The 233,328-nt window shown below is 40.3% G+C and overlaps 1 protein-coding gene and 1 non-coding gene across 2 annotated transcripts; both read right to left on the bottom strand.

Moving 5' to 3' along the window:
* Positions 1-65,192: 65,192 nt before the first annotated feature.
* LOC124795316 (lon protease homolog, mitochondrial-like) lies at positions 65,193-220,211 on the bottom strand. Its single transcript, XM_047259287.1, has 17 exons — positions 219,760-220,211; positions 186,318-186,406; positions 168,670-168,833; positions 154,727-154,983; positions 118,553-118,744; positions 116,334-116,549; positions 116,024-116,112; positions 98,593-98,732; positions 96,310-96,431; positions 84,413-84,573; positions 82,442-82,547; positions 82,181-82,348; positions 78,277-78,366; positions 66,541-66,706; positions 66,051-66,256; positions 65,748-65,912; positions 65,193-65,656 (listed from the first exon to the last, which is right to left on the bottom strand). Exons 1-17 carry the CDS (start codon positions 220,165-220,167, stop codon positions 65,486-65,488), a joined length of 2,910 nt encoding a protein of 969 aa, XP_047115243.1. The 5' UTR covers positions 220,168-220,211; the 3' UTR covers positions 65,193-65,485.
* Positions 220,212-223,033: 2,822 nt separating this feature from the next.
* Positions 223,034-223,108, bottom strand: Trnal-caa. Its single transcript has one exon. It is a non-coding gene; the product is annotated as a tRNA-Leu (tRNA).
* Between the last annotated feature and the right edge of the window lie 10,220 nt (positions 223,109-233,328).

Here is a 233,328-nt window from a genome sequence, read left to right as displayed (position 1 = left end):
TAAGTAAAGTTCTATTAAAATACATGTTGGTCATAACCATGGATGGCATGAGTTGTCGTACTAAACATAGTACCAAAAAATTAGGGAATTATAGACACAACTATGTATTCTTTTATTTCCCTACTCTTCGTCCTAGATGCATGCATCCTGTGTGAGACAACCTTTACTTATGAAGACCATAAAATATGACAAATTTACAATAATATTTCTATCAATTACTCATAAAATATAAAAATAGGCTACAGATTGTTAAAGCAGTAAAACCATATTCAAAACAGAGTAAAGTCTTTACAATAAAAGGACCAAAGGAGTAATCCTTGTGCTAGATATGTCAAAGGGTTGATGGCATTACACTTCAAGCTACTAGAAGAGACAACATGGACCAGATAACAAGGGTGGCTTTCTGCTGTAGCTCACTTGCACTCCTCTTCTAGCTGGGTGAAGCATAGCAAATATCTATACTAACCAGTTAGAAAAGACCTTTTTGAAGGTTCCTTCAGACATTATTAGGAGCACAGTATAGATAAAAGGTACATTGATGACTCAGTCATTCAGCACAGAGGGAAAAGAATGCAAATACAGAAGTTGGCTGGAAAAAGTGAAATGATCGTGTGGCATTGATGGCTGGGAGGCCCCGTCTGGGAAAGCTCGGCCACCGGGTTGCAAGTCTTATTTCAGATAACGCCACATTGGACGACTTGCACATGAAGATGAAATGATGATGAAGACAACACAACACCCAGTACACAAGTTGAGAAAAGTCTCCAACCTGGCGAGAATCAAACCCGGACCCACAGCATGGTAGGCAAACATGTTACCATCCAGCTAAGCAGGTGGAGAGTCAGCTAGAAAGTTGAGCAGCATGCATTCCAAAATCAAATTCACAACAGAATCTAAAATAAACATTAAGATAAAACATTTTTTTTTTTAAATCACCATTTCAAACCAAAAACAACAGACATGCATTTCAAATATATAGAAAACCACCATGTATGGTTGTGTTTAACAATATCTAATCTATTCATCCTCTATATCAGAAACAAGCATACTTTCACCCTATGGTACATACCATAGAGTTAATCAATGACAGTAATAAATGTCTGAAAATATAATAAGCAAGGGTGGACAAAAATATGGTAACACCAAAAACATAACACAATACGATGGCTGATGTGTTGTTGAAAAAGTGCTGGTTTTCAAAACAGCTTCAGTCATCTCCAAACAGATAAATACAGGTACTGTATGGTTTTCAAGATAATCTTATACCATTCTTCCTGCAAAATAATGGCAAGTTCAGTAATGATGATGGACTTGGATAGTGATCATGTGCCCTTCTCTCCAAAGTAGACCACAAAGGCTCAACAATATTGAATCTGGTGACTGCAGCAGCCAGGGAAGATGCTACAATTCATCATCATGACCTCAAAACCAAGCTATATGAACAGGGGCTCTGTCATCTTGGTACTTAGCATCACCATTGGGGAACAAACGTGTCATGGGATGGGCCTGATCAGCCAAAATGGTCACATAACCATTGGCAGTGATGCCACATTGCACAGTGTCCATGGAATACCATGATATGGCTCCCAAAATCATCACCGAAAACTATCATGTTTCACTCTTGGAATGTAAGCTCAACCATCTGACCAGATGATTTTCTTCTATAGTTTCAAACTCCCGGTTTTACAGCTTTGGTACCATGTTTTCCTGTTATGAACATTTGCATCTCTGATGAGTGGTTTTGAAATTCAAGCCACCCTGCAGTTCCCTGCTTATGGAGTTCCCCTCGTGTTTCAGTGCTGGCAGGATTTGCAAGTGCAACATTTAGTTCTGCTGTTACATTTGCAGCTGTTGGCCTCTTATATTTTTCACAGTCCTCTTGAATAATTGTCTGTCATGATCACTTAAACACACACTTTCATATGCATTGTGGTTTAGCAAATGATGTTTTTTAATTTCCTGATATGCAGTATAAATCTCCAACATGGTGCCTTTTCAAGCACCAAACGCCTCAGCTACCTTGACATCCATCATGCGAGCACCAACAAGTTGCTCATGTTCAGATTCACTTAGCCATGGCATAATGCACTCACAACTTCACAGAATGCTGTTCTGATCACAGTTGACACCTGCAACATATTGAGGGCATTCCAAAGATGTTGTTCATGGTCAAATGCTACAACACAATGTGCAGGCTAGGCTAACATCAGCATTTATGTTCAAGAATGCATTCCTCATGGTGTTTCCATATTTTTGTCCAACCTCTGTAATATCAGCAGCAGAAGAAAACACATATAAAAGTTGGGACATGAGCAAACTTTCAGAGCCTGTGACTCCTTTTCCTGGGAGAAGTATCAAAGAGAAAGGCAGAAGAATAAAGGAAAGGATTGGCAAGAGTTAGGAAATAGGGAAAGTTACAAAAAGTCACCTCAAGCCTTCGGTCAGGGCAGACCTACTGGATGGAATGAGAAGGAAAGACTGTAGAATAATACAGTTTTCATTACACCAAGCAGAAGCAAAGAAAGAAATTGACATATCTGGAAATTGTGAACACCATATACAAAGTCTGGCAGGCATCTTGCTAATCTTCGGCACTGCTGGCTCCAACCTTGAGCAGTCATGACCCACTAACAGGGCCGCATGCCGCTGCGTAAGCTTCTGGAGTCAGTACTCCTGGGTGCCAACATCACAGTGCAGTAGCCATCAGCTCACCATGCCATGCAACAACCCTACCACATGCTGCAAGAGGGTGTGGCTGGCACCTCCACTGACTACCAGTGTAGTCAAGTGAGTGCTAATAAGGTGTTTCAACTTTTGATGCTCTCTAGGCTACCAGTGGTTTATTCCCATGGATTTACCACACTGCCATAGCCCAAACTCAGATACTAGAAGTTGTCATACAACCCTGTACCACTTCAGATGGTATCCAAAGTGCTGGTGTCAACATCAGGGGACCTCAGAATGTCTGGCTCCCAAACACCATGACGTCTTAGCCACAGCTTGCAATTGTCATACAGTGGGATGAGTGAGCAAACTGATTTTCTACTTGTGTGTGTTTTGAAGAAATGGGATCTAGATGAGACTGCATGGGAAGCTGAAGGTTACGTTAGTCAAACTAATACAGTCAGTAGACATATTAGAGTTTTGTTGGTATTGTTGGTACTGTAACAAACACTGTTTGCAGGTGGTGATGTGTTCTCATTGCAACCTGTAGGGCATAGTGCACCTTGTGCACAATCAGTATTGGTGTAATGTTCCACATGCTGCCATTATGACCACACTGCTAGGCAGTGTACTGAATCTAGGTTTTGTTGATAAGACATAGAGTGAAAGTTGTTGTGTGCTAATTGTAAGTGTGTGAGTAGTGTGAATTGGTACTATGTTGTACCGGATTACACATGGAGCTTAAAGGTTCCACAATGACAGACTCTAGGAGCCAGGATTTTCAGGATGCAATGCAGTTTTTACTTAATGATGTAGTGCTGTTTGGAGTACACAAGCCAGAGTTATTACAGCAAATTGTGGTTTAGAATGAGCAGTTAGCATTAGTTGATCAGTCTGATTCCCTGAAAGATCTGACCGCCACCAACTTAGTTACTCTCATTTCTGGTAAGTCAGCTAAGGACGTAATGTATTTTTTAGATGACCTGGAGTCATCAGCAATGATAGGAGGTTGGCTGGATGTTCAGTTGCTGCACGTAGCCAAATTATGGTTAATTAGGGAGACAAAAGTGTTTGTCAAGTGTACAGAGGGGTTGAGGAATGCAGAGGCATTTAAACAGTTAAAGGTTGGCCTCCTACAGCTGTATAAAAAATAAAAGAGCACAAGAGTTTTTCACAAGCAGATAAGTAGTGTGATAAAGAGACACAGTGAATCACTAGAAGGATTCGCAGACAGAACATTCGAGATCAGAGTCCAAAAATGTGAATTGGGGACAATGGCAAGGTGAGTAAGATTATGTTCCAGGAACCCGAACATAGGGCAATTGACATAATCATGAGTGGCTGGTCATCCAGTATATCTAGATGAGTTCAAATGGGTACCTTGAAAGACATTAAAAATTGCTGTCAGGTAGGCTGCAGCATTTGAGGAAACTGATATAGTTCAGAGGTGTGGAATGAGTGAGGAGCATTTTCTACTAACGTGAAGTGTTATAAGCACGAATGATCAGGGCATGTTCAGAGGCAATATAGACAACCTCAATGGGGTAATAATGGGGCAGGTGGAAACCATCAGTGGGATTATAGGAGTAATGGTGGGAACAGACAGGGCAGAACTGGACAAGGAATAAACATAAAACATCTTACATTACATATGAAAAATGTCATTTTGCCCTAGAGGAAATAGGGTACTTAGGGTGTGTGATAAGCAAAGAAGGGATGAGGACAGATCTGAGGTTGGTACAAGCTGTAAAGGATTTTCCTGTTGCTAGGATGGGTTAAGATCTACAATTATTTTTAGGGCTCTCCAATTATTACCAGAAATTTGTAAAAGTTTTCACAGATACTGCACAGCTACCCACACAACTGTTGAATAAACAAATAAAATTCAAATGGATGAAGGATTGCCATGCTGCTTTCAAGATATTAAAGAAGGCTTTGACATCAACTCCAGTGTTGATTTTCCTCAACTATTAGAAGGAGTTTGTGCTATAGTGTGATGCTTTCAATCAAGCATTAAAGCTTGTTATGAATCAGGTAATGAATGGTGTAGAATGTCCTGTGGTTTACAGTTTGTGACAGTGGATTAAAGTAGGGAAAAAAACTATTCCATGACAGAAAGGGAGATGCTCAGTTTAGTATATGGTAAGTAATTGTAATTCATAGTAGTTATGGATCATGCAGCTCTGAAGTGGTTATCGGGGTTGAATGGCCCTTCTAGAAGGCCCATGAGAATGGTGTTGAGGTTGAGTGAATCTGATTATTAATTTATGCATAAGCCAGGTCAAAATCATTGAAATGTAGGTGGGTCAAGCAGAAAGGTAGCAGTAGAGTAGGCACTGAACAGCAAGCAGCACCTACTGCTGATGCTGACAGCAAACTGTACATGATGCAGCCTTAGTTCAGTGTGTGTGACAGCCAATTATGTAAGACAATTAGGTTAGGATCACGTATGATGTTGCCAGCTAAGCTCAGAGAAGAATGGTTAAGGGGAACATGTGACCACATGCTATCTGGGCGTGAAGATCAGAGGGCAACAAAATGGAGGGTAGCAGAATCTTTCCCATTGAAAGGAAGGCAGGAAAAAGTGGACATATTGCCAGCTAAGCTCAAGAAAGAAGTGTCAAGGTAACATACGACCACACCCTATATGGGCAGAGAAATCAAAGGACAACAAATTGGAGGGTCACAGAATGGAAAGAAAGGAAGGAAGATGTGGACCAGTATGCTAAGAGTTGTGTACAGAGTGTGCAGAGAATGGATGAGCCATAAGCAAGTGTCTTTAAGAGGTTATCAGAAGCAACAAAACCATTTGAAATGATAGGGATGTGTGTTCTACATCTGTTTGACTAGGCTCCAATGGGAAACCATTATGTTTTAACAATTATTGACTACTTTCATGGAAGGTGGAAATAATCAACATCCCAAAGCAACAAGCAACTATTGTGGCAAAAGCCATGGTTAACAGCTGGTTGCTCATGTTTGATGTATACGGAATGGTATCACAGGCAATGGGATAAATGTCATAACAGACTTGATGAAACTGCTGTGTCATTTGCAACAGGTTTGGAAACTAAGAACTAATCCATCGCATCTGCAACCTAATGGCAGAACAGAACATGTGCATCATACTTTTGGTAAGATGGTGAATTGCTATATAGATTCTCACCACAATGACTGGGATATGTACTTTTGTTGTGGCAGCATACAGCTTGTAGGTTCACACTGGTACAGGTCTATCGCTTTATGAGATGGTGTATGGGTAAAAGATGCCCTCAACATTTGAAGTGATCAGACCAAAGATTGGTAAGGATAAGAAACCAAATCGCAATTTTGCCAGGATGTAAGGGAGGTATGGAAGTGTGTGTAGAAACTGAATCCTAAAGCCTTGGAATGGCAAGAGGAAGTGAGAAGGTGCACAGGAAAGTTACCACAGTATACAGTAGGGCATAAGGTAATGTTGTGAAGCCCTTTTACTCCTATGGGAAAAACAAGAAAGTTCATGACATAGTACCAGAAACCATACTAGATGATAGAGACAACAGCACCAGTAAACATCAAGCTTCAATTGTCAACTAGATCAGTGATAGTTCATGTTGGACATACATAACCATTTCAATGTGCTTCGTCTTAATTGCCACTCAGATCAATATTCATGGAATAGAGAAAGGGCAAAGAATGTGACAAAGAGGGTGAGCAAGAAGCTGTCAGGCAACCTGTGCAGGAAGTACTGTACAGATTAAGGCAGAGGAAATGAGGAGTGATTATGTGGATATTTTGTGTTGTGTTGTAGTATAATAATGGAGTTAGGTAGCATTAATGTCTGGATGGTGTAATTTTTGGAGACTGCAAAAAGTAATGAAGAGAGTACATGCAATGTATTTTTGTTTTCTGTGGGATTTATAATTTTGTCCAAGGTGTGTTATTAATGTAGGTGTACGGATTGCAGGAAGAATGATTGACTGAATGCCCCTGTGTGTGCAGTAGTTGTTCTAATCTTATCCTCACTATCCCTACGATAATATGTAGATGATTATAGTACATTCCTAGAATAATCTGTTAAAGCCAGTTCTTGAAACTTTGTTAATAGACAAAGTCCATGTCTACCTTCAAGAGTCTTCCAGTTCAGTTTCTTCAGTATCTCTGTGACACTCTCCCTTGGATCAAACAAATCTGTGACCATTTGTACTGCCCTTCTCTGTATGCATTGAATTTCCCCTGTTAGTCCCACACACTTGAGCAACATTCTAGAACTGGTCATACGAGTGATTTGTAAGCAATCTCCTTTGTAGACTGATTTTACTTCCTCAGTACTCTACCAATAAAGCAAAGTCTACCATCTGCTTTAATCATGACTGAGCCTACATTATCATTGTATTTCATATCCCTACTGAAGTGATATCAGGTGTTCCCCAGGGAAGCATCCTGGGACCTCTGCTGTTCCTGATCTATATAAATGACCTGAGTGACAATCTGAGCAGTTCTTTTAGGTTGTTCACAGATGATGCTGTTATTTACCGTCTAGTAAGGTCATCCAAAGACCAGTATCAGTTGCAAAGCGATTTAGAAAAGATTGCTGCATGGTGTGGCAGGTGGCAGTTGATGCTAAATAATGAAAAGTGTGAAGTGATCCACATGAGTTCCAAAAGAAATCCATTGGAATTCGATTACTCAATCAATAGTACAATTCTCAAGGCTGTCAATTCAACTAAGTACCTGAGTGTTAAAATTATGAACAACTTCAGTTGGAAAGACCACATAGATAATATTGTGGGGAAGGCGAGCCAAAGGTTGCGTTTCATTGGCAGGACACTTAGAAGATGCAACAAGTCCACTAAAGAGACAGCTTACACTACACTCATTCGTCCTCTGTTAGAATATTGCTGCGCGGTGTGGGATCCTTACCAGGTGGGATTGACGGAGGACATCGAAAGGGTGCAAAAAAGGGCAGCTCCTTTTGTATTATCACATAATAGGGGAGAGAGTGTGGCAGATATGATATGCGAATTGGGATGGAAGTCATTACACCAAAGACATTTTTCGGCGCAGCGAGATCTATTTACGAAATTTCAGTCACCAACTTTCTCTTCCGAATGCAAAAATATTTTGTTGAGCCCAACCTACATAGGTAGGAATGATCATCAAAATAAAATAAGAGAAATCAGAGCTCGAACAGAAAGGTTTAGGTGTTCGTTTTTCCCGCGCGCTGTTTGGGAGTGGAATGGTAGAGAGGTAGTATGATTGTGGTTTGATGAACCCTCTGCCAAGCACTTAAATGTGAATTGCAGAGTACTCATGTAGATGTAGATGTAGATGTAGATGTAGAGTGTTGTATCAGGTATCCGCATGAGTTGGCCGATTCTAACAGTGGTTCATCAATACTACAGTCATACGACACAATACTTTTTCATTTTGTGAAGTGCACAGTTTTACATTTCTAAATATTTAGAGCAAGTTGCCAATCTCTGCACCATAATAAAATCTTATCAAGATCCAAATGAATATTTATGCAGCTTCTTTCAGATAATACTTCATTACAGATAACAGCATCATCTGCAAAAAGCACCATTTTACTATTAATTTTGCCTGCAAGGTCATTAATATACAACATGAACAGCAAGGGCCCCAGCACACTTCCCTGTGGACCATAAGGCACCTCTACATCTGTTATATGATGAGGACTCTCCATCCAAGATAACATGCTCTGTCCTCCCTACCAAAAAGTTCTCAATCCAGTCACAAATTTCCTGTGATGCTCCATACGATCACACTTTTGACATTAAGTGTAGGTGCTGTAATGAGTCAAATGCTTTTTGGAAATCAAGAAATACTGCATCTACATGACTGCCTTGATCCAAGGCTTTCAGTATGTCATGTGAGAAAAGTGAGAGTTGGGTTTCACATGATCAATGTTTTTTGAATCCATGCTCATTGGCACTGATGAGGTCATTCTGATTAAGATACATCAAATCAATGTCAAGGATACTGGATGGTACTTCTACCACCTTTCTTGTACATGGGTGTGCCCTGTGCCTTTAACCAAGAAGTGGGCATGATTTTTTGCGTGAGGGATCTACAATACATTATAGTTAGAAGAGGGGCTAACTCAGCCACAAATTCAGTATAGAATCAGAGAGGGATTCCATTCAGTCATGGAGCTTTGTTCTGTTTTAATGATTTCAGCTGTTTCTCAACACCACTGACACTAATACGTATTTCATTCATCTTTTCAGTAGTTGCCCCAATGTAATTACATTGGAGCAATTGTCTTGGGTTTTCCTTTGTAAAATAACATTTTAAAATGTAGTTAAGGACTTCACCTTTTGCTTTGCTATCCAGAGTTTCAGTTCCTGTGTCGTTTGCTAGGGACTGGACACTAAAACTTTGGTGCCATTAACAGCCTTTACACATGACTAGAATTTCTTTGTGTTTCATGACATATCATTCTACAATCTTTTGCTATGGTAGTCACTGAAGGCATCATGCACTGCTGTCTTTACAGCCAAACACATTTCATTCAGTGTCTCTCTATCTATTGCCCTATGCTTTGTTTTACACCTGTTACACAGTAATCTCTGTTTCTTTAGAAGTTACTTTACTGTGACTGTAGGCCGTAGATGTTCCCTCCTGTTATGAACTGTTCTACTGGGTACATATCTATCCAGTGTATGGTCAACCATTCTTTTAAACTTGACCCACAGTTTATCTACTAGATCCTGTCCTGTGCTGAAAGCTTCAAGTTCCGCATTGAGATATGACACTACTGATTGTTTTATCTAGTTTACTGAACACATGAATCTATCTGCTTGTTTTAGTTCTTCTTTGTACTTTGGTAATCATTGTTGTCCAAACCACGTCATGGTCACTGATACCAGTTTTGATGTGGACATCCTCAAAGAGGTCAGGTCTATTTGTTGCAATGAGATCCAATATATTTTCATCATAAGTGGAGTTCCTATCTACCTGTCCTAGGCAATTTTCAGAGAAGGCATTAACTAATGCCTCACAGGATGTTTTATCACACCCAACACCAATAGAGCTGTAATTTTTCCAATTAATTGCAGAGCGATTAAAGTCACCACCCACTCTGACAGTATAGTTGGGGAACTTACAAAAAAGTGAACTGAGGTTTCCTCTAAAGTTTTTGGTTACATCAGGAGACATGTCTGGTGGGTGATAGAAGGCTCCAATTATCATTTTATGCCCATCCCTGATACTGAGTCTCGCCTAAACAATCTCACACATAGCTGCAATTTCTATCTTGGTGGATTTGAGTCTCTTGTCTACTGCAACAAATAAACCATCTCCATTTCCCATTTGCCTACCCTTTCAATATACATTTAAGTTTTCCCCAAGAATCTCACTGCTATCAATTTCTGGTTTCAACCAGCTTTCTGTACCAAGTATTAAGTGAGCTTCACTGCTTTTCATGTGCACTTCAAACTCTGACACTTTGTTGCGAATGCTCTGGCAGTTCACCATTAGGATTTTAATACTCTCTCCTGTGGGAGGCATTTCTTTTGATCTTACACTGCTATGTCCAGGTTTCCTACAGATATCATTGTCTGGATTGGATGGAGAGTCACCTAATCTAAAAAATCCTTGTGTACACACATCTCACTCAGTCAGCTACCTAAGTAACAGCTTCTGATATGCAGTGCATACCTGACCAATTTAGGGGAACCCTATTGTTCTCAACCCTGTGGCACAGGTCCAGGATGTCACAGCCTACCTTGTCACAGAACCCTTGAAGTCTCTTGTTCCATCCTTCCACTTGACTCAGAACCAAAGGGACACTATCAGTTCTGGGGACAATGCTGTAAATTGTGAGCTTTGTTGAAACTCCATATGCAAGGCTGGTCTTCTCAACCTTCTCTGCCAACTGCTGGAATGACCAAGTGGCCATACTGCCATATTACCCCTCCCCATTCCTAGTAGCTCTTGCATAAAATTTATGAATGAGATACTACAAGCCTGCAACACATGAAGCAATTTGGCATTTCAAAATATACATGTATAGAAAAGTGACAGATAGAAGAATTCTTACAATAAATTTTGTAAAGGCAGTTGTGTTTTATTATGGGTGTAATTTCTTATATCTGATATTGTGTTGTGTAATGAAATGGAATATTTTAAATTCTAGCCACTGTGTCACAAAATGTACTAGCAAAAGTAAAAGTTTTCTGATAAACCATAACAAAATTTAAAGACTGATACTGTGACAAAAATTATTTTAGTATACATTTTTGAACCACAATATTAAACTTTAAAAAATTACAGAATATACTAATCAGACATTATATTACAAGCATTCTCCTTTAAAGCAAATAATGTCAGTAAACACTTGGTAATTTGTGGAGATACAACTATAAGATATTATTCGTTACTTACTCTAATCATGTAAGCAAGCTGAAAATACACAATGAAAATGTCAGTTGTCTATCCTAACTTTTACTTCTGTAAAATATATCTTATATCACATTTCTACAAAACTGTTACTGCTTCTATTATGTTTATGTAAACTTTCATTTCTGATGTGTAATATGTGACACAATTTTATAATCTTTCACAATCTTTCAAATTAGAGAATAGCTTCTTCCTCTTCTTCTTTCTAAAAATAAATCTCAGGTCATCCTTATCTTTGTTTTCAGTATCTTGTCTCTTGCTGGCTTGAGTGTGCTTGGCATCTCATATATGTATCAGTCCCTTGGCTGTCTGTTTGAGTCTGCTGGAGCTCCTATCATGAACATATTATACCAAAATAGCAACAAGTCATACCCAGTCATAACATAAGGCTGAGTCAAGATAAAGGTAGCAGGTTGCAGACAAGAGGCAATCAGTGCTCATCTGCTTAAATGAAACACACATCACAAATAATAGTTGTAAATTCATAAAAAGATATTGTTTATCTTCAACTGCATAATCAGCACAAAATCTTTATATACAAGGCATCATCTGTAGCTGTGGTGGATAAGATATAAGGTAGAACAGGTGTTTGAAGGCAGAGTACTCACATTCTTATTAAATACAATATCACACAGAAAAAAATCAAATACTTCTGTATTGCAGTTGGTGTTTCGATTGAATGTATAAGCTACATTTCTCACATAAATTCATGCAGTTATTGCAATGATTTCATTCATTTAAATAATGAACTGAATTTTGCATATTGTTTTCAACAGTACTGTGTCAACGGTACATAGAAAAATACAGCAATCTTGCATACTCATAATGAACACATGAAAATATTGTACTTTTATCAGTGTTCAAAGATGGTTTCAGAGTGTAGCATTCCACTGAGAGTGCTGCTTTTAATTTTTTAAACAACATATTAAAAGCAGTTGACAAACACTCCAGATTTTGAAGTGGTTTCTTAGATTTGACAAAAGTTTTTGATCTTACAGATCATTCAGTTTTCTAAAACAAACTTAATTGTAATGGTGTGTTAGATGTGCCAGATGTGTGGCTGAAAGTAAGCAGTCTCAGCTTACAGAGTCAAACACATAACTACCTCTCAGAGCATTCCTTATGGTCACATGATGTACTGCAGAACTCTGACTTAGGACCACTTCTTTTTCTAGTGTACAATAATGACCTGCCCTCATGTATATGAATGCAGAAGCAGTACTATTTGCAGATGATACCAGTCTACTTACTGAAGCAAAAAATAGAGATCTTATCACTTCTGCAGTGTCTTCATAGATGAATTTTCCCAATGACTGTATAGAAACAGGTTCATTTTAAAGGATTTATTGGTGGCCAACTCCTTCTACTCCATTGATGAATTTCTGAGGAAAACCAACTGATTTGTATATAAGTACAACATAACTTCTGCACAATTTCAGTGCAGTAATGTGTTCACTGAAAATTTGTGTGTGTGTGTGTGTGTGTGTGTGTGTGTGTGTGTGCGTGTGTGTGTGTGTGTGTGTGTAAGTATAATCTAACTTCTGCACCATTTCAGTGCAGTAATGTGTTCATTGTAAATAAGTATTACAGTAGTTGTATTACATGTTTCTTACCTTATAAATAAATATAAAACTTTTTTATTTTAAATTCAGTGCAATAGTATTTGTAAAATGACTCTTAGTGTTCATTAAAAAATGACGATCATTCCACTTGGGACCTGTGGAATGGTACATTAGCTTATTTGTTTTAGTTTAAATATTTGTCATGTATTGTTGTTTTTCTGACATGTTCCACATCCTGGAGGACCTCCTCACTATGGATCAATTGGAATGAAAGTAAATCTAATCTAATCTAAAAAAACCCATACAAAATTATGCTTTGTAACATAATGGGTCAGAATGGACAGAAAATTGAACAGATCGTTACCGCAACTCTTAGTTCATGAGGGCTAACTACCACCCAAATTCAAGCACTGTTCGAAGAATGTATATTGTATATTGCCTTAACACACTAATTATATCATTTGCACCCTTCCAAATCAAACAAAAAAAGAGATAATCATAATGTCAGAAATATAAACAAAGAATAACCTACAGCTAGTGGAGTATGTAATATGTAAATGATTATGAAGTACTTACATATCAAACCCGTAAAACTCAGTTGGTAGTAACATCTGAAAGTGTTGTATGCCGTTTTAATTAACATATAATGAAAAGGTGTTGTACTATGTTGCTCATTTTTATTTATTGGCCAAAATGCATAAGTCATTGGTCCATCTTTATAAGCAACATATGTATCAAAGCTTATTGATATTAGAAGCAACTACGTGATGTTAACAAAATAACAAAACCAAATACATATAAGCAAATTGTCAAAAAATACTTTTGTGTAAAATAGATAAGTAGTGTAAATCTTAATTGCAAGCTCTATTAAAATTGTCGTTGAAAACATGGTGGGAACATCATACTTTATTTTGAAACTTCCTGGCAGATTAAAACTGTTTGCCAGACTGAGACTCGAATTTGATAGAGCACTCGCCAGCGAGAGGCAAAGGTCCCGAGTCACAGTCTGGCACAGAGTTTTAACCTGCCAGGAAGATTCATTTCAGCAAACAGTCATTCTGGTCACTTCATTTTGTTATTGTGTAAATAATTAAATTGTCAAAGTCATTTATTCCACATATCTGATATAAATTCAAATGTTATCATTGTTTTCTGCCTAATTTGTATGTGGGAAGCAAATAGTAATGCTAATTGTTTTCTGTACATACATCAAATTGATGCTATGAAATACTTTTCAACTGTAATTACCGAAAACTGTGATTTCAACAATAGCTCAGTTCATCAGCACACCTGACAATGGCGACATGTCTGATTGCCGAAATATTGTGCCCATTGGACACTATGGACCAGCAGTAGTACACCCGTGGGCTGTTTGAGCAAAAGCACAATTGTTTAAACGGGTATACAAGGATGTGAGTTGGCAAGTTTGAAGTTCACTGCTGAGCTATTATTCACAATTGACTACCTGTGTTGCTCTGAGTAATAAAATGTGTTATAAACCTTTAAAGGTGTACCTGTTACTTCAAGTCACATTGTTTGCTGTTGTTTTACCATTCGTATTCTTATCATGATCACCAGGATATCAAATAAGAAGAAGCTAAGTATCTGTTTTACACCACTCATCTGAACTTCATAATTACAATGAGACTTATTTGCAGTAAGTTCATATCTCACTCCTGATAATTTTTATAATAACAAGTTATGTCTCACAAAGTTACATCTCATCTTTATGCTTTCAGACTTGGCAAAATGAAAAATACAGGATGTCAGTAATTCACATGAACAACCAGGAAATTCGAAATGTCATTGTGACAAAGTTTCTAGACCTTTGTCTGCAAGAAAGTCTAAACTGGAATTCTCACATATTTTCCTTAAACTTGAAACTCCCAAAGTTAATGTATGTAATCAGAGTGTTATCCAGCAATGCAACTCACAAAATTGCAAAAACAGTGGCTTTTTTTCACTTGTAGTTAAGATATAGTGTTACCTTTTGGAGTGATTACCCTCATGCCTTAACAACATTCAGAAAGCAAAAGAGAGTAATTAGAACAAGAGACAAAGAAAACACTATTTTAGGTAAGCCTTTTTTAGAGATTTAAGTATTCTTCCTCTTGTTTGCATTTACATTTAGAAACTATGCTGTTTGTAAAAACAACAACAAGAAGAATGGCTTTATGCCAAACACTGATGTTCATGAGCACCACACTAGGTTAAGGAAAAATGTTCATGTAAACTGTGCCAGCAGAAGAGTGCATATCATTCAGGTGTAGCATTCTACAATAAGCTGCCAGAAGTTATTAAGAGCACCAAGCATGTAAATGCATTCAAAAAAGATATTAAACCTTTTTAAGTAAAGAATTATTTTTACAGTGTATATGATATAGACTGCTGGGAAAAAATTTAATGTGCCCTTTTAGAGGTTTACAATTCACTCAAGATTTATTGTTGCAACAGTGCATATGGAGTAGATGAAATGATTACATTTACAGATCAATAGCACAAGCAGTTCTGAAGTACCACGTACTGACCCACACTGACACCCATATTAGTATCTGGTGTAACCTCCACAGATGGCAATGGAGGCACTGACTCTAACATCCAGATAATTATACAGATAGCTAATACTGCCCTGGGATATGTTATGCCATGCCTGCTCCAGCGAACATAGTTCTGTAAGAATTGTTGGTTGATGAGTTGCACAAGTCACTTCTTGTCCTATCATATCCCACATGTGCTTGATTGGAGACAAGTCCGGAGATCATGCTGGCCATGGAAGTTGCTGCTCATCTTGCAAAACACATTGAGTTTCATGCACAACGTGTGGGCAAGCATTATCCTGTTGGAACAACAAATCACTTTCGTGTTGCAAGGACGGCAAAATAACAAGTGTAACAAGATTCTGCATGTACCAAGCCCTGGTTGGTGTCTCCTCCAGAAACACCAAAGGCGAACATGAGCTGTAGCTTATCACAATGCAGACCAGACCATAAGACCTAGGGTGGGGCCAGTGATTCTTGGATGAATGCATTCTGTGAGACTGCACTCACCAGGTCTACATCATACATGCAAACAGCCATCATTTGCATGCAGGCAGAATCTACTTTCACTGCTGAAGACCCAGACGTGCCAGTCTATTTCCAAATGATCCTCTGATGGCAGCAGTCAAGCCACGCATGTGTATGCTGTGGCGTGAGTGGAAGGTGTGCATGCCCTTAGTCACACTATTAATAACGGGTTCACAACAGTTCGTGTTGACAAATCCAGGCTCACAAGCTGAAATATCGGTGCTGTGGTAGCTGTGCAATCTGACATTGCTGCCATTACAACATGACAATCGTGTGTGAACATCGAGAATCTCATCTACAGGTGTGACAATGTCCATGTGACCAGTGATATCAGCATCCATGCTCAACTGACACATCATGTCCAACTAGTGTGGCAATTCTCTGAAAGGACCTCTCACTGCTTGGAAGGCCGCAGTTTGACCACTTTCATACTCACTCAGTTGACGGTAGGAAGAACAAGTGCATGTCATGGCATGGTTGCCTGCTTGTTTCACACATTTGCACCACACTGAGCCTTCTGGTATGAGCATTCCCTGAAAGGGCAGACACAGATAGTGCTCTATGTTGAAAGCATTGTCAGTACATCTACTATCCCCTGGAGGCATATGGTGTCATTGGATCAAAACTGACGTTGTCTTTTCGGGTGTACTATTTTTTTCTGGCAGTGTCATCCCACTCACAGACTACAGTAGCTTATGTGAAGAAAATCCTTTCAAGAAGTAGGTTACAGTACGCTTGTTCGCCCATTGCTTGAATACTGCTCAGCAGTGTGGGATCTGTACCAGATAGGGTTGATAGAAGAGATAGAGAAGATCCAATGGAGAGCAGTGCACTTTGTTACAGGATCATTTAGCAATCGTGAAAGCGTTACGGAGATGATAGATAAAATCCAGTGGAAGACTGCAGGAGAGATGCTCAGTAGCTCGGTACGGGCTTTTGTTGAAGTTTCGAGAAAACGTATTATGTTAGAGTATAATGACTTTTCTGGAGACTAGAAATCTACTCTGTAGGAATCAGCATGGGTTTCGAAAAAGATGGTCGTGTGAAACCCAGCTCGCGCTATTCGTCCACGAGACTCAGAGGGCCATAGACACGGGTTCACAGGTAGATGCCGTGTTTCTTGACTTCCGCAAGGCATTCGATACAGTTCCCCACAGTCATTTAATGAACAAAGTAAGAGCATATGGACTATCAGACCAATTGTGTGATTGGATTGAAGAGTTCCTAGATAACAGGACGCAACATGTCATTCTCAATGGAGAGAAGTCTTCCTAAGTAAGAGTGATTTCAGGTGTGCCGCAGGGGAGTGTCATAGGACCGTTGTTATTCACAATATAAATAACTGACCTTGTGGACGACATCAGAAGTTCACTGAGGCTTTTTGCAGATGATGTTGGGGTATATCGAGAGGTTGTAACATTGGAAAATTGTACTGAAATGCAGGAGGATCTGCAGCGAATTGACGCACGGTGCAGGGAATGGCAATTGAATCTCAATGTGGACAAGTGTAATGTGCTGTGAATACATAGAAAGATAGATCCCTTATCATTTAGCTACAATATAGCAGGTCAGCAACTGGAAGCAGTTAATTCCATTAAATTATCTGGGAGTACGCATTAGGAGTGATTTAAAATGGAATGATCATATAAAGTTGATCGTTGGTAAAGCAGATGCCAGATTGAGATTCATTGGAAGAATCCTAAGGAAATGCAATCTGAAAACAAAGGAAGTAGGTTACAGTACGCTTGTTCTCCCATTGCTTGAATACTGCTCAGCAGTGTGGGATCCGTACCAGATAGGGTTGATAGAAGAGATAGAGAAGATCCAACGGAGAGCAGCGCGCTTCGTTACAGGATCATTTAGTAATCGCGAAAGCATTATGGAGATGACAGATAAACTCCAGTGGAAGACTCTGCAGGAGAAACGCTCAGTAGCTCGGTATGGGCTTTTGTTGAAGTTTCGAGAACATACCTTCACCGAAGAGTCAAAAAATGGCTCTGAGCACTATGGGACTCAACTGCTGAGGTCATTAGTCCCCTAGAACTTAGAACTAGTTAAACCTAACTAACCTAAGGACATCACAAACATCCATGCCCGAGGCAGGATTCAAACCTGCGACCGTAGCGGTCTTGCAGTTCCAGACTGCAGCGCCGTTAACCGCACGGCCACTTCGGCCGGCACCGAAGAGTCAAGCAGTATATTGCTCCCTCCTACGTATATCTCGCGAAGAGACCATGAGGATAAAATCAGAGAGATTAGAGCCCACACAGAAGCATACCGACAATCCTTCTTTCCACGAACAATACGAGACTGGAATAGAAGGGTTCTCGATAGAGGTACTCAAGGTACCCTCTGCCACACACTGTCAGGTGGCTTGCGGAGTATGGATGTAGATGTAGATGTAGATGCAGATGGAAGCAGGAAACAAGCTCATTTCCTCTGCAAGGGAGACAAAAAGGGATAACCGGATAAAAACTATAGAAAACTTGGATTTGAGAAAAGACAGCTATAAAGCTTAGAGACTTCTGAGATGTCTAAGCAATGATCCGACTAAGACCACTGCACATCACAGTATAACTGCCAATCAAATAGCACATCACATACTGCTGAATGAGAAGGCAATCCACAAACCACAAAAAAACAGGACTGCAAAGAGAAGAGTAAGAGGAGAGTAGTGACCTCATATCATCATTCAGCATGGAAGAATTAGAGAAGACTATGAAACAGAGAAAAATGGAAAAACAGCTAGTTTGGACACACACAAACTGATATAATGAAACAGTTTGGTTTAACAACAAAGATATGGATTCTCCAACTTTTCAACAACTGTGTGAGCAGAAGCCAAATCCCAAAGATATGCTGGAAGAGCTGAGTGATTGCTTTGTTGAAACATGGCAAAAAAGTAATTAATCCAAAGCATTTTAGACCAGTCACAATACTAATTCACGTTTACAAATGGCTGGAAAGATAGATTTTAAATACCCTATCATCTTTAATTCCCCATCACTTATAGCTTAGCTAACTGTATTCGACTTGGCAAGAGCTGTACTGGACAGCTTCTAAAACTCACACAATATACAGAAGATGGGCTTGAAGCTCATAAGGTGACAGGAGTGGTATTTGTTGACTTACCAGCAGTGTATGATATTGTCAGTGACCAGCTACTACTAGTCAAGGTCTACAACATGACCAAGGATTTTAGGCTAGCTACACTCTATGCCATTCTTTTGGAAAATACAGGTCTTTCACTGACTTCCAAAAACAGCATAGGTGATGGAAACTACAGCAAAACAGGCTCTCACAGGAAAGTATGCTGGCTCCAGGCTCCATTTCTGTTCAGCATGTAAATGAATGATCAACACATATCATCCAACTGCAGGAGCTTCTTGTATGGCAATGACCTTACTCTAGCCACCCAAAGTACAAATTTTGAATCAGTGAAGAAGACCTTCATTAATCCCCTTTAACAACTTTCCAGATACTACAACACAAACCAACTTAAACCAAATCCCTCAAAGACACATGCGTATGTTTTTCATTTGAGAAACAGAGAAGTTAGTTGCAAATTAAAGACAGTATGGTCAGTTATTGAAGTGGAACATCATGAAACCCCAAAAATCTATGAGTGACACTTGATAGACCTAACAATGGAAAATCCAGGATGGAATGTAACAATATTATGAGAAGGAAAGTTGCTACTCACCATATAGCGGAGATGCTGAGTCACAGATAGACACAAAAAAATTTTCACACTTATAGCTTTCGGCCAATAGCCTTTGTCAACAACAGACACACACACACACACACACACTCACTCATGCAAATGCAACTCACTCTCTTACTCTTACTTTCAAGAAGCATTGCATGAACTGTAAGTCAAAAGATTCTACCAGGAACAGTTTTCTACAGAAACTGAACAGATCACAGTGGAGTAGTCAACCAGAGACTATATGAACTTCTGCAATGGCACTACATTACTCTGCGGCGGAGTTTGTATGTCTTGCCTGGTATAATTCAACAAATGCCAAGTAGGTGGACATAGCTCTCAATGACACCTGCAAAACTGTAACAGGATGCTTGAAATCCAGTCCAGTCAGATGACTTTATCACCTTGCAGGAAAGGTGTTCGAAGACAAAGAGCTGTTGAAAGAGGAAAGGAAGACACTGAAGCAGGAGAGAACCCATGGGTATGAACTGCACTCGCAACTGAAGTAAAGGAGGAGTTTCCATTGAACATCAATGGCACTTAGAACCACTGCTGAAAAAACATAGGTTGCATCTATGGAGAGCTATGACACTCCCTTCCCCAGGATGGAAAAGAGTTTCTGAAACTTTACTTCCTGTCTATGATGAGAAATGGATGACTTTGCAGTTCCTGAATAGGCTGAGATCTGGAGTTGGCAGAGCAAAGGTCAATTTAGCAAGATGATCAAGATGATATTCAGCGTATCTGCGGAGAAGATCAGACTGTTCATCATATGCTCAAATGCAGACTATGTCCAGCTTCCTGCATAGAAGATTAATTTCATCAAGTAACAGAAAACGCATTGGAAGTGGTTGAGTTTTGTACAGAAGTAATATAGTCATTACTGATGCAATATTGGTTAGTTGGTTTGTGGGGATGGGACCAAACAGCAAGGTCATCAGTCCCATCAGACTAGGGAAGGGTGGGGAAGGAAATCGGCCATACCTTTTCAAAGGAACCACCCCGGCATTTGCCTGAAGTGATTTAGGGAAATCACAGAAAACCTAAATCAGGATGACTGGACTTGGGTTGAACTGTCCTTCTCCCGAATGCAAGTCCAGTGTGCTAACCACTGCACCACCTCACTCTGTCTGATGGAAGAGTAAAAAACTGCATAAATTTCAACATCAGCTATTACATAGCAAAAGTAAATTTCGTACATTGGGCAAAATGTAAGACAAGTATTCTTGAGTGCATCTTCTCCTCTCTTGTACTAGCTTTCAAATGATAGAAATTGATTTATCACAGGGGTATTATATTACTGTCCAACAGAGTAAATAGCTGAGTATTAACTGTTTCAATAAGTGATGTATGAGAGACATGTCATTTGAAAGCAACAACATTTTACATCTGTGGAGACACAAAAGAATATGGCAGCTGTATCATATGATAGTTTCCAGAAGACAACTTTTTTGGTTTGTAGAATATAAAATCCCCACATAAAAAGAGATAATTGTTTCAGCAAACATCAGGTAGCTCCACGACTTGTAATAAATATACAACATAGTATCATGGTTAACAAATAAGAAAAATAGTGTAATAATCACAAAAATCTTTAGATACTGTACTGTCATCATACCATAAGTCATATGTTTTCCAAAGTGATTTCTAATGATCACTAATTTAAGAAGAATTGATAGTTGTGACAGTGAGAGATAATTTTGACAGGCTGACAGGGTTAGAAAATGCAGGATTTGTAAATGAAAACAGAAGAAAAATGCTACATAGCTAGGAGGTCTTATGCTCGACATGCCCATGACATACCAAGACTGTATGTCCCCCTGAGGCTGTATAATGTCATATAAAAGAAAACAAAATGCAGGCAAAAATTTAGAATAGAAATGACTCAACATTACTTTAGTATACATGATCACATGAGTTATTTGCACTGGTCATGTGATTTCAGCTCTGTAAAATTTATGAAAAAAACTAAGTTCTAATCATATTTTTCAACACAGACACAAGAAAAACAAAAAAACTTTAACAGAACAAAACACAACTATCATGAATCATTAAGTTATTCTTAGAAACATCATTAGGTATCATTGTTCAATGATTACAGCATAAATCTTGGTGTAGAATAAGTAACTGCAATAAATATTGATACAGTTTTCTTAGTGCCTCGTAAGTCTTAAGCATAAATCTTAACATAACAAAATTAAAAATTTGTACAGCGAGTAATGTAAATAAAATTTTGCTCTCTCTTGGAGATACATCACTTTTGTTACTGGACTACATATTAATCTGCCTTGAGTTTTCTTTGGTCTCTATAGTGATTACAGTCTATGAGCCTTTTTTAGTATATTACAAAACATGATTCTACTTGTAATTTTTACAGTTAGTATTTTCTTTGTATCCATTGTCAGATTTCAGTCCTTTCTCAAAGCAATATTTTCACTCAAATTTGAAATGTCTATGCAGTATAAGTCTACTTACATTATGCATTTCTATGGCAATAACATGCCTGTCACTTAATATGACAGGGCCTGAAATATGTCCTATAACGTAGCACACAGTTTGTCATGTATGTTACTGCTGTCAAATTTTAGGTAGTGAAAGTTCTTGAGAATGTCTGACGAACTGTCACACAGAGTAAACATGAAACTGGCAGGTCAAGGAGTCTACATTACCCATCTTCTATCATTTATAAGAACATATGACCATAACAAAACATAGATAATGTAGACTCTTTGACCTGTCAGTTCCATGTTTACTCAATACAGCAGTTCTGTCAAGACATTATCAATAACTGTCACTGCCAAAAATTTGACAGCAATAATGTACATGATAAACTGTGTGCTGCGTTATAGGGCATATTTCAGATCCTGTCATATTAACTGCCAAGCATGTCATTCTACAGAAGTGCATAACGTAAGCAGACTTATATTACTGCTATATATGTACAGTTATTATTTTGTAGAAATCGATGCACATACAATTGTTTGTTCCTCTGTATCATATGCCACTGATGGGTTATAAACCTGAAAATTGGTTTTGGCAAATAAAACATTTATAGTGGATCTCATGGTGTACAGAGGATGTCTTTTAAGAACTCAGAGTAATTATGATGAGCAACTTGATGTGATGATTTATGTTGAGGTGAAAGAATAATTAGAAGAATTTAGATAGTGTTGATGAGGCATGCTGTGGAAGTGAAGACTCTGATAGTATAAATAATAAGATTCATATTTTGCCAGTAGATATTAATAACGCATCGACTAGAAACATATTTTGTCAGTAGATATTAATAATGCATCAACTAGAAAGGGGGATACAAGTAAAAAACAATAAATTGGCTAAAATTTTTGGGCAGGAATGGTATAATTACAAATACAGTAATGAGAATGAGGAAGTAAAGGCCAAAATAAAACAGTTTTGAGACAAGTTTCATCCTGATAGGCAGGAGGAGTCAAGCTACAGGTCAAGTGATGATCAAAAACCTGTAGAAATCAATCAGTTTATTAATGGGAACTGCATAAGTGAAGGGGGCTCTAATGTTACTCTCAGTAACTTAAAAACTGTTCTTATATTCTTAGAAATAACAAAAGATGGGTAATGTAGAATACTTGGCCAGCCAGTTCCATGTTTGCTCTATACAACCGTTCTGTCAGACATTATCAAGAACTGTCACTGTCTAAAATTTGACAGCAGTAACGTACATGACAAACTGTGTACTGTGGTACAGGACGTATTTCAGATCCTGTCATAGTAAATAACAAGCATGCCATTGCGATAGAAGTGCATAAAATAAGTAGACTTACATTACTGCTATATATGTACAGTTAACAGTTTGTAGAAATCGATGGACACACAGTTGCTTGTTCCTCTATATCAGATGCCACTGATGATGGGTTGTAAACCCAAAAACTTGTTTTGGCCAATAAAATAATTTCTAGTGTAGCCCATCGTGTATAAAAGAAGTCTTTTAATAAATATCTGAAAGCTGCAGGGCACCAAGTATTCAAGATTACCCTCATTGCTATAATCGTTATTTACACTAACATCATCTACAGCATCATTACCATTTAATGTCAACACTTCTTCCTCCATTTCTGTATGATCATCAGCCCTACCAGTAATTACATAAGAATCAGCATCACTGTCCTCTTCACTGTCTTCCCTATTGTACATTAAACTGCATAGACCAATTCATCGTAGTTGTTACCTAACATAACCTTTCCCTTGACAACTGTATCTTCTGACTGATTATTTAAGTTTCTGAGTTTCATAATCTAATTCCACCTGTTCAATACATATAAGATTAATATTCTTTGCATTATTTATCCCATCACTCATAGCCTCCAAAACTTTCTTTTCAAATGAACCCTATTTATCTGGTGTGTCCTCCAATTATTTCATTCATATAACCCTTAATTTCTCCTCCCACTGTGTCTCCTGCTACAGTTGATAGCCTGAGTTTGATACCAATTACTTGCAGCAAACAGACAGGGAAACTCAGGATTTATCCATTGGGAACCTGCTGTTTGGGGCAAGTAATTGGTATCAAAATCAGGCTAGCAACTGTAGCAGGAGACACATTATCTGGACTTCAGTTACACTGTTGTCTCTTATTTCCTTCTCATGGCCTACTTCTGTTTTCAAATCCTCTGCTCCTATTTTCTGTTTCTGCCATTCCAATTATAATCCCTTCTGTTCTTTTTTCCTGTATTTTCCACCATCTTTTTTTCTCATGACCTTGTAGCAGTTCTCTGTATTCTATGATAACTAGATTATTAGTTCATATAGAATGAAAACTGTACATTTATTTTATCCTCAAAAACAACATTAGAGCTTTGACAATCTGTAAATATAAAGAATAAATGCAAGCACCGAACTCCTTGGCCACCTCAGTACTGTCTCTTGTCTACTGTCGACTTTCGATCATCTGCATATCACTATAGAATGCCGCCACAGAACACCCTCCTGCCTTCCCATCCCTCCCCAGCTTTTGAATATGAGGCATGAATACATGAATTTACCATTGAGTGGTGATTCTCTGCACAATCTAGCTGCTATTTCCTCTCCCTGATAATACAAATATTCTTCTGGAAACCTAGTGCACCTGGAACATCTGGAAATGTAGGCTAAATTTGACACCCAACTCAAGATAACACTACTCTGTGAAGTACAATCATTGATCCAGATGCCACATTATGTGTTGCCACTCTCACAGTCAGTGCCTGTGGTCTTGGTTGCTGTTCACGTGGTTGTGATTGACTGATAACCGAACGTCTGTTGTGTAGGGGCACTGAGGTATGACTTTCCTTTCTGCCTGCATCCTAACCTCTGTTGGCACTTGAACTGTGCAGTCAATCAGCTGCTTGTCCTCCTTCTCTTGATACATATGTGAATTAACTTTCTCCTCATTTTTTAAAACTATTATACTGTTGGGTGTTAATGCATTTGCACCACGTTGATTATCTGTGGCTGCATATGCTGTATGCGGCACTGCATCCTCTTCTCAGGCCATTTATGCTGGCTTTGGCCTCTCTACAGATACTGTTGTGGCCTTGCCTTGCTGCTTCTTGATAAAATTATGAGACTTATGCACCAAGACTCAGTAAGGTCCCACATGCAGAGTTTTTAAAACTATCGTACTGTTGGGTGTTAATGCATTTCCACCATGTTGATTGTCTGTGGCTGCATGTGCTGTAGGAGGCACTGCATCCTCTTCTTAGGCCATATACACTGGCTTTAGCCTCTCTACCGATACTGTCATGGCCTTGCCTTGTTGCTCCTTGATAAAATTATGAGACTTATGCTCCAAGACTCAGTAAGATCCCACATGCAGGGAGCACAATAGTGGTTTGACTGCATCTACTGATAACCATGCATTTGAGCACTGATGAAGATCCTTATGAATAAATACAGGTTTTGTACCATGGCAAAGAGGGATCCTTGGATGAAGCTGTTGCATTGAACGTTGTAATTTTTGTAAGAAATCTGGTAACACACAAGCTTAAGGCATCATTATGTTTTGTTGCTCTGCTAAGTTGGCGGGAATATGGATCTGCTGGCCAAAAACCAGTTCACTTGGCACAAGGTCAATATCTGATTTTACAGCAGTTTGTAGCCCATGCAGCACTACTGGCAACACTTTGATCCACACCTCTTGGTGGCACATGAGTGCCACCTCAAGAGTTCTATGTAGTCCTTCTATGATGCCATGGATGGCAGGATGGTAGCTTATAGTCTTAAGATGGAAGATTCCACATAACTTCATAAGCTCTGAAAAAGCTCGAACTGATATCCATGACCAATTGTCACTGTGGTGAGGACTCCAAATATGGCTATCCAAAGAGTTCCTAGCCATAGTCTCAGCTGAGATATTTGTATTCGATACAGCTTCTGGCCATTGTGCAGAGTGATCAATCATTGTAAAGAGGCACCCATATCTTTTCAAAAACGGCAAAGGCCCCATGATATCTACATATACACTCCTGGAAATGGAAAAAAGAACACATTGACACCGGTGTGTCAGACCCAGCATACTTGCTCCGGACACTGCGAGAGGGCTGTACAAGCAATGATCACACGCACGGCACAGCGGACACACCAGGAACCGCGGTGTTGGCCGTCGAATGGCGCTAGCTGCGCAGCATTTGTGCACCACCGCCGTCAGTGTCAGCCAGTTTGCCGTGGCATACGGAGCTCCATCGCAGTCTTTAACACTGGTAGCATGCCGCGACAGCGTGGACGTGAACCGTATGTGCAGTTGATGGACTTTGAGCGAGGGCGTATAGTGGGCATGCGGGAGGCCGGGTGGACGTACCGCCGAATTGCTCAACACGTGGGGCGTGAGGTCTCCACAGTACATCGATGTTGTCGCCAGTGGTCGGCGGAAGGTGCACGTGCCCGTCGACCTGGGACCGGACCGCAGCGACGCACGGATGCACGCCAAGACCGTAGGATCCTACGCAGTGCCGTAGGGGACCGCACCGCCACTTCCCAGCAAATTAGGGACACTGTTGCTCCTGGGGTATCAGCGAGGACCATTCGCAACCGTCTCCATGAAGCTGGGCTACGGTCCCGCACACCGTTAGGCCGTCTTCCGCTCACGCCCCAACATCGTGCAGCCCGCCTCCAGTGGTGTCGCGACAGGCGTGAATGGAGGGACGAATGGAGACGTGTCGTCTTCAGTGATGAGAGTCGCTTCTGCCTTGGTGCCAATGATGGTCGTATGCGTGTTTGGCACCGTGCAGGTGAGCGCCACAATCAGGACTGCATACGACCGAGGCACACAGGGCCAACACCCGGCATCATGGTGTGGGGAGCGATCTCCTACACTGGCCGTACACCACTGGTGATCGTCGAGGGGACACTGAATAGTGCACGGTACATCCAAACCGTCATCGAACCCATCGTTCTACCATTCCTAGACCGGCAAGGGAACTTGCTGTTCCAACAGGACAATGCACGTCCGCATGTATCCCGTGCCACCCAACATGCTCTAGAAGGTGTAAGTCAACTACCCTGGCCAGCAAGATCTCCGGATCTGTCCCCCATTGAGCATGTTTGGGACTGGATGAAGCGTCGTCTCACGCGGTCTGCATGTCCAGCACGAAAGCTGGTCCAACTGAGGCGCCAGGTGGAAATGGCATGGCAAGCCGTTCCACAGGACTACATCCAGCATCTCTACGATCGTCTCCATGGGAGAATAGCAGCCTGCATTGCTGCAAAAGGTGGATATACACTGTACTAGTGCCGACATTGTGCATGCTCTGTTGCCTGTGTCTATGTGCCTGTGGTTCTGTCAGTGTGATCATGTGATGTATCTGACCCCAGGAATGTGTCAATAAAGTTTCCCCTTCCTGGGACAATAAATTCACGATGTTCTTATTTCAATTTCCAGGAGTGTATATGGGTAAATTTTGTGGCTGATGTAATTATGTCACCAATGGCTGTAAAAAAAAACATGCCATCCAACCTTACACTGTAAACATTCTCTTGACAGTTGTTGACAATCCTTGTCTGTGTTTGGTCAAGTAAAGCACTGTGTAACCACATGGGCTGAAGCATGAATTACCACAGGTGAAAGGTTGTGGACTATGTGAAATATGGTCTTGCGATATTATAGAGGAATGTAAGGGCAAGTTTGATCACAAGCTGCGTCTCACCACAGTGTAGCTTGTGCCGCCGATACATAAATTTCTTTCAGTTCATAACTCAAATCTTTGTCTTCCTTTAATCTTTGCAACTCCTTGTCTGCTTTTTGTGCCAAAGCAGTAGCTGGCCAGGAAACTCCCTGTATTGCCACACAAGCTTGTGAAGGTCGGGAGGGGGGGACCTCTCTTGGTTGATTCTCTCAAAGGCATTGGTGAGTGGATGGTGATCTGTATAAATAGCACAGGCTCTTGCCTCTAAATTTGTATGGAAATATCTTATTGCTTTGTACACTCATGTTTAGAAAAAGCAGAACACCTTGAATGACTACAGATAGGATATTAATATTCACAGGACATGTACATGAGTATGTTCTACAAAAATGATTACCATTTGAATAATGTCAGCCCATGGGTTCAAGGTCAACATTGATATTGCAGTGCAGCGCCACCCACAAGTAAAATGTGCCTGGGGCTCTCATTGTCACTCCAAACTGAAGGTAATGGATCAGTGTGACTTGAGCAGACATGCATGATGCCTAACAGATATGTGCACAAACTGTACCGTCAAACCAGTGAGTTTGAAGGAGGGTGCATTATTGGCATCAGAAAATGTTATGCATCCATTTGGAAAACTGCTGCTCATATAGGACCAAGTGTTTCGGCAGTGCAACAAGTGTGAGCAGAATTGTTCACAGAAGGCCATAGAACATGGTCAGATGAGTCAGGTCACACCACCCAGACCACCCGCCAAGAAGATCGACACCTCATCCTAATGGCATTGCAGGATAGAGCTGTGTCCACATTTGCTCTGATCGTACACTATCAGGGGTGACAGTCGATCACTGTTTATTACAACACAGGTTACGTGTGTGTCATCCACTTCTCCTCTGACTATCTAGCATTCATTAATGTGCAGAAATATGCTGGACAGCAATGGTATATGGAACAATGTCACTGTGGACAGGAATGGTGTCAGACAGTGTTTTCAGACAAATCCAGGTTCTGTTTGTTCAAAAATGTTGGTTGCATTTTGGTTCGCCACAGACAGGAGAAGCACCATCACAGTGACTGCTTTTACACAAGACATACAGTGCCAACTCAAGGCCTTATGATGTGGTGTGCTATTGCGTACAACCACAAAACACAGTTGGTGCATGTCCAGGGCAGTGTGATGAATGTGATCTACGTGAGTGATATCCTGCGGCCCGTAGCCATATCCTTTCTGCACAATACCCCAGATGATATTTTTCAGCAAGCCAGTGCATGAACACATGTTGCCTCACAAACACACGCCTTGGTGTCACAGGATGTCAGTCTCTTGCCCTGGACCACCAGACTTGTCACCAACTGAAAAATGTGTAGGATATGATGAAACAATGGGTGCAGCATTGTGACCCAATGTGCCAACCACAACACATGAACTTCAGGACCAGGTGAATTCAATACAACAGGATGTCATTCATGCCTTATATGCATCAATGCCATCATGGATGGAACAAGTTATTGGGTTCCATGCCGGACCCTGTGCCTACTAGGCAACAGGACACATGCTGAACTGAAGCGACTGAAATGCTACTCATTTATGCAGAACACACTAACATATCTGTCCTGTGAATGTTAACGTCCTATCTCTAGTCGTTCATGCTGCTCTGTTTTTTCTGAGCTAGAGTGTACTTTGCTAATAGTCCCCTGACGATGGCTGGCCATAAAATCTGAGCTGACTTAAGCTTTCCTGAGAAGAATGCCAGTGGCTACCACACTCCTTCTACCCACTGCTGCAGTGCCACACAAACGGCAGTCTGGCTTGTGTCAACCATTAGGGCCATTTCTGCAGTATGACTAGGATGACACATCAGAGTAGCCAACAATAAAGACTCCTTAAGCTTGAAGAAAGGTCCTGTCGTCTGCTATGATCACAGTACCAGATGATTACCATTAATATGTTTGCCTGCCAGTATGGCATTAGGGAGTGCATGAATGTCTGCACCATGTGATGAATGACATTGGTAAAAGTTTACCATTCCAAAGAAATGACATAACCCTTGGGATGTTTCTGGTTGGCATACATGTAATATTGTCTGTACACACTCTGGAAGAGACTTTATACCTTCTGCTATTACCTTGTGCCCCAGAAATGAGATATTCTTTTTTTTCTAACACACTTATATAAAGATTTAGGAGGAAATTAAACTCTTGCAGGCGACTAAATAGTAGCTATAAATGCCTCTTGTGTTCCTCCTTGCCCAATGAAAACAAAAAGGCAAAAGAAAAATTTAATTCGCATAAGACATCATCTATGAAATGCTACCATGTGTGTGTGACATTGCATAATCTAGATGGCATAAACAGAAATTCAAATAGCCTGAAAGGCATCATAACTGATTTCTTAGAAATATCAAAAAGGGCCATACGTATCTGGGTGTACATCTTATTACAATCAATGGCTCTGAATATGGTTTCACCCTGTAACATACCTACATAGTCCCAGATACTTGGGACTGCATAATGGTCAGGCACTGTCCTGACATTTTAACACCCTGAAATCAATGCAGGGTCTATATGTACCATCTCTCTTACTCACCAAGTGTAGTGGCAAGCTCAGGGGTCATCCAAACAACATACAATCCCCAGGTCCAACAATCTATCAAAGTGCTGCTGTGTACTTCTCTGGTGCTAGGTGGCAAGCTGGCACATAGACAGATGGACCAAGCACCAATCTGATGTAGTGCATTGCTGAATGCTGACTCACCTTCTGCTGTGTCATCGGAGTGACTAATTCCAGGTAGCTGGGCATTATTTGTCGAAATGGGTCATCATTCATTCTTGATTGCAATTGCTGTTGTTTGTTACTCCACCACCTTGGTAGCACAAATTTTATGAGAGAAATCACTAGTGATTAGTTTTTGATTATATATATCAACTAGTAACTTAAAATTTTCCAGGAAATCCACCCCCAAGGTGGGGTGAGTAATTGCAGCCATGATGAAATTCCATACTGCTTGAATTTCAGGACTAAACGTCACTGAGGCTTGAATTGTCCCAAACACGGGTATCACCACCTCGTTTGTTGCCTTCAGTGAATACAAACACTTGAGTTGTGCTGTCATTACGCAATGTTGTGGAAGACTACTAGCTTCTTATCCACTACCGACAAGGCATACTTCATTATTCGGCGTGTCCTTGACAAAAATACACCTCTCTTTAGTATTCATGTCTCATTGGATAGCACTTCACATGACAGTCATGCTGTGTTGCTTCTGTCCATTGTTGAAGTTTTCAGGGTGATAAGATTGTTGTTGGTAGCTGATAACGTCCCATATTGGCCGCTCTTGGCATTTCGGTACCCGCATGGCTGTTTGCACTTCTTAGCCTGCTCACTGAACCTACTGTGATACAGCTCCACACTACCAAATTTTCCCTTGTTCAAATGAGGCCTGCAACCATACTGTAGGGAAAATCTGCCTACCTTGGGTGCTGACTGATGATGGATCTTCCTCAAATATCATAAAACAGTGCTGCAGGTCTCTCAAGGTTGTAAAAAATTTGTTGTCTTCTTTCTTAGTCTCTATATGCATGGTTTCCACACTCAACTTTCCTATGCTGTTCTCACGGGATTTATACTGTGATACCCCATTAACTGCAGTGCTTATCTTTTGTGCTAGAGTTGCCGGTGAAAACTGGAAGATTGTGTCAGCTTTTTCCAACAGTTCTGACAGTGACAAATCACTGTGGATTGCCAGTACTAGTCCAATATTTGTTGGAAGACAGCTGAGCCAAATTGTACCTAATATTTCATTTGAAAATAAGCTATGTCCTGCTACGTTGCCCAAATGTTGCAGTAATTCTGATGGAATTCATCAAACAAGACATGCTGCATGCATTGCTCATGGGACATTATCAAGCATTTAATGACTGTATATTTGTAAGTTTGATAAGACTGCACAAGAACTGGCTTCGTGATGAGATCTTGCACTACCTCCACTAGCTCTTGGCCCATATTCATGGAAACGTAGCTTAACTTGTCACTATCACTATTCACATCATGTTGCTGGAAAATGTTCTCCACTCTCATAACCCACTTTTTTGTCCAAAATTTCAGCAAACGTAATGCTGTAGTCTTGCTTCTTGTTGACACTGCAAAATTATTCATTTGTTAAGTAGAAGACTGTGCACTCATATCTTCATGTTGTTCCAATATTGTCATGTTAAAATGATTTTGTATGTGACTTGTAGTGTATTCTTCTTCTTCACTTGGGGTCACCAGTGTAGCAGTTCTCTATATTATACAACAATTACATTATTAGTTCATAATGAACAAAAACTGTGCATTTATTTTCTCTCAAAAAACAAAATCAGAGCTTTGATAACCAGTAAATACAAAGAATAAATGTAAGTACTTAGCTCCTTTGCCACCTCAGTAACATCTCTGGACTACTATCAACTCTTGATCATCTACATATAACTGCAATATGTTGCTACAACCCCCCACTGCAATTTGGGTTCCACCCTCCATGCTATGGACTACAAAAATTGCTCTGGTTAACTATGTGGCCTTTTGTTCCTTCCAAATGTTCTGTCTAACTTATCAACATACTTTAAAATCTGATCAGTAGAATCATCAAGTCCAGTAACCAACCCCCACTGTAGTTTCCCAGGTAATCTTCTCTTTAAAGGATATATTTGAGCTAATTCATCAAAAGGCTTGTCCAAATGCACCAAACTCCTTATCTGTTTTTAAAAAAATCTTTCAACTCCCACTTCCCTAACTGTGTATTAGTCCATTTAAAAACTCACTTTTGATTCTTGTTTGCTCTAATTCTAAACAAAATTTTTTCAGAAAACTTTTTTTCAAAATCACTGTTTGACACATCTGAAATATAAAGACTGACCCATGAAAGTGTGTCCCCATACATGAACGTCTTTACAAATGTTATTTTAAAGTCATTAGTCATCTCAAATGAAAAATTATCACAACAATGTTGTAAAAAACCTGCAGCCTGCACATTTCTTTCATTAGGAAAGCTTTTAATTGCTCTTCCCCCCCCCCCCCCCCCCCCCGCCAACGCCACCACAGCTAACAGCTATTGATAAAAGTTTGACTGCAACACCTCCTTGTAATCCTATTAATTTTCTACTCAGATACAATACATTACTTTTGCATTCATGTATGTTACAATTAACAGCTTTCCTGCATCATCAACTTAGCTACTAATTACAGAAATTTGTTTGTGAATGTGACTTTTGTAAGTTTCCTCTTTTTCTTCCAAACACTGTTTAGTCTGTGCGATCTTTACTTTCAGGTTTTGGTTTTCCTGTTTCACGACATTATTAATGGTTTCCAAATTTTTCGCATTTTTCTCTCTCTCTTCTGACAAATTTAATTCTTCATTTTTGATTTTACAATCTATTACACCCACATGAGCACTGAGTTGTCCCCGTCCTGGACTCTACAGTAACTTTCAGCTCATTAATCTCATTGACTCATTTCCATAACCTGATTATTGTTGATTAGTATCTCTCTTTTTAGCTCAGTTATGACTTATGTAAGCCTTTAATCAATTTTGACATTTTTGTCATCCAATTCACTTTTGAGTTTGCTTTTTGTGACTCCCAGTTTCATTTTTTACTTTACTTTTGAATACTCTATGTTAGTGCTAACCTCTTCTAGTTTCTCTTCTATTTTGCAACTTAACTCATGTTTCATTTGAGTGAACATTCTAATAAACTGCTTAAACATGTCGCCATTTACTCCTAAAAACAGACTGCCAGTCATCATATTTCCACTTGACGAGGGCCCACGAAGCTCTGATCAAATCCTGAAACAATTATGCTGGGTCCATTTAGGCTTACAAGCAACTTTTTCTGCCATTATTACAATCACTTCTTTGCACAGAAAAAAATATAAATTCATGTAATTTTGAAAAGAAATGATAAAAATACGAGATATACTTACACGGACCCTAAGCAAATTTTGATACACATAAAAGCATGGCTGCCTCTGTAGCTCTTGCTTGTATAGCTACTAACAACATTCTTGAATGATCTACATTGTTGATTTTACAAAATAAATGTGTTTACAGTTACAAGTAGACAATTTACATAGTCTCACATACATTAGTTGGATTAGATTCAGTTTTCATTCCATAGACCCAAAAAATGAGATGATTCTCATGGGTGTGAAACATGTCAGAAAGTATAACATAAAACATTTGTCAGAAGATCATCAGAATAGCTGAATACAATTAGTTACTGATAGTTTCATGTTGCATGGATCATTTTGTGCAAAATTTTATATCAATGTTGAACAACTCATTTTACATTCTCATCTCAAATTAACTTGTGAAGATGGCTACATGCTGAAAATACATCATTTTCCCCCAGATTTTATTTTGCTGTCTGTTAGACTTTTATAGCACAGGGTAAATGATCAAAAATTTTAGTTGCAGCACTGTACACTCCTTCTTGTGCTAAAGACACTCTTAATATGGAGTAATAAATGTCATCTTTAGTTCCAGTATTGTAATTATGTACTTCCAGTATTGTAATTATGTACTTGCAGTATTGTAATTATGTACTTCCAGTATTGTAATTATGTACTTGCAGTATTGTAATTATGTACACCACTCTCTCTTTTGAACTATAGTGGACTCTTTACAACAACAAGAATCATGAGAATAAGATTAGAATAATCATAGCATGCACAGAGGCATTCAAAAAATCATTCTTCCTGCCCTCCATATGCCAATGAACAGGAAGAAACCCTAATAACTGGTACAATGGGATGTACCCTCTGCCATGCACTTCGTGGTGGTTTGTCGAGTATAGATGCAGGTGTAGATGTAGAACTTCATGAAGGAATAAATATTTTGAAGCAGTAGTCACAATGCCCAACTCCTTAAAGAGATGCTTACAAGTTGATTGTGGGTGAGCACCATATGTTATTCTCATACCACATTTTTGAGTCATGAAAGATTAGTTACCCCAGAACATTATGCCATATGACATTATTGAATGAAAATATGCAACATTTACATCAGGAAGTCACTCAGCATGCTGTACATGGACAGCTTAGTTCAACTTTATGAGCAACAAAGCAGTACCTGATTAGATTGTAGAAAGTGCAGAATGAGCTGCCACCCAAGTTGGAACTTGTTGCAGGGTCACACAAGCAAAATTTATCCCCGTGTGATCACACAGCAACAGTAGAAATTATGACAGACAATGCACAACTTTCCATATTGGTTCTTTCCTGGTTGTGATTGGACGTCAGGGTTCTGGTGTTTCACCAATCATGTGTATCCATTAAGGAGGGGGACTCTGGAAAAGTTTGTACAGACCAGGACAGGGGAAGTATTTCTAATACTGGAGAACAAGGGTAGGCATATGGTAATGACAGCACTGCCAGAGGAACAGGATTTCAATCTGCTCAACCCCAGCTACCCAAACTGGCTTGGGCAAATGTGCAGTTCAGTTGTACCTAAACAAAACAGATGCCCAGAATTGTCTGTGTGACATTCAGGAGCCTCAACCCTACTTCCAGCAAATGGAATAGTACTGGATCTCTTCCATGTATATCATCACAGTGGCAGTACTGAATTGCTATGAATTGCTGACAGGGGCAAAGAGACTGGAAGTGTATAGTAATGTGTTACTAATTGATGGGACAGCTTGCGATAAAATCAACATTCCACCTGTCGGCTGCTATTACAGGGATCATCAGACTGAACATAACATGGCCACAGCTCTACTGACCAGGGAAACCAATGGAAGTGTTCCCAGCACATACTTTGACCTATCTCAATAACACTGAGTCGTGACATAATCCTCTCCCTCAACCAGCCCATAGGCACACAAGAAGGGTGTATCTCAGTAGACCAGATGTTACAGCATGTTGTAAAAAAACACAATTTGACAAAGAAGAGAGGTATAATGCGAAAAGCATAATCAACAGTGCCTGTCAAAAGTTTTTCTTTTTACACAAGCACCATTTGGGGCTTGACGATAGGTACTGCTTTCAATCTTCTGCAACATGAAGCAGGGATAAGTAACTTTGAAAGTTTTCTTCCTATTAATGATAATTTTCTCTTCTCTCTTGTAGAATGACAATACCAGTGACAATGCAGCAATCATCTTCTTGAAGATTATTCCTGTGCATCCAAAAATTTGGTGTATTGGTTCATGATGCACAAGAGGAGAACAGGTGTACTTGAAGCTCATAGAAATAAAATACTTTTTAACCATGAGCTAGCCACTTTATATTCATTAGGTACATATAGAACAAAATACATCTGTACACTACAGCAGGCAAAAACACAATAGCTATGTTACAAGCATTAAAACAAGAGAGGTATTGTTAAAAAAGCTGAAGGTACAGTGTTTTTAATTTTCCCGCCACCTTCTCAGATTACACTAATGCAGCATAATATGAATTAATATATCTTTGGCACCTATATGAATTAATACATTTTGATTTCTATTCAGGTGAACCTTATAGGTACCTACACAAATGCCCTCGTACTGTATACTGACATGTTCCATGTCACTGGATGACAGTATTCAGTAGTGGTTCAATCCAACATCTTCAACTTTCTATTTTTAAACATTTTAAATTATGATTTATGGCTCATGTGAGTAGGAAAGACCTTCATTGGTGAGCTGTTTTTTAATTTGTTCTTTGCTAGGTTGTGTTGCTTGGTTTGTTGTTTAAAGGGACTAAACTACTAAGGTAATCTGTTCCTTTTTTTATAAACACACCCATCTCCATTCGCTAGCTACTCTACAACTGACTAAAACCTCTGGTCTAAAGCATAGGCTGAAGTCCAGACACATCTCAAAACGAAGTTGAACAGACAATCCACAATGAAGAGGAAGAGTAAAAATTGTGGGTAGGGTGAGGGCATGAGAGACAAGGCCAGGCATCTACTCTTAGATTGGGTGATAAAAGCCCCCCTCTCGAATAAAACTTAAAACTAGATCAGCCATTGTCACTTGACACCATAGGTCGTATGTCAGGAAGGCTAAAAAGTTCACCTCAGTGTGGCTAAATTGGGACAGTCCAACAAGATGTGGACTACTATCAATCGAGAACTGCGGTTGTACTGCGGTGGGTCCTCATGTTGGAAGAGATGATCATGAGTCAGCCAAGTATGGCTGATGAGAAGCCAGCAAAGGACAATGGAGTTCCTGTGGGTGACCTCCACATATTTGTTGTCTTCTTTACAGCACATAATTTATTGGGCATAATTAGGATGTGCCCCTGGTGCGCCGATCTCCAGAGTCAGTTGACAGGTAGTCTGTTTGGGCAGCCTGTCAGTAAGTTCATTTCCTGGGATTCCAATATGACCTGGGATCAAGATGAAGCCTACTGAATGTCCACTTTGTTCAGGGCATAAATAGACTCCTGGATAGTCATTACCAAAGCATGGTGAGGGTAGCATTGGTCAAGAGTTTGTAGGCTGCTTAGGGAGTCACTACAGATGAGGAAGGACTCACTGGTGCAGGAGCAGATATGCCAAGAGTGCAAGAGAGGGCTACCAACTCTGCAGTGAAAACACTGCAGTCATCCAGCAAGGAGAACTGCTAATGTCCAGCTTAAGCATAAGCAAAGCTAGTGTGTCCATCTACCATCAAGGTATCAGTATAGACTATTTCTGAGCCCTAGAATGCACCAGCAGAGGGCCTCAGGATGACCTGAGTCTTTTGAGTATTGTGCTACGTCTAGACAAAGGTATAGACAATAGCTACAGCACCTGGATAAAAGGGTGGTAGAGGGAAAAACTCAAGTTCAGAAAGAAGGGACCGAATGTGGTCTGCTATCATAATTCCTGACCTGGGCCAGCATTATGGGAGATGGATTAGCCTGTTTGGGAAGATGAGGCAGTAATTTGGACGCTCAGGTGAACTAAGAACATGTGTGGCATAATTAACAAACAGTTGTTGGCACCTGATCCACAAAGGAAGGACCCCAGCCTCCAAGAGTAGGCTGTTGACAGGGTTAGTCCGGAAAGCTCCTGTCACAAGCCAAACCCCACATAGGTGCATTGGGTCCAGTATCCGCAGTGCTGAGGATGATTCTGAACCGTAAGCCAGACTCCCAAAATCAAGGTAGGATTGTATCAGAGCTTTATGGAGCGGCAGAAGAGTAGAGTGATCTGCTGCCCAGCTAGTGTTACTTGGACAGCGAAGAGTGTTAAGATGCTGCCAGAACTGTTGCTTAAGGTGATGAAGGTGAGGAAGCCAAGTTAGATGGGCACTGAAGACCAGACTTGAAAAGCAATAAGTTTCCACTATGTTAAGTAGTCGGTCATTGAGGTAAATTTCTGAATATAGGGGGACAGTACAACGATGACAGAAATGCATGATGCAAGTCTTGGCAACTGAAAACTGAAAGCCGTGGGTGAGGGCCAATGACTGCACCTTTCTTATGGCTCCCAGCAACCAGTGTTCAGAAACACCAATACTAGAGGTGCAAAAGTGAATGCAAAAATTGTCAGCATGTAGGGAAAGTGATACTGAGAACCCCACAGCTGCTGCTAGACTGTTAATGGCAACTAAAATGAGACGAACACTCAGTACAGAGCCCTGCGGGACCCCATTCACTTGGCAATGGGCAGAACTGCATAAAAAACCAACTCGAACTCGGAAAGTATGGAGTAGCAAAAAATTCTGTATGCAGATCAAGAACAGGCCCCAGAGACCCCACTTGTGTCATGTAGTGAGAATGTGATGTCTCCATGTTGTGTCATAAGCCTTTTTTAAGTAAAAAAGACAGCAATATAGTGTTGATGCCAGGAAAAGGTTGTATGGATCCCAGGCTGTACCAAACTATCAGTGGTGGAGCAGCCTTGATGAAAACCACTTGGGATGGAGTCAGAAGGCCCCGAGACTCAAGGAGCCAACACAGCTGCCAGATCAAGCAACTTACACAGAACATTGGTGATACTAATGGGGCAGTAGCTGGCCATCTCTAGGGGTTTCTTATCAGGTTTCAGCACCGGGACAATGACACTTTCTGACCATTGTAACAGGAACTCGCCCTCACTCCAGATGCAGTTGAAGATGGCAAGGACATGGCACTGGTAATCCACTGAAGGATGTTTAAGCATTTGATAGTGAATACTGTCTGGACCTGGAGTTGTATCAGGGCAATGGGCAAGGGTACTGAGGAAATTCCCACTCACTGAATGGAGTATTGTATGGCTCAAGGTGGCATGTAGTAGAAGATAAGCGAGTTCATTCCAAAGATATGAAAGGCAAGCTGATAATTCTCAGGCACATAAGTTTGAGCACAATATGCAGCAAATGTTCGGCGATTGCGTCTGGGTCTGTATAGATAGCTCCATTCATGGAAATCCCAGGTACATCTACAGGGGTCTGGAATCCATAAAGACATCTGATATTTGTTCAAACATGAGGAGAGGTACGTGATCCAATGGTTGAAACGTACCATTCCCAGTACTCCTGCTTCTGCCTCTTTATTAGTTGATGGGCCCAGGCACAGAGCCGTTTAAAGGTAATGAGGTGCTCCAGTGATGAATGCCACTTATGATGGCATCCTGCCTGCGAGCTCTAATGACCTCAGCAATTTCTGGCAACCACCATGGCACTGTCTTCCATTGGGGGTGGGGGGGATCCTGATGGACAGGGGATTGTCAAGCCAGCAACAGAAACAATGGCCATAGTTGTGTTTCGGACCACCATCCTGATATTCTCATGTGGTGGAGATCCAACAGTGGTAGCAGAGATGAAAGCAAACCAGTCAGCCACGTTAAGAGTCCACCTGGGCAGGCGGCAAGGGGAGTGATGCTGGCTGGGGTAGAGAAAGTGATCACTACCACACAGGTCATCGTGAACTCTCTAGCAAATAGATGGAAGAAGGCCAGGACTGCAGACTGAAAGATCAATGGCTGAGTATGTGGCATGTGTCACACTGAAATGTGTGGGAGCACCTGTACTTAAAAAAACAAAGATTGAGTTGTGTCAGTAGATTTTCAACATCTTTGCCACAGCCAGTGCTCATAGTTTCACCCTAGAATGGTTATGGGCATTGAAATCACCCAAAACTAGGAAAGGTGGAGGGAGTTGAGAAACTAGTGCAGCCAATACAGATTGAGGTACTTCACGATTTGGGGGAAGGTAGACATTACATACGGTAATATTCTGTGTTGCCATTACCCTGACAGCCACAGCCTCTAAAACTGTTTCGAGAGGCACAGATTCGCTGTATACAGAGTCAAAGATATGTAGACAATTTCCAACAGACACCCTGTCATAGTCAGTATGGTTCTTGTAATATCCTCCGACAGCCACGAAAGGTGGGGTTCCGCATTGCTGGAAACCAAGTTTCCTGAGGTGCAGTGCAGAAAGCAGGTGAAGTGCTTATGAGTTGCCATAGATCAGCCACATGGTGGGGAAAAAAACCTCCACAATTCCACTGGAGGATTAAGCTTTCAGTGTACTGGGAGGGCGTGAAGGGACTGAGAAGGCAACTTATACCATAGGGTCACCTGCTGTCATGTGTCGAGTGCTTGTGGTCTCAGGCAATACTAGGATCTCCATCTAATCCTCAGAATTGAAACCCACAGGAAGTGGTGGTGTGAAGGCCACCGGGATCTCTTTATTCTTTACGGTTTTCTTCTTGCTGTCCTCTTGCTTCTCTTTTGGTTTCTGTGGCTGGGAGGGCTTCTCTGAGTCTGCCTAAGGAACAGGTGATTAACGTGAAGCCCTACAATAGCAGTTTATGGCTCTTTCAGCCTCGGGCTGGTGTCTGGCTCCACAGCAGCAGAAGCCTTGGAAGGTAGTATCCCGAGGGACCCCTTCCTTGCAAGAGGAGCCAGAGAAGGTTGTTCCTTCTCTGCCTGATGGGTGGGGACTGATGTCCCTAATAGCGGGGAGGAGGTGGGGAGGGGGGGATAGTGGCGTTGCTTCCAAAGTACATGTTAGGGTGGTAGCAACAGGTGGAGGAGTGCTGCCAGCCATGAAGTGGACAGACATAGTCTGGTGGCCCTAAGGGCCCACTATATAAGGCACAGCTGGCATGTTTACCGTCATCATAGCTACAGCATATGATGAGATCACGTACATAGGTTTTAGGTGGTCAAATTTCTTTTTCGCTTCTGTATAGGTCAATCTGTCCTGGGTCTCATATTCCATTATTGCCATCCTTTCTGAAGAACACTGAAGTCTGGCAAACAGGGGGAATGGCGCTCTTTCCAGTTGACACAAATGGGAGGAGGGGTACAATTCATTGCAATGCAAGAAAAGATCTCTATGGGCTATAATCCCCTGGACCATGTTTAAGCTCTTATGGGGGGTGATGGAAACTGGGATATGCATGTGACTGTGCAGGGGATGCAGTTTTTATCAAAACTGACCCATTCAGCATTTTGGACATTCCGCCACTTTCCGAAACTTATCCTCTAAGTGCTCTACAAAAAAACAGAGGCTTTGTTGTTGAAAAGGATTCCACATCAGACCTGGCACAAACTATTGAGGAGAATATGTTTGTCCATGATCTTTAGCCCTGCGTCCCTTCCGTGGTGTAGTCAGGAAAGGGAATGATTTGGAATCATATCTGTCAGCATTGTACCCACCTTTTCCTCACTTAAGAGACTGCAGGGGACATTCGATCAGATTAGGGTCTATAACACTCAGCAGAATGTTTACAGATGTCTGCAAAATAATCAGGAGAAAGGGAAACTAATATGGCCTGGCGCAGGTGAAAAACCAATTGCTGCAGCTGAAAATGCAAACTAGAAGCATCACACAAAAAAGGAGAGACTACAGAATATGCTCTCAAAATACAGTTCCAACATATAAGTCAACAAAAGACAGTTATGTAAAAGTACTATATCAGAATATTCAATACGTTGGCAACACGAAACTAGAAGCAGAAGTAGTCTTTAAGTGAAATACAACCAGACATAGTATGTACCAGTGAACATGGTCTAACTGAAACCCTGACAGCTAACACAACAATAAAGGACTATATCTTATCCAATTACTTCTGTAGATGTAAACATAAAGGTGGTGGAGTTTCTATATATATTAAAACAGGAAAGCCCATAAATACTGCAAACAGTAAAGTTGTGAGATTACCAATAGCTAGAGAAGACTATGAAATTACTGGTGTAGAACTTTAGATTGTTTTCTATGTACACCAAGTGACAAGATTAAAATCTTTCTGAAAAAAATGGCCAACTTACTAAGAATGAATATGAAGAAATACATTGTTATATGTGGAGACTTCAATATTGATATGGGTCAAGAATCAAAATAAAGACAAGATTTTGAAGAATTGTTAATACAATACAATATGGAGGCAACAATATCTGCACCAACAAGAGTGATTTCTCAAAGTCAGACAGCTATTGACAACAGCTTTACTAATATTAGTAGAAATAACTATGAGTCACATGTAGTCAAAACAGAAACATCTGAATGTCACAGACAGCTGATCGGCTTCTGCAGAAGTAAGAACATAATATCTGAACCAAAACAAACAATCAAAGAAATCAGGAACATCAGTGAACAAAATATTAACATCTTTAAAACAGTATTAAGCAGGGAAACCTGGAATGAAGCCCTACAGATGCGGAATGTAAATGAAAAATGTGATTAATTTATTACAACAGATAAACACCATTTTAATGTAGCATTCCCCAAAGTAGAGAGACAAGAAAAGATGCAGGATCAGACAAAGTGGATTACCAGTGAAATAACAGAACTTCAATGGAAGCTGCAGGGTCTGAGACCGAGGGGTAAAAAAAGTTGAAAATCATAAAATGCTACAAAAGTATAGAAAAATAAAATGATAGGCAAAATCAAGAGCAATTAATGCTACCATTATGAACTCAAGAAATAAGACAAAGGCAACTTGGAACGCAATTAATGATGAAAGACAGGAAACAGCTGGATCAAACAAAGAAACGGATATCAGGTCAATAAAAATAAACAACACAATGGTTAAAGGTGGTAGAGATATAGATAACATACTCAGTGATAACTATATAAATGTGGTAGAGAACTTAAAACTGGAAATAATTAGTACACAAAAAAGGGCTACCAACTTATCACAAAAAGCAAGCAGAACCATATTCTTGAAATCGGTCACAGAAGATGAACTGAGGAAAATTATACAGAAACTGAAGTCCAAGAAATCAGCTGGTGATGACGAAATATCAAATCAGGCCACAAAGCAAGTAAGTGAGCAAATAATGTCACCATTGCTGGACATACCAAGCAGCTCTCTCAGAGATAGAATTTTTTCCAGAAAAACTGAATACAAGCCAGGTGGTACCAGTGTACAAGAAAGGAGATAAGGATGACCCCAACAACTACAGGCCAGTTTCACTGATATCAGGTTACTCAAAAATCTTCAAAATGCTTATGTATAATAGATTAGTTCATTACCTGGACAAATACAACATTCTCATACCATCACAGCACGGTTTCAGAAAGAGTACATCTACGGAATCAGCAACTGCCAGTCTGACAGAATACGTTATACGGTCCTTAGATGAAAAACAAGTTGTATCTGCAATGTTTTTGGATCTCTCCAAAGCAGCTGACACTATTGCCATGAAGTACTGATAGGAAAATTTTGAAACTATGGTATTCTAGGGCAAGCAGGGAAGTGGATAGAACCACACATATGCAACAGGAAGAAATATGTGTCAATAGGGGATGCATTATCAGTCAGAAACCAAAACCATCACATATGGAGTGCCGCAGGTATCAGTAATGGGGCCATTGCTGTTTTATCTGTTTGTTCATTGCATAGGTGTCGAAGAGAAAGGGGAGAAAATATTGTATGCAGATGACATGACAATACTGAACAATGACCAAACTGTGGCACAGCTTGAGAGAAGAGCCTACATATCTGCAAACACCACAGCCAATGGTTCCTGGAAAATAGACTTAACATAAACCTAAAAAAGTGTTCAGAAATAAAGAGAAGGCTGTGCACCTGGGTTTAGAGATAGATAAAATGAGACTAGAAGAAGCAGAATCCACTAGATTCTTAGGTATTACTGTGAATAACAAACTGAAATGGAAACAAAATTTTAATTCTGTCTATAAGAAACTCTGCTCCGTCATATTTATAATGAGGCAGCTTGCTCAGTATGCAAACAGCTTCTGTGCACAGTATACCATGGACTCTTCGAATCACACCTGCAGTATGGAGTGGTATAGGAGGAAACTCAATCATTCAAGAAATGGAAAGGGTGTTCACATTTTTTTTTTAAAAAAAAAAAAAAAAAAAAAAAAAAAAAAAAAAAAAAAAAAAAAGCAGCCAGAATCATATTAAGAAGAAAGACTTCTGAAACAGGCAGAAACTGCCTCAAAAGACTAGGCATCTTAACTTTTTCCTACAAATGCTAATGAACACACCCGCAACACATGGAGGAAGAATGGCATACAAAGATATACCACTGACTGACAATGCTTGAAAAAGGACGCCAACATTCAGGTATCAAAGTACTAAAAAGTCTGCCTAAAAAACTGCATGACAATGTATGCAACACTAAGTATTCAAAGAACTATCGGTGGAAAAGGAATTTTACAGTGTTGAGGAATACTGCTCACATTTACTCTGTAAGTACTGTTCACTAGAATCAATGATGTTAGAACAGATAGGAAGTACATGATAATGAAGGATTTTGTATTTTTGACATGTCCTAATTACATGCACATTCACTGTACACCATGAAATCCTACAGGATCAAATATAATTCTATTCCATTATCAATAATTTATAATATACGCTGAACAGTGCATTATTAAACACAGAGTATCTCATGCAAAAAAGGAACTTTTTCTTATAGCAGAACACATTTTAAAACAAATTTAGTTTATCATCAATATTTGCATTAACTGATATCTCACCTTCAACTGAAACTTTAGCCACACACAGACGTATGGGCTAGTGCATTTTTATGTGGAGAGCTTAAGTGTTCTCATAATCCACCACAACATTTTATGCACACAGAAATGTGTATCATATAATATAATGCGCACACACTGAAATAGTTGCCTTCAGAAGGATGACATGGTTTAGGATGGATCAATACCTCCTGAACTCATGCTGTAAAAGGCTTAATAGTTTTCTGTTTTGTAAGAAACACAGCTGGCACTGACTACATATTCTATGATATTTCCTGTGCACTTTGTAGCATAGCAAGCTGGGACCACCTAAACCTGGTATCATTTCACTCTTATTACGAATTTATTTTTATATTCATTTTTCACCTTGCACTGAAGTACCTGTGAAGCATATTTGTAGTGTGTAACTTAATTTATCAAAATGTTGGACAGACTTCACTTCACTTAAATTCATTATCCGGATTTCCCGTTTCAATGTGGTGATTCGAGTAGTGTATGTAGTTTTCTTGGAAATACTGATAATTAAACAATAATGTCACGTAGAAGAAGGTGTAATTAGATGAATGACGAACACTAACTTCACTTAATGAAGGTTTATTCAGCACTTGCACATACAAGAGCACGGAGGGAACTGCCTCCGGCCAGAACACATATGGTATATACACAGCTAAAGAACATTCCAGTACAGTGATTCTTGACATTTGTGGAAACTTCTAAAATGTACTCAAACCGAATATAGAAATTAAAATCGGACAGTCCAGGTGTGTTTTGCACTCACGACCATCCATGCAACAGTTTAGTATCATAACCACTACACCACGGTGCTACTCAGCTCCTTCTACAACACTGCTCCCTCCTTAAGAGAACAGCATCTCGGTGTTACGTTGTTCTAGTCCAGGAATGACGACACCAGTCCTGCATACTCCGACTTCCGAACCGATGCTCACCCTGGTGGTAATCTTCTTAGAACTTCTTTTGCTGCTATGCTCTTCGTCACCTTTCTGCTTGTTGCCTGTCACTGGATCTTCTAATTTACCCAAGGTGGCAGGATCCTTGTAGGGTTTCATTCGAAGGATGTGGACCGTATATCTGATCTTTCGTCATCTTGCGTTGGGGTCGAAATCTTCAACTTCATAAGTAACATCAGACAACCGTCTTACAACCTTTTAAGGTCCAAAGTAGCACCTGAGGAAATTCTCAGAGAGACCAACCTTCTGAACAGGAGTGAAGATCCATTCGAGGTCACCACGCTGGTAGTCAACAGGTTGGTGGCTCACATCATACCTTCAGCGATTGTTTTCTTGAGTTTGCAGCTTGTGGAGTTGAGCTAACTGCCAAGCTTCCTCAGCTCTGGTTAACAACTGGCCAATGTAGTCGTCGTCCACGTCATCAAGATGTAACGGAAACACAGTATCCATCGTCGTAGTCGCCTCACGCCCACGCACCAGGAAAAATGGCGTACATCCTGTGGTGTCTTGTTTGGCGGTGGTGTAGGCAAACGCAAGAAAGGTAGCACCTCATCCCAGCTGCTCTGCTCAACACTGACAAACATTGATAGCATGTCGGCCAAGGTCTTATTAAGGCATTCAGTAAGCCCGTTAGTTTGTGGAGGCTAGGCAGTCAGCACGTGATGAATAATGTTTGCACAGATAGTTTATCTCTGTCACAAGATTTGATTGAAAAACTTTCCCTAAATCGGTAATTAACGACCTTGGGGCATCGTGTTTTAATACAACGTCTTCCATGAGAATTTGGCTACCTCAGATGTTCGGCTATTTTCACAGCTTTTGTAATGACATAGCATGTCAGATAATCAGTGCAAACAATAATCCATCTATTGCCACTAGCAGACATTGGAAATCGTCTGGGGAGGTCAATCCCAACATGGTGAAAAGCCGTTTCGGCTGGTGGAATTGGTATGACTCGGCCAGGTGATTTCTGAGGAACTGCCTTTCTCCTCTGGCACTATCTACAGTGCGACACTCCTAAATAAACCTGGCCAGAATCTCTTGGAGATTCTATCGTATGTCTTAATAAATCCTAAATGTCTGGCCTAAGGTGTGTCATGGAATTTCTGTAGAACATCTAAGCACATGTGTTTAGGAATCACTGGTAGCCACCTCTTTCCAAACGGATTGAAGTTTTTCTAGCAAAGTAATCCATTAACTGCCTTAAATTGTCCTGTCACATCCTCTGACCGATTTAAGGCAAGCATAATTTTAGGTATCTTAGCGTCCTGCTTCTGCTCAGCAGAGAGATCCTGGAGTGCAGCGAGACAGTCACTATCTTCATCAAAGTCTTGAGGGTCTACCACAGGGTTTATTGAGAGACGGTCGCCATCTTGGTGTTTTCTTCCACTTTTGTACACTATGGTAATGTCATACTCTTGAAGACGTAATGGCCACCTCGCGAGTTGTCCTGTGGGATCCTTAAGACATGTCTGTAACAACTGTGAATGGCCTTCCATAGAGATACTGTCGAAATTTGCACATGGCCTAGATCACAGCAAGGCAGTCTCTTTTTGTAGTTGAGTAATTTCTCTCTGCTTTTGTAAGTGTCCTAAAAGCATAGGATATAACCTTCTCTTTTCCATCCGAAATTTGCACCAGAACAGCACCAATCCCATACCCACTGGCATCTGTGTGGTGCTCTCTCAGCATACAGACCAAGTACAGGGTCTATCGTTAGAGCTTTTTGCAGCACATGGAAAGAATCTTGTTGAGCACCACCCTAGATAAATTTAGCATCAGCTTTTAACAACTCTTGGAGTGTGTAATGCCGGAAATGCATATCCTTCTATTTACACCTATTGTACTATAGATTTTTTCCTTATTTTGTTACCTGAATATATGACGTTTCTGTGTCTTTGTATATTGTAATTGTTTTACTATTTGTATATATATGCATTTATGTCGATGTATAATTGGTTTGTTGTGTAACGATTATTTGTATTTTTACACTGGGTCTGGCCTAGGAAAAACTATGCTATCGAACGAATACATCAATAGGTCATGTGGAGAACCAAAGTGTTTAGGATCTTTGGTAGTGTTAACTCTGTTGCGTGGAGCGCGGGCAGAGAGAGTCTGGCGGGGGTGGTGCAGTGGAGCAGGTGTGTTGTGTGAAGCTCCCGCGAGTTGCCGCGCTTTTGGGGTTGGGCAGCATGTAATTGCACTCGACTTGCTATGATAGTTTCTGACACGGTGTCGCGGACGGGAAGCATTAGCTGGCGCACATCAAGAGCCCGTTTCGCCTGGTGACCGTGTTGAGAAGAAGGCGCACCAACATCCAGCTTCTGCAACAGCGACGGCCGACGTGAGTGACTGTCGCCACCTCCTCGATCGATGGCTTCAAACCTTCAATCAACCAACAAGGAAGACTGGAAGCACGTAAAGTTTTAGAACTGTATGGCAGACCTCAGCTTTTCAAACTGTTCAAATTACAAAATTACAGCAAGGTAGCATGAACCTTTGTTGCTCATTGTCCCAATTGCATTACCAAGCAGGGTGCCTTCCTTTTCCGGAATGAACCCGAGTGTCGTTGAAATTCAAACGCCAGCATCATTCGATTTCACTGCTTTAATTTCAAAGTTCAGTTAAGGTATTCATAGCTGGCTACAATATTTAGATTACACAAGCACAAATTAAGAGTGTGAGTTTTGTTACCGTATTTTAGCTTACCTGTGACTGCAGCTCAGCTTGGTACGTACTAAATTTTACTATTGTTAATTGTTCAGAATCATTTAATTCAAGTTCAAAGTTAAATCTCTTATTTCTAAATTGCGTAGGTTCAAGTAGCTTTTGAAATGATTGTTGAGGTAGTCCAAGACTAACCGTATTTTACTGAATTTCGATGTGCTTCAGAAAGAAAGCTCACTATTAACTTCAGTCACTAAATTAACTTTCAATTTTCCGGTTTTATTAATTCTTTTGCTAAATTAAGTCAGAGTGTAGCGAAATTTATTACTTCTGACAAACTTTCAGTTTTCACACTACACGTGTCAACCTTCAGTTGCCACGATTCTAGTGCTAATTATATGTGTAATAACCTTTCTTTTTTCAGTTACTATAGTAATTCTCCTTAGGACTGGCAACTGTAATTTCCCCCAAATCTCAAATATCTAATTACCGCTAGTTTATTGGTAACGTAATAGCTGCACATTTACTTTCTTTATTAACTTTACACCTTTTCAAAATTAATTTCCACCAGTTTCATTTGCATTTTTCCTTTCATTTAGATGTAACCCTTTCCTCCCTCTTTACCAACAAATTGACTTCGGTGACGATTGCTTTTCCCAAATTTCCATTAGGTACACGCGGTTTAATTTTTCACTGTCATTAAGGTCGATAAGTGAGCGGGAGGTTACACGTGGCGACCTGGTGACAGGACAATCTTCAGATTTGAGGTTGTTCTGGCCACGAATTTTGCATTGTGCAAATCTCGTAACAAAGTACTGGTTACGAAATGGTCGATACGTCAGCAATAATATTAGTGTGAGGAATCCTAATTAGATTTGAGATTTGGCATTCATATTGAAAATTATTACAATGAGTGAAGGCAACAATTGCCAAAATTTGGTAGACTTGGATATGGAACAGTCGGTCGAACAGTGGGAAACGCGCACCGCGGTACCCATCGTTCAGCGGCAGGCGGCTAGCATGAAAGACGCGACCGCCGAAAGGCAACAAAGAGCAGAAATGGAACTCCAAACTTTAAAAAATGTTTCGGAATCGGAAGTGAAATTGAAATCTGAATCCCTTGATGACGAATACGGGGGCGGGGGGGGGGGGGGGGGGGGGAGGGGGGGGGGACGACAATTAAAGAGGAAGCCGCTACGGAAGTAAAACCAGTAGTTTCCGGGAATTTAACTGATTTATTGAATGTTTTGATTAACGAAATTGAGAGTCAATCGGCAGAAATTAAAGCTCTGTCTGCCAAGCAAGAAGATCAGGCTGCCAAGCAAGAAGCTCAGGCTGCCAAGCAAGAAGCTCAGTCTGAAAATATTGAACGGATGCTAGACAATCAGAACAAAGCTATTAATGTTGTTAACAACAATGTTGGAGTTGTTAACACAAAAGTTGATAAAATCAAAGAAGATATTGTTGTGATTAATACTGAAATCGGTAATCTTAAACAGGAAATGATAGGCGTTCAGGCGGAAATTGCAAGCATAAGTACTCGTTTTTATTCCAAAATTAGCAGAATCGAGAAAAGTGTAGGAGAAGCAGTTGCTCCGATCATTGAGAATAAGGTGACGGAACAAATTCAATTAGTGAAAAAAAGAGGATCAAAAGAAGGTGGAAACTTTAAAGGCTTTAGTATCCGAAGTAGATACCAAAGTGACAAAGCAGGCTAATACCTGCGAAGAGAAACAGAGGGAAGTGGAAACGCTTGTGACAACCACTTGCCAAGTAATTACGAGAGTGTCGGAATTAGAAAAGAAACTTGACGAAAAACAGAGCTACGTGCCAATCTGTGCACATAGTTCAGAATTGTTGACGAAATAGGAGCGGTTCAACCCCTTAAAAAAAGGCGGTATACACCCGACGGATTTCATTAAAAATTGTGAAAGAGTTTTACCCAGATCATGGACTAATGATAGAAAAATTAATGCGGTTATTGATGTGTTGGCTGGTGATGCCAAGCGTTGGGGCTTAAACCTCAACATTACCAACCTGACTTTTGACGAGTTTAAAAATTTGTTTCTGGCTGAATACTGGTCAGAGCAAAAACAGCAAAGTGTCTGGCGCGAATTTGTCGTATCGAGGCCTTTCGATGCGAATTCGCACGGCTCGATGAAGGAGTTTCGTGAGAGCTGGATCCGCAAGTTGGAATATTTGCGTGATCGCCGCACGGAATGCGAAATAGTCTGGGAACTCTACAAGAAGCTTCCTGGTGATACAAAACGCTACATAGGAAGCAATTACAGGACAATCAATGATTTCCTGGAAAGAGTTGAGGATGAGGACAATTGGCGCAATAATCGCGATAGTGGTAGAGGCCGTGGTAACAACAACGGGTACCGCAGCAACCACAACGATAACCATGGGAATAATGCATACCGCAACCATGGCAGCAATAACAATAATGGTTCGGACCGTAATAACAATCGGTACAATGCAAATAATAACAGGAATGATGGAAACCAGTATCATACTAGCGTGATACGGGCTTCGCGGAATAGTAATAACACCAGAGGGTGTGATCAGCCGCCTCAGCAGCATCCGGGGAGCGTATCTGCTGGGACGAGACAGGGAAACCATTAGCCGCGCCGGTGAGGGGCCGACTGGGCGTGGAGAAATTTTGGAGGCCCAATAACAAGAGAAAACCCAGGTGTTGTCGTTATGAAAATTCCGTATGGAATAATCAACGGCGGGAGAGTGTGCCAGTGTTAAGAGAAAGGAGTGCGCCCACAAGTAGTAGATCAGCTGTAAACACGGCAGTAGAAAGTACATTCACTGTCAGAGAGAACAATTTAAGTAGTGTTCCGGAAATCGATTATAAAGTGGCAGCTGTAATACCCACAGCGGAACTGGAGATTGAGTTTAAGAATGATTCGCAAGTGTTGAGAGAAGATCAGATGTCAGATAAAACGTCCGTCATCGAGTGAGGGGATGCAGAGAGGGATGAGGTCTGGTTAAGGCAGTTCAGTCGCTTATATGACGAACTAAGAGATTATAGGGGCCTGTATGGGAGAAGTGTTTATGGGGAGCGCATGCAGGATTTTCCGCGTCTCATCCCGCAGGAAGATAGTGTTTGTGAAAAAGGGATAGAAAGTTCTGGCCCCAACCGGCAGACTTTACCAGAAATAGTTGATGTTAATGGGGAGCACGAGCAAGATTCGTCGTGTTTCGTCCCGCAGGAGTTGGATGTTGAAGTAGTAACGGAAAGTTCTGGCCCTGACCAGCAGACTTTACCGAAAGTTATATTGTTAGGAGTGGCCGACCCATCCGACGCAAAACTCCAGTTTAAACATTGCGAGAGTATTAAGGAAACACATTACAAAAATTTTGGTGTAGGGACACGATTGGTAGAAAAGCACGTAGATTACAGCGTGTATGAGGTTAGAGCTGACGTTATACGGTCGGACGGTAGCAGTGTGGGTGGCGCAGATCCAGAGGAAGTAATTGCAGATACTACTGGGCACATTCCTCCAGGTAGATTGGCAGATGAGATCAATCTGACCAAAGAGGAATCAACGAAGTTGACAATTAGTGAATTGATGGCAAAGCAACACTCACTAGTTGACGAGTTACAGGAAAAGGTTTCGGTATTGGAGGCGAAGCTACAGACTAAGCCTCAGGACAAACGTGTTGAAATTAAAACTGTATGTGAACAGAGGCTGAAAAAGCCGCCAGATAAGCCGGATTTAGGATCAAAGCTGGATGGTTTTTTCTGGAATGACCTGGATATAGACGAGGATTTACTGTGTGAAAATAAAGAAACAGTCAAGGACAAGTGTAGACAGATACTAGTGTCTGTTAATATGCACGGCCTACAACTAAACGTGTTGATTGACACTGGTGCAGAATTGAGTGCTGTATTTGGGAAAATATTTGAGTTACTAAAAGACAGACCCGGCATCGTAGTTATGCCAGTAACAGGAGTGAAAATTATCAGTGCTACTGGGAAGGCCAGTAAACCGGTCACAAAACAGATTTTTGTCAACTTCGAGATATGTGGGGCACGATTTGAACAAGAGTTTGTCGTCATGCCAGACTTAACTACAGAAGTAATTATCGTGTTAGATTGGCTATTAAAGTACCGTACAGTGATTAATTGCGAAAGCAAAACTTTGACATGTACGTCACAAAATAAAACAATAGTAGTTAGTTTTGACAAGGCAGGAGACGGTGTGCATAGGCAATACCAGCCTATACACATTGTTAACTGGCCGGATAGTATTGATGTAGGTATGAATTTAAACTACTGTAATGTGAGGAATCTCGGCATTGACAATAGTGTAGAAAGTGAATTGGAAAGTTTAGTGGAAGATATAATCAAATTCCCTCCACGGATTGACATTAGTATTGGTGTGAAAAAAAGATCGTTTGCGAGAAGTAATGAAGCTAAAAGCCGATGCTCGCATACGTCGTCATGACGCTAAAGCGCATTTTGCTAATTTTGCAATCGGAGACTTAGTACTTATAAAAGCTCATGAGAAATCGAGCGAGATAGACAATGAAATCTCTAAATTTAAGTTTGTTTATAATGGACCATATAAAGTCATTGGTATACCTCACACAAATGCTTATTGCTTAGAGTATCCAAGCTCTGGAAAACTATTAGGTATACGGAATATTGTAGACTTGAAATTGTACCAACCTAGGATTGATTAATACCACAGAATGGGTAATTTGTACAGTATGTAAATATAGAGTGTAAGGTTTAAGGTTTGCTAGATTGCCATGCTTTTGCCTGACCAAGAGGACACTAAAGAAGTTGTAATTAATAAGTAATTAATTTTGACTAAATGATTTAAGAGGAATTGATTAATAATCAATTGAAAAATCCAAGCTGCTAGTTTAAGTTTTCAGCTGAGTCACAGATTAAGGAATGTAAATATGATTTTGTAACTAGCTGTAAGATTTCATGAATATGTGATTTACTAGTAACTGCCAATGTACTTAGACGCTGTTTTAAGTTTCAGGGTAGTACATGCGTGTGATGATGGACAGTGTTGAGTTATCCACTGTGATAGTATTAATGGACTCCTTGAGATTACTCGGGAGTGAGTTTTTCCAAAAGAATTCAGTGAAACGGACGTTCTGAAAATGCCGTTACACAGGCGAGTGAGATCAAGCGTGCCGCAGAGGCGGGCGCAACAATACTGGCGAGGCGGAGCCGCTGTCGGCTCATGTGCCGCTGTCGGCATTCTTTGCACTTGCGAGTACGGAAGGCGGAATTGCTTTTCTTCCCGGACAGCTGATGTGAAAGAATTCTGCTGTCAATATTTATGTTTTTTCGATCTGCTGTATATTATTTTCTTGTTTAGCGTTAAGTGGACTCTCATGACGAGAATATTAATTATGAAAAGGTTATATAAAATGTGTATTCTATGTAATTAATTATTAATATAATAGAGGGAAACATTCCACGCGGGAAAAATACATTTAAAAACAAAGATGATGTGACTCACCATACGAAAGCGCTGGCAGGTCGATAGAAACACAGACAGACACATACATACACACAAAATTCATGCTTTCGCAACAAACTGTTGCCTCCCCGGGATAGGAATGACTCCTTACCCTCTCCCTTAAAACCCACTTCCTTTCGTCTTTCCCTCTCCTTCCCTCTCCTGATGAGGCAACAGTTTGTTGTGAATTTTGTGTGTATGTATGTGTCTGTTTGTGTTTCTATCGACCTGCCAGCGCTTTCGTATGGTAAGTCACATCATCTTTGTTTTTAAATATAATTAATTATTAATTTGCGTATTTTGATATACCAGTTTTTTATGACCATGTACTCTGATTAATTTTGTAAATAGTAGTACATTTCTTAATATCATTAAGAATTTTGATTTTTTGAATAGCTAAACCATTTTCTACGTTTCCTATGAATTTTAATATGTTGTCAACCTGTTTTCTTTTGTGTAAGATGACAGAGTGGAATAAGATTAGGAGTGTCTCCACTCAATTGTTATGGTCTAAAAATTGGTTTATGGTTAATTAGCCTAATGCTAAATTTTCTTGATGTTTTGAGCATATGCATTTCCGCTGTTTTTTTTTTTTCCTTTTTGGGACATTTTCTGAGTCTGTTTACGATACACGAACATCCTCAGACAATGTGGGGCACATGTAACGCCGGAAATGCATATCCTTCTATTTACACCCATTGTACTATAGATTTTTTTTCCTTATTTTGTTACCTGAATATATGACGTTTCTGTGTCTTTGTATATTGTAATTGTTTTACTATTTGTATATATATGCATTTATGTCGATGTATAATTGGTTTGTTGTGTAAAGATTATTTGTATTTTTACACTGGGTCTGGCCTAGGAAAAACTATGCTATCGAACGAATACAACGAATACATCGATAGGTCGTGTGGAGAACCAAAGTGTTTAGGATCTTTGGTAGTGTTAACTCTGGCGCGTGGAGCACGGGCAGAGAGAGTCTGGCTGGGGTGGTGCAGTGGAGCAGGTGTGTTGTGTGAAGCTCCCGCGGGTTGCCGCGCTTTCGGGGTTGGGCAGCATGTAATTGCACTCGACTTGCTATGATAGTTTCTGACACGGTGTCGCGGACGGGAAGCATTAGCTGGTGCACATCAAGAGCCCGTTTTGCCTGGTGACCGTGTTGAGAAGAAGGCGTGCCAACATCCAGCTTCTGCAACAGCGACGGCCGACAATGAGTGACTGTCGCCACCTCCTCGATCGACGGCTTCAAACCTTCAATCAACCATCAAGGAAGACTGGAAGCACGTAAAGTTTTAGAACTGTATGGCAGACCTCAGCTTTTCAAACTGTTCAAATTACAAAATTACAGCAAGGTAGCATGAACCTTTGTTGCTCATTGTCCCAATTGCATTACCAAGCAGGGTCCCTTCCTTTTCCGGAATGAACCCGAGTGTCGTTGAAATTCAAACGCCAGCATCATTCGATTTCACTGCTTTAATTTCAAAGTTCAGTTAAGGTATTCATAGCTGGCTACAATATTTAGATTACACAAGCACAAATTAAGAGTGCGAGTTTTGTTACCGTATTTTAGCTTACCTGTGACTGCAGCTCAGCTTGGTACGTACTAAATTTTACTATTGTTAATTGTTCAGAATCATTTAATTCAAGTTCAAAGTTAAATCTCTTATTTCTAAATTGCGTAGGTTCAAGTAGCTTTTGAAATGATTGTTGAGGTAGTCCAAGACTAACCGTATTTTACTGAATTTCGATGTGCTTCAGAAAGAAAGCTCACTATTAACTTCAGTCACTAAATTAACTTTCGATTTTCCGGTTTTATTAATTCTTTTGCTAAATTAAGTCAGAGTGTAGCGAAATTTATTACTTCTGACAAACTTTCAGTTTTCACACTACACGTGTCAACCTTCAGTTGCCACGATTCTAGTGCTAATTATATGTGTAATAACCTTTCTTTTTTCAGTTACTATAGTAATTCTCCTTAGGACTGGCGACCGTAATTTCCCCCAAATCTCAAATATCTAATTACCGCTAGTTAATTGCTAACGTAATGGCCGCACATTTACTTTCTTTATTAACTTTACACCTTTTCAAAATTAATTTCCACCAGTTTCATTTGCATTTTTCCTTTCATTTAGATGTAACCCTTTCCTCCCTCTTTACCGACAAATTGACTTCGGTGACGATTGCTTTTCCCAAATTTCCATTAGGTACACGCAGTTTAATTTTTCACTGTCATTAAGGTCGATAAGTGAGGGGGAGGTTAAAAGTGGCCTGGCTTTGGTACGAAAGTCTTTGATAAAACGACGGTAATAAGAACATACTCCGAGGAAGCTTCTCACATCTCTAATACTTTTAGGAATAGGAAATTCCGTTACAGATCTCACCTTTTCTGGGTCAGGTCGCACACATTCGTTTGACACAAAGTGTCCAAGTATTTTGATTTATGTTGATTCAAGAGAGACACTTTCTTGGATATATTTCAGTCTGCCTTGTTGGAGACACTTAAGAATGGCCCTCAGTCTTTTTGTGTGTTCATCAAATGTCTCAGAGAACACTATAATGTCATCTAAATAACAAAGAAACATTGTTCACTTCAGGTGACATAGAAGATTATCCATCATCCGTTCAAAAGTTGCTAGTGCTTTACACAAACAAAACAGCATTACCTTAAACTCATACAGGCTCTCAGGGGTGATGAATGCAGTTTTCTCATGATCAGCCTCAGTACGTCGATTTGCCAGTATCCCAAGTACATGTCCATGGTTGAGAAAAACTTAGCCCTCTTCAACAATCTAGTGTATCGTCAATTCGTGGAAGAGGGTAAACATCCTTTTTAGTTATCTTATTAAGCTTCCTGTAATCACCACAAAAGTGCCAACTGGCATCCTTCTTCTTGACGAGGACCACTGTTGATGACCATGGGCTCTGCAAAGGCTGAATGATGTCATTTTTCATCATTTTCTCTACATCGTCGCAAATTAGTCGACGTTCTGTTGCTGACACATGGTATGCTCTCTGGCTTACTGGTTGATGGTCTCCAGTGCTAATCCAGTGCTTCACGATCGATTTGTCTACTTCGCTCTTTACCTGTGGATTGAAGCATTCAGAGAACTCTTGAAGAATGGCAAGTAGTTTCTTCTGTTGTTCCTTAGTGAGATCTAGTGATAGTCGAACTAGGTCTTGTCTCTTAGTGGTAGCGCTAATTTTGCCCACAGACTTGGCATGGGAGGTTTCTATGATGCTCAGCTGTTCTTCAATTAACGACTCAGTGCTTGCTACACACATGCGTCTTGGAAGGATCTGCGGTTCTCGGCGACAGTTAACTATGCACAATTAGCTGAATCCGTTCTTAAATGAGATGACAGAGGCTGGGATGACCAAGTTATTCTCCAGTGGTATGCTTCTCTTACATTCTACTACAAGATCCATGGTTTGATGCATGGCATGACACGTGACAGTAACCTTTCTAGCACTGACTGCAGGAATGATCAGTTCATCCAGTACACATAGTCTCCACACACTCAGATGCCCAATTTCCTGTCCACAGTATCTCATCTCATCTAGCAAAATCTTCGAGTGACCACGATCTACAATTGCCTGAGAAGCTTTCAAAAAGTCCCACCTGAGAATGACGTCATGACTTAACTCTTGTAAGATGATGAATTCTAAGGGCTGTGTATGGCCACTTATACCCACACAAATGACATATCTTCCAGTAGGTTTTACATATTTCCCATTAGCCACCTTCAGCAGAGATGTTTTGCTGTCAACGAATACAGTTTTCTGCAACTGGCGACGGTATGTCTCCAAAATGGCTGAATATGATCCTCCAGAGTCCACAAGAGCTTGGGCTGGTCGGCCATCAATGAAGATATCAACATAGTTTCCTATCATTTTTGTAGTGATTGACGGCGGAGGATTTTTCTCTTCAGTGGCCTCACCTCCAAGGAAGGTCGCACCCTTAGTTTTCCCGGTTGCGCCGGCTGGAACTTCTAAATGGCGATGGAGAACTTGATCGGCGTGTTGGGGAGCATTCCTCTCCAGCCACTAGCTTGTGGTGATGGTGACCTATGACGTTCTGCACCCACATCTTCCTGTTCATCTTCGTTGTCCCAGAGTTGGCGTCGGCTAAGATCAGTCTGCTGTCTTCTGGTGTGGGCGTCATCAAATATCCGTCGTCTTTCTTGACAATAGTGCACCACATGTCCTGGTTTTCCACAGTGGAAACATACTGGTTGGTTATCCTGAGTCTCCCAGACATCAGTCTTCCTTGGTGCCCAAACAGTTTCGTCACGTGGCATTGTAGGAACATAACTTTTCCTGGGGCCTGACTTTTTTACCGTTTTAAAGGGAAATGAAGGACGAGAGATTGGGTTCAATGTCTGTTCCATTTTCTCCCTTATGACCTCTTGAAGCATCTCAGTTTATTGCTCGCTGTGCAAATCCAAGTGCCGCAAGAACTTCCTCTCTCAGTATCTGACGAAGAACAGTTGTGAAATCAGTTGCTTCCTCCACCACAGAGATCTATACGACATTTGGAAGCGTTTCAAACTTCTTGCATGCAATTCTTTTTTGATACATTGTCTCGATATACTGGCACCATTTTATGAAGTCGTCAGCTGTCGAAACCTCCTTCAGGAGTAGGGCTTGATACATGTCCTCAGCAACACCCTTCATGATATGTGCAACCTTATCTTCCTCCTTCATTCTAGGCTCCACTATTTTACACAGCTCCAAGACGTCTTGAATGTAGGATGCTGTAGTTTCTCCTGGACGCAGTGCCCTGCACTTATTAATCTTCAGCCTTGCACTTCTGTCATTGTGTGTTGCTGAAATACTTGCGCAGTTCCACCTGGAATACTTCCCAGCTCGTGAACTTCTCCTCGTTGTTCTCATATCATTGCTTGGCAGTGCCCTCCAAGTAGAAAAATAGCCAAACACAAGGTGTCATCCCACTTGTTAAATTTGGCTATACGCTCATGTATCTTCAGCCACTTGTTTGGATCTTGGACATTGTCACCAGAGAACCCGGAAGGATGTCTCATGTGGCAGCACACAATTGCTTTCATCATAACATCCTCTTCTGCTTGTGTCTCCAGTAGATCGCGATCTGTTGAATATGGCTCGAACTCAGGTTTCTCACCACGTAAACGGCGGCTCTGTCGTGGCCTGATGGGAGCCACTGTGTCGTCAATAATGTGCGCTATCACAAGTTCCAATACCCAGCGTCTCCCTCAGAATAATGTTACATTGTAGAAGGTATAATTAGATGAATGACGAACACTAACTTCACTTAACGAAGGTTTATTCAGCACTTGCACATACAAGAGAATGGAGCGAACTGCCTCCGGCCAGAACACATATGGTATATATAAAGCTACAGAACATTCCAGTACAATGATTCTTGACATTTGTGGATACTTCTAGAATGTACTCGAACTGAATATAGAAATTAAAATAGTACATTCCAGGTGAGTTTTGACTCACGACCCTCCATGCAACAGTTTAGTATCATAACCACTACACCACGGGGCTACTCAACTACTTCTGAGACAATATGATTAGATTAGATTAGTACTTGTTCCACAGATCGTAAATATGACACTTCGTAATGATGTGGAACGTGTCAGGTTAATAAAAGGTGTCTATACAAGATATTACATTACAAAAAATATTACATGACACTTAATATTTATTTATTTATTTTTTGTTGGGGTTTGGGAAATTACCCACTTACTATATCCAGAAATTCATGTAATGAGTAGAAGGAGTTGCCATTAAGACATTCTTTTAATTTCCTTTTAAATGCTATATGGCTATCTGTCACACTTTTGATGCTATTAGGTAAGTGACCAAAGACTTTTGTGGCAGCATAATTTACAACCTTCTGAGGCAAAGTTAGATTTAACCTTGAGAAGTGAAGATCATCCTTTCTCCTAGTGTTGTAGCCATGTACACTGCTATTACTTTTGAATTTGTTCAGATTGTTAATAACAAATTTCATAAGTGAGGCTATAGTGAAGATCTCTAGCTCTTTAAATAAGTGTCTGCAGGATGTTCTTGGATGAGCTCTAGCAATTATTCTGATTACACGCTTTTGTGCAATGAAAACTCTTTTACTCAATGATGAGTTACCCCAGAATATGCCATACGAAAGCAAAGAATGAAAATAGGCATGGTAAGCTAATTTACTGAGATGTATATCGCCAAAATTTGCAATGACTCTAATAGCATAAGCAGCTGAACTCAAACATTTCAGCAGATCTTCAGTGTGTTTTTTCCAGTTCAACCCCTCATCAATGCATACACCTAGAAATTCTGAATATTCTACCTTAGCTACCGATTTCTGATCGAAGTCTATATTTATTAATGGTGTCATTCCATTTACTGTGTGGAACTATATATAATGTGTTTTGTCAAAGTTTAATGAGAGACCATTTGCAGAGAACCAGTTAATGATTTTCTGAAAAACATCATTTACAATTTCATCAGTTAATTTTTGTCTGTTGGGTGGGACAGTTATACTTGTATCATCGGCAAAAAGTACCAGCTTTGCATCTTCGTGAATATAGAATGGCAAGTCATTAATGTATATTAAGAACAGCAGAGGACCCAAGACCGAAACCTGCGGCACCCCATTCTTGATTGATCCCCAGTTTGAGAAATCACCAGTTATTATGTGAACTGCTTACTTCAACTTCCTGCACTCTTCCAGCTAGGTATGATTTCATTTGAGCACTGTCCCATTCATACCACAGTACTTGAGCTTATCCATGATTTACACAATCAAAAACCTTTGAGAGATCACAAAAAATCCCAACGGGTGACTTCCGGTTACTCAGAGAATTTAACATTTCATTAGTGAAAGTATATATAGCATTTTCCATTGAAAAACCTTTCTGGAAACCAAACTGACATTTTGTTAAAACTTTATTTTTACAAAGGTGTGAAGCTACTCTACAATACATTACTTTTTCAAGAATTTTGGATAAGGCAGTCAGAAGAGAGACTGGGTGGTAGTTGTTGACATCAGACGTATCCCATTTTTTATGCAGTGGTTTAACAATGGCATACTTCAGTCTATCTGGGAAAATACCCTGCTTCAGAGAGCTGTTACATGTGTGGCTAAGAATCCCACTTATCTCTTGGGAACAAGCTTTTATTATCCTGCTGGAAATGCCATCCATTCCAAGTGAGCTTTTATTCTTGAGAGAGTTTATCATCTTCCTAATTTCAGAAGGAGAGGTGGGTGGAATTTCAATTGTATCAAATGGTGTGGGTAAGGCCTCTTCCATTAACTGACTTGCTTCTCCTAATGAACAGTTAGATCTTATTTTCTCTACAACATTTAAAAAATGATTATTCAAAATGTTTTCGACTTCCAGCTTGTTGTTTGCCAAGTTTCCATTCGCTTTGATGGTAATGTCGTCATCCTGTACTCTTGGTTGCCCTGTCTCCCTTGAAATAATATTCCCAATAGTTTTGATTTTGTTATCAGAGGTATTAATCTCATACATGATGCACATGCTTCTGGACTTGTTAATGACCTTTCTTAATGTAGCACAGTAGTTTTTATAATATTTAGCTGTTTCTGGGTCATTACTCTTTCTTGTTGTTAGATACAGTTCCCTTTTGTGGTTACAAGATATTTTTATTCCTTTAGTAAGCCAAGATTTTTTGCATGTTTTCTTATAATTAGATTTAACTACTTTCTTGGGGAAACAGTTTTCAAATTCTCTTACAAGTGTATCATGAAATAAGTTATATTTTAAATTAGCATCGGGTTCCTTGTACACCTCATCCCAGTCTAATTGCTGAAGATTTTCTCTGAAATTTCTAATTCTTGAGTCATTAACTGAACGCACAACTTTGGAGGGTAGTTTTGAATTACTGAATGGAGCTATGTCAGATACTGTAACCAGCTGAGCACCATGATCAGAAAGGCCATTCTCAACAGGACAAGCATTTATGTTTTTAAACTTATCTTGGTCTATAAAAGTGTTATTTATCAATGTACTGCTGTTCTTTACTACCCGAGTAGGAAAATTAATGACAGATGTCAAATTGAAAGAACCGAGCAAGACTTCCAGTTCATTCTTCCTATTACACTCTTTCAGTGAATCAACACTTAAGTCCCCACAAATAATAATTTGCTTTCCCCTATCTGACAGATAACACAACAAGGCATCCAAGCTTTCCCAGGAATAAATGGAGGTTTCCTGAACAGGACCTATACACTGTTACAATTATAAAAGAGCCCTCCTTCAGTTTAAGTTGACAGGCACATGCTTCTATATGTTGCTCTAGCCAAAACTTTTTTGTATCTAAGTTTTTTACACAGTGATAACTTTTGACATACATGGCAACTCCTCCTCTCACCTTATTCTCTCTACTCATATATGCAGCTAGTTTATAACCACTGATATTTACCTTTTCCATATCAAACACAATGTGATGCTCAAACAAGCATAGTATATCTATTACATTATCAGATTCAATGTCATCTAAACAAACCAGGAGCTCATCTACTTTATTCTTCAATCCCGGAATATTTTGGTGAAAAATGATAACATTATTTTTTACTTTACTTTTGTGAGAATCTACTTTTTTTCTTTAATCCACCAATATTTTGGTTAAATGTGGTAACATCATTATTTACTTTCCTGTTGTGAGAATCTTGTGAATTTTGGACCTCTTTAGCACCTGCCTGCTTGAACTTCTCATTGGACACTCATAATTAGTCTAAAAAAGAGGTACATCCATGAGTACCAGTGTCCCCCCTTATGGATTTCGCTAACACCCCTGCCAGTTTACCCTTCCCTTTCCTATTGAGATGTAGGCCCCTATCAATAGCCTCGACAAGAACCAATCCAATGTCTGACAGAGTGGCTGCCCTACACAACTGATCCAACTCCATATTTACCCTCGTGACAGAGCGGTTCAACTGGGGCTGATCATGCCGCACGTCTCACTGCAACACAACACAGCAGATTTGAGTCAGCTGATATGTAATTTTGGGAATGTTGATGCCATTCACTAGAAATGCTGGCAGCCCACCCTTGGAGTACTGAATTTCAGTTTCTGTGAAACTAGTTGCATTACTGGGTAATTAATGCTACAAGTTCAAAAGCACCTAGATTTTCCACCAAAGACTGATCCATTGTACTTACAGATTCCAGAATTTCCTACTGTAATTTTATTGCCTGATTTTTCTGAGTCAGATGACACTTTTCACAAATTCATTCGGTCATTACAAAATTGCATAAATTTGCATCAATAATCATAAATCTCAGTTGGTGCTTTTACTCATAAATGGATTATTCCCAATGCAGATGTAGGACAAAAATAGTTTCTCGATCTTTTATATTTTCCTAAAGCACTCCGTATTTTGTAAACCAAGCTAATGTCATAACATACAGTTCACACAAATTAGTAACTCTAACATAGCTGATTTTCCAACCAAATGTGGTTTCTGAAATAACAATATGTTCATATATTTTATAAGGCCAGCCTCACCCCACTCTTCAATGTGCAGGTATCTACCATCATGCCCACATCTCAGAATCCATGTTCAGCTAACACATGATAAACATATACATGTAAAGAGTCCACATACCACTCTTAACAAGTTAACATCTCCGTGAAAGTCTTCTAAACACATGAGAAACATCTAAACAAAAGTTTAGGAATGCATGGCTTGCCTGAATTACATTAGTCTGTTCCAAGGCTGTGCTCATGCATTACTCAAGTGACATCACATAGAGAAGTCTATCGCCACCATCCATATTCCCAGTTATCTGAGTGACTCAATTACGATTTTCACTAGTAACTTGTGGCGTTGTTTATGCATTTCTCTTTTGAACCAATGTGTGAATGATTTGGACTCTGACTACATACTGGGACAGCGTAAGTATTCATTCCATTCAGTTGTGTGTCTTTTACTATTTAATATAGCCACTGTTTTCATAGACTGAAGCCACTGTTGTGTGTTTATTGTGTTGAAGGCTGCATATAAATGGATTGGCCCCATGCTGTAAGTGAAAATGTAGTCAATACAAAAATCTCAGGGCCAATACAACTCGGCATAATAACGACCCAGTAACTGGGTATGCAAGCATGATTTAACCACTGTATCTCGCCATATGACGTAATTGGGTGTAGATGAAGACATAAGTGAGTTGGTGTGACATTGGTATGACATGTCGACCTACATGCAAGTCAATGTGGTGTTGCGTGGCTGTTGGTTGACAGCTGCCACTTTTTATCTCTGTATCTCTGACCGTAAGAGCACTTTAAACCTGTCTCTCATTCCTTGTGTCCTGGCTGATTGCTCTCCAGGTAAATCTGCTATTGAGCTGTCAACACAGCTCTATTATTCTAGCCACAGAGGTCACTTGCTGGCTCCCACCACACATGCACTGTCTACTATCAGCACTAATTAAACTATATAGAGGCAGCATCCAGAAATGTGGGAGTAAGACATTGGGAAGTAGCATGTGACTCTCTAAGCAAGACCTAGCATGAAAATCTTCTGAAAGGATGTTCTGTGCGATTTTCAGTACCATCACAGAATTAATCTGAGTGAACTCAGCAAGAACTCAGAAACATCTTCAAAAGCTCTGAATGAACTGTCTAGAATCAGGATGAAAGTTTCAATAACCACACAATGATCTCTGAATCAGAGTTTCACAGCCTGAACTCAAAATCACCACAAACATCTCTAATCATGTCCAAACCACCCTCTCAACTGCTCTTCAAATCACCTCCAAATTTCCCCAGAACGATCACAGACTGTCCAAGTTCAGCAGATCTGCTTTTCTTCCCTCCACTCTTGTCCTCTGTGGGTCTGAATTTCCTGTCTTATCCTTTTGCCGTTGCTGGGTTCAATTTGGAAAGAATAATCAACAGTGAGTACTCCCTTGTGTTAGTCTTGGATACAGGCTGCCAACCTTTCCGATCCAGTTTTGAAAAGGGTGTCTGCCTCCGTAGCATAGCGGTAGCGTTACCGAATACCACGCAGGGGGCCTGGGTTCGATTCCCAGCAGGGGACTGAGTGTTGTGTGTCCTTCATCATCACTGACTCGCAAGTTGCCAAAGTGGTGTCAACTAAAAAGGACTTGCAATACGGCAGCTGAACTCACTCGAATGGGGCTTCCTGGCCAACAATGCCATACAATCATTTCCATTTTCCATTTGAAAAGGGTGGCAGCCAGCGTAGAGGACTGGAATTCAGGTGCTGTTCTCACACTCTCTCCCAGAGTCTACCACTGTTCATGGCCAGTTCCCTAGCAGTTCACACACTGGATTTTCTTAGGAAGACTACTGAGAATGTTTCCAGGTATTTTTCTGTATTCCTGAGCCACCGAGAAGGCTGTAGCTTTACGAGATACCCATTTGTTCACAGTGGAAAGGCCTTTAAGGCCACTCAATCCTTGGAATTTGATGTTGTGCCTCAGCTGCCAGTCAGTCTTTAAATGGGACACTCCACTCAGCACAAAGCATAATGCCTGTAATAAACAATAACTGCCCATCTTTTTTTGGCTTTCGGAAAAGTTTTACAATAACAAAGCACAGCTTAACTGGAACCCTCTGTCCAAAGCATTAGGATGCAAAGGATTACAATATATGTGCAACACTGAAAAAAAAGTGTTTTAATCAAGAGGGCAACAAAACAGAATAGTTTACTTATTTCTTAAGATTTGTTAACTATTCCTTTTATATATACTCATGACTGGAGTATCCAGTTCTTCATTTCTTATTCCGACTTCTCACAAAATTAATTAAAAATATGCTAAAATGTTTCCCATTAAACATTTCATACATAAAAAAACACTCAGTTTCTTTATATATAAACAAAAAATAACATTTTATTTCACATATATTACAGTATATATACGTATAAAGAGTTATGCACAATACATTCATACAGAAGCTGTACTGGCATTTGCCTCTGGAAAAACAATTGGAAAAACATCCTTATAATGATTTACAAAATGAACTTCAAGCCCATCTGTTATATATTTGGCAAGGTCGTTGAAGTCTTTCTTATTTTCATCTGGCAGGATAATACATTTCACCCCTGCCCTTTTTGCCTGTAATGAGAAATTAAACAAGTATTCAGTTTTTATTTACCACCCATCTCACAAAAAATCTTATTGTTGAGGTAATGCTTCAGATACATACCGCAATGGTTTTCTCTTTAATACCACCAACTGGCAAGATTTTGCCTGTGAGAGACACTTCGCCTGTCATAGCTACATCCTGTCGAACAGGAGTATTTTTTGCTAAGGAGATCAATGCTGTGACAATTGTACAGCCCGCACTTGGTCCATCTTTTGGTGTTGCTCCCTGCAAACAAATAGATACTAAAACACTGAAATTTTAAGATATCATTCAGTATAAGATATAACAGATAACTACTACCAGTCCAAAACAGAAAATGTCAAATTCTCAGTGAGTAACTTAAGACACTCTGAAAATACTCACTTCTGGTACGTGAAGATGAAGGTGACTTGAATTGAGGAACTTTTTAGCTGCTTCATCATTTGCAACAAAATGTCGTGCAACGGTCAGGGCAATGCGAGCTGATTCTTTCATGACATCTCCCAAGTGACCAGTTAGTTCCAATGATCCCTCACCATCAGTGTCTGGTGGCCTACGTGTCATAGTCTCAATGAACAATGTCGATCCCCCTGAAATACAATTACATGATAACAGACATGTGCAGACTCAGAATCTCTCTCTCTCTCTCAAATTGATATTATTTCCATCTACAACTGACTGAAATGATGCAAAATATTGGTTAATCAGGACTGAATGCATTTCAAATAAGAACTATGGTGATTAATGTTCTCATCATTCTGTGTGTATTTGTTATGGTACATATAATACACCATAAAATAATGAAGATTGTATCGAAGTGCCTGATAAGATAGGGAAACTGTTGAAATAAGAAATTCATTATGCAGCTACATACCCATCGCTGTCCATGCCAGACCCATGACTACACCTGGAGGTGTGACATCATATAAACGATCATGAGTGAACACAGGTTTACCAACAAATTCTGCTAAGTTCTCTGGTGTAACGCTCACTTTTTCTGCTTCCTTCCTGACAATCTTGAATGCTACTTTGCGAAGAACCTGTTAATAATTTACTGAAATGTATATGTTAAAAGCAAATGGATACAATCAGAAATTAAGACACACGATTAGTGGAAAAAGTACTTGTTTACGTCTGTCACACAAGACCCACAACAAAATTTTCTGGTTAAAATGACAATGTAAGCACTTCTAAAAAATGACACTTGTTCCCATGAGACAAGGAAAAATTATCAAGGAATAAAATCTGTCTACAAGTCATAATAGATAGAATACAAAGACAAACAGGCCACGTATCAGGTAAACTGGCTATGGCCTTCTTTAAAATATCATCCCAGTGATTCCTTGTATGATTTAAACAAGCAATGGAAAACCTATATTGGGACAGTTCATCTGAGATTTGAACTTCTCTCAGTCTGAATGCTGGCCCAGTGTCTCAACCGTTGTGTCATCTTATTTGGTTACACAAGAAAGAATCTTGTTGTTAGTCTATGTGTGAAACAGTAGCTATTAATGTGCAGCTTAATGTAAAGAGCTTTACATACTGAAAAAGCTTACTATATTTCACAACACAAACATCATTAAGAAATTATGAAGAGAATGGCATTATAGCCAAATTATGCAAGACATTTATGTACCACAAAACATCATAGTTACACCTGAGAAATAAACAGGGAAGGAAGTAATAACACACACACTAGTAGACTTAAAGTGGAGTGCTGTCACATATTACACATCTACACACCAATGCCCAGTACTTTTGTTTCACAACACTTGTAACAGACTATCGTTTCCATAACATTTATTCAGAGTGTAATGTATATGATCCACATTTCTGTGTAAATATACCACCAGTCACTTTAAATCGGATGCTTAGTTTATTCATAAAATTCTAATGTAGTACACAAAATCAGACAGTGGAAAACAACAATATGAAAAGGACAGATGGCTTCTCACCATACAGAGGAGGCACTGTGTCACAGACAGGCACAATGAAAAAATCTGAAAGATATTACAGCTTTTGACAAAGTCCTAGCCCTGTAATGCAAAACACACTGTCTCAGGGAGCTAGAGCCTGACAGCTGACAACTGGGGTCTAGCACCCTGACACAGGCCTTTTGCATCAGTCATGCTTGTGAGAGCACAAACTCCTGGAGGCAGGGAATCTCACAAGAAATAAAATTTGTTGGCTACTCATTATTAAATTTGTCACATATTCTCACTCAAGAAGTGTGTCTGGCTCATCGGTCATCAGCAAGGGCAGCTCAACCCGCACACCAAATGTCAACAACGCATCTAGCTGGTAATGTTACTTCAGCTAACAGTCTGTATTACGACGTTATGAGTGTGAGCTGCACTAACTCCTTGTTTGTTAACTGTGGTGGTGGTGTGTTATGTAGTAGTTATGAATGTTTGATAATCAAAGTTATTAATTTTGCCTCATAGAGTATGGAAATACACTGTGACAGTTAACAGAGGGTGTATACGTGGGCAACGAAAAAAATTTCCTGGATTTTTCCCGGATTTCTCAGTTAAAAATACATTTTCACCCGGGTCAGTTAAGTGACATTATACTTTCCCTCGGAACTGTAAACCCTTTGAATGGTTATGGTTTTATATACCGGCATAGAATTTCCTGGCGCTTTCAAAAACAAAACTCATGGGGAAAAAAACACGTTTTGGAAACATCTTTGATGTGCAGTAACATGTACTCTTCTTATTTTCGTACTACGAAAGTATAAATTCGAATTCCACCAATCACCACATGTTACTTTCCGAAGCATAGAAATTGAGACTGCGATGCACTTTTGCAAGTCAGTCATAGCTCGTGTCACGTGATCTTGCCAGTTGATGACAGCAGATATTCAGAGCGTAGGACACGTGACGTAGTCAGCCAATAGTGACAGCTCTGTTAAGTAGCGCAAACACACAAACAGCAAAAGCTAATGGTAATTAATATACATAGTGGTGCTACAAGAAAAGCATAGCTTTCACATATAATATTGGTCTCTTAAGATTAATAAGTTACAAGAGAAGCTAAGCTTTTTTGTGTGAGTTACACTTTAGATATATCACACAAATATGCCAGTAAAATTTCTAATAACAACATAAATATCTGATCTTCTGGGCTCAAAATTCTTCTAAATGGCTTGTCATCAAAGAGTTGTTTTTTTAAAATGAGAGTCACATGCTCTGAAATTAAGAAATTCACCATATATTCTCCCACATAGTTCATTTTGTGTAAAAGGAAGAATACTTTGTTAGTAACACTTTTCAAACCACCGTTCCAAATATTTTCCAGCAACCTGTTAGCAATAGGTTTGTTTTAGCAGTCACCAGAGAGTGCCAGATAACAGGCGCAACCACGCTTGTGCAGCTACGATGACGTAGGAAGCCCATATGTTCGTATGTGTAAAACATTAAAAGATCTCACATTATGCCATAAGAGAAATAAGACATCAGAGGACACTCGAAGGGCATCAGAATTTCATGAACCGTACTAAAGTGCACACTTGCATGTCCAGATTCCCAATGAAGTAGGCCTTGACCTGATATTAAGCTTTTCAGTGTGGTTTTCTGGATGCAAATTCTCTTGGAGTACCAGTACAGTATTATCTCATGTTTGGCTCTTTATTATGGCATAATGCCATAAGTACTAGAAGATGAAAACATGCGCTTGAAATGCAGCGAACAGTTGAAACTAGCCAATAGTGTGGAATTAAACACTTCATTTCAAATAAATTGCCTCTCTCATGGAAAAGATTAATAAAAAGTGACATTTCTTAACTTGCTGTTTTGTGCAACATAAAATGAAATACAGAATACATAAAACCAGTAAAGACAAGAGCACACAAGACAGTACACATTTCATCAATCCTTAGGTCATAGCAGTTTTTTTTCTCTGTTATGTTGCTACAGCTTTACATGGCGCACTTTCCTTTCTGCAAAAGAATCTATAGCCTCTACAAAGTTTGTCAAATGTTTAGCTACATGAAAAATCGAAATGTCGTTGTCTAATACCAAAAAAGCTGTTAATACAAATAGTACCCAAGACTGGTGTGGTTTCTCTATCTGATTAAGTCTATTTTGTCACTGTCTGATAGATAAAACAAAATAGGCCTTTCTAATATTGCAGCAATTGTAACACACACCAAATAAACATGACTTTTGGCACAAAAGGTCGTTTTTATACCATGACAGGACGTAATTCACAAAGTACCAACATCAAATGGCTACTGGGCCTACTACAATCAAAAAGCTTTATGTTAGGAAGTAGTTTTACATTTCATTCATACGCTCCAGTTTCTCAAGCATGTGATTAAAAAGCAGTAGTACGAAATTTTCATATAAATTTGGGATCACTAATTCTGTAACTATTCCTGTCATTGTCAAATCTTATTCTCCAGTTAACTTCACTAACCCTGCCACAATCATCAGTTTAGTTATCCCACAATTACTCTCCGGTCAGGCGTTATTACATGTTCGCACAACGTGTTTTCCGTGCTACTCCCAGAATATAACTTAAGTGACTGCTGGCCAGGGACTGTACAACTGGACCTTACTAGTGTAGTGACGTGTCCAAAAATTTTCTGTCAAAATTTCACTGTCTTGGATACACCGAGAAAATAATATGTAATCTTTCTTACCTATTATTCCTGTTAGTCGTTTATTTCCACTCTAGTAGTCTGAATTTATGGATTTCGCTAGTAATTACGACAATGCTGATCATTCGCAAACTCAGTCAAGCACATAAACAAAAAGTGACTGGCATTCATCCGTTCAGTTTTATTCCGCTCAGCTCGTATAGCCCCATCCCTCTCTGTGGGCGGGAAAGTTTATTTCTAGATGGGACGAGGATTCCCCTGTCAGAGACATCACGTACACTATGCAAGCATTCAGAAATGTTTGAAAACCAACAGGGATGGGTTTAAAATCATATGAATAATCAATAGACCAATGTGCGCTGGATGCTAGGAGCTTTGTGAAACAAGGTTTTTTTTTCCTAAAGAATATGAATTAACCCCCACCCCCCTCTAAAGATCCGGGTCCGCTGCGCATGCATGAATCCGGCAGCTTTGGCGCACCAGTAAAATTTTTCGAGGTAGCTTCTGGCTGCTTGCTGCCACTGCGTCATAGCCAATGGTCACATTTCTGTAGGCAGAAGCGAGAAAAGGTACTAGACATATGCGACTCAACTGCGCATGGGCATGAGCCCGCTTGTAAGTGATCAAACGAATCTAATGTAAACAGTTGTGATGTCACACTCATCAGAGGCAATTCGTTGTTATGAAGCACTGCATAGTATTCTTAAAGCCTTTGACACAGTTTACTGTTGGCAGAAGCTTGTATAAGCACTGAGTTTTGTTACTGTATATTGCGAATTTCCTTTGAAAATTAAGTTTTGTTTTCGTTTTTCTCTCGTTCACGTTTTTCTCTCGTTCACGTTTTATTACTGCAGTATTATTCTGCAGTAGCGGGATATAGTAATATCCTTTGTTAGAGTATCAGTTCTTACCAGTCAAAATTACAAAAATTCAACTGAAAACTCAAACAATGAAAAATTTCCAGAATTCTAAAAAATTCCTGGGTTTTCCCCGGGTCTCCCGGTTGTCCTGGGTCGTATACACCCTGTACTAATATTATGGGGTCAGTGGTAAGTTAATTATAAATCTATTATTGATGTGATTGTGTGCCCATGGTGATGAGAGACATGGAGGTGAGTGTGTAAGAGTGGTTTAAAACTTCTAGTGCACAATTCAGCACCAATATAAAGGAGCTAAATGCTAGTATCCAAGCTTAGGTTGGAGAGATATATGCAAAATAAAACAGTAAAAAAGCTAATATAGGCACTATAAATGCTAGCATAAAATCTCTTGCGGTGAATTTGCAGTTACAATAGAGTGTACATGCAATAACTTCAGATTAAGTGTTGCATAACAAAATACAAGAGATTAACAATAAAATAGCACCATTACAAACTGCTCTGTCTACTTAAAAGAGGACTTACAATCAGACAATGTAATCTGGTAAGAAACAAAGTCAATAAACAATTCGGGGAAATAAATAATGAGCTGAAACAGATTAAGATTTTGTGGAACAGGAATTTTCTGATGTTCATGGGCAGATATCATACACAGAAGTCCACTTAAATATTTTAGAATATGGGAAAGATTCTGATTTAACTATACTCGCAGGATCCACTCTTGCAAGTTTGGAGGGGCAGGTTAATGATTTAATAGAACAAGCAGTACAGGAAAAGATACAATCATGTCAGTTCATCTTATTCCATTGGGGAGAAAGAATGAAGGGTGAAATTCAGAAACTCTGGAACTAACTCGAAAAAACAAAAAAAAAGTTTAAGAAAATGAGAACGAATGTAGACTGGTATTCTTAGCAAAACTGATAGAGGAACTGGGAGCAAGCACTAATTTATCAAAACAGTATCCAATGTTTAAACTGGACGGTGATGTTCATGCAACTTATTTTTCAAGAGTATTTTCCAAGTTTCTTCCTAAGTGGTGGGATGATTCAAAGAAAGTTGATTTTGCACTCAGTTATTTGGAAAGGGTTACAACCAAATGGGAAACTACTGACTCAGAAGAATTTTCTTCCTGGGACAACTTTCAGGAATAATTCAAAATGAAATATCAGTAAAAAATACACAAGAAAAATAAAAACAGAAATTTCAGATATTTAAGTAAAATTAAAAGAAAAAAGGCATGTTTGAAGTGGAGTGTCAATGGCTTTGTGCATATATTAAACAAACTGAAATGTGATCAACTGATGTGTCCAGAAAAGCTCTTTGGGGTGCGTTTTCAATGCCATTTGCATGTAGGAATAATATTTAAGTGCCTTAGATCTCAGGAGAGTCTATGTGTTGTATGGACTAGAGGGAGCAGTGACCGTTAATGCTGAATTATCTACTACATTACTTCATTTCTGATTTTCCATGTGGCAGTGTCTTTTCCTCCTCCCATCCTATTTTCTATAAATGAGTTTCCTAATAATTGTCCTGTTATAGGTCTTCTAGTGATTGGTACAGTTATGCACATCCTATTACATAGATATTATCTAGCATCAGTGAAACACATAAAGGATAAATACTATGTGAGTGGCAATGTGTTCCTGAGCCATAATGAAGAGGAACCAGTCTAGCCATTGTGACTAATTTACATGACCTATATCATGAAAGATAACCCAGAAATTTTTGATTAAATGTGTTATAATTGACATTTCTTACGTTTACAGAGCCTGCTCTAGATATTGGTATCACACAAAGGTGATTAAAAAAGTCTCTCCCCTCTTCAAAAGGTAATCGGGGAGATGATGTGATCTAATGGTATATTAGTCAACTGTCATCTCCACTGCAGGTAAATGTTGCACGCAGGATATAAAAATAAAAAAACGTCCCAAACTAAGCTTAGAGGCATAATTATTCAATTATTAAAATCCTGGGATATTGGATACTTTTACATACTACATACATTGCAAAGGTTAAGTATACCATATTAAATAAATAATATAAAAACTTTGTGAGCAGATGGCATGCAAACTGTGGCTGTTAGTGATGTCACATTGAGCGGGGTAAAAGAGATCGGTAGCGCCCCAATGAAGTATGATGATCTGAGGTGCTAATAAATAGTTTTAGTTTCTAATGCCTACTGCAACTCAAATAGGGCCATCTGAAACTGCAGCATCATAGTAAATTTATAATGAAAGTGGCTGGTAGTTACGTATGAACCTTTTTACATAAATTGAAGTAATTGTCAAGTGTATGGATGGACAAATAGATGGAAGACCCACACCACAATGGAGAATGTAACGACATTATCGCTGTAGAAATTAAGTATTATTTGAGAGTATCTTTCTACATCAAGATATGTATTTGACAGTTCCTATAAAAGGAGAATACCATTCATTTTTGAAGCTTACTCCAAAGTTGTAATGTAGATTACTTTACCTGAGCTCGAAGCTAGATTTTCAATATTGGCCCAAGTATCTGAGCTTTAGAAGGGAATTGTAGGGTGACAAATAATCAGTAGATAATGTTCAGTCCAAGCAACAAAAAAGGATGCGAGTTGTCCTACACGTGTAACTTCTCTGGGTAAGTGGTGGTGCAGCAACAAACTAAGGTATTAGATACCTCTGAATGTTCTACAATGTCTCGGAGGAGGAGGAGATTAGTGTCTTACGTCCAGTCAACAACAAGGTCATTAGAGACGGGGCACAAGCTCAGATTAGGGAAGGAAGGGGAAGGAAATGGGCCATGCTGTTTGTCAAAGGAACCATCCCGCCATATACCTGAAGTGATTTTGGGAAATCCAGGAAAACCTAAATCAGAATGGCTGGAGCTGGGTTTGAACCGTCATCCTCCCAAATGCAAGTCCAGTGTGCTAACCATTGCGCCAGCCCACTCAGTCTGCATTGTCTAGCAAAACCATCTCGTAAAAAAGTAGGCCAACGATACTGCACCATTGGATTTTTTTATGGTGCTTTGTGCAGGTGTAATACACAAATATACTTTCGCATATTTTGTAGTAGACTGCATATTTTTCACAGGGTTAACAGTAAGCTTGTTTGCTAAGAAATTTATGCTAGGGATTTTTGTACCTTTTGTGATTGCATAAGCATAATGGTTGGGCTGATACGACTTGTAGCGGATGTGACTGTAACTATGACTAAGACTTGCCTATCTTATTTGCTGGAGGTTGAGATCCAGTAAGAGGTAAAGTTTGTAAGTCAGAATTTTCCCAGACATTAAGTTAGTGAGCAGTACAGAGGCTATCACTGCACCACTACTCTCTCCACAAAATATCAATAGTAGGGCATCAAAGACAATTTCCAGGGCCTGTGGAGGTGAATCGGGATAGTCTGTTCTGTAGAATCAGCATATATCTTTATCCTCCAGGCCTCCCGGTGAACTACCTCTAAGGAAGGGGTCTTTGGGGTGGTGTGTGGGATGGGTATCTGTCTTTGGAGTACGGATTCTTTTCTTCTTTGTTTCCCAAGTTCCTAGTTCTCTTTTTTCCTTTCTGTCTTTTCTAACTGGAGTACCATGACTATCATCTCTCTTTCCATATGCAATAGTTTGCATCACAAACATCCTTCAGTTATCCATTTAAGTAAAACCTGTTTTAATAGGACCACCGGAGTGTAGCATGCATCCATAACCTCCTGACAATGTAGATAAAAGATTACATAAGCAATAATAACTGATCATTACATCACATACAAGTAGACAGGGCCCAGTTATAAATAATTATCCTCAATATATTACTGAATTAGAAATTATCTTTCTGACTAGTCCTTGAATAGAGAAAAATTGACAAAAAGCATAAATAACTTATGACTGAAACATTTAAATATGATTTACCTCATGAAATGCAATGCACAATGAGGAATTAATTACTTTGAAAAAAAGTTTAAGTAACTGTGTGCACAGTTGAGTACACGTGCAGAATTCGAATAAGGTGTTATAAGATGATGGAGTTAAATCCATATAAAATACCTAGGCAACTTGTTTGCCGTTCTTCTGGGTGAGTAATTCAAGCAGATAACATCAAAAGAAATTAAGTACAATCAGTTCCTAGTCACTGAATGCAGTGACTATCGCTTCAGATGTGGATGACAGTTCATAACGAAGGACTAAATGACTAATGAAGACACTGAGGTACATTCAACCCAAGTTACTCAGTGGAAAATATAACACAGGGATTAATGAATATCAGTCTATGTGGATAAGCCACATGTAAAATATAAATGATGGTGCTATGTTGCAATGGTAAAGGATTTCATAAAATAAATACTGTAAAAGAACATTTAATATCTCAAAAGTGAAATTTGTATATGGTTCCACTTATGTAACTATTCAATGTTAGAAAATAAAAAGTTTGTTCTAACTCAATACTCAAGAAAATCCTTTGTTTATTTAGATGACAGAAATGTCATGACATCATTTGTCTCAATGGGAGGATATGAAGTGTAAATATCACTTCAAGGAAAGTGATGTGGTATACCATGACTGATGTCCGTGACTTTTGGGAGTATGTTTTCGTGTTAGTTATGTATGCCATTTTGATTGGTATTCTGTGGGAGAATTTTTGTATTTCTTACATGCATCTTCACGAGTTGGAACAGACACAGCTTATCCACCAGTCAGGGCGATGTGGATAGTTGTCTGTGTACTGTGGCACTTGCTGTTAGGAAGTGCACTGAGGGTCCATGGAAGAGAGGATTGTCACATCAGCATTGTCACGATAAATGTGCTGAGTCTAAAGAGTTTGTCCAATAGTCTTATGGGTTACAAGGAATGTCATATGGGTTACACGGAATGTCATGACATGCTTTTTACATTGCAACCTGTAAATCATGTATAAATGAAATGTTCTTATGTGTGTAACAACAAGAGGCAATATATGCATACATGTCAAAGAAGAGTTTAGTGTCATTTCATAAGAGTGCAGCTAGCACAGATGAAGTTGCAGTAGTGACAAAGTCTGAAGATACACAGAACACATACTGGTAAATTCTGACAGTGAATCATACACCATGTCAGAAATTAATTAACAACAGTGACCAAATATATAATTTGCAAATTATATACCAAAAATAACATGGCACATTTCAACTAATATTAGCAAAACCTCATAACTGTGTGTCAAGACCACAACAGCTTTTGCGTGCGATTTTCCTCACTCAACAGTGACCACCGGCCACCCATCGACAGTTGCCTTGACGCCTGGACAGATGACAGCAGCATGGCAGACTTCAGCACATTTCTGCTCTCACATTGTCAGCATTTAAGTGTTTCTTACTATAGTATTAAATTGTTTCTTCTTGTACTTTGATTTTCTGCGCAAAATAACTTTGATAAATCGAGTGAACACTGTGCAGTTACACAAGGCGTGTAAATTGCTAGATGTGTATTTATCATGTGACATTTCCCTACTTAAAGTTATAGTACTTGTCATACAGTAGATTTTGCATACTTCAGTTTTATGAAAGTTGTTTAAGTGTTATAAAATAGTTGTAGGCGGAATAACACTTGGGATATATTGTCTGCTTTGGGTTTAATGCAGGGGTGCAGGTAGCAGAAGCAGCTGGTTACATTTTTATCATATGGGGGAGGAATGCTATTGGACAAATCAGGTCAGAAAAGGATTTTCCTGTGTCAAGGATTGTTCTGACATGAATGAATTTCCATGTTGAGAAAATCCTGATAATTGACAAGTGTAAAGAACTATGACATTTTCATCCAATAAGTAGAAGTACTGCATGCCCTGGGGTGATTATTACAAAATTTTTGCTTGAATGTTATCAGTTCACTCACTGAACATTGCTGTGCAATACTGTTATTGATGACAAGTTCTAATGCCTTGATGTTAATTTTTTAAAGAGGAATTAATGACTGAGCCCTAACAAAAGACATGTCCTCAAGGAAAGGGCAGTGTGAACACCTAATATTTGTTTGTTAGTTTGTAAATAGCTGGTCTTCTCTAGCAAATACAGAAGAAGATAATCTACAAACTGGGAGAATTTACTGTGCAGACATGAAATGTGGACTGCAATCCATAAACAGAAGAGGAATAAAGGAATAAAAGTGTAGATGAGGAAGAATTATCACAGTGGAAGACTGCACCTTTGTTCCTGAATAACACCAATAAAATATAATGTTATATGCGCATATAATACTTGAAATTATACTTGGAGAGTAAGAATACGACTAATAAAATATTATGAAAGTGAAGTCCACCTTATTACAAGGTCACCTTGTATTAGAAAGTAGGCAGTTCCACACCTAATCTTCTTTATATGGAAGCCATATATGAACTGGCTGGGTCAGATGAAGATTTCAAGTTGGTTGAGATGCTGATTAATTTTGGACATTACTAGTGTCACCTCAACTCTTCAGACTCTTGGTGACACTCCACTGCTCAGTGAACCCAGTGACAGAGTTAATATTCACCCACGACTAATTTTGGCTGATTTCGTTCTACCAAATATTATGTATGCCAACATCACACTCAACACTTTTGGTTCAATACTTGCTCCCATCTCCAACAGTCTGCCTTGATTTAAAGCCAAAACAGCCTACCATTTTGACTAACATATGTTTCCACAAAGGTACCAATAATCAAGTCTACATATGTATTGCATGTGCCCTGCAGAACAGTCTGCTTCACCACAGTAACAAACAAAAGACACAGAACATTCAGGAACAGTGTGGTCACCTCACAAAGATACTATTTTGGATAGTTGGTGTTTTTATTATTCTGACAAGTGCCCATGTATTGAAGCTTTATGATGAATTAAAACTGTGTGCCACACTGGCACTCCCACCCAAACATTTGCTTTCATATCCAATAACGTTATTTATTTGGAGGTTTCTGAGATGAGAAAGGCTACTTTGATGTCATCATGATTGGACATGAGGTTCAAATTTCAAGAGAAAGGGTACTTTGGAGATGGCTCCCCAATGTAATGGTGCTCCCTACAAAACTAACCCCCAGTTAAATGGTTAAGTACATATCACTTACATGCATTAATGTTTTACCTTCCTGAAAACAAAATTTCACATGGGAAAACTTAACTAGCAAAATATACTCACTCACCTTCTCGATGTACTTTTGCAAATTCCGCACGCCGCTCTCTCTACAGTACGATTTTATTAAAGTATTAAGTGAACTGTCTTCAAGAGTTATCTGAAACATAGATGCTTTAAATTAATGTTGACCCAGTTACTTGTTCTATAGACAATTTGTGTAACAAATCATACTGTTGTAGAAGGAGCTTGTTTACAAATTATTAATGTAATATGTTTTACACACACACACACACACACACACACACACACACACACACACACACACACACACACACACACACCTTCCTATTTATCCATGAATAAATATAACAGTGAAAAAGATGTTTGTTTACCATCAGCAAACATATCTCTTCCTTTGCGGTATTATATGCTTCTAGATTCGAAACGGAGATTTGGGTATGGAATAGTTGGTGTAAGGGGGAGAAGGGGGCATCTGTATTTTTGAAGTTCAACTTTTTTTTGTGTCAGGAATTTAAGATTGCCAAACAGATGATCAGAAATTCCTGTTCTAGAATAATTTACCTCTGTGTGTGTGTGTGTGTGTGTGTGTGTGTGTGTGTGTGTTTTACAGGGGAGGGGTTGGCAGGGTGGGGGTGGGGAATTAGCCATATGCAGTTACAATGTCTTTTGAAAGCCATATGCAGTTACAATGTCTTTTGAATTTGCAAGAAATATATACAACAAAACAAAAATGAGCATGTTAATTTGCTTTTCATGTTTGCAACTATTTGGATTTCTTTTGATGTTCTTCGGTTAGCAGCTATCTCAGTATGTCTCATGTTTTGTATGCATCAAGTAGAAAAAATCATTAATGCCTAATGTCAACTTTACAGTTTCCAGAAATACTGTCTCTCAATACATGAATTGTATTGTATAATATGAGTAGTGTTTGGCTGATTAAGTCTCAAGCCAGTACAACTCCATATCCATTTCACACATAATCTATACGATACTATTACATTACATAAAGTAATGGAAAGGCAACCATTCACCTATAGCAGACTGGTGTTTGTACTTGCTTGGGTTGATGGTTGTGGGGAGGGGTTGGGAAGGACGCAAGCAATGTAGTGCAAGGAAGGAGTGTGAGACACAGATGACTCTGTGGCTGCACAACAAGACGAAAGGAGTTTTCTGTGGAAGTACACCATAAAAGAGATATAGAAAGAGGCAGAGAGGGGAGAGGGAGGGGGTAAACTAGAGAATGGTTGAGGTGTAAATGGAGATAGGGAGGAGGGAGAGAAAGTATAAGGGTGGATAGGCAGTGGGGAAAGAGGAAGGGCAAGAGGGGGGAGAGGGATAGAGAATTTCCACATGTGGAGGGGGGAGGAAGAGTGGTGGGAGACGGCAGTACAAGATCTGGACAGGAATAGAGTGGTAGGAATGACAACAGAAGGAAAAGAAACAGGTAAGCAGAGGTTTACGCCAGGGGGATTGCGAGAATGCAGAATATGCTGGAGAGACAATTCCCACCTGCCTATTTCAGATAAATTTGTGCTGGAAGGGAGTATCCAGATGGCATACATAGTGAAGCAGCTATTAAAGCCATCTATGTAGTGGTGTGCCGCATGTTCAGCAAATGGATGGTCAAATTCATGGTTGGCCACCATTTGGCAGTGGCCATTCGTGTGAGTAGACATTAGGTTAGCTGTCATGCCCATATAGAATACTGCACACCAATTGCTGCGTAGCTAATATAACACGGCTGCTTTCACACCTTGTCCTGCCTTTTAAAGAGTTGAAAATGCCTCAGACTAGGTTGCGGTAGGAGTTGGTACTTGAGTGTATGGGACAAGTCTTGCACTTCGGTCACTCACTAGGGAATGATCCATGGGGTGTAGAATTGGGTGCAAGCAAGATTGGAAAAGGGACAGACAAGGATATCTACTTTAGGTGACACGGGTAGTATTTTCAGTAGGAAAAAAATGGTTCTGAGCACTATGGGACTTAACTTCTGTGGTCATCAGTTCCCTAGAACTTAGAACTACTTAAACCTAACTAACCTAAGGACATCACACACATCCATGCCCGAGGCAGGATTTGAACCTGCGACCATAGCGGTCACGCGGTTCCAAACTGAAGTGCTTGGAACCGCACGGCCACACCGGCCGGCTTTCAGTAGGATATCACTCACCTCATGGCATGAGGAGAGGTGGTTGAAACCCTAATGAAGGTTGTGGTTGAGCTTTTCCTGGCTGGAGTGATACTGGATAGTCAGAGAAGTGGTGGTCAGTGACTGTTTAACAGGATTACCGGTGTCAGAGGAGAAGATGACATGGGAAAGATGGGTAGGATATTGGCTGTCAATAAAGGAACTGACAACGTTACTAGCTTATTTGACAACTCCTGCTTTCTACTGCAGATATGGCACCCACAGGGGAGAGGCTGTAAGGAAGAGACTTTCTGACATGGAACAGGTGACGGCTGTCAAAGTGGAGGGTGAGTGATGTGCTGATATGAACAGACGTATTTATGGAGCCATCTCAAAGGTGAGATTAACATCTAGGAAGTTCATTGAGTTGACAAGGACCAGGTGAAGTGGATTTGGGAGTGCATGTTGAGGATATGGAGGAAAGTGAGGTTGTCCTCACAATGATACAAAAACATGAAAATGTTATCAATGAATCTGAACCAGAAAAAGGGGTTTTGGTTTTGACTGGATATAGGAAGTAGTCCTCCAGATGGCTCATAACTAACTTGGTAAAGGATGGTGCCATGTGAGTACCCACAGCAGCAGCACTGATTTGTTTACAGATTTGATCTCCAAAAGTGAAGTAATTGAAGTGGTGGGCCACGAGGATTATGAAAGAGATGGTGGTTTGGTATCAGGATGACACTGGGAAAGGTTCCAAGGCCATAAGGTCACGGGCATGGCATTGGTGTATAAGGACATCATGCGCACAGTGACCATCAAGGAGTCAGGAGGTAACAGGACAGAAAGTGATAAAAGGTGTGAAGGAAGTGAGCAGTGTCTTGGATGTAAGAGGGGAGATTACAGACAATAGTTTGGAAGTGTTGGCCAACAATGGCAAAAGTTCGTTCTGTGGATGTATTGTAACGAGCCACAATGGGACGACCAGTAGGGGAAAGTGTCTGGTTGGGTTTGTGCAGTGGGGAGTATGTAAAAGTTAGGAGTCCAAGAGGTTCCTTGTGTGATGAGGAAGATGGTTTCAGGTGTCAGGATTTAGGAGGGACCTAAGGCCCTGAGGAGGGGTTGGGATCATGTTTGTAAGGTTTATATACAGAGGTACCAAGAACTTGGTGGAGATCCTCATTCACACAGTCACCACAATTCATGACCACAGTGGGGATATTTAGGAAAAGATGGTGAGGCCAGATTAGTAGTGAGGAACTCCTGAAATGTGACTAGGCAGAAGAGGAGGAGGAGGATCACAGATGGAGGGAGGTTGGAACTGTTTTAAACAGGTTCTATTTGGTATTTTGGCTGGCTATTATTCGTGGAGTGCATGACAAAGAACTGTGTCCCCTTCAGACAACACATAAAGGAATGAGAGCATTGTACAAGTCCAGCATAGCTGCACTTAAATTTTGGGCTAAATGTGAGGCCTTTAGAAAGTACTGAGATGTCTGCAAAGGTCAGGGTTTTGACAGAAAGGTTGACGACAGCATTTTACTTTTCTTTAACCCACATATAGCTATAATGAGTGATTCTACAGCACACAACGAACTAACTGTATATGCTCCTTAGCTTGCTATTTTCTTATTGTAGATGCTGTTGCTTGGTATTCTATTGTGTGGGCTGAACGGCATTCTTCATTAAAATGAGCATTTATAAGAGATTTATGGGTCATACTATTTTGTTAACATAGCAGATTATATGATTTAAACATATCACAAACTTATTATTTCACACAGTAGTAATTACACCTAATTTGAGTAAAAGTAAATCATACCTGGTCCTGAGTTAGACCACACTCTGCCATTGCTTGGGGAACAAGATATTGTTTTGATATAGCAAGCTTCTCTTCAGCGACATAACCTGACATATCTATCATTTCCATTCGATCTCTCAATGGCTCTGGGATTGTTTCTGTAACATTGGCTGTGCAAATAAAAAGCACCTGAAATATAATTGGCAGAAAAGTAAATTTCATAAATGTGCTCACCATAATACAAGCGTACTTTTCTAGATAATGCAAATTCATGTGAATTACCTTTGAAAGATCAACAGGAACATCTAGATAATGATCTAAGAAATTGTGATTTTGTTCTGGATCCAATACTTCCAGCAATGCCGAGGTGGGATCTCCTTGATAACCCCTAAAAATCAAATCATAAATGTCTTATTATTTTTTGAGTTCACATAACAAGATATTATGTTATTAAGCTATATAAATGTCAATGGCTGACCCTTGGATAAATAGATGTATGAGAATGCAGCAGAATAGAGTTAGTTCTACAATTTAAAAGCAAGGAAGAAGAAACACACCGGGCTGCAACAACTCCAAGCACTTCTAGCGAAACATTCAGTTTGGTAAATGACAATTTTTGAGTCTTGGTAACCTTTTACTTATTTTTCCAGTGCTTCACAAAATGACTTAATGTACACAAGCTATGTAAGTTTTGCAAGCAGGAGGAATGGAATTAATGAAAATAAAACTATGTCTTACCAATACTCTTCTTAAATGATAACTTCAGTTAATCTGTCCCATCCATCCCTCTAAGCCCATCCTCTTTTTCCCTTGTTGCTCACTTACAATATACTGTGTACGGAGTTACATAATTATAGTACCATATCAGACATGACCAGGAGACGCTAGCAGACCAGCCGAGGGCATCAATGGTGAGATGCCGAAAAACACGGAAAGACAACAACAGTGGTGGACAGACAATGAAGACAACATGGCAGAATAATAAGTCATAAGAGAGAACCAAATAGAGAGCCTAGGCATAGCAATATCAGGAACCAAACACCAATGAGTGCAAAGATCAATACAAGAGCATAGTCAGAACATGACAGATGTCTGGGACCCTGGGCAGTTAGCTTTACAGCACAGCCGCAAGCAGTGATGGGTTGGCACGAGAGTGAGGCCAACACGTAGCGCTGAGGCGGTGACAGCAGTGCTTGAAAATTTTAGGAGCGCCACCTACTGGTTGTCATCTAGACCTGTGTTTTCTAGCGGGCTTTCAAGCTCATTGGGCCAGGAAATTGGAATAATAAATGGTAAAAGCCATAAAATTGAAGTTTTGCTGCAAGGACTGGACAACATAAATATCATGAGAATTCTCTTCCATAATGCTCTTCACAAGCACAAATAAACCATCAGCTCTTGGGGAAACGTCAGCATGCATGCACGCACAGATGCAGCCCCCCCCCCCCCCCCCACACACACACACACAAGAAATGACTCAACTCACTAAATTACACAAACATGATTGTGGGCTGACTAACAAATTCAGCATGTTAAGTAAAATCAAAACAGTAGTTTGGGCCCATCATCTCACAAAAGAGGTGTCTTGCTTATAACACCAGTGTAAGAATGGTCACCTAATCACTACAGAGGGCAGAGATTTACATTAATAAAAAAGATGGCTACATACATGAGTCTGTATTGCATTGTGCACTGTACAGAAATTTCCTGACAGATTTAAACTCTGTGTCGGATTGGTACTCAAACGCAGAGCTTTGTCTCACAGCCACTACACTAACAAATTGGACTAGGCCTATCCACACTCAACTCGTGACCCATCCTTACAACTTCCTTTCTGACAGGAAGTTCCAAAATAGTGCACATGAAATAATCATTCTGCAAACAAGCCCTAGGCAAGGGCTATGCCTGTTCTTCACAACATCCTTCCTTCCAGAAGTGTTGCTTGAAGAAGCTCTTGAGAACAACTATTGTGAAACCTGGAAAGTAGCAGAAAGGTACTGACAAAATTGAAGCTGCGAGACTGAGGTGGGAGTTGTGTTTGTAAGCTCACATGGTACCAACACTGACTATGAAAAGCAAGGTCCAAGAAGTTTGATGGTAAGCTCCTTACTGAAGCTGGGATGTTCCCCCACTAAATGAATAGCAGAACTAAAAATCCTTACCTCACAAACTGATATCGTGCTACTTTTTTGCTTTTTTAAATTTCATTTCTCTTAGATTTTAACAGTGGTCATATTATATACTAGACCTTACTTGCCAATCTTGTCCACTTCATCTATCAGTATAAGAGGATTCTCTGTCTTTGTTTTCTTCAAGCACTGAATCAGCTTTCCTGGCATAGCACCTACATAGGTTCTTCTGTGTCCTTTAATCTCAGCAAAATCAGTCATACCTCCAACGCTGAATCTAAAATACTGTGAACAAGAAAGAATTAAATGATACAAATTACAACACTGAAACAACAACTACCTGAGAACACACGAAACAAGACACACAACTACTGACATTATCCTTCAACAACAACAAAGTTCTGCTTCTTATATTAAAGCTTTTGAATGAAGTCCTTCTTTTGATGTAGAAAACACACAAACATTCACACATGGTCACTGTCTCTGGGCACTGAGGCCCGACACAGGGAGGCCTGACCATAATATACTGTACATAGGGATAAAATTAAGCTCGCAGAACTACTGATGCGACTGAAACACATTGTTTGCGTAAGTGTGTATCATCAGTTTTGACTTATGACAATGAGATGTAAACACAAAAAATATTAACAAACTATGGGTTGGTCAGTAGATTGAAAGATTTGTGTTGGGAATAATTATAAAATACATGAAAACAAATAAATGGGGTTGGGAAACACACTGGATTAGATAACATAATTATTACTGTAATGAAAATGAAATGGAGGTGGACAGGACAAACACAAGTGAGAATGGATGGTCGATGGAAGCTTTTTCTGAATTTTGAGACTTGAGCAAATGGAAGATGAACAGACAACATTAGGAAACATGTAGGAGTAACATGGAAGTCAACAGCAGGAGCCCATAATGGGTAGAAAAGTCAGGGGGAGGCCTGTATTTAGCAATGGGTGTCACGTGGTGGTGGTGGTGGTGGTGGTATTATTGATGACACAGGAACATGAAAATTTCATTTAAATGTTAACACAAAAAATTGTGCAAAACAGCAGTTTTTAACACTGTAACAAAAAATTGGTAGTTATCAACAAAAATATAGAAAAATTTGGCATTTTTCTTGTAGTTGTGTAAATACCTCCGGCATCTATGACAGTTACAGAATACTACTGGCTTTTTGTTTCTCCTTATGTAACGTTCAATGCTTCTCACAATTTGTCACAATGAGGTAAATTTGGTTAGCACAATGAGATGAATTTGGTTAGTATCCAATGTCACGGTAATAAACATAAGCCTGGTCATATTATGTGTGTAACTAAACCATACTGCTGTGAATTAATTTATTAGTGTGAACAGCTGCAGGCCAATACTTATATTCATACTCTGCACACCAGGCACGGGGCACATCCCAACGTATCAGGACTTTTTACCATACCATTCATGTATGGAGAGCAGCAAGAATGATTTTCCAAACGCCTCTGTGCGTAATATAATCGTCTAGTCTTGAATCTGGTAGATTAAAACTGTGTATGCCAGACTGGGACTTGAATCTGGAACAAGTTTGGAAGGTAGGAAATGAGGTACATGCAGGAGTAGAGCTGTGAGGGGGGATCATAAGTTGTGCTTGGATAGCTCAGTCAGTAGAGCACTTGCCTGCACTAGGCAAAGATCCCACATTCAAGTCTTGGTCTGGCAAATAGTTTATATCTGCCAGAAAGCTTCAAATTGGTGCAGAGAGGAAATTCATTCTGAACATTGTCTAATCTTGCCTTCATGATCCCTATGGGAGCGATACATAGGGGACTGTGATATATCCCTAGATTCATCACTTAAATTTGATCTCCAAACTTTGTATGTAGTATTTCACACAACAGTTTGTGGGTATCTTCCAGTGTCTGCCAGTTCAGTTTCTTCAGCACCTCCCTGATATTCTCCCATGGATCAAACAATAGACCTACTTATAACGGGTCCCACGCTTTTGAACAATATTCTTTGAGGGGTCAAACGATTGGTTTCTAAGCAAACTCCTTTGTAGATTGACTGCATCTCTCTACTATTCTACCAAAAAACTGAAATCCCCAACTTGTTTTACCCACAACTGAGCATATGTGATCATTGCATTTCATATCTCTCCAAATTGTTACACTGTGGTACGAGTTGACTGATTCCAATCGTGACTCACCTATATTGTTATTGAACAATATTACTTTTTTTCATTTTGTAATAAGGACAATTTTATGTATCTGAATGTTTGAAGAAAGGTACCACCATTTTGAAAGCTTATCAAGATCCATCTGAATGTTTGTGGAGCTTTTTTCAGACAATACTTCTCATCATCTGCATGAGGTCAGAGTTTATTGTCAACATTCTTTGCAACATCTTAATGTACAACATGGACACCAAGGATCCCAATACACTTCTCTGAGCCACATCAGTTGTTACTTCTGCATCTGAAAATGCCAGTCTATCCAAGGTAACATGCTGTGACCTCCCTACCAAAATTCAGTCACAAATGTCAATTGATATCCCACACGATCATACTTATCATAATAAGTGTAGGTGTGGTGCCAATTACAAGGTTTTTGAAAAGTCAAGAAATACTGCACCTACCAAACACCTTGATTCCTGGCTTTCAGAATGTGTGTATTGGGTTTCCCATGAGTGCTGTTTTCATAATCCATGCTGTTTGGTGTGGAGGTGGTCATTCTGTTTGAGATACTTCATTATGTCTGAGCTCGATATGTGTTCAAAGATTCTACAACAAATGGATGTCAAAGACAATGGATAGTAGTCCTGTGTCTTACTTCTGCTACCCTTATTGTAGACATGTCTATTCGGTCAAATACTTTTCCCCTCATGGTTGGTATTTCAAACTGCCTGTTATAGGCAGTTGCCAGAAGACACATTTAATAATGTTTCTCAGAACACCTTGTTACATCAATCACTTACAAAAATGTAATTTTCTCAGTGTCTTGTTGGATGATTAAAGTCACCTCTGATAATGTCAGTATGTCTGAGGAACTTACATACTACAGAGCTGAGGTCTTCTCTTAATTTTTCAGTCCAGCTGTCAATAGGAGGATCCATATAATAAGTTAATGTTCAACCTTCATACTGAGTCTTGCCCAAACAATCTAGCAAGCAGCTTCAATTTTGAGTATCTTGTCTACTTTGATTAATAAACTACCACCATTTCTCATCACACTATCCTTTTGACACACACTTAAATTTTAATTTCATTTGGAGGAGGGGAGGGGGTGTGGGGAGACGGCACCTACAATCACAACATCAATCGCTCACAGGAACAGAATGTTAGCATTAAGTAACCACTTCCTGTTGTTTACATGGCAGCACCAAAACTCAATGACAACTGAACAGAGCATCAACTACATTTAGCTTTCCTGCTGAGGATGTTTAAAGGCTGAGTGTCATGACTTTTGCGACAATTTGATGGTTATCACTTGACCACTCTTGCCATGTCTGGTTTTGTTTTCAGCAGTTCTAATGTCACTGGTAATTTATTTTATTATGGACAAGCTGTATCTCAATCAAAAATAGTTAGAAGATAGTTTCTATAGTCTTGCATCAACTAAGAATAAGTTTTAATTCCATTTACACTGGCATAGCATTTACATTTTCTTTCATTTTTTAATACAGATAGTGTACAGTTATTTTTATAAAACAGTGAAGTCAGCAGCACAATCTCTCACAAGTTAACATCCCCCCCCCCCCCCCACACACACACATACACACATTTGCAAACAGCACCATTATAATATCTATCTGTTTGAATAGCTTAAAGTGCAGCACGCTGGCTTCTGAGACCACATGGTGAGCCAGGCTTACCGTATTTACTCAAATCTAGGCCGTATCTGAAAAATGAGATTTGAAATCAAGGAAAGAAATTTTCCCGAATCTAAGCCGCACCTGAAATTTGAGACTCGAAATTCAAGGGGAGAGAAAAGTTTTAGACCACACCTCCAAATCGAAACAAAGTTGGTCCATTGTAACATGGGACACAATTTAGGTTGAATGGATGAAGATACAGCTACAATAGTTTGGTTCGAGTCTTAAGCTTAGCAGTTAAGCTTTCCACATACCCATTGCTACGCATAAGGTGCTCCGTCTGTATTTATACGGTTATCCTTCCTTTTTCACGTGCTTCATCTGCTTTGAATCGATTGCTTATTTTGCTTTGATCTGATAAGTGTCATTCTCTTTGTTATAGGTGTTTACGACACTAAGCTGAAAATGCATTATTGTACTGTGTCATGCATTGTTTGTCACATTCTAATAGTGAGTGTTTACGACCTGTCACCGCTAGCGGCATTCTTCCGCGTTTGCTGTTGTCTCACTCTAGTTTCGTAGTTTATTAGGCACACAGGATTTAAATGAGATAGCAGCAAACACAAAAGAATACATGGCATAATGTTTACATTCTTATTATTCTTATGGTGAAGAGAATACTGCACGTGATTCACGATTCATAAAAGTTCCTATTAGCAACCATCTCCTGCCACAGGTAGGAAAAAATTCAGAACGTAGAGTTGGCCATTTTGACAAACATCTCAAACAGTCTTGCCAGTCAGATTTTCGTAGTAGATTTTTAGTTATGACTTCAAATGCAGAGTGTGTTGTTGTTGTCCTTAGTCCGTAGACTTGTTTGATGCAGCTCTCCACACTTTTCTATCCTGTGCAATGCAGAGTAGCAACACTTATAAAATAAGAATGAAAATAACTTAGAAATTAAACATTGAAATTTAAAACAAAATTTTATTAGGATTGTAATACATCCTATAAGAAATGTTTAAAATATCAGTCATGATTTTGAATCACTACCACTCGATTCTTTGTTGCTCATTTCTTCATGTGGAGCATCGTCCTCCGTACCATCTAGTGCATTGGGTATCGAACGTTTTTTAAATGCTTGTTGCACAATCTGATTTGGAACACACTTCCATGTATCATAAATCCATTGGCACACTTGCGACAAACTCGCGTGTTTTACACATTCTGTTGGTGTCAGTTGTCTGTCGCTTTTCAAAAGCCACTCTGTGTACATGCGTTTAAGCTTGTTCTTAAATGGTTTATTCAAACAGATGTCAAGTGGTTGCAGAATTGACATCATCCCGCCCCCATTTTGCTTTCCTCTAATTCTCATTTTACTGCAAGTGCTGTATGGCCTTCGTACGCATCTAATACCAACAGACTGCACAAACCAGAGATCACTAGTGTAAACCAAGCATTGCACCAGGACGACGATTCCACACATGCCTAATCCATTCCAGCACCATGTCCTCCAAAAACCACCCAGTTTCATTTGCTCATACAATTACAGTTTTTGGATACACTTCCAATTCTGGTAAAGTCTTTCGCATGAAAACTGTGAATGGGGATAATTTATGTCCATCTGCTGTGCAAGCAAGCATGACTGACATCCACTGTTTTTCACACCGTGAGGTAAGAACACTTATGTCTTTCTTTCCTTTGGCGTCAACTGTATAATTTGACGGCATGTCAAAATATACAGGAGTTTGGTCAGCATTTCCTATATGACCATGAAGATACTGCTTTTCTGTGCACTGCCTAATTATGAAGCGCTGAAATTCCACAAGTTTTTCTTAATAATTTTTTGGCAGCTTCTGTGCAACTGAAGTTCGCCTCCAAAGTGAAAGACCCCAGCGCTTCATAAACAGATCAATCCATCTGCGACTAGCCTTAAAATTTTCAATTTTTTGCTCTCTAGCAATTTCATGTGCCTTAATTTTTAAAATTTCGGCATTCACAGGCACGAATTTCTGACGCTCTTCCTTAACAAATTCATTTAAAATCATTTCTAGTGCATGATATCGGCCACACTTTGGGCCACTAAATGCTTCCCTGCTACTTGAACATTCAAATAATTTCTCTCTCTGCAGTTGCCATCATCTGACGTTGCTCTCATCAATCCCGTATCACAGACCTGCAGCACGATTAGAACTTTGTTCCGCAAAAGAAACAACTCCCCTCTTGAATTTGGCACTATAATGTAAGCGCTTCATTATGGTTCACTAACACCAACAAGCACTTTACAAAATTCCACTAAGCAATAGGTGCCGCTACATGAAATCTTAATGAGCCCCAGCGTATCAACTCATGCAACAATCCTAAAGCCTTGTGCATTGTTGGTATTTTAGAGTAAAGAAATTTATTTTTGTGCTACGAATATTTGAAAGGCTGCTACATTTGAAGATGAAAAATACGGAATTTCTATTTACTTTGTTGGCTAATGTATGAAAATGTGGTTGTCGAAACTCTGGGCAGAGAAAAAAAAGCTTGTCTTCTCCCTATTTTTTTAATTTATTTACTGATGCAGAGGTTTTGGCACCAGTTTTATCTTTGTGCCTGCAAAGCATACCTGTGTAGTGCAACATACATTCGATGGCAGAAGTCAGCTGTGGCAGCACCTACCAACATTTTTCAGAACTTCCACTTACTTTGCACTCGATTATAAGCCACAGGCAGCTTTTTGGATTACAACCACTGGAAAAAAAAGTGTGGCTCAGATCCGAGTAAATACACTAGACTGAATCTGCCCAGAGGTTTGAAAGCTGTTGGTCGGCTGCAAATGCCCATCTGAGTGTGGTTTTTTGGCAGGTTTTCACTCGTTCGGGCAATTTCTGGAATGGTCCCCAATCGCTGTCTCAGAAATACACTAGAAAAACACTTAAAAATGTGATAACACACAGAACAAAGTTTACAAGATCCACAGACAGATGGCACACATAGCACTGCTCCCCCCTTTGGGTTAACTGATAAAGTTAAAATCAAATAAATTTACCAATTGGAATTCTACAACTGGAAGCAACTCGGAAGCAAACTAATCAAAACTGCACAAAAAATTGGTGGAAAGAAGACTGTGAACAAGCAATCCAATCTCGACAGAAATCACTCAGCAATTGGAACAGCAGAAAGACTGAGCAGAATTACAAAACATTCTTGTCAGTAAGGAAAGAGACAGCCCAATTAATCAGAAAGACCAAAAGGAAATTCGAAAAGGGCCAGCTACTTGAAATCGAGAAAGACTTAGAAAGAAACAACATGTGAAATTTCTACAAGAATTTCAAAGCAAAACTCACAGGATATCAGCCACAAAATCTTTGCTTCAAGAAAGGAAATGGGCAATTTGCACTGAACAATCACAAAACTTGCAAAGGACTTGCAAGATATTTTGAAAAACTGACGAACTGCCCAGAACCAACACAAAGATTTCCGCCTCAGGAACCTGAGTCCACAAACCCAAACTCATAATCACCGGATGTAGAGAAAATCACCAGCCAGATCAAACATCTTAAAAACAATAAAGCTGCAGGTGAAGATGGAATTGTAGCAGAAATCCTCAAATCAGTGGGCCCAAATACTATAAAAGAAAGAACCGAAATAACAGAAGACATTTGGCAATCAGAACAAATTCCAGATGACTGGAAAAATGCATTAATTCATCCTCTACACAAGAAAGGAGATAGATTGGATGTAAACAACTATAGGTTCCCCTATAGTTGATATCAGTAGCTTACAAAGTTCTATCCCAATGCCTTCTCGATAGAGTACAACAACAACTAGAACCAAAAATTGGAGAATATTAGGCAGGATTCAAACCAGGCTGTTCAAGTCCAGAGCAAATTCTGAACTTAAAACTAATCTTAAGACATCAGAGAATAAGTGGCAAAGATGTAGTTTGCACATCTGCTGACTTTGAAAAAGCCTACAATTCAGCTGATCATCAATCATTATTCCAAATATTAAAAGAACACAGTTTAGGTCTGAAAACGCTTGCAATCATACAACAGACATTGATAGACATAAAATCTAAAGTCAAATTTGTGGGGGAAATCTAAGAACCTTTTCAGATAAAAACAGGAGTAAGACAAGGAGATGGACTCTCTCCACTACTGTTCAACTGCGTCCTTGAAAAGGTGATACAAGAATGGCCCAAACTGAAATCAGTCCTCAAGATTGACCAACCAATTACTCTCGGCACAGGAAAATTTACAGTAGATGGCTTAGCATTTGGAGACAGTCTAGCCACCTTAACTCTCGATGTTTCAACAGCCACAAAACAAATTGAACTCCTGAAAGAAACTGCGAAAAAGTCAGCCTGCAAGTATCTTTTGAAAAGACGGAGTACATGACTTGCAACAAACAAGCACCAACGTCCATGGAGACAAAATTTTGCAAAATTAAACGAGTCCCACAATTTAAATATCTCGGTGAAACGATTCAGGAAAATGGAATAGAAATGAAAGCCATTGAAGTCAGATGCCAAAAGATGGACACTGCTTATTGACTCACTCAAGATGTCTACAAGAAAAAATGTGTCTCCAAGCACACAAAACTATGACATTACAATACCGTCATAAAACTAGAATGCCTATATGGATCAGACACACTAATTTTAAACAGAAAAACAGACATAGAAAATATTCAGAAAAAGGAATGGAAGATCATAAGAAAAATTTTAGACCCAAAACTTGTAGATGAACAGTATCGGCTCAGAGACAAATAGGAAATCAAACAATACTCTAATATTCACAGTGACACTAGAAAATGCAGATTAAGATTCTATAGAAACATCAAAAGAAAGAATCCGGACAGACTTACAAAGCAAATAGTTGAATTCTATGAGAACAGGAGTAAATCTAAAACAGACCCAATGAAATGGATAGGCGAAATCAAAACAGATCTGAAACTAGCAGAAATTACACCAGAGGATATCCAAAACAGGGTAATCTTCAGCTCCAAAATTCACAAGTGGCAAGCTGACCAAGAGGAGAAACCAAAGAAGAAGACTGGAACAACGTGGTCTCAAGAAAGAAAAGAAGCCCACAGCAAAAGAATGAAAAAAGTATGGGCACAAAGAAAGGCAAATGCATGCCACTAAGTACTCTGCGTAGTCCTAATGGGCTCGCATATATATACAACATGCCTACAAATGTTCTGTTATTCAAACAATGGAAAATCCAGGATGGAATGTAACAATATTATGAACAGGAAAGTTGCTACTCACCATTTAGCGGAGATGCTGAGTCGCAGATAGAAAGATTGTCACAATATAAGCTTTCGGCCATCACGGCCTTTGTCGAAAATAGACGACACACACACTTCATCTGCCAGAGGATGCATTCGTGTGTGTGTGTGTGTGTGTGTGTGTGTGTGTGTGAGCGGAGATGATGAGTCACAGATAGAAAGATTTTCACAATATAAGCTTTCGGCCATCAAGGCCTTTGTCGAAAATAGATGACACACACACACACACACACACACACACACACACACACACACACAGTGGCTTAAGCTGTCTTCAGCTGCCAGAGGCTGCATTCATGGGTGTGAGTTTGTGTGTGTGTGTGTGTGTGTGTGTGTGTGTGATCTGACAGCTTATATTGTGACAGTCTTTTTGTTGTGCCAATAATCTGCAACTCAGCATCTTGGTTAGTGGCAACTTTCCTTTTCATAATAATGTAATGTTTTTCCTTTACTTATCTACGAATTTGTCATTCTTCCACTGACATAGCCATTGCTATGTACAACTCAACTGAAGAGAGTGTATTTTCCTCTGCAAGTGACAACAACAATAATGGACTTTGGGATTAGTGAAACGCGAATTCAAACTGAGTCCACAAAAAATATCTCTAACGCAGTTTTCAATTACCTTAAGTAAATATCTGAATCTCAAACACATGGTGTAAATAAACAATGAATTAAATTATAATATGCCATCCAATAAACACGACACAACACAAAAACTATCTTAGCATGTGTTTCTTTTTTTCTCCCCCCACCACCCCACCCCCTGCCCCGACCTATGGTTCACGAACTCCCACGCGGTTCGCAGAATATTTCAAGTGGTTCATCAAAACTCTTTTCCATAATGGCATGTTTTGAGGTTAGGCCTAATTACATTGAGCTTGTATTTTCATATGTACGTGACAGGGACTGTGAAAGACAACAGTGTGTTGTTTGTGGAGACATTCTTGCTACCAGTGGTCAGAAACTTTCTCTTCTTAAACACCATTTAGAAACTGAACACCCCACCCATGTACACAAATATTCTGATTTTTTAAAATACAAAAGGCTAATGAACAGTAATAGAATTTAAGTACTTTTGTATCCGGTTCAAACAGTGACAATAAGAATGTTCTTGAAGCATCTTATCATGATAGTTACAGAATTGTTCTGACTGAAAACCTCATTCAATAGCTGAAGTTATAGTATTGCTATGTATAAATAATGTAGTACAATGAACGCTTGGAAAATCTTCCACAAAAAAGTCAATATGATATCACTGTCCAACAATACGATCAACCTCCGGATTCAATAGATGTTACATTATGTTGAAAATAAAATTTTGGAAAGAGTCTGTGCCTGTTCTTTTGCTATTCAACTTGACACATCAACTGATATTGCCAATTTAATAATTTTGTTACTTTTTGTCTGTTATATTCACGGGGAGTCTGTAGAAGAGGAGCTACTATTCTGCAGACCATTAAAAGAGAGAACTATGGGAGGAGATATATTTAAGTTAACCGACAAATACTTTAACAAAAATTCAATAGAAAGGATTCGCTGTGCACATATTTGTTCAGAGGGTACAAAATCTATGGCAGGGTGCTATGCCAACTGTGTCGTCAAAGTGAAACTGTTAGTGCCAAATGCTTCTTGGACACACTGTTCCATTCATAGACATGCTCTTGTTTCTAAACACACACATAATGGTTTGAAATCTATGCTGGACGATGCAGTGAAAAAAATTAATTTTATTAAGGCTCACCCTACAAATTCCTACATCTACGCAGTTCTTTGTGAGGAAACGCAAAGCATTTATAAGTATTTATTGTGTCACACTGAAGTTAGGTGGCTATCTCAAAGTAGAACTATTTCCAGACTGTGTGAACTTAAAGATGAAGTTTACATTTTTCTCACCAGCCACACCTATCACAACTCTAAGTACAAGGAAGGTGAAATCTGGATCAGGCTTTAGCTTTTTTGGCAGAAATTTTCTCAAAACTTAACGGTTTAAACTTATGTCTCCACAGCTCAAATATAAACATTTATACTGCTCAAGACATTATCAAATCATTTGTTAAAAAACTTAATTTTTGGGAAATGTATTTCAATAGGAATCAAACTACATGCTTTGATACCATTCATAATTTCCTGGTGGACAATCATCTTTCTTTGGACAAAAATGCCAAGAACAAGGTTAAAGAACATTTGAAGAGACTCAGGAAAAAACTTCAGAGAATATTTCCGTGCTATGTCCAATAACAACAACTGGATTCACAATCCCTTTGAAGAGTCAACAGTTTTAGAATACACATTAAGCGTAAATGAAAAAGAGCAACCTCTTGAAATTTCCACTGGTTTTCAGTTACAGAAAAGTTTGTCATTAACTGCTTTCTGGTTAAGTTTAAAGGAGTTCCCAGTGTTAGCAAATAAAGCCATAATGGCTGTATAACCCTTTTCATCCACAGTTGAGTGGACAGTTGTTTTCTTCTCATTTCTATTTCAAAAATAAATACAGAAAAAGACTTTGTGCTGGAAGTGATTTGAGACTTTAACTTCTGTGGTTCCTGACTTCAGGCACAACCTTCTCACTGAATTCCACAGAAGAGGCGAGTAGTTATAATGGAAACCAGGCCCACATGTTGCATAACTTGTGAGCTGTAACTTTAAGTTAAGGTTTTAAATTAATTTAAGGTTATTAAATCTTTTGCTCAGAACTGAATTTTATGAATGTCTACTGTATGTATATTTCAAGCCAGTGATTCACCCAACACAGAAGGAATTCGCAAGTCGAAAAAGGTTGGGAACCGCTGCAATAAGGCTTTTTTTAAGGGGCCAATCACATTTACAAACTGCAACATTCTTTTACAACCAAGCTGGAGAGGTAAGTGAATTTGGTAAACTGTGAAGCTGCTGTTTCAGGTACAATTAGTATTATTAATCACTCTACAAGAAATAATTACATACCTCCCTGTTGAGAGCACGTGCTATTGAGCGTGCTATGCTTGTTTTGCCCACGCCAGGAGGTCCATGGAAACACAAGATTTTGCCTTGTGTTGATCCTTTGAGCTGGCTTACAGCAATAAATTCTGTCAAATAAAGAACACCAAACATCAGAGATCTATAAAACACACACACACACACACACACACACACACACACACACACACACACACACACTAGCTTGAAATAGACAGTGTATGGCACATTAGGGTCATTTCACACAAAATATAAATGTATATGTTTTATTAAGTACTGGGAAAAAACTGAGCCTTCATAAAGAAGAAATCACCTTGTTTGAGAACAGAGCATTTGGCACTGTGAGACAAGGTACAAGAGAGTGAGAGGGGCAAGCCATGTCGCTATATGTCTTGTGTACATTACAACTGAATAACAGGCTTTCTCATTCTTATATACAGCCTATGATCAGCAGTTCAAAACCTAAGTAGCTATGCATTACAATTAATCCATTATGAGAGTTCAGTCTTCTGTTAATTACGTGTTCTTACAACTTTAAATCATATGTATGAATGCATACCTAATAAAGGAGAACTAAAAAATGTGTCCACATGGCTGCACGCCTGTGTTGCTCCACGTGAGTAATTAAGTCACCGCCGAGTCCCTCGACAGCCAGCTCAACTTTAGCTTTCAGACAGATCACCAGCCACATAGTGAAACTATGCCAAGGGCACCAACACTGCCATCTTGGCTGTCACCGGACTCCCAGGTAATGCTGTGCAACCACTGATCTGGAAGACCCTGCTATCACTGCTAATCACCTCTACCAACAATTAGGACATCGTCCTTGTGTGCATTGGCAACATAACTGGCACATAAGGTAATTTCAATTGTATTATTTAATCACCACAGAAATTCATTTCCGTTGTATTTTTCAATCATCACAAAAGTACATTCGCAGTTTTACAACTTGCATGAACTTTGTCCTCAAACTGTACTCAATTGAGTTCATGTTCAATAAACAGTGTTACTTCAATCATGCCACCACACAGCAGGACACTTTAAAAAGCAAGGCACTCTAAGATGTGCTTAATGTCTTAGACCTGGTGACATTCAAAAAGAACATTCTATTCATCATTGATGTCCCAATCTTGGTAAGCTGGTCTTCATTAGTATCACAACTGCTCACTGAGAGTCTTTCTTCATTTTAGTTCTGGTACAACAAATGTCTCCTCTGACCAATAAATGGCATGCCTTTCGTGAAAGGGCTGCCTGGATTTCCCATTGTATTTTATGAGCTGGTCAGTGCACTGTGGAAGCAGAAGTGTTTGCTGGTTTGTACAGGTTGTAGGGAACTGGTGTCTCCTTGTAATCAGCTACTACACAGCACAATATCTACTTTTTTCACATGCGCAGATCTTTTCCAGATTGGGCAGGCATATTTGACTCCAGAGAAACACAAGCCATTGGTTCTCATTTTATCTTCTGCCGCATCAATTTTTCTAGGATCCTTTTTCTTGCTACAGCATTTGGCTGTACATTCATAATGATCCTCGATTTTGATAGCTATCTAAGATAAGGTTCAGATACTTTGATGAATGTGCACGCTTTACCTGGATGAATATGCATGCTTTACCAGCTGGTATTGCCATTACTAGTTAAGTCTTTGTAATACTGATCTTTAGGACAGACACAAGACATGTACAACAGTCTTTGAAGGATTTGTCTCAGTGCATTATCCCCATCATATGTTAGCAAACTTACAACCATAATGCTGGATGTGTATGAATGCATACCTAATCAGAGGAAATGTGAACATGTAGCAACAACAGTGAGAGAGACACAAGTTACTAAGGCACAGCATAAAAATCATAGGTGTCATGCAAACTTTTTTCACCCTTTAGTTTGCACAAGACAGTACTCATCCAAAATGTAATCGAGGCTCTATGAATAACAGGAGGTAAACATGCTTTACCTAACTGTAGAATGTATATACCATAAAATGAATGCTTGTTATGTGACTACCCAACATTGTAAAAAATTAACTTCTACAGGAGTCATGGGCATCCTACAGCAGGTTTTAAAAATTACACATCAGAAGAACCATTCACATAAACACATACTTAATATACAACAACTATATTCCAAGATCCCACTGCTGGGCAAGTAAAGCGATTTCTTGTTCATGAGTCCTTCTGATGCAGAGTAACATGCCTCCCTGCTGTGAGTAAAACCTTCTAATTATTCCTTTTACTATAAATTAAACTACTTCCATAGAGAATCTAAACTCACCAAGCACTCTCTTCTTCACATCTTCCATACCATAGTGATCTTCATCCAAGATTTCCATTGCTCTTTCTATGTCCAAGTTTTCTTCACTTGTTAAACCCCAGGGAAGGCATGTAAGCCAGTCTAAATAATTTCTCGTTACACTGAAACAGATATTGCAACAATAATAATAAATTATAGCATACAATGCACAAAACAGAATTATCCATAAAATATTCACTGTTGTGGAAGAGTTGTTGAACCACTTCCCATCACACTTGCCACACCATATTAATTTGTAATTATACGATTGCTTAAGTGTAGTTCTCCATTGGCATTAATCTTGTTTCACATCTTATCCAAATACCTAATTACACAGGTGAAAATCAAGCTTTGCTCTTTTCGAGCTCAATCTGTTTACCTTAAGCACAAAATTTACCAAGAGATAGGGGAGCAGAAAGATGTGTTGTTAATGTTTCATCTGCTGCAATGTAAAAATTAGTTACCCTTGTTCCTTCATTTCCTACATTTATTTCGAACAGAATTTGCATATCTCTTGTCATACACAGGGCATGTTTGGTGGTATTTCTATTTCCATTAGTTACTGATAAAATTATGATCAAATGGCTGAAACTGCACAGCCAATATCAGTCAATGTGTTGATCTCCAATCTTATCACTTAGTTTCCACAATAGGCATTACCAGCTCTTTAATTCCTACCTGTTCTTCGTAGCACAAATCTTGTAATACTTTGTCAGGGGCATAGTCTGTTAAAGTCTGTCCAGTATGGTTTTATTCATCTTCATGACCCTTCCTGACCCAAGTAATGGTCAAAGCACCCGTATGTTTATTTCCAGCTCTCTCAAATACTCTTTCATATCTTCCTCATTGCTACCATATTTGACCGAATCCCCAGGACAGATTTCTCTCTTACTGGTGCAGCTGCTTCTCCCCCTGCTTATTATCTTTTCATCCATAATTTATTGTGGGAGCACATCATGTTGGAAATGATGATCTTCACTATTTCATGACCCCAAATATTTCCCATCATTCCTAGTACTTTTGGTCTAACAGCTTCGCTCATGATTGACTGATTCAATTTTACTAGCAGTAAACAAATGTTTCAGAATCTCAACATATAATCATAGCCAGTTCTTCTGCAACTGCTAATTGTGGAGCCAAACTCTTACTCTTTATCTTCTACTTGGTCCTCAGATATGAGTTTTTGTCCCAATATTTACACATTCCTTTGGTGTGATACTGGTATGTGGATTTGACCCTGTATTCAATAATGCTGAATTCACTGCCCAGCGTTTGGTTGAAATCCATTACCAAAACAAGAAAATGTCTTTGAATGCTAGACAGTTATTCTGATTTTATGTAGTTATGACAGCCCATGCACCTGATTCTTCCTGCAAGTATCCACGGACAAAATTCATCTTATCTTTTTCAGTTCACCAATACAGGTAGACATAATAAAACTGTAAAACATTCTCTGAGTAAATGCCACCTGATGACTTTATTTGTTAGAACTGTAACACACTAAGGAAACTATCATCGAATTATTATTATTATTTTTTTTTTTTTTTTAATTCTGCATCCCTCATCTCTGCATTTATTTTAGCAAAATCTTCCACATGCCTTGCTACTTAAATGCTTATTTTCAGGATATTGCTCTGTCATATCTTGGATTTTGGAAATTGGCATCAGCAGTATATATTCTGGAGCCACAGTTGGCAACTGGCCCTCCAAAATGTATTTGAAAGTATAAATTACCCAAGCAAATTACTTAAAAAAACACCAAAACAATTCATTTGAGCTCCACCCTTATCATTTTATAGTATTTTGCAAGTAGTTGTGTGACTGATTTGAGCTGTTAATGGTTAGTATGTAGATTAAATACATAGTTGCTACATTCTGTAGCACAAGAAAGATGGGGGCAGAAGGGAGCTTGGTGGCGAATCAACACAACATGTTGTGTTGATCCACATAAAAGCTCTGTACACCCAAAGAATTTTATGGAACGAAGTAGTAGATTTTATAAATCAATCTCTGACTCTGGCAACCTATGAATCCTCTTTTAATCAGAGCACGCAACTTTAACAAAAGCCTAATGCCAATTTATGAAACTTTGATGTGAAATTCCAATTTTATCTTCTGGACACGCATACAATGTGCAGTGCACCAACATACACTTTGACATGGAAGCAATTCGTTTATTATGCAATGGCATGCACTTTGTGGCAGGTAGCAGAATTTTTATAAAGAGCAAAATAACAGGGTAACAATTACTGAATTATAAGAAATAAAATCGTCAGAACTTCCGAACGGTTTGCGGTAGGATGTTCAAACTGGGCAGTTTGCTGCAGGGCATGATGGGAGTTAGTACGCGCATTTGGTATCGTTTAGCAATGAAGCCCACTTTTATTTCGATAGTTTCACCAATAAGCAAATTTGGCACATTTGGGGGACTGAGAATCCGCGTTCCACGATCAAGAAGTCTCTTCACACTCAATGGGTTACAGTGTAGTGTGCAATGTCCAGTCACGGAATAATCAGTGTGATATTCCTTGATGGCACAGTGACTGCCAAACAGTACGTGACAGTTCTGGAAAATGATTTTATCCCCATTACCCGAAGTAACCCCGATTTCGGCAAGATGTGGTTCATGCAAGACGGAGCTCAACCCCATCGAAGCAAGAGAGTGTTTGATGTCCTGAGGAGCACTTTGGAGATGGTATTCTGGTTCTGGGGTACCCAGAGGCCACTGACATGGGTCTCGATTGGCTGCCATATTCTCCAGATCTGAACACATGCGACTCCTATTTGTGGGGTTATATTAAAGACAATGTGTACAGCAATAACCCCAGAATCATTGCAGAGCTGAAAAGAGCCATTCATCAACAGCATCGATATTCCAACACTTCAGTGGGTCAGGCAGAATTTCAATATTCGTATGTGCCACATTGTCGCCAATGATGGCAGGCATATTGAACATGTCATAACCCAACACTGTAGTTTGTAACTAATTTATTTATTTTCATACGGTTCAATAACTATCATCCTGTAAATACAATAAACAAACTTTATCGTCACTTTGTTACAGTTGTTGCGATCTTGTACAGAGCTGTTCTCAAACTGTTTTGTTACTGTCAAGGCTTATAACGTTTTTTTGCATGTAGGTGACTGCTAAAAAGTGTAAAGTTGATAGTGACACTCAGAAGTTTTTGACTGAATGGACTGAACAATAGTGTTTTACGTCACCTGATAGGCCTCGAACTGTTCCAGTTTTCCTCATATGCAACAAAACTGTCGCTCTTGTTGAAGTACCAATTTAAAGTGACATTATGAAAAAACTCATCACCACTGTCATCCTAATTTTTCCTCCAAGTATTTGAGCTTATCCAAAGAAACTTCAGACATACCTAGCTTCTTAAAAAATAAAACTGGCTTTACTAAGCTGCTATATGAACAGGCAAGAAAAATCTACTGAAGCAGTGTTGCATGCGTATTGGATGCTTAATAAACACCAGATGCCATTTTCAGAATCTGAGTTATTAAAAAAATATATGTTGGAAGTGGCTGCGACACTTTTAGGAGCGCCGCAATTTGAAGTATTCCATTGTCGGCAAGAAGGAATCCAAGAAAAACCAAAATTTTGGCTGCTGACAACAAAAGTAATTTGCTCAAACTTCTGCAGACAGTCCCCTGCTATGCCATACTACTTGAATGATGTGACATCACTGAAGACGAACAAATTCTACTTTCAAATGATTTTTGGTTATTGAAAGTAAAGCATTTAGGGAAGAACTATTAGCAATATTGCTGACTTGCGGAGAAGATTCATTCAAGGCTTCTGTTGACTTTGACAAAATCAAATATTAGTTATCATAAAATGGTGTCACTTTCAACTGACAGTGCCCCAGTGATCAGCAAAGAAAAGGGCCTGAAAAACAGAATCAAGGATAAGAATGCTGAGCTGCTATCTTAGCAGAGCATTATTCACCAAGAAGCCCTTTGTGGAAAACTTAGTGGCACTCTGAAAGAAGTAATGGACAGGTCGATAGAGGTGATTAATTTTATAAGGTCTCATTCTGCTCTTCATCACAGACAGTTCAAAGAGTTTCAGGAGTTCATATCTGAGTGTGATTCAGTCATTCTTACTTACTGCAGAACAACAGTATTTATTAGTGCCTGAACATTTTTGGCAAATAAAAAAATAAAGTTGCTGCAATTCTTAAAATCGCTCCTGAAGTTTCTCCAGTGGCAGAAAGGACTGATGTGGTTGTGCGGTTCTTCTACCTTTCCAACAATTTACTCCAAATGGAGATAATAGAACTGCAGGAACACATTTCCTTGCAAACATACAAAATTTCATCCGCCAAAGAATTTTGGAGTAAACATGTCCCAGAACACTATGGAAATTGCAAAAAAATTACCCATTTGCCTGGCTACTATGTGGTGTCACCGCCAGACACCACACTTGCTAGGTGGTAGCTTTAAATCGGCCGCGGTCCATTAGTACATGTCGGACCCGCGTGTCGCCACTGTCAGTGATCGCAGACCGAGCGCCACCACACGGCAGGTCTCGAGAGACTTACTAGCACTCGCCCCAGTTGTACGGACGACGTAGAGCTAGCGATGCACACTGACGAAGCCTCGCTCATTTGCAGAGCAGATAGTTAGAATAGCCTTCAGCTAAGTCAATGGCTACGACCTAACAAGGCGCCATTAGTATCTATAGAGTCTCACTTGTATCGTCAATAGCGATGTACAACAAGGATGGATTAAAGTTAAGTATTCCAGCAGCTACGTACTTTTCTTTATAGCATTCATTACGTATCCCGTTTCAGACCTATCTCTAGCCTGCGTGAGTTAGCGCGTGCCTTTCGGCTACTTCCGAGAGGCGTGGCTGTCTTGTTACGCCACAACATACTACGTTAATGAAACTTCATTTTCAATAATGAATTTTTTGAAGAACCAATATTGCTCACTGAAAATTAATATCCACGCCCCTTCTAGATACTCTCCGCATAAGCTGGTCCCTGTGTAAATATAAATTTAAAAATCTGGTTCAAGACTGCAGATAAATACAATTCCACCAATCTATTGCATTTCACATGAAAATAAAAATTAATAAGGAACATGAGGGTTTCTTTTTTATAAAAATTTAGAATGTATCCAGACACCAAACTAAAATTATTTGCAAACCCCTTTTCTAGAGCATTGCACCTACTTCCTAAGGCATCTTAAACTGATTTACATATGTACTAGGCCCATTTAACTTCCCAATTTTCCTTTGTCCCAGATTTCTCCACCAAGGCATTGTACTTCCGCAACCTGCTGTTCTGTCTGAGCTGAAAAGTCATCTGTCATCTTCTGCAAGCTTTGCTTCTGTTACTGCAATTGCCACTTTAATTTCAACACCTTTATATCTTTACTCCATAAACCTAAGTGAAGGGTGCTGGAGAGGATACTCCACATTCTACTACCGGTTCCATTTGTGTATGGCACACAGAAAGAGTGACTGCTTAAATGCCTCTGTCCTTGCAATTAAAATGCAGTCTTCCATGTGCAGTAGGGGCATGCAGCCGTAGCACAAACTTGCATGGGAGTGCTCAAACGAGGCAAAGTCATACAAGTATCTAATTTCTGTGCACATCAGGGTCACCATGTGCAGGCAACATAGTTTCCTCATTTCAGGAAGGGAGACTTGTGATACAATTGTGTGCCTGACTGCAGTTCTACTCATTTCCTGCTTTTTTTAAAAAAATTACCAATGATTAGTTAAAAATTCATTTGTCAAACCCATTCAATTTTCCCCTGCATTAGCATAATGGTCAAAAGGATTAATGAGAAACATAAAGAATTTTTAGACAATGATTAATCATGCAATTTTTTGTTTCTGGTAGATTAATTTCACTGACTTATTGGAATGAAATGAAATTACAGTCTACAATTCCTCACAAATAAGTATAACTGGAAACAAAAGTCAACCCTGGCCAATAAAAAAAGACTTCGTACTTCTAACAGGTACACAACTTGTACAATTCGAAGAAGAGCACCGGATCATCAAACTGCTGCAACTGTCCCCAGCAGTAAGAAATCAACGTATGAAGGCTATGCTTGTCAGTACCAGTATAGCATCTCTGTATGCCATATACTCCTTTGCTGACATTGGTCCAGTAAGATGAAATATTAGTGTGAATTCACTGTATGACCAGCAAGTAAGGTTTATAAACAGCATTCTACTTGCCTTCTTTATTTCTTCTACAGTATTCAGATACACAACAATGCTAAACATATTCACTAACCCAACACTTGTGCTTCTTTTGATAATTTTAGCTTTGTCTCAAAATAATAACATCAATGGCTCTAATGCTAACAAAATGAACATCTTGAACATTGGAATGGTATGCATACTTCTATTTATGTGTGAATAGAATCTCACATGCACCCACGCTGAGGGAGCAATAGGTAGGATGTTTTAGTATATTCCTGGATTTGTAATTTAAAACTGCATCTTGAAATTTTCTAATTATGCTTTCACAGGATAATTATTTATCTGCATGTGTCAGTAATTCAGGTTTCTCATTATTTTCGAAACACCCTCCCATGAGTCAACCGAGTCTGTGACCATTCATGCTGTCCTCTTTGTGTACATTCAACATTTCCTGTTAGTCCTATACGATATACCATACATACTTGAGCAATATATCCGGATTGTTCATAAAAGAGTTTTGAAAGCAATCTCTTTTATAGACAGATTGGATTTTTCTAATATCCTACTAATCAATGTCTGCCATCTTCTTCAATGTCTATGACTGAGCCTACTTCATCATTTCATTTCATATTCCAACAAATTGTTGTTACACTCAGATATTTACAAAGGTTGACAGATTTCAAATGTGATTCATTGTTGTTTTAGTTATAGGACACTGTTTCTGTGTTTTCTGAAGTGCACGGTTTTACATTTCTAAAGATTTACATTGAGTTCCCAATCTCTGCACCACTTGGAAATCTTTTCAAGATCTGACTGAGTATCTGTGAGGCTTTTTTCTGATAGCGTTTCATAGCAGAAAACTGCATAATCAGCAAAAAGTCTGAGGCTACTATTTATATTGTCTGCCAAGTCATTAATATGCAACATGAACAGCAAAGGCCTCACCACACTTCCCTGGGGCACACCTGAAGTAACATCTACATCTGCTTATATATGCTGCATGCTCCCTACTAAGATCCTCAATGAAGTCACAGATTTCATTTGATTCCCCATACAGATTTTTCTCAGAAGTATCTCTTGAAGCGACTGTTAATTTTTTTCAAAATATGTTCTTATGGTTTTTCTTCTTCACTTCATACAACTTACAGGAAACTGTTGTGACTTTCGAGACTTGTCTGAAGATAAATACATTTTCTGAATAAATTCATTAATAACAATATCTTATTCTCGTCTTTTTGGAAGCCAAACTGATTTCAAGGGATACTACTAGAATTTTCTATAACACTTTGGATTTGAGTTGCAGCTTGAAAAGATTGGGAGAAGACTTTTGATCAGTTGTTTCCTACATCTACCTTCGAGCTTTTCTGGAATAACATGTTTACTACTGCATACGCCGACTTCAGTGTAACTGGCAAGCACTCTTCGAATGACAGACTAATTATTACATAGAGAGATCCTGATATTATACTAGAAACTGTTTTAGCACTCTAGTGGGTAGGTCATTTCATCCAGCTGAACTTTTCTTTAAGATAATCTTACTTATTACATCTATAGTTAGCTGTAATTATTACAAATTTAGCTACAACTTCCCTGTTATCTGACCTAAGCCAAAATGATGACCATTACATAGACACTCATTTCAACATATAATTCTGATGTAAAGGTCTGTTGAAAACTGGTTTGATGCTGTCCCAATGCTAGTTTATCTTGCTTAAGCCTTTTTTCCTCTGTCACTACTGCAGCCTACTTCCACTTGAATTTGTTTACTCTAGTCACATGCTTTGTAATATCTCTCTACAATTTTTATGCCCTTCACTACTAACAATTCCAGTCTGGTTCCTGTACAAGTTATAAGTAACCTTCTGTTTCACGTATTTTCTCTCTGCTGCTCTCAAAATTTTGAAGTGTGCATACCAGCCTACGTCACGAGCTCTCTCTAAATCAATAAATTCTATAAACATAGCTTTGCCACCCTTCAACCTATCTTCCAAGAGTAATCACAGGGTCAGTGTGTTCGCATTTCTCCAGATCCAAACTAATCGTCCTCGAGATTGGCTCATACCAGTTTTTTCCAATCTTATGTATGTAATTTGTGGCAGCATTTTGCAACCACAACTCCTGAATATTACAGCTCACTTCATGGTGGAGATGTTAAGTCACAGATTAGCACAACAAAGACTGCTAAACAAGTATACTTTCAGCCAAAAGACCTTCATGCAAGCACATCTCTCTCTCTCTCTCTCTCTCTCTCTCTCACACACACACACACAAGACCATTGCATCTGGCCACTGAGACTGGTCTCTATTATCGTTATTCCATCCTGGCTTTTCCATTGTCTGAAACTTATAGTTCAGGAATATTCACATCTGCAGGCATCTACTTTCTTTGTAATCTGAATAATTACATTGTATCTGAAGCCTGAGGATATCTCGCAACTCTCATGAATCTTGCATACCAGGTGGAATAGGTTTCTCTCCCATGGGATCTCATTAATTCTGAACAAATGTCTTTTACATTGTTGTAAAACCTACCTTCTTGTCAATATGGACAGTGAAGAGGAAGAAAGAAAGAAAAAAAGCATTACTACCGACAACTCGGATGAATGATCTTAGCCCTGGGAAAAGGAACTGGAGTGTTTTATGCACACAAAAGCAACTTACCCCCTGCCCCCTTCCACAAAAAAAGCATACACCTACAACGTAACACACAGTGATATTTCATAAGTAGTTCACAAGATATCGTTATTTAAAAAACAGCTGTTGGATGTGTTACACTTAGCAGCATCATTGTTCCTAATGATGATTTTTCTTTTGTTACCCCATTTGACATTCCCCATCTGACATTTCCAAGGCTGTAGCAGTGGACATATTTTGTACTTTTTTTTATTAATACTAATTCTAAACATTTACACACGTGTTAATTTCATAAAGAAGTTACTGAAGTGGTATTTTATCTGGCAGTTATTCTACATAAAGACAACATACTGCTTTTTAATTAACATATATATAGGGGTTTTATACAGCCCAGGGTGTCTTACGTTATCATTTAGCTCATGCTGCTCCAAGTTTAAGGTCTGGCACAGTGTGGCCAAGAAATAAATCCAAGGGATCGGATACACAATTGTGAGACAGCACAATACAGTCTAGAATGGCACACAAGGAGCTGTAATTGTTGTTGGATCACAATCATATCTTAAGTGGCTAGCACATTGCCACGTCATGTTGCACCACACTCTGGCATATGGCAAGCATGTAGTATCAATTGTTTTTTGTACATTCTAAGCCCACATCCTGACATGTGACATGCAGATGTTCAGTCAGACTATGGAAACACATTGTAATTCTGTCAGAGACAGCAAAGGACTTGGAAGAGCAGTTGAACGCAATGGACAGTGTCTTGAAAGGAGGATATAAGATGAACATCAACAAAAGCAAAACAAGGATAATGGAATGTAGTCGAATTAAGTCGGGTGATGCTGAGGGAATTAGATTAGGAAATGAGACACTTGAAGTAGTAAAGGAATTTTGCTATTTGGGGAGCAAAATAACTGATGATGCCTGAAGTAGAGAGAATATAAAATGTAGACTGGCAATGGCAAGGAAAGCGTTTCTGAAGAAGAGAAATTTGTTAACATTGAGTATTGATTTAAGTGTTAGGAAGTCGTTTTCGAAAGTATTTACATGGAGTGTAGCCATGTATGGAAGTAAAACATGGACGATAAATAGTTTGGACAAGAAGAGAATAGAAGCTTTTGAAATGTGGTGCTACAGAAGAATGCTGAAGATTAGATGGGTAGATCACATAACTAATGAGGAGGTATTGAATAGAATTGGGGAGAAGAGGAGTTTGTGGCAAAACATGACAAGAAGAAGGGACCGGTTGGTAGGACATGTTCTGAGGCATCAAGGGATCACAAATTTAGCATTGGAAGGCAGTGTGGAGGGTAAAAATCAAAGAGGGAGACCAAGACATGAATACACTAAGCAGATTCAGAAGGATGTAGGTTGCAGTAAGTACTGGGAGATGAAGAAGCTTGCACAGGATACAGTAGCATAGAGAGCTGCATCAAACCAGTCACAGGACTGAAGACCACAACAACAACAACCACAACAACAACAACCACAACAACAACATGGAAACACTTTCATTTACTTCCGTATTCTCTCAAACTTCCAAAAACATTTTGACACCCTTCCTTTATGTTATCAAGCCAGCTTCTCAACTACCCACAAAGAAGAATACTAAATGTGTCATAAAAATTAAAATATGCTGACCAGTTCATTAAAAGAGCTTAGAAAGTCATTCCTGGCCAGAGGCAGTAGGCTGCTTATTTCAGCACTGGAAGTGGCAAACCAATATTTGGACTCAATGACAGATGCTGGCTACCCATAGCTTACAGGTTAGCAACGAGGCGATGTTCCAGAAGAGCCAAATATGGTTGGCATCATACACTAACTGCATGATCAGCCATGCACAGTGCACCATCATCGAACCTTCCAGAAGGGTAACATGCAAAAGAAGCCATATAACGGGGCCCTCCTACCCTACTGGGGAGTGTGCAGTATTAGCAACGAGCGGATGACGCAATCTCCACGACACTCGTCAGCAGGAACCAAACTTAGGATATTTCATGTGCCTCGGTCAATGTGGGACACACAGTAGACTTAGCAAACGAAGAGTCAGTCAGTTATACATGGGACTTTGTAAATTGGGAAGAGTGTTAGGGATACTTCCACGAAATGTACTTACATCTATGCTTAGATATTTCCACTCTGTTTCCTAAGTAGTCCCACCAAGGTCCATACCTGCACCACCCAAATTTTGCTTTTTAGTTGTGGTTGGGATATCAATAGGCAGCCCACCACTGGTTAACCTCATTGAATTCACTGACCAAGGTAAGGTCCCCTGTCACACATATCGTTGTCTTTTCTCACTCCCTCTCAGGATATATCACATGATTTTCTGAGTATACTGATGGAGAGGTTTGTGATTAAATCATCATCTATAAACCATGGAATAACAGTTTTGTTACAGTTTTATGAACAATTCTGTAAATTATATGCTCTTGGGCCCTTGGAAGTTCCATTGTTACCATCACCCCACTACCATTCCGTGCCATGCCATATCACTGTGTGATAACCTGAAGTAAATAAGAAATCCTCACAGAAATATGCTTTCAACTGTTGTCACTGGTATTAATATCAATAAACTTTGATAGCAAAAACAAATTATGTTTCAAATTGGATGCTCTTCACATTATGGTCACTGTTAACTTGAAGGATGACACTGCAAGGAAGTTGGCTAAGACTACTTTGTAGTACAATCTCTAAAACAGAACTGAAGTGTGAATAATCAATCAGGATTCATACTTACATTTTTTTAAACTAAAAATCCTCGCTTTTGCTTTTGTGCAAACAATGAATTCACAGCTATGTGACAAATTCTCATGTGTAGTTTGCATTCATAAACATGCAATGGGAAATTGATCTGGAGCTTGAGGACATACCGCCAACAATGGATTCACAATGTCGGTGAGAACATTGAAGAGAGCCATGATTGAGAAGTGAACATTACAGCAATTCAATGCAATTCTTCACCTTACCTTATGTGACTCTAAAAACAATTGTTTCCAAAGCAAAATCAAAGGGATTTGTAACAAAATTACTTAGGCTGCATTATAGTGGAGTGGCGCAGCACGATCCGAGCAGCACAGTACAGTGAGCAGAGCAGTGCTGAAGAAAGAAACCAGTGCTGAGAAGTGCGCTTTATTATAGTGGCGCTGCAAGTAGAGTGGCATGGAGTGGAGCAGCACAGAGTGGTTTCTGAGAGCAGTGACCATAGCATTTGAGTGACTATGGCTGTGTTTTGGCAATGCTGGCTGTGTTCAGCTGTTGCTGCAGGTTGCAGTCAGTACTGTTCCTGGCACTTGTGTTTCTTTAGTTGTACTGCTGAGAAAATGGTATCAGCGGAAGCTTCGATACCAGCTGTTTCTACTCGGTGTCCTTTATGGGATCACTTAAACGACTATCATCACAACCAATGCATTTTAGACAAGTTATGTGATGAGGTGGCAACAGAATCACAGCCTGTAAGAACAGAATACATTTCATTATTATCTTGTTTATCTCACTGTCTTACAACGAGATGTGATGATAAAGGTGAAGTAGCATAGCTGATAAATACATCAAAATCATGTTTTATTATGTGATGAAAAGTTATCATAACAGTCTCATTTGGACAACATCATTTGAAGGTCCATTAAAGCTTCATCCTGTCTGATACGTGTCTTACACAGTGTCTACTGTATGTTTCTCATTGACACTCGGGGATCCTTGCAGGTCAATGACAATGTTGTGGAGAACATGCATATTTCACAATATCATCAGTAAATTCTGGTGAAGTTTCTATTGACTTAATCAATTTTTGTGATCTGGAAAAGCATTTATTGAAATATTCATTCCATGGTTTGAAAAACCATCGACATCTGAGATTTGATAGAATCCCTCAACTATGGATATGCCTCACCTGCGATGAATACAAAAGGCAACACGACAGAAGTCTTTTGTAAGGGCAGTCTGGCAGTATTTTAAGTTCCCCTTCTTCCATCAAGCGAAATACACTAGAAGAATAAAATCTACAACCTTTGCTTTCTTCTTCATATCCCCCAACATCACCACCTGTATTTGGAAAGTTCTGTACATTATATGAATCATTTAAAGTATTTAGAAAATCATCTCCTGAAGGCACCCACATGTGGAGTTGCTGGAGGTAATCCCACAACACTTTCATAGTTGACTCCACAATTCTTACAACAGTTATGAATCCTGTTGTGAATGTCACAAACTACCTCTGGTTTGTAGGAACCTATAACAATTCTCATTTCATCAGCTTTGATGGTCATTAAATATTACATTATGTTAGTGGAAAAATCTTTAGTTACTTGAATATTAGTCATATATGGAAGTTTCGCCTGTTAATAATACGACCAAATACTCTCCTCATCACATACCATCATTTGCCACAATCTTGTTTCAATATCTCCAACAGTTTAAGACATACGAGGAATGTTATGAATATCTGACTTTTTTGGTTGGTGCGTGAGTTCAGGATAAAGTGCTTTACATATGATCCATTTTCTCGAGACGGGTGATAGATACTGATATCCTTCTAAGTTTGAAAAATAATTCAGTATGTTGGCTAAATTTCATATGCAGAAATATATGACCCACCATGCACCAAATGCAAGTTCATGGTGACCTCTATTTTTCAATGCAAACTTTCCAAATTCTTTCAGTTGTTTTCATAATCACGAATATCACAATATCTATGGCCATTAACAAACTGACACTCAGTTCATCATGAAGCTGACACATGAGAATCAAACTCTTTTACCGAGTAGTTCTTTTAAATCATTTGAGAAAGCTTACAAATCAGTTGGCTTGCATATTTGCCATCCATGCAGTGAAGCGAACCTGCTGGCTGCCGCGCCGCTTCCTGGCTCAACTATAACTGGGTGTGAAGCACCAAGCACATGACCAATGCATAGTCCCACCCTTCTCTTTTGCGCCACTCCACTATAATCCAGAACTTACTAGGGAACTTCATCAATTTGACCTCATATTTTCTTGAGAAAAGAACATATGAGCTAGATATCAACCCTTGCAATCAATCTCACAGGAAAATTCGGGCCATTATGCAGATACAACGCAGGTATGGCCCTCTCAATGTACAGCTTTTAAACATTTGCACGGTCGTGATGTTAGTGAACCAACAAGCTGTTGTGCAACTCTTCCAAGAGCATTATGAAAAGACAGCTAAACTGAAACATTAAATGTCAAAGAACTGGAAGTCTTAAAAGTCATGAGCAGTAAAGATCAATGTTTGCAGTAATTGGATAAAATTCTATACATGGCAAATGAAAGCACATGACACTTTCTTTATTCGTTTCCATACGTCTTTCAACTTCGTTGCAGAAATCGTAGAAAATTACATAGATGAAGAAAATAGTGGGTTGACGTTTGGTGCACGTCTACAAGAGGATAACAAGGGCAATGATGAAGCTGCCATTTCACAACCGTTACATTCATTAAACACTTTCACTGCTTCAACAGAGCTGGGCCATGCAATCAAGCACATCAGTGATGGTGAAGGCTGTTTTGATGATGTAAAATCATCGAATATCTCTTTGCCTGTGTCTGTAACACAGGAATATATGCAACGGGCCATTGACTTTTAGAAAAGGGGACTCTATCTTTCAAGGTCATCAAGAAGAGCTTTAAATTATTAAAATAGAGAAGGGATCTGTATGTTTGGAATAATTATGTTGAGAACAATGGTATGCATCACTGAAAGCTTGCAAAAGTGTATACAATCTGTCTAGATATATTTAACAATGCATACAGCGATAAGTTCATGATCCGCAACGTTAAGTACAGTGTTCAAGAAGCAGTGGAGGTGGACCTAAATAATTTCAAGGCATCTGCAGGGTGGGTTTATGCCTTCAACAAGAAATATGGTATTTTATCACAAAAGAATAACCCTTCTTACAACAACAAAAAAGCTATCTAAAGAAATAGCCATAATTACTGCCTGTGAAAAATTTGTCACCAACACCAGAGTTGTTACAGAACCAGTCAGTAAACAGAATGTTTACAATATTGATCAGAGTGGGTTTAATTTAGAAATGACATCAGGTCGAACTCTTGTGAGAAAAGGGACAAAAGATGTCATAACAATCCTTCAGTCAATCAATAACATGACTCATAGCTACACAATAATGCCAACAATATCTGCAGATGGACACTTGCAGTCACCTCTGTTTTTTATTTTAAAGGAGCCGACCAGATCATTTGATCCGCATGTCAAATAAAATTTGTTTTGCAGACAATACTGTAGTTGTTGCCTATCTTCTGGAAAAGTAAACAAGGAACAGTCACAGAAGTGGTGACAAGAGATGTTTATAAAATCACCTGAGACAACAACAGATCAATTTGAATAATGGACTCTTTTTCCGGTCACAGAAGTTTGTCAGTGCATGAAGACACAGAGTACAAGACACGACCATTTCTATATTGACAATACCACCAGGTGGTAGAAGATTTGGCCAACCGCTGGACATATTTGGTTCCCACATGTTCAAGGCATTTGTCCGGATGTTTAGCATTTCTGGATGTCTGTGTAAACTTCGGTCAGCATAACACCATCCTACAAATACAGTCACTTCTTCACAGGCAGTTATGCACACCGTTAGTTAGGTCAGTCTTCCAGTACACATAGTACTGAAGTGACTACACCAGTGACTGGCCACAATACTGTGAACATCTAGTGAAATACTGTTTTGACACAGGTATTATGTCAAAGTGTGCAATTTCTAATGTGTAGCTGGTGTCAAAAATCCCTTTGCTTTGAACACTTTTATATTGCAATTCATGATTGCAGTGGTAATGAATAAGAAGGTTTTTCAACATGTAGTGTAGTATAATTTAATTTTGAATTTCATTGATGCTTGTTATCTTCTTTGATACTAGCTGATACTATTAAAATGGAGTACATTTGTGAGAGTTATACTATATGTGTCGCATTTCATCTTATTCCATCCTCCACTTCCCTAGCTCTTCACATTTCACATTTTGGGGAGCTCGCTGTTGTCACTTCACTTCAGAGCACTGCGCGTTTGGGCATTACACAGCTGCAATGAAGTGGGGTGCTTGACAAACAATCAGAGCACACAAATGTTTAAAAGCTGTACATTGAGGGGGCCATAACAGCATAGTATCAGCATAATGCCCTGAATTTTTGCTTAAGATTGGTTGTAGACGTTGATATCTAGCTCTTGTTTTTTCTCAAGACAATACTAGGTACAGTCGATAAGTTCCCTTGTTAGTATATTTTGTTCTGTCAGTGAACAGTTGAACTGCCCAGCATCTCTGAGAATTCCCTGTGTCTTTTGAATTTTCCAATAAATAAAATTTCCTCGAGAATTCCTTACTTTCCATGTTTCGCAGGTAAGTCATCACACTGTTTTAACTTATTGGGATGTACATATTCCTAAACATGTACGGAGGCTATCAACAAAAGTAAGCCGGGTTTAAAGTACCAGTGATCTTGACACAAATATTTTGAAGCAGTTTCCCACAGTATCAGCCAGCCGCCTTGTTGCAGTGGTAACATCATATCCCGTCAGATCACTGAAGTTAAGTGCTGTTGGACTTGGCTAGCACTTGGACAGGTGACCGTCCAGTCTACTGAGTGCCGTTGGCAAGTGCGGAGTACATTCAAGTCTTTTAAGGTAAACTGAGGAGCTACTTTATTGAGAGGTAGTGGCTCTACTCTCATAAACTGACAACGACCAGGAGAGTGGTGTGCTGACCACATGCCCCTCCATATCCGTATCCAGTGACGCCTATAGGTTGAGGACAACATGGCAACCGGCAAGTACTGTTGGGCTTTCCGAGGCCTGTTCAGATGGAGTACAGTTTAGTTCCCACAATCTCATATTAATCAAAAGTAACACCTCTTTACACACAAACCAGAGTCTTTATTACTAATTGAAACAATTTTACGAATTTGGGATGACAGTAACACTACCTATTATCATCATTTAATGCCATCAGTAACATATGTGATTTCTCTACAAACAGGCACTTTTCTCCATATTTTCTGTTGTTCAGCCTCTCCCTTCTGCTAAGTGTTAACACTTTATTACTCTGCAAAATACCTGTGGTATCTTCTACTTTTTCTTGAAACCACTGGTGATGCACAATGCAGAAGTGGTTTTCATAGCAGTAAATTGAAAGTTTGTACAAAATAAATACATAAATACTTGTAATCTTCAGTTCATTTCTGTTCATATCACATATGTATACCAGCACACTCAATGTTAATATAGAGCAAATGGTATACAGAATACACAATCCATTCAATGACATACACTCTAAGACATGCAACTTCATTATGGTGCACCAATCTTGAGAAAGGAATAAGACAACAGTTTTCCTAGTCGTCATTATATTGTTTTTCAGTAGTGTTCTTGGAGAGTCCCTAAACATACAAGCCAGATTGAAAACTGAGCATAGGCCACATGAATACCATAACAGACTTTGATGCAACGACTCCTTGACCAGTCACTTAACTGCACTGAATAGTATTAAAGTGAATTGCAGATGACTTTTACTTGATGAATGTACAAAATAAAACTTCACCAATTGCAAAAAAGGAATAACTGTACATACTTGAATTCTGATGAGTGGCTTTCAAGCAGTGAGAGTTTATGCAGTTCTTCATTCAGAACATCCATCACAGGCTTCGGCACTGTTTTATCCTGTTATTTGAAAAATAAATGCAATGTTGCTAAACAAGTTTCAAAAGCTTTTAATATAATGCTTTCCAATTATTTGTAATTAAATTCTACTTAATGGTAAATCAAAGCAACACTGTCTAGAAAGAATGGGGATAAAACACAACATTAAGGAAATATGGAACAACAGAGAATCAATTGTTATCCACTAAACAGCAATAAAGATGATGACCTCCCATAGTTACCTTAATTCTCTCCCTAAATTTGTCTTCAATGGCATCTTTATCATCTTTTTCAAGGCCAAGTTCCTTCTTTATTATCTTCAGTTGTTCATGAAGGATGTATTTACGATGTTGCTGTTTCACTTTCTCCTCTACTTCACGCCCAATCTTTTGCTGAAGTTTACTCAACTCAAATTCCTTCTTCAGCAGAGCAAGTGACAGCATAAGGCGCTTGGGTATCTGTATGCAAAAAACAGATGTAAAGGTACATTGTAAATGAGACTTAGTAAGGTACTGCTGCATTTCCCTAACAAGAAAGTACTTATTAACTACAAAACAGGTCTGATAATTTTGGCTTTCAATTTTTATCAAAACCTAATGCAACACGCACCATGAATGCACATAATAATGGAAAAAATAATGTGAAGTAATGGATGTTGTCTAATATTAGAGAGATGTATACATGATTTTATCACCAATTTCACTTTTAGTAGACGAATGAGCTCAGGAACAACTGTCTTTCCTACTTCTGTACAAAGTAATCTTCTTACCATAACACAAGATTAATGTACATTGATTTTAATTTTGCGAACAGGTAAGAAAGGTACTTGTTAGAGAGTATGGCACACAGAAAGAAACTCACCCAATGCAACATCATGAACTCAGAAACATCTCACCTAGTAGAACAGCAGCAACTTTGTACACCTCACAGTGCTTAACAGTAAGTGCCAATAACATTATCACTATAATTATCAAGTGAACATTTCAAGATTTTTTTATGCAGTATGGTTTACCCATATAGTTTACATTTTCTCATACTCTGAAATACACTGCCAGAAAAAAAAGAATAGTACATCTGGATAGACAATGTAGATTTTGATCTGATGGTGTCATATGGCATCTGTGTGATATTAGATGTACTGATAAAAGGTTTCAATGTCATCCACCTACAGATAGCACAGTCGCATAGCTACCAGAGTGCCATCTGTGTCTACCCTTTAACAGGGATGCTCACAGCCAGAAAGCTCAGTGTGGTGCAAAGGTGTTAAGCAAGCAGGCTACAATGCCACGGATGCACTCGTGCTTCCTGCAGCCAACTAAGCAGGTTTTAAAGGGGTGGCCCTCCGAGTGGTGGGATGGTCCTTTTGGGGAACTGCCATAGATGTTTTACATGATACATTAGTTGCATAATGAGGCTGGTATCAGGGGCCACATGAACACACTACTCTCACACCTGTAGAAGAGATTCAGGATGGCCATGCAGCACAGACGCCTGCCATGATCGTCTTATTGTAAAGACAGCAGTGACAGATCATATAGCTACCACAGCACTGATCAAACAGCTTGTGAGCCCAGACATGTCAACATGAACTGTTGTGAAATGGTTATTAGCAATGGGACTATGTGCACACTCATCTCTAGCCCGTCTTCCATTCGTGCCACAGCATCAATGCACACAGCTCAACTGGCACTGTCAGATGATCACTTGGAAGATGGAACGGTCTGCCATCGCCTTCAGCGATGAAAGCAGATTCTGTCTGCATGCAAGTGATGGTCATTTGTGCATACGACGTAGACTTGGTGAGTACTGTCTTGTAAAGTGCATTCATCCAAAACACACTGGCCCCACCCCAAGCCTTAATGGTCTGGGGTGTGATAAGCTACAGCTCTCTTACACCTTCGGTGTTTCTGAAGGTAATGCTAACCAGCACTCAGTATAACATATCCCAGGACAGTATTTGCCATCTGTACAACTGACTGGATGCCAGAGTCAGCACTCGCACTGTCGCATGGGGCAGGCTACACCGCGTAGTAATATGGATGTTGCAGCATAGGTCAATACCTGGTACCCCAGACCCAATTGTGCTATTGATCTGTAAATGTAATCATTTCATGTACTCCATATGTATTGTTGCAACAATAAATCTCGAGCGAACTAAGGGTGTACTTTTTTTTCGGCAGTGTAGTTCAGTTGTTCTTCACTATGAAGTTGTGTTTCTGCGGCATTAAATGGGAACTTTGGAAAGCTAAGATGTCTGAAAAATTCTTTCCTTCCTTGAATAATTTTTTTACATGGTATGAGAGTACTGCAGTGAACAGTTAAGATACAGAAAGCAAAGGAAGAGAGAAGATTCAAAAGAATCTATTGTAGTCTGGCAGATAGCAGAATGTAACAACTTGCACTATAGCATGGTTTAGTACATACAGGAGACAACAGAAAACGTACAGAATATAGTACTCACATCCATTTCTGACAGAACTTCTTGAAGCTCCTGAGGCTCAGCACCTGTCAAAGCTGCACCCAGATCTGATAGATACACTGGATTGTCAACCACACGTTCACCTTGGTGAAGCATTTGTTGCAGTGCATCACGGTAAAGATGATTCAAATTAATGAGGTCGCGAATTGTTTTTATCAGCTCTTGTGTCAAAGCCTGTTAAAAGAAGATAATGATTTCTGAGTAAAAGCCATTTCTATATTAGTAATCCTTAGCAACTTAAATGAATTCAAACTATGGGGAGTCCACAACAGAGTAACAACAATATAAAAAGGTTAGATTGCTACTCACCATACACAGGAGACACTGAATCACATTTAAGCACAATGAGAAAGACTGTTAAAAATTTAAGCTTTTGGAAAAATGTCCTTCCAAAATACACGACGACGATGATGATTTTAGGTGAGGAGCACTCAACATCATGGTCATCAGTGCCCTGATGAGAAGTCAGCACGTCAATCTTGTGGGTGGTGATGAAGGCTGTCCCCACATGCGGAGCAGTTTGTAATGCATTGAAGTCTGCCTCCTCTCCTCACCAGTTACCAAAATTAAAAACATACACATTCGCACAAGCACTACTTGCAGACCGCAGTCATGCCCCAGAACCAGAGACAGTGGCCGCGCGCGCGCGCACGCACGTGCGTGTGTGTGTGTGTGTGTGTGTGTGTGTGTGTGTGTGTGTGTGTGTGTTTTTTCTACTCAGAAGAAGAAGTTTTTTGACCAAAAGCTGCCTGTCTGACTCAAAGCCTCCTCTATGTGGTAAGTAGCAGTATGTCCTTTTCATATTATTGTTAAATGAATTCAATAAATTAATATTTCTAGTAACCCTGGATAAGGAATGTGGTGTCACCGCCAGACACCACACTTGCTAGGTGGTAGTTTAAATCGGCCGCGGTCCATGTAGTACATGTCGGACCCGCGTGTCGCCACTGTGATCGCAGACCTAGCGCCACCACCAAGGCAGGTCTCGTGATACGAGAGTGGACTCGACCCCAGTTGTACGAGAACCAAGCTACCGCCCAGTTGTACGAGAACCTAGCTACCGCCCAGTTGTATGAAGCCTTTCTCTCTCATTAGCCGAGAGACAGAATAGCCATCAGCTAAGTTAATGGCTACGAACTAGCAAGGAGCCATTTGTATCAGTGCCTATAGCGTACGAGTATTCAAGAGAGATGTATTCCAAGGAATCAATAAAAGTTAAGTAAAAAGCATCTACATACTTTTCTTCGTATTCATTTATAAGTTCTCATGTTCCAGACTTCACGCCCGTCTGCTGTATGCCGTGCACTATCGGCTACCGCGTTAGTCAAGCTTTCCTTTTCAGCAATCCACATCACGGTGTCGGTCCAGCTACCGACACTACAATTATTGGCGACGAGGATGGGATAGGACCTTTTTCTGATTGCTTACATTTATTTCTGATTGCTTACATTTATTTGTGTCATGGCTTCGCCACATTCTCCAGATGTACTGTCCGAATTTTATCGCTTGCAGACTCAGCAGACGCAGGCGTTACTGGATGCCCTTGGACAGCTCGTCCAGGGTCAACGTACCATTCAAACCGATGCGGCCGCCGCCGCTTCTTCGCTACCGCTGCCACTGAACGCTGTTGCACCTCCCTTTCGACCATACGTGGCAGCCGATGAGACCTGGCAAGAGTGGTCTCGTCAGTTCGCCTTTCACATGGCTGCCTACAGAATTCAAGGTAATGAGCGGCAGCCGTTTTTGCTTTCTTGTGTCGGTGTGTCCACATACCGTGTGATAGTGAAATTGTTTCCCCGACGAGACGTAGCAACTCTGTCCTACGAGGAAATTTTGTCTGCATTAGATGCCTATTTCAAAGAAACAGTTAATGTGGTTGCAAAACGGTATACGTTTTTTCGTACAAAACGTACGGCCGGTCAAACTAATAGGGAGTGGGTAGCAACATTGCAAGGACTTACTAGGGACTGTGCCTTTGAATGTGACTGTGGTCTTTCTTATTCAGATACAATGGTGCGTGATGCAATTGCACAGAACGTTTCTGATGTTCGCATACGGGAGCAAATTTTGAAACTTGTTAATCCCTCCCTTCAACAAGTGATAGACATATTGGATAGACAGGACACACTTGACTGTGCTCAGGAATCTTTTGAAACTTCGCCAGCCGTGTGTAACATTAACCGGCCCGCAGGACGCGCTGCGCGGCCCGGTAACCGGGCCTCGCGCACGGACACACAGCGACCGCCGCGTGCTACGCCAGGTGTGCCGCGCCGGCCCGCACATGCAGTGAAATCATGCCCGCGGTGTGCTACTAGACATTCGCGTGAACATTGCCCGTCACGCCAAGCTATTTGCTTTTTCTGCAATAAGAAAGGACATGTTCAAAGTGTTTGCCAGAAAAAGCTCAGATCAGACAATCACAATCATTCCAGGCCCTTTGCTTCGCGCCGGAATCGAACCAAGGACACTCAGGCTCGTGGACCTTCGCCTATGGACATTCATGTCGTTAATTCCACTTCGTCCAGTGACACTTTCTCTAACAGTAACAGTGATCGTCCCACAAAAACTGTGCGTCGACGTCGCCGGAAATCACGTCAATTAGCAAGTGATTCTGTACCAGTGTCTGTTCCAATTGCACAAAACAGTCGCTCTTGTCGTCAGCAGGACAATAAACTTTTTGTGGACTTAGACTTTGAAGGCAAAGTGATACCATTCCAGCTCGATACCGGAGCTGCAGTTTCATTGCTCAATCACGACACATACAAACAACTGGGCGCACCTCCGTTGCGTGCCGCACATGTTAAGCTAACTACATATTCCGGACAGAAAATTCCTGTGTTAGGACAGTGCAGCCTTCTTGCAACATTCAAGGGACAAACAAAACTTGTGTCATTTTACGTTCTTCGTTCTTCTTCTGCAGTGAACTTATTTGGTCTAGATTTATTTAAGTTGTTTAACATGTCTATTGTAAATCAGGTCCTATCAGTGAATCAGACTGTGCCTACAGACAGTGTTTCTCGGCTGTGTGACGAATTTGCAGACATTTTTGCACCGGGCTTAGGTTGCGCTAAAAACTATGAAGCACATTTAGAACTGAAGGTAAACGCGCAACCGAAATTTTTCAGGGCGCGCAATGTTCCCCACGCATTGCGTGATGAGGTCGCAAGAACGTTACACGATCTCGAATCACAGGGTGTAATTGAACGTGTGCAAGCTTCTCTCTGGGCCTCACCCTTAGTAATTTTGCCAAAACCTTCCGGAAAATTGAGACTTTGCGTGGACTTCAAGGCCACAGTGAATCCACAGCTAGTGACTGCTACTTTTCCTTTGCCCCGCCCGGAAGATCTTTTTGCTAAACTGTGCCCGGGAAAATATTTTTCAAAGTTGGACCTAGCCGATGCGTACTTGCAAATACCGGTGGACGACGAATCCCAGCGCGTATTGGTGGTTAACACGCATCTTGGATTGTGCCGCTTCAAAAGACTGCCATTCGGGTGTGCATCCGCCCCTGCCTTGTTTCAGCAATATTTACAAACTATTTGTGCGTCGGTCCCTACTGCGGCAAACTATCTGGACGATATAGTGATCTCCGGACAGACAGAAGAAGATCATCTTGCGAACTTACGAACATTATTTCAGGTCTTGCGGCAAAATGGTCTTCGCTTGAGGAAGGACAAATGTGTGTTTTTTGCTCGTGACTTACCATACCTGGGACATGTCATTAATGCCCAAGGCATACATCCGAGTCCAGAGCACCTCCGTGCCATACAAGAATTGCCTTCCCCTCAAAATGTGAAACAGCTACAGAGTGTGTTGGGTAAAATTAATTATTACCATAAATATGTGCGCAATGCCTCTTCCATTTCAGCTCCGCTTCATCGCTTACGCCGTAAAGGTGTTCCGTTCGTCTGGACGCCGGAATGTGAACGCGCCTTTCGCCAGTTGAAATCGGCGTTGCTTTCTAATACTTGCCTTACGCCATTCGATCCCCAGAAACCCCTTTTGTTGATGGTAGATGCATCGGATTTCGGGATCGGTGCTGTACTTGCGCACAAAGTTGGCTCCCATGATCGCCCTATTGCCTTTGCGTCCAAATTGCTCTCGTCTGCGCAAAGAAATTATTCACAGATAGAGAAAGAAGCTTTGGCTCTCGTGTTTGGTGTTACTAAGTTCCATGATTTCTTGTATGGTCGTCACTTTACCATCATCACAGACCACAAACCTTTGACATCGCTTTTTCATCCGTCCAAGCCTGTACCTCCACGTACAGCGCAGAAATTCATTCGCTGGTCTATTTTCCTCTCGCAGTACCGCTACGATATCTTGTATCGGTCCACTGCTAAGCACGGAAACGCCGATGCGTTGTCCCGTTTGCCTGTTGCTGAGGATAAAGCATTCGATTCTTCCGAACTTGCTTGCATGTTCATTGATTCGGAAACCGATGAAGTGGTCGAATCGTTTCCGATTGATTTTCGTCGTGTCGCTACAGCCACAGCTGCTGACCCTGTCCTTGCTACTGTTTTACGTTTTGTTGCTACGCAATGGCCTTTGTCAAAGTCTCGGATCGAGGATCCGTTGGTTCGCCGATTTTTTGCTCACAAGGAGAGACTTCTTGTTCGACGTGGTGTTTTGTTGTTGCGTTCTGATAATGATCAGTCCAGAGTCGTGGTCCCACGTTCGTTACAGTCCTCTGTTTTACGGCTTCTTCATCAAGGACATTGGGGTATAGTGCGAACGAAACAACTTGCTCGTCAGCACTGTACTTGGTTCGGAATCGATGCTGCGATTACGAATATGTGTTCTTCGTGCCCGGCGTGTGCCGAACAACAATCCGCACCGCCGCGGAAAGTCTTTGCGTGGCCAAAAGCCACTTCCCCTTGGCAACGCTTGCACATTGATTTTGCTGGTCCATTCTGGAATGCTCGATGGTTGGTTCTGGTCGACGCCTTCAGTAATTTTCCTTTTGTTGTCCGGATGTCTTCCACGACGTCCTCCGCCACCATCCAAGCGTTGTCTGCTATCTTTTGCATTGAAGGTCTTCCGCAGACTATTGTTTCCGACAATGGCCCACAATTCATGTCCGCAGAATTCCAGGCTTTCTGCCAGGCCAATGGTATTCAACATCTGACATCCGCGCCGTTTTCGCCTCAGTCCAACGGTGCTGCTGAACGATTGGTCCGGACTTTCAAGTCACAGATGTTGAAATTGAAAGAGTCGCATTCTCGGGAGGACGCATTGTTGCTCTTTTTGTCTTCGTATCGCTCTCAGCCCCGAGATGGTCGCTCGCCGGCTGAGTTGCTCCACGGTCGTCCTCATCGCACCTTGATGTCTTTGCTGCATCCGCCGCATCAGGTTCCTGCGCAGCGGCAGACTCCTGCTTTTGCTCCAGGCGACGTTGTATTTTATCGCAACTATCGAGGTTCACGGCGTTGGCTCGCAGGGCGCATTCTTCGCTGCCTCGGCCGCGCGATGTATTTGGTTTTGGGGGCCTCTGGTGAGGTGCGTCGGCATCTCAATCAGCTGCGCCTCTGTCGTCGCTCGGGTTCTGCCGCTCCCCGTCTGCTTTCAGCGACGGTGCCGTCTGGTCGGCGCCCTGGGGACCCATCTACTGGCTCGCCTCATCCCCAGGTGTTACCGACGATGCCTTCCAGTTTGCCCCATGGCGACGCGCCGCCGCCGCCGCAGCAGCAGCAGCAGCAGCAGCCGCCGCCGCCGCCGACCGCTTTCGACGCTTCGTTGCAGCCGCCAAGCGCCTCCCAGGGTCACGCGCCGCCGATCGCTTCCCGTGACCAGCTGTCCTCCGCCATGGAACGCCCGCCCGCTCCGGACCACATGACGTCATCGCGCGTCGGCTACCCCGACGCAATGGAGGTCGACCCTTCACTACCTCCTGTCTCTTTACGGGCGCATACACCGCATGTTGACGTGCACCCTGGACTAGTTTTGCAGGCGTTTCCTAGCTCCCCTCGGACCGGATGGCCGGGTGCGGGTGGCACAGCCTCGCCTGTTGTTAGGCTCCCCACCTCATCGCATACGTCAACATGTGGTCCTCCCCACGGCGGGCGGAAGCCTTATTACACGACCGTTCGCCGATTTGCGGGGGAGGAATGTGGTGTCACCGCCAGACACCACACTTGCTAGGTGGTAGTTTAAATCGGCCGCGGTCCATGTAGTACATGTCGGACCCGCGTGTCGCCACTGTGATCGCAGACCTAGCGCCACCACCAAGGCAGGTCTCGTGATACGAGAGTGGACTCGACCCCAGTTGTACGAGAACCAAGCTACCGCCCAGTTGTACGAGAACCTAGCTACCGCCCAGTTGTATGAAGCCTTTCTCTCTCATTAGCCGAGAGACAGAATAGCCATCAGCTAAGTTAATGGCTACGAACTAGCAAGGAGCCATTTGTATCAGTGCCTATAGCGTACGAGTATTCAAGAGAGATGTATTCCAAGGAATCAATAAAAGTTAAGTAAAAAGCATCTACATACTTTTCTTCGTATTCATTTATAAGTTCTCATGTTCCAGACTTCACGCCCGTCTGCTGTATGCCGTGCACTATCGGCTACCGCGTTAGTCAAGCTTTCCTTTTCAGCAATCCACATCACGGTGTCGGTCCAGCTACCGACACTACAAGGAACATTTTATAATGACAATTTTTCTCAGACATAAAAACAAAACAAAGAAACTAAATTTCATATCTTAATAACAACTATACTAAGCAATAATATGTATATTATGAATGTAAAGTTAACCATTTTAGCACAGGAGAACAGGTAACTAAACTTAGCTAACAAATATTATTATTCTTATACAAATGGTAGATATATCAAAGTACTTTCAGATTTTCTCAGGCGCTCAGAAACTCATTAGAGCACCCCCCCCCCCCCCCCCCCCCCAGAATGATGGACTAGTGTAACTGTTAGATCAACTCAAGCTGACCTAATACTGAAGTTCCGGTTCTGTTTCAACAGCACAGAGCTTTACCAGGCAACTAGGTATGATAAAGTTCCTCAACCTTTGGACTAATTTACACAGCTAATTACACAGTGTAACAATAGCCGCAAAACAAAAATATGTGGTTGTTATGTAGTTCAGTGCTCTGATGACAATGGTGAAAACCACTGTTCGCTATCATCTAAACTTTCTTCTGGAAATGCAATTTTATCTGCACTCGGCTGCATTATTTACACTGTCGCAGCACTTATTACATTCTGTTATTTTAGGAATATTATTACTTCGTGGTGGGAGTAGAGATCGTAGTGGGAGACAGCCACTAGGGGTAGATAAAGGGAAGTTGCAGTTGTCTCAGTCGATTAACTATTGACTATCTCACTATAAAATCACACAGTAACAAGTCTTGACCTGTACATCCGCTGACGTGTAGAATACTCAGTGATGTCTAGGACGTGTGTTAATTCACTAAGTCTTTTCTGTTATGTGTATGACGAGTTTACTACTCTCAAATATGTTCCACTTCAACCGTTGTCAGAAAGGTCTATAGGTTGTATTTCGAATCAAAAGCTAGATGAGGGTAAGTGCCGGGCACCACAGAACTGTTGCTCATGTTGCTCCTGCTATTTAAGAGGCTGGCTGCATGGAAACCACCCGTCTATGCCATTTGCCATACCACATTAGCGGAGGGAACCTAGAGACATAGCAGATAGCTACTTTGGTTAACGAAAGTAAAAAGAAACTCAAGTAAATCAAAATGGCAATTTCTTATGGAAATTTGGAATCTGTAATTTGCCCAGTTCCGCATTCTGATTCTCTCCCAGTTTCAAAACCACCAATGGAATGGTCGTTGGAATATGAAACAAACGAAGGTAGTGACAAACCAACAGATCATGAAGATCTTGTGTACATGCCATCTGCAGTGCGGCTACAACCACAGCCATTGTCATAAGCAGAACTGAATGACTTTTTAAGAGATCTAAATCTTTCAAAGAAACATGCAGAATTATTTGGTTCTCGTCTTCAAGAAGAGAACTTGTAACAATCAAACACTAATATCACATTCCGTAAACGACAGCTTAGTTGTTCCACTTTTTTCTCAATAACAGAGATTTTGGTATGCTGTAATGACATAAATGGGCTGCTTACAAAATTTGGGATGATCCACAATCCAGAACAATGGGGTCTATTTTTACAGGTTCCTGAAAGAGCAGTTATAAAGCTGTTCCCTTACACAACACAAACAGTTAAAGGAAACCTATGAGAATGTGAGGCTACTCCTGAAGTGCACTGGCTATTCGAATCAGAAATGGAAAATGTGTGGCAATCTCAAAGTTCTGGGACTACTACTGCGAATGCAGACTGGTTACGCAAAATACTGCTGTTTCTTGTGTCACTGGATAGTAGGGCAAGGAAAGACCATTATGTAGTCAAAGGGTGGCCTTTGACAGAAATTTTCAATCCTGCTGAAAAAAAATATGTTGCATGAACCCCCTGCTGACAAAGACAGTGTGCTGTTACTGCCACTCCATCTGAAATTGGGCTTCATCAAGAATTTTGTGAAAGTAATGGGCAAAGATGGCTAAGGTTTTCAATTTTTACTATCTAAGTTTCCTGCAATAAGCACTGCAAAAAATTAAGAAGGGATTTTCAATGGGCCTCAGACCAATGGCTTGATGAAAGATATTATTTTTGAACAGCTGCTGACAAATAATGAGGAGTTTGTTTGGCTAACTTTTAAAGATGTATGCTACAATTTCTTGGCAAACGTAATGTCTGAGAATTAGAGGGAACACACGCTAGATTGTTAAGGTTATGGAGTGCTACATGTCTATGAAATTACATTTCCTTCAATCCCATTTGGATTTCTTTCCACTTAATCTTGGAGATGTGAGTGACAAACAAGGTGAATGATTTCACCAAGATATTGCTGCTAAGGAAAGATGATATAAGGGAAGACGGTTACTAAACTTTTGGTGGATTAGCAAAGGACTCTCCTACAAAAAGTTTCACCATCCATCCATAAACTGGAAGTTTCCAGGTAAAAATTTCTAAATCGCAAGAACATTTCACGACTTATTCAGCTTTCTTGAACTATTTTCTTTTTATTTTATGTTTTGTAATACAAAAATTACTTTTGTTGCATGACCTGTACATTAATCAACTACAGATACCTCCTGTACTGTTACCGAGTCATTTCCAAGTTTCTTGAAAGTGGTACATGCGGCACATCTTCCCCAGAAAAATTGGTATGTGGTGGAACACTTCTGATTTTATTTTTGCAATCAGTGTATATGATTTAGTAAAGAATACATACTCTCATCTTGTGGCAAGACACAAAGTTCAAATTTGTTGCAGTGTGTCATAAGAGGATCTTTAATCTGACAAAGACTCTGAGCCGATGTGAAAATTTACATTCTGCACATACACAAGGCACCCCAGAGATAAAAGAAGCAATTGGGGCCAGAAATCATTTTCACACAACTGAGTATTGAAACTCAAACCTTTGAATTTACAGTCTCACACTTTTCCGCAAAGACATATGTTGTTGTTGCTGTGGTCTTCAGTCCTGAGACTGGTTTGATGCAGCTCTCCATGATACTCTATCCTGTGCAAGCTTCTTCATCTCCCAGTAGTTACTGCAGCCTGCATCCTTCTGAATCTGCTTAGTGTTCATCTCTTGGTCTCCCTCTATGATTTTTACCCACCATGCTGCCCTCCAGTACTAAATTGGTGATCCCTTGATGCATCAGAACATGTCCTACCAACCGATCCCTTCTTCTAGTCAAGTTGTGCCACAAACTCCTCTTCTCCCCAATTCTATTCAATACCTCCTCATTAGACATGTGATCTACCCATCTAATCTTCAGCATTCTTCTGTAGCGCCACATTTCAAAAGCTTCTATTCTCTTCTTGTCCAAACTATTTATCGTCCACGTTTCACTTCCATACATGGCTACACTCCATACAAATACTTTCAGAAATGACTTCCTAACACTTAAATCAATACTCGATGTTAACAAATTTCTCTTCTTCAGAAACGCTTTCCTTGCCATTGCCAGTCTACATTTTATATCCTCTCTACTTCGACCATCATCAGTTATTTTGCTCCCCAAATAGCAAAACTCCTTTACTACTTTAAATGTCTCATTTCCTAATCTAATTCCCTCAGCATCACCCGACTTAATTTGACTACATACCATTATCCTTGTTTTGCTTTTGTTGATGTTCGTGTTATATCCTGCTTTCAAGACACTGTCCATTCCATTCAACTGCTCTTCCAAGTCCTTTGCTGTTTCTGACAGAATTACAATGTCATCGGCGAACCTCAAAGTTTTTATTTCTTCTCCATGGGTTTTAATACCTACTCCGAACTTTTCTTTTGTTTCCTTTACTGCTTGCTCAATATACAGATTGAATAGCATCGGGGAGAGGATACAACCCTGTCTCACTCCCTTCCCAACCACTGCTTCCCTTTCATGTCCCTCGGCTGTTATAACTGCCATCTGGTTTCTGTACAAATTGTAAATAGCCTTTCGCTCCCTGTATTTTACCCCTGCCACCTTCAGAATTTGAAACAGAGTATTCCAGTCAACATTGTCAAAAGCTTTCTCTAAGTCTACAAATGCTAGAAATGTAGGTTTGCCTTTCCTTAATCTTTCTTCTAAGATAAGTCGTAGGGTCAGTATTGCCTCACGTGTTCCAACATTTCTACGGAATCCAAACTGATCTTCCCCGAGGTCGGCTTCTACCAGTTTTTCCATTCGTCTGTAAAGAATTCGCGTTAGTATTTTGCAGCTGTGACTTATTAAACTGATAGTTCGGTAATTTTCACATCTGTCAACACCTGCTTTCTTTGGGATTGGAATTATTATATTCTTCTTGAAGTCTGAGGGAATTTCGCCTGTCTTATACATCTTGCTCACCAGATGGTAGAGTTTTGTCACGACTGGCTCTCCCAAGGCTGTCAGTAGTTCTAATTTGTCTACTCCCAGGGCCTTGTTTCGACTTAGGTCTTTCAATGCTCTGTCAAACTCTTCACGCAGTATCATATTTCTCATTTCATCTTCATCTACATCCTCTTCCATTTCCATGATATTGTCCTCAAGAACATCGCCCCTGTATAGACCCTCTATATACTCCTTCCACCTTTCTGCTTTCCCTTCTTTGCTTAGAACTGGGTTTCCATCTGAGCTCTTGATATTCATGCAAGTGGTTCTCTTTTCTCCAAAGGTCTCTTTAATTTTCCTGTAGGCAGTATCTATCTTACCCCTAGTGGAGATAAGTCTCTACATCCTTACATTTGTCCTCTATCCATCCCTGCTTAGCCATTTTGCACTTCCTGTCGATCTCATTTTTGAGACGTCTGTATTCCTTTTTGCCTGCTTCATTTACCACGTTTTTATATTTTCTCCTTTCATCAATTAAATTCAATATTTCTTCTCTTACCCAAGGATTTCTACTAGCCCTGGACGTTTTACCTACTTGAATCTCTGCTGCCTTCACTACTTCATCCCTCAGAGCTACCCATTCTTCTACTACTGTATTTCTTTCCCCCCATTCCTGTCAATTGTTCCTCTATGCTCTCCTTGAAACTCTGTACAACCTCTGGTTTAGTCAGTTTATCCAGGTCCGATCTCCTTAAATTCCCACCTTTTTGCAGTTTCTTCAGTTTTAATCTACAGTTCATAACTAATAGATTGTGGTCAGAGTCCACATCTGCCCCTGGAAATGTCTTGCAATTTAAAACCTGGTTCCTAAATCTCTGTCTTACCATTATATAATCTGTCTGATACCTTCTAGTATCTCCAGGATTCTTCCATGTATACAACCTTCTTTTATGATTCTTGAACCAAGTGTTAGCTATGATTAAGCTATGCTCTGTGCAAAATTCTACCAGATGGCTTCCTCTTTCATTTCTCTCCCCCAATCCGTATTCACCCACTATGTTTCCTTCTCTCCCTTTTCCTACTCTCGAATTCCAGTCACCCATGAATATTAAATTTTTGTCTCCCTTCACTACCTGAATAATGTCTCTTATCTCATCATACATTTCAACAATTTCATCATCATCTGCAGAGCTAGTTGGCATATAAACTTGTACTACTGTAGTAGGCGTGGGCTTCGTGTCTATCTTGGCCACAATAATGTGTTCACTATGCTGTTTGTAGTAGCTTACCCGCATTCCTATTTTTTTATTCATTATTAAACCTACGCCTATTTGATTTTGTATTTATAACCCTGTATTCACCTGACCAAAAGTCTTGTTCCTCCTGCCACCGAACTTCACTAATTCGCACTATATCTAACTTTAACCTATACATTAACCTTTTTAAATTTTCTAACCTACCTGCCCGATTAAGGGATCTGACATTCCATGCTCCGATCCGTAGAACACCAGTTTTCTTTCTCCTGATAACGACGTCCTCCTGAGTAGTCCCCGCCCAGAGATCCGAATGGGGGACTATTTTACCTCCAGAATAGTTTACCCAAGAGGACGCCATCATCATTTAACCAGACAGTAAAGCTGCATGTCCTCGGGAAAAATTACGGCTGTAGTTTCCCCTTGCTTTCAGCCGTTCGCAGTACCAGCATAGCAACGCCGTTTTGGTTAATGTTACAAGGCCAGATCAGTCAGTCATCCAGACTGTTGCCCCTGCAACTACTGAAAAGGCTGCTGCCCCTCTTCAGGAACCACACGTTTGTCTGGCCTCTCAACAGACACCCCTCCGTTGTGGTTGCACCTACAGTACGGCTATCTGTGTCATTGAGGCACGCAAGCCTCCCCACCAACGGCAAGGTCCATGGTTCATGGGGGGGAAAAGACATATATCTAGCGATATTTAGTAAGGTCACAATAAAAAAAGGATTCCCATGAGATTGTGCTGCACTCACAATCTGTGGCACAATTTTCCACAAGCAGAAACAGCTGCTGCATTGTGTAACAGCAAGGAAACATTTGTTTTCTATTGGAAATGACACAACACTCTATCTCCCTTCTCAAGCTGTGGGTTCATGATTACAGATAAGTACTTAGTAAAACTGTTTGTATGTAGTCTACAATCTTACAAGGCCAATGCACTGTACTGAACTGTACTCAGGCATCAAACAGAGCCATGTTAACAAACATGCTAGGAAAACTTCAAAAAACACCTTCTCAACCTATTAATCATCACCAACATGTTTGGTATTAACAAAACATACAGACGTCATTTAGTAAGTAAATCCCCCAAATCTTTAAAAGAAACTTGCGGGCATTTAGCATCAGTAGTTCTTGTGATGTGACAAATAAAAATATGGTACTCATCGCTTTACATAAACATATCTTAACATGTCTTGTTCAATTTCAATGATAGCTTCATGACCTGTCCTTGCAGCTATTTGAAATGACTCAGTGTGGACACACAACATTTAACATAACTTCACAACAGAGAATTTAAATTTAATTAGGTCAAGAGAGCAATGAAGCAAACAGAAAAAAAGAGTTGTGGTTGGGGACATGTCAAACCATTGAGATACAGTAACTACAAATGCCTGTATGGCAGTAATGTAAAGTCCAATATGTAGAAAAATCATTATGGTTTGCTTGTAATTGTGGTATAATTTAAGGTTGCAGTTAACGATCACATACATAATATCAGTCACAGTTTTCTCTTGTCCAAACTATTTATCGTCTTACCCCCAATCCGTATTCACCTACTACGTTTCCCTCTCTTCCTTTTCCTACTATCGAATTCCAGTCACCCATGACTATTCAATTTTCGTCTCCCTTCACTACCTGAATAATGTCTCTTATCTCATCATACATTTCAACAATTTCTTCATCATCTGCAGAGCTAGTTGGCATATAAACTTGTACTACTGTAGTAGGCGTGGGCTTCGTGTCTATCTTGGCCACAATAATGTGTTCACTATGCTGTTTGTAGTAGCTTACCCGCACTCCTATTTTTTTTATTCATTATTAAACCTACGCCTGCATTACCCCTATTTGATTTTGTATTTATAACCCTGTATTCACCTGACCAAAAGTCTTGTTCCTCCTGCCACCGAACTTCACTAATTCCCACTATATCTAACTTTAACCTATACATTAACCTTTTTAAATTTTCTAACCTATCTGCCCGATTAAGGGATCTGACATTCCACGCTCCGATCCGTAGAACACCAGTTTCCTTTCTCCTGATAACGACATCCTCTTGAGTAGTCCCCACCCGGAGATCTGAATGGGGGACTATTTTACCTCCGGAATATTTTACCCAAGAGGACGCCATCATCATTTAACCAGACAGTAAAGCTGCATGCCCTCGGGAAAAATTACGGCTGTAGTTTCCCCTTGCTTTCAGCCATTCGCAGTACCAGCACAGCAAGGCCGTTTTGGTTAGTGTTACAACGCCAGATCAGTCAATCATCCACACTGTTGCCCCTGCAACTACTGAAAAGGCTGCTGCCCCTCTTCAGGAACCACATGTTTGTCTGGCCTCTCAACAGATACCCCTCCGTTGTGGTTGCACCTACGGCACGGCTATCTGTATCGCTGAGGCATGCAAGCCTCCCCATCAACGGCAAGGTCTATGGTTCATGGGGGAATGTAACAATATGTTTAGAGAAAAGACACTATAGAAACTCCTGTTCCTTCCAATAGTTTGCTTGAAACTGACATACGAAGTACCGTATTATTTATTGTAGCTCTGTATTCTTAACACCCCACATGTTTTAATGGCAGCCAGGATGCTGCACAATGCCTCTGTGTTCAGACTAAGGAAAACTCATATAAAAAAATCTACTATTGTAGACACACACATTTTCATTAATTGTTTCGTTAGTAATTAAACCTACTAGTATGAGCATGGTATACTCTACAGATAATATCACATTTTCAATTAGGAAAATGTTTTGGTCATATCTCATGAACTGAGAGGATTTCTTTTGTAATTACCCTCATATGTGGATGAAGTGCATCATAGGCACTTATGTAAAATCTAAAACTTCCAGTTTTCTGTACAATCAGACTTGGTAGCCTAAATATATCACCATAGTACAGAAAAGGTAACTTCTTAGCACTTTCCAAGTTGTAATTGGAGTACATATAGCTTGAAGCCAAGTGCCTCATCTAACTAAATCACCTGTTAATGGTAACACCTTGAAAAGTTGTAGAGCTATACCTTAGTCTCTGCACAAAAACAGATTCGCGTCTTGACACCAGGGTGAGTCCATTCCTTTGTTCTGGAGGGGTAGTTGACTCAGTTGCATGTTGCCTGCTGAGCTGTGTGCTTTTCTGCCAGTCAGTTGTGAATTGTGTGTCACCCACTGACTAGTGTACTTTGCACATTCTTGCTGCTTCTACACAGAATGGCATCACAGTCTCGAAGCGCAGAACATGGATGGAAAGTGCTTCATAGTAACAAACGGGAGAAAGTTTGCACAAAATTTATGTCAGAGGAGACAAATGAGGGAGTAAAAATCCCATTAAAAAGTATGCTAGAGAGGGTGGTAACAGCCACTGTCGTTTCTTGTCACACACCTAAAGAGAATAAAGAAAGAGACAGCTACAGGTACTTCACATGACTTCCCTAATCCTGGAAAGATGTGGAAGAGAGAGAGAGCTTTATATTACGTTAGTTTTGATCACACAAAAACAGTGCCCGACATTAAAACCACTAATTCTGTCAATCAGAGAAAATACCGCATTTAAAGGAGACAGTTTATCATTACAATCCTATTACATGAGATGGGCTTCCGAAGGTATTATTATTTTGTTCCTATTTTGTTGAGATGTTTAAATCTTCATATAATTCACATCGTATGAAGGCTAGAGTCTGGTCAGAGTAGCGGGAGGTAGCTCAATCATGTATGTGTGGGGTATGCTTGCTTGTGTGAACATTTGCATTTTCTTTTCTGAAGAAGGCTTTGGCCGAGAGCTAACACACAACAGTCTTTTCATCCTGCCTGCAATTCAACATGTCCTCTTTACAGTAAGTAGTAATCTACCCCTTTCATAATATTGTTGATATTCCAACCTGGACTTTGCACTGTTTCATTTCACATCGTACAGCATTTACCACGTGGAAGAGGGCATCAGATAACAGGCAGCAACTAGCTGAATGTTTAGATATACGATTTAAATGCTTTGACTTCTTTAATTACCGTATTTACCCGAATCTAAGCTGCACTCGAATCTAAGCCGCACCTGAAAAATGAGACTTGAAACAAAGGAAAAAAGGATTTCCCGAATCTAAGCCGCGCCTGAAATTTGAGACTCGAAATAATCTAGTCAGTTGCCGTGGTTCATTTCTGACTGTATCACTATTAGGCTAAGAATAATACAAATATAAACATGACACTATAAGTGTATTCTTCCGTGTTTGCTGTTGTCTCACTCTAGTTTCGTAGTTTATTAGGCAGACAGGATTTAAATGAGATAGCAACAAACACGGAAGAACACATGGCAAAATGTTTATATTCGTATTATTCTTATGGTGAATGGTGAAGAGAATACTGCTTGTGATTCACATTTCATCAGGTTACTATTAGCAACCATCTCTTCTCAGAGGTAGGAAAAAATTCAGAACGTAGAGTTGGCCATATTGAAAAACATCCCAAACAGTCTTGCCAGTCTGATTTTCATAGTACATTGAAATTCTACTACATTCAAAGATGAACAATATGGAATTTGTATTTACTTCGTTGGATAATGTATGAAAATGTAGTGGTCGAAACTCGGGACGGAGAAAAAAAAGCTCGTCTTCCACCTTTTTTTTAAATTTATTTACTGACGCAGAGGTTTTGGCGCCAGTATTTATCTTTGAGCCTACAAAGCATGCCTGTGTAGCGCTACATATATTTGACAGCAGAAGTTAATTGTGGCGGCACCTACCAACATTTTTCAGAACTTCCGCTTGCTTTGCACTCGATTCTAAGCCACAGGCGGTTTTTTGGATTACAAAAACCGGAAAAAAATTGCGGCTTAGATTCGAGTAAATACGGTAAGTAGGAAATTATCGTAAAGATGGCACATCCATCATATACAGGGTGTTACAAAAAGGTACGGCCAAACTTTCAGGAAACATTCCTCACACACAAATAAAGAAAAGATGTTATGTGGATATGTGTCCGTAAACGCTTAATTTCCATGTTAGAGCTCATTTTAGTTTCGTCAGTATGTACTGTACTTTCTCGATTCACCGCCATGATTTCATACGGGATACTCTACCTGTGCTGCTACAACATGTGCCTTTACAAGTACGACACAACATGTGGTTCATGCACAATGGAGCTCCTGCACATTTCAGTCGAAGTATTCATACGCTTCTCAACAACAGATTCGGTGACCGATGGATTGGTAGGGGCGGACCAATTCCATGGCCTCCATGCTCTCCTGACCTCAACCCTCTTGACTTTCATTTATGGGGGCATTTGAAAGCTCTTGTCTATGCAACCCCGATCCCAAATGTAGAGACTCTTCATGCTCGTATTGTGGATGGCTGTGATACAATACGCCATTCTCCAGGGCTGCATCGGCGCATCAGGGATTCCATGCGACGGAGGGTGGATGCATGTATCCTCGCTAACGGAGGACATTTTGAACATTTCCTGTAACAAAGTGTTTGAAGTCACGCTGGTACGTTCTGTTGCTGTGTGTTTCCATTCCATGATTAATGTGATTTGAAGAGAAGTAATAAAATGATCTCTAACATGGAAAGTAAGCGTTTCTGGACGCATGTCCACATAACATATTTTCTTTCTTTGTGTGTGAGGAATGTTTCCTGAAAGTTTGGCCGTACCTTTTTGTAACATCCTGTATACCAAAAGATACAGTCATAGCGTTCACACTAGATTCAAAAAGTTGTCAGATGGATCAAGTGACAAAATAAACAAACCTCTCGCAAAAGGATATCTCGTTGTAGTACACACAGGTAATAAGCATATCTTGTGAATGTATAGTTGTGCACAATGCAATAAATTTATTCCCAGCTGAAAATGAGTAAATGGTCCACCCTACAGGAGGTATTCTGGTTTTGTTCCAAATGTGCTTTTAACATTCAAGTTGGGGAGTAAAATGAAGGATTACCATGAAGAGATAAATGTTGCAAATTTTTCAAGGATGCACCAGAGACAAGGATGCTATTAGAGACATTACATTCACTTCAAATGCCTGCATAAAGCAGTATTGCAGCTCTACTCGATTACTGTCTTTTTTGTATTAGGTGTCTGGAACAGAAATTAATACCAAACTGTCCAAGCAACTCCATTACTGTACTTAAAAATGTGAGTTATGGCAATACGCTAGAAGAAAACACACAAACAATGTACAAATAGACAGCTGACATGCCAAAATGGTTAAATTATCATGATATTAAATTTTATCAATGAAACACAAAAATTGAGTTATGTGCCTTAACAAAATGCGTCAAACTGAAAATGTGTTAACTGTAGGCAAGCTTTTGGCACATGGACATTCTGTTCTCTGACTGACATAACATTGCCAGAATTAAATGCAACAGGATTGATATAAGCACAAGTAAAAAACTGTGTTACTGTCAAGAATGTTACTTTTAAGCTCGACAATGTCTGGAAGCTAGCCAAGGAAAAATTTGCCTCTTGTCACTGAGTTACAGTGAGAAGCAGTTTGCAGACACCTCGAAGGCATCAAAAAGAAATATACCGAGCATGAAAAATTAATGGCAAAATAAAAGTTGTTATTCTAGTGAATCCTTTGACACCTATGATGATAATGAGTTTCAATCCTTACTTTCTGACGACAGCGCGTTATCAGAAGGTCAGTAATTAATGCTCTACATGTTCTTTATTTTAAACTGTCAGCATTGTCTTTGAAACTTCATCCACTACATTTTTTTCTATTTATGTTTTCAGTCCAAGCAGTAGGAGATGGTGGTCATGTGTGCATGAGATGTGCTTGCTTGTGTGTGTGTGTGTGTGTGTGTGTGTGTGTGTGTGTGTTTTCTTACTAAGAAAGGCTTTGGCCAAAAGTTAAATGTGTAACAATCTTCCGTTGTGGCTGTCTGCAACTCAATGCATCATCTTTAGAGCGCGTAGCAACCTATCCTTTTCCTAATATTCTTATTTTTTGAGATATCCTTCCTGCAGTGTTTGTTTGGACTTTTATTTTCCTTTGATTGACCCTTATTTTTTTATTTGCAGTACTTGAGTCAGATATTGTTGATTTTGAATTTTTGTATTTGCGACATTATTAGTTGTATAGACATAATCTGCAAGTACAATCATTTGCCAACTCATCAGCTGTAGCATAGAAGTTCTATAAGATAGGTGAAAGTGTGAAGGCTTCAGCTGTAGAACTACACTTCCCTACAGCATTGTGCTATCCATAAGAGAAGCCCCATCACTACTATTGTCCCTCCCCTATCACACTGCCTGCGCAGTAATTTTGAATGCACTCTACCCTCCAAGTAATTTTAACAATGCAATGGCATTGTGTAAACTGGAAATTATAACATTCACCTCAGGATACAGATATCTTAACTCTTCTACAACTCTCTGTGCAGCACATGCTGGACAAATTACATGCTTTAATTTGGGATAGAAAATAGTAAGCACTTTTCCTGCTTTCTTCAAGCAGGCAGCAACATCTGTGGCCAAGATGAAAAAGTGTTTTCATTTCCTTTATCAGAGCACAAAATACCACAGTATTTGGTATACCAGTGAAAGTAATCAATTTTTGAAAATATATTGTAATTGTATAGATAAAGAATCTACTCACCAAGTGGCTGCAGGAGAACACACATATAAAACGTATTACTGTATGTAAGCTTTTGAAGACAGTGGCTCCTTTTGCTGGCAGAAGGGTTGAAGAAAAAGAAAGAGGGGTGAAGGAAAAGTTCTGGGTAGGTTCAGGAAAAGGGGTAGAGTTCGGAAAAGTCGACCAGAAACCTGGGTCAGGGAAAGCCTCTTTCCTCTCCTTCAACCTTTCTGCTGGAAGGAGCCACTGGCTCCAAAAGCTTGCATACTGTAATACTTTTTATATGTGTGTCCTCCTGCCGCCACTTGGTGAGTAGATATTTTATCTATCCAATTATATTTTCAAATTTCAACAACAACGTCGATAAAAATTTTTAATACTGAAATAGGTTCTCTTTCTCTACCACACCCGTGTCCCTAGACTGTGCTGGTTGGACACACAGTGCTGGAATTGCATTTCAGCTGGAGGACTAGGGTGGGGTGGAAGTAGTGTCGGGTAATGTGGGTAGAGGGGGGGAAAGGTGGGAGGCAGGAAGCGTGGTTGGGGGTGAGTAGCTAGCTGCTCGAAGGAGACAGCAGGTTTTCGGGCTAGAAATGTGGGAGGGAGGAATGGCATGACACTCAGGCTACAATAAGATGCACAATCACCAGAGCCAGATCACTGTGGCCCACAATGAAGGTGGTGTGGAAGTGGATTGGGAGGGGTTGACAGGACAGAGCAAGGAGGAACTGTTGCTTGACGAAAGATCCTTCCCGCCCCTCCTAAAGTAGTATGCCATCATCCACCAACCTACGCAATATCCCAATCCATCTCCATGCTACTCCCACTCCCAACCCATTGCCAGCGGCAAGATCATAGCCTTGGGGAAGACCAAGGTGCGAAACATGTCCTACCCACCCAATCGGCACTTCCTACTGCAGTTCTGTCATATGCTTAGCCTACCTCATCAGAGGTAGAGTCCCCTGTGAAAGCAGCCATGTTATATACGAACTCTGCCACAGACACTACACAGCTTTTAATGTCGGTATGACAAACCACGAGCTGTCCACCAGAATGAATGGCCATTGCCAAGCTATTGCCAAGAACAACGTTGACCACCCAGTTGCACAACATGCAGTTGAACACAACATGCTCGATTTCAATGGCTGCTCCACAATCCAGGCTATATGGATCCTCCCCTCCACCACTAGCTTTTCAGAACTACCCAGATGGGAGTTATCTTTGCAACACAGCCTTTGCTCTCATAACACTCTTGGCACCAATGTCTGATAGCTTGCTGTCCCCATACCCTACACCCAATAGTTTTTCTTTTCTCTATCCTGTCACAACCTCCCAATCCACACCAACTTGATCATGAGCTGCACCCCACCGGCTCTGGTACGCGTCCATCACATATCTTGTGCGTGCACCTGTAACCCTTTCCCCCCACATTCCTACCCAGCAAACCTGCTGCCTCCCTCAGAGTTGCTAGTTACTAATCCTCAACCCCTCTTCCTGCTTCCCGCCTATCTTCCCCTCTAACCAACATATCCGAAACAAACCCCACCCGTCAACTATGCGTGTATGCCTGCGTGTGTGTACGTATTGGTACTCGTAACTCAACAAAGGACTTATTCCGAAGGCCAGTAAGTTTTCTTTCTCATTTGTGTATCCCTGTTGATGACTCAATGAGTTGAGTGGTCTGTCACAACTTTTCTTACTATAATTATATATATCTACGAAATGCACCATGCACAATTCTGGCAACAAGCACACAGCTGTTTTGCACCAGCTAGCTACTAAGAATTATAAGGTATTCCAGGTTCACTCCCTTCAACATTTCAGTGACAACATTACAAATTTATCTTCCAGGGCTCTCCTCAGTGGAAATGTACCAGCGTGTTGTCCTCTGTCCTCTAAATGCCTGTTCTCCTGCAGAGAATTATCGGCCCTACTTGGTTGGCTGTATACATGTTGCTAGGGTATTGGGTTGTTGTTTGAAGTCCACAGCGTAAGTTCGATTTGTCTGGTGGCAGAGACTGATTCATCTCTTCTTCAACATTCTATATTACCTCCTCACGCATGGTGTTGACACTCAAAGCTGCCGTCTCTTGCTTACTCTGTCAGACAGTACTGGCTGCGTACAATGTTCCATGTCTTCTCTTCCTAGCTATTGTATGAGAGAGGCAAGGTATTTCTGGTGTTCCACAGTTGCCATAAAGACCCCCACTCAGGAGTATCACATACTTCTTTCATCCAACTCTTTTCTGTTGCAGTTCCTCAATGCGCTAGCACCACTTGGCCAATTCCTCTGTCACTGTGACATCCTTTAACGGTAGAGTTTGGTACATGTCTTCTGTGACACCTTCCAGCAGGTGTGACTTTTGTCAGTTTCTGTCACATTCAGATTTACACTGAGGCATGTGGCCAAAATATTCTGTATGTATGATTGTATCATTTCTCCATGACATTGTAACCAGTTCTTCAATTATTCTTCCGCTAAGCGGACTTGCTGCTGATTGCCATCAAACATTTTCTTCAATTCGGCATGGAATATATCCCAGCTATTGTGCTTCTCTTCATTCTTCTTGACACACTGCTTGGCTCTGGCACCCAAGTAAAAGTACATGATTTGCCAAATAATCTCGGCTGAACACTTTCAGCCATTTCATCAGATCCGGGCAGCGTATCTGATGTGCAGTTGCTTTGTTGTTGTTCTGGAACCCATTGGGACTGCAATACATGGACCTTTGGAACGATGCACTGCTTGTATTGCAGTTCTTGACCATGCAGGCAATAGCTTTTATATTGCCTAATTGGAGCCACACTGATGCAGATATTTTGAAGTACCTGGAACCTTCACCAAACAGTGCCACATTGCAATCACACTTGAGCCCAAATCTGAAAACACTGCCACTGAAAGTGTATTTGCTATGAACATCAATGTACAACTAGAACACAACAGAACTCCTGGACAGAGAGAGCATCTATTTATACAAACATCATCAAACATTCCAGAATGTACAAACATTACAAACATAAGATATTTCAAGAAGCTTCCAGAAATAACAGTTGATGCTCAGGTTTTAACTGACAGCCCACAGCACATCAAACAGTGCGCTAACCACCACACCACAATACAGCATGTACTACATCTTACGGCAGCATATTTGAAAATTGGCACATATGGTTGTAGTAAGTCATCTCACGAACTCTAAAATATGACTGTAGTACTGTGATCACTAACAAAGTGGGCGAAGCTCTGAACACCTACATCAATTTGAGGCCTCACCACACAAGGAGAAAACTAGTCTCTCCAACTATGTTCCTGTGATTGTACATGCACAAACTTTCTCCTTAAATGAATCAGAATCATTCTGCAAACCATAACAGCATTCTTTACAAAAAACGCACTTTTTCATTCAATCATGGTCTAATATCAATGTTGCCAGATCCATAATACCCAGGACCATACATTCTCTGCTATGAGTGGACACACTGCCAACTGTCTGAAATTCCCACCATCCGCTTCAGTGTCTGATACAGTTTACTGATGCAACAAACGAGGCAGCTGCAAACTCGGCAAATAATTGTCTTACTCACATAAATGTATTCCATCATGTAAATATTGCCCCTATTGTGGAATGATCACTTGCTCTACCTTAATTGGTCTTTAACAAATATTTCCCATATCAAGAATCTGTTGAAAAGGTTATGAAATGAAACTTTGCTGTAAATTCTTGCTGAACTGTAGTGTGTATCTAACTTGGTCCAAGGTGTCCACCATTTCTAACTAGCAGACAGGGGTAAAATGGCATGGTTGTGATATTATACGAGGGCCATTGCAAAAGTCATGGCAATTTTTTTTTCTCTCGAAAATGGTATCAAATTTAAAAAATTCTGAAATATGCAAATGGAAGGTTAGTTCATATGTAAACATTACATGTAGGAAGATGGGTGAAAACTCACTCACACACACACACACACACACACACACACACACACACACACACACCACAATAAAGATATAGCATGAGAAAAAACACAAAACAAATTTTGTCATTTCAAATGTATTTTACTATCAACTGCAATAGACTGCAATAGTCCGCAATAGTACGCAGCACTATTTTACTCTGAATTGCAACAGTACACAATAGTACAGGGTAGGAACATGAACCTGTGACAACTTGCGAGTTCCTTGAAACAGTCTCCCAATGAATCCATCACATACCGCCAATGCCGTGGAAGATGCGAAATACCCATGGCCTCACCACGAGCAAATATTTGTATCTCACACGTCACCGCTGCAGCAATGTCTTCACTTGTTCGAAAGCATGTTCCATGCAATGGCTCTTTCAGTTTTCATATGAGGTCTTGATTGCGAGGTGCTAAGTCTGGTGAATATGGTGGATGTTCCAGTACTTCATATCGCCAATGCATGAGCAAATTCCATACACATGCTGCTGTATGGGCTCTCACACTGTCCTGAAGAACCAACACATCATGTAGAAGTTCAACACATTTCTCCTCAATAGTCCATCATAGGTGTCATTGAAGGAAAGTGCGATAGTAGTGCAGTGGATTAGCAGTTTGTTCATGTGGTACAAAATTACACAAAATCACTCGTCTAATGTCATATGCTATGATGACCATTAACTTAGAAGGAGAGGGATTGCAATGAAATTCCTGCCTGCGTGGTGAACCTGGACGACTCCATTCCACGGACAAGTGTTTCAGTTCTGTCCCATAGGTCCTGCCCCAGAATTCATCTATGACGACAATTCCCACAAGCTTATTGTCTCCCTCCTTCCTGTAACACACTAGATGCACTTGACAAAATTCATGTGTGTTCATTTCTCCATTTCATGCATGAAGCAACCAGTTTGCACCAACTTTACACATGTGTAGCTTGTTGCATAAAATCATGCAGATTTGTTGTCTTCTCAATACCAATTCCTGAAGCATCCATCTTCTGTCTTCTCCAAGCAATGGGCAATCTGGGTACGAGCAGAGCCATACGCACACCGACAGGTGGCCCAGATCGATGCATGTCGGCCATTGCAACTCTGTTATGTCTGAGTGTATGTACCTATTGATCACCCATTTAATACAGTAAAGCAGCATTTCCTACCACTTCCACAAGCTCCTTTGTGGCATTGTCAGGCATTACTTCCATGCTGAACTGCAGTCTTTACCTAAAAGAGCTGTTCAAGTCAGGTAACATCCACTCTGAATGGGTGCTCAACTCACACTATGGTCTCTCTTCACACTTCATCCTCCTGGAAAGGACAATAATTCGGTGTCATGTCACATTACTGTCGATTCTTGGCAAGTCTCCTGGTGCCATGGAATGCACAGAGTTTGTAATGTACTATTGTGTATTGTTACAACTGACTGTAAAACACGTCTGTAATGACAAACTCTTTTTTTTTTTTTTTTTCTTTTCCTCAACGTCTTAAGATGGTGTTAAGAAGGAATGGGTATTCTTCTCCGTGACATCAGATCAGTGCTGATGAGAAAACCAAGACGCAACACCATCCAAACGAGCCAAGAGGACCAACACACAGCGTAGCTCCAATTCTACAGTGCAACCACTAGCAAGATAGGTAGTGCTGAGCAGACAAGAAATCAAGACCAGTCTTCCAGTCACCAGGAAAAATTAGAGAAATTTTGCAACCTGTCAAAGATAATCTCGGGATGAGAGTGCTGGGAATTTATAACATTCCTTGCAAGTGTTGTAAGAGTTACACGGGCTAGTCTATACACCTGGTTGCCAATCTTCAACATCACCTTAAATACAGGGATTTGCATAAATCAGTATTGGCAAGAGCACAGCCTGTTAAATAAGCCCAAGATTTTGTTTGAACATATGAGAATAATTACTTACCCTGCAAACTATTGGGACTCTGTGATTAGAGAAGCTGTTGAAATCTGACTCTGTGAAAACAACTTCAACAGACATTTAACAATGCTTAGAAGTGTGCACTATACAAGGAAAAAACACACAGGAATACTTCTCGTAGTACCCTGCCTGAAGTGATGGATGGCACTGCAAGCAATGCTAAAAAGAGAGCACAAGCAAAATCTTTGGATGTAGAGAACGCCACCTCTGCCTGCACCACCATGACGTAATCCAGCCAATCAGATGCCATTCTGTGGGTATAAAAAGAGGAAATCTTGCCAGTTCATGACAGTCAGTTTTAGTCCCTGGCGAAGATGATGATGGATATCATTGAAAGCTTGGAATTTCATCTGAATTTGACATGGCAAGTGAACTGAGAAATTTTTACGCAAGAATTCTACAATCTGTCTGTCTGTCCTTCAGTTTATTTATCCTCTTAACCATTAAAACCTGCCGGAGAAGAAGATACATAATCTGGAATACAAATATGACAAATGACTGGAAGCATCCAGGCAGTTGGCACTGCGTCATCAATCATGGTGCAAAAATACAAATCACTTTTATAAATGGCCTGCCCTGCACATAAATTTTAAGCATTTGTTCACATATTTGACAAAAATTCAAATTTATTTCAATCAAAAACTTTCTCTAATAAAAATTATTATTTCCTTTTTAAAAATTACACTACAATTGGTGACCATAATGTCTGTGAGCATAATAATGCTAGATGAAAATATCAATTTATGTAAACTAGCAATGTAAAATTCTTCCTTTCATATGCATTTTTGGACACTATCACAAAAATAAGAATGATAAGAGCAAACAATACTAACGAGAAAAAATAAGGTACAATTACTACACTTTGTTCGAGACAGAAAGTCAGCAAAGTGAGAAAACAAAATTGTAAAATGACCTCAAAGCCTTTTAAAATTGCCTGAAGGATCAATTTTGACAAGGAAGTTTTGGAAATCCACAGTGTTTCAATAATGGCAGAACGTTTGGTTGCTAAAGCATTTGACGGTAGATGCTTTACTGTTGAGGCGTAACAGTAAAGACTAAATTATTCTGTTCTTTGCTTGTTAGCCATTGTTGTAGACATTATTTACAATAGTTTTAACTAAAACCACTGAATGAAAATAACTTAATTACTATACTGGATAAAGTTGAGAATACAAACAACATGTCCAAAGAAAAATCGAGTAATGAGTAGTTTTCTGAGCACAAATGCTCGGTTGAATTCAGACAATATCACGACAGAAAAATGAGTTAATAACTGAAAATGGAAATACATTGTACCAGGGCAACAGTAGCTCACACATAACAATGTGATCCACATTTGGCACAACATTGAATGAAAATGTGTGTAACAATAGAAAGTGCCGATGACATGTCATTGCAGCCACAAGATGGTAACCCATTTTTACAGACCGATGTAAAGAAAGAAACGGCACCAGGATTGGATACTCCACAAAGCCCATCCTGGGAAACCATGTGATCTTCAATAAGAATTTTATGTCACCAATTATAGGCAATTTGGACTTACATGATGCAGGTGGCGTGAATTTAGTAATATAATACATACACTCAATGTTTACGCAAATCAATAATGAATTCACACAAATTAACAGTCAGATGAACAGCAAATTCTCCCAGGTGCTTGAGGAACAAAATTACAAGTCAACTAGATGATCTCGTGGCTAAACAAGATTCCTTACAAGTAGCGCATCCCAAGATGGAACAAACAAATTATCTACTGTTCAAACAAAAGTGTCTGAATTATAATCGAATCGCAATGAACTTCCAGGCAGAGTGCACAAACTATCATAGGAAATGGGTTTCATTAAACTGTAAAAAAAATCTAAACAATCACATAAGCTAGGTGCGGTGACTCTACCATCACATGAAAGGTGGTACACGAGAATTGAACCTGTATACAGAAAACAGCAAGAATGGTACCTGATAAAGAAACTGAGAGCATAGTAAAAGCAGACAGGAGTATGAAGCTGCGGTGCAGCACTTGCCATCTGAATCAGTGCCATGTAACATAAGTGCACACAAACCAAATCCAACTTAATTCATTTAACATGTAAAAAAAATCTGTGACACATGCAAGAAAGTATGTACACACCTTTTCCGATACACAATGCCATGTAAATAGATTATAGTACTGGTAATGAGGTAAAGACGCCAACAACTTATCAAGTAAACTACCAGATAATATCACCTATGCCAATGACACAAAACCCCGTGGGTAGGACCCTCACCTTCATCTGTATTACTTGAAAAAATGTCGTTTTTCAGGTTTTATCATCAGAATCAAAAAGGTGCCACCAAAGGTATTTATAAAAACTTTCCATAACACACTATCACATAATTGGGAAGAGGCTCAAAAAATACATTATGTGGTAGCCTTCTTCCAAGGAGATGCTTTACTGCGGGTGGCAGATGTAACGGAGCAATGCCGAACATACGCATAATCTGAACAAACCTTTTTAGGCAAACTTTGGTCAGACTGAGCTCAAGAACATCTTATAAGGGAGGTATTCAACACAGAACCCTGCAACAGTAAATAAAGGGGCTTACTGGGGTACTGTGAGAAGAATATTAACAAAATGAGGTACTGGAACTAGATGTGCTCCAGATTCTTGAAGGGAAATTACCGTCAAATATCAGAGAAAATCTTGTCTGAGACAGATTTGAAATACTTTCTTTCTCTGTTGGATTCCACTGATCTCAGTCATGAAGACACAATGGGACAAGCTAGCAATAAAAAATATGCACAATAATGCAAGGGGGAATGGGAACCCCAACAATGCCAACTACAATAATAATGACTGAGGCAATTGGCACCATCCCATTCCACTTATACACAATAATAATAACAAAAACAGGGAACTGCAAATTACCGCATAAGTAACAATTACAGGGTAAGTGGAGTATACCAATACAACCCTGGATATCAGAACTGAGGAGGCCATAAAAATAATGACAATGGCCGTGGTCATAGCTGGCAAGGTGTTCCAGGTGTAACTTGGGGAAACATGGTAATGGCAGACTCGGAAATACCCAGTCAGCACAATGCAAGCAGGTGAGCTGTGCTAGTCAAAATTCACATCCCCATGTGGAACACCAATTGGAGTAAGCGGAGGTACACAGTAAATATAATGGAAGAAACAGACAACAGTAGTGCCATCCTGCCAAAACCTATGAAAAACTCTAATCGGCCTTGTTAAGCACTCCAGCGATGGCCGAAGGACAAGGCGAGGGCAAACTGAGCAACACATTCAATTCCTCACATACAAAAATGACCAAGATATTAGAGACGTACTATGTGACAATGATGTACCTTGCAAGCAAGTGGGGGAAGATATAGTACACACTGTGACCAATGCCCAGATAGGTCGTATTCCGATTCAGACTGTTCTCCATACAGGTTCATCTGCCAACTTTATAGCAACAGGTCCATTCACAGAATCAGCACGGCCATTTATGTCCACACATTCCTGGCGCTAAATTCACAAAATTGTCAGATACTGAGTGCGATGGGTAATAAATTGCAAGGTGTAAAGACATGTCCTCATTCCTGTGACCAAGGGAAATGTGACAGTAAAACATTTGCTTCTCGTCGTACACAAATTAGTCAGTTGCATTATGGGAATGGAATTTCATAGCAACACTGGGCACGATTAGATTTGGATAAGGGTAAATGTTATCTGTATGTTGACAAAACAGAAAGTTCCCTTGGAACTGATTCAAACAAAACCACTACACAATAAGTATTGCCAGAGAATAAATTTACAGCTTACCTACCCAGAAGTGTTATCTGTTAACGTACAAAATTGGACTTGTTAATAGAATCACAAATCGAGGTACAAGCAACACAGGAAAAGGTGCACAAATCACTATCCTTAACGGTGGGGCAGAGGAATGAATGATTTAACTTTCTCTCAAAATACCTTCCTGTATTTAGCAAATTATCTGGAGTGATTTGGGTGTATATGTATATATATAGGGTTACCACACCAGAGCTTTTGTCATTTGTCTTATGTCATGCAATGGGCAAAAAGAGAGGCAGTCTGGAAATGGATCAAACGGGAGACTAACTGGCAAATAACAGAACCTTCGCAGTCTCTGTACTGCAGTCCACTTCTCACAGTGGCAAAATCAGATGGCAGCATTCATCTCATTTTAGGTGTGAAGTGATCAACAAAACAAGAAAACTTAGATGAACAAATACCCAAATTTCATAAACTCAAATACTTAACAAGTATAAATTTGAGCTATTCATACTGGTAGGTTGCCCTTTAGCCGGACAGTAGGATTTATATGGCCTTTGCTTGCTCAGGTAGAAGTTCTCAATTCTATGTCCTTCCTTTTGGACTAAATATCAGTGCAGGAATTTTTATCTCAGCTCTGGATAGTGTTCTTGGTCCAGAGCTACTGAACAAGGTAACTGCATTAGTGGACAATCTCTTTAATTGAACCAAATCCCGGAAGGAACATGTAGAACTTGTAGATAAGGTACTCAATAGATTTTTGCATTTTAACATAACAATAAATTTGAAGAAGTCAAAATTTGCTAGACAGGAAATAAAATTTCTAGGCTATATTATTTCTCCATCTGGATAAAAGCAAAACTGAGGCAATTAAATGATTTCCAGTCTCACAGACAAAGCAACAGCTCAAGTCATTCCTTGGTCTGGCCTCAATCTTTCATAATTTTGTACCTAACCAACTACTGAACAGTGACAGCTTGTTGAATATGATACATAAAACTCCTTGTGGTTCTGGGTGGCACAGTGTCAACACGATTTTGAAGCAATTAAAAAAGCATCAGTCAACGCAAATTTTCTGCATCGTCCAGACATGAATGAAGATTTCTCTTTGGCCATGGATACCTCCTCTCAGGGTTACGTTCAAATTAAAGAAAGAGAAGGTAGGAGTACCATCTGTGCAATACATTTTGCAAGTAGGATACTCACTGAATGCAAACAGGCACAATCTGTAACACAGTTCTGGAAGCTTCAGCGGTCATATGGGCCTTTAGGAAATTTGAATATTACCTACGGAGAAAGCACATGAGGCATTGTCATTCCTCCTAACTTGTAAATAGCTCCATGCACACGTGGCGTAGTGGTGTTACTTTCTACAAGAATTTAGTTTTGAGATTATTTACATAGAGGGAAAACAAAATGTCATCATGGACACCCTTTCATGTTTTCCACAAGGGTTTAGCAAGTTCACAGAGCTCTTGAATCAACATGCAACTTTCTAGTCCTACTCATGCATGATGGCACACACTGTCCATATTACCTAAAAATGTGTAAGAACATGAGCTTATTGCAAGATGCTGATCTTCGGTGGAAGGTAGTTAAACAAAAATTTCAACAAAGCAATAATGGTAGAATGCATAATGAAATATTATTTCACCGTCATACCCCACAATCTTCTAGATGGTGTGTAGACAATTTCATCAATTACACCAATCCTGCTAGGGGACATTATGGTATATACAAGTGCACCAATAAAATTGTAAATTATTGCTATTTTCTTAACATTTGGTATTGGGTTCAGTGGGTTTTAATGTTGAGTGTTATCAGCCAGAAAAGCATTCAAATCAGTCTTGTCCGAATGAATTACACCCCATTGTTCCAACCAAACTGTTAGAACAGGTATCTTTCGATGCCAAAGGGCCATTGCCACGGCATAAGGAAGGAGTGAAGTACATCATTGCTCTATACAATGGTTTCACAAAATATCGCCAGGTGTATGCCACAAAGACTGAACCTTGGCCCTCATTATCAGGAGAACATCAGAGGATCATTTGCCGAGAATTGGCAACAGACAACGTTTCAAATTTTATGAGTGACAAATGGAATAAATTTTTAAAGGTTCAGGATATAAAACATATCGTGATATCCTGTTTCCATCCTGAGGCAAGCCCAATGGAATGAACGTTTAAAAACCGACACAGTGAATGTTGGGGAGGCAAACAGGTGAAGTTATGGCAGTCTGACAATAAAGTTGAATGCAAATTGAACCGAAGTGTCCTTATGTCTCAAGCCTATCATGAAATCAAAACTAAGACCCCGAGTCACTAATCACACCTAAGATTTACTTCAGAAGAAAGAAATAAAATAGTAATGTGAAGAGACTGAACATGCTTGCTTACACTGTGTGTTGTGGCCAATGACCCTTCACTGTGGCACACTAGTTGTATAGAGCTTTAGTATACTTAATACATTTGAGCAAGATACCACTCTTTTTAAACATGTATTGAAAGTAATGAACCTCCATGATGGACAGCTGGTTGGTGGATTAGGGGGTGAGGACTAAACAGAAAGGTCATTGGTCCCATCAAATTAGGGAAGGATGGGGAAAGCAGTCAGCCGTGCTCTTTCAAAAGAACCATCCTAGCATTTGCCTGAAGCGATTTAGGGAAACCATGGAAACCCTAAATCAGGATGGTCGCCGGACGTGATGTAATGTCTGGTTCGTGGGATGCCCAACTGTGCGGTCATCAGCACCCGTACAAAGTCCCAATTTTTACACAGTCCAGTTTGTTTCACAGTACAATCCAGCCACTGTTACGAAATGATGATGATGAGGAGGAGGAGGAGGAGGAGGAGGATGAGGAGGAGGAGGAGGAGGAGGAGGACAACACAAACACCCAGTCCCAGGCAGAGAAAATCCCCAACCCAGCTGGGAATCTAATCCGGGACCCCGTGATCCCAGAGGCAGCAATACTAGCCACTAGACCACGAGCTGCGGACGCTTCTGTGCTCCCGAATGCGAGACCAGTGTGCTAGCCACTAAACCACCCCACTTGGTGAGGTGGACAGACCTTTCTTATGTATGTATAAGAAAAACCTGGACAACAAAACTCATAATGTAAATGCACATTATCCACACGTATTAGTGGCTTAACTAGAACTACAAGGTACCGAGTACTTCACAACAAAAATAAACTTTCTTTTTTTAATGAGTTAAACTCATAACTTGTGATGTAAAGTCATCCACATGGTTCAACGACAAAGACAAAATGTACACTGTGAACATAATACAAGCTCACATTGAATTATAATGTGTCATAAACGCAACACAATGCAATATAAGATTATGAAAACTAAGCTTGCTGAGTATCTAGTGCCTATAGAAGCTAATATAATCCTTTGCTATAGCAAGTAGAAGTCTATTTTCTTGGTAGAAAATTGCATGTATCTCCTTGCTTGTAGTATTGGACTTAGCTCTCAAGTAGGTAGTACAAGTGGACTATTCTCCTCCAAGTCTTTGAGATTCAGTTATAAATTGATCAGACCTCTTCAAAAATGCTTGCTATTTGCACGCAGTGTAATGAACCGGAGTATGGGTTGTGATCTCTACTTGAAAGAGAATGAAGTTTGTAAGTATTACTCGACCAACATGTTAGCTTACTCGGTGCGTGTTGACAAAGTATACATAATGAAGTACATGGTAGATATTGTGTACCCACTAAAGAATTGTGAAGAGCAGAGCCAAAATGATGCCGCCAATAAACATTTACCAATCAGAGACAAATGTGATGAGTAATGGTTAAAATGTCGTGCAACAAAGGTGTATTGATAAAGTGACCTAAGGCCATATCAATTATGTTAAAATATCACATGAGGACATGGGCAATATTTTCTTGGAAGTAGTGAAGGATGCAGTATTAGGCACTGGATGATGTGAAAAGTTTGGCACAAGTACAGAGTAGCTTATGAAATGAGAGCAACATTATATGTAATAATTCAAGGTACTGTGTAAACTTAATGGTGAGTTCCCCTGCGAAGTATGCTATATTTGTGCAAGAACACTGCTGAGTGACATGTGCTCTTCATGGGTACTCAGAAGCAATGAAAGGAGTGTAAAGAAGATTGCATAGTGTATTACTTGACTATATGAGTGCCGGATCTCTCATGTCTTGTACCTCCTCAACTTTCACTGCAAGACTGTTGGGTCATCATAGTCTCCCAGGAGGGTAATGGCATTGAATACAAATCACTGTGCTTGTGCCTGCTTTATGTGATAATGTCATATCAGACAATAACTCTCAACAAGCCGAACAATGGTATCGGTCATCTACTGCATCCAATAACTGTAACAACCTTGTAGCACGAATGGATTGCAGTATGGGGACAAATAGCTAAAACAGACAGTGACACTTCAGCGTCACACACCGATAACCAACAGAAAAAGAATAAATAAAGACTGGGTCATTAACAGGAAACTACCTGTAAGATTTGCAATATTACGTGTAATTAAGATTTTCTTATTTAAGAGAGATTTATAAACTTTGTGTTTACGTTTGTACCTTCCACTTCATTCAAGGCCAAAATAAAAGTAACAACACTTGTATCTCGATCCTCATAGAATGTAAATGTGCTGCAGAAATCAATAAAGATTTGAACCTAAACACAGTGCAACACCAAACAAAATGCAAATAATGATATCAAATTAACTTAACACCTATAAACCTATGCTAGATACTTGCCTCACACAGTGTGGAAAGCAAACTGATACTAGACTACTGGCTGCTGTAACCATTCATTAACAAATTCCTGTTTCCAGTAGCCAGTGGGGACAAACGAAATAGAACAAATATGTAGGGAATGAGATTTTCACTCTGCAGCGGAGTGTGCGCTGATATGAAACTTCCTGGCAGATTAAAACTGTGTGCCCGACCAAGACTCGAACTCGGGACCTTTGCCTTTCGCGGGCAAGTGCTCTACCACCTGAGCTACCAAAGCACGCCTCACGTCCGGTACTCACAGCTTTACTTCTGCCAGTATCTCGTCTCCTACCTTCCAAACTTTACAGAAGCTCTCCTGCGAACCTTGCAGAACTAGCACTCCTGAAAGAAAGGATATAGCGGAGACATGGCTTAGCCACAGCCTAGGGGATGTTTGCAGAATGAGATTTTCACTCTGCAGTGGAGTGTACGCTGATATTAAACTTCCTGGCAGATTAAAACTGTGTGCCCGACCGAGACTCGAACTCGAACCCGAGTTCGAGTCTCGGTCGGGCACACAGTTTTAATCTGCCAAGAAGTTTTAAATATGTAGGGAGCATGTAAAGATAACAAATTTTGCATGTATGCTCATCTAACTGTATTATTTATTTTTCCTTTGTCACTTAATCACTTCAATGATAATACAGTGGTATAGATAACGGTACATATGAATGTGCACCTCTAAATTCTGACGAGGCTCTCTTTGGGGAAAATGTGAAAAAATACCTTTAAACTTTATTTATCTACTGAGCCACTAAAAAGCGCTGGAGAAAAAGGCATAAAGGCAGCTGCCAATGCATCATCAATCATGGTGTAAAAATATAAATCACTTCTATAAATGACCTGCTCTGTACAGAGATTATAGGAATTTATTACTTTAATGAACAGTTTTAATGAAAGTGTATTTTCTTCTTCTTCTCTTTATGTGTAGTGCAATTTCATGACTGAAACAGCAATAATGCAACCCATATACCGACAAAAATTCAAATTTCTTTCAATCAAAAACTTAATACAATAAATTATTATTTTCTTTTCAAAAATTACACACCAATGCCTCTTATTATCTTTGCATTATCCGCTAATTTAAAGTAGAGATAACAGTCAGGGAAACCCATCTGGTGACAGTAATTTATATTGATGATCCATCTCATTCCTTTCCATCATTAGCTGACAAAATTTCAGTATATATTGATATCAGTGTCTGTTAAATTTAAAGTTAGTGCTGTTCTTATTGCTCTCTAGTCATATAACTAGAAGTCTGTGTTCACTTTCTATTTCATTTCATGATCTCTACTATGTCTAATTGTAGCATCTCTCTCTCTTTCTCAATTAGCATGTTCCTGTCCAACAGTCACAAATTTTTATTATTTAAATGTTACAAAAAGACCACTTTTTCATCGCTCACCTTTCGCTGATACGGTAACAAGTAAGTGGTTCATGCCAGAATAGTCCAACCTTTTATCAACCAAATCAACCAATCAACTCACGCTCTAGGTCATCTGACTTGTGAGATGAAGTGCTCTCAGAGTCACGACCACAGAGAACAGACATCTCTTCTGGTTTCCTCCAAGATTCATCTGAGGCTAATGAAGTTACAAACCTCCCGCCCCTCTTCCACTACACCTGGCAATCCTCACTACAAGAAAATAAACTGATATGATTTCTTTTTTCTGAACATGAATACATTATTCTCAAGCCCACACCACTTATAAATCCTAACTACATCCCTGACCTGAACACCGAGCAAGTGTTCAAGGAAGAGTAGGCACATACATATTATACAACACAGTCCAGACATGTGGGTGACTTATGTTCCAAACTTTAGCAATGAGATGTTACATTAAATGAGTGTGGGAACCTCATTACAACACAACCATGTTGGAAATTTGTGGTGGTTATGCTTACCGTGCAATACAAAACACAACTAACAGTGGGGCCTATGGGTAACATTTTACACATACATCAATTTCCAAAACGTTTTGGGGGGGGGGGAACAATAATAAATATCTAATCTGAAATCATTAACATATTCCAATGTGATACCCTAGAATTAAATCATATTTCTATTATGCCCATACCTTGACCTCTTCTGTTTGGCGAAACTTCTCATGAGTTACATTTTCAACCTCCACCATAAGTATGGGTTTTGCCTGCTGCTTTTCATCCTCTGCAGCTTGAGCACGTGTATCTACAGTTCCTGCTGGTGGTGGTGGTGATGATTGCTGTTGCTGTGATGATGGGGGTGATGATTCAGTAGCAACTATCTGTCCTTCCTCAACATTATTATTCTTCTTCTTACGGCGTTTGCGACGCCGGCGATCTACATCTGTCTCATCTAAAATTAAATTGCATTATCAGACTGAAATATCATTTAGGCTAAAAAATTACAGTTAATTCTATTGCCACCTTATTCACTAAAATATTTAGATACATCATCTTTAAGTTGTATTCCCCTACCGTTCCCCCTCATGTGTGTGTAATTATTTGCGAATGTGACTTTCTGGAGCTGAAGTAAGTGGACTCAGAAGATTATATTTTAGCTCAAAAGCTGACGATACTCTACAATGCAGTAACTGCAACATTGTATGGACAATAAACAACCCCCCCCCCAAAAAAGAGTGGGGGGAGGGAGAGAGGGAAGGGGAGAGGAGGAGACAGAGAGAGAGAGAGAGAGAGAGAGAGAGAGAGAGAGAGAGAGAGAGAGAGAGTGTGTGTGTGTGTGTGTGTGTGTGTGTGTGTGTGTGTGTGTGTGTGTGTGCGCGCGCGCGCGCGGATCTTTCACAACTTTCCCCAATACATTGGAATAGAGATGAAAAAGGAAAAATATGAAAGAAAGAGAAAGAGGCTTCTGCATCCTTTCTTTTTACATTAACTTTCTACTGCTGCCCCCAATGTTTGTTTTGTATATGCTGCTACCTTCAGTTTGTCCTTTCCTTATCTCACTGACTGTTATCACAGTCTTTTTATCTTTTTTTATTTTTTGTGATTTCAAAACAAATTTTCTGAGTTTTCCACACTGAATGTCATTTGGTGGATTCCACATGTACTCCTCAAGCTACCGTATTATGCATGAAGGAGGGCACCTCGTACCATTACTACACTTTGATTAAAATTGCTTTGTGGTTGACAGATTGCAGTGGCAGGATGCACTGTTGCCTATGTGCAACCAGCTCGCTTCACAAGGCACTAAAAACAGACAACACAGTGAGCACGACACTCAAGGACGAATTACAATTGGATGGTGGTTGCCCCTATTGCTCGACTCACTGAAACGTCACACGCAAAATAATTTTAATTGGCGTATGGTCATTCTCTTTTCTGTTACATTCGCAAATGTAGCAAGAGAAAACTGACTAGCTGCCGTCTTATAAACCCTGAACTCCCTTATCTTAGCTTTGTGGTCCTTATGTGAGATGTATATTGGTGACAACAGATTAAGTCTGTAAACTGTCACAAATGCCAATTCTCTAAACTTTGGCAATAGTGTTCCACAAATGAATGTCTTCCTTCTTCCAGAGATTCCCATATGATTTCACAGAGCATTTCTGTAATACTCCTGTACTGATCGAACTCATCAGTAACCAATCTAGCAGCAAGACTCTGAACTGATTTTAACTTTTTACTTTAAATTCCCCAACTATGTACCCATTTTGTAATGGCTCTTGACAGTGCTTCTTGCATGGTATCTCATGTTCTGCATCAACATGTTGTCCTTATGACAGTTGGTTGATTTCCTTTTATGTGATATCTTCAGCAGTAGTGACAATTCATGAGCTTATTCTCTCTGATTACTTTGCAGTGTGAGTGCAATCTTCAATTAGCAAACCAAGTCTCTTCTGATTTGCTCCTGTAACAAGGTATCTGACACGAGGAATTATAACAACAAAGGTTTTCTTTTTAACAGTAAGTAATCAGAGAAAATGGGTCAATGAACTGTCACTATTAATGAAGATTTCACATAAAAGTAAGCAAACCAGCATTTATATAGATAATAGCCCAAAAGGACCAGGACTACACTGAACACTGCCAAAACTGTGCGGTTGTGCAGAATGCAAAATAAATGGAAAATTTAATCCAAATAATAACTAGTGTAGCAGACTGTTCTCATTTAGAAAATTTGTTTCTATAGTGACCCACACAACTCCAGTCATATTGAATGTTTACAGTTATGTGCATGAAACAAGAAGAAAGTGTAAAACACTCCTGTGTGGTGTGTGTATATCTCTTCAGATACATACACAAACCACTGCAGCATTTTTTTTACACCTTCTCTTGTTTCATGCAGATATCTGTAAATGTCCAGTGTGAAGAGAGTGTTATTCAGCTACTTCTGACTCTCCCTTGTGAAACAGAGTGTGCAATGAGCATTTAGTATTGATCTGAATGTTAGTGCACATGCAGAGAGTGCTTCTAGTTACTGAAATAATTACAATGACATAAAGGAAACACAAAAGTGTTCTTCAAAGAAGCAATAATGATGGTTTTATGTCTGCACCGAATTCTTTATAGATAACCTGAAGCAGAAACTGTTTTCCTGTATGGTACAATCTACAGTATAACCAGTTGGCAGGATAAATATATATATATATGTGTGTGTGTGTGTGTGTGTACTGAGTACATCACCATGCCTTCCTCCTTTTTCATAAACATCAGTCCATTTCTGACTATTACTTCACAACTATGCAAAACACTAAGTTGAAAGTCCACAGCACAAACAAGTTTTGTGATAGCAGACAGGTTGACATACTTCACATAAATCTGCAAAAGTTTAGAAAAATTGCTACAATGAGTGTAAAAATTGTTTTTCTGTGTCACTGCAATATCAGGTGTGAGGGCTGAGAACCATGATAAGGTTAATTGCCCTTCTTTTGTTAATAGTCTTTGAACAAAATTTTAAAAAAAGTGTTCATGCCTATACAAGCAGCCACAAGTTTCTCCAGTTTCATAAAGTTTTGAGGATTCTATCTTTAACACTGTGCTGTATGTATTCCTCCATTGTACAACCAATCAACCAAATATTTCAACAACAGGAAGCTAATCCAAAGATGCTAATTTTACAAGTGAAATGGAGTACTAAATTGTGACAGTTCCTAGAACACTGTAAAGTGCGGAAAAAAACTATGTTATATGGTTAAAAAAACTATTCTCGTAGTGTACTCGTTAATTACACCCTTTGTACTTCTAGCATATGACAAAATCAAAGATGCCTGCCTACAAGCTGGGACAGCTACTACTAAAAGTCTATCCACAGGGCTTTATCATAAAACAATGGTATGCCTATATATGGCACCTTCACCAAAATGTGAAACTGAAAGCAGTTAGATTTCTGGTATAAATCTAAGAATACATGAAAAGGATAGGCTCATGCGAATGAAGTGGTGTTTTTGTTGCAATGGACGAAAAGCTCAAATTCACTAAAAAGATAATGCATACTACATTTTTTTGGGCAACATCAGACTCAAAACTGAACATAAACTTACAACTGCATCTCTTTATTGATCACTAGACTCACTCCCATATGTAAATAAAAAGTTAACAGAAAATCTCAGCTCGCTAGCACATACAATGAACCTGTTATGAGTGATCATGACATGGTTATAGCAACAATGATTACCAAAGTATGAAGAGTATCTACAATAAGTTGTAAGATTTACATGAATTGCATAAAGAAGCAGTAGTATTTGATCTGAATACAGGAACTTGAGATAGCAAATACTGCGCAATAGATGTAAAACAAAACATAAGAGTATAGATGTACAGACGCTAAATGAAATTTGTTTGGAAGTGTAAAGCATGAAACTTTTAATAACTACTGCAGCAGAACTTTATCAGGAGACCTAACACAAAATGCAAAGAAATTCTAATCTTACATAAAGGCAATCACTGGCATCAAAGTTGGCACAGACACTAAAGTAAGGCACAGGAACTGAATCTGAGGGTATCAAATTAAAAGCATCAATATTGAACGCCTTTTTTTTTTTTTTTTGCATCGATGCAAAGATGTATTATTTACTATTAGCGTCAGTGGTATTGGGAAATTACTAAAATTGATAAAGTTACATGGCTCAATGGAATGCCTAAAGAACTTGCTCCTGAAGTAGACCATAGACCATCATTTAACCATAATGTATTGCAGATCCCTCTCAAAGGAAACACTGTGACCAATAGGTGGGAGAACGCAATGTTCACTCCCGTCTACAAGAATGGTAGCAGAAGGGATCCCAAAACTAATATCTAAATCACTGACATCCATCTGTTGTAAAATCTTAGATCATCATCTGAGCTCAAACATAGTGAGTTATTATGAATATAATAATTTCCTCCTTGCCATCCAGTAGGGATAGCGGAAGCAACAGTCATGTGATCTTTTTTTTTTTTCCCCTCTCATGACGGAAACATATATAGATGCACAGCTAGCATGTCATACAGTCTTTGACCAAATCTTGGCCTCTTCCAGTCCCTTTTCTGTTGCTTGATGGAGGTCTTCTTCAATACCGGAGCTGCGCACAGGCGACACTGAAGCATGTGCTGGATGGTCTGGACTTCTCCACAATCACATTTAATATTGTTTTTGGTTATGTACACCCATCCTGCCAGATAAAATCTTGATCTACCCACTCCTGATCTCAGCCTATTCAAAGATTTCCAGGTCATCCATTTCACGTCATGTCTTGGAGGCAGAGATTCAGAAACTTTTTTCAACCAAAGGGAAGGGAAGTCTTATCCCTCCAAAGCTGCACCCTGCTGTTTTCAGTAGTGGTAGTAAGTACCTTTGATGTTCTAAGGAAACTCTTCCTTGACTTCAATCGCTGCGAATGCGGTTTATGCCCATACAGAGGATGGTTTTTTTCTTGTTCCACTTTCTTTCATTCTTTATTCACCACAATTTCTCTTTGAATGGGAGATGGTGCTATTCCTGCAAGGTGGTAAATCCATTCATCAGGAATAGATTTCAAACCACCTGTTATAACTCTGCAGGCGTCATTAGGACCTACCTATGTCTACCTGTTTGCCACGTGATGAATTATACCAAACAGAACAAGCATACTCTGCTGCAGAATACGGTAATGCAAGTGCACAGGTTCAAATGGTTTCAGGTTCAGCCCCACTGTGATCTGGCCAGTTTTATTAACAGATTGTTCCTGGCAAAAACCTTCAACTTGCAATTCATGCAGTGTCTCTTGAAAGCAAGAGATCTGTCCAGTGTCACTCCTAAGTATTTTGGATTGTAGCAATGTTGTAATTCAACTCCTGACCATACTATCATCAACCTATTTCTCAAATGCAGAGGAGACACTTGAGTCTTCGAGAGGTTTGGTTTAAGCTGATTTGTGCCATAGTATCTTGATAGGTTTTCAAGGGCACTCTTGACAGTGTTCTCCACTGAGTCAAAATCTGAGCTCTGAGTGGCAAGAGCAAGGTCATCAGCATCCCAGAAACTCCTGGTGTTGGGGGCAATAGGTCCATTGTTTGTATACATGTCGAATACGACTGGAGCCAACACGCTTCCTTGGGGGAAGACTGTTTTTCTGTAGTCTTCATAGGCTGTGTTGCCCTTGAATGTCACTCAAGAACCTGCTGTTTTGCAGAACTGCTATGATGAACCTAGTTAGGCTAAAATCCTTGGTCATTTGTATACCTGGAGTAGTAGTAGCCAGTGGTTGACAATGTCGTAGGCTGATCATAAGTCAACAAATACCACCCCTGTCACCTTATGAGCTTCAAACCTATCTTCTATGAACTGCATAAGATTCAGCAGTTGTCCAGTGCAGCTTTTACCAGGACAAAATCCAGCTTGTTGAGGTATTAGCAGAGGGCCAACTACAAGAGGCTATTTAAGATCATTCTTCCAGAAGCTTGTATACATGACAGAGTAATGAAACTGGTCTAAAAATAAACTCACAATTTCCTCACATGATATCCTGAATCCAAGGATCAAGGCATTCATTCAAGCAAATGCAGTATTTCTTGACTACTGAAAAACATCTGACTCTGTATCACATCAACACTTACTAACAAAAGTATGGCCATACAGAGTATCAAAGGATATTTGTGCAAATGAAATTTGTGAATAGACTGAGCATTTCTTTGTAGGGATGATGCAGCCTGTTATTTTGGATGGAGACTCATTGAAAAATGTAGAAGTAACTTCAGGAGAGTGTGTCGGGTTCCTTGCTGTTCATATTGTAAATTAGTGACCTGACACACAACGGTAATAGAAACTACAAGCTTTCTGGAAATGACACAGTTATCTAAAAGCCAATTACTAACCGAAAAGAGTTGCATAATAATCAGTCAGATCTTGATAAGATTTCACAGTGATACAAAATGGGAACTAGCTTTAAATGTTCAAAAATATTAAATGTGCACATCACAAAGAAAAGTATTATCCTGTGACTACAATATCAGTGACTCACAACTGGAATCAATTTGGTATCCCGGCCAATGATTTCAAAATCCCACCAAAGGACTTGGAATTTGATTGTGGCCACTAGACAGCATTGTTTCATCTCCTAGCATTCATCTCGCTAATGTGGTGCTGGCTGGAGAGCCATGCACCTCTTTTCAGCCACTCGGTGTTCACGGACATACTATATAACCAGCGACAACATGGCTCTGCCTTCAATTGTGTATTTGATGCACTCTCACTCATATCATTCTCACTGTACACCATCGGTTTGGTCTCAGATTTTGCTATGTCTCAGGTTTTTGCTCTTTGATTACTCATTTGACCTTTTGTTATTCTGCTGTGCAGCCTCCACAGCCCATTTCCTCTTGTTTTTGCCCACCCACATTTCCGCCTTTTAATAATCCCAAAGAGGATTGGGGCACTTAATTTACAGTGGCTGAAACAGCAGTTCACTACTTTTCAGGTCCCTGATGACTCTCTCCAACAGTTGCTCTTCCTTTCTTGAGCTTCCACAGAGGCAAGAGTTGTCTACCCTCTCAATCCAGTCGCACTCACAGTCTACGAAATGCGCAATGACTCGAACTTCATAATTATCACCAGACAGTAGAATTGCTCCCAGGTTGCTGGTTTACAAGGACTGAGTCACTACTGTGATTTCACTTGTGTGAGCCAAGCTTCCAAAACCTCATATACCAACTTTAATTCGGGAAGTCATGGTCCAACTGGCTCCCGATTTTGTAGTATGCATGGCAGTCCTCAAGCTGGACAATCCTTCCCTGAACAATATTTTTAAAATTGCACAGGCAGCGAATGAGCAGCTCATGAGGCCCTTGGGCGGGTGGGGAATTATTTGTTAATCACTTACTAGATGGCGGCACTGTGACCATCAGTTTCTGATATATTGATAAGTACAACCAGTCACACTCCAGGCGGCATGGACTGCAGGGGTCTTCCGTCATGTCCATACTACTTCACATCACACATACGAGCGGACTGTCTGGGTAGCTGGTCGCACTGAATCTGTTGAGGGAAAGATCGGCATCTCCAAAATATTTATCATAAGCTGTCGGGGCAAGGGGACGCCATTCCCCACATGCATCATGTGACACTGCATGAACTTCAGGCAATTGTTCCCCAGGGCTCTCAGTACTGACCAGAACCCACTATTCTGGGGCCGGCCGGAGTGGCTGTGTGGTTCTAGGCGCTACAGTCTGGAACCGAGCGACCGCTACGGTCGCAGGTTCGAATCCTGCCTCAGGCATGGATGTGTGTGATGTCCTTAGGTTAGTTAGGTTTAATTAGTTCTAAGTTCTAGGCGACTGATGACCTCAGAAGTTAAGTCGCATAGTGCTCAGAGCCATTTGAACCACTATTCTGGCTGCCCTCACGTCTTCCAGACTGGGCTGCAAAACAGCTCTAGTGTTGGGCGCTCTTCCTCAGCTCCTACAGTTATACCATTAAATACAAGCACAAAGCATAAAACGCTAATGCAGATGCTCTATCTCGCCTACCTGTGTGTCCAGTAGGAAATCTCATGTTTCCATGCAGATGCGGAATAGCAACAGACGTCACAAGAATTTCCCATTATGACTGCTTACACTGCAGCATACACGCACCTTGACTGTTCTTATAGCACATCATGCACTATGTACTCCACAGGTGGCCCATATATTTTTTGAAGAATGCCAAGCTGGAGTTCCAGGCATGGGCACACCTCTCCTACCATCTGTCGGTCATCACTGATGTTCTCCTGCTTGACACTGAGGCAGATATAGTGTCATCATCCTGACCGCCCTGTGGTCTCAAGTTTTTACAACTCCTTCCACAGATAAGGCAGAGTATGTGGTGTGGGCATTTAAACAGTAAATGCTAAAAACTGTGGGAAACACCACCACCACCACCACCACCACAGCTGCACTAACAATATTCTTGAGCACATACCGGACCACTGTCATCCATGAACGTAGTCCAGTGGAGATGCTCCATGGGTGGTAGATGCATACTCTCCTTCATCTCCTAGCCCCACAACCCCAGGAACACTTGACCAGACATGCTGGAAGCTATCCATTGGGCACAGCAGTTTGGGCATGCTCATGGGGAGCTTGATGGGTGGAATAGGCTGTGGTGGTTACCACCCATGGGTGGTGCCTTATGACAGTTGTTACAGATAACAGTTTGTTGCTTGACATAGGCAGACAGGAACATATTTTAATCAGTAAAGTGATGACAGTGATTGTAACACAGATATGACATTCAGCATCGATTATTGTTTTATCAATTGAGGACGGCTGAGAGCTTTGCCTAGCCACATCAACTGTTATTCTGCAGCATTCTGTAACTACTCCCTATATTATATGATATAGCAAGTATACGACCAAAAGATGCAACTCAAAAGCTGTGAAATCGACTGTGTATGTCTCTAACTGACTTAAATAAATGCAGCTACAATGGACTACTGGACTTTTCATTCACTTTTATATTTTAATAATTTTAACACCTACATTCCAACACCTGTTTACTGTATGAATTGTCAATCAATCACAATAACAGTTGACACTCCAATGGGTTTGGATTACTGTCCAACCAACTCCACCTATGCCTTCCACCTGCATCACCTTTGGTGGCTCTAATGGACCTGGAATGCCCACCTTTGCCAATTCCACAACTGCATGTGTATAAATTGCACTCCTGGGCTCCAGATGGAGGCACAGAGCCTCCGCAACCTTGGCCACTGTTGCCTAAACTGCCACAACCCAGTACTTTGCCAGATACTTCCGGTACCTCATACCAGCCGGAAGAACTTAAAGTGGCAGGACACCAATCATGCCACCAGCCCACCTTCTGAAGCATCATTCAGAATGCTTCTGGCCTATGCATCTGCTTCAAGTTTCCCAGCTGGTGACCTCGAAAGCCTTCTGGAGGAAATGGAACTCTACTGCAGCCACCAGACAGGGCCATGCCTCTCTTGCCCACCACTCAGTGCTCGTGGACGTAATACAAAGCTATCAGCACTGCAACTCTTGTCTCCACTCATGTATCCGCTGCACTCGCATATCGTTTTCCTTGCACGCCATTGGTTTGGTCTCAGCTTTCACTACATCTTAGGTTTTTGCTCTTGGACTACTCGCCTGGACTTTGTTATTCTGCCATGACATCTCTGTTGTCCAGTTTCATCTCGTTGTTGTCCTCCCTGTGCACACTCGCCAAACCAGTGCTGACGACCCTGGCCAGTCAGTCCAGCCTCGGAAGGTTCTGCGGTCATCCCTGACTTTCTGTGGAGTCTCTATCACAATAGTCAACTCGTACAAATGCCTAGGTGTAACAACGAATAAGAATATGGCATGGAATGATCCCATCTCAGTTGCAGGTACAGTAGATGGCAGACTTCAGCACATTGGTAGGATACTGGGAAAATGCAATCGGCCTACAAAGGAAAATGTTTACAACATATTTATGCAACCCACCTTAGAATATTGTTTAAGTCTATGTGAGAACCACACAAAATATGTGAAACATGAGATCTGAACATGTACGAAGTAGCGTAGCACAAATTTTTGCCAGAACGTATCACTCACAGGAGAGTGCCACGGAAATGCTGAAGAAGCTGAACTGGTAGACACTAGTAGATAAATATCAACTACACCAAGGAACCCTGCTTCCTAATTTTCAAGAACCAGTATAAAATATGGAACCAAGGAATATACTAAAACACCTTACGTATCACTTCTGTAGGGACCTTTAACACATGGGTAGATTAATTACAGTTAACAAAGAGGCATCTAAGCAAATATTCTTTCCAATCTCCATTAGTGAATAAAGTGGGAAGAAACCTAGATACACTGTAGAATGGGATTACCATCTGTTTACGTAGTAGAATGGGATTACCATCTGTCATCCAATTTACAGTAGTTCACAGACTACAGATGTATGTGTAGGTGGTTGATTAAGGAGAAAAAGAATAAATTATTACAAAGTTATGGTTAAAATATAAATCCTGTGTACCAACTAGATAACTTAATCATATACATAGAGGAAATTGGGTCTCCTTTCCCCTCTCACTTATCTCCATGTTTTGTGAATACACACATGTTGTAGAACATTATGAAAATGATAAATAAATGATGTGAGATGGGAGGTGGAAAGGTGTGAGAAGAAGGAGGAGGAGGAGAAGCAGAAGGGAGAAAGGAAGGGAGAAGACAGGAAGAGGCAGAAGGTGAGAAAGGAAGGGAGGAAAGAGGAAAAGGCAGAGGGGTAGAATAGAAAGGAAGTGAGAGGGAAAGAGGGGGGGGAGGGTTGAAGGTAGGAGGAGGGAGGGAGGAAGGGAGCGGGAGAGAGAGGGTGGCAGGGGGGGGGGGAGAGAGGGTAGCAGGGGGGGAGAGAGAGAGGGTAGCAGGGGGGGGGGGGGAGAGAGAGAGAGGGTAGCAGGGGGGGGAGAGAGAGAGAGGGTAGCGGGGGGGGGGGGAGAGAGAGAGGGTAGCGGGGGGGGGGGGGGGAGAGAGGGTAGCGGGGGGGGGGGGGGAGAGGGTAGCAGGGGGGGGAGAGAGAGAGAGAGAGAGGGTAGCAGGGGGGGGGAGAGAGAGGGTAGCAGGGGGGGGAGAGAGGGTAGCAGGGGGGGGAGAGAGAGGGTAGGCAGGGGGGGGAGAGAGAGGGTAGCAGGGGGGAGGGGGGAGGGAGAGCAAATTTTAGATCTGATATTGAAATGATCGATTGTATTTGTAGGCCAGTAGGCTTAAAATCCAAATCAGAAATAAATGCTATGAAAGGTCTTACTGTTTTAATGCCTTCATTTGTGCCTCATTATGACTATCCTAGGTCCCTCCCCCATCAGAGTTGTGCTTCATGGTTTTACAGTTACATCTCATAAAGGTCTGACAATATTGAAATCAAGATCCTATTAAAATTTGCGGGGCATCAAATTCTGCATTCAATGATACCCCACACATATTTTTTGGACCAGCCATTCAAATACTAGTGCTCATCAAACTTTACATACATATGAAACATTTTCATTTTAACTTTTGCTTTCTGGTATATCATCTAAACTAACCCATTTATCAATAAAATGGTCTACCCAAAAGTTATAGAGGAATAAATTATGCTTTCGATGAGACCAAAAAAAATTTTTTGGACCACCTATTTCTAGAGCACTCCACCTTAAAGTTGGATCAACTCACACTGACTGTGTAGATTGTGGAGAAGAATAGGGACTATTTTCATTGCAGTTTACAGTTATGAGCCAGCACTCATCCCCTCTCTCTATTAGATGAAGTTGCAATGATGAAGACTCCCAAGTCAGTCTTATATGACTTGTTCACAGCACTGATTGAGGTAAATCTGGAAGGAGCAGCTTCTGAGGTAAATCTGGAAGGAGCAGCGTCTGTCATCTATGGTGGACTTCTTCTCCACTGTGCTGTGTGAAAAAATGGTGAAACATTCCAAACAATCCCAACCAAACACACTGACTACCCAAAAGGACACTAATACCAAAGTGCAACAAGTGTGGTGTTTCAAGCCCTAAATATGCTGAGTGCCTCCGCCAAGGCAAAAGACACACTACTCCTGAGGTCATCTTTAGCAAGTTAATGGTCATGATCATGACTCAGGAGCAATTATTTTCCAATGACAGAAATAAAGCGCGTCTCGTTAACCATCAGCAAACACACATTTCTCAAAACCGGAAAGAGGAGTGACCCCACCAAAATTATTTGGTCTCAACAGCTTCAAACTGGCAGACAACATCAGAAGACCATGCATATTTCTCCACGCCATAAGTGGATTTGACCCAACTTCAGCGCTCTTCAAGCAGGGCAAGAAGAAGGTGGTCAAGCTGTCGGTCAACAATAAATATCCTTTAGAAGAAATCAAAACTTTCTTCAAGCATGGCACTCAAGCTAAAGCTATTGCTGAAGCTGATGTGCAATTTTTAACAACTCTCTCTGGAGGCAGGGTAGGAGATACTGTAGATAAATTGTAATTCGAACTATTTGCCAAAGCCCTTGTGAAATCCGAATTCAACCTATTCAACCTGGCATCCCTAACACCAACATCTGAAGCAGCCCTGCCAACATTGACAACTTACCTACAAGTACGAATGTGGTTAGGACACCAGATGGATCTGCTCCTCTGGGGATGTGAGACTTCAAAGTTTGGTCTTGACCCCGTTCATACCCCTACAATTTTCTGCAAATGCAACAAGGGATGTGCTGGTGGTCGTAGGTGTTGACAGACTGGGATAAGTGTGCACTGATTTGTGCCAACTGTAATGGGAACTCCTGCACTAATTCCCTCCAACCAGATGAAACTGATGAACCAGATGTTGACAAAGATGTAGTGGCATATATGGAGCGACAAAAATCACAGACTTTGAGGAGCTCACAAACTTCGAGAAGCCAAACGACCCAACAACAGTGAAACATTGACGTCTGTGAAATTTGTGTGCCAACCTATTTTTTCACCTTTTCATCTTCTTACCTTTAACTATTTAACTACAATTTTTGTTGTTATGAAATATAATCACCACCAATTGATTTCAAGTCCGTCTTCATGTCAGTTAACTGAATCTCATCGTATTCTATATGATACCTTTTTTAATATTTTCTTTTTATATATTCTATAATTTTAATATTTTATTGCATTACTATATTCACTAAGTTCAAGACAAGTACATTGGAATGCTATAGTACTATGTTAAAAGTGTAAATAACACTTATTGAAGAACTGCAATCTAAACAGGCTTCACTGTTGTTGAGAAATAGTCAAATTTTAAAGTGGATCTGTAGGTAAACACGTGGTCCAAAAAATTCACTTTTGTCTCATCAAATGCATAATTTATTCTTCTATAACTCTTGTATGGACTGCTTTATTGATAGGTGGGTTGATTTAGATGATACTACCTAAACGTTAAATTTAAAAAAAAAAAATCATGAATATGAAAAGCACTAATATGGGAACGGGTGGCCCAACAAATATGTGTCTGCTCTCACTAATGTGCGTCTGGTCTCACTGACAGCAGAATTTAATGCTCTAAAACTTCTAATAGCACCATGTTTTCAATATTTTGTGTCTTTTATGAGATATAACCATAACACTGCAAAAATACCCCTTTCGAGAATACATTTTCAACCCCCATGACCTAAGCACAACTCTGCTGGGAGGGGGGTCGTGGGGGGGCGGGGGGGGGGGGGGGGGGGGGGAAGCCTGTATTGGGCCACAAATGACAAAACCTTTTGTAGCAATTATTTCTGATTTGTCTACTTTTTTGGTTTTGCACTAATGGCTGTTAAAGTGGAAGGGGTGCTGTTTACAGAAAAATGTTCGGATTCCATAATGACTTAACTTGTAGGTAAGGGTCACTAATTTTATTACAGCATGAAACAGAGTGAAAAATATAGAGATGATGATAGGAAAAAATGGGAGGAAGAAAACTGCTTCGCCTACTCTATTCTCACGAAACAAGAAAATTAATGGTACTAATTTCAGTCCACATACATGTGAAGCTAACAACAGAAGAAGTGAACGAGTCAACATAGTACAAGACTGCCAGACTAGCAAAATGAAAAGTCAAATAAGAAGACATTATAGATTGTTGAATATAAAGGCAAGCCATCTCACCCTGTGATTCCACCTCATCAATAAGTGGGCCCAGAAGTCTTATACGACGATGGGCCATCACAACAAGTCTCAATTTGTCACCAAGATCTTGCATCTCATATATTTGTGCAAATGTCCCAATGCGATAGACATCCGAGACATTAGTGACAACATCTGATGTGTTTCTGGAACAAAATGTGAAAGAGATGTTAACATTTTACAAATATTCTTAATGCAGTAGATACAATGAAAGAAACATTTGCAGGCACATATAACTTTTCTTTCCTGGTATCAGTGTAATAGAACTTTAACAAGAAGCACTCATTATTAACAAAAATTCTACAGTAATACTTTGTTAATATGCTCCTTTATAAGTCACTCCTCCAAAGCCAAAAATAGTCCCTAAGAGGTTATGTGAAGTGCTTCCCATTTACTGTGCTGCTTTCCCACATAAGAAGTTCTGATACTGTCTATCAGCAGTGAGTATCAAATACTACAAAGGAAAGCTTACAAGTTGTGGCGTAGTCATGAAAAAGTTTTCAGTAATCCAGGAAAATATGTAACTGTGTCTCTATTCATGTGCAGTATGTACACTTCAATGGTACTCTTTACACACCACAGTTTTATTTGTTTGAAAAAGCCAAAATTACTAATGATTTTTACTGTACCATCACATGTAGCGTGATATGTATAACACAACACATTTCTACTCAGGTATGAAGATAGTCATTACTGACCGAATTAATCACCTGATAACATTATGCCATGCCTGCTCCACCTGTTCATGTAGTACGGTAAAGAGTTGTTGGTTGACGAGTCACACGAGTCACTTCATCCCATTGTAATCCACACTGTGTAGGCACATGGCAAATGAACCCCCAGATATGGTAAAGTTAAAATTTATTTAAAAATGAAACAGCAATAAAGATATAATCAAAAGACTGACTATAAGTGTTGGCAAAGACATTAGTTATGAATGCACGGTAACACACAGACAAATGACCGTAAAACATCATTTACTTTTTTGTGCACGATTTTGTTTTACTCTCTTGAATGTGGAAGTTTTGTTAAGCCGTACTGCTCGGAGTATGATGGGCTACGAGTGTATTTAATCATGTGTGTTTCTGAGTAAGAGAGGACTTAATAACAGTATTAAGTATTTTGATTCAAATGAATTAGAACCAAGTTAAGAAGAATTCCTTCATATTTTATATCATCTTGAGAGGCACTGGTGTGCCCTGGAGTTTGCTGCCTGCATCTATAATTGAAATGGTGGAAAAGAAGTCCACAATCATATTGTCGTAAAATTAACAGAAGGAGAAGCTTTCAGTAGATGAGAAATATAATTAAATTATATATACAGTGATGGACAGAGAAAAAAGAAACGATGCAAGGTAAAGTGAATGAACAATAGCACAATTTCGTACACGTGGAACATTTCATAATAATGTAGTAGTAGTAATATTCTCTTTTTATTGTAAGTAAAATGACAATTAACAATCAAATTTCCTTTTATTCTTTCCTTTTAATTATATTTTTTATTATTATAATACAACTGGTGACCTAAGTGCCACGACTTGACGACACCGGTTGTAAGTAGGGTTCGCTAACTATTGTTATAGTAAGAAATTTCTATGACATTGTTATTAATCATAAAAACTAATTGTCTGTATTTTCTGTTTGCATGAATCACAATGGGGAGCAAGTAAAGCAAAAAGGCAAAAACAGAGGAGAAATTTTGGAAAGAAGTAAGAGCTGGTCCCAGGTTATGTAAAATTTTCCATAGTAAGCTGTTTTGTTCGGCACAGAAAAGGTGGGATTGCTATGCAAGTTGCTTGCACGGTTATGCTTGGTAGTGCATCTTTTGATGTAGATAGAAACCTTTTCCTCATTATTCCCTTATTGAATTTTATAGTGGAAAATTTACAAAAATTTTTCAGTGTTATATGCGTTGTCAGTAAAACAAAGAATTGCAACACAATAGTTTGCATGTCATAGTAGACGTAAAACAGGCTTTGACATCGCGTAAATTACAATTATCAAGTGTAATAATTAGCATATGAAATGTTTCCATTTTTTGTGAAATTTTTATTTTTGCATAGTCATACAACATGGCAGAAAAATATATGTCCATTGTTGATAACAACAGCGAAAACGTAATCAGCCAAGATGGCATAGAACTACGCGATCGAACAACTGAAGTTCAGGTGCCATGAATGCCTACCACAGAAAGTTTAAGGTCAGAGTTGAGTGTCGCAGGTTTGACAAATAATGCTCCGCAGCAGAATAACTTTGACGACACAATGTTTACAATTGAAGAGAGAATGTCACGCATCTCCCAGAGCGATATACTGCTCATGAGTGAAACATTGGAGAGCGATACAAACATGGCTCTTGACAACACGTTACAAACACCATTTGCTCACAACACAAACATTAACTTGGAAAGAACAGCTGACAGCAACCACAACAGTATAACTGTCACACTGCTATGGCAGTTATTTTCTAACATAAATACGAAATTAGATAATATGAACATTAAATAGTGACCAAAATATGGAACAGCTTGAGAGAAGAGCATACATATCTGCAAATGCCACAGCTCAATGGCTGTTGGAAAATGAACTGGTTATAAATCTAAAAAAAGACTATGTATGCGGTGTTTAAAAACAAGGAAAAGGCTGTAGACATGAATTTCGAGGTTGATAGAACAAGGTTGGAAGAAGTAGAATCTGCTAGATTCTTAGGTATTCTTGTGGATAATGAACTGAAATGGAAAAAACATATTAATAATGTCTGTAAGAAACTGAGCTCTGTCATATTCTTAATGATGCAGCTATCACAGTATTCAGACAAGAACCTTCTGTGTACAGTGTATCGTGGACTTTGGAACCATACTTACAGTATGGAGTGACTGTGTGAGGAAACTCAAACAAACAAGAGACAAAACGAGTGTTCACATTACAAAAAAAAAAAGAAAAAGCGATTAGGACCATTTTAAGAAGAAAGACCTCTGAAACATGCAGAAACTGTTTCAAGAATTTAGGTATCTTAACTTATTCATAGTTGTATATATACAAAACAATAATATGCATCACAAAAGGTAGTGAGAACTGGATTACAAATGCTAGTGTACACACCCACAATACAAGAAGGAAGAATGAAGTACAGAGCATACTCCACCGACTGGTTATGCTAGAAAAAGGACCCCAGTACTCTGGTATCAGACTACTAAGAAGTTTGCCCAAAAACCTGCAAGATAGTGTACTTCACAATGACTTTCCAAAGAAACTTAAAAACTATCTCATTGAAAAAGAGTTTTACAGTGTTGCAGAATACTTATGCCATTAAATTTGTATATATTGTTATTCATTATCAGTGATGTAAAAATGTAAGCTAAAGGTGTAGAAAAATAAGTGATAATGAATGTTAATACTTGGGCATGTCCTATATTACACGTACATTTACTGTACACAATGTAATCTTACAGGATCAAATAAAATTCAATTCAATTCAATTCAAACCAATTTCAAACACAGTGAAACAGCAACAAAACACTGTTACACAAGATCTAAATATAATGAAACAAGAACAAAAACAAGTATTCAAAGATTTGCAAGACAGTCTCTCAGAAGTTCAATGACTTAGCCAAAAATTTTCGCACTGAAATCAACAAAAAATTGAATGATATGAAAAAACAAGTAAAGCACGAAGTACTTTCTGAAGTTAACAGTAACATTACGGAGTTAAAACAGAAGGTAGATTCCTTTAATGAACATCATGATCTAGTAGAGCAAAAGATAAAGAAAATCACAGACACCAATACAAACATTGAAGCCACATGGAACCAGCTGTGTTCGACAGTAAAAAAATGTAACCACTGTGGTTAACAAACTAAACAAAGACTACCTCTAGCTGTGGAAGAGCTTACTTTAAGGGTAGCAACATTAGAAGTTGACTAAACATGTGCTAAGAAGGAGAGAGAGAACACCTGAGGTAGGTACATTAGATAAGAGTAATATCATTGCAGAGCAGTTAGTAACTGATTGTAAGTTACACGCAGATGTAGTAGAAAAAGCTATTCAGAAAAAAGAAAATGAAATAGTTAACAAGGTAAACATTAACCTACAAGCTGCGGAAGATAAGATCCACAATCTTTTAGAAGAAAATATTACTGGATCTCAAAATATGTACATAAATAATACAAAGGCTACAGTGAACAAATCACAACCCATCGGTATTTATCCATAAATTGTCACAAGTTCTACAGCAGGTACCAGTGACAGTTGTAGAATGCAAAACACAAACATTCTTAGCCACCGACATGTCCAAGGATTTTTGGCTATGCACACATGCCTCATCTAAGGGGCTGGGGCCATGCTTGTTCCAGAGGCAAGAAGTAGAAGGTGAAGGTAAAGAAGTACCCAAGGTCATCAGTTCTGCTAGTCAAACATTATCAGAAGCAGAAAGATATTACTCTGTCTTAGAAATGGAAAGTTTAGCTGTAATATGTGCATTTAAAAAGTTTGAATATATTTTGCGGGGTAAGAATACAAAAGTTTACTGTGACTATCAGTCACTGTCATTCCTCTTAACATTTACTATTGCAACATAGATTACCTAGGTGGTGTCTATATTTACAAGAATTCAATTTCAAGATCATTTATATTAAAGGAAGTCAAAATGTTATTGCAGATGCCTTGTCTAGGTTACCACAAGGTTTAGATGAATGTACTGAATTGACACAGCAAGATGCAGAAATCAAAACGTTATTAATGCAAGGTACAACACAACAGTCTGATTACCATAAGTTTTGTAAGTGAATGAAAATTATACAACAGAAAGATCGCGTACACGGGTGTTTTGTTTCATAGGAAACATGAAAAATCTGACCAATGGTTGGTGTGTGTGTGTGTGTGTGTGTGTGTGTGTGTGTGTGTGTGTGTGTGTGTGTGTGTGTACACAGATGTAGTAGAAAAGATTATATCAACAAATTTATAAGACACACACATGAAGTAAGGGGACATTTTGGAGTAGGCAAATGTACCGAAAAAATTGCAACACTTTGTTATTTTCCAAATTTGAGAAGGGAAGTCAAACAGGTATTAAGAAAGTGTACAATATGTCAAAAATCAAAACAGTCCAATGTTTCAAAATATACTGAACTACACCCAATACTCCCAAAAAAAACCTCTGGATATAGTATCCCTGGAGATAGCTGGTCCATATTCAAGAAGTAAAGGAGGTGTAAGATACATAGTGGCACTACACGATATTTTCTCGAAACAGATCAAAATGTATGCCATTAAAAATGCAACAGCCACAAACATCAGAAAAAGAATTGAAGAAAACTATTTGAAAAGAACATGTAAACCAAAGGTACTACTAACTGATAATGCTTCGTATTACATTGGGTGAAAGTGGAAGCAATTTATGACCTCACAGGGCACAAAACATATTAGACAGCTTTTTCAACCAGGAAGCAAGTCCCATAAAACAAGTCTTTAAAGAATTTAACTGGTTTATTAGGACATACACCCCTCACAAACATACTCGATGGGTAGCATACATAACTCCTTTCATGTAAGTTGTCAATAACCTTCCACATTCTTCAGCATGTTTCACACTTGACAAATTGATGTTCCGGACAAGCCGGACAAGTGAGTGGAAGTCGCCCATACCAAAAGTACCCACAACAGAAATGACCCTACAAGACAAAATCAAAAGATTACACTCAAAAACAGAGCCGAGTACAGAAAGAAATTTTATAACAAGAAACTGAAATGTGTTACACAATTTTTTGAAGGGCAACGAGTCCTCTTACAGATGCACCCTAAATCAACAAAATTTGGCAAACTGAATAAGAAGTGGCAATTACTCTATTCAGGACCATATATAATTTCTGGAATGTACAGATTAGTCTATGAGAAAACAGAGAGAGACAAGGGTCTCCACTGTCACAAAGATATAAAAGCTTTTATAGAATGATGAAGCAAGGCAGCATTTTTCCTTTTACCACAAGATACTTGTACGTAATGTACATAACTCTAAGTGTATTTTTTTCTGGAGTGTATTTTAGGACAAAGTAATGTGTATAGGTATAAGTAATTCTTTGATTTGTACACATAAGCATAAAATAAACAGGAGCGAGAAGTTATATACCACTTCACATGAAGCAAAATGATAAACAAAATTAGCTTTTGGCTCAGCTATGCACGCTCAACAATACATGCTGACGTCAGTAGTAGTAGAGGAGGCACTGCCCTGTGCACATGCACGACAGACTGGCCGAAGGCGTAACTAAATAGGCATGCGATATGTACAAGTACACAACTTAAATACAAAGTAAACGGAAATACAAAGCAATTACATCTACTGTCTAAGAACTAAGAAACCTATTGATAGATGTACACAGAGATTTAATTAAATACTATGCTATATACAACATATTTACAAGCAAAAGGAAGCATTATGAAGAAATATAAAAGATATGTAAGCTAAGAAGAAATGATAAAATACCATAGGAAACGCCAAATAATTCTCTTTGCAGGGTAAAAGATCAAAAAGGGTAACAGAATGAATGAATGAATGAATGTCTATGAATTTAAACAAAGTATGGAAATCTTTGCTGACTGATATAATGACAAAATGTATCAGTGGTCACTAAGCTATATAATGCAAACAGCTTTAAGTTAGTTTTAAGTATTTTTTTTTTATTTTTTTATTTCAGCAACCAGTGCATTGTCACGGTGCAGAGGAAGAGAATTATGTAGAGAATAGCAGGTACCAAATGATGAAACGGGCCGCACCTTGAATAAACAATTTAGCTAAAAGAATATTTATACAATGGTTGTAAGGCAAATGAAAAATGAAAATATGCATTGTTGCAGTATAGCTCCATGACATTTACCAGTACCTATTCACTGCAAAGTAAACAAACATTAATGCATGTGATTTTACAAAAACCAACTAACTTTTTATCGTGTCACACAAAAGCATAAATAATGACATTTCCATGTATTTGAGAAAGATAAGTCTACGATGGTTGAAACTCCATCATAATAAACACTAAGCTACATGTGAATAGAAGTAAACAGCATTAGTACATGAAGAAACAACATGATAGTAGATGCATGATTAGTCATTACACATCATTTCCATGAAATAAAGAGTTCCTTGGCAACTAGTCCATGATTGTACGAGTAACATTTCCTCAGAAATGTTTTTGACAGCAATATGAGTCTTTCAACAAAGTGGATGGTGAAATGTGGCGACATTAACATACGTGCGCAACGAAGTAATTTCTGAGTATTGTGTCTCACAATGCCTGACACATTAATAAGTGAACTATAGTTGTTCGAGCCAGTATTTACCACATCAACGGATGCTGTTGGCCAGGGTTCTCTCAGCTGAAAATGCAAGTATGATGGGTAATAATGATGCCCGAGACATAAGAATGGACATCTTCTGTCACGGCATCGGATTTTGAAAGACAAGCGCACACACACACTACACCCAGAATGAAGAAAAACGCCATGGCAATCCTTTAATATGTAATACTCAGGTGGAAGTGTGACACTAAATGTGAAATTAACACTAAGAAATGAGTGCACACATGTACGACGGTAGCAACTAGCACGTTGACCATTAGCAGCTCATGCTTAGCCGCCAAACAGACTAGTGCGCAGGCGCAAAACCCAGCAACGAAGCCAAAGCAAACTGAACATTATTGTCTGTGTGCTAAATTCAAATATGTAATTAACTATCATATTATGTATATAATCTTTTAATTTTTTTTAGAACTTTAACATACATAGGATAAGCTGATATATCCATTCCGTTAAATAAAAGAGAAGCCAACAAATAAAGAGCATCAACCCCTATTGGCAAACGTAAATATAAGTTATGCACATACAAAAACAGTGTCCGTCTCCATACCATGTCAACCTACAGTGTGGGGGCAATTGTGTAGGTACATGGCGAAAGAACCCCCGGACATGGTAAAGTTAAAATTTATTTAAAAATGAAACGGCAATAAAGATATAATCAAAGACCGACTATAAGCATCGGCAAAGACATTAGTTACGAATGCACAGTAAAGCACAGACAAATGACCTTAAAACATCATTCACTTTTTTGTGCATGATTTTGTTTCACTCTCTCTCATATGTAGAAGTTTTGTTAAGCCATACTGCTCGCAGTATGACGGGCTATGAGTGTTTTGTATCACATGTGTTTCTGAATAAGAGAAGACTTAATAACAGTATTAAGTATTTTTATTAACGTGAAATAGAACCAAGATAAGAAGAATGCCTTCATATTCTATATCATCTTGAGAGGCACTGGTTTTACCTGGAGTCGGCTGCCTGCATCTACAATTGAAATGGACGAAAAGAAGTCCACGGTCATATTGTCGTAAAATTAACAGAAGGAGAAGCTTTCAGTAGATGAGAATTATATATAGTTAGTGATGGACACACAGAAAAGAAATGATGCAAAGTCAAGTGAAAGAACAAGAGCACAATTTCATACACGGAGAACATTTCATAATAATGCAGTTGTACTAATATTCTCTTTTTATTGCAAGTAAAAAGACAAATACCAATCAATTCCCTTAATTTTTTCCTTTAATTATTTTTTTTTGTTATAATACAACACATGCTCAATTGGAGACACATCCAAAGATTGTGATGGCCAGGGAAGTAGCTGCACATCCTGAAGAGCATGCTGTGTTTCACGGGCAGTGTGTGGGTGAGCATTATCCTGTTGGAACAACACATCACCTTCCTGTTGCAAGAACAGGTCTAACAACACTCTGCACATACTGAGTGTTGGTTTGCATCCCCTCCAGAAACACCAAAGTTGAATGAGAGTTGTAGCTTATTGAACCCCAGACCATATAGGCCTAAGGTAGGGCCAGTGTGTGTCTGACGAGTGCACTTTACAAGACAGTGTTCACCATGTCTATGTCTTATGCGCAAATGACTATCACTTGCATGCAGGCGGAAACTGCTTTCATCACTGAAGGCCATAGCATGCCATTCCATCTTCCAAGTGATCATCTTACCACACCAGTTGAGCCAAGCATGTTGAAGCTGTGGTGTGAGTGGAAGATAGGCTAGAGGTGTGTGTGGCTAGAGATGTGCCTGCCTATAGTCCAACTGCTAATAACAGTTTCACAAGTTTCATGTTAACACCTTTGGGCTCACAAGTCGTCCTATCTGTACTGTGGCAGCTGTACAATCTGCCACTACTGCCCTTACAATGTAATGACCCTGGTGGGCATCTGGGCTGCGTGGATGTCCAGAACCTCACCTACAGATGAGAGAATGTTCATGTGACCACTGATACTAGCACTGTTGCAAAACTGATACAGCACATCCAACTTGTGTGACAATTCTCCAGAAGGTCCATTCAGAAGGCCACAATTTGACTCCTTCCAAACTCACTCAGTTGGCTGAAGAAAGCAGAAGTGTGTCTCCATAGCTTGGATGCCTGCTTGTTTCACACATTTGCATCACACTCACCCTTCTGGCTGTGAACATTCCCTATTAATGGGCAGCTATGCCACTGCGCTAACTGTTGGCGGACGATTTTGAAAACATTATCAGTACATCTACTATCCCCCTGGGGGTATATGCCATTATTGGATCAAAATCATCATCATCTTTCCAGGTGAACTATTTTTCCCAGCAGTGTATTTAACAGACCAGTAAGAAATTGGGGCTGCTTTCAAAATTCATGGCTGACAAGTCCTATACAATCCAAAATTTAATTTGTCTTGGTTTGAAATTCAGTAAATAGGGATTGGTGTTAGTTATTCACATAAACCCATACGGGTAAGAGAAACTGCCATCACCATAGCTCCAAATCCTTGTTGCTTAAAAAATGTGAGTTAACTGCCATTCAAACAGACAAACCATCAACAAATCTGAGGTCCCAGAGCCTCCTAGCCTCCTGGGGACACCAAATTTCATTTCAGTTGTGTGCATTGCCACAAAAGGCTGACATAATTGAAAACTGTTTCTGTAAAGTCAAAGTTTTTAAGGGCAGTTTATCAATTACTGAGTAAAGCGACCTTAGTCTATTGAACTAATTGTATAAATATTTTCTCATGGACATGTGGTGGGGGCAAATGTCCATCTTAATGAACTGGACAATGAAGACACACACAAAATCTCTCTCTCTCTCTCTCTCTCTCTCTCTCTGCCTCTGCATTGGTTACAGTGCCCTAGCCTCTCTCTCTCTCTCTCTCTCTCTCTCTCTCTCTCTATCTATCTATCTCTCTCCCTCTCTGCCTCTGCATGGTTACAGTGCCCTAGCTGACTATATCAGCACCCAGTTGTGCTGCAGCGATGGCACCATGTACTGGGCTGAGACAATGTCGCCGTGCATGTGTGGTGTATTCTGTATTCTATTCTACTTAGCTCTGAAGAAGTACACTGTTCAAAAACTCTGTAACATTTTCAGTCTTGTTTATGTGCCTATCTACTACTCAACACCTTAACAACACAATGAGTCATTGCACTTTTCTCCTCCCATTATTTTTGCAATACTTGAAATACTTTATGTAGTTGCATATTTATGTTACTTATTAAAGAAGATGCCTCTATGATGCCACAAATCACTTCCCTCTTAGTTGTTCTCCAGCTTCATAAGTAATTCTGCCATGGAGACTTGAAGAGAATTTTACTGAAATTTTACTGTACTTAATACGCAGTGTTACTTAACATGCATTTATTATTAGACACCATCATTACTGAGCACAATAATCTAAAATACTGCCAAGGATAAGCAAATCAGGCAGATATGTTCACAGATTTAAATCATCTGACAAACATTTTTCGTTAATTAAAAGAATTATAATGATTTCCATAGCTATAAGTCTAGTTTTATACAGTACAGTGTAGAAGAGAAAATATGCTAATTGCCCTAGACCCCTGGTCCCGCAGATAAATATCAGTTACTCCACTTATGATCCACAGAAGTATATGTTGCTACAGCAAACACAGCATGTGAACTGATTCACTCATGAAATTTATGTAATGAAATGAAAAGTACATGAAAATTTAATTAACTTATGCCGATGAATAACTGTTGTCAGCTAGTTTAGGTAGTTTCCAGGCAGTCTCGGAAGTTTTTGAAAACCTCAGCTTCTTCCTAATTCAACACTCGTGAGACAACAGCAATTCACATAATGAAGAATCAGATTAGGAATGATCTTTGCAGCATTCAACATTTGATATTTCAACACCAATGTGATCCAAACTATTTAAACATTCATAAAAAATGTTGCCTCATAAACTGTCCTCATGGAGTTTTACTGGGATGATATTTTCCACCTGGGTACGAACAATGCCTTCTGATGGGTACGTGAGCAATGGCTTCCCGTTAAAACAACCGTAAATGCCTTCTGGTGGGTATGTGAGCAATGGCTTTCCTGTAGAACAACCATAATCTCTAACAGACATAGGCAAAGAGAGTGGCATGTCAAACAAATTCCCAAATAGAAGGCACAAACACTTTGGACATCTTGTGACTCTTCTTGCCTGGTGCACCACATAACCTGCCAGATACGAGGTGCGGCTAGAAAAAAACCGGACTGATGCTGGAAAAAACATTTATTTACAATTATTTACAATTTCATGTTATCTCCTTCAATGTACTCTCCTCCTCGGTCTCTACACCGCTCCATACGAATTTTCCACTGTTCATAGCAATGCTGCAAATCATTTTCGGTAAGTCCATACATTACTTCCGTTGCTTTTTATCTTACTGCTTCAACAGTCTCAAATCTAGTTCCTTTCAAAGCTGACTTGACTTTAGGGAAAAGAAAAAAGTCACAGGGGGCGAAATCAGGTGAGTAGGGTGGATGATCTAAGATGGGAATGTTGTGTTTTGCCAAAAACGTCTTCACTGACAACGCACTGTGAGCTGGGGCATTGTCTTGGTGAAGGATCCACGACTTTTTTCTCCACAAATCGTTCCGTTTTCTCCGTACTCGCTCACGTAGGGTAGCCAGGACGCTAATGTAGTAATGCTGATTCACTGTTTGTCCCTCTGGTACCCAATCAATGTGCACAATCCCTTTGATGTCAAAAAAAAAAACAATCATCATTGCCTTGAATTTCGATTTTGACATTCGTGCTTTTTTTTGTCGTGGAGAACCAGGAGTTCTCCAATGCATTGATCGGCGTTTAGTTTCGGGATCGTAAGTAAAAAACCACGATTCATCGCAAGTAATAACATTTTGTAAGAAGGTGGGATCACTTTCAATGTTTTCCAGGATGTCAGACCAAATCATTCTTCGGCGTTCCTTCTGTTCAATTGTGAGACACTCTGGAACCATTTTTGAACACACTTTGTTCATGTTGAAACTTTCATGAAGAATCTGCCTAACACTTTCCTTGTCAACTCCTGTTAACTCAGACACTGCTCTGATTGTCAAACGGCGATCTTGTCGAACAAGTTTACCGATTTTTTCAATGTTTGCATCAGTTTTTGCTGACAATGGTCTGCCAGTGCGAGTGTCATCACTGGTGTCTTCGCGGCCATCTTTAAATCGTTTAAACCACTCAGACACTTGTGTTCACAATAAACAATCATCGCCGTACACTTGTTGTAACATTACAAACGTTTCACTTGCAGATTTTCCTAGTTTGAAACAAAATTTGATGTTAACACGCTGTTCTTTCTGTACACTCAACATTTTCCGACGCACAGACAAAACGTCAACTACTTAAAACAGACGCCACGGGCAGACTGAGTGCAGGAGGCAGATGAAACTCGAGCAGTAGGCGGAGCGAGAGTCACGTGACAGGTCACGCGACTTTCAGCCTTATTGCATTCGTTTTATTGTTTCACCAGTACTAGTCCGGTTTTTTTCTAGCCACACCTCGTACTAAACTAAACTTTCTTTTGCTGAAGAGCTTTCAAGACTCTACAGTATATATGCTGTGGATTGGGTGAGCCACTTTGAAGTTATATGGAACACAGCATTTATTAAATTATGTCTTCCAGTTCCAGAACTCTGTTCTTTTACTGTGAATATCTAGCTAATGTCCACATCTTTCTTACGTATTACGTCAATGAGAATTCATGTTTATGTTCACAGTTTCCATCAAAAGATAATGAAAGTGTAACAGGAATGCAAACACACAGTAACAGTAACATGTGGAAGCTAGTCTACTACTGATGGATGATTATTGCAGCTCAGACACCTTACAATCCGAAATGACGTTCAAGTGGATACTGATTAAATTTTGCTGTCAGGATATAGCTCAAACCTTTTTTTCCACAAGTATTCAGATATTCCAAATGCACTTTCAATGGTTACGCTTAGAGACCGGAGAGTTCTTTCAGAAGCAAAGCTGTAATTTTTATCAGCAAAAGTGCTTCTCCATCTGTGAGCTTATGAGTTTTTGTGCAAAGCAAACTTACGAAACGAAGAGATAAGTGAGTCCACTAAGTTGTTCATACATCTAGTGAATGATTCCACACATTCACTGTCTCTGAACGCTATCACATCAATATCCATGAAGAATTTTACGCCATGGACTACCGAGTTACTGAATAACTTTACAGCTACCCTTACAATCATTTGTTGACATGATGTCATATCCAAGTGGGTGGAAGTTAACTTGGGGTGAATTTTTAATCTGGAAAATCTAGGGCATTACCTTGTTCACACACACTGCAATAAAAAATATAGATGATTATCTCATTGTTAAATAATATGTCAGCTTTATCACAAAAATTATTTCTTATGCACTTTATTACATGAATAGCTTCTGAAAACGCCCAAATTCGTCTAGTTTCATAAACTGGATTTGATATAGAGCAAGCATTTTTATGCCACTTATTCCTAGACATTACCACATCTTTTTATTCAATTGACTGTCATCAGGGGTGAATGCAATAATTCTTGTTCTGGCTTGCTCCAGCTGGATAATTATTTGAATCAGTATCTGCGACAGAACATCGCTACGAACTACATTGTGACTTGCATACATGGCAACAAGGTGGATCCAGCAGAGGAACAAACAAACACCAGAGCATGACTGAACATTTATTCTTACAATCATCTGGAGAATATTGCCCTAAATTTATGAAACCATCAACCTTCAACGAAGTGTTATTTAAATGCAATTCTTCTTGGCACTTAAAAAACCTTTACCAAATTTAGGAGATTTGTTTTGCAAGGAAGTGGCCACAATCCATGCTTCAAACACTGTCTGTATCCTTTGGGTGATTTAATTTTTAAGATCATGCTGTCCAGAAGAAAATCACTACCATATTGGATTCCCTTGTTGTTTTTCAATTGACAATTCTTATCATAGTGTCTACTATGTTTTTTCTATCTCGTATTGAGTTTAGAATGATTTAGAAGATCTGACTGAGCCATCTTACAATTTTTGTCTGAGAGCTGTCTTCACAGAAGAATTATTTTGACATTAGCTGTTCTTAATTTATTATGTAATAGTACAACTTCCCCATTCTTAAACTTCACTGTTCTTTTTCATTAACTTACTGCTGCATGTGGTACTGATTCATTTTGCATTTTGTCCACTTTCCTGAACAGAAGAAACACTGAGGGATAACATATGTTCTTGTTCAACGTTTTCTTCGCGGCAGCTTTTCTTTTGTGAGTGTTTAGATAGATATTTTGGTAAATTATGAAAATAAATGGCCTCAGCAGCCAGAGACTGTGGTCTCGCACGCGTGTGTGTGTGTGTGTGTGTGTGTGTGTGTGTGTGTGTGTGTGTGTGTGTGTGTGTGTGTGTGTAATCCGATTAAGGGGTGTTTGGCCGAAAGCTCTGTTTGACAGTCTTTTTGTTGTGCTTATCTGAGACTCAGCACCTTTTCTTTATGGTGGGTAACAAATATCCTTTTCATAATATTGAAATAAATGAGGAACCACTCCTGGTTCTAGAGACCACCTTTGTCTTAGAATTTTAACATTTTTACTGTCAATGACAAACAAGTTTGCTTTTGTGACAAGTCGAAAATTCAACTTCTTGTTTTCGAGTTCTAAAGAAATGTTTACCTTTACTTTCTCTGTAGCTAGATCTGCAGGTTGGAACAAAACACATGTGCAATTTCTGTTGTTGTTGCTGCTGCTGCTGTTGTTGTTATTGTTTTTCTTCTTCTAACAGTAATGCCTAACATCACTTTATTGTTGCAGCTTTCAACTTTGCAACATTCACTTATAACACAATAAACAAACTCACAAAATAAACACAGGCACTAGCAAAACACACCTTCCAATTCAATAAAATCACAGCTTGTGTCACAAGCCATAGTGCTGTTCATAGTACAAGGACATACCACCTATCACACGCTACCCGTGTAAAGTGTGGTGGAGTCAGAACACTTTCCGTTATACCCGCTATGTACGGTGGCACACAAAGTATTCCACGCAGGAGAAAATGTATGTCTGGTAAAAGCTTTTATGGGCTCATTGTACAATTCTGCTAAAAATATGTGTGCTCAGTGCGTCACAATTTTTTCTTACATTAAATGTTAATGCGTCTCCTGTATATAAACAACACAATCTTGCAGGATATGCAACACCAGTACTTATAAAAGATTTCCATACACTTACCAGTACATCACCAAATAAAATTAACTTTCAAAGCTGACGACCATCAAGAACGGAGATGCTACACAACTATGCCCCCACTACTCAATTCGAAGTCTTTCTCTTTCTCTTTGAAGAAGAGACTTGAGACAGAAAGAATGGAAATGTGAAGAAACAAAGGTGGTTATTCAAAGGATAATTCTCTCAAGTATATTCTGCTCCAAACACATGCAGAGAAAACAATTGTGTTTCTAATGTCCTGAACTTATTGTCTTATTTGTGGTGAATGACCCCTGATTGCGATTCCTTATAGATAGGAGGAGCGAACCCATCCACTACATTGGAATCTGGCTGTTTCATTGTATGACATACTGTCTTTTAGTGGTGTTTGGTTCTGAAGGACAATGAATGTTGGGTAAAAAGGTTCAGAGATTTTCTGCTTTAATGTTTTAGTCATATGTTCACCCGAAAATGTGGCTTTTAGCGCCACAAAACCGGTACTGATCTAATAATAAAGGACTAAATACAGCTGAAGTGCTTATTAATGCCCAAGGTGAAACCTATTTACACAGCAACAAAAGGGACTAGGATGACTATATTACTGTCAATGTAACACACCATGACAAAAGCAATGCTAGATCACCACAGCAACTTATCATGGAGTATGTAATGCACTGATGTAATTTTTATATAATAGGAAACTGAAAAATAACATACTAAGTGAAATCTTTTCCTGATAATTACTAGTTACTGAGAAGCTGCATGTCACTACAGGAAAAATACTTATCCAACACTTATACTTACTGATAATTATTGGTAACTAAGAAGCTGTACATCACCATAGAAAAAAATACTTCCACAACACTTACACAAGACAGTCAAAACAAGTACACAAAGTTGTTCAGTCTTTTTGTTCTTCTTATTCCATCTGACCAATGTAGAACGCCTCCAATTAATGACTATCTCTACATATTAGAGGTCTACTGTCCACAGCAATAACAGCTTCATATTTCTACTGGCCACTATCTTCTTAGGAACAGTTGATTGACAATAGGAAAAAATTAATCAGTTTTTGACAACAAATGAACTCCTTCATCACACTGATCTTTACCCTACTGTAAGACAAGATAGTCACCGCCCACCTTGTAAAATCTTTATGCTAATGAGATAACTACAGTCATACCCAGTCAGACACTCATATGCTGCACAAAATGTCTAGGAACACCTTTCTTAGTCACGTGAAAGAGATGTCAACAAGTTCTTCATGCAAGGACTTCAAACATATCACAGTTTTCAAATGTGTGGGTCTGATTGACAGAAAAAGATAACTGCTGTCAACAGAATGTCAATGTATTTCAACTTCATTTTCTAGTATCATAGAAGAGATGAGGAAAAAACATGATTTTTCAGGTGTAGTTCAGGGTATCCATCTCCATTACTGCCACAGAGGAAAATGGGAGGATCACTGTAAATTACATATACTATTTACTTTGTCATTTACTCTTGGGCTCCAAACAGTAAAACCTTTGTGGCAGGCATGGTGAGGGAAGAAATGCACACTGTCACATGGTGGTGTCCAGATGATCCAGAAACATTACTTTCATAGAACTAGTTCACCTGTCAAGTAATGTGGAATCAGTTATATGCATATTACATATATATACGGTCAGGTAGTTCTCTATATGAATAATACAGCAGTGACATTTGTCTGTTTTGGAATCACTGATACCACCTTGGCACATGTGAATGCAAGTCTCACAACACACATCAGAAGCAAGACAATTACTTTCAATCCTGCAATATTTCCTCTACAAAAAGCAAACTGCACTACTCTCCTATATTTCTGATTCTCAATAAAGTAATAAACACAATACACACTAAGAACTTATGCACTTGGTCATCCTCTTTCCAAAACCACTAGAATCGATAGTAAATACCATTATACTAACTATTGATTTTAACCATTGTTATGTATGATAAATCTTTATTGTTTACCTGTCCTGAATACAAGAGAGGTAAAACATGCAGAGTGCATGTAGCTGTACTAACGCTTATAAACTAAACAACAGTGTAAACAAGTAACACTCACTCATCATTGATTTTCAGAAAAACGCCTGCATATGGCTGATTCCACTTGACCTTTTTCCTAATCAGGTCAACAAGTTGTGGGTTTGATATCTGAAAGCAAAAGAGAAGAAGAAATACTTATACATCTTTCATTATGATTCAAGCAACAGTGAATGCAGCATCAGAATACAGATATAATAAAATCAAACAATGGAAAGACAAGGATGGAATAACAACAATATTATAAAAAGAATAGATTGCTACTCAATTGGGTCGCAGACAAGCACAATAAAAATACTGGTACACATTTAAGCTTTCAGCCAAAAGGCCTTCTTCTGAAATAGAAAACACACACACAAATTCCACAACCACAACTCAAACACATAATATCACTGTCTGACTGCTGTGGACAGACTGTGGACTGCAACTGCGCATGATGAGAGCAGCAATGTGGTGGGGGTAACGAGGAGGTGTGGGGTGGGGAGGGGAGGGGAAGGGATAGCAGGGTAGGGGCTGGGGGAAGGTGTAGTGCTGCATGCAAGGGTAAAGTGGGGATATGGTAGAGCTGCTAGGTGCAGTCAGGAGGCCTGGGGGCAGAGGGGGTGGGAGGGGGAATGGGAGTGAAAAAGGAGAGAAGAAGGCAAGGAGGGAAGGCTAGTGGGTGCACTGGCAGAATAGAATGCTGTGTAGTGCTGAAGTGAGAGCAGGGAAGGGGATAGGTAGGAGGAGGACAGGGACTCATGATGGTTGAGGCCAGACGGGCTACAAGAACCTGTGGTACAGAGCAGGGAGAGCTCCCACCTGGGCAATTTACAAAAAACGGAGTTGGTAGGAAGGATCAAGATGGTGCTGGTTGTGAAGCTGTCACTCAAGTGAACCACACTGGATTGGGCACCATGTTCAGAAATTGGATGGTCCAGCTGTCTCCTGGCTGCAGTTTTTTGGTGGCCATTCACATGGACAGACAACTTGTCAGTTTTCATGCCCCTGTACCTCCCACATAACCACCATATGGTCACAAAGGAGCACTCCTCTCGTGATTCAGCACAATCCAGGACTGCAGCAACTGAATCACATTCTCCACCAGGATTCCAGCTGCCTTCTGCCATGTCCTGAAATGAGGAATATCCGAATATCCTACCCACTATACTTCTGACCCCTCCCACAATGGTCCACCAGATGTATGCAATATCCTTCTTCATCCTTACTCTTCTCCTGTTCCCAATCCCTTGCCTCACGGCTCATATATCTGGAACAGATCTATATGCAAGAAAACACACACATACATACAAATTCCACAACCAAACTCAAACACATAATATCACTGTCTGACTGCTGTGGACAGACTGTGGACTGCAACTGGGCATGATGGGAGCAGCAATGTGGTGGGGGTAACGAGGTTTAAGGTTGAAAGGGACCAAACAGCATGGTCATCAGTCCCTTGTTCCATTGCACCAAGTCCATGGGTTAAAACGGAAAACATAGAAGAGACACCACAGGATGCCGAGAGGGGGAGGAGGGAGGGGGGGGGGGGGTGGAGCTGAACACACCAGGGACAATAGAAGACAAGAAGAGCACAGACATACAAGAAACAGGCAGACGAGCTTAAAACAATAGAGCAGACAACGCGGACTGGCTGATCACAAGGATAATAAAGGATGAGCCAGCCACTCTGCAACACATTAAAATCTCTGACCTAAAAGGACTAGGATAGAAAGCATGGGGAGACAAAAAACAGGAAGTAAAACTTGAAGAATAAAAACCAGAGTCACGTATAAAATGTAAAACCAATTTAGCCATGGAGGCGTCGTCTTCTAAAATAGAAGGAAGGGTGGCAGGAAGATTAAAATTCCACCATAGAGCGGCGAGATGTGGACAGTCCACCAAAAGGTGGGCCACTGTTACATGGGAGCCACAGCGACAACATGGTGGGGCCTCACGCCGGAGAAGATAGCCATGCGTCAGTCAAGTGTGGCCGATGCGAAGGCGGCAGAGGACCACAGAGTCCCTGCGAGAAGCCCGCAGAGAAGACTTCCACTCATTTGTGCTCCCCTTGATGACGTGGAGTTTATTGGGTGTAACTAAGCTGCGCCGTTCAGCATCCCAAATCCCGAAAACTTTGCAGCCGGCGCAACACTGTACAGAGGTCAGGTTCGGGTATGCCAATCGCCAGAAGCAGCTTACCAGTGGCCTGTTTGGCCAGGCTGTCAATAAGCTCATTTCCCGGGATTCCGATATGCCCCAGGGTCCATACAAAGACTACTGACCGACCAGATCGTTCAAGGACATAAACCGACTCCTAGATGGAAACTACCAGAGGATGGCGTGGGTAGTACTGATCAATGGCCTGTAAACCACTCAGTGAATCACTGCATACCATGTAGAACACACCGGGGCAGGAACGAATATGCTCAAGGGCACAAGAGATGGCCACCAGCTCGGCAGTGAAGACACTGCAGCCATCCGGCAAGGAGCGCTGTTCGACATGGGCTGAGTGAGCATAGGCAAAGCCTACGCGACCATCAACCAGGGAGCCGTCAGTATAGATGACTTCAGAACCCTGGGATTCATCACAGATGGACAAGAAGTGACTGCGGAGTGCCTCAGAAGGAACAGTCCTTACAAAAGCGCAATAGGTCCAGCCGTAGTTTCGGCCGAGGCATACACCATGGAGGCATTTGTGTATGGATCCGCACGAGATCCTGGAAAAGTAAGGACTCGAGTTCCACCAGTAGGGAACGAACACGTACAGCAATCTTTATCCCTGACTGGGGCCGCCATTCCGGGAGAGCAACCACAAGTCTCAGGAACAAAAGACGGTAGTTCGGGTGCTGAGGAGAGCTATGGACGTGAGCTGCACAGTGGGTGAGCAGTTGGCGGCACCTGATGGAGGGACTCCAGCCTCCATTAGGAGACTGGCCACTGGACTCATTCGAAAAGCGCCCGTCGCTAGACAGACCCCGCAGTGGTGCACAGGATCAAGCAGCTTTAATGCTAAGGGCACTGATAAGCCATACACGACACTCCCATAGTCAAGTCGCAACTGAACTAGGGCTTTGTAGAGCCGCGCAATGTAGAGCGATCTACCCCCCAAGTGGTGTTGCACAGGCAGCGGGGGGTGTTAAGATGCCGCCAGCACTTTCAATTAAGCTTAAGACTATGGGGAAGCCATGTTAGTTGGGTGTCGAAAACCAACCCTAAAAAGCGATACGTTTTGACTACCCGTAGCAGATGGCCATCAAGGAAAAGGACAGGGTCAGGGTGGACTGTCTGTTGCCGACAGAAGTGCAAAACGAAGGTCTTGTCGGCAGAGAAGTGAAACCCATGGTCGAGAGCTCATGACTGTGCTTTCTGAATGGCTCCCTGTAGTTGGCGTTCAGCAACACCTGTGGTTGAGGAACTAAAATAAAGGCAAAAATCGTCAGCGTATAAGGAGGGCGACACTGATGGCCCTACAGCTGCTACTAGGCTATTTATAGTGACCAAAAACAGTGGAACGCTCAATACAGAGCCCTGCGGGACCCCATTCCCTTGGATATGGGAGGAGCTAAAGGAGCCTCATACTTGAACACTGAAGGTACGGAGGGAGAGAAAGTTCTGTATAAAAATCGGGAGCGAGCCACGAAGGCCCCATTTATGCAACATCGCAAGGATGTGGTGGCGCCAGGTAGTGTCGTAGGCCTGTAAATCAAAAAAGACAGCGACCAAATGTTAGCGCCTGGAAAATGCCGTGCAGACGGCAGACTCAAGGCACACCAAATTATCTGTCATTGAGTGGCCTTGGCAGAATCCACCCTGGGATGGAGCCAGAACGCCCCGAGACTCCAGGAGCCAACACAACCTCCGGCTTGCCATTTGTTCAAGTAGTTTGCAGAGAACGTTGGTGAGGCTAATGGGGCGGTAGCTGTCCACCTCCAGTGGGTTCTTGCCAGGTCTCAAAATGGGGATTATGGTGCTTTCCCGCCACTGCGACGGGAACTCACCCCCAACCCAGATACAGTTGTTAAGGACTAGGAGGCGTCGCTGGCAGTCCACCAAGAGGTGTTTGAGCATCTGACGGTGGATGCGATCTGGCCCGGGAGCTGTATCAGGGCAAGCAGCTAGGGCACTTTGGAATTCCCACTCACTGAATGGAACATTGCAGGATTCAGAGTGGCGCATGTGAAATGAAAGGCTCTGACGTTCCAACCACCCTTTCATGGAGCGGAAGGCCAGTGGGTAATTCGCAGAAGCGGAACTCTGAACAAAATGCTCTGCTAAGCAGTTTGCAATTGAGTCAGAGTCAGTACAAACTGCTCCATTCAGTGAAAGCGCAGGGACGCTGACGGGGGTCCGATAGCCATAGAGGCGCTTAATCTTGGTCCAAACCTGGATGGAAGGATATGGAGGCCAATGGTGGAGACATACCTTTCCCAGCACTCCTGCTTGTGTTGGTGAATGATGCGGTGGGCCCGTGCATGGAGCCATTTAAAGGCGATGAGGTGTTCCAATGAGGGATGCCACTTGTGATGCTGGAGCGCCCGCCTGTGACCTTTAATCGCCTCAGCACTCTCAGACAACCACCAAGGCATAGTCCTCCGCCAAGGGGACCCAGAAGAACAGGGAATGGCAGATTCTGCGGCAGTAACAATGCTTCTCCAGCTAGGAAGTGGGAACTGATGTCCCCGATGGTTGTGGGGGTGTTGCTCCTGAAGTAGATGGAGCAGGAGCGACAAGGAGTGAAGTGCCCTCCACCACCAAGGGGGCAGATGGATTCTGACGGATCAGAGAACCAACTGTACACGACGAAGCGGGAGACGGTAGAACTGTTGTCGCAGTCGCGGCGTAGGTGGATATCATTGGCACAGGATGGAGTCTCTCATATTTCCGCTTAGCCTCAGTGTAGGTCATGTGGTCCGGAGTCTTATATTCCATTATCTTCCATCCTTTCTGGAAAATCCTACAGTCCGGAGAGCAAGGGGAATGGTGTTCTCCGCAGTTAACACAGATGGGAGGCGGGGCACATGGAGTATTGGGATGCGAAGGACGTCCACAATCTCGACACGTGACACCAGAAGTAAGCAAGATGACATATGCCCAAACTTCCAGCATTTAAAACACCACATCAGAGGAGGGATATATGGCTTCACATCACAGCGGTAGACCATCACCTTGCCCTTTACGGTTAAGGCATCATCTTCAAAGGCCAAGATGAAGGCACCAGTGGCTACGTGATTATCCCTCGGACCCCGATGGACGCGCCGGACGAAGTGAACACCTCGTCGTTCTAGGTTGGCGCGCAGTTCATCGTCTGACTGCAAAAGGAGATCCCCGTGGAAGATAAGACCCTGGACCATGTTTAAACTCTTATGGGGCGTGATGGTAACTGAAACATCCCATAACTTGTCGCAAGTGAGCAACCTCCGTGACTGGTCAGAGGATGCTGACCCAGAGCGCATTTTGGACAAGCCCTCCACCTCCCCGAACTTGTCCTCTAAATGCTCCACATAAAACTGAGGCTTCATCAACATAAATGATTCACCATTAACTCGCGTACAGACAAGGTACCAGGGTGAATAAACTTCACTGCCTTCTTAAGCCATGCGTTCCACCCATGGAGTGGCCATGGAGGGAAATGATCTCATATCGTATTTCTTGCCATTGAGTTTAGACCTCGATCGCTTAGAGACTGCTGGTGGAGGCCCACCAGCGAGAGATGATGTACCACGCTTCATTACGGGTCATCTGCCCTGAAGCCACCCACTCCGAGCAAGGGCTCTCCCCATGGGCGTCACCCAGCCACAGCAGGACGCCCTTTGCCAGGAGTCCTGATGCCTCAGAGAGAAAGGCATCTACTCCTTGGCAAACATGGGGGGTAGCAATTCAGGCATCAGCAGTGCGATCCCTGTGTAGCCACGACAACCCCACCACAACGGACTGGCTACCGTGCTGGATTTCGGATGTCGAATAGCCATTTGTATCGTGAGGTCAAAGATGGAACCGCACAGTGGAGGGAGTGTATGCTACTCTGAGCACACCACAGCCGAAGTGGCCGGAAGCTCGGTGCAAGTCCAACTCCATGACGACATCGAGTGTGCCAGATCTGAGGGCAAGATGGATTTGCGATACACCACGTAAGGCTTCCTTCCCCAAATGGTACGCACTAACAGAGAATTTTGAAAAGGGTAGGTCAAACCCCTAAGAGGACCAGCACATTAAGGCCAAAACGTTGGCGACTCCTTTTAGTCGCCTCTTACAACAGGCAGGAATACCGCAGATCTATTCTAACCCCCAAACCCGCAGGGGGGTATATGCAAGACCTACCCCACACATCCTGCCACAACCACCTACTCCATCCCAGTTACAAGCATCACCTATCCCGTCAAAGGCAGGGCTAGCTGTTAAAGCAGTCACATGATCTACAAACTACGCTGCAACCGCTGAGCTGTATTCCATGTGGCCGAGACAACCAGCAAGCTGTTTGTCAACATGGATGGCCACTGACAAACTATGGCCAATGGACATCTGGACCACCCAGTTGCTGAACATGTAGCGCAACACAATGTGATTCTTCAATGTCTGCTTCACAGCCTGTGCAATCTTGATCCTTCCTACCGACACGAGCTATTTTATGAATTGTGCTTTCCCGCAACCCCCGTGGCCTCAACCTTTGTCTCTCTTTTCCCCCTTCCTGTACTTCTCTACTTTTCTGCTCCCTTTCTCCCCCACCCAATACCTCTCGGCTATCCCTAGCAGCCCTACTCTGTCCCCATCAGATCCCTGCACACTCCCACAAGCAGCAACACACCTTCCCCATTCCTGTCTTACTATCCCTTCTCTTCCCTGCCCCATGCCTCCCTCTACCCCTCCCAACCACACCAGATGCTGCTCCCATCAGGTGCACCTGCATTCCACAGTCCGACCACAGTGGCCGAAGTTCGAGGTGCATTCAAGTTCTAAGGCCTCCGATTTTTTTTCTCCGGACTGGAAAGAGATAGAAACATGCGCATTGTTTTAAAATTAGGCCGCGTTCATTGTCAATACGTCCCAGAGATGGCAGCACCGTACGGCAGATGGAATTTTACCGCCAGCGGCGAGAATGAGAACTGTTTTAAATACTTAAAATGGCGACGTTTTCCTTACTTGAACAGCGTGCAATCATTCGTTTTCTGAATTTGCGTGGTGTGAAACCAATTGAAATTCATCGACAGTTGAAGGAGACATGTAGTGATGGAGTTATGGATGTGTCGAAAGTGCGTTCATGGGTGCAACATTTTAATGAAGGCAGAACATCTTGTGACAACAAACCGAAACAACCTCGGGCTCGCACAAGCCGGTCTGACGACATGATCGAGAAAGTGGAGAGAATTGTTTTGGGGGATCGCCGAATGACTGTTGAACAGATCGCCTCCAGAGTTGGCATTTCTGTGGGTTCTGTGCACACAATCCTGCATGACGACCTGAAAATGCGAAAAGTGTCATCCAGGTGGGTGCCACGAACGCTGACGGACGACCACATGGCTGCCCGTGTGGCATGTTGCCAAGCAATGTTGACTCGCAACGACAGCATGAATGGGACTTTCTTTTCGTCGGTTGTAACAATGGATGAGACGTGGATGCCATTTTTCAATCCAGAAACAAAGCGCCAGTCAGCTCAATGGAAGCACACAGATTCACTGCCACCAAAAAAATTTCGGGTGACCGCCAGTGCTGAAAAAATGATGGTGTCCATGTTCTGGGACAGTGAGGGCGTAATCCTTACCTATTGCGTTCCAAAGGGCACTACGGTAACAGGTGCATCCTACGAAAATGTTTTGAAGAACAAATTCCTTCCTGCACGGCAACAAAAACGTCCGGGAAGGGTTGCGCGTGTGCCGTTTCACCAAGACAACGCACCTGCACATCTAGCTAACGTTGCGCAACAGTTTCTTCGTGATAACAACTTTGAAGTGATTCCTCATGCTCCATACTCACCTGACCTGGCTCCTAGTGACTTTTGGCTTTTTCCAACAATGAAAGACACTCTCCATGGCCGCACATTCACCAGCCGTGCTGCTATTGCCTCAGCGATTTTCCAGTGGTCAAAACAGACTCCTAAAGAAGCCTTTGCCGCTGCCATGGAATCATGGCGTCAGCGTTGTGAAAAATGTGTACATCTGCAGGGCGATTACGTCGAGAAGTAACGCCAGTTTCATCGATTTCGGGTGAGTAGTTAATTAGAAAAAAAATCGGAGGCCTTAGAACTTGAATGCACCTCGTAGTGGTCATGTGAGCATGAATCGTGCTTGGGTGAAGTGAGTGTGTGTGTGTGTGTGTGTGTGTGTGTGTGTGTGTTTTCTACTTCAGAAGAAGCCTTTTGCCTGAAAGCTTAAATGTATAACAGACTTTTCATTGTTTCTCTCATGATCTCTTTGTAGTGAGTAACAATCTATCCTTTTCATAACACTGAAATTGTAAAATTCTAAGATTCTATTAAGGAGGCAGAGATGACTCAATGAAGTCCACATTTTTGTTACTTCTATTGGTATTAAGAATCCTCGATAAAAGCTAACCAGTCCAGTAGCTTTTAGTGTACTCTCATTTTCATAATCCCACATACAGCTTTCTGAATATGATACACTTACTTCTTGCATACATTTTGCACCTTCCATGAACCAGTCTTTAATATTGGACCCTGCTCCCCATCATTGTAGAAACTTGTATATTTCTATTGTTACAATTTTCTATCAAGTTATTCATCTCTATCGCAGGAAAATGCAGAAATAACTGCAAAGCTGGAGAAAACATCGTCTCTTTCTAAAAAGAAAGATGTATAATAGCATAGGCACATGAGTACAACATCACAACAAAAGGCTTTATCTGCTCTGACAAACTGTTTCAACTGAAGCACCCTACAATCTGACTTGGTCAGCCCAACAAAGTCTGATGCAGCTCCTTAGTTCGTCACTCAGCTCTTGGTTTCTATGGAGAACACCTGCATGCACGAGTCATGCCCTCTGTGTTACCAAAACAGAAAATAATCTGCATTGCATTGATGGTACTGCTGGATGCATGTAATGTGAGAAAAAGAACAATGTGCACTACAGAAAGATTATTAAAATGAACACAGTTAATTTGTATGACATTACTGAAATAAATGGGTGGCAAATATTGTCACAATAATCTGAGAATTACATTGGTATACTTAGACCAAAATAGCTTTGTGAGTGAATTGCAGTGGTGGAGGGTCGGGCAGGTTAGTATTACCGGCATGCAGCTAGCCGCACTTGCAAAAGCTCTGAATGCACTTACAGAAGAGGCAATACTGTGATCACATGGTTGGCAGCTGGGCCCTACACCTCAGCTTGCTGAAATGTCAATCACATAGTTATTTAAAACGAAATATGTATTTGGTCACTCCGTTGACTGTGAAGTGAAACAGTGTCACGAAAAGTGTAGTTATTGATGATGAAAGACTGGTTGGTTCTTAGCTATTGGAAGAGCTTATGCAGATCTAAAATACAGCATTGCAATTTCTCCGTAGTTACTTTCAGAAAAAATCCCTGCAACATGTGAATCTACAAGTAAAGCCTTGAAGAGCTACATTCACTTAAAACTTCCTGGCAGATTAAAACTGTGTGCCGGACTGAGACTCGAACTTGGGACCTTTGCCTTTCGTGGGCAAGTGCTCTACCAACTGAGCTACCCAAGCACGACTTACGCCCCGTCCTCACAGCTTCACTTCTGCCAGTATCTCGTCTCCTACCTTCCAAACTTTACAGAAGCTCTCCTGCGAACCTTGCAGAACTAGCACTCCTGAAAGAAAGGATATTGCAGAGACATGGCTTAGCCACAGCCTGGGGGATGTTTCCAGAATGAGATTTTCACTCTGCAGCAAAAGATGTTATTTTGAGACTTCACATGCCAGACAGCACAAAATAATTGCTTAATGGCAAATGCAAATGAGATCGGACATTTTCTTGTATTGCTCACTTGTATGAGCTATCCTAAGCATATTTTAACTCATGATGATTACTCGAAATGTGCCATAAAGAAAGATTTTAGCAATGAAGACGTTTCCATGGAATTAATACATGTCAGTTTAAATTGGTGCTACTCAACAGTAATTGAAACTAGATCAACAGAAAAAAGTGTGAATGCTACCACTGATTTACGGCATAGGATTTTTGTATTTATAACATGAATAAAAACCCAAAGGAAGGTATATATTCATTACTCAGTATGTGAGGTAATTACCCAATATATGAGGTGTCAGGTTTGTGGAGGTGAAATGAAACTGACCAAAGCTGCTATGTCTCCGACAAGGGACCAGAACATGTGGCGTTGTCACCAGGATAATGTGTGGCGGTCTATATGGAGGGGTTCCTGGTTCGAGAATTCTAGGGTGGCCATTCATGAAATTTATTTAATGACTTACTACTTTTGCTGTCGGTAGTCCATTGAGTTTTGTGCTCATGAGATGGACATCAGTGACCAAGCCATTTAGAAATTGTTTTCATTTAGTAGGGAAGTTTGCTCATAATTTACTAAGTATAGGAGGAAGTTGGTTAGGCTGGGGGCTGTAGTATAAATAAATAAATAAATAAATAAATAAATAAATATTCATTTGGGAAAAGAAAGTTTGGCAGTGGTAAATCTCTGGTGGGTCTGTGGGTGAGGAGGGCTGTTGTGTCAGGCACCCGGTGTTCAGATGTCATTTCAAGGGTGGTGGGGAGATGGGCAAAACCAGTATTAATGGATTTGATTTGGGCATTTACTGAGGAGTGTTCTTCGAGAGTTTCAAGTGAATTTTCTTCTTATAGGGATTTTGGGAGCAGGAGAGGATGAGCATTTATTGGTAAATTACAGCATAGAGTTTGAAGGGGCTGCTACCAATACAATATGGGGAAATTAGATGATGATGAATTTGGATGTGGAGTGCTCAACATTCATGGTCATCAGCACACTGATGAAAAATCAGTATGCCATTCTTGTGGGGGGAGGAGGGAGGGGGCGAAGGCTGTCCCCACATGCAGAGTCGTTTATCACAGTTTATTTTATGCCACCTCCAACCATTCAGTTTCTGTCAAATAATAAATGATGGCGTCCCATGGGACAGCACTGCAACATACACCACCATCTCGACATGCTTCTTTAGCTGCTTTGTCGGCTACCTCAGTTTCCTATATCCCAATGCGTCCAGGTACCCAACCAAGTGTTAAAATTGACACACTTATTCTTTTCTGTTGCTAACTTAAATCCAGTTGCATTGGTCTGAGCCACTCTCCTGAAAGTCAGCTGTAGTTGCTCCTTGTCACTGTAATATCAGAGGAAGAGTAGAAGGTTGAGGAGCCATCCATAAACAAACAGCATTTAACAGGGCTCGTGACAACAAAGAAGATGCCACTTGTGGTAATTGTGAATAGTACGACACTGAGTACACTGCATTGGGGATCCCATTCACCTGAACATAGCCATCACACAAGGCAGCAAAACCACAATATCCAGAGTGTCAGTCCTCAAGGAAGGATTGGATAAGAAGTGGCAGATGTCCACATAGTCCCCATTCATGAAGCTGGTGAAGGATGTTGTACCTCCAAGGAAGTCATACAATTTTTTGTAGGTCAAAGAACACACCAACCAAATGGTTTTGATGTATGAAGGAATCCTGAATCGCAGTCTCCAGTAGAAGTAACTGCACTGGTCCTGGCACAGATGATCTGAGATGTCAGACAGGGAGCAGCTGACCGTGTGCTTTAGAGTAAGGGGTACACTCAAGTAACTGTCAGTATGATTCTTGCCTAGTTTCCGTAATGGAATTAATGTAGCCTCTTCCAAGTCATGGGGTGCTGTCCATCAAACCAGATTTGATTGAAACAAGACAGTTTAACTTTGGCTCTAGGTTACTGATGATGGTGCATGACACAATGAATCAGATCCTGTCCTGGAGCATCATCTCCAGTCACAGACAGAGCCGAGTCCAATTCCCACAAGGAGAGTGGAAGATCATAGACCAGGTCATTTAATGAGAAGAAGTGCTCCTATGAAACATGGGGAATGCAGAAGTTTATCAGGATGACACAGTGACAATAAAAAAGTGGCAAGTTAAAACCTGAGCCATGTCTCTATGGGCATCCACCAACACCCCATTTCTCAACAAGGCCCTGTGGGGAGGTGTACTGTCTTTGCCTGAAATCTGCCTTACTGAGACCGAAACTTGCACAGTGGAAGTGGCCCAATAATCGAAGTCGCAAAGTCCTTTCAGAAGTTTCTCTTCTGTTCTTTGATAACTCACCTCTCTTTTGCTACAGACCTCAAGTTGAGGGGTGTTTAAATTTCCACAAAGTTGCGCACCTAGCTCTGACTGCTGAGCGACATTCGTCATTCCGCCAAGGGACAGGCCAACATCTGAGATGGATGCTAAACTGAGGAACGAAACCTGCAGCAGCTCGTCGTATCACTTAGGCGATGTGGTCCGTCATACCCTGGGTCTAATACTATTGTTGAAAGTTGTCTGTTCACTGTATCACAGCCAGACTGCCCTTTGACCTATCCACCTTCCAGGCCCTTTGACCTATCCATCTTCAAGGTTTCCTCTTGACCAATGTCTGAATCAGCAGACAAAACCACAAGTGAAAGTGATCACCAGAAAGCAAATCTGAAGCCACTTCCCACTGAAATAAGACTGCAATAACTGGGGAGAAGAAACAAAGGTGAGTGGTTGAAGATGATCCTGAAGCTGTAGAAAAGAATCATCTGACCACGTTTCAAAAGGCAGATACAGTTGAACTTTCTTATAAAGACATCAGATGTAACAGCAACTTGGCTATAACACTGATTTCTGTGGTACTGCCTTATTCCTCATAAGGAACATACTTCTCACCCTTTCTTAATAAGACAAATGTGTACACATGTACCTCATATATAACATCATTTTCAGCCTCAGTTAGCAACAAGATTTTCCAAGAATCAATGTACTGTATTAGTCTGTTGTTGTAATATTATGACCTGGCATATTCTTCTCTCTGTTCTTCCAGCAACAATATGTGTAGTATAGATTCCTCACCTCATTATACCCCAGCGCATTCATAGTAAAGTAATGATAACAATCACAGCACTCGTTAACAGTACACAGGATGTCAGTTTCTATAACAATTTGTTACAATTTAGAACAGCATGGCCAGTGGAAGAAAAACCGAAAGTGATTCATGAAATCGATGATGGAGCTAAAAAGGTTGATGTGTGTCGTCAACTTGGCCTCAAACTCCACAGTCCAAACGATTTGGAAAAACAAGTATGAAATTGTTCTTGTGTTTGAAGAAAATGGACCTAAAATTAATCGGTTACAAAAAGCTAAATGTAGTGGCATGGATGAAGCACAGCTTGAATGGTTTAAGGAACAGAGAAGTATCAATGTACCCATTAGTGGACCTTTCGTTATGGTGAAAGCAGAAGAATTTGCCAAGACATTAAAAGATGAATTTGTATGCAGTAGTGGCTGGATTGACAAATTCAAGCAATGTCACAGCATTACTTTTAGAAAAGTGAGCAGTGAGGTCAATAGTGTCAATACTGAAGTAATCCAACAATGGATCACTACCGTGTGGCCTACATTTTGTGAAGGATATGCACAGTATGACATTTTTAATGCAGACGAGACCTGCATGAAATTCAAGGGTGAAAAACATGTTGGCAGCCAGTTATCCAAAGAATGATTAACAGTTCTGGTTTGTGCTAACACAAATAGAACTGACAAGAAAAATTGCTCGTGGTAGGTAAATAAAAAAATCCTAGGTGTTTGAATCATGTGAAAAAAAAAAAAAAAAAAAAAAATTCAGCCAATGCTCTACAATTCTAATAAAAGGTCCTGGATGGTCTCCAATCTAGTTGAAGCTGAAATAAGGCACTGGGGTCGGGAGCCTGGAAAATATGAAGTTTGTTTTTCTTCCTGCAAATATGATAAGTTTTTTCCAGCTCATGGACCAAGGAGTAATTAGGAGCCTGAAATGCCACTAACATAAGCTCATATTACTGAAAATGATACAATAAGAGAAAAAGTATTCATTGCACAAGAGCGTGTAATCAGAATAATAGTTGGAGCCCACCCAATATCACCTTGCAGACATTTATTTAAGGAACTCTGGATATTTACGGTACCTTCACAATATATATATATTCACTTATGAAATTTGTTATTAATAACCCATTACAATTCAAAAATAATAGCAAAGTGTGTAGTTACAACACTAGAAGAAAGGATGATCTTCACCATTGTGTGTCAAGTCTGACTTTGGCACAGAAATGGGTGAATTATGTTGGCACAAAAATCTTTGATTATTTGCCAAATAGCATTAAAAGTCTGACTGACAGCCAACCAACATTTAAAAACAAATTCTGAATGACAACTCCTTCTACTCAATAGATGAATTTTTAGATATGAAGTAAATCAGGAACTGTAAAAAAAAGTGGTATGAAAATTTAGATTAAACTGACATGTTCCACATCATTATGAAATGTCGTATTCATGATCTATGCAACAAGTGTTAATATAAAGTAATGCATTGAGAAAATGCAAGATTGTTCCATTACATGATGGATGCGATAAGATGCACGCAGACGGGTCACGGCCCAAACCATCAAGAATCGCAACTGAAGAAATAAATGCCACCAAAACTGAAGACATGTTCAATGATGCTGCTGATCTGCCACTGTCCACACCCTGCCAGGAATCAACTGTGATATTCTAAATCAGCACGACTATGGAATGTATGCAACAATAGATGATAATCTTGTTAAAACCAAAGCACAAACTGAAGATGAAATTGCAAATGAAGTGAAGAATCACAGCCAAAGTTACCCTGAAGTGAGCAAGGCAGACAAAGAAGAAGGGGCAAAAGAAATAAATAAAGTGCCTAACCCTACTGCAAGTGATGCTTAAGAAGCCATTAGAATTGTGAACATGTTCTATGCAGTTAGGAGACAGAGCAGTGAAATTTCAAATTAAATAATGAACACAGAACATAATTTAGAAAGTGTGTATTGGGCAAATAGACAGCAAAATAAAATAAACCATTACTTCACCCCTAAGTAAAGAAGTTTGGTGTATACTCGAGATACTGCTGCATATACTGTATTCATGTAAGCTTGACATTGAATACTGTATGTAAAATAAAACAGGGCTAAGCTGATTTCTTCTTTAGCATTTGCCACCACAATAGACTGAAAATATGAATCTCGGTTACAATGACACTTACTTCCAACAACATAATTTTCGAGGTCCTTTGAATGTGTTATAGACAGCTTCCACCGTATTCTCTGAAAGGATAAAGCATACGATAACTCAACCACTGGAGCAAGTCACAGATAAGCTCCACAGCACACTGTGTGCATTGGTCTTTCACAAAGACGAATGGATGGGGCAGTGCACACAAGAGTTCTCTCAGTGCATCTGCATCCAATGGATCTTGAAGTGGAAGGTTAATTGGTGTGGAAACGTCCACTGCATCTGCTCATATGACTGTGGTAAGAGGGAGACGACAGGAACAGCATCTGTTATTGATGAAAACAGTCACTCCTCCCTTAGCCATATCTCCAATAACATCATCTTTCCTGTAGAAGCGGTGGCACTTAATGAAGGTGTGTCAGTGACTTTAAAATGAGTTTCTAGAAAGCAGAAAAGTATTTCCTGGGCTAGGAGCTATAATTCCACCAAACGCAATCGGTATCCATTTAAGTTCCACTGCAACAGGAAAGTCCCAATGGGAGCCATTGATTAGCGATGGTTGTCCTTGTGCTTCTCCTATTGTGGTCTGGGTTTGTGTGGAGGTATCCCACTTGGTGACCGGCTTCTTCAGGGACAATGCAAAAGAAGTAGCAAACACCATAAGCTGAAAAGTTTGAAAGCTTCTTTAGCTTCACCACGTTGTTGTTGTTGTTGTTGTTGTTGTTGTCTTCAGTCCTGAGGCTGGTTTGATGCAGCTCTCCATGCTACTCTATCCTGTGCAAGCTTCTTCATCTCCCAGTACCTACTGCAACCTACATCGTTCTGAATCTGCTTAGTGTATTCACCTCTTGGTCTCCCTCTATGATTTTTACCCTCCACACTGCCCTCCAATACTAAATTGGTGATCCCTTGATGCCTCAGAACATGTCCTACCAACCGGTCCCTTCTTTTAATCAAGTTGTGCCACAAACTTCTCTTCTCCCCAATCCTATTCAGTACCTCCTCATTAGTTATGTAATCTACCCAGCTAATCTTCAGCATTCTTCTGTAGCACCACATTTCGAAAGCTTCTATTCTCCTCTTGTCCAAATTATTTATCGTCCATGTTTCACTTCCATACAAGATTACACTCCATACAAATACTTTCAGAAATGACTTCCTGACACTGAAATCTGTACTCGATGTTAACAAATTTCTATTCTTCAGAAACGCTTTCCTTGCCATTGTCAGTCTACATTTTATATCCTGTCTACTTTGACCATCATCAGTTATTTTGCTCCCCAAATAGCAAAACTCCTTTACTACTTTAAGTGTCTCATTCCCTAATCTAATTCCCTCAGCATCACCCGAGTTAACTTGACTACATTCCATTATCCTCGTTTTGCTTTTGTTGATGTTCATCTTATATCCTCCTTTCAAGACACTATCCATTCCATTCAACTGCTCTTCCAAGTCCTTAATCTAATTCCCTCAGCATCACCCGAGTTAACTCGACTACATTCCATTATCCTCGTTTTGCTTTTGTTGATGTTCATCTTATATCCTCCTTTCAAGACACTATCCATTCCATTCAACTGCTCTTCCAAGTCCTTTGCTGTCTCTGACAGAATTACAATGTCATCGGCGAACCTCAAAGTTTTTATTTCTTCTCCATGGATTTTAATACCTACTCCGAATTTTTCTTTTGTTTCCTTCACTGCTTGCTCAGTATACAGATTGAATAACATCGGAGACAGGCTACAACCCTGTCTCACTCCCTTCCCAACCACTGCTTCCCTTTCATGTCCCTCGACTCTTATAACTGCCATCTGGTTTCTGTACAAATTGTAAATAGCCTTTCGCTCCCTGTATTTCACCCCTGCCACCTTCAGAATTTGAAATAGAGTATTCCAGTCAACATTGTCAAAAGCTTTCTCTAAGTCTACAAATTCTAGAAACGTAGGTTTGCCTTTCCCTAATCTAGCTTCTAACGTAAGTCGTAGGGTCAGTATTGCCTCACATGTTCCGATATTTCTACGGAATCCAAACTGATCTTCCCCGAGGTTGGGCTTCTACTAGTTTTTCCATTCGTCTGTAAAGAATTTGCATTAGTATTTTGCAGCCATGACTTATTAAACTGATAGTTCGGTAATTTTCACATCTGTCAACACCTGCTTTCTTTGGGATTGGAATTATTATATTCTTCTTGAAGTCTGAGGGTATTTCTCCTGTCTCATACATTTTGCTCACCAGATGGTAGAGTTTTGTCAGGACTGGCTCTCCCAAGGCTGTCAGCAGTTCTAATGGAATGATGTCTACTCCTGGGGCCTTGTTTCGACTTAGGTCTTTCAGTGCTCTGTCAAACTCTTCACGCATTCATTTAACACCTTACAAGCAGCCAGCAATACCCTACAACCCCTTGTGAATATAGAAAGGGGAGAGCTGAGAGCTTCTGCAAGGTTACCTCTGTTCTCGTGATTACAATGAAAGTATTATGCCAGACTAGTGTCCTGTTACTTCTGAGACTACTTCCTGGGCTGACTGACCAACCGAGCTCTCTGTCGGAGAGCGTCGGTGCTACCAGACAGTACACCCACCCAATCAAGACCAGATGTGAATTTAGTTTGTCACACAGAGATCTCATGAGCCGATAGGGAAACAAATGTCGACCCGGACATGGCCCTGCATGCCAAAACAATAACTTATACAAACTGCAGTGGCAGGTGCCCCAGAGGTTGCCCACTAGAGACTGTTTTACCTCAACAGCTGTGGTGTCACCGCCAGACACCACACTTGCTAGGTGGTAGCCTTTAAATCGGCCGCGGTCCGTTAGTATACGTCGGACCCGCGTGTCGCCACTATCAGTGATTGCAGACCGAGCGCCGCCACACGGCAGGTCTAGAGAGATTTTCTAGCACTCGCCCCAGTTAGACAGCTGACTTTGCTAACGATGGTTCACTGACAAATTACGCTCTCAATTGCCGAGACGATAGTTAGCATAGCCTTCAGCTACGTCATTTGCTACAACCTAGCAAGGCGCCATTACCAGTTACTATTGATGCTGTAAAACATGTACTGTCAAGAGCGATGTTCACCAATTATGGATTAAAGTTAAGTATTTCAGCAGCTACGTACGTTTTTTGTTAGTCTCATTTCCTTGACCTGTTCCAGACCTCATGCCAGCCTGCGTGAGCTAAAACACGTGCCTTTCGGCTTCCTCTCATAGTGGGTTGGCTGTCTTGCCAATCCACAACAACAGCCATTCACCTCATCAGCACATAGTATATCTTGAGGTTGAAGGGATTTTTATAGTGGTGTGTACGTTCCTTGCAATCCAGGCAGTGAAGCCAAGGCCTTTGTTCTCCAAAGCGCACAACGTTCCTCTGAGACTCCTTATGATGGTCCGTGAGGTACGACCAGAATTTACAGCGGAAGAGTTCCGGCAGTATTGGCCATCCCCAGATCAGGAAACCCAAGGTCTGCATACACATACCCAACCATTGTTAGGAGGGCTGCTTGGAAGAACACAGCCCTTTCTGTCTTTAGTTGTGGGACGCATATTTTCACACCCTGCTGGTGAAGCTTGTCCGACTTGGGTAACCCTGCCAGTATCTATGCTACTGCCAGTATCGCCCTCAACATCACTGAGGCACACAAACCTTCTCACCCGAGACTAAACATGCCTACAATAAGGCAGTGTTCTCCAGGTGGCTCAGGGATGTTGCATTCTTTATTTCTCCAGCACAACTTGTTACTGCAAAACTGGTGCCCTTGAAATAAACATGTGCCCTGGAACGCCACTGATGCTAAATCTTTGTGGGTGATCACATGAATACTAAAGTGTCTGACTTGCAGAGTGCATCAGCAACATACAGAATTATCAACTGGTGTGTCTGATGTTTGTGAGCTGTTAAGGAAGCAACTCTTCCCTTTATATCCTCCCTCTACCACTTCCCTGGCATTCCTGTGAGCCTATTGGTGATGTTCCATCTGTTCTTCATACACAAATTCCACATTACAATCTTGGGGACTCGTTATGTCGACTGCTCGTAAAATGACTCATTCCACATTATTACGATTCATCACGCAAATTATCCACAGAAAATGAAACTAACTACCTAACTCACAATCGTGTCATCCTGTGCTAACTGTGTCATTTGGATACAATATGGTGGGGCAAGCTGTTCTCAATTCAGAGGCTTGCTTCCACTGGTGTTACCTGATGTCCATACACTCTGTAACGGACCTTTCACAAAGCCCCTGGAAGATGTCACTAAATTTAATGCTCTGAACCACTTCTGCACCCATCCCCAGCAAGACCAATGAGCACATCTGTTATTTACAGTGCTGAAAAGGAGCCTGTTTTATTTCCAGATTAGCAAACTCTGTTTCCCAAATGTAACACATTAAGTTTTCTGTTAGGGTCATTCCATCCCAAGTTATCACATTTTGCAAAAGATCCCCACTCTTCCATCTTTTATTTTGTTTAAATTTACCATGGGTACCAATAAGCACCATAGAAATGAACTCACGCAAAATCAGCTCATAATACCAAACATGTTGGAAACTGTTGCCCTATATTTGAAAAGCTCTTCGACAAGGGAGCAAAGAAAGTGAGCAAATCCCAATGTTTGAACCTTTCTTAATACAAGGGAACACTACCAGGAACCCCTAGTTTTCAGACCCTGTACAACTTTTGGCCCTGAATCTGAAAAACTCAGTGTGGAAGTGTGTAAAACACTTTGTGAACCATAATATCACAAAAAATCTGCAAAGAAAATATTTCGAATTTTTTGCCTTCTTTGGAGCTGGATATCTGTGGAAGAAAAAACGCAAAAGAAGTACAACTTGGCACACATATTAACAGCACCTGGGTCAGGACTACCAATATATTTTCTTGTCTAAGCACTTATTGTGGATTGTACTCAATCAGAACATTGTGCCAAATATAAAACTGCACAAAGTGAGCCAATTTCAGGTGCAAATATTGCAAAAGCATCACTTCGCAAGTTGTTCTTTCCCACAACACTGGAAAGAGTTCACTTTTCTCCACTAGAAACATCTTGAGTCGACTCAGCAAAGGGTTCCTCCCTTTGTTGAGTCAACTCTAAGAGCTTCTGACAAAAATCGTGAACAACATCTAACAGCTTCCTAAGTGCAAGTGCCAGGTTATGCAACAGTGGTGATTGGTAAACTGATGCCATAAAATAAGTGACAAAAGAAAGCTACAAAGAGAACTACTTGCAAATGGCCATACTTTAGATCGAACTCACAAAAATCATCAATTTTTTACAATGAGTTTAAATGGCATTCAAGTTACCCAGGTTTCAAGTAATACAATTTCTTATGTGGCCTCTGTTTATCAGTCAGCTGACACCAATGTGGCTTTCATGTCAGTTTTAAGCCTTATTCCTGGCCAATACATTGTGTGCAACTATGACAATCACTGATGGATTGGTAACATATGTAAAGTTGATGCTGAAGAAAATGATGCCCTGGTCAAATTGACCCACCCTTTTGGTCCACCTATTGGTCTGAAAGAGAAGACAAATGTTGGATTACTGAACAGTACATCATCGTGAATACTGTAGAGCCTTCAGCAACTAGAACAGGATGTCAGTATAATTTTCTAAAAGCCATATTCATCAGTACTGAAGAAAAATTTAATGCCATGAAACAGTAATTTTAAATAGCACCAACTTGGGAACCAACATGAAGAGACCCACATATCGACTTGGGAACCGTGGCAAGAGACCCAACTGAGGCTTTTGAACATTGATGAAGAAACCAATAAAGACAGCTTGGGAACCAAGGCTAGAAACCCAATGATGGCTTTAGAACCTCATAGGTTCGTTGTTTGATTTGGGTAGTAAAGGGACCAAACTATCGCGTCATCAGTTCCTTTTTCCTCATGCGAAGGCATCTCGGGTTAAAACCATTCCCAAAAGAAATCTGGGAAAGTAAAAAGGCATAAAACTAACTGGAATACACACAGAAAGAGAAAACAAAAGAGGCAAGTCAAACAGGGAGAATGTGCACAAAAAGGAACAAAGGAATAGAAGGTATATTAAAAGAATATAGCAGACAGCCAGTACTGGCTGATCGGAAGAATAGACAAGGATGAGCCAGCCACTCTGCAACACACTAAAATCTCCAACCTAAAAGAAAAGAGGAACACAGATAGCGAAAAGATGAAGACCAAGCTGAACAAACAGCAAAGAAAGAGTGAGGAAGAGTTAAAATAGAGGGAGGGTGGAGGTCTGGGAGAGAAGGCCAGATGTCCACCCATAGATTGTGTGATAAAAAGCCCCCCTCATGAATAAAACATAAAACTGAATCAGCTGTTGATGCATTGTCTCCCATCACTATTGGCAGTGTAGGAAGAAAGTGAAAAGTCCACCACAGAGCAGCTAAAATTGGGCAGTCCAACAAGATATGGACGACAGTCATGTGGGAACCACAGCGACGCTGAGGTGGGTCCTCACGACAGAGGTGGTGACCATGAGTCAGCCAAGTATGGCCAATGTAGAGCTGGCAAAGGAAAACGGAGTCTCTTTGATAACACATAGTTTATTTGGTGTACTGAGGATGCCCCATTCAGTATTCCAGATCCCAAAAACTTTACAGCATAAGACCAATCAGAGATCAGTCTCCGTCGTGCTGATGTCCAGAGTTGGTTTACCAGTAGCCTGTTTGGCCAGACTGTGAGACAGTTCACTGCTTGGGATCCTGACATGTCCTGGGGTCCAAATGAAGGCCACTGAACGTCCTCTGTGTACAAGGGCGTAAAGAGTCTCGTGGATAATCATTACCAAAGGATGACAAGGGAAGCACTTGTTGACAGCTTTTAGGCTGCTTAAGGAGTCACTACAGATGATGGACTCACTTGAGAATCAGCAGATATGCTCCAGAGCACGAGAGATGGCTACCAACTCTGCAGTGAAAACACTACAGCCATTTTCCAAGGAGCGCTGTTCAGTATGTCCAATATGGGCATAAGCAAAGCCAACATGGCCATTGTCCATCACGTCATCAGTGCAGACTATATCTGAGCCCTGGAACTCACTGAAAATACAGCGGCAGAGGACCTCAGGCGGAATTGAGTCTTTTGGGTCTTGCGATAGGCTCAGACAAGCCGTAATCGAGACATGGACCATGGAGGTGAACCACAGGAAGGCCGGTAGGGAGAAAGCGTCGAGCGGGGTAAGAAACAACTGGACACAGACATCAGTTGGAATCCCTGATCTGGGCCACTGTTGCAGGAGATGGTAATTTTGATGGCAAGGCAAACTATGAGTGTAGGCAGTATAATTTGGAAGCAGTTGTTCTCGCCTGATCTGCAACGGAGAAATGCCAGCTTCCAAGAGGAGGCTGTTCACTGTGCTCCTTTGGGAAGCTCCCGTCACGAGTTGAACTCCACAGTGGTGTCCACAGCCACAACGCTGGAGATGATGCTGAACCATACACCAGGCTTCCATAGTCAAGACGGGACTGCACAAGAGCTTTGTACAGCAGCAGCAGTGTAGGGAGATCAGCACCCCAGTCAGTGTGGCTCAGGCATCTCATAATATTAAGATGCCGCCAGAACTTTTCCTTAAGCTGATGAAGATGAGGAAGCCAAGTTAAGTGGGTGTCAAAGACCGGTCCCAAAAATCAGTAAGTTTCCACTACATTAAGTAGTTTTTCATCAAGGTAAAGTTCCGGATGTGGGTGGACAGAATGATGATGATAGAAATGCATGACGCAAGACTTGACGGCTTAAAACTGAAAGCCTTGAGTGAAGGTCCATGACTGCACCTTTTGTATGGCTCCTTGCAGTCTACATCAAGCCACACCAATAAAAGAGAAGCAGAAGGAAATACAAAAATAGTCATCATATAAGAAGGGGGATACTAAGGACCCCACTGCTGCTACGAGACCATTAATGGCAATTAAAAAGAGTGGGACATTCAGTACGAAGCCCTGTAGGACCCCATTCTTTTGGATGTGGGGCGAACTGTGTGAAGCAGCAACTCAAACTCTGAAAGTCTGGAGAGACAAAAAGTTCTGTATAAAAATCGGGAGCGGGTCCCACAGACTCCACTCAGGCAGAGTAACAAGGATATGGTTTCACCAAGTGGTATCGTAAGCTTTCATCAGATAAAAAAAAGACGGCAATAAGGTTTTGATGCCTGGAAAAGGCGGCAAGTGATTTGCTGGCAAATGTTTAATCATTCGGGAATGGATGTAATCTGGTCTAGGGGGTGTGTCATGACAATCAGCAAGGACACCGGGAAATATCCACTCACTGAAGGGAGAATTATATGGCTCAGTATGGTTTAGAGCAAAAGATAGGTGTTGTCATTCCACCTGCTATTTTAGGAGATGAAAGGCAGGGCAATAATTCTCAAATGCACAGGTGTGAGCATAATGCTCGGCAAGATTCTCTGTGATTGCATATGGATTGGCATACATATATATAGCTCCGTTTGTGGAAATTCCAGGTATACTGGCAGAGGCCTGATATCTATAAATGTGTCTGAGTTGGACCAAACCTGGAAAGGAGAAGTTCGTGTTCCAATCGTGGAGACGTATCATTCCCAACACCCCCTACTTCCATTGTTTGATGAGTTGACAGACCTGGACACAGAGCCATTTGAAGGCAATAAGAAGCTATAGGGACGGGTGACACTTACAAATTGCAGGGCCCGCCTACGGTCTCTAATGACCGCAGCGATTTCCAACCACCATCAAGGCACTGACTTCCCCTGGGGACAACCCGAGGAACAAGGGATTGTCGATTCAGCTGTGGAAACAATGATATTAGTGATGGTCTGGATCACCCAACTGATGTTGCCATGCAATGGAGATTCAATGGTAGTTGTGGAGGTGAAAGCGTCCCAGTCAGCCTTGCTGAGAGCCTATCTGGGCAAGCAGCCAGGTGAGTGACAGTGGGAGAGGGACAGAGACAGTGGAACATGGTCACTACCACACAAGTCATCATGAGCTCTCCAGTGGATAGACGGCGGAAGGCCAGGACTCCAAATGGAGAGATCAATGGCCAAGAATGTGCCATGTGCCACACTTAAATGAGTGGGGGCACCTGTATTTAGGAGGTAAATGACGAGTTGATTTAGTAGATTCTTGACATCTTTCCCATGGCCAGTAATCCTGGTTTCGCCTCACAAAGGGTTATGGGCATTAAAATTACCCAGAAATAGGAAAGGTGGGGGGAGTTGGGAAATTACAGCAGCCAATACAGGGTGTGGTACCTCACCATCTGGAGAAAGGTAAATGTTGCAGATGGTAATGTTCAGCTTTGTCCTCACACTGACAGCCACAGTTTCTAAATGTGTTTAAAAGGGCACAGGTGTGCTATATACAGAGGTAAAGACTCCATCTGACATCCTGTTACAGTCAGTACGATTTTTGTAATACTCCTAACAGTCACGAAAGCTAGGGGTCTGCTTTGCCAGAAACCAAGCTTCTTGAAATGCAATGCAAAAAGGAGGTGTAAAGCTTAAAAGTTGTAACTCAGCCAGGTCGAGAAAAAAACACCACAGCTCTACTGAAGAATGACGCTTGCTGTAGTCGGGGAAAGCATGAAGTGACCAAAGAGGCAGATTATGCCTCAGGATCACTTGCTGCCACAGGTTGAGTATTTGTATCCATTTCCATTGCGACTGAGGTGCTGACAACATTCAGGTCCTCAAGGGACACTAAAATGTGCACCTTGTCCTCAGATGCAGGACTGGTAGGCAGTGGTGGTGTTTGGGCCACCAGAATTACCTGTTTTTTAGCAGACTTTTTCTTCGTCTGTTTCTTCTCTCACTTCACGTTAGGGGCTTCCTGGGAGTACTTCCCTGAAGTAGCTTCAGGCACTGAGGAAGATTGTGAAGCCCTTTGTCCAGCAGCTTGTGGCTCCTTCAGCCACTGGCGAGTGTCCATTTTTGCACTGGTGGAGACCTTGGAAGGGAGAATTCCAAGAGACATCTTCCGTGCGAAAGGAGCCAGAGGAGGCTGTCACTTCTCCGGCTGGGGGAAGGGGACCAATGTCTCCAGCATTTTGGGGGGTTATTGCTCCAGAAGTGGGAGCTTTGGGAGCAATGGAAGAAGAGGTGCCCCAACCACCAAGGGGGCAGATGTATTCGGGCGGCCCTGAGGGCCCACTGTACGAGGCAGAGATGTGGGAACTACTGTTGCCAGTGAGGGTGGTGGTGAAGATGTAGCTGCAGCACATGAAGATGTCAAGTGAATGGGGTGCAATCGTTTATATTTCCGTTTAACCTCTTGGTAGGTCAGCTGGTCCAAGATCTTGTACTCCATAATTTTCTCCTCCTTTCTGAGTACAGTGCAGTCCAGTGAGCAGGGGGGTGTGGTTCTCTCCACAGTTGACACTGAGTATTCAGATGCAGCGGACGTCTGCAGTCTCTATATTTGGCGCTGAAATTGCATTAGGAGGACATGTGCCCGAATGTCCACGACTTAAGGCATCGCATAGTGGGAGGTACATATGGTTTTACGTATCACCCTCAAAGGTCAAGACGAAGGCACTGGTGGAAATCCTATTCTCTGTTGGTCCCCTATAGATGTACCAGATGAAGTGAACACCCTGGGGTTCTAAATTGGCGTGTAGCTCATCACTGGACTGCAAGAGAAGGTCGCAAAGGAAAATAATACCCTGGACCATGCTGAGGCTCTTGTAGGGAGTGGCAGAAACTTGTCACAGGCAAGCAACACCTGGGACTGGGTTGAGGCTGCCGTCTGAATCAAGACCGACCCATTTCTCATTTTGTACAGCACTGCCATTTCCTCAAACTTGTGCTCCAGGTTATCAACAAAAAATAGAAGCTTTGCAGCCACAAAGCAAGAAATGACTTGGTCCGCTTCATTGCATGTCATCCGCCCTGATGCCACCCACTCTGGTCAGGGCTCTCCCCACGGGCACCACCCAGCCACAGTAAAGGCCACATGGAGCGATGGCTGTTGCCAGGAGTCCTGATGCCCCAAGAAGATGGTCATCTACTACTTGGCACATGTGGAAAGTTTGCAGCTCACGTATCAGCAGTGCAATCCCTGTGTTGTCAGAGGGCTACAACCAAGAGGGTATATGACGGCCTCACCACGGCTGACTGGCTACTGTGCTGGATACTACATGCATGGAAATCCCACACTGTCACGGGGACAAAAGAGGACAGTGGACAATCAATGGAGAGTATGCACCCCCCAAGGTGTCCTCACTTAAATAGCTGGAATATGGGAGGAGCTGTAGTGCCATGACAATATTAGGTGCAGAAGATCGTAAGACACGAGGGATATATAGTGTACCACGTAAGGCGTCCTTTCCCAAATGGCCCACACTTCATAAAAATTTGGAAAGATGGAGATCAAACCCAGAAAGGGGACCAAACCTCAGTAAGCCAAAAGGATGGAGACTCCTTTTAGTTGCCTATTATGACAGGCAGGAAAACCTCGGGCATATTCTAACACCCGAACTCGCAAGGGGATTGGAACGTTAATGAAGAAATCAACAAACACGGTTTGGGAACAAAGGCTAGAAACCTAAATGCAGCTTTTGAACCTCAATAAAGAAACCAACAAAGACGGCTTGGGAATCATGGTAAGAAACCCAACTGAGGCTTTGTAGCCTCAACAAAGAAACCAGCAAGCATGGCCATCTACACGTAACAAGATAAGTAATAATTGCTAATAACATCATGTCCATCTTGCCTCTGTAACAATACATGGTCACTACTAGGATAGGGACAGACACTGACGAAACTAATGATTTTGAATTGTCTGAGTCACCAAATTTCCATGGTTTTTATGCCTAGTTGAGACACCAGCACTAATCAACCAGTTGTCATTCTTCCTTGCCTTGAATTTATGAGTTCAGCAACTGGTATCGTGTTGTAATCATAATGTATTACACATGACATTTGTTGAAGTTCAACCTAAAATTTCCCTTTGCTGAACAGGCTGTAGGATGTTGCTAGTGCAGAAAACTGTGCTCTTGACAATGGTGCCAGGAATCAGAATCTCTGAAATGATCCTTCTGCAATATTTACATCTGACCTTGGCTCATTCATTGTAATTTTAAATCTGACACCATGTTTGTGTTGAGCATAATCAAAAACAATTGGCTAAGCAGGAAGATATGCTAACAGAATCATGTCCCAGGCATCATCAACAAATGTGCCAAGTTGTAGGCTAGTTCCTTTGCATTTTTTCCTCCCAGAGATATCTGACCCCAAAGATTGTCAAAAATCTGTGGACTTTTCTCTGTAGGTTTTTTGTGTCACTTTAATGCATTCTGTTGGCTCAAAAAATGCTTTACATTCTGTCACACTGTATTTTTCTGATTCACAGCTCAAAGTTATCCAGGACCTAAAAGTAATACGTTTCCGACTTGCTCTTGCCTTATAATAAAAGAGCTTCAAACATAGGGTTTTGTTCGTTTTCACAAAGATTCATCAAAAAGCCATCCAACAAGCAGGCCACTCTTTGTCATATATTCAAGTTCATGATTTGAAATTTTGTATGGATTCATTTTTAGGATGGGTCTACATCCACAGCAAATTTCAGGAAAGTTGAAGCTCAAGGAGCAGGAGGCTCATGATCACTGGAGTGACCCATTAGCAAGCCAACCCAGCCTGATCTACACCTCTATGTAAAAAACTGTTACCATCTTGCCCTGAATAGTAACATGAAGACCTGGATCTACAGGGCACACACATTGTCAGAGGAAGAGTGCTTGGCCTCTGAATTTCAGTGAAATTTTTCTACAAAAGTCCACTGTCAAAATTGCAAGTGGATTTCATCCCATCAGCATCATCAACAGAGACATTGCGACATCCAGGAACCAAAGCTTTAGTGACACACATGACACTGCGTGTTTAGTGTTAGTGAGTGCGGAGAGAAATTAAAGACACTGCAGCACATATGCAAAAAACTAGCACAAAGAAGAAAAGTATTTAAAGAGCACCATGTTTATTAAACAGGAGAAAGGAACTAAATTAAAAAATAATGTAATTATGTGTCTTGTTTTTCAATCACACCATCGGAAACAAAAACAGAAATTTCCGATGATGATTTAAAAAGACTCTCCATTTCTTTTCAAGAGAGTCAGTAATTTGTGATTTGTCATTTTATGTTAGCACATCTTAAGAAATGAATTCAATAGAAAAGAGTTTGAAATCTACTTTCAATAACGCATAAGTGGTTTGAAGTACATTTTGTCCTTGTGTTTCTATTTTCAGTGGGACTATTAAAGTTTACCTACCCCCATGAACCATGAACCTTGCCGTTGGTGGGGAGGCTTGTGTGCCTCAGCGATACAGATGGCCGTACCGTAGGTGCAACCACAATGAAGGGGTATCTGTTGAGAGGCCAGACAAACGTGTGGTTCCTGAAGAGGGGCAGCAGCCTTTTCAGTAGTTGCAGGGGCAACAGTCTGGATGATTGACTGATCTGGCCTTGCAACATTAACCAAAACGGCCTTGCTGTGCTGGTACTGCAAATGGCTGAAATCAAGGGGAAACTAAAGCCGTAATTTTTCCCAAGGGCATGCAGCTTTACTGTATGGTTAAATGATGATGGCGTCCTCTTGGGTAAACTATTCTGGAGGTAAAATAGTCCCCCATTCGGATCTCCGGGCGGGGACTTCTGAAAGAGGACGACGTTATCAGGAGAAAGAAAACTGGTGTTCTACAGATCGGAGCGTGGAATGTCAGATCCCTTAATCGGGCAGGTAGGTTAGAAAATTTAAAAAGGCAAATGGATAGGTTAAAGTTAGATATAGTGGGAATTAGTGAAGTTCGGTGGCAGGAGGAACAAGACTTTTGGTCAGGTGAACACAGGTTTATAAATACAAAATCAAATAGGGGTAATGCAGGAGTAGGTTTAATAATGAATAAAAAAATAGAAGTGCGGGTAAGCTACCACCAACAGCATAGTGAACGCATTATTGTGGCCAAGATAGACACGAAGCAAATGCCTACTACAGTAGCACAAGTTTATATGCGAACTAGCTCTGCAGATGATGAAGAAATTGATGAAATGTATGATGAGATAAAAGAAATTATTCAGGTAGTGAAGGGAGACGAAAATTTAATATTCATGGGTGACTGGAATTCGAGAGTAGGAAAAGGGAGAGAAGGAAACATAGTGGGTGAATATGGATTGGGGGAGAGAAATGAAAGAGGAAGCCGCCTGGTAGAATTTTGCACAGAGCATAGCTTAATCATAGCTAACACTTGGTTCAAGAATCATAAAAGAAGGTTGTATACATGGAAGAATCCTGGAGATACTAGAAGGCATCAGACAGATTATATAATGGTAAGACAGAGATTTAGGAACCAGGTTTTAAATTGTAAGACATTTCCAGGGGCAGATGTGGACTCTGACCACAATCTATTAGTTATGAACTGTAGATTAAAACTGAAGAAACTGCAAAAAGGTGGGAATTTAAGGAGATGGGACCTGGATAAACTGACTAAACCAGAGGTTGTACAGAGTTTCAGGGAGAGCATAGAGGAACAATTGACAGGAATGGGGGGAAAGAAATACAGTAGTAGAAGAATGGGTAGCTCTGAGGGATGAAGTAGTGAAGGCAGCAGAGATTCAAGTAGGTAAAACGTCCAGGGCTAGTAGAAATCCTTGGGTAAGAGAAGAAATATTGAATTTAATTGATGAAAGGAGAAAATATAAAAACGCGGTAAATGAAGCAGGCAAAAAAGGAATACAAATGTCTCAAAAATGAGATCGACAGGAAGTGCAAAATGGCTAAGCAGGGATGGATAGAGGACAAATGTAAGGATGTAGAGGCTTATCTCCACTAGGGGTAAGATAGATACTGCCTACAGGAAAAAAAAAAGAGAGCCACTTGTTTGAATATCAAGAGCTCAGATGGAAACTCAGTTCTAAGCAAAGAAGGGAAACCAGAAAGGTGGAACGAGTATATAGAGGGTCTATACAAGGGCGATGTACTTGAAGACAATATTATGGAAATGGAAGAGGATGTAGATGAAGATGAAATGGGAGATATGATACTACGTGAAGAGTTTGACAGAGCACTGAAAGTCCTAAGTCGAAACAAGGCCCCAGGAGTAGACAACATTCCATTAGAACTACTGACAGCCTTGGGAGAGCCAGTCCTGACAAAACTCTACCATCTGGTGAGCAAGATGTATGAGAGAGGTGAAATACCCTCAGACTTCAAGAAGAATATAATAATTCCAATCCCAAAGAAAGCAGGTGTTGACAGATGTGAAAATTACCGAACTATCAGTTTAATAAGTCATGGCTGCAAAATACTAATGCAAATTCTTTACAGACGAATGGAAAAACTAGTAGAAGCCCAACCTCGGGGAAGATCAGTTTGGATTCCGTAGAAATATCGGAACATGTGAGGCAATACTGACCCTACGACTTACATTAGAAGCTACATTAGGGAAAGGCAAACCTACGTTTCTAGAATTTGTAGACTTAGAGAAAGCTTTTGACAATGTTGACTGGAATACTCTATTTCAAATTCTGAAGGTGGCAGGGGTGAAATACAGGGAGCGAAAGGCTATTTACAATTTGTACAGAAACCAGATGGCAGTTATAAGAGTCGAGGGACATGAAAGGCAAGCAGTGGTTGGGAAGGGAGTGAGACAGGGTTGTAGCCTGTCCCCGACGTTGTTCAATCTGTATATTGAGCCAAGCAGGAAAGGAAACAAATGAAAAATTTGGAGTAGGAATTAAAATCCGTGGAGAAGAAATAAAAACTTTGAGGTTTGCCGATGACATTGTAATTCTGTCAGACACAGCAAAGGACCTGGAAGAGCTGTTGAACAGAATGGAGAGTGTCTGGAAAGGAGGATATAAGATGAACATCAACAAAAGCAAAACGAGGATAATGGAATGTAGTCGAATTAAATTGGGTGATGCTGAGGGAATTAGATTAGGAAATGAGGCACTTAAAGTAATATGTCAATTTTGCTATTTGGGGAGCAAAATAACTGAGGATTGTGAAATAGAGAGGATATAAAATGTAGACTGGCAATAGCGAGGAAAGTGTTTCTGAAGAAGAGAAATTTTTAACATCGAGTATAGATTTAAGTGTCAGGAAGTCATTTCTGAAAGTATTTGTATGGAGTGTAGCCATGTATGGAAGTGAAACATGGACGATAAATAGTTTGGACAAGAAGAGAATAGAAGCTTTCGAAATGTGGTGCTACAGAGGAATGCTGAAGATTAAATGGGTAGATGACATAACTAATGAGGAGGTATTTAATAGAATTGGGGAGAAGAGAAGTTTGTGGCACAACTTGACAAGAAGAAGGGACCGGTTGGTAGGATATGTTCTGAGGCATCAAGGGATCACAAATTTAGTGTTGGCGGGCAGCGTGGAGGGTAAAAATCATAGAGGGAGACCAAGAGATGAATACACTATGCAGATTCAGAAAGATGTAGGTTGCAGTTAGTACTGGGAGATGAAGAAGCTTGCACAGGATAGAGTAGCATGGAGAGCTGCATCAAACCAGTCTCAGGACTGAAGACAACAACAACAACATTAAAGTTTAAAAATAGGCATAACAGAATATGTGAAGGTATGTATCTAAATCTTCCTAAAAGCTTAAAGTGTGTGTGTGTGTGTGTGTGTGTGTGAGAGAGAGAGAGAGAGAGAGAGAGAGAGAGAGAGAGAGAGAGATATGTGAGCTACCTCACAGCTTCAGCATTTATAGCACAAGCAAACTGAAAAATTTTTCATGTTCTGGTATGGACGTTTAGTCTACATCAACTCATGTTAACAGTGCAAGCAAGAGCTCTCTACAGTGAGTATTTTAATATTTTTAAGTAAGAGACTGAATATAAAAATTAAAAATAATGAACAGAATGAACATGCTGCACTAATACACACATTATTAAACTTGGAAGTCTTCCACATTACAAATGTGACCTGACAAAGAAAAGAAAAGACATACAGTTAGCAACCACAGCTAAAACAATCTTGTAAACAATGCTGTTAACACACTGGCAACTATATGTACCACATATGAAAATAAATGACACTCGCAATCTCATGATAAAACAACTGACAGGAAGGAGACAAACTCAACAATTTGCACACAAATGTGATGCATAAAGTGTAATGGTGTGACGATGTTACGGGACAGTAAGAACATAAAAAATTAAAGCTTACTAATGGTGCCATGTTCTCTGTAAAGGACAAAACCACATAAAGCATGAGAGACTTGACAAAGGAGGGATGAAGCATATAATTATCATGTCATCATGCTTCCTGTCATTCTAAAAGGTAACAAACTTGTAGAGAGGGGTCTGGCCTTCATAAAAACAACTAAAATAAATGGTAAGAGACATCACACTGACATAGTTTAAATAAAAAACATAAGGCATTTAAAAAAGAAAGCACCATGCCAAAACCAGACATAATGAGAACCAGTTATATCCTTCTAACATCTGGCAGCATATAAGGTAGGCCTAAGACAACATGAACTAGAATGACCATTAAGTAAAACTGTAAACAAAACAAAACTATAATTCAATGCACATCAATACAAGATTTTCATTTATGACGAGACTACCAGTACGACACTTGTAACCTGATTTGTTCCACATAATATCAACAGAAAATACTCATACCAGAAATAAATAAACAGAGAGATGATTCAAGTGAAAAGCAAGCCTGAACAATGTACTAGTACATAATCTTCCAACGACAAGGAAAACAAGGTAATTTATAATATTGGAAGAATCTCTTGCTTTTAGTGAAGCGGGGAAAACACATTTTGCAGGTATTATGACGCAACTTAAATTAGATTCATAAGTAAAATATCATAGTCCATCGAGAAAAGGGCATGGAAATTTCCTAGCAAGAATTTCCTTATAATTAACCAAAGGAACTGGGATAGCACATATTCAATAAAAACATTATTCTCTTGTATATTGCAATGACAAAGACTGTACTGACGGGTATTGAACATATGTTCTATACACAAAATGAGGGTGAAAACTGTGTCATACGACGGATGACTAAAAAATCTCACACTAACAATGGTAGCTACCAGCACGCATAGCTTCCAGTGGCTATAATTCTTAATAAGCAACACATTTGCATCAAGGGTGACTAATGCAGCTCAGTTACGAAAGCGCACCATGAACCAACAGAGAAAACATCTGCCATAATATTTTACAGTCAACGCGAACAGAATGTGGTGTTCACTGTTTCTAAAGAGTTACGGATGCTTCGATTGCAAAACTCACCATTGTGCTTGACATTAACGCACTGCTGTGTCATTCATAAGTTTATGCGTCTCACCTCCACAATCTTGATGAAACGTGGGAAGAGCGGCGTCCTGTTGACAGCTATTAAAGGCACGTTTGGCCACACCTCCGGGACAGCAACAGTCGTCGGCAAAGGGCGCGGAGTGGGTTGGTCATCATCACTTCCACTACCACTTCTGTACGAGGAGTCATTCGGTGGTTTATTGTCATGATCACTCGACGCTTCAGAATATCTTGGAATGCTTGAGTGAAGACATCGCACGCCCGGCGTATCATACTTTATAGTCCTAGTATAGAAACTCCTTGGTGTTACTGTTCCTAATACTTCAATGTACCTTCTCCTAACTTTCAAAAGCGTCAATTGATTTGCTTCATGAGTCAACAGATGCACCTTTCGATTGCTACACAATAAAAGCATACGCAGACCGACTTTTGAAAACATGATTCTCCACTACCTGCCGATTGTTTCATCACCCAACTACATCTCTGACAACAACTTACCAAAGATTTCACAGTCAATCATCGAAGATGTACCAAATTCCTATCGTAAATATACTTTATATCTTTCATCCATGAATACTTTGTAACATAAATATACTGAACTGAAATTATAATAAGAATATGACTGAGAGTTCGACATCAATACAACAAATCACACAAATGCGTAAACCCCAATTCACACTGGCGGTCACTGCATTGTTAGCTGCAACAGGCAGAAGACGGGCGTTGTTGGTGCGACACATTTTAGCAGTTTTCACCGAGATAAATGCGCGCTGTCCACCCCGGTAGCTGAGTGGTCAGCGCCAGGGAATGTCATCCTAAGGGCCCTGGTTCGATTCCCAGCTGGCTAAGAGATTTTCTCCGCTCAGGGACTGGGTGTTGTGTTGTCCTAATCGTCATCATTTCATCCCCATCGACGCATAATTCGCCGAAGTGGCGTCAAATCGAAAGTCTTGCACCCGGCGAACGGTCTACCCAACAGGAGGCCCTAACAAAGTAGAAGCAAGATAGATACGAATCTTCCAGACCACGATTGGCCACAATCCTGGAAGAATGTCTCGGAAAGAGCCATACCTCCAGAAGCTAGAGACACGTGGTACAAAGTCGTACACAAGGCCATACCCACGAACGAGCGTCGAGCACGCATCGGTATGCGCGAGTCATCGAACTGCGAAGAGTGCTACCAGATAGACTCTCTGGAACACCGCTTCACATGTCGGACAAACCAGGAGATGCAGGAGACTACAGAAGAATGGTGGCACACATGAACAGGGCAGACCACCGAACTATAGAAGTCACAGCTCTCACGGTCCCTGCTGCAAAAAGTTTCCCACGACCCAACCGCATCGCGACCATGTTAGCGATGACAGCGCATGCTATAAGCGCAAAAAAGCAAACGGATGCAGTGCAGTTCCTCACAGATCTCTGGGAGGAGCACAAGCGAGCCAGGCAGAAAAGCAACTACCACCAGACGTTCCAGAGCTATCTGTAGATCGCGCTGGATGCCGCCTTCAAGGACGCCCCCCGTCCCCACACTCCGCGACCGACGCCGCCGCCGCCGCCGCCTCCACCGCCGCCACACCACCCCCTTCACTAACCACTCACGCCCTCGTCGTTGCTGCCAGAGATACCCTCCCACCCTCCAACACTCCTAAAAATGCATCTTCAAAGTGTGTACGTGTGTAAAATGTGTGCTGCGCATATACAGTGTTTCCCCAGGTGAAATAGTGCGACACAAAATAATTCCATCACCCCACTGGGAAAAAGTGTTAATGACACAAGAAAAGATCTGATTGTGCTCAATTATATTGCACATCAAGTTAAAGCACCAACAAATCAGAGAAACATCACATGCCACAACGAAGGTGTTTATGTAAGTTGCCAAGATTCTTTTTTTATCGTATGTCAATGTGCTCCTCTCTCTCTCTCTCTCTCTCTCTCTCTCTCTCTCTCTCTCTGTCCCCCCACCCCCTCTCTTTTTCTCTCAACCACCATTCATGACTAGCTCTCACTAAATCACATATAGCACCTTCCTGTTTTATATGCTTGCTCATATTTATACTTATTTTGTCTTGTTCATTGTTCATTAGATGTATGTCATAGTCAGTAAGCTAAAATTACAAACAACACTTAAGAAATGCCACTTTATGGCGCCAGATCAGTTCTCTCCCTAATTATAGCAATTTTGCAATGACAGCATTAGCAGACTCCAAATGTCAAAACAAAACAAAAACTGAAAGAAAAAGTCTATGCCCCATCGCCATAGACACCTAAAGGATTGTAACTAAAATAAAAACCACAGTACCTTTATGAATCAATTAGCAAGCGAACAAAAGTAACAAAATAGTTTATTTGAATGCCAAATTCGTGTATCAGAAAGCAACCATAGCGAAAGCAAAAGAAAAAGACTCTCAAACTATATGGAAAATGTACACAAGAAACTTAGAGATATTTTCATCTGCACAAATGTATTGTTAACTTGTAAATAAAAGTTTATTACATTAGAAAAAAAGTCGCATAACATTTCCATTTACATTTAACTCATGCTGCATTGTTCTTCTTTGGCACGCCAGTGTAGGACTGTTTACAGAATCAGGTAAGAGAATTTTCCTTTGGGTGAGAACGGGTGTACAAGAACCATGTGCCGATTTGAAGAGTCTAGATTCGCTTATTTTACTGATTGCATTGTTTCTGTATAATCTTTCATTGATTGTATCAATACCCATTCGTATTTTAATATATTGCGAAATTTAACACATTGGCGACTGCTGCAGTAAATTCATACTGTTATCGTCGATTAAGGGCTTAAACTTAATTGTGCTCTTTTAAAATTTTTGAGAAGAGAAGACCTGCCCTCATTCAAAACAATCTTTCTCTAATTTCATTGGTCAGTTACATGATAATTTTTTTTATAATTTCCAGACACTTAAAAAACTATGATTTTGGAAGTTACCAGTATGAATGGCCTGGATACGTAATTTATTGAGTAGCAGATCAGTGTTTGTGGTTCACAGTTCTGACAAGAATGCATCAGCTCTGAATTTCATTGTATAGTAACTCAAATAAACGTGAATTTTTGAGAATTTTCGAAAGCTGCCATTGTCCTTTGCATAATCCACGAGCAGTTTGTAGTAAATGGGCGTTTTTGATTTAGTTACAGTAGCAGATATTGTAACTAACATATTGTGCTACATCTGGTTTTCCCTTAAAGATAAGTAGCCCTGTATATTATCTACATCTATCGTAAATAACTTTGTATTCGAGTTTGCAAACAACTATAGTGAAACTTCCTGGCAGATTAAAACTGTGTGCCGGACCGAGACTCGAACTCGGGACCTTTGCCTTTTGCGGGCAAGTGCTCTACCAACTGAGCTACCCAAGCATGAGTCAGGCCCCGTCCTCACAGCTTTACTTCTGCCAGTACCTCGTCTCCTACCTTCCAAACTATACAGAAGCTCTCCTGCCAGGAAGTTTCATATCAGTGCACACTCCGCTGCAGAGTGAAAATCTCATTCTGGAAGGTTCGCAGAAGAGCTTCTGTAAAGTTTGGAAGGTAGGAGACGAGGTACTCACAGAAGTAAAGCTGTGAGGACGGGGCGTCAGTCGTGCTTGGGTAGCTCAGTTGCTAGAGCACTTGCCCACGAAAGGCAAAGGTCCTGAGTTCGAGTCTCGGTCCGGCACACAGTTTTAATCTGCGAGGAAGTTTCATATCAGCACACACTCCGCTGCAGAGTGAAAATCTCATGCTGGAAATATAATGAACCTCAAAAAGTTTTAGGAAACCAGTAATTTTTACCACAGATTTTCGTGTTACCTTAATAGGAATTTCATTTTGTGTTTGCTTCTATTCTTATAGGCAATTAGCAACTTTGTAGTGCAACAGATTAAAATATAATCAGCAGACTTAATTTAAAGTTATTTTTTCACTGCCTTGTAATACATTACACCAGCCAAAATGCAGCCCCACTGTGAATACTGTTTGCGAACATGCGATGAATTGCTTGAAGTTCATAAGCAGTTGGAAATCGCCCTAACTTCTGTCAAACGATTGGCAGTTGCTGAAACTGGTGTGTTGGAAGAGCTCCCAAGAGTCGTGTACCTGTGGTACTGGTACCAGAGGTACCACAAGTGCTATCCTCTCATGTGGATCCTATCTCCTCTGCAGAAAGTATGGGATCTGTCATTAGCCATCCACTTTACTGCGAATGGCGTATCAGTGGTAGATCTACGTATGTTGTATAGGGTGGACGGGGACCAGAGAGGACTCAGGTTGTTGTACCGATCCCTCTAACCAACAAGTTTGAGGTGTTCTGTCTCACTGAAACTGAATCTGAGATAGTGGGGCCCACTTCACCTGTTTTGTCCAGGGTCAAGAGGAGGCAAATGCAAAAGTATAGAGGTCTATTATTCACCAGCAGTTCAAACATATGGTGAATGATGGTACCACTCAGGGAAACAGCAAGGGACAGGAAAGGATGTCAGGTGTACTCAGTGTGTATGGCTGCGGCCTCATTGAAGAGACAATTCCAACAGCCATCGAGAGAACTGGGTGCAACGACTGCAGATTTTGGCGCATGTTGGAACAAATGATGTCGGTCGTCTGGGCTCTGGGATCATACTTGGCTCATTCCAACGACCGGCAGAGAAGGTTGAGAAGACCAGCCGTGCACATGGAGTTACAACGAAGCTCACAGTTTGCAGCATTGTCCCCAGAACTGATTGTGGCTCTTTGCTTCTGAGTCGAGTGGAATGGCTAAACGATAGACTTTGAAGCTTCTGTAACAAGCTAGGTTGTGACTTACTGGACTTGCACCGTAGGGTTGAGAACTATAGGGTCCCCACATCACAGGCTGCTACTCAGGTAGCGAACTGTGTGTGGAAAGTACACAAGGTTTTTTTTTTTTTTGATTAGGGGACTCTCCATCCAATCCAGTTAAACACAGAAGTATCAGTGTAAGATCGAAATAAATGCCTCCCACAGGTGAAAGCATTAAAATCCTAATGGAAAACCTCTGAGGCATTCGCAACAAGGAGCCATAGTTTGAAGTGCTCATGAGAAGAAATGGAGCTCACATAATACTAGGTACAGAAACCACAAATTGATAGCAGTGAGATTTTGGGGAAAAATTAAAGTGCATATCGAAAGGATAGGCAGATGGGAAATGGAGTTGGTGTATTTGTCACAGTAGGCAAGAGACACTCAAATCCACTGAGTTAGAAACTGAAGCTGCATGTAAGATTGTTTGGACAAGACTCAGTATGAGAGGTGAGCATAAAATGATAATTGGAGTCTTCTATCGCCCCCCAGACTTGTCTCCTGATGTAACTGAAAACCTTAGAGAAAGCTTCAGTTCACTTGTTCGTAATTTCCTCAATTATACTGTCATCATGGGTAGTGACTTTAATTGTTCACCAATTAATTGGGAAAATTACAGTTATTTTAGTGTTGAGTATGACATCCTGTGTGACATTAGGGAATGCCTTCTCTGAAAACTACATAGAACAGATAGATTAGAATTCCACTTATGGTGAAACTGTATTGGATCTTGTGGCATTGACAAACTTGATCTCTTTGAAGATGTCCACATCGAAACTGGTCTCAGTGACCATGGTGCAATTATTCGATTGTGACAACAATAATGACCAAAGTACAAACGACAACTAAACCAAGCAGAATTATATACAGGGTGTTACAAAAAGGTACGGCCAAACTTTCAGGAAACATTCCTCACACACAAAGAAAGAAAATATGTTATGTGGACATGTGTCCGGAAACGCTTACTTTCCATGTTAGAGCTCATTTTATTACTTCTCTTCAAATCACATTAATCATGGAATGGAAACACACAGCAACAGAACGTACCAGCGTGCCTTCAAACACTTTGTTACAGGAAATTTTCAAAATGTCCTCCGTTAGCAAGGATACATGCATCCACCCTCCATCGCATGGAATCCCTGATTCGCTGATCCAGCCCTGGAGGCTGGAGTATTGTATCACAGCCGACCACAATATGAGCACGAGGAGTCTCTACATTTGATACCTGGATTGCGTAGACAAGAGCTTTCAAATGCCCCCATAAATGAAAGTCAAGAGGGTTGAGGTCAGGAGAGCGTGGAGGCCATGGAATTGGTCCATCTCTACCCATCCATCGGTCACCGAATCTGTTGTGGAGAAGCGTATGAACACTTCGACTGAAATGTACAGGACCTCCATCGTGCATGAACCACATGTTGTGTCGTACTTGTAAAGGCACATGTTCTAGCAGCACAGGTAGAGTATCCCGTATGAAATCATGATAACGTGCTTGAGCGTAGGTGGAAGAACATGGGGCCCAATCAACACATCACCAACAATGCCTTGATGCTAGTACTGTAGAGCAATGAGTCGCATGTCAACACAAGCACCGAAGTCAACATTACCTTCCCTCAATTGGGCCAAATGGCGGTGAATCGAGGAAGTACAGTACATACTGACGGAACTAAAATGAGCTCTAACATGGAAATTAAGCGTTTTCTGACACATGTACACGTAACACCTTTTCTTTATAGTCACAATAGACAATTTTTTTCTTTTTTTTTTTAAATCTGTGTACTGTGACTATGGCTATTGTAGTGTCAAATAAACATTTATCTTGTATTTTGGTCACAATCCTTACAACAATTATGTCAGAATATAAAATAATAACGTACCTTGAACAGAATGTCCTCCTCAACGCCAACCAACATAGATTCCACAAACATCAATCATGTGAAACCCAATTTTCAATTTTCTCTCATGACATACTGCAAGCATGAAATCCATGTCAGATTCTATACTGAACTTGCGACTTAGTTAGCCCCTCTTCCAACAACAATCTGTCATAGATCCCTTGAACAAAAAAAACTACCCAGTTCTTGGAAAAAAGGACATGTCACAACTGTGTACAAGGAGTGACCCACAAAACTACCATCCAATATCCTTACATCAATTTGTTGTAATTCTGAGCTCAAACATAACAAGGTACCTTAAATGTTTATTTGACACTACAACTGTGAAGCCATAGTCACAATACGCAATTTTTTTCTTTTTTTTAAATTTGTGTATTGTGACTATGACTATTGTAGTGTCAAATAAATATTTAACTTATATTTTGGTCACAATTCTTACAGCAATTATGTCAGAATATAAAATAATAATGTACCTTGAACAGAACGCCCTCCTCAACACCAACAAGCATAGATTCCAAAAACATCAATCAAGTGAAACGCAATTTGGACTTTTCTCACAGGACATACTGAAAGCATTGGATCAAGGCAGTCAGGTAGATGCAGCATACATTGATTTCCAAATAGCATTTGACTCAGCACCCCAACTATGTGGTAACATGTGAAATTTGTGACTAAATGAAGGACGTTTTGGTAGGGAGGACACAGCATGTTATCTTTGATGGAGAGTCATCGCCAGATGTAGAAGTAATTTTGGGCTTACTCCAGGGAAGTGTGTTGGGGTCCTTGCTGTTTGTGTTGTATATTAATGACCTTGCAGACAATATTAATAGTGACGTTGGGCTTTTTTAGATGACGAAAGAAAAAGCACAAATATTCAGTCAGATCTTGATAAGATTTCAAAGTGGTACAAATATTTTCAACTTGCTTTAAATGTTCAGAAATGTAGAACTGTGCCTTCCACAAAATGGCAGAAACATAGTATCCTATGACTACAATATCAATGAGTCACTGTTGGAATTGGCCAACTAATACAAATACTTGGGTGTTACACTCTACAGGTATATGAAATGGAATGATCGCTTAAGCACAGTAGTGGGTAAAGCAGATGGTACACTTCAGTTTGTTGGTAGAATAAAGGGGAAGTGCAATTATTCTACAAAGGAGACTGCTTACAAATCACTTATTAAAGCCATCCTAGAATATTGCTCAATGGAATGGGACCTGTACCAGATAGGACTAACAGAGGATACTGAACGTATACAAAGAAGAGCAACACAAATGATCACATATTTGTTTAATCTGTGGCAGAGTGTCACAGAGTTACTGAAGGAACTGAATTGGCAGACTCTTGAAGATAGATGTAAACTATCTCAAGAAAGTCTATTAACGAAGTTTCAAGAACCGCTTTAAATGATGTCTCAAGGAATATGTTACAATCCCCTATGTATTGCTCACATAGGGATCGTGAGTATAAGATTAGAATAATTACTGCATGCACAGAGGCATTCAAACAGTCATTCTTCCTGTGCTCCATACGTGAATGGAACAGGAAGAAACCCTAGTAACTGGTACAATGGGATTTCCCCTCTGTCATGCAACTCACGGTGGTTTTCAGAGTAAAGATTTAAATGTAGATGTAGAAGTCGCGTCAAAACATTCCACAATGCTTTTCAAATGGCGGCATTCACACAGATCGCCAACGAACTGCCACAGCACATCATGTTACGTGAAGGCTTCTCAGGAAGAAGGTTTTGACGGAGTCTTCGTTTACTTAGCGAGCTGGAAGTTAACCTATTTTCGCCATGATCACTTGTGGGTATTGCAGACATTACAGATGTACAATTAACACATTACAGATGTACAATTTTTGAAAAAGTAATCTCTCCGACATCCGCTTGAGGCCGGTCAACACAGACTTATACGCTGACAAGTGTATTGTAAATATGTGCTTATAGCTGGAGCAGTGTTATTAGCAATGAAGACTCTTTTGTCACACATCATTTCAGGTTCACATACCTGTGTTAACTTCCCTATGGCGATAACTACAGTGGTAACCCTGGAGTACAGCAAATGTAGTTAGTTTTTCGTCTATAAAGTACATATAGTAATGCTACACTACACCCAACAATGCAACAACCACGAGGACAACACAGTGTGAGACAAATCATGCAAAATAGGAATCTTCAATGCGATGATTTTCATGTGGTAAGAGGCCAGACTAAAAAGTGAAAGTGTAACTCTGGCATGTTGTGTCACCACCACTGTCAGCGGTATCCATTAATGTGAAGAATACTCACAACAACAGGCCCTACTCAGTATCGGTGATTTTACACAAAAAAGCCACAGAGTATAGCAACAACAAGACTTTATTCCTGTTCTCCATCCAGTTTCACATGACGGACACTCGCGCATGTTATCAGTTCCATCTGCACCAGTCAATGGATATGAAAGCCCATTCCCCATTAATTACTAAGACCAACCAGCTGGGTGTGAAATGTTTACCATAGTTACTACTGTGCTGGTAACACCTCGCGAGTTCTCTCCACCGAGCTTGTGCCCAGGCAATGGGGACGTGATAGCTATGGATTAATTTCAGAAATGGATCGGCCCACAAACTACCAGTCTACCAGCTCAATACGCGGCCAGGTGATTCCACATCGCTGAAAAGATCCTACAAAGCTACGGCATTAAAGATGACACAACAGGATTTGCACCATTATTGATCAACATCATCAAGCAAGTCTATTTCATACGTGACGTCATGAGCGCACCACATCGAAAAACAAACATCTTCTCCAGCTGTACCCGCACCCACGCGTCAGGACGACGAATAGCACTCCTGTTTTGCCCGCCCAGGCCTTCTACCACAGCACTTACAGGATTACATTCTGGACTGAGTGAAGTCGACTTGCTTTTCCCCCACTCAACTAAACTCCATATTGGGGGGCGGGGGCGGGATGCGAGGTGGTCTGTGGTAACTGCAGTCTGCGAAGTGGGCGACAAATGTTGCAAATGGGCAACCTCTGACAAAGTAACCTCTCTGATGTAGTCCTGGGGAGGGTTAACACATACATTCTTTGCTTCCAACAATCTGGCTCTGACTACTGAACTGTAAATATGTGCTTTCAGCTTGTGCAGTCTTACTAGTAATAAAGCGCTTTTCATCAACCATCATTTTGGGTTTGTGTATTTCTATTAACTTCCCTATGGTGACAACTACATGCTCATGTTATAGTACAGAGTATTTAACCCTTTTGTGTCCTCTCAGTTGTTACTTTAGTATTGTTCTCTGTTTTCGTAGCAAATTGCAAAATTTCCATGACGATTTGGATATTTCTCGCACTGAAGGCCGATTCATCCTGAGAGAATGTCACATCAAAATATTTAACATACATTTCAAAAGGCAACAGTCACACAATCTGTCAATGGACCGTCACGTCATGTCCCGTTAGGGCTTCTCGAGAAGAAAGTATGATGGTTAAGCTGTCTACTAACATGTAAAGTTAACCTGTTTTCGCCGAGCTTGCTCATGTCATAGTAGTGGATTTTGTGCTTTTGTGAGTTGGATTTCTTTTTTCTCACTGCAGACGAATTCATACGGCCATCACGTCACATCACATCCCGATAATGAAGAAAGTTTTAACAGTGACCTCGTCTGCCAACATCTGAGGTTAACTCATTTTCACCGCCCTCACTCGTATCACATTAGTGGATTTTCCACTTCTTTTTCTTCCTAATCATTAATTTATTATTCTGTTTTGTTTTGCGGTAAACTGCATACGTTCCATAACATTTACATTTCTTTTTCCATTTAATGTTCTTCCACAAGCGAGGTAAGACATCTGAAAGCGAGAACAGAGCTGACATCCATAGTATATGTAAGTAAAAACGTAAGTTGATGAAGCAATGTTCATTACATATTTATTTTTTATATATTTTTGTGTTCTGTAGAACCAGATAGCGAGTGACTCCAACAATATGGAACATGTCAAATTCTATATAGTTAAAATATAACTTACATGATAATAACGACATAATGGAAATTAAATGTCATTTACAGAACAGCACCGAATTAATGGAAAACTGTGTTTCACTGAGGGAGGTAGACTAATACATAAGGGATCAAAGTTATGGTAAACATTAAAATAAATAATTATATGAATATATGGAGTAATAAAATACTTTTTGAGGCAAATTAAGATTTTTTAGTTTAATATGCAGAATGTTTTTGTTTCTTGTGTTGTAGTTGTGACATCTTCTATTGTCTTTGTAGAGAGAAGAGCTACTATAGACAAAACTGAACAAAAAAATAGATTGTGAGGCGATGGTAAGGATCTCCAACCTTCAAAACACGTTCCTGCAAGAATGTTTATCCTGGACACGGTTCCATATTCTAATGGCTTTTTTTGCAGTGAAAATCTTTTTGTGAGAGGTTGGTTCCTCCAGAGTATAATGGCATAAGATATTAATGAATGAAAGTAGTTAACGTAGGAAGCCTCAATGGTATATGCTTCAGCCACTAAAGGGATAATTCAGACTGAAAATTTGCTGAGCTATTCTTTTAAGAACATAAAGAATGTGGATTGACCAATTGTATTTGCTGTCTGTGTAAGAGGCCAGAAATTTTGTATCATCAATCTTATGTAGCGACAGATCTCTACACTTTATATAAATTTCTTCAAGTTTTCTTTGTGAGATGTGAAATCACATATAATGGGTTTTACCGGCATTGAGTGAGATACCATTTGAAGAAAACCAGTTTAATATTCCAGTGAAAACTTTGTTCACAGTTAATTCAATGCTATTTTCTGACAATCTGTCAATGAGAATAGTGACATCGTCTGCGAAAAGGGAGATTTGCTATTTGTATTAGAACAAAGTAGGAGGTCATTAATGAATATAAGAAATAGCAGTGAACCTTAAATAAAGCATTGTGGCACACCAGAAGTTAATGTGCCCCACTCAGATGATGCACGTTCTCCACATAAGCCCTTCAGCATTACAGACTGCTTTCGATACTTAAGTTATGACTGAAGCCACGAACTGACAGTAGCTGTTAAACCATAATATTCTGCCTTTTTAAAAGAATTTGATGGTTTACACAGCCAAAGGCTTTCGAGGGATCACGAAACTACCTACTGGTGACATATTTTTTTGTTAATGGCTCCCAAAATCTGATTGTTAAAAGTGGGTACTGCTTGTTTGGTAGAAAGACCAGCACAAATTAACTTTTGTTAAGGATATTGTGAAGGTTTAGGTGATCGACAGCCGTTCTGCGTAGAAGTTTTTCAAAAAATTTTGAAAATAGAGTTAAAAGGGAGATTGGGAAATAGTTTGTGACAGTACTTTTATCACCTTTTTTTAGAAAGCTACATCACTACAGGCAGTTTTAATTTATCAGAGACAATTCATTCTTGCAGAGATGCACTGAATTTGTTATATGAGACTTGAATTACGTATTTATAACAATATTTCAATATTTTTCTTCAAATATTGTCCACATCAACATACTTTTTATTTTTATTGACTTAACTACTCTTTCAGTCTCATTTAAAGTAACATGTGACAGAGAAATCTGCACTGTTCTGTTGCTAATAGTTTCCTGTAGAAGAAGTGTTGTTTCATCCTAAGATCCTCTACAGCCTGCCTTCTCTGCTGTAGTAAAAAATGCTTGTTTAATATCTCTGCAACAACTTCAGGTTTCTGTATAACATTGTTACGCTTTTTTAGTTTCTATGTGTGTCCTGCTTCCTGTTTTTCTGCTAGTTTCCCTCTTTATCACATCTTGAGTGGTATTCATTTTGTTTTCTAATTTAACAGTTTCTGGTTTTATGCACATACTCTTACATTGATTTACTTTTTTAACGTGTTACAGTGAAGTTTGTAGTGCTTCTGTATCTTTGGGTCATGGCAAGTTCTGATAGAATTATATAGCATCCTCTTTGTTGTTCAGGATGTTTTCATTCCTGCAGTGAGCTATGTTTTCTTGCTAGTCCCTACAGGGCTGTTTCTTTTTATTTTTTGAGAAAGGTAGTTTCGAAAAGCAACATGAATTCATTTAAAAACCTATTATACTTTTTATTTATATCAGTTTTGTTGAAAACTGGACTCCAGTCTACCTCTTGCGTACTGTAATTGAAATTTTAAGAGTCTCACCATTTATTATCCTAAAATATTTCCAAGAATTCACAGACCCACTGCACAGATTGATATCAGTGAGTGTAAGCAATTGAATATCATGGTCAGAAAGGCCATTAACACCTGGACATACACTGACACTGTTGAATCTCAACGTATCTATAAAGAAATTGTCAACCAGACTTTGACAGCTATTAGTACCCTCGTCGGAAAATCTACTATATCGCCAGGTTAAAAGGATCCACCAGATGTTCTAAATCTACTTTAACACTGTTCTCATTTACAAAATTGACACTGAAATCACCTGCAATTATTAAGTTCTTGGACTTTGACGTCAGTTGAATAAAAGAGTATCTGGCCACCTCAGGAATACATTCACGTTTCCTGCAGGAGATCCATAAAGTGTTAACACAACAACTGACAAATCATTTGTACTAATTTCTACTCCACAAATTTCAGTATGCTGCTCCATACATTGGCTATTTGTTTCTAAAGCCCTATATGATTTGCTTTTTTTATATATAAATTAAAACAACACCTTTCCCCTAGATAGTTCTACAACAGTGCCTTGCTAGACAGTAATCAATCAACTTCATCATTTCGTCTTCATGTCTCTATGACGTTCACGAAAACATTATGTATGAACTTTATTAATAACATCAACAACATCTATGTTCATGGACTTCATCTAACTTGTTCCTTAGCCTCCTTGTGTTTTGATAATATAAACTTAGTTTTTCATTATTTATACAATTTT

This window comes from Schistocerca piceifrons, chromosome 4 (genome assembly GCF_021461385.2).
Source record: "Schistocerca piceifrons isolate TAMUIC-IGC-003096 chromosome 4, iqSchPice1.1, whole genome shotgun sequence".
Lineage (NCBI taxonomy): Eukaryota > Metazoa > Arthropoda > Insecta > Orthoptera > Acrididae > Schistocerca > Schistocerca piceifrons.
The sequence above is the reverse complement of the archived record's forward strand: the minus strand, read 5'-3'. Positions and strand labels throughout refer to the sequence as shown.

Coding starts and splice junctions, on each gene's coding strand:
- LOC124795316 (XM_047259287.1), bottom strand. CDS start 220,167: ATGTTTTCAAAAGTCGGTCTGCGTATGCTTTTATTGTGTAGCAATCGA. Junction 168,834..186,317: donor TTTCTGAAAATCAATGATGA/GTGAGTGTTACT, acceptor ATTTTGTTCCAG/AAACACATCAGATGTTGTCA. Junction 154,984..168,669: donor TGATGAGGTGGAATCACAGG/GTGAGATGGCTT, acceptor ATTTAATTTTAG/ATGAGACAGATGTAGATCGC.